Source organism: Prionailurus bengalensis, chromosome C1 (assembly GCF_016509475.1).
Source record: "Prionailurus bengalensis isolate Pbe53 chromosome C1, Fcat_Pben_1.1_paternal_pri, whole genome shotgun sequence".
NCBI classification, from domain to species: domain Eukaryota; kingdom Metazoa; phylum Chordata; class Mammalia; order Carnivora; family Felidae; genus Prionailurus; species Prionailurus bengalensis.
The window spans coordinates 31074027-31358734 of record NC_057345.1 but is presented as its reverse complement, the minus strand read 5'-3'; the positions used below and the strand labels follow the sequence as shown (position 1 = coordinate 31358734).

Sequence of the window (284708 nt, the reverse complement as noted above, 5' to 3'; positions counted from 1 at the left end):
CCACAAACCGTGAGTTCATGACCTGAACCGAAGTTGGACGCTCAACCGACTGAGCCACCCAGGTGCCCCCTATTTATATTCTTAAGAGTAATCATTAGGGACACCTGGGTGGCTCAGTCGGTTAAGCGTCCGAATTTGGCTCAGGTCATGATCTCGCTGTTCGTGGGTTCAAGCCCCGTATGGGGCTCAGTGCTGACAGCTCAGAGCCTGGAGCCTGCTTCAGATTCTGTGTCTCCCTCACTCTCTGCCCCTCCTCCGCTTGTGCTCTGTGTCTCCCTCAAAAATAAACATTAAAAAAACCTAAAAACAAAAAAGAGAAACCCTTAAAGCTTACCACGTACTGAATAGAGCTTGTTTCTCTACTTTTTCAGCTCCTTTGATTCATTCCCCAGCCCACCATACTCTGGCTTCTGGCCCCACCATTCCACTAAAACTGCTTCTGCATAAGTTTCCAAATACTGAATTAAAAAGTCCTTTTATCAATCCATTATCTCACTGAATTTTCCTGCTAATTTGATATTTGTGATCATCCCTCCTTCTTGATATTCTTGTCCCTAAGGCTTCTTGACATTGCACTTTCTTGGACTTGTTTTGTTTTGCCAGGGGCGCCTGAATGGCTCACTCAATTAGGCAGTGGACTGTGGACTGCAGCTCAGGTCCTCATGAGCTCAAGTCCTGCATCCGGTGAGCTCTGCTTCTCTCTCCCTCCCTGCCCCTCATGGGATTCTCTTTCTGCCCCTTGCTCACTTGTGCCCCTTCTCTCTGAAAGAAAGAAAGAAAAAGAAAGAAAGAAAGAAAGAAAGAAAGAAAGAAAGAAAGAAAGAAAGAAAGAAAGAAAGAAAGAAGTGGAGAGAGAGAGAGGGAGGGAGGGAGGAAGAAAGAAAAAGTAATGAATAATCCCCCCAAGATTCTGTGCCCAGCCCACTGCTCTTATTTTTTTTTAAGTTTATTTATTTATTTTGAGAGAGACAGAGAGAGAGAGAGAGAGAGAGATGAGAGAGAGAGAGAGACAGCATGAGCAGGGGGAGGGGCAGAGAGAGAGAGAGAGAGAGAGAGAGAGAGAGAGAATCCCAAGCAGGTTTCACACTGTCAGTGTGGAACCCGCCAATTGCGAGATCATGACCTGAGCCAAAACCAAGAGTGGGATGCTTAACCGACTAAGCCACCCAGATGCTCCTGCTCTTATTTTAAAAAAATCCACCCTGTATGATCCCCTCCAATCCCATGTCATCGATTACCACCTCCATGGGGCTGACTCTCAAGTTCATTTCTCCATCTTGGCTTCTTCCTTGAACAAACCTCAGACTCAAATCCATTTCCAGCTGGTCAACCAGACCTGAATATACCACAGGCATTGCAAATTCACCACGCCTAAAACCAAACTTCTAATTTTCTGTAGCTGCCCTCTGAGAGGGAAAAGCCAGCCTTTCCTCCTATTAATTCTCTCGCACAAGCTAGAAACGTGGGAGATTTGATTCCTTCTCTCCCTCCATCCCACATCTCATCCATTACTGAGAACTCCCAATTCTCATTCCTAAGATATTTTTTTTCTGGTTGTTTTCCCCAAGTAATATTCTATAGTTATTAGATATTCCAGATAAAAAATGGATGTCACCAAAAAATGTCTTGGTAAATGCTAGAAAAACACACAAAAAAAGGTCTTACTCAAGAAAATGAAAAGACAAGCCACAGACTGGGAAAAACTACTTGCAAAAAAACACCTCTGAAAAAGGACTGTTATCCAAAATACACAAAGAACTCTTAAAACACAACACTGAGAAAACAACCTGGTTTTTAAAATAGGAAAAGACCTGCACAGACACCTCACCAAGGAAGGCATATGGATACCAAGTAAGCATCTGAAAATGTTTTCGACACCACGTCAGTAGGGGATTACAAATTAAAACAATGAGATACCACCATACCCCTAGTAGAATGGCCATGATAGAAAACACCGACAACACCAAAGGCTGATGAGCATGTGGCACAACAGGGACACTCATTCATTGTTGATGGGAATGCAGCATGGTTCAGCCACTTTGGAAGAGTTTTGGCAGTTTCTTACAAAAGTAATCATACTCTTATCATATGACCCAGCAATTATACTCCACGCTATTTACTCAAATGAATTAGAAACTTATGTCCACACAAAAACCTGCACATGGGTGTTTACAGCAATTTTATTTATCCTTGTCAAAACTTGGAAGCAACCAAGATGTCCTTCGGCAAGTGAATTGATAAGTAAACTGTGGTACATCCAGACAATGAAATATTATTTAGTGCTAAAAAGAAATGAGCTCTCAAGCCATGAGAGGCATGGAAGAATCTTTTTTTAAAAAATGTTTATTTAGGGGCGCCTGGGTGGCGCAGTCGGTTAAGCGTCCGACTTCAGCCAGGTCACGATCTCGCAGTCCGTGAGTTTGAGCCCCGCGTCAGGCTCTGGGCTGATGGCTCAGAACCTGGAGCCTGTTTCCGATTCTGTGTCTCCCTCTCTCTCTGCCCCTACCCCGTTCATGCTCTGTCTCTCTCTGTCCCAAAAATAAATAAACGTTGAAAAAAAAATTAAAAAAAATGTTTATTTATTTTTGGGTGCCTGGGTGGCTCAGTTGTTTGAGCGTCTGACTTCAGTTCAGGTCGTGATCTCACAGCTTGTGAGTTCGAACCCCACGTCGGGCTCTGTGCTGACAGCTTGGAACCTGGAGCCTGCTTCAGATTCTGTGTCTTCCTCTCTCTCTGTCCCTAACCCACTCACATTCTATCTCTGTCTCTCTCAAAAATAAATAAACATTAAAAATTTAAAAAAATGTTTGTTTATTTATTTTTAAGAAAGAGAGAGAGACAGGGCGTGAGTGGGGGAGGGGCAGAGAGCGAGGGAAACAGAATCCGAAACAGGATCCAGGCTCTGAGCTGTCAGCACAGAGCCCAATGTGGGGGTTGAACTCACAAACGGTGAGATCATCACCTGAGCCGAAGTCAGAGGCTTGACCAACTGAGCCACCCAGGAGCCCTGGCCTACTGATTTTTTTTAAGTCTTTACCACAGGACTTGTCAGAGCCATTACTATGTGGATATTATATTCTAGATGCACAAGAGGCGATATAACATGAGGTCTTTCCCAAACTTATTTCGGTGTTGTGGGACACCTTTTAGCATCTCACATGCCTCATACGCAGTTCATGAAATGCTGCTCTCACTCCATTCTCCACTACCCCCACCTACCATGGCCTGGGTTCAGCTTTCGCCATCTCTCTGGTCCACTAGATCTGGTCTTGTTCCCTCGAACACATTGTTCTCAGCAGTGCAAGAGTGAGCAGCCTCAAACGCAACTCTGTGTCACTCCACCATTTACAACACTAAGGCTAACTCCTTCCTAGGGCATAGGAAGCCCCCATGATCTGGCTTGGCCATACCTCAGTCTCACTTCTCCCCATATCGACTCACATCAGACCATACAATGAACTGCTTGCGCTTCCCCAAATGTTCTTGCTCTTTATCTTTGTTCACAGGGTGCTGTCTTTTATACTCTTCTCCCAGCTCACATCCAACCTGCTGGTTAACTCCTACCTCCCCTGTAAGACTAGTTCTGACACCCTGATCCTTAGAGAGTTATCCCTGACTGGGCTAGGAGCCCCTGAGCTCCCGTAATATACCGTATAAGCAATTCTAAATCTGTTGTGCCATGAGACTGTGAACTTAAGAGCAGAAACTATGTCAGATTCATTTTTGCTCATCTGTTCTTCCCAAATTCTACAAGCTGATGGGTCCCAAGGCTCAGTCCTCTTCTCTCCACGTTTTCTCCTTAGGTACTTCATCTGGTCTCACGGCTTCACACACCATCCATACCCTGATGACTCCCAAACCAATACCTCCAGCCAAACAATTTCCAAGGCAGACATTTACGCTTGCTCTATTGTCTTTCCAAATCTCCACAGAAGTGGCTGCTTATTCAGGTCTCAGTTCAAATGTAACACTCCATCTTGGTGGTCACGCACCCACTCTCTCCTCTTGACTTGTCCTACCTTGTACTGTTACTCTCTGAAATGAAACAGTCTATTTACTTGTTTTCTGTCTCTCCTACCACACTTATCCCATGAAATTGAGGAGTATTGATTCATTGCTTAGTGTTTGGCATATTGCAAAAACACTTATGAAATATTTGCTGAATGAGTTACTGCTCCAGCATAGGCCTGGCCCACGATACTTGCTAACATTTGAATGCTCAGGGTCCAACGCCGCACAGAATGTACCACAGGAATTGCCTCATTTGACCATTGGCTCCACTTTACACTGAGACCCAGGGGTTCGGTAGCTTGCCCAGGAGGGGATATGAATATTGGCAGCCTGGTCCAGAGCTTACTTTTTTCGCCACTGTGCTATCCTCTCATTACCTCTGAAGGTATTTAGAAGGTGTCCTCGAAGGAAAGAAGGGAGGGCGGGAGGAAGGGAGGTGGCTCTCGGCTTCTCTATCTGTTGGGGAGTAAAGGACTTCTGGGTTCCGTGTTCTGTGGCTCTAGCGGGAGCGGATAAGCACGGTTCCCTCGGCGCACGCCTCCAGACACGACTGGACAAAGGACAAAGGTCCCCTCTCTGACCACCGGAGCCTGGGCCCTGTCCTTGGGGCATGCCCAGCATAGAATTTCTTTAGAATCCAGGAAGTGGGGGAACTGCGCCTGGAAAGCAGAAAACCTAGGTGCAGCTCCCCCTCCTCCGTGAGTGATACACAGCAAGAGCCAAGCAAATGGTCCTTCCCTGCAATATTTATTAAGGAATTTACACATACACAGGAGAAAGGCAACCAGGAATTGTGGTTCCCACAGGTGAAATCTTTTAAGCAAAGTTTTCTCGTTTTAATTTTCACGTAGGGTGAATAATGACCGAGAGGAAAGCTCCAGGCTCTCTGCCTCACACACCTGGAGAAGGTGGGGAAACAGCAGCCTGGGATACCATAGGCATGAGAGAGTGACTGGCGGATTGGGAGAGAAGGGGGAGGAGGAAGAGAGCGATCTGTGAGATTGCAATTTTTTTAAACCATAAGAAAAAGTGGCAACAGTTTTAGGCTGTTGATAAATTAACTCCTCTCTGTGTAAACCTAAAACAAAACAAAACACCCAGAGCAGATGGGGAAAGGATCCGCGCGCGCGCGCGCACACACACACACACACACACACACACACACACACACGCAGTACACACATTAAGCTCTGCATTCCCGCTGGAGGGGCTGGTCCTCCAGCCACATAGCCAGATCCCACTGCAGGTAGCATGGAGGCGGGGCAGGGTGTGTGTTCTCGTGTGGGACCTTCGTAAAGTCTTTGGTGCTAATAAATGCTGACTGAAGCGGCAAGTCCTGAAGCCTCGATTCAGGGCAAAGTAGAGTAGTATTTTTGCTCATCCCTACAGCAGGGTGTTTGCCTCAGCTCAGGGCTAGGGCCAACCTGACCTAAGACGCAAGGGGTATTTAATTTGATTTCAGTACTTTCTTCTTTCCCATAAATTATGGGAGCATGATGCCTCCCTCTTCAACCAAAAATTTAAACATGCAGAAATAACTTAGCAACACATACGGAAGTACCTCTACACCTCCCCCTCTTTGCCTAAAAGACAACACCTACAGACCTTCCTGAGAGTCTGATAGGAGGTTTAACCTCACGGGAAAGGTACTCAAAGGTGTGCACTTTTCTCCCACAGTTTAAGTGCCTTCTGCCAACAATTCCTAAGGTGCTGGTGCCAGGAGAGGACTGGGGCTGAGGCTGCAGAGGAAGGCGGGATGGCGAGGGGACATGTTCGTCATAAAGCAACAGAGAGGCCTGCGTGTCCGGGAAGTGGCTGGGCTGGGCAGAATGCCAACCCCCAAACGACAGATTGAGTAATTTCTAAACCGAACAGAGAAATAGGAAAGGGGGATGGGGTGGGAGGAGTTGGGGAAAGAGGAAAAGTGGGGGAGAGAGGGCTGAGGAGAGTGGTAGCCATACAGGTGTTTTGTTTTTTATTTCCACATCTGAGGGCTGAGAGTCTGATTTGCTGCCTGTCCATTTCCGCCGCTCATCGACTGTCCATAGCTCAGCATGCCATGGGCTCCACAGAAGTTCATCCCAGCCATCTGCTGGGTCATCTGAAAGGGAGAGAGGAGACTTTCAGACCAGGCTGTGGGCATGCAGCCAATTACTGCAACAAGACAGGGTAGGAGTCCTTCTGTCTGCGGGGAGGGGGCAATGAGACAAGGGGAACTGTTATGGGACAGATCTGCCCTGAACCTTAACAGATCATTTTGAGGGCTCCAGATCACGTAAATGAAGGACTTTCCAGAAAGGAGATGTTGACAGAGACGAGTGCTCAGGGAAGGAAAGGAGTCCTAGGGCTAGTCAACATAAAAGCATCGTGAGAAGCTATTCTCTTTTTTCCTTTCTAGTCTTTCCTCCTAAAAAGAAGGGGCCTATTGTTAACTTGCTGGCCCCGAGAGTTACAGACGAGCCCCGGACCAGCGCTCCTGTTCTATCTCCAGCAGAGTTATTACTGTCAGTGTCAGTGAAGTGCTTGTGCACGCTCAAGTACAGAGAAAAAGAAAGAGAAACTGGACTGTTCAGAATGAACAAAGGAAGGCAAAAAAAAAAAAAAAAAAAAAAAAAAGAAAGAAAAAAAGACCAACGTCTTCAGTGTGTGAGAAGGGAAGTTGCTGGGTGAAAAGAACCAGTGGAATAAGGTCTGGGTGGGGCTGAGGCCTCTTTATGAATGAGACTGAAAGACTGGCCTCTGGGAGTGAACAGAAGAAACTACTTATCAAGAAAAATGCCTTAAATTTCCCAAGCCTGGTAATTTCTGTACAAGTGTTTTTCTTGAGAAGTTCTATTTTTTTCCCACCAATATTTTTTAAAGAAAACCTCAAGCTTATAGAAAAGCTGAAAGAATATAACGAAACCCATATATCCTTCCTTAAATTCACAATTGTTAACACCTTGCCGTATTTTCTCTCTGAGATAGATATATCTTGTGTGGGATCTTCATATATATATATATATATATATGTGTATATATATATATATATGAATTTTTGATGAGCATTGAAAATTGCAGAACATAACGTTTCATCTCTTAGTAAGTTAGGAGGCATCTCATAAGAAAGAACACTTTCCTAGAACCACAATACAAGAAATTTGATATGAATACAATAATATATGTTACATTTCATTTTCACGTCTCTTGTCTCCTTTAATATAGAATAATTCCCCCACCACTTTTTCTTTCTTGACACCGTTTTAGGAATCCAGGCCGTTATTTTGCAGTAAATCCTCTGATTTGGACTCACCTTACATTTTCTCATGATTGGATCCAAGTTAAATACTTTTGGCAAGATTTCTATAGAAGTGATATTGTGTCCTTCTTAGTACAAGATACCAGGAGGCACATGATGTTAATTTGTCCCATTGTTGCTAATCTGATGTTTGAGCACTTGGCTAGGGTAGTATCCACTGTGTTTTTTTTTTTTTTTTCCACTGTAATGTGTATGTAATCTAAAGGGTATTTCTTGGAGAATATGTGAATACCCTATTCTTTCTACAATTACTAGATGCCATAAGGCATCTAGGCACTGTAAATCTAAGGCACTGTAAATAAGGCTTTCCCTCCCTCTCTCTTCCACACCCATTTAAAAATATATATCACTATGGACTCATGGATTTTTGTTTTCCCTTCAGTGTTATAATCCATCAGCATCACTCTTTTGGATGTTCACACTATCCCACGTTTGGACAGCGGGAGCCTCTGGAAGTTGGCTCATATGTCCTCTTGACATGTCCTAATCAGTTTCACAGCACTTCATTACTTATACAAATAAACATGAAGGACTGAAAATAGGCAAATTAAAATCCCACCTTGAAAGCTAGAAAAAGAAAAGCAAAAGTAAATCAAAAGACAGCATAAGAAGGAAACAATAGAGATAAACCAGAAATCGAAGTCAAAAACAAACAAACAAAAAATTGTGGAATAAATAAAACAAAATCCTGTGGGTTTTAAAAATATATATATAATTAACAAAACAGACCACCAGTTAACCTAATTGAAAGCAAGGGCAAAGGGAAAGGAGAACACAAACATACAAAATAGGAAATGACAAGGGAGAAATAACTACTGGAACAGGAAACTAAAAAGTCATGAGACAGACTGCTTGGTATAATCTTTGATAAATGAATTTGAAACCCTAGGTTCACTGGCTAATCTAGGCACCTAGAGTTTTCCACAGCTGACTTTCATAGAACAGAGAAAGCTATCAAAGAATCAGTACGCACAAAAAAAGCAAAAGGCCCGTACAGTGGCACACGGGAATTCCGAATTCCACCCCATCTCCAAAGGCCAATACTATATAAATGATTCCAGACTCCAGAAAAAGGAAAGCATGAAGACAGTTTTTATAAAGCAGTTAAACATCGCCTCCTAAACTTGAGAAAGATAGCAAGGGCATGCGTACGTGTGGACACGCACGCACGCTGCTCCACCGATACTCCTTCGCCCATCTCTTTGCTTTCAGACTTGGAATCGCTCTTGTTTCAGTTGGGTTTCTTTGCATCTAGTGTAAAATCAGCCATTGCTCTGTGAGCCAATTTAAACATCTTTTTCTTTTCACAGAAGAGCTACCTATTGATATGACTGATGTGTTTGGTCTTAATTTTATCACATTACATTTTTGCTGTGTTTATTATATTTGCTGTGCTTCATAGTCTATGCATTCCATTTTCTTCTAAAATATTTGCTTGGCATTTATAAAGTTTCATTTTTGTTCTAGTGGTTACCTTTATGCTAATACTTTCTTTTGCTTGCTTTAGTCTGTACTCAAGCTTCTACCATTTGGTTTGTCAGCTTATTTCATCCTTGGACTTCCACCTATTTCCTAACAATCAGTTTACTCTACTTCCCCCTTCTCACTTTCTCCTCCCATTATGTTCAGCTGCATTGGTTGTTCAGAATACAATATATATTCTTCTACCCTTATCATTACCTTAATTTTAGATTCTCAATTAAATATTTAATCACCATCGGTCCTTCTGCCAAAATGTCCTCAGTCATCTCTTTTTTTTAATAGCTTCAATCCTTGAAGGATGATAGCTTGTCTAGCTATAAAATACCTGTCTCATGTGTACGTGAGTACCTTGTTGTTGTTTTGTCTGTTGCTGTTAGAAGTCTGTTCCTTTTGCTTTATAGATGGCAGATCTTGGGGGTTGGGTGGTGGTAAGGAGAGGGTTGGAGCCCTGAGAATTTTTCTTGTTCCATAAAGTCTCAAAGTTTACTGAAATGTATGTTAGAGTTGACCATTCTGGATCAACTTCCATACACAGTAGGCTCTTTCAATATTGTATTCAAGTCTTTTATTTATAGGAAGTTTTCTTGTATTACAGATTTAAATATATTAATTCTGCTCCACTATATTGTTTTTCTTCTTTGGCAGTCTCCAAATATATTTATGTTAGGCCTTCTTTGCTTAATTTCTGTATCACTTTCTCTTGGATTTATTTTCCTGCTTTCTATATTTAGTTTCCATTCTCTTACCTGTTTCGTGACTTTCTTCAATGCCAAATATATTTTCAGTTGAATCTATTCTCCTCTGGGTAACTTGTAATTCAGTCTTTATTTCTATGATAATTGTCTTTTCTCAATTTACTTCCTGAATTTAGTAGTTTCATTTCACAACTTCCAGTTTTTTGTCCATTTTGGTTGTAAGCTTTTAAATTTCTGATTCAAGCTGTTTCGTCTTCCAGTATTAAAGGGCATTTCCTTCAGGTTGGTGTTTTGTGTAACAGTTTTCTTCTGTTCATGGCCGTTTTGGGGGGGAGAATTTTCATTTATTGAAATGTTTTGATTTTCATTTTCTAGTTTCTTCCCATAGTAGTTCTGTATAAATGTCACCTGCCACCTTCTGTTTATTTTGTAGTGCCTTGTTCTTCTGAATCAGCAATACTACAGCCAGGTGTGAGGGGTTTGGGGAAGCTTGCTAGATTTCTTAGTTCAAGAGTGCCCTCTTCTGTCACTATAGTGAAATGATTATTTGGATGGGGGGAAGAGGATGGTTTATCTTCTCATCTTGTAATTCCTTCTTTCCACTTCTCATTTGTTACTTTCCCTTCACTACCAGGTCCCCAAAGGGCACCTCTTCCTTCTAAGTCACCTCCATTACCCTTGAAGCAATACTTTTCCAGAGCTACCACCTATTACCCTGCATATTTCAAGCCCCTCATTTTCGATTCTCCACGTAACCAGAGTTCTAGTTGCTAAGTCTCAGACCTCTTCTCAATGTGCCCCTGATTGAGATACGTCTTTCTCTTTCTAGGGGATGATTTTATCTATGTCCTGTCACCTCTAGCCCCCTGCACCTTCTCGTCTTTCCACACAAGTCTCTCTGATGATGGCTCTGCTGGATTTGGTTGATCACCACCATGTAACTTGAAGTTTGGAGTATTCTGTCTACTGGATGTGGTAGTCATGGGTTATGAGTGGTTTTATTTGCACTCCTTGTTTACCTGTATAGGTTGTTTCTGCTATTGTTTTAATATAAGTGTGGAGAAATTTAGATTTAGGCAGTTGCCCTCATTTTACAGTAACCCAGAACTCCTCAGAAAATCTGCCATTGGGTAGATCTGGAAAAGAAAAGGGCGTGGCAAACCTAAGAAGGTCTCTGCGTTATCTATCTCATCTACACTGTAAGGGTTCGAAGAATAAGGAAGAGACAAAATGAGATGGCCTTGAGGAAGGCTCAAAAACCCTCGTCCCAAGTAAATGGGGTAGCTTACCTGAGTAAGGTTCCACTGCAGCTGCTGAGCTGGCTGAACCCCATACATTGTCTGGGGCACAGCTGCCATGCCTGCCATGTAGCCAGCTTGCTGGGTGGTCATCATTCCATTTGGCACACCCATCATTGAAGCCTGCATGCCACCCATATAGCCTGCAGGCATGGCCATGGGGGCAACCATCCCAGAAGCTCCTGGCTGAGCTACCATGCCTACTGGAGGGGGCATCATGCTCCCCATTATGCTGTTAGGAGGTGTGACCCCAGGGAAGCTGGGGTAGGCTGTGGGATACGCCATCTGAGCTGGAGCCATGAACATTGCTGCCAAGAAAACACACACACAGATCGGTTTAAGAGGAAAGTGCACAAAGTCAATCTAAATTCTCACTGGCTACTCCTTTCCAGCTAGAATTTCTCAGTAGCATTTCTACTCAACTCAGAATGCTCGTTTACATAGCAAAATAGATTCCCTACAAGGCTTGCGACAGCTTACCAGTGGGCTGCCGACTTAGCCACTTTCCTTTTAGGGTCCAGGTCCAGACCTTGAGTCAGACTTCACACAAGTGTGACACCAGACCCCACAGGAGTATGGCTCTGAGTTACATTACTACCCATCTGCTGACACTTCGTAGCTTCACAAAAAAATGTCAGGTTCAGGTTTGTTTGCAGTATAACGTCCTGGCCCCCAAAGCAATTGCTCCCTATTACAACAAATAATTCTTGCATATAAGTCCTCTTGTCTCTATCTGGCATTTTGCCACCACCCAAATGAAATCTACCTTGGGCAGGCATTTGAGGTGTCTGGGATCCATACAGTGAAAGGATGGAGTCTTTTGAGAGCTGTTTCTTGCCTGTTTCTTCTGATTTGCTCCCTGGCTCTGGAAACAGGTTCAGGTTTTCAGGAACAGAGCCAGCACTCCCTGAAGTTGGCATGGAACCTACAACCTTAGGGCAAAGAGGGGAGGGGGAGAATTGGAATGGTCCTCACAGGGGTCTCGGTAAGGACCTCCCTCATCTCTCTGCCGCTTCTAACATCTGCAATAAGAATTCACAGCTCAAGTTAATAGCTTCCTAACATTCCTACCATACAAATATGTGAAAACACTGGCTAGTTAAGTTCTGGTACAATTCTTTGATCTACGGAACAAATCTACAGATTTGGTGAAAAACAAACAAACAAATAAAAACAACCTACAAATGATGCAGCCACAGAGAACGGAGTTTAGGTCCCAGCACAGCCATTTACTAGTTGCATAATGAGAGGCTAGTCACATAACCTTTCTGAATTCATGTTTCCTCATCAATAAACTACCTGTTTTGTAGGCTTGTGGTAAATATTTTAAATTATAAAAGAAATATGCAAGCTGACATACAAAATCACCTAGCACCGTGCCTGGTCCTAAGCAGGCATTCCACAGATGGTGGTCATTAACAGTTTCAAGTCTTTCAAACCTACAAATTCTCTGGCAGTAACTCACGCTGAGGAGCTGACCTAAAGTAGCAGCCTTTATAAGGTGACACACCTTCAACAGAAGCCCACTCAAAGGACTCACTCTTTTGGGGCAGGAGACAAAATGGGATGAATAGTAATCTTGGGCTGTAACAGAGATGACAATATTAAGGGAAGAATCAAGAAATCAAGAAAACCGAAGTCCAATTCCACCAAGGAAGTATGACTTGGCTCCATTACTAAGTTATCAAAATTACCCTTTTCAAAATGCTCTTTAATTCGGAGGAGCCCACGTGACTCACCTTTCTGGAAACTGAAGAAGAGGGGGATGGAACAGAAGCCAAAAGATCTAAATCCTTCTCTAGAGTATTGCTGGTCTTACTATTTGCAATGGAGCAGGACACAGGAGCATCTGGAAAGAGAGATGAAAGCTAACCTGTAGCACTGCTCATTAAGTCCATGTCTTTCTTCTATTCTAGACGAGAAGCAGACAGAGTAGGCCTATGCTCCATCAGGGCCCTGGAAATCTAGGCTTCTGAAACCACCCAGCTTGGATGGGAACCTCTCAAAAAAGACCTCACCCTATGTTCCCAGGAGCATGCTGGAGAAGCCTGCAGCCCAGCTATCAGGCACAGGGCAGCAGAAACCCAGGCCTGAAGGCTATATCAGCACCACAGCAAACGGGCTGGCTGGCTCCCTTCCAGCTATGTGCGGGGTAAAGCTGTGTAGCTTTTATCTCTTTTTCAGAGATAAGTGAAAATGAAAGGTACAGAAATTATAAACCTAAATAGCCAATAACCTAAATCAGCAGAAATGTACTAAAGTATAGCCGTCAGATCTGTGAAAGGTAAAGAGTACTCTATTTCTGAAAGGGGCAGAACCGCTAGTTCAGGGTTTCAAAGGTTTGGAGAAAAATAAACACAGGTAATAATAGGCCATCTTAGAAACAGGCTGCACCTGAAAAATGAGAGAGCTGGGGCATGGCTCACAGGTGCTGCTTTAGTGAAGCTTGCTGACCTTTACTGAATGATTAGTATGTGCCAGGTAAGAGGCTAAGAGCTTGAGAGGCACTATCTCATTTAATCCTTCCAGCACTTTTGAAGTAGAGACTGTTATCATCTTTGCAGACACAGATTAGGAAAGTACTGTTCAGAGGTTAAGCAAACTACCCAGGGTCACATAGATAGCAAGTGGAGAGATGGACCTCTGACTCCAAAGGCCACGCTCTTAAACCACGACACTATACTGTCATTCTGAGAAGTGTAAACACTTCTTAGAACAACTGCTCAGACGTAAAACAACAGGAAAAACATGAGAGAACAATCTAAATGATGAGGACACAAACCGAAGAATCCCATCTCCACCTATCTTCCCAGGGTGACTGAGAACTCATCATAATTTGTAAGATTATGGGAGTGGAAAAGTCTGACTTTTTTTTTTTAAGTTTATTTATTTATTTTGAGAGAGAAAGAAAGTGTGAGTAGTATAGTAATCTTGGGCTGGAGGGGGGGGGGGTGGAGGGGTGGAGAGAGGGAGAGCTCTGTACTGTCAGCACAGAGCCCCATGCGGGGCTTGAACCCACAAACCACGAGATCATGGCCTGAGCCGAAGTCAGACGCTTAAACGGACTGAGCCACTCAGGCGCCCCGAAAAGTCTGACTCTTACCAAGGCCCAACAAATCCATGACAGGTGCTGAGGATTTCGGGGAGCTTTTCCGAGGTAGCTGTGGATCTTCTTTTTTCTGTGGCTAAGGTGAAAATATGTTAAAGAAAGAAATAAGCAGGTGTTTTTGAAATGCTTTTTTTCCCCCTCTTCACTGCAAAGCCACAGGTATTCTTGTGGTATGGCTGCTGTTATTCAAAGGGTTACCAAAGAAACAAAACTCAGGAAGTGTCAGGTGAAAGAATCAAGTCAGGAAGTACGAGTGCATAAACCAAGCCTAACGTGAAAAAAATATCGTCTGTGCTTGTTTGGCTTTCTGAAACCAAGACAACCACACCAGGAGGTCCAACCAAAACAGCAGGTTTGGGTCCCAGGAAAAGCCAAGAACAAAGGTGGGTGTCTGACGGTGTAAGAGCCAAGAGCCAACAAATCTCCCAGTGATTAGAAAACCTTTGATACCAAAAGGGAGATCAGTTTAAAGATTACCTAATTCACTCTGCCAATATCATTAAGGACTGTGTTCTGCAGGCAGTGCGACTCAGAGTGATGATAAAAGACTCTTCCTTAAGCAAATAGTAAAAAGTCCTCTCTCCCAAGATTCCAAGCTCTTACATTAGGGTATCTACTACTACAGCCACAATGTCCTGTGAAAAAAGAAAGGTGTCTACTTCAATATGACAGAGCAAGAATACAAGAAGGAGTGCAATGGATTAGTACGGCCAGTCTTCTGGACTGTTCTTAACTGCAACAGGAAAATGAGGCAGAGAGGGTCTAAAGAGAGAAGGATTAATGTAGCATCTGCTCAGAAGGTATCACATAGCCTAGGCATTCCGGCATGGAACGTGCCTCCTGCTCAGAAGGGCAGATGCAGTTCCCAAACTCCCAACCAGCCCCAAGGAGAAGTGTCACGGAGCAGCTGAGGCAGCAAGAAGGCAATGGGAAAGCAGCAGAAATGGCAGCAGGCAATCTAATGTAAATGTGGAACCCTTGGGCCCCAGGAAAAGTGGTGCAGTATGCTATCAACCGCACCCCACCCACCAGAAGGCCTCCTACCCCTCCCCTCCACATATAAACACACCTGAGGTCATCCACCCAGTGCAAAGACTTTCCCACTTACCATTTTAACTTTCTCAAAAACAACAGGTTCCATTTTTTTCTCTGGAGCTGGTTCACTCCCTCTTTTCCACTTGTCATCTTTTTCTTTCTATAATGATTGAACAAAACAAGACAAAGAACACACGTGACTAATAGTTTGAAAATTATAATTCCAAATGTGCAAAAAGGACACAAAATATTCCTGTTGAACGGATGCAGGGTCTGACAAACTTGGGGGTTTCTTCATATGGGGCATGAGAGCTGGCCTCTTCCACATTAGCCTTAGTGCTGTAAGAGACATCTCTCACATACCATTAAGTACCTCCTCATTCTGTCTAACTCATTTGTGACTCCTGAACTGTGAGTCTAGGCTATCTATAGAAGTTAAAAACGTTTTACCAGTTTGCTGCCCCTTTGTGACTCAAGTTTAACTTGCTCATGCTTGGAGGGGAGCCGCCTCACCTTGGTACAACAGTGAATAAGTTCATGTTCATCTTACTTGACAGATATCCTTTGTGATTTTATTTTTTTTTTAATGTTCATTTATTTTTTAGAGAGAAACAGAACACAAGTGGAGAAGGGACAGAGAGAGAGGGGGACACAGAATCCGAAGCAGGCTCCAAGCTCCAAGCTGTCAGCATAGAGCCTGACGCAGGGCTCAAACCCACGAACTGTGAGATCATGACCTGAGCCAAAGTCGGATGCTTAAACAATTGAGCTACCCAGGCACTCTCTCCCTTGTGTTTTTAAATTCAATCATAAGTCTTCCCAGTCTTTATCTCCTTTTTTAAAAGTCAGGAAATAAACTGTAATTTCAAGCTTAAGGATTAGGGAAACAAAAATCAAGGAAATAAGGCAAAAAAAAAAAAAAAGAGCAAAAGGATTAAAGTATCCCTTTTAGGGTGTCCTGAATAAAACCAAAAGCACTTCAAAAATAAAAGATCAGAATGTCTCAGTTTCTGTTACTTCCAGAGGCAGTTTCATAATGCTCTCATAGACTATAATGTTATTAGTCACATTTTTAACAGCAAATAAATGTCACATTTTTAACATTTAAATGCAAAAAAACAAAAACAAAAACAAAAAAAAAAACCAAACCACAGAGTAAACTTAAGACAGGCATATAAAAGGAAGTACATTTAAAAAAATGTTCAGCCTTGCCTATGATCAAAAAATGAAGTTTAAAATACTTTTTTGAGAGGAGAAAGATCTCAGTAATACCTAATGTTGATATGGATGAACTAGCCCTCTTACACGACGCTGAGAACAGAGTATAAAACAGTACAACTTCTGGAAAGTATACTAGCAAAAGGAGGAAGAGACAAATACTGAAGCCCTTCAACCTAGATAATACTGTATCTTGTAACGTATCTTAAGAAAATAATCCAAAATATGGAAATATAACTCTATGCAGCAAGAAGTTCACCCCAGAATTATCTATGCTGAAGGAAAATTTAAACAATCTCTCTTGTCTCCTATATTGTCTCTTCCACAGAAGGAAAATGGTAAAATATACTGTGAGCTAGTTACTCACTGAAGGATGTAACAATTAAAAGCTATGAACACTATATAAGTACATAAAAACATATGATATGCTAAATTGAATGAAAATAGTAGACAATCTATATAACTATTATAATTAGGCCTCCAGAAAGTAACTACATAGGAAAAAGGAGGGAACACACCAAGGTGATAATCATTGGTAAAGATGATAAGAGTAGGCATAGATTTTCCACTTCAATTTTCATATTATCTGTAATATGATATTTTAATCACAAAAGAACACGTGTGGCTATGTCTGTTCCACACATGGTGCAATGTTTTAATACAGAACACTTAATTTCTCAAAGTTAAAAACGCTTTCTCTGTCCATTTAAAAATAATACTCTTTAATTAACAGAACCACTTTCTTTCCAACTTGATACTGTCTTCACTTAGCAAATATTAATTCTTGGCATATAAATCTTCACAAGGATATTTTTAAAACTAAGTACATCAAAGAAAAAATTTTTGGAAGAGATTTTCGGTAAACAGGAGGTATTTCCTCCCTAAGTGAAAACATTCCGTGATTAAAACGGGCTGTTTACATGGGTACAGTACAGCAGCAACATAATTATGAATGAACACTATCTTCATACGGCCACTCTTCCCTCCTCCCCCATCTTCTGGATTGTCTCAGATACTCTTTTCTGACCTTGTATGATTTCTTATCTTTTGGTACAATTAACAGAGCTAAGCAGACCATAGTTTTCTACAAATAAAAGGAGATGTGTGTGCTTTGGTTCCAAACTCTTTTTGATGATGCCATCCAAGCTGTGGCTATACACTGGGTTAATTCTCTCTTGAAACGGTTAGGATAAATTCCAGGTTCCTTTTCTGGATGACCACAAGTAAGAGTCCCTCACACTGAGTTCAGAAGCAATCATCTTTACCCAACTAAATGTATTACCTTGCACTTCCCTGCCTACATTGAAACTCACCTACAAGTTGATGGCCCTTTTCACACAAACCCAAAACATCAATCTGGAGTATGTTCCAATTAGTTTGACTTTAAATTCCCTGGAAGGACTTAGAGCCCTGTGAAAATTTAAGTGATTTCACAGGCTAGTACAAACCCCATTAAAATGCAAAACTAGATAGATGATAGATAGATAGATAGATAGACAGATAGACAGACAGGGCTCATGCGTGCGAGAGCTGGAGAATCCCATACTCTCTTCTCTATACTTCTGCAGACAAAGAAATAGTCAATTATTCCTAAGCAAATTAACTGTAGAATCTTGTCAAAAGTTTTTTTAGGTCTAAATAATTATATTGGTTCTCCTTTAGCTGTCATTAGTCAGACCTATCTTCTTCTTCCAGAAACCATGCTGTATTTCCTCCTGTATATTATACTTGCCTTAGCTGTCAGACATCGTATTTGATTCTAACCACATGCCTAGGATGGAAAGCGAGCTTGGCAACTAGTAGTCTCCTCCTAAAACCCTTCTCAGGAACAGGGTCCCACTGGCAATTAGCCCATCAACACACTGGAAATGCATGCTGGCCAAACTGAAGAAAAACTCTGGTGATTTCATTAATGTTGTTGACGTCATTTACAGAAAAAATGCATATATACACACACATGTTTACACATATTATTGTTTGATCTAGTATGCCTAATATGTCCATTTGAAGAAACAATTTGGAAGTGGGAATCACTAACACCTAAATACAGATCAAGGCAAAGAACTCACTAAGGATTTGCCCTATCTGTCCCTGATGCAGAAGTCTGCTCCATATTTCATGGTCTTGACTCAATAATTGGCTTTTTTCTACTTTTTAAAAATGGCTTTGGAGTATATCAGTGGCTCTTCTCAAATTCTTCCCTGGCCTGATTTATAAGCAAACTACTCATTATGAACAAAGCTTGATAACCAACCCTAAAGGCATTGATGTCCAAACTTCGGTCCATGTATTTCTTCTTCTCATATTTATCTCGAATAAATCCCTCGACAGCTCTGCAGAAAGCTTATTAAGGATAAGTCAAACAGATCTTTCCCACAGTATGACTACAATAGGTCAATCTGTATTCAGTGTAACGTTGTTCTCCCCTCTCCCTCCTGCCTGGTTTCTCCATATGGTTCCTGTTTCTTCACACGCAGTTTCCCCGACCAAAACCTTACAATGCCTCCTTCACCGTTACTGCCATTTCCTATGACTTTCCTTCAGGGTAATGATAGCAGCAAATGGGCTTATTCTTCATGTGGACATCAGAGGAACCTGTGGCTCTTCTAGAATACTGGTACAGCAGTCAATTATCTATTTTAAAACCCTTAGGTCAATAGGCCTTAAACAAAGGCAACTGAGTGCCCTTAAAGTTATTAACTCTTGTGCCCCACTACCAGATTCTGCTGCATATCTTTTGCAGGGCCCCAAATCTACATTTTAACAGGTTCCACCTGCACCCAACAAAAGGCAAACTCTAGCGAGACAGTCTACAAACCACATTTGAGAAGCACTGCCTTTAGGGGGTTTGGTGTTGTGAGTAGGGTGCTATTCCCTGTTGACAGGGGAAGAAGGTTATTGATTAGCTGGTCAGTAACAGTTAATTCTTTCACACAGGACACAGAAAAGGCATTTAAAAATGAATGGTAGTTTTACTGATTCAATACAGGACAGTAATCTACTCTTTTCAGCACACAATAGTTTCAGAGATGCCAAGACTATCAGAGATGTCACTTTGTGGGAGAATTCAGTGAACTACTGCAGTCTTAATTCTTGAATGAATCTTCCCCATGTGACAGCACCATTCCGACATCAGAAAGTACACATATGCTTTTTGTATGTGTTGGTGGCAGGAGAGAAGAAAGAAAGACTTTGTCTAAACCACATAGAGACGGCCCAGTCAGATCACGGGGCTTGAGTCTTGTGTGACTTTCCCCAAACACCAAAATACCACTCAGCCTTCTAAGTTGCTCCAAAAAAGATACGGGTCTATTTGAGGTCGCCGAAAAGTCTCAGGAAGATAGGCTTCATAGAGTCGGTTTGCCTTTCCATTCCCCATCTCTTGCATGCACTGCAATCAAAGAGATGGGGACACATGGAATGTCAGATGAGAAAAGAACTGGAAAACTCACCCAACTGCAGCATTTTACAACTGAAGGACCAACCAAACAATGGCAGAACCAAGATCTACGTGCATACCTGATTTCCAGAACACCATTCTCTCCACTGCCAACCATTTGCTCCCATGGTTGTCGTTCCCACCCCCCTCCCCGAGTTCTTTTTCTTGAAAGATTCATCTGACAAGATGCATTTAATTCAGTAATAATTCAAGATCCCATTTGAGGGCCCAAGACACATAACTACCAATCAAAATGTCTACTTGATAGGCAATAATCAGTACCGAATCAGGCAGGCAATAATTGGGCAATAACTACAATTCTGAGTTTATACTATTAATTAATCTATTCAGCTTTATTACCAATAAATGTGTTTCCCATGAGGCCTTTGAAATAGATTCCTTAGCACTTGTGAGGGACAAATCCCAAGAGTTTTTAAATCTTCAAATGCCCAAATACCTCTATGGCATGTAATTTCCTCCATAAGATAAAATAAAGTGTAACTGAAAAATATAACTAATCTTTTAGACTTTTACTGAATCAATAAAAGCAGTCTAATTTCTAAAGCCATTTTCTGGTTAAGAATAACCTCTTATTTCTATTGCCAACTTTAGCAACTGTTTTCTTTAGATCCTTTCTCCCCCTCTCCACCCCCCAAAAAAGAAAAAACGATTTAATTACGTTTAAAAGTTTCAAAGCAGGAAGAAAATAGAGAACAATGAAGCCATATCACGGTGCAGATCTTAAGCCGTCTAGTCTCACTAACTTAAGTATCTCATCCCCAGCTCACCAACCTAACAGCAAGCAAGATTTGCATAGACATTTTAGCAATAAAATATTGTAAGTCTAGAAGTTGGAGGATGTGTGTGTGTGTGTGTGTGTGTGTGTGTGTGTGTGTGTGCGCGCGCGTGACTATCTAAAACTACAAATGTTAGATCTGCAAATGCCAGGGGTCTCATAAAATAATCCAAAGATCCCCCTTTATACCTTGGGGGTATACCCATGGGATCCTAGACCATAGACTGTGTTTTGAAGAAAGTAAAATATAAGTAGAATAACTTGTATCTTAACTATAAAGATTACAAATTTCTCTATTAAGGTATAAGAATTTGACATACGTGTTTGACAACTAAATTTTCCTTTATTTTCACCTTTGTGCCCAGTCTGACTGAAACTCATCTGGAACTGCTCTTACATGGAAATATGAGAGCAGCTGACATACTGTTGGGCTATTTAAGTACCTGAATCTGTTCTTGAGTCCACTGGTCGAGGTTAACTGATTTTACCCTGGATATGTGCACCCCCAGATTCCTGTGGATTCCAGCACATCGAATGCAGATGAATACACCAATGTTCCAGGAGGCCCATCGTGGCCCTGTGAAGGTCGAGAACAGGGCATTAAAATACAAATTAAAACAACATTCAAGGCCCAAGCTGGAATATTTAGATTATCAGACATTTCTGCTAGAACATAAATGAGAGAATTGTTACCACATTCACCTTTTTTTTATTGATTTCGTTCACTTCTCCATGGATCGGCACTTTTTTTTTAAGTTTAGTTTAAATTTAAGGGTACAGTACAGTGTTTTTTTAGTACATTCACACAGTTGTGCAACCATCACCACTATTTAATTCCAAAGCATTTCAATTACCCAAAAAGAAATAAACTCCTTAACAGGCACTCCCCATTTCCTCTCAACTCCTCCCGCCCCCCCCTGCACCCCCCACCCCCCCGCCAGACCCCTGGCAACCACAAATCTCTTTCTGTCTCTATAGATCTGCCAATTCTGGATATATTATGTAAGTGGAATTATACAATATGTGGGCATTTGTGTATGGAGTGAGTGGCTTTGTACAGTGTCTGAGAACATGACTGTTAGAATGCAGAGTTACTATACTGTTACTTATATAAAAAATATCCCAGGGGAAAAGTGCAAATTCATGTCACATTCTATTTAGTAGCTTACATGAATAACCTTCTCTCAAGAAACTTTTCAATGGTGGTGGGGCCTGGATTCAATTTTCCTACTAGGAAAAAAGATACAGACATGCCATGCCAGCCCAAGTCTCAACCTGAAATTTAAAACTTTATTATCTTCCCTTCCCCACCAGGCCTATAAAATATGCATCCTGATTAACTTAATAGCATCCTTTCCCTTCGAGCTGATGTCCCTACTTTACCCAACTACACAATTATCTCAATTCAAGATTGTCAAATAATATAGATGCTTATTGCAATAAAAAAGAAATCTCAGATATAAATTTTAATATAAAGAACTTGCCAACTTTGCTCATCCTAATAATCACTCTGGAAAATCATCAAACTCCTCTTTATAATTTTTATACAAGAAAGAAACAACTTGCTTTTATATGATACCCGCCAAAAAAATTACTGAAAGTCACTAATATTTCCTTCTCTGTCATTCCACTAGAAAAAATTTGCCACATAAAATAAGCACTCTATCCCAGTTAGAGGTTGCATTGAAGAGTGAAAAGACACCCACTGATTTTTTACAGAGATAAATGGGGCCTGTGTTTGGAAGAACCAAGGGCACCAGACTTCAATTCTGCCAGACACAATCACTTGGTTGGTCTGCAGGTTTTGACAGCAGGGTTAAAAAAAATTTTTTTTTTAATGTTTATTTATTTTTGAGAGAGAGAGACAGAGTGCAAGCGGGGAAGGGTCAGAGAGAGAGGGAGACACAGAATCTGAAGCAGGCTCCAGGCTCTGAGCTGTCAGCACAGAGCCCATCATGGCTGGAACTCAAAAATCATGAGATCATGACCTGAGCCGAAGAAGGATGCTTAACTGACTGAGCCACCCAGGCGCCCCTGACAGCAGTTTTAATGAAGCAATGCTAGAATCGTATGGCAGAAAATTATTCTTAGAAATCTGAATTCATCATTATTATAAATAAGAATGTAATTTCTTTATAGCATTCAGACATTCTGGCAAATACTACAAATGCAGAAAGCTCAAATCCTCCCTATAACCACCAGGTGGTGTTCTCTGCCTGAGATTTTATCCCAATAACGTCTTACTGCTATTATCTTGATAGGCTCAGATTTATCTTCAGCCCCTTGAAACCCCTAGATTGATTTGCATAGTAGGTCTGCCATATAGTTAACACACACAAATGATTAACACACATCTTTCAGTGGCAGGGAGCTATATAAAAACAAAATGAAAAGCCTAAACAGATGTGAATGTGGTTTCTTAAGGGTGTGGTGTGTCTACTTTGGGCTATAGTTTTCATAAAGGAATTCAGATAAAATTTAAGTTATATAGGATTAAAAAATGAGACCAAGGGTGCTTGGGTGGCTCAGTCAGTTGAGCATCTGGCTCTTGATTTTGGCTCAGGTAATGATCTAAGGGTGGTGAGATCAAGCCCTGCGTCGACTTTGCACATGCACCCACTTTCTCTTTCAAAAAAAAAAAAAAAAAAAAAGAAAAGAAAACAAAAAAAAAAAAAGAAAAAAAAAAAACAAAGAAAACGAAAAGAAAAAGGGGGACCAAAAGCTAACATTTCATGTTTCTTTACCATTTTCTCTTTGCTCTAGATTCTAGAACTAATGACGAGATAGTTAAAATATATTTGTTTCCTAACACAATCAAAAGCCACAACACTAATTAAAAGTTAGCCGTGCAATGTTCTGCCACTTGCTTCCTGGCTCTAAGTCCAGAGGGTGATTCCCAATCATCACTGCCACTGCTGTGGACTTTCTCCAGCTCTCATTCCAGAGTACGTAAAGTCCTTTTGCCTCTGAGGAATACATTACCGAGACCTGATACTCTGGAGCCACTGACGAGGCCTCATTACAGAGGCAATAATAATTAATGCAGGCAATAATATTTTCATGAAAGTCAGAGGACAGCCTCCTCTTCTCCCCTCCCACATCTCTCCATAACCTTTTCCCAGTGAAATAGTAACAGTTCTAACTTGGCCACTCAGCATCCTTTAGTTTTCAGCCACTAGATTTACTAATCAATAACTGCATGCTCCATAAAAGATTATGAAATTGCAGAAGAGGAAAAGACAAAAGACAAAAGTTACTTTATATGGCTGAAAATGTAGGGGAAAGGTGTCGTTATTAAAAGTACAATCTATACAGCCAGAAAAAACTTTGGTTTGAATGTCAGCTCCATCAATTATTAGCTGTGCAGCCTTCAGAGATATTTAAATTTTCTAAGCCTCAGTTTCTTCATCTGTAAAATGTGTATCTCACAGAATACAGACGGACAATATGAGAGAGCCCCACGTAATAACATGGTACAGAATGAGATTTCCAGAACCCATCTCCCACTCATCTTCACTGTAAAGGCTGGTTAACTCATTCATATACATATACGAACACTATGCCCCATCACAGAATGCTTCTTTTTAGACAGGAATATGAGTTCCAGTCCTAAAATGTCAGAACCAAAATTGACTGACTAAATACTCCAAAGAAGAAATCTACCCTGGATCCCATTTCAAATCTTCTAAAACACATGAAATTTTAACCAGCTTCATCTCCCTGAAAATATTCTTTGAAAATACGCTATCTAAACCCCCACCTATTCCCCTTCTCTGCTTGACTCCCCCACTCTGCCTTTGTGCCCACACATGTCTTCATGACACATACAAAGGCCCAAAACTGTCAACCTGACACGCTTGGATTCCACAGTACCTTGTACTGGTGCTACCAAGGCCTGCCTACTTAAATCTGGTAAACTTCATTGTTCGATACACATTGGTCATGGCAATGAAGGAGAAAATACAAAAGATACCACTCCGAAGTTGAAAATGGAGAGAGACTCTGAGAGGCAATGTTCCGAACTATTTTGAAAACAAACAAAATAGAAAAGCAATATAAATTGATAGTAATTAGCACAACACAAGAACAAGGTCATGGATAAGTGAACATATTCCACAGGTGCTTCACAGCAGACTCTGGAAGCATTAAACAGTGTTAAAATTAAATGCAATCACTCTGCAATAAGCAATCATGAAAATTTAAAAAGTATATGAATTTGGTTGATCTATCAAGAATTTGACTGTAGTTAGTACTAGCCCAGTATCAGGGAAATCTAGGTTTACACTGACTAGTTGCATGTGTTTTGACAAGTCTCTCTAGGGCTTATGTTTCCATTTGTAAAATTGAAAGCATGTAATTAAATACTATTTACGTTCAACTACTGGACAGTTTCTACATACCAACTACTGCTGCCCTGCTGTAAATTTCTTTTGCTGCTCCAACTTCCCCCACCACCAAAGCTGCTAGCCTTAGTGGGTTCTGGGCTTGAGAAGTCAGCAGAGAGAAGAAAACTAGAATTACAGATAGCTTGAAGCTACTATTATAATAATTACAGCTTGTTGATCTCTAACCTATAGAGTTCCAAACAAATAAATATTGAGCAAAAGAAAAACACACTGAGTGCTTGGGTGGCTCAGTTGTTAAGCATCTGACTTGGGCTTAGGTCATGATCTCACGGTTCATGAATTCAAGTCCCACATCAGGTGAGCACAAGCCCCACTTCGAGTGACCCACACTTCTCTCTCTCTGCCCCTCATGCGATTCTCTCTCTCTCTGCCTCCCCCCCCCCCAAAAAAAAAGAAAAACACACTAATAAATTGATGGCTACCGATAGGGAGACTTGTCAGCATCATGGAACTGTTGAAAAGCTCTTCAACAGGAAGGGTCAAGGAAAAGAAAATCTCTTTCATCTTACTACATCCAAGCCCTGTTGAATCTACCCTGGAAACTCCCTGAATCTATCAATCTCTACCTAAACCTATAAGCATTCATTCTTGGAACATTATTTGCTGAGTACCTACTATGTGCCAAACACTCTGCCTACCTAAGTACTAGGGATACAAAGGCAGAGACAGTACAGATGAGATCCCCAGATTCAAAGAGCTCACAGACTAATTGGTCTCCAGCCTCCTACCAGAATAAACTTTCTTTAAAAAAAAATGTTTATTTACTTATTTTGAGAGAGTCCTTATTTTGAACATTCCTCCCCACCTCCTTGCAAAGGAGCAGGGGAGGGGCAGAAGAGAGAGGGAGACGGAATGTGCTGTCAGCGCAGAGCCGGACTGGGCTCTAAATCATGAACTGTGAGATCATGACCTGAGCCAAAATCAAGAGTTGGATGCTTAACAGACTGAGCCACCAGGCACCCCAGAATCTTTCTAAAATTTAAACCTGTACAGATCAGAAGCACGAATATTAACTTTACACGTGTCTCACATATAGGTGTGAAAATGTAAACCGGTGCAAATTTTCTGAATGGCATATTCCAAACTGAGCTCTCAGTCTTGACACAAAACCTGCTCTTTCTCCATCCTTCTTAGGGTCTTAGTTACACCTCCACCCATTCAGTTGCATCAGTCAGAAATGTACACCTTTCTCCTTCCAACCCCATGTCTACATCATCACCAAGATCAAAATATCTCTCAGTTCAGTATCCCTTCTCTTCATCGGCAACCCTATTTCTCTAATACAAAGTCTCCAGACCGCCTGGACTGGTGCAATAACCTCCTGACACCTCCCCACTTTTATGTTCTCGTCTCCTCCAGCCCCAAACCAAAACCATTCTCCACAAAACAGCCAGCTTGAACTCTTAGAGAAGCAAAAGGGACCTTTTGTAAAGAGCCATGTAAAACCCTTCTGTGAAAGGCTTCCCTCTCTCACTGCGGGATTAAACAACAAAATCCTTAACATGGTCTCCAAAGTCCACGTGATCTGGCCTGCGCCTACTTCCCCAGTCTGTCAACTCCAATACCAGTCTTCTTTCATTTCCTCAAAGCACCAATACATTCCTTACTTGGCTTTTGGCCTTTACACACTGACCCCACTGCCTAAAAAGCTCTCTCCCCAACCACCATCTGCCACTTATAGCCTGGTCAACTCCTGTATCTATCAAAGATCTCAGCTGAAAAGTTTCTTCCTCAAAGGAACCCCTCGGCCTCCCAATCAAAACCAGAGAATAATCTCTCTTCCATCTTTTCTTCTGGTTTTTGCATTTTATTACAGACAGTGTCAAACACACAAAAGCAGAGTGTAATTAACCACCACCTTCTGCAATTATCAACCTCTGGCCAATGTCTTTTCAGTTATACTCCCACACACTTTCCCTTTCTCCCAACCATGGAACATTTTGAAGCAAATCTCAAATATTATACCATTTGATCTGTACATGATTTGGTGTAAGTCAGTAAAAGATAAGGACTTTTTAAAGATTATAAACCTTCATTTACCCTCTAGTTTCTTAAGCTGTACAACATTTTGTCATGTTTTTATTTGTGCAGCTGTGTACCACCTCTTTTCCACTAGACTGTGTCACAAGAGCAAACAGCAGATAATATTTTAATTTTAATATTTTAATATGTAAAATACCAAAAGATATTTTTTTCTGGGGAGTAGCGTTGTGAAATATCTATTTCCTTCTCTATATTTTTGTGTACTTACTGAATGGTTTGCAATGAACCTGTGTTACTTCTGTAATGAGAAAGAACAGTACAGGTATTTTAAAAACAGCACAGCCACCCATGCCTCCTTATTGGCTGCAAGAGAGGTTGAAACTCCTTAACATGACAGATAAAGCCCTCTAAAAGCCTGTGCTTTATACATGCTGAGGAAATCATCATTCTGAAATTTGCCATGCGCTCACACCTGTTTGCCTACACCATTCTTCCTACCTGGAATGGCTTTCTTCTCATTCCCTGCTTCACAAACTTCAAATCCAGTCCAATGCCACCTCCTCTGTGAAGCTCTCTAATGGAATAAATCTTGACCTTATTTATGGCTAATAGTGTCTATGTACTTTGCTCTTCTAATACTCAATATCTTATTATAGCTAGTTGCTTACGGTCTCTCTTGCCCTAAATAGAATGTGAGCTCTAAAAGGCAAGGACCACACGCCTTCATCATTTACCCCAAATACTTAGCACAATGCAAGCAACTAGTGTATCCAAAACTAATATTTTTTAAACCATTTTTTTTTCAACATTTATTTATTTTTGGGACAGAGGGAGACAGAGCATGAACGGGGGAGGGGCAGAGAGAGAGACACAGAATCGGAAACAGGCTCCAGGCTCTGAGCCATCAGCCCAGAGCCCGACGCGGGGCTCGAACTCACGGACCATGAGATCGTGACCTGGCTGAAGTCGGACGCTTAACCGACTGCGCCACCCAGGCGCCCCGCAAAACTAATATTTTTTACATGAAGTCATCAATAAGATAAAAGTAATATAATTTTTTTTTCCTGTTTTGCAAAATGAAGGGAGATGTTTTCAAACACCTTAAAGGTGAAGCTACCACACAGAAAAGGGATTAAGTTACTTTGGTGAGGCTCCAAAGGCAGAGCTAGCACCAGTGAGTAGAAGTGGATTTTAGCACACTCTGGGGAAGAGTTCTGAAACAATTAAGGCTGTGTGAAAACAAATGCAGCCTATCCTGAAATGGCAGAATCCAGTTAAGTGCAGGTGTGCAAGCAGAGGCTGGATGATCATTCCTCAGGGACGGCAGAGACATGATCCCTGCATGATCTCTTCTACTATCACAGTTCTATTAGCTGATTTGTAGGTAACGGTGGGGTTCCTTCCTGCTTGGCATTCCATGGTTCTGAAGATGCAACATGAGATAATCAATTTATGAAGATGTTAAGGCTCGATGAACTTAAAGAACTGAGTCAAATGCAGTTCACGGAGCTTGTGACTGGCACTGAAAACTGGTTTGAATGTGATAACACACGTGAGGAAGAAGCCAAATCAACAAACTCTGGTTTGAAAACAGGTTATTTCTCTTTGACTTGGCCTGTCATTAACTCCAACATGAAATTTGGGAGGCAAAGTGATGAAGATGCAGTGATTGTTTTAAGAACAATTCTAATGATGGTTACCTCATTTCCACTCACCAGATCCCTTCACCCCCTGTTTCACTACGAAGAAGAATACACAGAAAGGCCGGTGCTTCTTGGAGAAATTAAGTAAGTCTGCTGAGAGGTATGTCTACCAGCCTATTTTCACCTATACAAGAGAGAATTCACTTAGTTCCTTGTTCCAAAATAACAATAAACAGTAACTTTGAACTTCTGTAAGCACGAACATTTTAAGGAACCAGCACATCAGAACAAGGGCTTACTCAATCAACCTCTGCTCTCAGAATGTTCTGCAAGAGAAGTTCCTTTCCATCTGGTCTCTCTTGCAAGAATGTTGTTTCCTTTTTTCAAAATGAGACACCATTCACATTCATGTATTTGAAAGAAAAACGGAAGTTAAGCTTTTTAAATGTTTGAGACAAAGCAAATTGAAACATTTCTGAGACTGATTAGAGAATAAAGGTAAATACTACCCCAAGAAATGTTAATTTGGGAAATCCGAGGTAGAAAGAACCTCAGAAGTCACTAAGTCTAAGCCCTCACTGAATGTGGGCAATCCTTCTTCAGGTGACCACCTGGGTCCTCCTTGAACAGCTCCAGTGCTAAGTCAGTTATATACCATTTCAAAAGACAGTCACTTTTACTGTTAGACGGCACTCGTTATTAGAGATGCCTTATACTGAGTCCCGTTATTCTGCATTTTTATCTCCTGGTGCTACATCTACACTCCTCTCATATTTACATAAAATAACACGATATGCAAGATAAAGACATGCAAGATATGGGGCACCCGGGTGGCTCAGTCAGTTAAGCATCTGACTTCCGCTCAGGTCATGATCTCACAACTCGTGAGTTCGAGCCCCATGTCAGGCTCTGTGCCGACAGCTCAGAGCCTGGAGCCTGCTTCGGATTCTGTCTCCCTCTCTTCTGCCCCTCCCCCACTCCCACTCTGTCTCTGTCCATCCAAAATAAATAAACATTGAAAAAAAAGACACGCAAGATAAAGACGGAAGTTTGGAGATTCTAGTAGAAGATAGCAGCTGTCATACACTCAACCAAAATATGAGATAGGTGAACCAACTCAACTCAGGACATCAGTGATAAAACAGAGATAGCAATCAGCTTGCTATGACATCAGTGGAGACGAAGCAGAGCAACATTATCCTCCTACCAGGTAGCCAGAAAAAGGTTAGTGAAGTACAACACTGCTAAGTCCTCATTGATGAAATGATTAGTCAACTTAAAATGGCTTTTCTCTAAAGACATTAAAGCTAAGAAATCAGTAGGGAAGCAGACACTCTTCATCTTTCTGTACGTGTCAGCAGTGCTTACAGACCTGGATTTGCCTGGACTTTGCTCAGCCTTGGGCAAGGGAGGACCAAAAAATTAAATATAACTGAAAAAGAGCCTATAGGAATTACATAGCCAAAGGGCCCAAAACAAGGCACATGTCTATAGCTGAGCGCAGCAACTTTCCTCAGCAACTCTATACAGTGGCTATTCATTTCCTTTAAATCCTAGCAAAAACAGTAATTGCTCTGAACTAGTCCAAAACATGCTTGTACATATCTCATGTTATTTACTTAGCCCCTGCTATCCGCAGAGCTAAAAATATGGGTTATCTAAGCTGTACCACAAAATCAGCTGTTTGACTTCAGGCAAGTCAATTCACTTCTCCAAGAGTCAATTTCCTTACCTAGATTAGATTATCTCTGAAATCTACCTCTTCTAAAACGTAGTAACAGTATCTCTAAAATTCATTGAACTACTCTGAAAAGACTATAGGAAGGGCAGTTAACTTTTAGTAAATGTAGGTTCAAGGTCCACCCCAGTCTTATTTTCCTGGTCCATAGTAGGTAGGGATTCACTGTAGGTTAGGCTATATAACTCATCCTATCTGTCCTGGCAATAGATAACTAGTGCATACTTAGGTGATCTTACTGGTAATAAAGAACTACCAAATCAACCAACCTGTACCATTATTATTCAACTCTTCAGAACACTTCAGAAGGGAAAGGGCAGGGTCCTAGTTTGGCCTTTTTCCTACCCCCCCCCCGAAAAGGACATTCTGGCAAGGTATGTTCTGATGATGTCATTACCCCATTCAAAGACATGTAACTGGACCTTCGTGGTCAAGTGAACTCCAAAATCCTAAGTGTGGCTTAAATTCTTGCCTGATCGGGGCCTTTCTAGAATCAATTCTTATTACTCCTCTCTTCACATGAAGACATCACTCCCCCCTTAAAACCACATATACAGGTGCCAGCTGCTATGTTCCAGCCTCACAGAGAAATGTTGGAGGGTCAATCCTACCCATAGACACCCAGAGGCCTTTTTCACACTCAGGGACAGGACACAGACAGAGGGGCTCCTGGGCGTGGTAAGTCCCTGATTCCAAACAGAGGGCCTCCTGACTGCCACAAAGTGTCTTTCCAGCCAGTCCTGGGCCAGCTGTTCTTGGTGGTGCTGTCTGAAAGCTTGAGACAAGGCCCAAGTCTCTTGGGGTTTCCCTGGGAGGTTCTGGTATGTGCTGCTATGACTGTTTTTATAGTAAAGAACAAACATATTTTAAGGAGAGGAAAAGAGTTAGTCAAAAGATTTTCTGCCCGGGGTTGAAGAATCTCATAAAGTCAAGGAGAAGATTAGGCTGATTGCACAAGCTGATGCCTCCAGTGGAGGCTAGTCTTCTGATATTATGAACACAGAGTATGACAAAAAATACAAATCTAAATATATCCACCTGTTCACTTTAACACACAATAGGCTTTCTCAAAAAAAGAATAGAAAAGTGAGCCCCCTAAACTTTCATTTCATGCAGTGATGACAGCTTGCCTTCGAGGACACACACGGTCACTCAAAGATACATTGAAATCTCTCCAATTCCTAGAGACTGGTGCCAAAACACTAAGAGCATCTCAGAAGAATGTAGAACAACTTCAGAGGGAAAGAACGGATGGTGTGGTTGAAAACACGCATCTTCAGGAAAGCCTAGAGTTGCTTTCCCAAGAAGCCGGAGGACGGAAGCAGAGTATGGGAACGGGAGGAAAAAAAAATGCTTGAAAACTCAAAGACGCAAATGAAATAAGTTGCAAATGATACAGAGAGCCAGCTAAAAATCTATGACTGAAGTGTGCTGGAAATGATAAACCTGCCTGCTCTCTAGAGAATATTACGCGAATGACAGCAATTTGGGATTAGACAAAGAGAGTGGCTCAGAAAATGGAGACCACCTAGACGATGAGTCCAAACGCAACTTGAAGAAACTCGTCCATGCCGTTACCTTAAATGTCCCTTTAAAAAGGCTTGAAAGAGAAAAGCCAGGAACATTTAAACAATTATGTGAAGAAAGTCAAATGAAAACAAGAGCCTGCAGGTCCAGTGAAATTTCCAAACGGAGCAGGCATCTTTACAGTTTGACTATTCACAGCTTGAAAGTGAAACTCCAAAGCTTCAGCTGAAACTTCAAACGTTGAGGGGACTACAGCAAGAACATATAATGAAACATGCAGAAGGTTCATTAACAAGGTAACTTACTGCTTAGAAATAAAGAAACTTCCCAAAGTGTACAAAATATCAGCAGTGTATAACAGAAGTGCAACTCCTAAAGAAAGAGGGCCAAAGACCTTGAGAGAGAACTGGAGAGAAATATTTTTCCTCTGCCAAAGATGGATTATGTTCCATGAGAAAAAAGCTCAACAAAGTTGGTTGGCATCCCTGTCGACTGGGAGGAAAGCTCAATGAGCTAAGAAAAGAAAATGGTCCCAGCAGACAAATACTGGCTCACAGAATGTTTAAATTCCAACTTCTCCCAAGTGGCTAATTCATCAAGCAGAAGCCTGAGAGGGTCAGGGCACGCTTTCCCTTCATCAGGTTCCCCAGGAATGAAGAGGGTTAAACTGTGAGGCCTGAGGGTCACATGCAAATTTGATTTAGCTTCAACAGCAGTTGCCTCCTGAACATCCACAACCACAGCAGGACATTTGCCTATTTCTCTCTTTAAAAGTAATTTCGATTTACCTCTTTTTTAGGAAATGGCTGTTATTTAATTGATACTACATTTGCTCTCATTATAATTCCTGAGCCAGTGCTTAATATAATTCTTAGGAACACGTTATTACCAATTAATTGGACTCTCTAGAATTGGGCAGTATAACTAGTGCGCTTTGACAGTAATAAAATCACTATTACTTAAGCCATTAATTGAAGTTTGACACAACCAGGTAGGGACACTTGAAACAATACAGAAAATGCAACGAGCTGTTATTTAAAAATCTACAAAAGTAACTTAATATTTATCCAAACAAATTTTGATTTGTTTTTTAAGTTTTACTTATTTTTTTTTAGTAATCTGTACACCCGACGTGGGGCTCGAACTCATGACCCTGAGACCAGGTGTCGCATGCTCCACTGACTGAGCCAGCCAGGTGCCCCATAAATTTTGATTGATTGGTTTTAAAAACCATGCAACACAAACAAAAAGTAAACAGTAACACCCCCAGCTAAATTTAGTAATATTTATATCCATTTACTTCTAACTTCATAGATTAGGGGAACTGACATTTTACAATTATTTGTTTCTTAATTGTTAAATTTCTTTATAACCTTTGCTATTTTGTTTAGAATGTGCTTTGTGGGGCACCTGGGTGGCTCAGTCGATTAAGTGTCTGACTCCTGATTTTAGCTTAGGTCATGATCTCATGTTTTGTGAGATCGAGCTATGCTGACAGTGTGGAGCCTGCTTGGGATTCTCTCTCTCCCTCTCTCTCTGTCCCTCTCCTGCTCAAGCAGATGTGCACTCTCTCTCTCTCTCAAAAATAAACTTTAGAATGTGCTTTGTTGTAGGGGCGCCTGGGTGGCTCAGTTGGTCGGGCGTCTGACTTCAGCTCAGGTCATGGTCTCACAGCCCGTTAGTTCAAGCCCCGCGTCGGGCTCTGTGCTGACGGCTCAGAGCCTGGAGCCTGCTTCAGATTCTGTGTCTCCCTCTCTCTCTGCCCCTCCCCGACTCATGCTCTGTCTCTCTCTGTCTCAAAAATGAATAATAAAAACATTAAAAAAAAAAAAAGAATGTGTTTTGCTGTTAAAAAGAAGAAGAGGGGCACCTGGGTGGCTCAGTCGGATAAACATTTGACTTCAGCTCAGGTCATGATCTCATGGTTCATTGCTTCAAGCCCCGAGTCAGGCTCTGTGCTAACAGCTCAGAGCCTGGAGCCTGCTTGGGATTCTATGCCTCCCGTGCTCTCTGTCCCTCTCCCGCTCGCACTCGATCTCTCTCTCTCCTTCAAAAATAAATAAAAATTTTTTTAAAAAGGAGAAAAAGATGAAGAAGAAAGAAAGGAAGAAAAGAATGTGCTTTTGTATTTAACTGTTTTTAAATTTCATGCAGCCAAATAAAAGTTTCCCTTCTAAAAAAAAAAAAACCCAGTGTGTACACAGTTCTTGTTAAATAAATGCTCCCTGAGAAAGCAGTACAAGTTGTGGCATATGCTGCTGGGCCTCCAAGTGGAAAGCCCCACTCTTTCTGGAGAATGTTGAATTTAACCCGGAGGATGAGGTCTCCTATGTCAACAACCTCAGGAAGAGGCCTGGATGCCTATCTACTAAGAAATGAGTAAAAGAGCCCTAAGTGAGCAACAGCACAAGGCTACTTTGGCTTTTACCTCTAGGTCAAGTTCTCTAGAGCATAAACTCCTGCGTGGTGGGTCCTTAGACAGCACCTTTCACATGGAGGAGAGCCTGGTGCTGAGCAAAAAGAAATCAAGCAAGGTAATCAAGAAGCTGGTCCCATAAAGCTAAGGCACAGAGACCTCAGAATTGGGAAGCAGAACAGGGACTAGAAACAAGCCAAGGTAGGATCAGCAATTAAACTTTGAAAGGGCGACTATTTTTTAGTTTCGTATATATTTTCTAAGAAAGTCCCTTTTTTATTCTCCCTTTGTACTCAAAGTTCTAAACAGTCTTTTTTTTCTTTTCTTTTTTGAAAGGGAGAGGGAGAGGAAGAGGGAGAGGGAGAGGGAGAGGGAGAGGGAGAGGGAGAGGGAGAGGGAGGGAGAGGGAGGGAGAGGGAGAGGGAGGGAGAGGGAGAGGGAGGGAGAGGGAGGGAGAGGGAGAGGGAGGGAGAGGGAGGGAGAGGGAGGGAGAGGGAGAGGGAGAGGGAGGGAGAGGGAGAGGGAGAGGGAGAGGGAGGGAGAGGGAGAGGGAGGGAGAGGGAGAGGGAGGGAGAGGGAGAGGGAGGGAGAGGGAGGGAGAGGGAGAGGGAGGGAGAGGGAGGGAGAGGGAGGGAGAGGGAGAGGGAGAGGGAGGGAGAGGGAGGGAGAGGGAGGGAGAGGGAGAGGGAGAGGGAGGGAGAGGGAGAGGGAGGGAGAGGGAGAGGGAGGGAGAGGGAGGGAGAGGGAGAGGGAGGGAGAGGGAGGGAGAGGGAGAGGGAGAGGGAGAATGAGAGGGAGAGGGAGGGAGAGGGAGAGGGAGGGAGAGGGAGGGAGGAGAGAGGGAGGGAGGGAGAGAGAGAGAGAGAGAGAGAGGGAGAAAATAAATCTTAAGCAGGCTGGAGCAGGGCTCAATCTCACCACTATGAATGAGATAATGAGCTGAGCCAAATCAAGAGTCAGATGCTTCACTGACTGAGCCACCCAGGCACCCCAAAGTTCCAAACAGTCTTAAGAGGGCTAAGGGGAAAGAATGAGAGGAAGTGACTGTGTCTCTATGTGAGCCAGAGCTTTAGAGTAGACGTGGCAACACGTGAAAGCACCGATAATCCAGAAGAAGCTACCCAAAGTGGGAAAGAGAAGCAGGACACACTGGAGTTCCCTGGGATTCTCTCCCTGAATTCATATTCTGGAGATTCTAAAGTTTGGTCATAAGGAAAACTGGATTACTCATACTTTCTGATCAACTTAAGATCTCTCACAAATAGCTGTATCTGGGCTATTACTTGTACTTACAAAACATCATTTTATGAAAATCTTGCTCCATCCACTTTCCCAATCGAGCCTCTTCTCCTTCCTGCCCTGATTCCCACAGCATCTTATTGTTGTCCTGTGGCACTCATCTATGGTTGTTTTGTGGTTCAGTTTTATTTTTAGTTTTGGTTATTTCTGTGAGCTCCTTTAGGTAACAATGGCCCAATTTAGTATACTGTTAAAAAACCTAGTATTTTTCTTATGTGGACTTGAGGTTTAAATCACTTATTACTCAGAAAAATCACACAAAGGTAATTTAAATATCCTACACAGAAAGTTGGGGAAAGGGTGTCCTTACTGCTCTTTGTCTCCTAGTTAGCCCATGATATTTTGGCTCTAGCCAATTTCCTCTGCACAAAGACCCTGCTTAAAGCATTTATGAATACGATAGAAGAGTGGGGGCTGAGATACAGCGTCTCCAAAAAGGGAGGGAGAAAATAAAAAATAGCTGCTTTCATTGGGGGCAGGAAGGAGATTGTTTCATTAGGAGCTAAACAGTGAGACTATCTCAGTACGAACAATTGTTTGGCCTGAAGGCTCTATGTGGGCAATTACTCCAGCAAAAGCTCAGCTGGGATGGAACATAGAGCCTGCCAGAACCGAGGGATAGGGACCAACACAGGCTTACGCATTTAAATCATGGCTTTGGGATCCCACAGCATCCCAGTGAGGATGGTCACGAAACACACTCTACCCCAGTCAGCCAACAGCATCATTCTGTACCCAACCTAGTCAAGACTGTAGATTTATAAGAAATGAGGAAAAGATGGCACTGGGGGCAAATGCAAAATCATTCAACCAAAACCCAACATATTATAGCAAAAATAACAAGTATTAAAATTAGGTCTCATAAGGGAACTAGTACATTTCAATCACTACCTCATTGGTGTGAGGGAGGAGGTGGGGAGGAGGTATGTAAGGGAGGGATGGCTGAGCTAACAGCTAGGCAATCATTTCAAAGTCTGCAAGGTGGGGGTGCCTGGCTGGCTCAGTCAGCAGAGCACTGGACTTTCAATCTCAGGGTTGTAAGTTCAAGCCCCATGGTGGGTATAGAGATGACTTAAAAATAAAATCTTAATGGGGCGCCTGGGTGGCTCTGTTGGTTAAGCATCCAACTTCAGCTCAGGTCATGGTCTCATGGTTTGTGGGTTTGAGCCCCGCATCGGACTCTGTGCTCACAGCTCGGAGCCTGGAGTCTGCTTCGGATTCTGTGTCTCCCCCTCTCTCTGCTCCTCCCCCACCCGTGCTCTGTCTCTCTCTCTCTCTCTCTCTCTCTCAAAAATAAAAAAACATTAAAAAAAATAATAATAATAAACAAAATCTTAAACAAACAAACAAACAAACCCCAAAGTCTCCCAGGTGGACCTGATATTTCAACACTTGATATTATGATTAAACTATCACTCATGACCTCACTTTAGGCAGCAACAGCTAACTTGATCCACTAGAAGTCACAGTCTTCACTCCCTGGGGACACTTACTTCTTTACATTTTTTAGGTTGTTTCAGGTTAAAGCCTTAACTTCCTCTTTGCAACAACCAGTATCTACTCATATTCTAAAAATAATTCTGAAGATCCAAACCGAGCCCACTGGCTGGGAAATGCATATTTCTTCTTCTTTGGAAGAATTTCTTTAGTAGCTAAAGAAGAGTGATATAGCTCTTGACCAATGAGGTTGCTCTTCATTCACCATCCCCAGGATAGGTAATAAGCAGAAGAGGAACAAAATGAAAATAGATATTAAGAATAGCCCACATTCAATGAACTACTGGGACCTCCTCAAAATAAAAAGCTTCTGCACAGTGAAGGAAACAATCAGCAAAACTAAAAGGCAACCGACAGAATGGGAGAAGATATTTGCAAATGACATATCAGATAAAGGGTTAGTATCCAAAATCTATAAAGAACTTCCTAAACTCAACACCCAAAAAACAAATAATCCAGTGAAAAAATGGGCAAAAGACATGAATAGACACTTCTCCAAAGAAGACATCCAGATGGCCAAGCGACACATGAAAAAATACTCCACATCACTCATCAACAGGGAAATAAAATCAAAACCACAATGAGACACCACCTCACACCTGTCAGAATGGCTAACATAAACAACTCAGGCAACTACAGATGTTGGCGAGGATGCAAAGAAAGAGGATCTCTTTTGCATTGTTGGTGGGAATGCAAGCTGGTGCAGCCACTCTGGAAAACAATATGGAGGTTCCTCAAAAAACTAAAACTAGAACTACCCTATGACCCAGCAATTGCACTACTAGGCATTTATCCACGGGATATAGGTGTGCTGTTTCAAAGGGACACATGCGCCCCCATGTTTATAGCAGCACTATCAACAATAGCCAAAGTATGGAAAGAGCCCAAATGTCCATGGATGGATAAATGGATAAAGAAAACGTGTTATACATATATACAATGGAGTATTACTCGGCAATCAAAAAGAATGAAATCTTGCCATTTGCAACTACGTGGATGGAACTGGAGGGTATTATGCTAAGTGAAATTAGTCAGTCAGAGAAAGACAAAACTCATATGCCTTCACTCATATGAGGACTTTAAAAGACAAAACAGATGAACATAAGGGAAGGGAAACAAAAATAATATAAAAACAGGGAGGGGGACAAAACAGAAGAGACTCATAAATATGGAGAACTGAGGGTGACTGGAGGGGTTGGGGGAGAGAGGATGGGCTAAATGGGTAAGGGGCACTAAGGAATCTACTCCTGAAATCATTGTTGCACTGTATGCTAACTAATTTAGATGTAAATTTTAAAAAATAAAAAATAAAATTAAAAAAAAAGAAAGAATAGCCCACATTCAAACAGTACCACTCTTTGCCCTCTAGAGCAGTGCTTCTCAAGTGTAGCAACTTCCCCAAGAGGCAATGTCAATGTCTGGAGACATTTTTAGTTGTCACGATTGGCAGGGGTTGGGGACTGTCATGACTGGCATCTAGTGGGCAAGGCCAGGGAAGCTGGTAAACATCCTACAAGGCACAGGACAATCTCTCAACAAAGAAGTAGCCAAAATATCAATAGGGCTGATATTGAGAAGTTCTTCTCTACAGGAATTATTTCTAGGCCATTTAGTCTGAAGCACGTGAGATTTAAGAATATATCAATTCTGTGAAAAAGTCTTTTCTCTTGTTCTGTAACAAACAGATAAACATTAAGTACAGAAAGAACCATAAGGATTGTCTAGTCCAAGCACAGATGGAGAAACCAAGACCCAGAGAGGTCAAGTCATTTACCCAACTTCATAGAAGAAATCACCAGCTGGGCTGGAGCCAGAATCATCTTTCTATACCCCCAAAAGTGTGTTACACATAGATGCTCAATAATGGTTGCTAAACTGATACCCTGTTCTTTAGATGTTCTTTTCTATTACAACATACAATTCACTCTCTGCTACTGGGATGCCCAACAACTGAGATTGTGTGTGAAGGCTTATTCACACCTCTTCCTACCCACATTCCTCTTCCTCAAAAGAAGCCCAAAAGTGGAGAAGAGTGGAACATACCAGGGCTCCAGAACAAGTGGCCAGGCAGAATATGCCTTTCCATTATTTGAAGGGAAGCTCGTGCCTTTCACCCAGAAGGAGGCTTTACACAAAATCTGAGTCAACAAACAAACCCTTGTGTAAGACCATGACATATGGCCTTCTCTCTGCAATGGTGTGCAGCAGCTTTCCTAACACATCAGTGGATCCCCAACCAATGGCAAACAGACAGAAAATCAGGTCCAGTTTAACTGAATCACAGTTGTATCCAAACAAGCTAGAGAACTTTCATTTTCAAACAAACAGCATACTAGAAATGAATTCTGGGATCAAAGTACAGACAGCCCAGTGGCAATGTGAATGTTAGTCATCTAAACAGTCCTGGCTTAAGGGAGGAGAGCAAAAGGTAGAGATTTGCCCTTTCAAAAAGAAAACACTCACTACCATGTTTCAAAACTCGCTGTTTCAGAATTGGGCATAATGAGATACGGGTCAGAAAGTGTGGGGCAATGGGGTGAGGCAAATGTCAACGGTGTGGACAGAAAGATCCTGCAAAAGGAACAGTGTGTAGAGGAACCCAGGGCAGGCCTCTAGGAATAAAAATCGCAGCTTCAAAACAGCTAAAGCAGGGTTCTCCAAATTAAGTAAACCTGTTCCAGTGGGTACAAGAAGAGCTTCTAAAACTGCTGCAAGGTTATTATTAATTTCTGTAGCACCTGAGAGCAGTGTCTAAACATTTACTCCCTTCCCACAAAAAGGCTAAAGGAGTGCTTTTTCAGCCTCCTGTTTCACACCCCATGCTACATTTCTCCCAAGATGATGTGTCACACGAAAACCTCCCACTGAGAGGGCAGAGTACTGGCTTCGTGACTGGCTCCCTCTTTCAGGGCGGCACAGATGCCAGAAGCACAAAAAGGAGATGGCGCAAAGAAGTAACCACAATAAAGCAACCACGAAATTCACCTGCTCGGCTTCCTGGGCTGTCACAGGTCTTCAAACATCAGAGTTAACAGCATGAGGATGACTTTCAGAAAACAAAACAAAAAAAAGAATATGATCTGAACACACATTAATAGAAGAATAGCGTTCATGATGGAGACGTGGACAATGTGCGCCAGATGCTGTGCATTAGGTATACAGACATACATGGAACACACAGTCCCTGTCCTTGTGGAATTTACAGTCCAAGGAAAGCTCTTAAAACAGAACCAAAAAAATCTACCGCAAAACAAACAAAAAATGCAGCAGTATTACCCCCTTTCTACCAATGGAGGACTTCTAATCTACCTTCCCAGTAGACTGGTTAAGTGAAGGAGGACTGTATGAACAACAAAAGATGCTCATCAATGAACAACAACATGTCCATATATGAAGCATATAATGTGGAAGACTATGCATAAAATAAGAATGTATCTTGGGGGGCACCTGGGTGGCTCAGTTAAGTGTCCAACTCTTGGTTTTGGCTCAGGTCATAATCTCATGGTTTGTGAGTTCGACCTCTGAGTCAAGCTCCACACTGACAGTGAGGAGCCTGCTTGGGATTCTCTCTTTTCCTCTCTCTCTCTCTCTCTCTCTCTCTCTCTCTCTCAGGCTCCACATTGACAGTGAGGAGCCTGCTTGGGATTCTCTCTTTTCCTCTCTCTCTCTCTCTCTCTGCCCCTCTCCTGCTTGCGTGTGTGCTCTCTCTCTCAAAATAAATAAATAAAACTTAAAAAAAAAAAAAAAAAGAATGTATCTTGGCCCATCTTGCTGTGATCATGTCCCATAAATTTGTTCTTTATGGTTAAGCCAGGATTCTCTGCAGCTCTCCACTCCTCACTTCAACAGATGTCTACTGCAGTGAAGCAGTTCACAATGACAACCCCACAGCAAGGCCATCTCTGCATGGGCTCAGCCCAGAGGACTCCCTGACAACATTTTAAAATTAGAGGGCCCACGTGACCACTCAACTCTGAACACACAAATAACCCATGAGTCTAACAACAACACAAAAATTTACATTATACCATTATTTATAATACTGAATAACTAAAAACCCAAATGTTCAACAACTGGGCAAGAATTAAATAAACAATGACATATTCAAATGATGGAATACAGTAAAGGTACCTAAATGTTTTTAATGTCATGAAATACGCTTATGATAAGTGTTGAGCAAAACAATGATATAAAATTATTATGGAATAATTTCAAATAAAACAATGGGTGATAGGGATTATGTGAAATATCTTCTGCATCATTACCCTTTTTCATACTTCGCAATCATTTTTTTCACAAATATGAGTAATTTTCAAAAGCAGAAAAAAAATAAAGTTTGTTTTTTAAAGAAAATAACATTTAAAGATGTTTAATAGGCATAAGGACCTTCCTGCTTCCCCACTCCCCAGTATCCCACAATACAAAAAATAATTGGTGTATGGTGATGAATTTTTTCTTTTCCTTACATGCATTAAGAAGTCTAATGAGGGGCGTCTGGATGGTTCGGTTGGTTAAGCATCCGACTTCAGCTCAGGTCATGATCTCACAGTTTGTGGGTTTGAGCCGTGCATTGGGCTCTGTGCTGATGGCTCAGAGCCTGGAACCTGATTCAGATTCTGTGTCTCCTTCTCTCTCTGCCCCTCCCCTACTCACGCTCTCTGTCTCTCAAAAAAGTGAATAAACATTAAAAAAATTAAAAAAGAAAAAAAGAAGTCTAACGAAACTGAGCCCTATTTTTACTCTGCCCACAATATGGGCCTTTGATTTGAGTCACTCGTATCAGACAAACCAGCTTCAGAACCTAGTCAGAAAGCTAAGAGGAACTGCTCTGGAATCTTCCTTCCAATGCTGCATTGAATGATTTTTCCTTCTCTCACATACAAGCTGGGACGTTCACACAGCACTCACACTACAGGAAAGTTTTTCTCACAATTCTCCTCTAGTCTAAGACAGTTCCTCTAACCAAACTCCTCAGGCCTACCTTCAGAGAGACAGGGCCCCCAGTTTCAAACAGCTGTTCTTTCAATACAAATGCTTTCAACATAGCAGAAGAGCCTGAATCTTTTTCACTCTTTCTTTCTCAAATCAGCTGCCACACTTAAACTGGTTTCCACTAACCGCTGCTTATCGCTACTTTGAACAAAAGCGTCATGGTAAGAGCACGGAATGTCCTTCCTATTATTCATCGAAGAGCTTGTGTCAATTATAAGGCAAGTGGGAAAGTATCAGCAAGAAGACACTGACACCCTCTCCTTCAGGATCTTTAGATTGCAGCATAAGACGTTACCAGTTCACACAGAAAATTCTGTAACAAATTATTTTTTGAAGGCAGAAGAAGAAAAGCAACCATCTAAACAATATTAAGACAAAATGTTTAACTCAAGGCTTGAAATTCTAGAGAATTCATTTCTAAATCTACACATTGGGGGACTTCCAGTAAGGCAAGGAAAGAGGAAGAAGCTTAATAAAATTAACTTTGAGTGTACTTCAGTAAGTTACGTTGCAGGATTAATGTGCAGGCCTTAAAGAAGTAAGCTAGGCGGCCCCAGTAAAGGCTTGGGGATTTTATGGTCTTCCCATCACTAGCTGTGAAAGACAGCATGCTAATTTAAAAAAAAAAAAAAAAAAAAGGAAAAGAGAAGGTGTTCTATTTTCTCAAATCATTACGGTAGGCCAGGCTTATGAGCTAGAGCTGAGAGTAGGCCTCCCTTACTCCTGTATTTGCTTTATTATTTTCAACGCATCATAAAATGAGAACATTACACATTTGTTTTTTGGGTGAGGAGAAATGAAATGGTGCCTGAGGGATCCAGTTCTCAGTCTTTCAGATTAAGAAATTTCTTTTTGAAAGTTCTGACTTGAAATTAAGAAAAAAAAATCAACAAAGTATTCTCCAGTTGGGCTTATGAAATCCAATACTTTCTAAATAAACCATATCCTATATGCATTCAAAAGCAAACCAGAACACCCATAAGAAATATACAAACTGGGTGGGGAAAAGAGGGCTATGGTCAAAAAAACAGTCAGAGAACTATTTAACATTACTTGAAAACGAAAAGCAGCAGCGATATTAAAGTCTTATTACTACCCAGTGACATGTTACAAAGGCGGGATTCCAGGGCAAGTTTCAGCCACACACGAGGGAAGATGGGGGGAGGGGGAGCAAGGGAGAGGAGTGCTGGACAAACTGAAGACAACCGCCAGGCAACCTTACACTGATGGATGGCCACAGCTGAAGGTAGATTTGGCTCATCTCTGGGGTTTTCCACTGGGAAGGGACCTGCAGTTCAGCCATCAATGGACCAGCATCCACAAAGCCTGTGGGGAAATACGGGAGCCAGAAGAGTGGGGTAGGGAAGGAGAAAGTTTGGAAAATGGAAGAGTCAAATACAGTAGCAAAATGTTGTAACTATTAAACATGAGGCTTCAAAAAATGCATAGATGTACCTCTTAAATCGAAATGGACTGGCTGAAAAGAACTGGTACTTTGGGAAGCAGTCTGATACGCTTTTTAGAATACCAAATTACACTTTAATTACATCTGTGAATTGTACCTGCCAAGAGGAAATTAATTTTGGGAGGAAAGAGAAGAACAATGAAATCTGCAATTTTTATAGACGGTAACTTTACTCAGAGTCCCTTACCCCGTCGCCTCTGCGGAAAATAACAGCCTGAAGAGAAATATACTCACACTCTACTGAAAACCTTTGCTGGCCTAGTTCCACCAATTCCATTAATGTAGCAGGGGCCCAAAGGCAGGTGACCTGATTGACAAAAAAAGCCCTTCTAGAAAGCGCCAAACTTCTATCTTGTAACTCATTAAACATTTTATAATCAAGAAGAAAACTACTAGCAGTACCTTGGAAAGCTCTGCCTTTAAATGGAACAGCGGCAACCTTCCTTAGAAGACAAAAAAAATACTTTTCAGGTCCAGCATAGAAGAAAGTGGATCAGGTGATCTCACCTCCCTCCCCAGTGCTAACCTATCTGAAGCTGTGGGGGGAAAACCCCAGACGAACCAATGACACTAGTTAAAATGATGTGTAGCACAAGGAAAATTAGCTCCACTGCAATTACTTTAACTGTCAAGGAAAGTCTCATCTGCACCATGTTAGAAGGCTGAAATCCTTAAAACTTTCTTTGTACATCTTACGTGTTATTGACTCAAGTCTTTCAGTTGTAGATGAGACAAGCTTAGTGTATGTGTATACACACACACACACACACACACACACACAATCATGCCCAACACTTCCCAGGATCGACAGGGTGGGAACTTATTTTCTGAGTACCCAAACTGATAAACTGCTCCTAGAGCGAAAAATAGCGAAATACAGATTCAACAGAAGCCAATTTTCCTGGTCACACATCCTAATTATATAGGATGCCAGCTCAATAACTGAGTTGTTACGTTACTTCCTGGGACTAATTATTTTTTCAGCAACCGTTAAGATTCTTTAGAAGCACACAAGGTCGTATCTGCCTGAAAACACTTATCTCTTGTCCAAAGTAACTCAACTATTTACCTAGAAAGAGAAAGAATAACATCTTGGAGATTTTTTTTTAAGTGCCCCTGTGCCTTGTCTGTTTCCACTTGGATCCTACCCCTGCTCCACTCTGTCAGTGGGACCTACATCTCCCAGGCTCCCTTGCCAACCGATTTCTGGGTAAGTTCCATCAATGGGAGGCACCGATGAGGGTAAGAGGGAGGAGGAAGAGGGAAGCCAGGGTAATGCTCTCTTACGGGGTCACAGTTCCAGCTGCACCACACAGCTTTGCTTTCTGTGCGTCTAGCTTACGCCAGATAGCTCAGACTTCCGGCCTTTGGTGACACGAGCACCTTCTCATTTCCTTAGGGGCACAGTAGCTCCCAGGTGTTGCTAATATCTGGGTTGCCTCACCAGCCCATTTACTTGCTAACCTTTTATATCATCCATTATGTATGTTACTATTACGTATGTTAGATCCCCTCTGCTTGTACTACCTACAGTGGTTTCTGTTTCCCTGACAGGTCCCGGACTTTAAAATATATTTTAAAACTTAACTTTCTTAAGAATTAAACAACTATTCAGATAATCTGTAAAAGATTTCTTCTAATAAGAAACAAAGGATTTATAATGACAAGATCAATTCATTCATTCAAACAAATATTTACTAAGAGCTACATCTATGCCTGCCCCTGTAGAAATTACATTCTAGTGGACATGTTAATTGTGGCACATTATAATTTTTTTAAATGTATCAATATAGGAATATTTCTTTAACAATAGAGGAATTTGGTAAAAGTGAATTAACTTTAAAGTGTTCTACTCTACATAGATTGGTTCCTACCTTTTCAGTGTGGTAAGCTGAACTGTCACATTCCAGGGCCAATACAGAACTTCTTCAAAATTAGTATCTACATAAACTGGCCACTTGCTCAAACAGAAGTACAACTGTGATAAGGATTTAAGCAGACACAATAACAGAAGTTAGGCACTGTATGCTCAGAATGTAACACATGTGTGTGCGTTATGCAGATTCTTTCTTGGCGTCTTTATTACGGGGGAATATCATTTGAAGGAATCAAGTCTGAGTCCATTGAACAAGTCACTTTATCCCGTGTCTATGGCATAGGTAGGTTCCATCAACATAACATACAGAGCCAACTGCAATGTGCATAATGAGTAAAGTGTTGCAGTCACCAACTGCATGACATCATTTCCAAGAGGGAATTTTCAGGCAGAAGAATAGGAACAGACAATGACTCATGTGGTGAACAGTTATATAGACAACTGTGCCCAAGAAAGCTGCCACCTACATATCATAATGACATCAGATGAAAAATGCAGAAAGAAAGTAATTTGCTGGTTTATTGGAAAGCAATATGTTTGCTGAAAAGTGCACTGAGAGATCAGGCTGCAAGCTACCTGCTTACACCTCCTAAGCACTCAGCAACCAAGAGCACACATCAAATATTCAGCACTCTTAAACCGCTTGAGTATCTAAGCATGCTCAGCCTCAAAATCAACGTCGTCAACTCCAGAAATGACATAATATCTACTGCTGGCACTTCACTAGACTTTTCTAAGATCATTTAATGTACTCGTGAAGGCACACTTCCATATTGATCTTGTGGGCACAATATTGAGACCTTTCTTACTACTCATCAATTAGAAAACATTTCATGTCTGCAATACTTACTATTCCATTTGAGTAGCAGGTAGACTTCCAATAGTATGGGCTTCTTACACAGCAGAGGGTCTAAAGCATATCCATAATCTCAATACTATACACCAAATCAACTACAGGGCTAGGGTTTTAACCTTATTGGCCCCTGACTACCTGTCAAAACCTTTATCCCTTGCCACTCCCCAACATGTAGTCAAAATATACTAGAGAATCAATCTCTCTCTCTCTCTCTCTCTCTCTCTCTCTCTCTCTCTCTCACACACACACACACACACACACACACACACACACACACACACTACTTTGGAAGCTTTGCACATTCCATTTTCCTCTGCTTAGAATGCAAAGTCCCCTAAATTCACCTAGCAAAGTCATGCTTATCATTCAAGACACAGCCTACACAGCCTTTGAAGTCATGACTTCCTGAGGCGGACTTGTTTGCTTTCTCCAGTCTTTCCTTTCTCCCTGCACACAGTGCCATCATGATAATACTACATTGCATCATTATCAGTTTACACATCTGCTTCCCCATTCAACTGTGTAATCCTTCAGACCAAAGGCCCTAGCTCTGAATCTACCACATATCCTGGTACAGTGTCTGACGCAAAGTAAGTGCTTAGAAATATTTTCAGAAAGAATATATATGGTGTGGATTTGAGGTTTGCAGAGTTCCACCTAAATGATAAGGTATTTTGTACCCTATCCCACTGCCTCCGAATGTTATTTAAAGGACAAGGAGAACAAATAGGAAAGCATCTCCCAGGGAACAGGCTTAACAAGTTGATATTAAAAGACAGTCTAATGAGGATTTTGATAAATTACTTTCAGTGTAACTGTGTCAACCCAGCCATGACTGTTAGAGTTAAGGTGCATTTGCTGTAAAAACCCAGAAACTTATTTGATCTTGGCCGGAGAAGAGTGTTTAACAACTAGAGATGGACACAAAACTTCTTCTGTTGTCTAGATTTGATGGAATTTTTTTAACCTCTCAAAAGGTGTCACAAATATAGGTAAAATAGTTAAAAACTGATAGGAAAGTTCATGTTCTAAAAAATGCTACTTAACAAGCAATGACTTAACTATCAACACAAAACAAATATAAAGCAAAGCCAGAAATTAATTTACTGGAGTTAAAATTTAGGACTACTTTAGAAAATCTCTACATAAAGTTCCCTGGTCTAATCTTTCATACAATTTTGAAGAGTGAGGAAAAATTCCGAGACCATCCTCAAGGGTACCATAAAGTACATTTGCAAAAATGCCAGAACCCCCATATATAGGAAATGGTTTTGGCTTAAAGACTAGGGAATTATTGAGTGAGTCATTCTAACCATGGCTTCCAGTCACCAGAGTATTTAAGGGCATAAAATCAGAAAGTGAAACAACTAAAACCAAGGCCGCATCAATCAGACCAGCAATGGTGATAGCAAGTGATGCTTACATTTGTGGAACATTTATTTTACAAGGCACTTTCATTTTTCAAATGAGGAAAATTCAGGGCAGTGCTGAAGGCCACAAAGCTAAAATAAGAGTGAAGGAGTTTATTTTTTTTTTTTTAATTTTTTTTTCAATGTTTATTTATTTTTGGGACAGAGAGAGACAGAGCATGAACGGGGGAGGGGCAGAGAGAGAGGGAGACACAGAATCGGAAACAGGCTCCAGGCTCTGAGCCATCAGCCCAGAGCCCGACGCGGGGCTCGAACTCACGGACCGCGAGATCGTGACCTGGCTGAAGTCGGACGCTTAACCGACTGCGCCACCCAGGCGCCCCAAGAGTGAAGGAGTTTAATTGGATGTTTCAACATCAAGTCTGCGGCCCCTTCCATTCCTATACTTCTTTACCACCTGAAATGTGGTAAATATGTGCTATGGACAGACCTAGGACATTTTCTAAAATGACTTCAACAAGAGCAGATGTTTCCAAATCACTTAGGCATATCTTTGAACTTAATCAAAATATCCTAGGTATCACCTTAGAAAACACCTGGAGAGAATGAAGAAGCTCCTGAATGTGCATGGACAGAGCACCTGCATGCTGTCCATATTATACTACTGATTGAAAATGAACTGTAATATTACTCCCTGCGTGAAAGCTCTGAAAAAGCATATAATTAAATGTAGTTGCTTGTAGGGTGCTTGGCTGGCTCAGTCAGAGGAGCTTGTGACTCTTGATCTTGGGGTCGTAGGTTCAAGCCCCACACTGGGTACAGAGATTACTAAAAGAAGTAAACTTTCAAAAAAGTAGTTGTTTGTGTATATATCATCTCTCAAAAATCACATAAGGTATTATCAAAAGTGGTTACTTCGAGGAAGGGAAAATGGTGGCTAAAGGATCAGGGATTATTTATTTTTCATTTTTTAAACATTTATTTATTTTTGAGAGATGGAGACAGACAGAACATGAGCAGGGAAGGGGCACAGATAGAGGGAGACACAGAATCTGAAGCAGGCTCCAGGTTCTGAGCTGTCAGCACAGAGCCCAACGTGGGGCTAGAACTCATGAACCACCAGATCATGATCTGAGCCAAAGTCAGTGCTTAACTGGCTGAACCTCCCCCCCACCCCAGGTGCCCCAAGGGATCAGGAATTCGGATACAACTTTTTCTGTCTACGGCCACACCGTAGATGTGGATCTAGTCTGAATACACCTGGATCTAGTCTGATCTCAGAAGCTAACCAGGGTTGGGCCTAGTTAGTAGTTGGATCGAAGAATACAACTTTTTCTTGTACATATTTGCCTTTGAAGCTTTTACATTTTGAACCACAGGACAGTGATATCTCTTAAATTTAAAAGTATAGGGGCTTCTGGGTGGCTCGGTCGGTTGAGCTTCCAACTCTCAATTTCAGCTCAGGTCATGATCCCAGGGTTGTGGGATGGAGCCCTGAGTTGGGCTCCACGTTGAGCGTGGAGCCTGCTTAAGATTCTCTTTCTCCCTCTGCCCCTCTTCCCCGCTTACACTCTCTTTCTCTCACAAAAACACAAAATTTTAAAAATAAAATAAATTTAAGAACATATAATGGAAACTGGAACAGAAGCAATGGTTAGGTAATTCAAGGTAAAACATTTCAGAGACAGGATGCAGCAGAAGGGGAAAGTACCAAATATTACAAAGTTTCTGTCAAACTCCAGAATTCCATGTGGTATTTCACAGTCTGTAGTAAATATTCCACAAGACCATCAAATCTCTTCCATTTTAATTCTCTGCTCATTAAAAAGCTCTTAATTTTTTAAAAAAATTTGATACTGAGAGAGTAACGTCCCATTAGTGGAAACAGGTATTCAGGTCATGACAAAGATCCTTACATGGTAAGTAAGATAGTGTCTAGTTTAAACCAGTCTCTGAAGAGGTTGATTAGTAGGAGTCATTCCAGGGCCACTGACTATGGAACTACAGAGTTAAGATTAAGCCTTGGACTAGTACAACCCCACAAGGTTCTATCCAAAAATGGGACCCAGCCTCAACTGAGTAGAGCTACCATTGGCATATCTGGAATTTTTAGTAAGCTTGTCCTTTGTTCTATCACTACTTAAATCAGTCCAAAAATTTACCCAAAAGGTCACAATATCCTTGGGTGAGGAGGAAACCATATCTTTGGACCTAAAAGTAAGTCAAAGCACTTTTTAAAAGGTAGTAACAAAGCAGCTTCCTTTGCCACACAGGAATCACTTCAGTGCCTTAGAAGTCCCAGAAACTGGTGAGTCTTGTGTTCAAGAGAGTTAAAAATCCCAGGACCAACAAAGCTCATACTACGTAAAGAACACACATGCTTGTTTTCTACTCTGGTGTTCATATTACATATCTAAAGATAGTAACACCCTTAAGCAAGTATAAGATTTTAAACAGAAGAGCCATTACCAAAGGGTTGTTTTAGAACATCACAAAAATACCTGCTCATAGGTCTGCAGCCCAAGGCTATATTATGTGATTTAATATTAATGGATTAGTAATCACTCACCAAGTTCTGTATAGTTAGCTCTCAATTTCTAAGTAAGAAACGACATGAGACATAGGGACAAATAAACTCAGATCTGAATCTCATTTTCCAAACCCAATAGTTTTTAAATACCTCCTCCCACTACATGTATTTTTTACCAGAGCTAACAGGTAACTTAATCTCCTGATATAAGTGTCTCTTCCATGGACACTTCCATGGAAGTGTCAACTTCCATGACCCGGTAGTTGTCTACATGATCATTATGGAAACCAAAATGAGGAAAGAGGAGGAAAATGAGTGACAAAGATTGAAAGAGTGGAAGGAGCTAGATTATTCACAAAATGGATAAACTGAGGCTTCATCAATGTGTAATTTAACTGAATTGAGAGATGACTTGGGGCGCCTGGGTGGCTCAGTCAGTTAAATATCCGACTTTGGCTCAGGTCACGATCTCACAGTCTGAGTTCGAGCCCCGCATCAGGCTCTGTGCTGACAGCTCAGAGCCTGGAGCCTGCTTCGGATTCTGTGTCTCCCTCTCTCTCTCTGCCCCTCACCTGCTTGCACTCTGTCTCTCACTTTCAAAAATAAATAAACATTTTAAAAAATTAGAAAGATGACTGACACCTTGTCATTACATGTCTACTACAATGGCCAAGTCACTGAAGCCACTAAGCCAAAATGTGAACCTAATTTGTGATAAGAAATCAGTTCAGGAGGCAGAATTCTACCATTAATAGCAGTTAAGAAAGTTCACAAGCCAGTAGTTACTAGTTCTCATTAAGAATTAACTAGTATTTCATTACCTGATCCCCAGTAATGCTATTAAGAAAGAGTAGTGGAAAGTTTGGGGGAAAGAAGTGATGAACCAAGCTCTCTCTTCCATATGCTATATTTCATTGGAATATGAGTAAGTATGAGTAGTAGGAGAAATGGGGGGTTGAAAGCAGTACTAATCATCAAAATGGCATCTGACTCCCCAAATGTAGCAGTGCTCACTCTCGTGGGTTGCTTCACTGTGACTCCAGATCTGTCAACTAAGGACATAAGGGAATGTGAGTAAAGCCAGGAGATACACTCCTAAATTTTAAACTGAATCTTCCAGTAGATCTAGGACAAGATTTAACAAGAGTCAACTATAAGAAATTAACCTACTCAATATAAATTGACTCTAAACTACTTTTTTTTTAAAGTTTATTTATGTTTCGAGAGAGAAAGCACCAGCAGAGGAAGGCAGTGAGAGAGGGGGAAGAGAGGATGCAAAGCTGGCTCTGCATTGATAGCAGAGAGCCTAATGTGGGTCTTAAACCCATGAACTGGGAGATCATGACCTGAGCCGAAGTCCACCACTCAATCAACTGAGCCACCCAGGATCCCCGATTCTAAAATACTTTTTAAAGCAAATTCTTGCTACAGCAAAAATTCAGGAAAGAGGTCTGGGGACCTTTTTCCTAAGAGCACATGCCATTTATCTATTAGCAGAGGGCATTAAAATATACTACTAGGTATTTAAATCTGTGTGTCCCTGTTCTCCTTTCATAACCTCATGTTTCTAAAATAAAAGTTAATTACCTAAAGGTATTAATTAGGCATGTCCTTCCTTTCTCAATATTGATAAATACAAATACATTTGAATCTTTGTTGTATACTGTGTGCCCAATATGCTATATGGCAAAGGACTGTGGTAAATCCACTGCATTATGAACAGAAGCAAATTAATAGCTCCCCAAATAGAACTATCCCCTTCTCCCCAAAGGGAAAAGTATTTTCCCAACTTCTCCATGTATTCCAAAGAATTCAGAAGGAAAATAAGGAAACAAAATATTTACAGAATCTCGTATCTGTACATTTTGGGTGCATACAACCAAGCTTTCACTTATAACCAAGCTTTCCTATCATACTGATTTTTAATGGGATCAAATCATGAATCTTTGAGGACACAGAAAACAAAGACTAAATGGCTTTGCCCATTTACAATGATCGCATTTCACCTTTGGAAGGGTAAGCATCATGGAACAACATATTTGATGCATCCACTGCTTCCTTCTCTCCACTGACTAAACAGGATCCTGCACTTCAGCCACAATGTGCCAGTTTCTGCCACCACACACACACACACACACACACACACACACACACACACATTAGGCCTCCAACGCACTCCACGGCCAGGGCCAGGCTGTCTAGAAATCCGCACTGTGTCACTGCATAAGGCAGGTACCCACTTCACATATCCAGAAAGAAAGCTACCCATGCACTCTGACAGAGTTCAGCAAGGCTGTAAAATGACAGAAGGAGCTGCTACGCAAGTAGCGGGCAGCAACAATCACCACCTTAAAAAATTATTTAAGCAGTTTTTCTACCGTCATGTCACTTCCCTCCTCCCCCTCCCTCCCTCTCTTCCTCCCCCGCTCTCTGCCTCTCCGCCCCCCCCCACCGTCTCCACACACACACACACACACACACACACACACACACTGCAGTTCCTCCTCCCCAACCCCCCCCCCCCGCCCCCAGCTTTGCAAGTGGAAGGCGGTGAGCTCTGGGCTGCCTCTAAATGACAGTCGGCCCAGAACTCCTTCGGAGCCCTGACATACAGACATTCTCACCTGCACACACCACGCCACTTCCACCCCCATCATCACCGGCCCTCCCAGGCACTCACACTCGCCCTCGCAGCCTCTCCCCACATCATCCCGGCGCCGCAGAACACGCGGCAGCCTCATCAGTAAGAGTAGCACGCCTTACCATTTAACGTGATTCGGCGGCCTAAGCTCCAGAAACCCCCTCCCCACACAGGCCGACCTCCCAGGCGCGGCCGGAGGCTAGCTACACCCCGTGCCCGCCAGGAGGGATGCGCTACCTTTGGACTGGCAGTCGGCACAGAACTTGTTATCCTCCTCCAGCAGCAGGTTGGCCAGGACCGCCTGGTACCGATCCACGTCCTTCACCGACTTGCCCGTCATGGCCAGGGTGCCGGCGGGGGCAGAGGGCGAAGCGCCCTCCTCGCCCCCAGGAACCCCTGCCTCAGTTCGGAGGTGAGGACTCCGGGTCCCCCGCCCAGGGGCACCTCCTGAGCGGGGGGAAAAGCCCTCCCCCTCGGGCCGGGCCGGGCGCCCCCTTCTCTTGTCAGCCGCGCCCGCCCCCCACTCTGCAGCCCCCTCAGTGCGGCGCCCCCTGGCGGGCTCAGGGAAAGGCCCGAGTCCAGAGGAGGCTGCCGGACTAGAGACCCTCAGCCCAGGCAAACGGGGCACTCCTGGGCGCGCAGAGACGCCGCCTGGCCTGCCTGTCTGCGGGCCGTGCGTCCCGCGCCTCGGTTTCCCTGGCAGCTGCCGCCTGCTCTGCCACCACCTCCGCCGCCTACTTCCGGCAGCTCTTCCTCTCCACCTCCACCCAGCCCAGCCCGCGCATGCGCCCCGCCCTTACCGCGTCGCCCTGGGCTCTTCCCTTGGCTCCGCCTCTCAAGAACCAAGCCAGGCAGAAGTGAGGGGCGGAGCTTGTGGTGGGCGGAGAGAGGACAGGGCACGCCCCCTAAGTGTCCTTGGAAAAGAATGAATGGAGCCTGGCAGAAAGCTAGTGGAGGGAGTGGAAGAAAGAGAAGGGAAACAATTAACATTTGCTGGGTTCTTACTATGTGCCAGGCTCTGTGCTAAGTGCTTTATATGAATTATCCCAATATAATCCTCAAAACAAACGTCTCTATGAGTTAAATATTTATCATTCTTATGTAACCTGAGGGTTGTGGCTACTCCAAAGTCGTCCAGCTTATTCTTTTCTTCAACAGCCAAATGGAGGGCCCAAGCCCCTAATCCACCATAAGGGGGACAGCACATCTTCCCCCACGTTTTCAGAGGATTCTGGTCACCTCTCACTGGTCCCACTGAATTCTGGGTTCCCCTGTTCATTAGATTTCCTGCCATCTTTGGACATTGTTTGCCTAGATACTTTTTTTTCATTTCTTCAATCCTCCCCAAACAGTGCTGTTTTGTGCAGCAGACTTTCACTGAAGGTTATTTGGGGGGATGTGGTGGAGAGGAAGGGTGATTACAGCAAAACAAATGGGGAACTACTTAAAATGACTATTAACCGCCCTCACTACACAGAACTTCTCCACAAAAGTCTCTTTCTTTAGGGATCCACCTGCTACCTGCCAAGTGTTTTCATTCATTCATTCACTCAGCAAATTGTTACTGAGAAACTTCTAAGTATCAGGCACTGGACTAAGGGAAAGGGAACAACATGATCCAATTAGTAGTTTTAAAAGATCACTCTGGCTGCGGTGGGAAGAATGGACTGGGGAAGCTGGTAAGACCAGATTCTCATAGTTCTCTCTAGTGAAACCCTCTCCTCCATCTCTTTACTTTCTCCCAAGCCCAGGCTTCCCTCAAAACTTTCATCTCATCAGTAGAAAACCAACACTTTCTATTTATTGATCAAAACTATTTACTTGTCAGGTGCCTGGATGGCTCAGTTGGTTAAGCATCCAACTTGAGCTCAGGTCATGATCTCACAGTTCATGAGTTCAAGCCCCACATGGGACTCTGCACTGACTGCTCAGGGCCTGGAGCCTGCTTCAGATTCTGGGTCTCCCTCTCTCTCTGCCCCTCCCCTGTTTGTGCTCTTTTTCTCAAAAATAAATGAACATTAAAAAAAAAAACCACAAAAACATTTACTTCTCTGTCTAATCCTCTTCTCTTCTCTTCTATTTGTGCTTAGGAGACTTGACTTTCATAAACACATAAGTTTTTCCTAAACAAAATCTCAGTTCTTTCTCTGGAAGGAATTCTGCCTTTCTCCTAAGCTAATTAAGCTAATTTTCTCAACCTGAATGAGCTTGTAATAATTTTTCAACTTATTTAACTTTTCTGACATTAACATGTGGTTTTTTAATGTTATGTATTTTTGAGAGGGAGAGGGAGACAGAGGGCGAGTAGGAGAGGGGCAAAAGAGAGGCGGAGACACAGAATCCAAAATGGGCTCCAGGCTCTGAGCCGTGAGCACAGAGCCTGATGCGGGGCTTGAACTTACCAGAGGTGAGGTCACATCTGAGCAAAGTCAGATGCTTAACCGACTGAGCCACCCAGGCACCCCAACACGTGTTTGTTTTTTTATCTGTGTTTATTGGGGCCCTTAGGTGGCTCAGTCGGTTCAGCATTGGATTTCAGCTCAGATCATGATCTCCTGGTTCATGGGTTAGAGCCCTGCATCAGGCTCTGTGCTGACGTCTCAGAGCCCGAAGCCTACTTTGGATTCTGTGTCTCCCTTGCTCTATCTCCCACCCCGCTCGCACTCTGTCTGTCTCTCCAAAGTAAACAAACATTTAAAGAAAAAAAATTTTAAGTCGTATTTATTTATCATGAGTAGGACAGAGAGAGAGAGCATGAGCAGGGGAGGGGTGGAGAGAGGATCCCAAGCAGGCTCCACAGTGTCAGCACAGAGCCCAACACAGGGCTCAGACTCACAAACCACGAGATCAGGACTCCAACCGAAATCAAGAGTGAGATGCTTAACCGACTGAGCCACCCAGGCGCCCCTAACATGTGTTTTATAAACGAGCAAACTGAGGCTTAGAATAATGAACTCTCTCATCCAGTGAGTAGCAGAGCTGGGATTTTTAATGTAGATCTCTGTAATTCCAGATAGTAGTGCCAGGTTTTGCTTATGTTATTTTTTTATAATCCTCAGAAAAACCCATTAAGGTAGGTATTACCGTAATCATGTTCAAGAAATGATGAAACAGAGGCTCAAGTTGATGAAACAGAAGCTCAAGATTATCCCGTTAATTGTTGTAAATGTATCTTAGCTCAATCCCTCCTCATCTCCATCCCTTCACTATGCAAATAGCCGTCCTGCCTTAGTCTAACCCTAAGTTTCAATTTCAATGAGAGCTTTCTCAATAGCAAATCTGATTGAGTCATACCCTCTTGCTTAAAAATCCTTTAGTGGCTCTCCATCATCTATGACAGCACTTCTCAAAATTTGCCATCTAGTGAGAGACTACGTAGTCTGGTGGTTAAGCTCACAGGCCACAGGACCAGAATGGGTAGGTTTAAATCTTCAGCTTCACCATTTACTGTCTGTGTGACTTTGATCAGGTTACTTAGCCTGTTATTATCTATTAAATGGGAATGATAATAATATTAATAGGACCTATTTCGCAGAATTGTTATGAGGCTTAACTAATGCCTGCAATATATATTTTTTAATGTTTTATTTATTTATTTATTTTGAGAGAGAGAGCACAAGCGGGGGAGGGACAGAGAGAGAGAGAGAGAGAGGGACACAGAATCTGAAGCAGGCTCCAGGCCCTGAGCTGTCAGCTCAGAGCCCGATGCGGGGATCAAATCCTGAGATCATGACCTGAGCCAAAGTCCAACGCCTAACTGACTGAGCCACCCAGGCACCCCGTGCCTGCAATATATTTGGAACGGCTCTTGCCACAAAGTGAGTGATAGACAATTAATTCTCTTCACTAAATATTTCTGGCTTTCTGCCTTCCAGGCTCATGGTAGGATTTTCTTTCTTGGCTCTCTTATGGTTGGTTGTGGCCAACGAGTTTGAGCAAAAAGGATAGTGTCACTTCATGTCCAAATCATTTATTTGCTGCTTTGAGACTCCTCTGATTCTCTTTCCCCCTGGCATGGCAACCATCAGCCTTCATGATGGTGGTTGTCTCAGTTCAGAATGCCATAATGGAATATCATAGATCGGGTGGCTTATAAACAACATAAATATATTTCTCACAGTTCTGGAGACTGGGAAGTCCAAGATCAACATACCAACAGATTTCATGTCTGCTGAAAGCCCACTTCCTGGTTCATAGACAGTGACTTCTTGTTGTATCCTCATGTGGCAAAAGCTGCGAGTACTCTCTGGGATCTCTTTTATTTATTTATTTAATAACATTTTTTAAACATTTTTATTTATTTTCAAGAGACAGAGAGAGCCAGAGCGAGCGTGGGGGATGGACAGAGAGAGAGGGAGACACAGAATCCGAAGCAGGCTCCAGGCTCTGAGCTGTCAGCACAGAGCCTGACGCAGGGCTCAAACTCGTGGACTGCGAGATCATGACCTGCCAGAGTCGGTCACTTAATCAACTGAGCCACCCAGGCACCCCTCTGGGATCTCTTTTGTAAGGGCACTGATCCCATTTATGAGGGCTCCATCCTCGTGACCTAATCACCTCCCAAAAGCCTCACTTCCTAATACCATCACATTGGGATCTCAACGTATGAATCTGAGGAGGTAAACATTCAGTCCTGAATTCCAGAGGGGCTAATAAGCAAGAGCCCTCTGTCAACACACAAAGGAAGGTAGGTAGCATGAGCAAGAAATGAGTCTTCTTTCTGTCAAACCACTGAATTTTGTTTGTTTACCATGGCATAACCTATCTTTTTTTTTTAATCCTTATTTATTTTTGAGAGAGAGACAGAGCATGAGCAGGGGAGAACAGAGAGAGAAGGAGACAGAATCTGAGGCAGGCTCCAGGCTGTGAGCTGTCAGCACAGAGCCCGACGTGGGGCTCAAACCCACAAACTGTGAGATCGTGACCTGAGCTGAAGTCGGACGCTTAACCGACTGAGCCACCCAGGCACCCCATAATCTATCTATCTTAACAGATACATCAAGTATTTGCTATTATTATTATTATTATTATTAGAGGAAAGTGAATGCATATCCCAGGGTCTGAGGATATGGCTAAAGCAAATTTCTTCTCTTCCCAAGTACAGATTTTGTTTTTGAAGTCTTGAATTTTACCTTGACAATTCTTACAAAACAGTTCCCTTTATTCCATAATATGATTGTGTTATTTTATCATAAAAGTGATTCACATTAGTTACCACCAGAGAGAAGAGCTTCCTATCTGTCTCAGTGGCTGCTGAACCAAGTTTGGTCACCTTGTATCTGTGGATTTCAAAAAACTGGGATGAATTGGAGAAACCTAACACCACATATCATGCTTGACTTCCAGATGGTTTCTCTCCTTCGTCTTTATATCTGAGTATTTTGAAAACCCAACTCTTAGAAATAAGAGGACTAAACAGAAACTTTTTAAAACTGTTATATTATAGTAACCACTGTGACAAAATGCCCAGAATACTACCAAAAAGGTGGTATGGTGAATATTTTGGGACTACTGCTATTGGAAATTTTCATTAGTGTATCATCATCTTGTTAAGAGGTCAAATCTTGAGTCATATGTTGAACTAAACCAGCTTCTTTATTTATTTATTTTTTAACGCTTATTAATTTTTGAGACAGAGAGAGACAGAGCATGAACGGGGGAGGGTCAGAGAGAGAGGGAGACACAGAATCCGAAACAGGCTCCAGGCTCTGAGCTGTCAGCACAGAGCCCGACGCGGGGCTCGAACTCACGGACCGTGGGATCATGACCCGAGCCGAAGTCGGCCGCTTAACCGACTGAGCCACCCAGGTGCCTCAGAACTAAAACAGCTTCTAATCGACTGGTCAGTCACTTTACCTGAATAGGGTACTACTCATAAAATGACTTTCATTAAGAAAGTTGGATAATTATGTTCCCCCACTTTACTGCTAGCTCTGTTCTATTTGTCACATGTAAATAAATGAACTAAGGGTCTCAAATAAACTCATAGTCCTTCCAATCAACTCTTTTCAACCAACCCTCAAACTTTTTTCTTAGTGTAGAGAATTTGTGACATTTGAAAGCCTCCCCTGCCTTACAGTGGATTGAGTGTTCAGCCTTGAATACATATGTCTGCTGCACAAGCCAACTCTTTGAGCCCTGGGGTTGAGCTACATGACCCTCCTCTCCTCTTCCAGTTCCTATGTGTCAATTTCCACAGCCTGACACTCTTGGAAGAGCATCAGTTTTCCACAGCTAATGGAGCCCACTGTGAGAAGGCTGGTGTCCCTGTCAACTTCTTGATGCTCACAGCACCAAGACTTCTCCGGATTCTAGGCAATCCCTTGCAAAGACAGAGAGAGTGGCTTCTCCCTACCTCTGGGTCACACATTGTCATTTAGGCCCCAGATTACTTGTGTGCAGTCTCATAGTCTTTGTTAAAGACAGCTTGGCTGGCATTTGAACCTCTCCCTCTAACCTGGGGGCTCAGGCCCATCACCAGAGACCCGAGGACCCTGGTGGGCCCATTGTTCATGCCATACTAACCTACCACTTTCTTCAGAACAATTTGTGCCCCTTACTTCTACTGAATGTCTCCCTCTTCCCTCCTCACCCCTAGTTTCACAACATAACTGCCCATTACTATCAACCAGCACAGATTCCAGGAGAGGAGACAGAGCTGTGTGTATTAGCAGTGTCTGAATCCCAGCCTAACTCACCACCATTGCAATCTTGCTTCATTGTCCACAGATGCATAATAATGGCCAAACATCACACATGAGCCGTTGCGCTGCACCTCTGTAATGATGTAGGAGAGTGGGCACCTGTATCCATATTTCTTACATTTTCAGGACTGAGGAAGGACAGAGCAAGTATACCTGGCCTGGGCCTACTTTGGGGCCCTGTTGTATAATGATAGGAACTCACCCCTCACCACATAGCAGAACACTGGGGGGAAAGACAGGATCTTAAGCTTCCAGGAAGGAAAAAAACAAGTCACATAAAAAGCATCAGGAATCAAAATGGCACAGAGTTCTCGACAGCAATTCTGGAAGCCAGGAGACAACGGAACATTGCCTCCAAAATTCTGAGACAGAAGAGTTGCCAACCCAGAATTCCATACCAGCCAAAGTGTTACTCTAGAGGCAGTTTTGAACAGAGAGACTCTCAGATACACTAGATTTCAAACTTTTACCTCCAGTGCTGGCTGTGCTCTGTTGGCCTTTCCACGTCCACTTTACTCTTAGCCCTGCTGTGTGCCCCCCAGGTGCAGCGTAAGGCATCAGTGCAACTCGAGGGCAGGCTGGCTTCAGCCAATGGGAGGCATTCTGAGGGAAATCAGAGGGCAGCGGTGGAGGGAGGTTGAATAATTTTCTCTACTCCCTCCCTGCTGGCTGAGCCAACACACCGTAAATGACAGCGAGAGTCTTGTGAGGGTGACCCTCTCCTACAGCTGTGGCCTTTCTGAGAATACCCTCTCCTCTTGCCCTTTTAGGCTTTCTGCTGTTGCTCGCCCCAAGGTACATCATGCTCCTTATTGGTGTTTTTAACCCTGCCCATGCTTCTTTAAACTGTCTTCAATTGCCTCTTTTGCATCAGCCATATGCTTCCTCTTGGAACCCAAACCAGTTCTCCTCCTGTGCACACTTTGTCAAAAATGACAGAGTAAACCTAGGAAAATGGAAAACACCAAATCCTGAAAGCAAAGCATTTAGCACAGGAAAAAGATAAAGGTCATTCCCAGTGTGCTGATGAAGGGAAATTCCAGGGTGATGGTTATGCAGAATGCCTACTCCTGATTAGAGGCGTAAGACAAACTTTAGAACAGAAAGTGCCAAGAAAAATGAAATTTATAGATGAGCTGATGTGTTGGAACTAAGAGGAAGTTCTCTTCTGTCAGAGGATGAGCGGACGAATTAATCATAGATTCACAGGAAATTTTAAAAAAATTTAAATGGGGCAGTTATGGACTCCAAGGGAAAAAAAGTTTAACCAGAAAAGAAGTGTAAGCAAGGTTCATCTATCAATACTATTTAGCCATGCTATCACACACATCGAGCATTAATTTAACAAAATTTTGTTATTTAACTATATGGGGAAAAGGTGGGAGAGGAAGTTTATGGCATGGAAAGGGGGGCAGAAATACGAAAAGAAATCTAAATTCTTATCTTCCATAGCAGGAAGTGAATAAACAAAGACAAAAAGGTATATAATACTAGCATAAGCATGTCATTTAGGTAAATTTGTAAATTCCGGAAGAAACATTACAAGAGTTGAGAATGTGGAGCACCTGGGTGACTCAATCGGTTGAGCGTCTGACTCTTGTTTTTGGCTCAGGTCATGGTCTCACAGTTTCCTAGGTTCAAGCCCCATGTCAGACTCTACGCTGACCATTCACGAAGCCTGCTTGGCACTCTCTCTCTCTCTGTGTGTGTGTCTCTCTCCTGCTCGTGCTCTCTCTGTCTCTAAATAAATAAATAAATAAATGGGTTGAGAATGCTTACTTGGGAGGAGTGGGCATCAGGGTGGGTAAGGGCGGGGCAGGGCACTATCATGTGTCATTAAGTTTTACTTTGATTTTAAAATTTTTAATTAACTTAATATTTTAAAACTCCCACAATCTTACTATTATCAACAGTCATTGACACTAAGAGATGTTTCAAAATATTTCCTGTTTGGGTGCCTGGGTGGCTCAGTCAGTTAAGCGGCCAACTTTTGATTTCGGCTCAGGTCCTGATCTCACAATTCATAAGATTCAGCCCTGCATCGGGGGCTCAGCACCCATAGTGTGGAGCCTGCTTGAGGTTCTCCCTGCCTCTCCCCTGCTCGTGCTCTCTCTCTCTCTCAAAATAAAGAAATAAACTTAAAAAAAAAATATTTGCTGTTGTGGCCATTTTTACTTCATGCTAAGTTAGCCTTGGATGAGCATCCCTCTGGATTTTTCTCTCTGGCCCGCTCCACAGTGTCCAGCTCTCTGTAAGTTCAGAATGCTTTTGAATGTAGATCATGAGAAACCCAACTAACCAAAGCTTCAACAAATAGTGGTTTTCCGACAGAACGAGAAATCCAGACACAGGAGTTATTTACATGTATTCAGCTACCTGACAAGACCATCAGCATCCAGACTCTACCATTCTGTTTTGCTATCAGCAGCCTATGGAATTTTTATCCTCATGTTCAGTGGGTCTCAGAGTGTGTTCCCAGCCCAACAGGATCAGCATCACTTGGAAATTTGTTAGAAATGCAAATTCCCAGGCCTACTCCAGACCTGGGAATCAGAAACTCTGGGGGTAAATAACAGCAGTCTATATATTAAGAAGCCTTCTGGGCGATTCTGATGCACATTCAGATTTGAGAACCATGGTGCCTGCGAATCATCTCGTGGTCACAAAATAGTTGTCAAAGCTCCAAACATCACAACATCGTTGAAGGCAGGAAGAGGAGAAAAGGAGTGTCTCCAATCTGACTGTTCCTTTTTTTTTTTTTTTTTTTTTTTTTTTTATCAGGAAAGAAAACATTTTCTTGGAAACTCCCAATAGACTTTCCCTCACGACTCCTGGGCCAGAACTAGACTTCATAGCTCAACACCTAACTACAAAGGCAGTCAAAAAAGCGTGTATCTGGCTCTCCAGGCCCTATAGGGGGAGGCAGCAAGAGAGAAAGGGCTGGGAATGGCTGTGGTCAGCTAGAAGACAATGTCTCCCACAGGGTCTATGGTGGTCAGGGCCACAGATAACGTCATTCCTGATTCCGATCTGGAAAAGAAGCAGAAGATCTTAAAACTCATCTGCGGGGGCGCCTGGGTGGCGCAGTCGGTTAAGCGTCTGACTTCAGCCAGGTCGCCATCTCGCGGTCTGTGAGTTCGAGCCCCGCGTCAGGCTCTGGGCTGATGGCTCAGAGCCTGGAGCCTGCTTCCGATTCTGTGTCTCCCTCTCTCTCTGCCCCTCCCCCGTTCATGCTCTGTCTCTCTCTGTCCCAAAAATAAATAAACGTTAAAAAAAAAAATTTTTAAAAACCAAACTCATCTGCGAAAGTAGGCTTCTTACTTCCAAATTCCGAATCTGGGACATAGAAATCTTATTCTTATTGATGTTATCTGCCTCTCACGGAACAGTCGTTCTGATCATAATTCATTATGTTAAAATAATCTTTTTCCATCAGAAATGGCTAGGGGAAAGAAGAAGGGGGAAGAGAGACTAGAAACCCTGTCCTGCCACACTGGCCTAAAGGAAACTTTTTACATTTTAACATAGAGATTTGACATTGTGGCTACTTTGACACCATCAACCAAACAGCCCGTCAAAACGCCCTATTTAGGTTCACATCACACACAAAAAAGAAGTGCTTAACTCTGCCTTAATAGAATTAATCACAGTTTCCAGGTAATCAAGGAGAACATTCCAGGCAGAAAGATAAGCATGCATTAGTGACAAAGGACAACTGCAAGTTGTTGGACAGGATGCATGTGACCAGCATCGGGAGAAGCCAGAGAAGGAGCAGAGGTCAGATCACAAAGGGTATTGTGGGTTGTGCTGACGAGGTTGGACTTCACACTTTTACTAATATCATTAAAGCATGGAAAGCATCTTTCCTAATATCACTAAAGCATGGAAAGCATGGTATACAAATGGACTTTGGTTCTTTGTCAATGCCCTGCAATTATATGACGAATTTCATGGCTGTGTGGGTATGTGTACTTTTCTGAGGAGTGGGTGCTAGATTTGCAAAGACATGTATAACCTAGATTAATTTAGGAATTACTTCTTTGAGGATTCAAGGAATTAGCACTCCAGAATGGCACCCCAGGAAGACACCGGAAAGTGGAACAGGAGGGGATTTTTCCAAGGGAGTGGGATGAGTGTATGGGCATTTGTCTGTGATTTGCCCCTGTGACTCCTGGTAAAGAATAGGGTCATTTGGCTCTGCTCCCAACCTTGAGTCTTCAGAAGCCTCAACTCTGGAAGCTTGCAATCATTAATTGTAACAAGTGGGCAAGCACGGTGGGGCAGAAGATTATCACCTATTTTTCTTAACTCAAAAAGAAATTGCTTTACAAATATCACAAGGAACAACAGAACTTTAAAAACATTTGTTTAAAAATTTTGTAACGTTTATTTTTGAGAGAGAGAGACAGAGACAGACAGAGCGCAAGCAGGGGAGGGGCAGAGAGAGAGGGGGAGACAGAATCCGAAGCAGGTTCCAGGCTGCGAGCTGTCAGCACAGAGACCAACGTAGGGCTCGAACTCATGAACCATGAGATCATGACCTGAGCCCAAATCAGGAGTTGGATGCTTAATCAACTGAGCCACCCGGGCCCCCTTAAAAACATTTGTTTTAGAAGAAGACACAGAAATGTCCTTCACATGACTAAACCTGCTCACCAATGGTGTTATTTTGGTTCTTTTTGATTAATTCCTGAGTAGAAGGATCCTTTTAGGTTCTTAGCCCTTTATGTACCACACGCCAGAAATATTCATCCAAGCAGACTCAACAGGCCTCCAAGTAACTTCCTTAGTGCCCTTGATTAGGGGGGGATGTCCCTTGACCCAGCTAGTTGGGGCCCTGCTTATGCAAACATATGATACAACTAGTGCCTGAACAGGAAGTGGCCCAGATTTGCAAACCACCACACAAATTCAGCTTTGCACCAATAATACAGTCTTCCTTTTGGTTTTGTCTCTTACCAGGAAACAAACATGTCACCCATTCTTGCTTGCCCACTTTCCTCCATTCCTGAAGGCCTCATTGATTCCTGGACCTCTTCTGGCCAAGTTCTTACAGTGTCATGGGGTAGGGACCTCAAGTTTGTACACTGCCCTTCGTATCCTTTGCTGATCTCCAACACAGTGTGATGGGTCTGATCTGAGTCTTATGTATTTGGTGCTAATGCACCCCAAGATACAGCTGGTTCTGCTCAGGTACACTGCTGATCCCTGCTGAAGGTCATGACTGGGGAAACCAGTGATTTCTCTGCTGGCTTGCCTGTTCTGGCCTCTGGTACTGATGATGTATACTATTGGCTTCATCATGTGGCTCATTCAGTGAATTCAGAGCACCTAACCAGGCTACCATTCCATGACTTTTTGAGACAGGGATCCCCTGGCCATATACCCACTGATCCTCACTAGAGGGAAATTCACCCCTTAGCTTCTTATAGGGCTGGAGAGTCCACCCCACCAACCTTGTCTCGGTGGAAAGGTTTGAGACAATGCTTCTCTTCTGACGCAACAGCCCTCTGCCATTCCAACAACTGCCTACAAGCTACCATGTTGGGAAAGGTACTCCTGTAAGTAACCTTAGAAAGAAGGGGGAAAGGGTACTTGGACTGCAGAGAAAATAACATGAGGATTAGAAATAATAAAAGAACTGTCCATTTATTTTCTGTGTGACCCCAGGCAAGATACTTAACCTCTATGTGCCTCAGTGTCCTCATCTTTAACATGGGATTAAAAGAATGGCTATGGGGCACCCGAGTGGCTCAGTTGGTTGAGCGTCCAACTCTTGATTTCAGCCTAGAGTATGATCCCAGGGTTGTGGGATCAAGCATCACATTGGGTTCTGTGCTAAGCATGAAGCCTCCTTAGGATTCTCTCTCCCCCTCTGCCCCTCTCTTCTGCTCACTCTCTCTCTCATGTAAAAATTTTTAAAATTTTATTAAAAAAAGAAGGGCTATGAAAGTTAGAAACAATGTATGAGAAGATTCTGGGATATTGTAGGTGTTTAACAAGTGGGGCTTATCCTTATTATTAACTATGAACAGTAGATCTATTTTTGACCTCTACTTTATCACTGAAGTATGTGCATTAAATAACATAGCAACAGCATCAACAGCAAAAAGCAAAAATAGCAATCTCAGAAAAATTCACAGTAATGCAATTGTGAGAGAACTTAATAAATTAAAAGTCCCAGTAGGAAAATACAGTAGGTGATAGGAGCAGGAACTTTGATTAAAGACAAACAAAATGATCAATAAACATGAAAAGATTTCACTCTCCCTAGAAACTACAAATTAATGGAATAATAAAATTGGTTTCATCTGTCATGTTGGCAAAGGTTTTAAAATTATAATACCCTCATTTGGGCTGGGAGACAGAAAACCAGTAATCAGACCATCTTTTTCCCATTTCATAATCTTTCCTCCTTTGTCAAAGATTAATCGACCATATAATCGTGGGTTCATTTCTGGGCCTTTTATTCTGTTCTATTGATCTATTCATCTATTTTTTGTGCCAGCACCATTCTGTTTTGATTACTACAGCTTTGTAGTATGTCTTGAAATCCAGAACAGTGATATCTCCAGTTTTGTTATTTTTCAAGATCGCTTTGGCTGCTTGGATTCTTCCGTCATTCCATACAAATGTTACAATTATTTGTTCTAGCTGTGTGAAAAATGTTGTTGGTATTCTGATAGGGATTGTGCTACGTGTGTAGTTTGCTTTGGATAGTGTGGACATTTTAACAATACTCGTTCTCCCGATCCATGAGCATGGGATACCTCTCCATTTGTTTGTGTCATGTTCAATTTCTTTCATCCGTGTTTTATCATTTTCAGAGCCCAGGCCTTTCACCTCTTTGATTAAATTTATCCAGAAAGCTGATTTCTAAACCTCCCTCTGCTGCTTGTGGTGCAGCTCTAGGCAACCACTGGACACTATATGTGTTGAAGTCATGAGGTCTATAAAGCCCTTAGTGTGATTCTGATGAAAACATTTATATTCATAAACACAGGGTGAAAATATCAGCTAGATCAAAATGGTGCCATCAAAATGCCTTGCACAACCTCCCTGATAACGAAAGGAAAAGAAATTCCTTGGCTCTTGCATGTTTTTCCTATCATAGTAGCAAACTCATCAACGATAAATAAAGACTAGTGTTAGTGAGGGTGTAGAGAAATGGCCAGGTTCATAAACTGTAGCAGGAGTAGAAATTGGTTCCAAGCTTTTTGGCAAGTAGTGTGAAACACTTTTGGAGTGGTATTTCAATGCACACACTGCGGGACAAGTGACTCCTCTTGTGGTGATTGATCCTCCAGAAACAATAACAGGGGCGCCAGAATATGCATCTCCAGCGGCATTCGCTGTAGCATTGCTTGTGTAATCCTAACACTTCCTGGGACTCCAGGTAGCCCACTCTCTACATGGAGTCACATTTGAAGATGTTCAGTCATCAAAAGTAAGCGCCAGTAGAGAGAGGAATTGCAGTCTTGTGTCTCTCAGAGCGATAAGCTTTTTCATAAGCTGCGGCCACACTTCTCCCTAACTTCCAGGGAGACCAGTCCTCTCCCTGGCCACACCACCAAACGCAAAGCTCTAACTTTCTGTTCCCCTCCTCCTTTCCTCCTGCCTCTCCTGCCCCATCTCTCTACCTGTTCCTGATCCTGAAGCACAAAGCCCAGAAAAGACAGAACTTTGAGTAGGAGGCAAGATAGTGGCAGGGTGAGGGGAGAAGCTAAGCAAAAATGAACTTGAATTTGGTTGCGGAGGGAGTGTTGCTAAGGTTTAGATCAGAGACAGCGCGTTAGTAACTGCAAAAAAAAAAAAAAATGGAAGCAGTATCAGTGTCCTTCATTAGTGGGAGGTGGCTTTACTATGATGTTGTTATACACAATAGATGCAGGTATTTTTAAAGGAGGGAAATTTTTATGTGCTGATTAGGAAAGAAATCCATGATACGTTGATACGTTGAAGAAAAGTAAATTATGTGTGTGTGCATGCATGCGTGTGTGTGTGTGTGTGTGTGTGCTTGTGTGTTTATAGAAAGCATTGAGAGGAGGGAGGGCATTTTTAAGAGATGGGAGTCTGAATGCTATTTACTATTTTGTTTTTCACAGAGACAATAAAAATTAAAGCGAATAAATGTCAACCTTTCAAGCTGCGGAGTCTCTTTTCCATCAACGGAAAGGAAACTCCTTGACTAGTCCGGAGCGTGACAGTAGTAGCTGGTTGTGTTGCCTCCTGAGCTGGGAAACAGCTGAAACCAGCAGTCGTTAGTGGTCTGGCCCCGCGCTCAGCCCTCTGGCTTCTGCTGCTCCCATTCACAGCTCAGATGGCTCCCACTAGCATGATGATGGCCTTGGACACCTCTGCCAAAATCCTCAAGCAAGTCTTGCAATGACAGCTCACAGAACAGAAGGCGTGAGCTGGAAGGAACTGTGACCATTACTTCTCAGAGCAAACAGTCATGACGGGCCCATTGCATAGTGGACCCTGGCTGGGCAATGAGGACACAACAAAGAGGCAGACACAGTCCCTGCCCTCGGGCATTTAGAGTCTACCAGAGGAGGCTGAGAAGTCCACGGTCATGCCAGGGCCATACGATACACCCTGATGGGGGAAGCACTGGAGCATGTTGTGGGGAGGAGGGGGAGACACATAACCCAGGGAAGGCTTCTGGAAGGGGATGATGCCTAACCTAGACCCAAGGTACGGTAAGAGTGAGCTAGCTGAACAGTGACCTTGATGTGATCGTGGAAGCTGTGAGGCTGCCAGCAGGCAGTGTGGCTGTAATGCAGGGTGCTTGAGGCAGGAGGGAGGGGAAGGTGAGAGGTGGTGTTTAACAGCAAGAACAACCACATCACAAAGCTGTTCTCCACCAGCCGAGGTAGGAATTTGGTCTGTATCCTGAAGTCTGCCAGGAGCCATTTAAGAGTTTTAAGCAGGAGAGGAACATGACTGAGTTTGTTCAGAGAGACCACCCTGGCTAACTTCTGGAGGATGTGGAGACGGAAGAATCAATCCCCCCTCCAGATGTCCACATCCTGATCCCTGGAACCTGTGATTATGTTACATTACATGACAAAAGGGGTTCTGAAGGTGTGATTAAATTAAGGCTCTTTAGAAGAGGAGACTCTCCTATAACCACGAGCATCTGTGCAAGTGGAAGAGGAAGGAAGAAGAGAGAAGCAGAGGAGATTTTGTGATGGAAGAATCTCCAGAAAGATACATCATTGCTGGCTTTGGAGACGGAAGAAGGGGGCCACAAGCCAAGGGATGTGGGAAGCCTTTAGAAGGGAGAAGAAGAGGGGCTCCTGGGTAGCTCCGTCAGTTAAGCTTCTGATTTCAGCTCGGGTCATGACACCATTCATGGGTTCGAGCCCCACATTGGGCTCTGTGTTGACAGCCAAGAGCCTGGAGCCTGCTTTGGATTCTGTGTCTCCCTCTCTCTCTCTCTCTCTCTCTCTCTCTCTCTCTGCTCCTCCCCCACTTGTGCTCTGTCTCTCAAAAATAAATAAAGTTTAAAAAAAGAAAAGAAGGTAGAAAAAGAAAGCAAATAGACTCCCGTAGTCTCCAGAAAGGAAGGCAGAGCTGCCCACATTTTGATTTCATCCCAGTGTCCAACTACTGACCTGCGGAACTCTTAGACACCACATCTGTATTGCGTTAAGCCTCTCCGTCCGTGGTTATTTGTTACAGCAGCCGTAGGAGACAAATACAGATTTTGGTGGTGCTGGACCAAGCATCTCAACACGTGGAAGAGGCAGTGGAACTGGACAGAAGGGAGAGGACAGTAGGGAGGAGGGACAGTAGGGAGCATCACAGAAAAAGCTTAGATGACCTTGAACAGACTCGGTGGCCACAAGGGAGCTAACGACGACTCTGCCGCTGAGGACTCAGAAGGGAGGGGCGCGGAGGAGAAAACAGAAACCAACTTTGAGCAGGCCCACGTCATCGTGCACCGACTTGGTAGAAATATGGCTGTCACAGGTGCTGCCCATACGAGCTAAGAAGGAAATGAGGAACGCCTTGCTGGAAACGCGTTCCTCGGTGGCAAGAGGCCTCGAATCACACGCCCTGCAGTCGTGTGGAAAGCAGAACTTACAAACGATGAACTTGGATGTTTCGCCGAGATTTCCAAGCAAAGCGTTGAAAGGTGTGGCCTCGCGGCTTCTTGCCACTTGCCGTAACCGACCGGGAGGGGACACAGACACACGGAGGAAAGAACTATCAAACAAAAACAACCCGGGGCTTGATGACCTGGGGGAATTCTCAGCTTATCTAGATTGCAAATGATATTAAAATGGAGAGATTCACTGTCAGGAAAAGCGCACTTGAGAAAAAGCCGATGGTGCGCCTGGACAACCTTTTGTTAACATCCCTGAAAGATCCAAAGGTCCAAGTATTTGGTCACGTGAAGGGATTTTTGAAGAGAGTGTGTGACTCATAGATCACATCAGCTGTCTCAACGAAGCCAAAACCAGAAATGGAATTATCCAGGGAACATCTGTGAAGGAGCCTCTGGTGTAATGGAGTGAATCTCTAGACATACATGAGAGGCCCACAAGGTTCTTGAGTCTTATATCTCAGGAGAAACAGTGGAACCTGGACTGGAAGGGACAGAGAGGGTCAGAAATGAAAGAAGGCTACAAGCAGGAAGCAGGCTGATACAATGGCCCAGCTGGGAACAGGTGCTGTCTCTCATGAAAAAGAACAAACAACTCAGAGGGCTAAGCCTTGAGCTACGGAAGATTATCCTTAGGCCTTGAAGCCTAATAAAGCTTGTCCAACTTAATTTTGAAATTACCTGGGACCTGTGACTCCTTTATTTCTTCCATCTTCTCTCTGTTTGCACAGGAATGCCTTTAACTGTTAGCATATGCCAGTCCTGGCATTCTATTCTGGGAGCAGAGAACTTGTTTTCTAGATTTCCGGGACCACAGATGGGGAGGAGCTCCACCCCAGGAGAGATGACACGGAGTCTCATCTGATACCTAATAGAGATGATATTGACGATGAGATTTAGATTTTGGACTTTGAATTGATACTTCAATGGGCTGAGACTTTGGGGCACTTTGGGGAATCGTTTGGAACGAGGTAAATGTATTTTGCATGTAGGACAGACATGAATATTTTGGGATCAGAGAGAGGACTGTGGCGGGCAGAATAAGAGCCCTCCAAAGATGTCCGTGTCTTAATCCCCAGAACCCGTGAATCTGTTATACTATATGGCAAGAGGGTCTTTGCAGATATAATAAAGGATCTTGCGATAGAGATTATCCTAGATTATCTGAGTGGGTTCGATGCAACCACAAGGGTCCTTAAAAATGGAAGAGGAAAACGGAAGAAAGAAGAAAGAACCCTTCCATCTGACTATGGAAGAACAGTCCAGACGTCCAAGAGGTGTGATGTTTCTGCCTTTGAAGACGGAGGGAGGGTGTCCAAAATCAAGGAATGTGGGAAGCCTCTAGAAGGTAGAAAATGTTAGGAAACGGACTTTCCCCTACAGCCTCCAGAAGGGAACACTAGGAGCAAAGATGGGTAAAACTGAGGCAAAGAGTCCAATTCAGAGGCGGTTGTAATAATCCAAGCAAAAGAGGATGGTGTCCAGGGTGAGGCAGTTGCACTAGGAATAGAGAGAGGTGGAAGGACAAGATAAACATATATGAGGTATAGCAGCTGGAACGTGGTGATAAAACTGGGGGAGGGGTGAGGGGAGAGTCAAGGCTGACACTCATATCTTTGGCTTAAGCAATAGGGCAGAGGGTGAAACTCTTGGCTGACTACATAAGCCACACAGGAAGAGAGCAGGTTTTGGGGGGGTGGTCTGCAGATACTTTCATTTTGGACTTACCGACTGCCTGTGGAACATCCAAGAGGCAGTTGGATAAGCAGGGCTGAGGCTCCGTGGAAAACATTCAGGTGATAGTTAAAGTCAGAGGAGGGGGTAAGATGGTCCAGGAAGAACACGGGGAGTAAGAAGAGAAGGACAGGACAGAACCCTGTGGAGTGGTAGGTAAAGGCGTGCAGAGAAAAGAAACCCACAAGAAGCCTCAGAAGGAACTGCTAGAGAGGTAGGAGGGAAACCAGGAGAAAACAGCTCAATGAAAGCCAGCACCATAGTTGCAATGTTATCAGTGTTGCACCAGCACTGGGAAAGAATCAGCTGGAACAAATAGGGGGTCAGACGAAGGCAGGAGCAGGACTGGGCAGCTCAGAGGAGAAGGAAGTGCAGTGGGTGGCATTTTCTGCCCAGGCATTTGAGGGCAGCCAGAGTCCAGGTAAGCAAACCTGCTTGGGGCTGGAGCTCAGCCTGGAACAGGCAGCTGGTTCTCTTCCAGGAAGGGGTTCTAGCAGAGAAGGGGATCATGTCACCTCTTCTGTGTTCCGAGAAACTAGCCCTGTGCCCTGCCTTTGCTGACAAAGTTCCTTCTGCCTAAAATAAATATCCAAAGCTTGCTTAGCACTGTGATAAGCACTTCCTGGACACCAAGAGGCACTGGTGTTTTCCCCATGTTACAAATGAAGGAACCAAAGCTCTAAGAGGTGAAGTGACTTGCCCGTCATCACACAACTAATATGCAGTAGAATCTGGACCCAAGTCTAGCTGAATACAGGCTCTAAGCTCAAACTCCCCCCAAAGCCATGATCTCTCTCTCATTGGGTTCCCACCATCTTTTATCTTCTTCTCTCCGCATTTCATCTCCGGAAGGATTTTCCTCCCCGAGAAAAGGGCTTTTATTCAACTTGTCAAGTTGTAGGCATTCTGCGCTGCGGCAGAGAACCACTAGGTGGCGCCAAAGCCCCAGACAGCCTGATTTCCTGCTGACCAGGAGTTGGACCCCCTGAAGAGCAGAACAGAAGGCTGAGGGCGGGGGAGGGGGGCAGGGGGGACAAGGGAGGCTGGACTTTTCTTCCTACCTTCCACGCCCACCCCTCCTCCCCATCAGAGCTGAGGAGAAAAGAGCAGGAGATTAGAAGGTTAGAGATTAGAGGTTTGAGGATTGTAAACTGCAGTGCCCCAGACCTCCAGTCAAACAGAAGATTCTAAGTCTCTAAGAAGGGCAAAGACCGGCAAAATAAAAGCTTGTGGCAAGCTGGTGGCTGAGAGGCTGGATTTCAGCCCCAATCTCCTCGCTATCATCCTTGTTTGTGCAGAATCCCAGCTGCACAACCATATGCTGTGATCTTTGTGGAAAAGGGAGGAAATGCACGTTATTGGTACTTACCATGAGCCGGAAACGGTGGGCATACAGCTGCGTGCCCTTGGGAAAACCACTTACTCCTCTAAGCCTCAGTCTTTACCGAGGCTTACATAAAATGGGGATAATCACAGGACCTACTTCACTGAGAGGTTGTGAGGACTTAACCACAAAATGCACAGAACAGACCAGTTCAGTGTCTGTCATATAGCCGGTGCTCAAGAAGTATGATTATAAGTAAATGATAATTATAAGAATATAAATATGTAAATGATAAATTTTAATATTCATATTTCATAGTCCCTAGGGGCACCTGGCTGGCTCAGTTAGTGGAGCGTGTGACTCTTAATCTCTGTTCAGGCCACGAACTCACGCTCAGGTCATGATCTCACAGTTCATGGGATTGAGCCCCGCGGGCTGTGCGCTAATAGCACGGAGGCCGCTTGGGATTCTCTCTCTCTCATTCTCTCTCTCTGCCCCTCCCCTACACGCTCCCTCTCACTCTCAAAATGAGCAAATAAATATTTTTCTAAATAAAATAAAATCTTTACAATAATTAGTAATTCCTAGCTACCCTTTCTCTGATGATGTCAATTATTTAATTCTTTCCTCACACTACAGGCCTGATACATAGCCGGTCCTGGGGAAATATTAGTGGGATAAAACATTGAAAAAATGAATTTCAGCCATGTTCTGTGGGTTGATCCAGCTTATAGAGTCTGGAAAGACCTTCTGGAGGTGGAGTCTTTAAGGACCAAATAAGGATAACCACACCCTCTTGGGTTACAGTGCCTGGGGACAGAAAATGCTCACTAAATACTTCAGAAAGAAGAGAGGGAATGAGGAAGGAAGGAAGGAAGGAAGGAAGGAAGGAAGGAAAGGAGGAAATGGGGGAGGAAGAGAGAAAGGAAGGAAAGAAAAGTTGAAGGAGGTGTTTTAGCTGAGCTAAGGATCTCTGAGAAGGGACTGCAAACAGGATCCCCAGGAAAACGCTCAGTAGAGAGTTGATAGCAATATATGCTGGGTCCCCACAGTCCCCCAAATTTCCCCTAATACAGCCCTCAGCACATGTCTTTCCTATTTGAGCCCCTATCCCCCCAGTGTGAGCTCTGTAAAGACAGGAACTGTGTCTGTATTATTCAAAGGTACACAGCAGATGTTCACTAAACAGTTGTTTCATTGCTACATTGGGCTGAGTTCCAGTTCTGGGAATGGTGCAGCAAATTGCCAAAATAAGTCACAAAATTGAATTATGGCATGGCAAAGTAACCAAAAGCAGGCACAAACTGGAGGAGGATTCAGCATTTAAATGAAGAGAACCACACGAGATATGGTCCACATTTATATGGATTTTCTGCCAAGGGGACCCCTTAGTCTCCATAGCAAAGATAAGCTAAAATTCAACTAAAAATCCAGAATCCTCTGGGTTTGGTGAATCAGAAGACGGAGTTCAGGGCTGCCGCTGGCTAAAAATTTGAGGGAAAACCACAAAAACAAAAGAGCCACAAGGAGGGATGGCCAAAAATCTATATGTCAACTCCCTTCAAATTCGTGGCTAACCTCCTAACTGCACGTGCACAAACAAGACTCCAAATAACCCATGTGAAAATTAGTGGCTGTAAGGATGAAATTGAGCAAAGATTTCAGCTGCTGACCACTGCAAGAAGACAGTTTGCAGCTTAAATTATGCCAAGTTAGAAGTGCTTGGTTAACACCCGGGACATTCTATTAAAGTCCCAGAAGGGTCTCACCTTAGGAGAAATTCTTATATCATGTAACTAAGAGGTATACCCTAGGATTAGGAGCAAAGCCAGAAGTAGAATTACCCTAACAATGAATAAAACTAAGCATACACAAGTTCAAGATCATCCACCAGAAGATCCAAATGGCTGAAAAAACAGTTGACACTCTCCAAAGGAACATAACACAATTCAGAGTCTTTATAACACATCATTCATGCCCCGTATACAATAAAAACGAATAGACATGCAAAACAACAACAACAACAATAACAAACAACAAACAAAAAAAACAGGAAAATGTGATCCATATTCAAATAGAAAAGTAAGTCAATAGAAACAGAGCCATAGACAACCCAGATATTGGAATTCGCAGCCAGGGACTTAAAAATAACTGTGAAAAATATGTTTCAGAATCTCTCAGAGAGCTCCCACCATAGAATGTAGAAAGAGAGTAAAATCCAAAGCAAGAAGAACGAAGTAATTAACAAAGATAACAAGAGAAATAAAATTGAAACAGAAAACAATAGAGAAAATCAATAAAATAAAGAACTCGTTCTTCGAAAAGACCAATAATATTGACAAACGAGGTTTGTGAGTTCAAGGCCTGCGACGGACTCTGTGCTGACAGCTCGGAGCCTGGAGCCTGCTTCGGATTCTGTGTCTCCCTCTCTCTCTCTTCCCCTTGCCTGTTCACACTCTGTCTCTCTCTCTCTCTAAAATAAACAAACATTAAAAAAAAAATTTTTTTTTTAAGATTTTATTTCTAAGTAATCTCTACACCCAATGTGGGGCTCCCGCTTATAACCTTGAGATGAAGAGTTGCATGCTCTCACCAACTGAGCCAGCCAGGCACCCCTCCAGGCTCAGATGGTTTCATTGGAGAATTCTATCAAATCTTTAAATAGGAGTTAACACCAATTTTATATGATCTGTTCCAGAAAATAGAAGAGGAGAGAATACGTTTCAATTCATTTTATGAGGCTAGAATTATTCTGATATCAAAACTAAAGACGACACAAAAATTTAAAAACTATAGACCAATTCCCTCATGACTACAGATGCAAAATCTTTAACAAAATGTTCGCAAATAAAATACACCAATATATTTACAAATTCTATGTCATGACCAAGTGGGATTTATTCCAAGGATGCAAGGGTGGTTCAATATTCAAAAATCAGTCAATGTAGGGGTGCTTGGGGGGCTCAGTTGGTTAGCCATCCAACTTCAGCTCAGGCCATGATCTTATGGTTTGTGGATTTGAGCCCCACATTGGCCTCTCTGCTGTCAGAGCAGAGCCTGCTTCGGATCCTTTGTCCTGCTTTCTCTCTGCCCCTCCCCTGCTCTCTCTCTCTCTCTCTCTCTCTCTCTCTCTCTGCAGCAGAGGCCAAATTTCTTCCTCTTCAGGGAGCCCTCAGTTCTGCCTTTCAAATGATTGAAGCAGGCCCATCCAGATTACCTAGGATAATCTCCTTTACTTAAAACCAACTAATAATGGACTTGAATCATATCTACAAATTATTCTCACAGGGGCACCTGGCTGGCTCAGTCGGTAGAGCATGTGACTCTTGATCTTAGGGCTGGAAGTTCGAGCCCCACATTAGATGTAGAGATTACTTAGAAATAAAATCTAAAAAAAAATTTTTTTTTTCACAGCAACAGCTAGATTAGTGTTTCAATAACAGAGGACTATAGCCTGGCCAAGTTGACACAAAACTGTCTATCACACCTCTTAAGACCAGGAACAAGGCAAATATGTCTACCTCCACTACTCTTTTTTCTTTTTTTTTAAATTTTTATTTATTTATGAGAGACAGAGCACAAGCAGGGGAGGGACAGAGAGAAAGGAAGACACAGAATCCAAAGCAGGCTCCAGGCTCTGAGCTGTTAGCACAGAGCGCTATGTGGGGCTCGAACTCACAGACTGTGAGATCATGACCTGAGCCGAAGTTGGATGCCTAACCGACTGAGCCACCCAGGAGCCCCAATCACCTCCACCACTCTTGTTCAACATAGTATTGCAAGTTCTGACCAGTGCAATAAGGTGAGAAATGAGAATGAAAGACATATGGATAGGAAAGAAAATACAAAACTGTCTCTATTTGCAGATGGCTGTTCACATGGAAAAATGTTTAAATCTACCCCCAAACAAAACCTGCTAGAATTGAGTTCAACAAGGTATTGGGATATAAATATACAAAGATCAATTGTATTTACATATGCTAGCAGTGAACACGTGGAGGAGAAATTTAAAATACAATAAGAGGGTGCCTGGGTGGCTCAGTTGGTTAGGCATCAGACTTCATCTCAAGTCATGGTCCCGCAGTTTGTGGGTTCAAGCTCTGCATCAGGCTCCCCACTGATGGTGGGGAGCCTCCTTGGGATTCTCTCTCTCTCTCTGCTCCACCCCCACTTGCATGTGTGCGCTCTCTCTCTCTCTCTCTCTCAAAATAAATAATAAACTTTAAAAATAAAATAAAATACCATTCACAATCACTTAGAAATTATATATTTATAACATATAACTAACAAAACTACTACCAAAACCCATCCAGTACATGCTTGCTGAAAATTACAATGTGCTTGAATTACACTGCAAATTTCCTGGTTTTGTTATTGTTCTATAGCTATGTAAGACACTATGATTGAGATAAATTGGATACAGGGAACATGGGACTTTTCTATACTATTTTTGAAGCTCCTTGTGAATTTATGATTATTTCAAAATTAAAAAAAGATTTTAAAATCTTTTTTAAAAAACTCACAACTGTAATTGAGGCTTAGCTGGGCAATTCTTCTGTTCCGTGTGGAGCTTCCTCAGGCCCTCAGTGGCATTTAGCAGATGATCAGGCAGGTCTGGAAGGTTCAAAATGCCTGGTGCTTTGGTGTGGACAGCTGGAAGGCTGGGCTCGGCTGGGCATCTCTCTCCGTGTGGTCTCCCCAGCAGGATGGTCAGACCTCCTGCACGGTGGCTCAGGGATCCCAGGGTTGATTGGTTTTAATATTTCAGAGCTGAGGCATTCTGAATGAAGCCAACGCCCCAGGTATGGCCTTGAGAGTATGGCTGAAGTGGAGTTGAGGAGATGATCGCTAGAAATGAGGTGGTTAAGGCAATGGGATCTGGGATGTTGAAAGGGTCATCCAAGAAGATGGTGAGGCACTCCAGATGGCAGGACCCTCAGAGGAGGGGAAGATGTGACCCAGGTGCCCAAATCATTAGTGAGTGAGGGAAAGGACCCAGAGAAAAGAGGAGGGGTGATAGAACCAGTTGGCACCTGAGGGAGTAGAGTCTTCTACAAGCACATTTCTGGAGAAGCACTCAGAGAAATAATGTGGATGCTGATCCCACATTCTGACCCTGAGGGATGTGACACCTCCATCTGTGAGAGCTGCAGGACAGCAGGTTGTCAGGGAGCATCAGGTGGAGGTCCAGGCTTGGAGGTGGACAATGTGCCCTGAGAAATTGAGAACAGTCAGATAATTTGCTAATCATTGAACCAATGTTCCAGAAGACGCCGTGGAAAGGTTGGGATGGGAGATTGGCTGAGAACTTGATGTGGGGTTGGGGGAGGGGAAACGGAGAACCAAGGAGGTAAGTATTTCGGAAAATGACTGAAGAAACAAAGTGGGTTTGGTCAGGTGTAAGAGAATGTAGTCATTTACTCCAAATTGAGTCCCGAGAACCTGCCCCTGAGAGAGAAGGGCATGGTTAGGGAAGGTCCTGAGGAAAACTTCAGTCCATGGATCCAACTTGGGGGTGATTCACTGATCAGTCACTTTCTCCAAAAATCTGTGGACACCTGCAGCTTGATAACAGAGGATGAATCAGACTCAGTCTCTGATCAAATATAAACTATCTCTATGATTAAAACAACATTTTATTGAAAAAAGGAAAAGAAATCTTGAGCTCCTTCAGATGAAAAGGCACTCTTTGGGAGAGATGAGGTTGATGTGGGGTCTGGGATGTCATTGCTCCCTCTGGTCCAGGACCTGGGATTCTTGGGCTCCTATTTTCAGGTTTGTTCGTGCAGAGTAAATTACTATGGTAGGTGGGAAGACAAAAACAGAGTTTCTTTTTTTTTTCCCCTCATCTTTGAGATGATCTTAAACTTTTCTTCTTTAATTTAATAATGTGGTAAATTAGTAGAGTTTCTATTTAAAAAAAATTTTTGAGCAAGAAAGAGCATGAGGGGGGAGGGGCAGAAACAGAGGGAGACACAGAATCGGAAACAGGTTCGTGGCTCCAAGTTGTCAGCACACAGCCCAATGCCAGGCTCGAACCCACAGACCAGGAGATCACGACCTGAGCCGAAGTCGGATACCCAAACGACTGAGCCACCCAGGTGCCCTGAGATTTTCTTTTCTTTTCTTTTTTTTTAATTACACTTATTTATTTTTGAGAGACAGAGTGAGACAGAGCACGACCGGGAGGGGCAGAGAGAGAGAGGGAGACACAGAATCTGAAGCAAGCTCCAGGTTCCGAGCCGGCAGCACAGAGCCCGACACGGGGCTTGAACCCACGAACTGTGAGATCATGACCTGAGCCGAAGTTGGACACTTAACTGACTGAGCCACCCAGACACCCCATAAATTTTCTATTTTTTTAAAAAAAGTTTATATATTTTGAGAGAGAGAGAGTGTGTGTGAGTGAGCAAGGGGGGGAGGGGCAGAGAGAGAGGGAGAGAGAGACCCCCGAGTGGGCTCCATGCTGACTTCGTGGACAGCATCTACTACATTAGTCACCCTGTTTCCACTTTTTTTTTTAATTTTCTTTTTTTTATATATATTTATTTTTAGAGAGAGACAGAGCACAAGCAGGGGAGAGGCAGAGAGAGAGAGGGAGACACAGAATCCAAAGAAGGCTCCAGGCTCCGAGCTGTCAGCACACATCCCAATGCAGGACTCAAACTCACAAACTGTGAGATCATGACCCGAGCTGAAATCAAGAGTTGGATGCTTAGCTGACTGAGCCACCCAGGCACCTCAAGATTTTCTAACTTTAAATAATCCTTATTTTCCTGCTATGAAACCAACTTGGTCATGATGTATCATTCAATAGTTCACTATATTCAATCTACTAATACTTTAAACAGGATTTTTCCGTCTGTGTTCATAAGACAGATCGGCTGCTAATATTCCTTTCTCGTACTGCCCATCACTGGTTTGAAACTCAAAGTTATTATTAACCCCATAAAATGAGTTTCAGTGTTCTTTGTTTTTCTATCCTCTAAAAGCTTGTAGGAGATTCAAATGAGATATTCCATTAAATGTTTGATAGAGATTGCCTTATTGATCTGTAAGACGTCTTTGTGTGTTATCCATATTGTTCTTTGTCTGTTAATATATATTATAAATATTTTTCTGTCTTTCAACTTTCTCCATACATTTTTATTGTAAAGACGTTAAAGTGTTATGAAGTCAAATTAGGCATCTTTCCATGGTTTTGTGTATTGCTCAGGAAAAGTTTTCCCCACCACAAAATTATTTTTATTTAAAAAAATTTTTTTACCACAAAATTATTTTTAAAAGAAACACTTTCCAGGGGCACCTGGTGGCTCAGTCTGTTAAGCATCTGGCTCTTGGTTTCAGCTCAGGTCATGATCTCATAGTTTGTGGGTTCAAGCCCCGCATCGGGCTCCGTGCTGACAGTGAGGAGCCTGCTTGGGATTCTCTCTCGCTCTCTCTCTCTCCTTCCCTCTCTCTCTGCCCCTTCCTTGCTTGCTTGCTCTCTCTCTCTCAAAATAAATAAACTAAAAAAAATTTTTGTAGGGACGCCTGGGTGGCTCAGTCTGTTAAGCACCTGACTCTTGATTTTGGCTCAGGACATGGTCTCACGGTCGTGAGTTCGAGCCCCGAATCAGGCTTTGCACTCACAGCATGGACCCTGCTTCTGATCCTCTGTCTCTCTCTTTCTGCCCCTACCCCACTCACGCTCTCTCTTTCCCTCTCTCTCAAAAATAAATAAATGTTGGCACAAAAACAGACACATAGACCAATGGAATAGAATAGAAACCCCAGAACTAGACCCACAAACGTATGGCCAACTCATCTTTGACAAAGCAGGAAAGAACATCCAATGGAAAAAAGACAGCCTCTTTAACAAATGGTGCTGGGAGAACTGGACAGCAACATGCAGAAGGTTGAAACTAGACCACTTTCTCACACCATTCACAAAAATAAACTCAAAATGGATAAAGAACCTAAATGTGAGACAGGAAACCATCAAAACCTTAGAGGAGAAAGCAGGAAAAGACCTCTCTGACCTCAGCCGTAGCAATCTCTTACTCGACACATCCCCAAAGGCAAGGGAATTAAAAGCAAAAGTGAATTACTGGGACCTTATGAAGATAAAAAGCTTCTGCACAGCAAAGGAAACAACCAACAAAACTAAAAGGCAACCAACGGAATGGGAAAAGATATTCGCAAATGACATATCGGACAAAGGGCTAGTATCCAAAATCTATAAAGAACTCACCAAACTCCACACCCGAAAAACAAATAACCCAGTGAAGAAATGGGCAGAAAACATGAATAGACACTTCTCTAAAGAAGACATCCGGATGGCCAACAGGCACATGAAAAGATGTTCAGCGTCGCTCCTTATCAGGGAAATACAAATCAAAACCACACTCAGGTATCACCTCACGCCAGTCAGAGTGGCCAAAATGAACAAATCAGGAGACTATAGATGCTGGAGAGGATGTGGAGAAACGGGAACCCTCTTGCACTGTTGGTGGGAATGCAAATTGGTGCAGCCGCTCTGGAAAGCAGTGTGGAGATTCCTCAAAAAATTAAAAATAGACCTACCCTATGACCCAGCAATAGCACTGCTAGGAATTTACCCAAGGGATACAGGAGCACTGATGCATAGGGCCACTTGTACCCCAATGTTCATAGCAGCACTCTCAACAATAGCCAAATTATGGAAAGAGCCTAAATGTCCATCAACTGATGAATGGATAAAGAAATTGTGGTTTATATACACAATGGAATATTACGTGGCAATGAGAAAAAATGAAATATGGCCTTTTGTAGCAACGTGGATGGAACTGGAGAGTGTGATGCTAAGCAAAATAAGCCATACAGAGAAAGACAGATACCATATGGTTTCACTCTTATGTGGATCCTGAGAAACTGAACAGGAACCCATGGGGGAGGGGAAGGAAAAAAAAAAAAAAGAGGTTAGAATGGGAGAGACCCAAAGCATAAGAGACTGTTAAAAACTGAGAACAAACTGAGGGTTGATGGGGGGTGGGAGGGAGGAGAGGGTGGGTGATGGGTATTGAGGAGGGCACCTTTTGGGATGAGCACTGGGTGTTGTATGGAAACCAATTTGTCAATAAATTTCATAAAAATAAATAAATAAATAAATAAATAAATAAATAAATAAATGTTAAAAAAGGTTTTTTTTAAATGTTTTTAAAGAAACATTTTCCATTTTCCTTTAGGTTTTAATAGTTTGTTGTTATTATTATATTTAGGTCCTCAATTAATTAGTCCAGGAATATATTTTTGTATACTAATATAGAAATCTAACTTGAATTTTTCTCTAAATATGTATCCAGTTGCCTCAATATGTATTGACTAGGCTACTCTTTCCTCAATGACTTTAAATTTAACCTTTATCATAAACTAAATATAAAGACCTTTCCCATAAATTAAACAGATGTGATAAATGTGTGTGTGTGTGTGTGTGTGTGTGTGTGTCTTTTGTCTTTCTCTTTTCAAAAAAATCTATTCTTGGGCTAATAGAACACTATTTGAACAACTCCCTTACAGTATGTTTTGATCTGTGGTGGGAAAGACCTTTCTCATTTGCTTTTTCAAATTTTCTTGGCTATTTTCACTAATTTCTCTAGTAGAATATCTTTAGAATCAGTTTGTCAACTTTCATGAAACCTACATTCCAATTTTGCCTGAGATTGCATGGAATTCATAAATCAATTTTTAAGATTTATTTTATTTTATTTTTAGAAGTTAGTACTTTTTTTAAAAATTTATTTATTGGGGCGCCTGGGTGGCTCAGTTGGTTAAGCGGCCGACTTTGGCTCAGGTCACGATCTCGCGGTCCGTGAGCTCGAGCCCCACGTCGGGCTCTGTGCTGACAGTTCAGAGCCTGGAGCCTGTTTCAGATTCTGTGTCTCCCTCTCTCTGACCCTCCCCTGTTCATGCTCTGTCTCTCTCTGTCTCAAAAATAAACGTTAAAAAAAAAAATTTTTTTTTAACGTTTATTTATTTATTTATCTTGAGAAAGAGAGAGAGAGAGAACCAGTAGGGGCGAGGCAGAGAGAGAGGTAGTCAGAGGATCTGAAGCAGGCTCTGTGCTGACAGCAGAAAGCCCAATGTGGGGCTCAAACTCACAAACTGTGAGATCATGACCTGAGCCAAAGTCGGACACTTAACTGACTGAGCCACCCAGGTGCCCCTAAGATTTTATTTTTAAAATAAAAATTTAAAAATCTCTACACCCAACATGGGGCTTGAACTCACAACCCCAAGATCAAGAGTCATGTGCTCCACTGACTGAGCCAGCCAGGTACCCCTAAATTAATTTGACATCTTTGCAACAATGAGTCTTCCTATCCAGGAATGTGGATATACAACTCTCCACTTATTCAGAGTTTCCCTGCTCCTTAAGATTTGTATGTGACTGGCCTGAACCTCTAGTCCATGTCTTGTGGGACAATTTCTCTTGCTCAGCGCCTGCTTTGAGCTTCAGTTTCCACTGAATTGGTTCAGGTTATAAGCCCAAGTATGGTAGGTTGCATTTTCCAAAGATGGCTTACCCATATAGGTTCCACACCCCCCACACACATACGCTCCATGCTCTTCTTAAAATGTTACATTGACATTCGTTCATCAGGAGGTGGAGTCTCTGTTCCCTCCCCTGAAACTGGGAAAACCTTTGATATTGCCTGGACCAAGAGACTGCAGTGACATTGATGCTGTATGACTTCTGAGGCTAGATCCTGAGAGGCAATTCTGCTTCGGTCTGGTGTTTTCCCTCTCTCTTTGAGCTGCTATGTTTGAAGTTCAGCTACCTTGAAGCTGCTGTGCTGGAGAGACCCTGTGGAAAGCCCACAAATAGATAAAGGAGAGAGCTTCCTGAGAAATTCCAGCTGTTCCCGCCCCAGCTCTCGGAGGCTTCCTAGTACAGACACCAGATGCATTGAGTAAAGAAGCGTTCTAGACGAGCCGAGCCCAGGCACATCTGACTGTAACCTCATGACAGACCCGAAGTCAGAGCCAACCAACAGAGCCACTCCTGAATTCCTGATCCAAGAAATTGTTGCTTTAAACCATCACATTTTTAGGTGACTTGCTATACAGCAAAAGACAGCTAATACACTAGTATGTGCTATCCAGATGTGAAGCGCATCCCCTTTCTGTAATTTCCACCCACAAAAGAAAACTTACACGAGGCCCATGTGTATTTAGCTCACAAAGAGATGAAGAAATGAGCAATGTAAAAACCAACAGCTTTGGGGGCGCCTGGCTGGCTCAGTCAGAAGAACATGTGACTCTCGATCTCAGAGTCATGAGTTCGAGCCTCACGTTGGGTGTAGAGATTACTTAAATAGCAAAAAACCATGGTGGCTCATCGGTTGAGCATCTGACTCTTGATTTCATCTCAAGTTATGATCTCACAGTTCGTGCGATCTACGATGACAGTGTGGAGCCTTCCTGGGATTCTCTCTCTCCCTCTCTCTCTCTCTCTCTGCCCCTCCCCTTCTTGCTTTCTTTCAAAAATAAATAAACAAATATTAAGAATATCAACAACAGGGGCACCTGGGTGGCTTAGTCGGTTAAGCGTCCGACTTCGGCTCAGGTCATGATCTCGCGGTCTGTGGGTTCGAGCCCCGCGTCCGGCTCTGTACTGACGGCTCAGAGCCTGGAGCCTGTTTCAGATTCTGTGTCTCCCTCTCTCTCTGCCCCTCCCCTGTTCACACTCTGTCTCTGTCTCAAAAATAAATAAACATTAAAAAAATTTTAAAAAATATATATCCACAACAGGGGCAACTGGGTGGCTCAGTCACTTGAGGGTCCTACTTCAGCTCAGGTCATGATCTTGAGGTTTGTGAGTTCCAAAGAGCCTTGCATGGGGCTTGCATCCTGTGCCCCCCCCCCCGTCCCCACCCCACTCCTCCCTCACTCGTCTTCTCTTCAAAAAAAAAAATGTTTTTTTTTAATTAAACAACAACAACTTTGGCCATCCCATTTCTGAGATGTCTGTTACAAATATTACCCTCCTACCCTGGGCAATGCCATCATCCTTCCCTCACTTCCTCCTCCTCTCTTCTTACCTCCTCTAAACTCCAAATTCCTTCCCACTCTGTTAGGCAGATCAATTAAATTCTCTCAAGCCTTCTCTCCCAAACTAAGCTCCAGGAACACGTCTCAAAGCTCAGGGCCCTTTGCCCACGTGCCCCATGGGGTTGGACTTTCCTAAGTTCCAGAGAGTTGACTATTTTAGCTGATCTTGTGGTCGTCTCCCTCATACTGGGTACAGGATGGTAAAGAAAGTGCCCTCCATAAATCACAATAAAAGCGAAAACGTATCAAGCACCTAGTATGCATGTCTGCTAGGTTAAGTACCTCATATACATCATCTCATCCAATCTTCACAAAAACCCTGTAAGACAGGGACTATCATCATCCCCTTTTACAGATGAGGCAACTGAGACATCATATAGTGTCAGGTGCCTGTGGTCATGGCTAGTGACAGTCTGATTCCAAATCACCCTACCAATATTACTTAAGTGAATGGAAAGGAAGCTAAGACTGGGAGAGAGGTGATGCTGGGTAAGTAGGCTTTGGAAACTGGTAAATAAGGTGGTGGCTGTTTCCATGAAGGTGGAGGAGATCACCCCGAATGAGAAAGAAGGCCCAGAGCTAGAGACTGTGGTGCTTAAAGATAAAGCTGCAGTGAAGAAAAGGCAATAGAAGAAGGAGGGCTGGACGGTGGAAGCTTCAAGGAGAGAATGGCCAAAGGCAGCTCCAGGAGCCAACAGCCTCCTGGGCGGTGGGGGGTGGGGGGAGCGGAGAGAGGGTTACTAAAGAGGGGCTGGGCCCCACTGGTGACCTCCAAGAGACGTATCTCCCTGCTGGGGCGGAAGCAGGGAGATGAGAGGGAAATGAAGGAGTTTGGAGATGACGCACAGTCAACTCCATTATAGAGTTGGGGGAGGGGGGAGGGAAGCAAGAAGGAAAAGGTGGACAGGGGTATTCACGGGATGGCTGATCCAGGAAGGGCTTTGGTAGGTTCTCATAGAGAAGAGGCCTGACTGTGTGTGAAGTTGAACAAAGTGGTGCCTATGTTACAGACAGGATCTGCAGAACCTAAAACTCACTCTGGGCCCGGGCCCTGGAGGAGAGACGAAGGACCCAGGCCAGGGCTCGCAGGCAGAAGTGGCTGACCACCCGGCCAGCGATGGGGCGCGGGCTGCGGGTCCGGGGAAAGGTGCTGGGCCTTGAAGGTCAGGCTGGAGGGGGACCTCGGACGGCCTCCCGGAGAAATGGGACGACGGTCTCAGTCCTGCACCCCGGCCGCTCCTCGGAGGGCAGAGGGTGGGCACTGGCTGCCGGACGGAGCGGGGCGGAGCTGGGCGCAGGGCGCCGGCCTCCCTCCCCCGGCCCTCTCAGGTGACAGACCCCGCGGGTCCCCGCCCCGCCCCGCCGCATATCCAGGCGGCCCGGCCCGGCCCGTCCGAGAGCAGCCAACGCCGCCGCGCCCGGAGCCTCTGCGGGCCGGTGCGAGCGTGGACCCGGGCACCCGTCCTCCGCGACCCCGCCGCCCGCCATGGCCGCCGCGGCCGCCCCCCGCAGCCTCCTGGTGCTCCTCCAGGTGCTCGTGCTCGCCCTGGCGCAGATCGTAAGTCCCGCGGCCGCCGCCACGCCGGGGCCAGGGTGCGGGGTGGGGGGGTCCGGGGTGCGGGACCCAGGAGGCTGGTGAAGGGCTCGGCCTGTCTGCCCGCTACCCTGGCGCCCCCTGGCGCCCCCTGACGCCCCCCTCGGGTTCGTACGGCCCCGTGGCCCGCGTCCCCTCGGTGGGTGCGCACGGGGGCGCGTCCAGGCGCCGCGAAGGGAGGCGGACGAGCCGGGGAGCCAGAGGGACCCTGTCGGGGGACGCTCGGCCCAGCCTGGGACCGGCAGCGTGGCCAGGAGCTGGCGCCCGGTCCTGGCAGCCCCGAGAGCCCAGGTGGCGGGGGAGACAATGGTGCCCATTCACAGGGCTCCGGAGCCTCCGCCCCGCCTCCTCCCCGGGGGCCCCGGCTCCAGCCAGACGCCGCTCGGGCCGGCCGCTGCCCCTCGGCCCGGCTCCCACTCCCGCGCCCCCGTCGCGCTGCGGAGGGCCGCCGGGGGTGGGGGTGCTGGGGGCCTAACGGGACAGGGGCTCGATGGGGCCGGGCCCGGGCACCAGCCTGGCACTTCTCGGCCAGGGGAGGGCGCGGGCACCAGGCAGGCGCGCGACCCCTGCCTGGGTCGGGGCTGGCCCCCAAACGAGGGCAACCTGAGGGAGGAACGGCGCTGGGAGAGGGTTGCTCTGAGGGGAAGGGAGAACGGGCCTCCCTTCCCTACGCCCCCTCTCCTTGCGCCTCCCCCACTTTCCTTTCGAGCGAGAGGGAGGGGTACCTACTCACCATGTATACCTGTTGTTCATCTAAAAAGAATAATACGAGCAACCGTTCACTGGAGCCAGCAGTCTGCTGGGCACCGCCTCGCCTACCATCTGTGATTCACTTGCGCCGTCGGCATCTCCATCTCTTCCCCACCGCGGCAGCCCAAGGGCAGCGCGGTCCGGTGGAAGGAGACCGGCGGCCCCAGCTCCACCGCTTACTCTCTGTGATCATTCATAATCCTTCTGAGCCTGCTTCCTCAACTGCAAACTGGGGCTCGTAATAGTATCCGCCTGACAGTTCTGAGCGTTCCAAAAGACGGTACATGTGGTGGTACACAGTGCGGTGCACACTAGGTTCTCAATAAACGCAAGGGCGCTTGCGTTTCCCGGGGAGGCTCGCCGCTGGGACGCCCGGCTCCCTGCACAATCTGAGGGCTGCACGCCTCTGTGTGTTTTCAGAGAGGTCCGCCCGGAGAACCTGGGCCCCCGGGCCCCCCAGGGCCGCCGGGAGTGCCTGGATCTGACGGCATCGACGTAAGTCTCCAACCTGGGCGGCGGGTTGGGGGGGGGGGGCGCGGAGTGGGGGGGAGGCCGCGGACAAAGGCGAACTTTGTGAGCGGCGGCGGCGGTGGGGTGGGTGCCTGGAGATGCAGCGCCCCCTGTTGTCAGTAAGCGGCGCCGGCCTGCGCCACAAGGAGCCCGTTTGTTCTGGGAAACCTCAAAACTAGCGCTGAGATGCAAAGCCCGTTGTGGCCGCCGGCGGACAAGGAGCTGCTGTTCCGTCTGCCGGCCGCAGCTCAAAGCGATTCCTTATCCCCCACCCCTACTCTCCCTTTTTTTTGGGGGGTGGGTGGGGGTGGGAGACGCCTTGCCCTGCCCCCTGGCACGTCTGCATTCTTCTTCAGGGTGGCTTGGGAGCCTTGGTCAGACCGCTGACCAGCTGAACCAGACTCCTGTCTCTTCCTTTGCATTTTCCTCCCGATTTAGAATCAGCAGGGTTTGTTTCCTGCTCTCCCTAGCATGGTGAGGGTTAAATGCCTCATTCAGGAGGCTCCCCCAGGAGGTCAGCTCCATGTTTACCCATCTGGACAGACTTCTATTCAACCTGGCGCCCCCACCCTCCAAACACTGGGCGCTGGGTCCCTGCCAGACTCTCTGGCGGCTGCAGGCCCTGAACTGCCTGAAGTCCTCTCGGCCTGCATATAACTCCACAGGCCCTGGCTGTCCTCCACCATGGGTCCTTTGTCACCGGGGAAGGAGATCCTTTCTGCCTTAGGAACAGATTGAATCGACCCTCTTCATAGGCCGTCTTGGTCCTTGGTCTTGCCCCAGTCTCTTCTTTCTCTGACCCCAATCCAGAAAAGAGCTGCTCCCCACCCAGTTCACCTCCCTTTCATGTTTTTCTGAAAGTCCCAGTTTCTCCCACACTTGCCCAAATCCAAGAGACACCCACTCTCTGAGGTAACTTGGAGCCCACAACCTTATCTGCGGGTCTTCTAACTGGCACCTTACCAACCTCTGTGTGTCTATAACCCGCTTGCACGTTAACAGCACCTCTCCAACCTGGCTGGGGTTGGTCTCAATCCATCTATGATTTTTTTTTTGAGGGAAAGGGAGCTATTTTCAAAAAAAAAAAAAAAAAAAAAAAAAGCAAGGCTGAGGGGATGCAGGACAGAAGAGAAGAAAGTGAGGAGAGGGGATGTGGGGCCAGCCAGCCAGGGCTGCCCATTGGGGTAGCATGGGGTAGACAGGGTGCTGTCTAACCATCTCCTATCTTACAGGGTGACAAGGGGCCCCCTGGGAAAGCTGGGCCTCCGGTGAGTGCTTTTTTTCCTCTTTGACCTTTGACCTTTCTAGTTCTTGCCCTCCTCTGGCTAATATTTGCCCCACCTCTGTTGTTAAGGGACCTAAGGGAGAACCTGGCAAAGCGGGGCCAGATGGGCCAGACGGGAAACCTGGGATTGATGTGAGTACCTGAGTGTCTGGTAAAGCCAGTTAGGGCTCCACTCACTGACTTCCAGAGTCCAATTCTGGCATCTTCTCTCTCTTCTGTTCAGAGCAGGGCAGCAAGGTGGAGACTATAGCTGAGTTCCCTTCACTTCCATATGACTCGTCACCTCACAGCCACCCCAGGAGCATGAATCACAGGCACACGGGGGTCCAAACAGGGGTTCTGTTCATCTGTAGCAGCCAGGATTTAGTCTCACATTTCCAGCCTCCAAGTAGCAGATTGAACACTGTGCATGGAGCTGTCCTTTCCTTCCCTATTCCCTTCCCTACTACCCCCTCGCGGCCCCAGGAGCAATGCAGGAGAGGAATATTATTCGTTGATACCACAGAATTCCCAGGAGCCCCAAGGTCACAGGCTCCTGGACACAGCCAGAACCACTGAGACAGTCATCTGATTAAGGAATACACCTGGGTCAGTCACTAAAAGATGGGAGGAGAAAGAGGTCCCATGAGTTGCCTTTGCCCTGTTGGCTCAAGAGGGTCATCATGGCTATGAACAGCCACCAGGACCCCTCCAAATTTTCCACAACCTGCAAAGATTAAGAAGCACACTGCCTTCCACTGGCATATTGGTTCTCACATCCATCCAGAGAGGTAAACATGATTAACCCATTTTGGAGATGTGAACACTAAGGCTTGGAAAAAGTTGCCAAGGGCAGACAGCCGTCAAGAAAATGGCCAATCCAGACCTACATGTAGGTCTTCTAGGCTCCTCAGCTGGGAGGTGTGAGGCCTGTGCAGACAAATCTTGGGGCCTTGGTTTCTCATCTTTCATAAAAGAGTAATCCTTCTGCCTTCCTGTCTCCCAGGGTTGCTGTGAGCACTGGGGGAGGGGAAAGCAGTGTTGCAGTCACTTGACCTTCATGGAGTGGGGTGGGAAGCAGCTGGGGCCTGCCCAGGAGAGACTTCAGGCCCTGCCCTCTCCTGTGGTTCAGGGAACAAGTTTGCCCTTCACTGATCGACCTTCTGTTTCTTCCCCAGGGTCTAACTGGAGCCAAGGGGGAGCCTGGCCCCATGGGGATCCCTGGAGTCAAGGTAAGTGGCCTGCTGGGGACTCAGCTTGGGCCATTCAAGGACGGGGCTGTGGTAGAGAGGAGCAGAGACCTAGGAGACCCCAGCCTCTGAACCTCTCCCCTTGCTCTTGCAGGGCCAGCCCGGCCTCCCAGGTCCCCCTGGCCTGCCAGTGAGTATAATAACTTGCAAGGGCTTCAAGGGACCCTTTGTGGGTAGAGGGGGGGGACTTGCAGAAGGAGCCATGAACCCAATTTCCTTTCCTTCTGTTCCAGGGCCCTGGCTTTGCTGGACCTCCTGTAAGTCCTTCTGGATGGGATAGGGTCCCTGGGACTCCTGGGGAAGGAGGATACAGAAAGACGGGCCATCAAGGGGAGGGGCCAGCATCCTGTGATGGTGTCCAGAACAGGCAGACTTCCCAGAGAACTCTGGGCCAGCTCACTCTGGGCCTACCTGCTGCCTCTGGGATTCTATGGCCCTTAAAGCCCTAAGTTGTCAGTCTCTCTGGGCTTGGTTCCAAAGTAAAAGTGGAGAAGGGGCTTCTAGGTGCCTATCCCTACCTTGGTATCAGGGTGGGCTAAACCTCCAAGGCATCCTAGCCAGTGACAGCTTTCCTCCTAGGGACCACCTGGACCTGTTGGCCTCCCTGGTGAGATTGGAATCACAGGCCCCAAGGTGAGCCCCAGCCACCCCACTGCTCACTCTGCCTCCTGCCCTCTAACCTCCAAGCTGGCAAGCTGGAGTCTCTCCAGCAGCTCCTGGGCCTGCTTCTGGCCAGCAGGAGCTCCTTCAGGTCTGGGGCAGAAGCCTCTCCCGCTGAGCCCACCTTGCTGTAGGTGGTTCAGGAAAGCCAAGGGCTGGGGCCACTCCCTGCAATTAGGCCTCTTATCTCCCCAAGATCTCAGATCTCAGAAGGTGACCTGGAGGACAGGGTGGACAGGACAGTATCGGGGACTGGAGGAGGGGGCAGGGTGACCCTGGAAGAGCCGGACAGGAGTATGATCTTGGCCCATCTTGTTTTCAGGGGGATCCTGGACCAGAGGGGCCACCAGGGCCCCCGGGGCCACCTGGCAAACCGGTAAGTGTCCCCAGACTTCCCGCATGGGGAAGGATGAGGGTCTTTGGCACAAGCCTGAGGTGGGAAAGGCTCAGGTCAGGCTTCATCTCCATATATCTGCTCTCAGGGCCGCCCAGGAACCATCCAGGGTCTGGAAGGCAGTGCGGATTTCTTGGTGAGAGGAGGCCCTGGGGCGGGTCTAATGTGGGGAAGGGGTGGGTCGGCTTTGGAGGTAGAGTCAGTGGGATGGCGAGGGGCTGCCCCACGGAGGTTCATCCAAGTGGGGTGAGAGGAGGGTCTGGGAGTTGGCAAGACAGGGCAGGCCGGTGACCACAGAACCTGGCGGGATTTTCTTTCCAGTGTCCAACCAACTGTCCGGCGGGTGTGAAAGGCCCCCCAGGGCTGCAGGGAGTGAAGGTGAGCTACTGGCCCAAGTCCTTGGAGGGCAGAGCAGGTGGTTGGGAGGCGACCTCACACTGAGTTCCCTCCTTCCCTTCAGGGGCATCCTGGCAAACGCGGGGTTCTGGGAGATTCTGGCCGCCAGGGGAGGCCCGTGAGTATGAGGAACAGAGGGCTACAGAGGTGTGTGTGAAGAGGGTCTTACAGGGACCGCCCCTTCTTCATCCCTTCTCCTTCCCCTGTGGGTCTCTGGGCACTGAGCTGAGAAGCAAGAGGCCTATATTCCAGGTCAGCGTGTCTCTGGACAAGTACCTTCTCTTTGCTGGGCCTCCCTTTTCCCACGGGTTCTAGGGTCCTTCCTGTCTGCTTTTTCTGGGAAAGGGACGGTATCTTTGGATGTCTGTATGTTTTTCTCTCGATCTGCCTGCCTGTCTGATCACTCATTCCTGCCCCACAGGGTCCCAAGGGAGACGTGGGTGCCTCTGGAGAGCAAGGCATCCCTGGACCACCGGTAAGGAATGCTCCTCCCGGGACCCCCCTCTCATCCTAAGGGATCTTAGTGGCGCCATTCCCTTGCTCTGGCCTTTAACCTGTAAAAGAAACACCTGTGTCCAGTTGGCACGTCTCTGGGTGGAGAGAGGGAGGCTGACTGTCAGAAATTGGGGGACAGGCACCAATGCTGTCAGCCAGAAGACTCAGCTGAGGCCCAGGTTTTGCCTCTGTCCCCTTGAGTGACCCTGGTGAGTCCCTCCCCATCTCTGAGCTTCAGTGTCCCCTCTCTGAGAAAGGGACTATGCTGCCCGCCTCAGAGGAGCCATTGCTGTCATTCTTGTGTCTTGACAGGGTCCCCAGGGCATCAGGGGCTACCCAGGCATGGAGGGACCCAAAGGAGAGACGGTAAGTAAGTCGGGGGTGTCCTGCAAGAGCTGTCATGAACAGCCCCCTGGCCTCTGGGGTCCAGCCAGAACTGACTGTAACTCTTTTCTCTCCCCAGGGTCCTCGTGGGTACAAAGGCATGGTGGGCTCCATTGGTGCTGCTGGGTCACCAGTAAGTGTCCTCTTGCTCCTGCACACATACCTCCTCCAGGCTGGAGCTCCTGGGGCTGCAAAGGGAGTGGGGCCCCCGCTGAGCCCATGTGATCTGGATGCCTGTTTGTCCTTCTTGCCAGGGTGAGGAAGGTCCACGGGGGCCGCCAGGCCGAGCCGGGGAGAAGGGCGATGTGGTGAGTCCTCAGCCACCCTTTGTCCAGCCAGGGTCCCTGGAGAGTACTGGGGGGGCCACCCACAGCTCGTGTGCAACTGTGTGTGTGTGTGTGTGTGTGTGCATTACTCTGTGTGTCTATACGAGTGTGTGTGTGTGTGTGTTACTCTTTCCATGCGGATGCATGGTTGTGTGTGCGTGCATCACTCTGTGTTTGTATGGGTGTGCACGAATGTGTTGCTTTGTGTGTGTCTTTGCAGGTGCGCGTGTGTGTGTTACTCTGAGTGTCTGTGCAAATGCATGGGGGTGTGTGCGTGAGTTACTCTGCTTCTGTACTTTGTGTGTCTGCAAGTGTGTGCATGTGTGTGTGCATTACCCTGTGTGTCTGTGCAGGTGAGTGATCCGTGCGGGGCGGGAGCCTCTGTGCTGGGAGCCCAGGCACCCCACCAGCCCCCACTCCTGCAAGCCCAGCCTGTGCTGATCACATTCAATTTGGGAGAAGGCATAGGATCCAGTCCCACGCTCGCTGTGGCCAGACAATGAAATTCCAGCAAATCAGCCATGGGGCTAATGGGATTTGGTCTACATCCCAGTTCTCTTAACTTTTTTAAAAAATTAATAGACTATTTCTTTTGAGCAGTTCTGAGTTTATAGAAAAACTGAGCAGTAACTAAACTTTCTTAAAAGGTTTTTATGTTAAGTTTTTAAACACATATAAAAGTAGAGAGAATTATACGCTGAATTTCTATATACCTGTCTCCCCAAATTGACACTTTGCCCTATTCAATCCACCACTTTGTTGCTGATATTTTATATTCTTCCTTTTTTTAAAAAAAATATTATTTACTTTGAGAGAGAGAGAGAGAGGGAGAGAGAGATAGCTCTAGTGGGGGAGGGGCAGAGAGAGGCGGAGAGAGAGAGAATCCCAAGCAGGCTTCATGCTCAGAGCAGAGCCTGACATGGGGCTCGATCCCACGAACTGTGAGATCATGACCTGAGCCAAAACCAAGAACCGGGCACCCAACTGACTGAGCCACCCAGGTGCCCCTGTTGTTGATATTTTCAAGCAAATCTTTGCCTCAACATCATGTCATTTCACTCCTAAATACTTCTGTCTGTATATCTTGAAAATAAGGGCTTTTTCTCACATATCATTCACTTTCATACCAACAAGATTATCAATTATTCCTTAATATCAGCAAATATCAGTTATTCCTTAATATCAGTCTATGTTCAGTGTTTCCCAATTGTCTCAAAAATGTCTCTTCAGGGTTCTTGTTCAAATCAAGACCCAAAGTCCACACATTGTATTTGGTTGTGTTCCTTCATATAAGTGGAGCTCAGAGCCCAGGTGAGGTCTCAGTGAGTGCTGGTTCCTATCCCTGCACTTGCCCAACCCAGCCCAGCCCAGTCCCATCAGCTTGGCGCTGACCTCTACTCCCTCCCCTCTGGGCCTCAGGCCCCTCTTCTCCAGCCCCTGCACAATGTGGCCTGTGCCAAGAGGGACCCTGAGAGCTGGAGGTCCCTGTTCTCAGTGCTCCCCTCTCTGATCAGCCCGACAGGGGTTCAGCATCTCGAAGGTGACCTCATTTCTATCTACTTTGCAGGGCAGCCAAGGTGTTCGAGGACCCCAGGGAATAACAGGCCCGAAGGGAGCAACCGTAAGTGGCCCAGGCTTACCCAGACAGAGAGCGGGGTCAACTCTGTCCAAGCTTCAGAGGACGAGGAGCCTGAGATTCTGGATTGAGCTCTGTTGCTGGCGGGTTGGCTCTGTGACCTTGGGAGAGGCCCTCTTTCTGTGCCTTAGTTCTTTCACCTGTAAATGGGGTGGTGATGTAGCAGAGGTTTGGGGAAGCTTGCAGCAATCTGGGACACTTGTCATCCACTGAGGAAGGACGGTGGCCCATCCCCCCAAATCCTCTTCCCATTTCTGCCCCCCCCCCAACTCATTTGGCTGGTGGGGGTTCCTGAGATAACCAGACCCACTTCCTACCTACACACTGACTGCAGCTGTCACAGAGGGACATGGGTGGGTGGCCTGACCCCAGGCATCTCCCCACTTTCCTTCTGAGCAGGGCCCCCCAGGCATCGACGGCAAGGATGGGACCCCAGGCACACCTGGCATGAAGGTATGAGTGGGGATTGCCGGTAGAATTGGGGAGTGGTCAGGGTTCCCCCCCAGCTCAGGCCCTGAGTCTCATCACACTGATCCTGGAGGCGTAGGAGCCTGGGATCCTCAAGTGTGCCACTGATGCATCCCTGCTTGCCTCTGGGCCTCAGTTTCCTTACTTGCACGGGGGCAGAAGCCATGGACCCTCTAGCTGGAGCTTTCACTTGTGCCTCTGGTTCTCTGTCTCTCCCAGGGCAGTGCAGGACAGGCAGGGCGGCCAGGAAACCAAGGCCACCAGGGCCTAGCGGTGAGTACGGGGTGGAGTCCCAGGGGCGGCCCCAGGGGCAAATTGCTTCTCCTGCTCAGTGTTGCCCACTTCCCCATGGTGGCATGAGTGGTTGATGATGTGGAAATCCACACACTCAGTCCTTGTTCCCACCCAGCCCAGACCTCATCACCACCTCTGTGGCCCCTGGCCTGGCTTAGGCCTCATCATTTGGACAGTTGCTCTAGCCTTCTCTTTGATCATTCCAATTCTCCATGTTGGTTATTTCCCACTAAGGCACTTTTCATGGCCCTCACTGCCTCCAGGAAAATCATTCCATCCAGTCATTCAAGACATGGTTACTGAGTCCCCAGGGTGCACTGAGAGGCAGAGAAAATTGTGAACAGGACAGCTGCAAGGCTTGTCCTCACAGCTCACTTTAGCATTCAAGGCCACCATAATCTGACCCCACCATACCCTTCCATCCTCACCAGCCACGGCCCCTCCGTGTCCTCTCCTTTCTCAGGGAACCCTGCCTTACCTCTTCTACCCCTACACCTTCAGGCCTTTGCAGGTGCTTCTGCTTGGAATGCCCTTCCCTACCTCTCTGTGCTTTCTCACCATTCAGGGCCACCTCCATCGCACACCTTCTGGAAGCCCAGTCCATGGGACGCCCCCTGCCTCCCTGCTGGAGGTGCTGAGGCCAAAGCCTGATAACATGCCTGTGTGCCGATTGTGTTCCTGTAGGCATTTACATGTGCCTGAGAACACAGGGTGCTTCTCTTCTCCCCATAGACTATAGGCCCCTCTGTACCCCCGTCCTCTCCCACCAGGGCTCAGGGTACAGTCAACTTTGTGATGCCATGGCTGGGCCTTCTGTTGTTCAGCTTCCACAAGCCAGGGCTGAGGAAGGGAGGGGATCTGGAATGGGGATGGGAGGTGCCTGGGGCTCCCCAGTGCCAGGATAGAAACTGATGTCATCTTTCTCCAGGGTGTGCCGGGCCAGCCTGGGACAAAAGGAGGCCCTGGAGACAAGGTAAGGTGACCTCAAGCTGGGGACAGGATTGGCTTCATCTGAGCAAGGGAGCCTGGGGGGCAGGGTCCAGGGGCATGGCTAAAAGACCCTAAGGCCCAGGCCTCACCCCAGGCTCAACAACAGTGCCCAAGCACCTCCTTCCTGCCGCTCCCCCCTAGCCCTCTGTGGAAACAGGATGGCATGGCTCCCAACCAGAGGAGAAACAAACAGGAAAATAAATGGACTCCAAAAGACCTGACCAAGAACACCTTTTTCCCAACTCATTTGGTTCTAGATTCTGTTTAGGGTTCATCAGGCTTCTGCAAGATCAAGAGCTTGACTAGACCCCCCAGACTGACCTGAAAACTGTTTTCCTGCAGGGGGAGCCAGGCCAGCAGGGCCTCCCTGGATTCTCTGGTCCTCCTGGGAAGGAGGTAAGAGTCCCTTCCCTGACACAGGGCTCTTGCATTAGTCCCCCTCCCAGGCCTGAAGACCCTGCACTCAGCATATGCAGCCTGGGTGAGAGTGTGGGGTGAAGCCCTAGTTTAGGGGAGCCTGAATGCCAGTCTGGGCTATACCACTGACCCACTGACCCAGGGAGACACCCCTTTTCCACTCTGGGTCCTTGTTCCTCTATGTACAGTGTGGTGATGGCGGGATTGGTTCTGTTCTATATGGGTATGACATCCTCAGATGGCCAAGTTGACTGGGGCTAAGAATCCAGCAGAGTCATTCATTCATTCATTCCATAAACATTCACCAAATACCTGCAACTGTGTTAGATGCTGAGATAGTCTCATACTCGGAGTTTACAGTTTAGTGGAAAAGGCAGATATTAAATAAATGATCACATGATGACTGACTACAACTATGTGGGGTCCTATTGAAGGAAAAGGACAGGGACCCAAAGAACAGGGGATAAATGATGAAGTGAATTAGCTGAGACCCAGGGAGGGTAGGGGTTAGCCAGCCGTGGAAGGGAGGGATGCACCAGGCCCATTGCCTCACTCCCAGTTTCTGTCCCCCAGGGAGAGCCAGGACCTCAAGGAGAAATCGGACCCCGAGGCATCATGGGGCAGAAGGTAAGTGCCTGGCACAGTGGTCCCTCCCTGGGGGCCTTTGCAGCAGCTGGCACCACTGGACCCAGGATCTGGGTCCTATCCACGGCTCCAGCACCTGCCTAGTCCTGCCCAGCCTTGTGAGGCCTTCCCGGCAAGGGCCCTAGTTTGCTGGTCTGTAAAGTGGAGCAAAGGACCTCAGTGCTGGTGTGGAGGAATGGAGGGCATCCTGACCAGCAGGGTCTGGGGTCTGGAGGGGGCGCCCGAGGAGGGGGTGTGTGTCATCCTCTGGCCCGTGTGTCATTGGCCTGTGTGTCATCCTCTCTTTCCATTTCAGGGTGACCAGGGTGAGAGGGGGCCGGTGGGGCAGCCAGGCCCTCAAGGACGGCAGGTTAGTGGAGGCGGCCAGCTGTGATGGGCAGTGGGGAGCATGTCTGGACACCTCATTTGATACACTACTCTGGGTTCTTTTCTCCTCAGGGACCCAAGGGGGAGCAGGGGCCTCCCGGAATTCCAGGGCCCCAAGGCTTGCCAGGCATCAAGGGAGACAAGGTACCAAATGGGGCTGGAAAATAACTGGGCAAGAGGCTTCAGGACCTGGGGGGGGCTGGAGCTCAGTTAGGTCCTTCCTCAGCCCTCCAGATCTTCGCGGAAAAATATGTCCGGCGGGTCCCAGGCGGCCCTGGGGGACAGGGAGGAGCTGCAGAGGGGTGTGGCCAGGACCGGGGGTTGCGGGGGGCGGGGATGGGGGGGGGGACCCAGACGTCCCGGGAAAGGGGAACTCACCAAGTCCTGACTGCCCGCTTGCTGCAGGGCTCCCCAGGGAAGACCGGACCCCGCGGCGGCGTGGTGAGTACCAGCGTCTCCCCTCCCCCCGCGTTCCGGGCGGCGGCGGCGGCGGCGGCGGGTGGGGGTCCGTCGCCGCTCTGACTCGCTGTGCTCAATTTGCAGGGCGACCGGGGGGTGGCCGGTCTCCCGGGAGAGAAAGGCGAGAAGGTGAGCTGGCCGCGCGGGGGCGGCCGGGGCGGGTGGGGGGGGGGGAGGGGGACGGGCTCTGGGGCTTCAGCGCCCGTGACCCGGCTTCCCTGTGCCTGCAGGGCGAGTCTGGCGAGCCGGGGCCCAAGGGACAGGTGAGTCCAGCCCCCGCGATGCCGCGCCCCGCTGCCCGGCGACGGCTGCTGTCCCGGCCTCCTCCCTCTCCTCCCGCACCTTCCCCTCCCCTTCTCCTCCCTGTCCACCCCCTCCTCCTCCCACCCCCACTCTCCCCTCCCCTCCCCCTCTCCCTCCCCGGCGCGTGCGAACTCTCACCTCCGCTCCGCACCACCCCCACCCCCGCCCCGGCAGCAAGGAGTCCGCGGAGAACCCGGCTACCCGGGCCCCAGCGGGGATGCGGGCGCCCCGGGGGTGCAGGGCTACCCCGGGCCCCCTGGCCCTCGAGGACTAGCTGGAGACCGAGGCGTGCCGGGACTGCCGGGGAGACAGGGCGTGGCGGTGAGTCGGCCCCCAGGAGCCGGGAGTCTCCCGGTAGGAAATCCCTTTGCGGGCGCGGCTGACCCCTCAAAGGCTGGGAGTCCCCGGAGCCAGCTGACTTCCCTGAGGCCCCACCTCGGACGGCTTGGGGGTGGGTGCAGCGGGGGGGATTTCTGTCCGATGCCGCACGGACTTCTGTGGGAGAATGGGAGCCGGCCAGGGGCTTCTTCCTGGAAGGCCTTCTCTGCTCGCAGGGCCGAGATGCCAGTGACCAGCACATCGTGGCGGTGATGATGAAGATGATGCAAGGTGAGGGCGGGGGCAGCACCCCCTCCTCCTCCCAGTCCCAAGCGCCACCCCTCAGGAGCTGCTCCACTTGGCCCTGCCCGAGGGTCTGCAGGCCTGGGTGCTCATTCCAGCTCTGCTTGCAAGAGGCCGGGGACCTATGTACATCTGTCCACGCTGGATCTCTGACTTCCGCAAACCGGGGGGAATGGGACATTAAACACCGGGCTTTCTCCTCTGCACACCTAGGGGCCCGGCTCGTGGGGGACGCTCTGCCTTCCCATTTCACCGAGCCCACCCCCATCTCACAGACCTCTCCTCTCCCTCCCTCCCTTCCAGAGCAACTGGCAGAGGTCGCTGTGAGTGCCAAGAGGGAGGCCCTGGGTGCGGTCGGGATGATGGGTCCCCCAGGACCCCCTGGGCCTCCTGGGTACCCAGGCAAGCAGGGACCCCACGGGCACCCTGGCCCTCGGGGTGTTCCTGGCATCGTGGGAGCCGTGGGTCAGATTGGCAATACAGGGCCCAAGGGTGAGTGCTGTTCTATGGTGGGGGTGGGGACTGGGCAGGTATGGACTTGGCCAAGGCCAGACCCCATTTGGGTTATGGGTTGTGTGGTCTGATGGCTCAGCCTCCTGTTTTCTCTTTCATCATTCCCCCTCTCCGGATGAGACACACTTTCCCCCACTCCCTCAGCAAAGTTTTCCAGAAGTCATATGTGACTCCTGGGCTTGCTTTCTCAGTAGAAAATTGATGGAGATGAATGTACTATTTTATAACTTGGGTATTTGGGGGGAGGGGGTGTTGTTATAAATTTGCTTAGTGGTACTCCATAGACATCCTTCCATGTCTCTAGAAGCGGGGAGGTAAGTTAGCAAAGTAGTAAAGCATGCAAACTTGAGAGTCACAAGACAGGTGTCTGTCCAGACTCTGCCACTTTCTCCTTATAGACCTTGGACAAGTTACCTGATAATCTCCCTGGGCCTTAGATTTATCATCTGTAAAATGGGGGATGTTAATAACAACCACCTCATAGCATTGTCCTGAGGATTACATGTGGAGGTAATTTACGTAGAGTTGGCACATAGTAAATATTAGCTATTATTATTATTATTAGATGCTTTCCTGTAATGAACTTGATTGGCTGTAGCCTTCCATCCTGTCTGGACCTTCCCTTACTTAACCAGTTCTGCAGACATTTCCAACTTTCCCCTATTATAAACTAGCATAAAACAGGAATAATTGCTGTGTGTGAAATAGAAATGAAATAGCAACCAAAGTAGAAAAAACATCCTCCAATTGTGAAAAGTGAAGGCTTCTTTCTTTCTCCGCAGGAAAACGCGGCGAGAAGGGTGACCGGGGAGAGATGGGACGTGGGCATCCCGGGATGCCTGGGCCCCCGGGGATCCCAGGTAAGACCTTGGCCCTGCCGAGCGGCAGTTCTGTCCCTCAGCTCTGGGATTCAGGACCTGCAGACACTTGGGTGTCTGCCCTGGCGGCCTCTTGCTCAGCCAGCTCATTCTCGTACATCCAGCTTTTGCATCCCTTTGGAGCACCCGGGAGCTGCTGGGTGGGGTCTGGCTGGGAACCAGACAGCTGAGATTCTGAGGACATCCTGGCTTGTACCCAAATCTGCTTCATGTAGGAAAACGAAAAGGCATTTGCTCCGAAGATTCACTAATTGGGAGGTGGGAGTAATGGATAATGCGACTCTCTCAGAACCCGTCTGGGGCAGTCCCTTTTTCCTGGCCTCATCCTTGACCTCATCCCACCTGCACCACTTCCCTGAAAAACGGGACTGAGAATCCTACAGCCAGCCGAGACAGGAGGCGGCCCTGATGTCCCCGTCTTCTCCCTTTCACAGGACTTCCTGGCCGGCCCGGCCAAGCAATCAACGGCAAAGATGGAGCTCGGGGATCCCCAGGGGCCCCGGGAGAAGCAGGCCGACCAGGCCTGCCAGGCCCCATGGGGCTGCCAGGCTTCTGTGAGCCTGCGGCCTGCCTTGGAGCCTCGGCCTATGCCTCTGCACGCCTCACAGAACCTGGATCCATCAAAGGGCCATGAGCATGAGGCTGGGACAGAGCCCGGTGGGCACCCTGGGGGGAAAGGACTGGGTTCCCTCTGGATGGACACATACCCCATCCCTCAGCCCAGGAAGCCAGTTTTCCCAGGATCTTCCATCTGGGACCCAGGAGTCCTGAGAAAAAGGAAATTCTAAAATATGGGGGAAGGAAAGGGAGGGCATTGGAATGAAAAGGTGAGACCAACAGGGCGAGTGTCACCCAAAAGTCCCAGCTCCAAAGCAGATGGGTGGCTTTCCTTCCTGGAGCATGACTCGGAAGTTACCAAAACAAATGTCTCCTTAATCTGTGCCATCTTCCAGGGGCCATCTTCTTTGGGGCAGGTGGACTGAGGTCTCTGCCCGTCCCTGATCCCATCTTCCTCCCCTGGACTTGCTGGGTGATGGCTGGTGGGTGACTCCCCAGAGGTGGCCATCCTTAAGCCAGCCCCACTATTTCCTCCCTGCCTCCCTCCCATCTGAGTATTTAAACACCCATCTCCCCTCTCTTCCTGGCATTATCCCCTCCCATCCTCACCCCTTCCCCAAGATCCATCCAGGCCTTTCTGTAAATAAAAGCCCCCGACTTGGATACAAACTAGGATGGGAGTATCCCTGCTGCCACTGTCGGGGCAGGGTGGGCAGGGGCTCCTGAAGGGGAGGCACATTTGAGGAACATCTGTGGGAAGAACCGGATGGTGGCCTGCTGTGTAACTTTGGGCAGATCCCTTCAGCCATGTCCCAGCTGGGGACACCCAGCGTCTTGCCAAGGCCCAGAGCACAGAAGGTCCTCTGTGAGACCTGCTACCCACGGTGGGCTGGCCTGGGACAGGAACTGGTAATGAAAGATTGAAAGACTTGGTTCTTGCCTTCAGGGGTTCCCAGGTCTGTGGGACCTGGATCACTAGAGCAGAAGTGACATTCACTCATGCCACTTTCACTCGGGACGTCCAGGGGAGACTGGCTCAGATCTGATCTGATCTGAGTACCCCTGGGCACTCCCAGCCTCACAGCTTTGTAGGCCAGCAAGGCCACCCAAGAAGCAGGAAAGGGCATGGCGGGTACCTCGGACCCGTGCAAGGATGGGAGCCTTTGATTTTCAGGGAGTGACCGATCCCAGTGCTCCATTATTGATTTGGGTATTTGTTCCCCCAAATGAAGCATTCTACTGGCCTCAGCCCCTCCTGAAGGTACAGGACTCCAGCCTGAGGTCCAAGCATTTGCTGAAGCCTGGACCCTCCTACACCTCACCCTAAACTTGGCACTAGGTCCCCACACAAGCTGGGGCACCCTTTTCCTCCGAAGAGCAGGGCAGAGAACTCCTCTCACTAGTCCACCCCCGGTCCTCCCTCCCCTGCCTCAACACACACACACACACACACACACACACACACACACCAGTGACATCTCAGCCCCCTTATCCCAAATGACAAACAGGACAGACAAGGTGAGGTAGCCCCAAGGACCACAGGGGTGACCTCGCCCTCAATACTTTAGCAAATCCTGTATCCCAGCCTCCCAGCTCCCCTGTCCCTCCCCCAGGAGCCCCCACTGCTGCTGTGGCTGCTGGAACAGGCTCAGGGGGTGAGGGGAAGAGAGTGGGAGTAGGAGGGGGTGCCCCCTTCCCTAAGCCAAGTCACTGTACTTGTCCTAGTGCCTGAAGCCTTGGGCTTAGCCAGTGTATGCCTCCTGGAGGTTTCCTCATGCGCCGGCTGGGGCTCCTTCCATGTCCCTCTCTGCAACTTTCCAGAGACCGGGTCCACTGGAGGATTTCAAATCTTATGCAAGTGTTACACCTCCTTCCTTAGGACTCAGGCATCTGAAGGGGCTGAAAGGGGGGCTGATTCCTAGGCACCAGCCTGGAGGGTGAATTTCACTAAGGAAAAACCCATGTTCTTATGATCCATATGACTCTCCTAAGCCTCTCTGACCTCATGTTGTCGCTGGGACCCCAGTATATTCCACTCCAGTCATGCCAGCCCCCACGCTGCTCCTTGAACATGCTGTGTCACACAAGTGTTGTGCCCCCTGCTCTTCCCCAAAAGATTGCTTTTTCCCAAAATACCATCACAACCAGTGCCCTTGTTTCTAGTCTTTACTCAAAATGACCTTCTCACTGCCCCCACCAATATTCCAGATACCCCTTTATTATCTCTCCTTTGCATTTATTGCTATTCAACATCATATAAGCTCCATAGGGCAGCAACTTTGGTCTCTCATTTGCTGCTCCATTCCCCAGCGCATAAAACAGTGCCGGGTGTGAGCATCTAGTAACATGGTGACTACAGCTGATAACACTGCCCTATATAATTAAAACTAAGAATAGAACTTAAATGTTCTCGCTCGCTCTCTCTCTCTCTCTCTCTCTCTCTCTCTCTCACACACACACACACACACACACACACACACACACACACACCATTTGAGAAGAAAAAAGTTTGAAAAACAAAACCAAAAACCAAACAAGAAACATTCCTGGCACATGGTAAGTACTTGATAAATAGTTATTAAATAAATGACTAGTATGTTCAGGATGCTGAAAGGAAGGTGCCACCGATCATCAAGCCAGGAACCACTTGGTCTCAGCTTGTGTGTGATTGAGGCACATTCCCAGATGGCCCAGAGCATCCAGGTTCCTCCCTTCCCGTCAAGAATGAACCTCCAGGTACGCCTGGGTGGCTCAGTCCGTTGAACGTCTGACTCTTGTTTTCAGCTCAGGGTCACGATCTCGATCTCACCATTTTCTGAGTTTGAGCCTCATATCGGGCTCCGCACTGATGGCAGGGAGCCTGCTTGGGATTCCCTGTCTCCTCTCTCTCTGCCCCTCCTCCACTCATGCTGTCTCTCTCAAAACAAATAAACTTTAAAAAACAAAAAAAAAGAATGAATAGCCACTACTGGACCTTGAGAGACAAAAGTCTAGTGCAACAAAAACGCAGTAGGAACTCAACCCCCACCCCTCCCCGTTTGCAGTCAGGAAAAGGGGGATTCAGGAAGCCCGAACTGCATCAAGCCAGTATTGCATCAAGAGAGCCCAGCTCCTTCTCAGAGGCCGAGCAGTCTCTCCTCCATGTGGCCTGCGAAGACTCAGGTCCCAAACCTGCCCCTGGCAGAACTCCAGGAGTCCGGATGATGGGATTTTTGTTTCAAGTAATTTAGTAAGTCACTAATCTTTCAACCCAGATGGCCAGTGTCCAACCCACGCTGCTAAAATCAACAGTGACAAGGGCTTTCAGCCAGAGCTCTGGTGTTCTACCGACAAACAGGGTCTCCAGTTGTCTGCTGGGTACTCTGGCACTTTCCAAAGCGGGTGTTGAGGCCGGGGCACTGGGCGGGCTTAGAAGCTGATGAGGCCCTCTGCCAGGTAAGCATGCACAGGAACGGTGTAGCAGCAGCCCAGAGGCTGCTCTAAAAGATCGGGTAGGAGCAGAAATATTCCCAGGATAAATGGTGGGCTTGTTTCGTAGCCACAGAACAAGGCTTCTGTTGGTGATAGGACCCACAGCCAGTTGCCCTAGTTACTGAGCCTGTGTCATGCTGCTCACGAGGTCACCTTGAACCAAAGCTAGTGGATCTAGCTCCAGGTGGATGAGGAGAAATGTGTCCTCTGCCCCTTCGCCTACCCTATGTGATAAGCACCTCAAACTCAACCTGTCCAAAACTGAAGTCGTTCCCCTCCCCCAAACTGCTTCTTCAGCGTACCCTACCTCAGTGACTAGTTCTACCATCTACCAGGTGCCCAGGCCTGAAACCCACATCATCTTTAGCTCCTGCCTTCACCTCCAACGCTAATTCATTTCCAACCCTGTCGATCTCCCCTTTTCACTCATTCAGCAAATATTCATTCATTCCATAAATACCGTTGTCTCCCCAGTTAGAATGTAAGCTCTATGAAGGCAGCTTTTTGTTGTTGTTGCTGTTCTCTTCACTGCTGTATTCTCAGCCTCCAACAATATACAGTATTTGACAGGAACTTTATATTAGCTAAATGAGTATTATTTGGGATAATATCCGTAAGCTTCATTATGGCACACAAGCCCCTTGGGCCTGGCCCATCTTCCTCTTCAGGCTCATTTCTCACTCCTAACTTCTTGCAGTTCCTAAAATGCCCCAGTTCTCTTGTTTTTATACCTGCTGTTCCCTGGAATACCACCCCCACCCTTCTTCAGCTGATTCCTACTCCTATTTCAAAACTTGCTCAGGTCCTCTAGCAATCCTCTCCTCTCCACCTGCCAACTGCAAGCTTCATCCTGCTTACTGGGTGTGGGCAGTCCTGGTTTCACAGATTTTGAGAAAATATGTATCTTCCTATCTGTCTCTGGTCAAACCGGGAAATCCTCCTCCCTGGAACCTATCCTGGATAAGAAGACCCAGAGGCTTTCCTATCTGCGTTGTCTGAACAGGATGGTACCGTTCCACTACGGGCCGTACCTGCCTTCCCACCAAACCATATATAGCCTGCTACACAAGTTACTTGCTTACATCATTGTGGTCCTGAAATGTACATTTGGAGATAGAAGTTCCTTGTAATTTTCTTTGTATAGCACCTAGGACAGAACTTAAAAACCCTCAAGTAGTACTCATTAAGCTTTCTGCTAATAATGATAAAACACTCAAAACAGTCAAAGCTACATAAAACATATGTGCAGAAGAATCCAAAGGATTGATGAAGACCAAATGGAAGAAGGCTTCCTCAGGGAGGGGAATGCTACCTACAGGATTAAGGATGATGGGGAGAACATAAAGGCCACAGGCAAGCTGGCACTGTCACTGGAACTAACATTACTGAATTAATCCTAGGAATTCTGCTCCCATCCTCAACAGAGGGAAAATTTACTAGTAGCTCTCAGACCTCTGCAAAGGGCCAAGTTTGATACAAAGACAAAATATACTTGGGGAGCCTGAGTGGCTCAGTTGGTTAAGCATCTGACTTCAGCTCAGGTCATGATCTCGTGTCGCGGTTCGTGGGTTTGAGCCCCACATCGGGCTCTGCGCTGAAGCTCGAGGCTGGAGCTTGCTTCAGATTCTGTATATCCCTCACTCTCTCTGCCCCTCTCCCGCTCACACACTCTCTCTCTCAGAAATAAACATTAAAAAATAAAAAAATTAAAAAGATAGTATATACTCTACCTCAGCAGACTCTACCTTATTCAGAGATCAACACTGCCGAGGCCCTGCCATTTTACCTGAGGCCTTAATCTGCTTTTTCCTGTCCCCTGTATATTAGGGGGAGAATTAGGGTACAGAGTGCCACCTCCTTCCTTAGCTGGCCTCTCTACTCTTGCCCCTGACAGGTCAGAATCCAGGGAACCCATCAGTACTAGCCAGCCATCCCTATGCCTCTGCCATCCATAAACTGGAGGTGACCAGGTCAAACAATCACATATCAAAAAGCTAGCTATTGCTGTCACAGGTAAGGGAGCCCAAAGAGGCAGCTGGAGCAGACCAGACAGACCTAAGACAACCTGAGCTGATGGAAGCGGAGCAGTGGTTCCGAAGGAAGCTTCTGAGGAAACCTCAAGAAGCGGTGGCCCTCCGGAGGGGAGCAGGAGGAAGGCACAGAGACGGCTGTGCGCATCAGGCACAGGGTGGCAGTGGCGTCGCTCAGCAGTAGGGCCGCTTCTTCCCACTCGTCACGACCAGCCCTCGGTCCCTCTGGGATAACAAACATACGTCTAGGTAACAAATGACACACAATTTTGTCAAATTAAGGACAAAGTCCATGAATCCGCATTGGCAATTTTTAATGTTTCACTTGTGCAGAACTGAAATTTGTATTCAAAGGCACAGAAGGAAGGAAAGGCAGTTATCACAGCATGAATTCACAGATAAAGGGTGCTGGATAAAATCATCAGACTGCTCCTCTTTAGCCTTAGGAAAATAAATAATGCAGTACTAAACTAGCTTTATTTTTATTATATTTCCATGTAAAGGCAGTACCCAAATATCAGCTGAGTAAAAGACTTTCTGGCCAGATACCAAAGGTGCACAGCTGATCCGCTTTGGGATGAATGCCCAGAAAGGAAACATTACCAGAGGGTGCGAGCTCCAGGCACAAAGTAAGCTCTCATTCAGAAAATGGACAGAGATTCGAAGCAGTCAAACACACAGCTTTGAAAACTGGAAAAGTAATCTTTCGTGACATTTGTTTTGAAAATAAAAATTAGCTGCACATCAAGAACTGTAATTTTCAAAAATGGAATCAGGCCTGATTAGTACTTACGACTTTCCGATAAAAATTACAAAAATAAAAACTGAAACTCTTCTGTTCTTGAAAGAGATATAAAACTATATTTTTTTCCTGAAATACCGTAAGAGAACCATCAGTATTTCACCCTATGTCTCTTAAAATGTCCTTTTGTTCTTCTTTCCACATTCTGCCACTTTAAAAATAGCAAAACCTTTTCAATATGGCGATTGCTGCTAAGTGAAAGGATGTACTGTTTATTGAATCAGAGTATAAATGAGGAAAAAGCTGAAATGTTCTGAAAAATACTAGTTTACGCCGTAATGAGATCATATCCACCAGGTAGAAAGAAAGATAAAGACGGAGATTTTCCTAAAAACAAAAACAAAACCCAGTGATTTAAAACCTTCTAAACATAATTTCTAATTTCAAAGCACTATTTAGAAGCTCCTGATCGGTGTGATGCAAGAGAGGGAACAGAGACATTTGGTAGAACAGAACATATTTCTAATTGGTTTCATTTAAATCACATCAGCCTTACCAATTATTACCTTTCTTCCTTATGTAAAACACTGATTCACCAGGTTAGATCACAAGAACATGGAAGTAAAAACAAATCTCAACTCAGGTCCGAGCACAGTGATTTGGGACCACTGTCTCACTCCCTCACAGACAAAACTCTGGGTGGTATTCCTCTTTTAAACACAGGCCCCCAAACACCTTATATGCAGGTTCCATATAAGTGTGTAAATAAAACAAGTTCTGTATTTTCTCAAACAATTTTAAAAGTTGATGGTAAAATTAGATGCTAGAGATAAAACCATGCTTTTAAAAACATTAAGCCTCAAAATTTCATCCGGTGTTTTAAGAAATGGATTATTAAAATCATTTTTGAAATGAGATATTAAATGTATTTAAATCTGGGTTTTTCTGTACTTAATAATTTTTCTTAAAAAAAAAAAAAAAAAAAAAAAGGGTTAAAAACATCAAGAGCTGGAACATGCTGCCAGGACAGAAATAATCAGAAATGTCTTCAGTCGCAGACCCTGGGCACCTCAGTCTTGTTTTGAACTTTCCAAAGCTTGAAGCCTCTCCAGTAGTGGAGGGTGAGAATAATGCCACATTGAAAACAGCCAGTCCGAAACAGGGAATCCCAAGTTATCTTTGTTTAGTTTGATTAAAGCAGAATATAAGTCTTTAGCTTTTCCAAGTTTCTTGGCAAACGCATCGGCTTGAAACTCAAATCTGCGGCTTAGGACTGTTAGGCAGAAAGAAAGAACCTGAAAAAGTAAACAGAAGGGGTTTGACCACTGCCCGCCTCTGCGGCCACTGGCGGGCGCATGAGCAAGGCGTGCAGGCAAAGTCCAGCTCAGGATAAGAGAAACAACAGGTCCAAAGGAAGATCACTAGTATTTAGGGAACTAAGGTGGGGAATTGTTATAAATTGAGACTTTTCCCCCAAGCAAACAGACCAGAAACAGATATTTACCCAAATCAATGTTCTTCTTACCAAAAAAATACTAATTTTTAAGCATCTGCCAGGTGCCAGCCACTGCTGTAGGCACTTTATGTATTCCCCAACAATCCTACATGGTCATTAGTCTTACTGTTGTTTCACAGATGAGGAAGGTCATGTTCAGAGAGGTGAAATAACTTGGTGGAAGTCACACAGCTAGAAGGTTGTGACGCTGAGATTCTTGGTACCTCCATAGCCCACACACACCACCTTCCTCCGGGTCAGAGTTAAGTCGTGCTGATTTCTATTCAGACTCTTTCTTTCTCTATTAAAATATATTCTTGGAGCGCCTGGGTGGCTCAGTCAGTTGAGCGTCCAACTTTGGCTCAGGTCATGATCTCACAGCTCGTGAGTTTGAGCCCCGCGTCGGACTCTGTGCTGACAGCTTGGAGCCTGGAGCCGGCTTTGGATTCTGTGCCTCCCTCTCTCTCTGCCCCAACCCACTCACATTCTGTCTCTGTCTCTCGCAAAAATAAATAAACGTTAAAATAAATAAATAAGTGTGTGTGTGTGTGTGTGTGTGTGTGTGTGTGTATTCATTCTTGGGAGGCACCTGGGTGGCTCAGTCGGTTAAAGTGTCCAACTTCAGCTCAGGTCATGATCTCACAGTTTGTGAGTTCGAGCCCCACGTCCGGCTCTGTGCTGACAGCTCAGAGCCTGGAGCCTGCTTCAGATTCTGTGTCTCCTCTCTCTGCCCCTCCTCCACTCATGCTCTGTCTCTCTCTCTCTCTCTCTCTCTCAAAAGTAAATAAACATTTTAAAAAACTTAAAAAAAATTCTTGCTCACTAATTCCATATAAGAGGCTATAGTCTACAACCTCAAAACAGAATTTTCTAAAATGTTCTGAGCTATGACAACATTGCCAGAATAAATATCCAGTCTCTGAATGGACCATTACAAAGGGGACAAACTTCATTTGAGAATACACATTTCTGGGGTGCCTGGGTGGCGCAGTCGGTTAAGCGTCCAACTTCAGCCAGGTCACGATCTCGCGGTCCGTGAGTTCGAGCCCCGCGTCAGGCTCTGGGCTGATGGCTCAGAGCCTGGAGCCTGTTTCCGTTTCTGTGTCTCCCTCTCTCTCTGCCCCTCGCCTGTTCATGCTCTGTCTCTCTCTGTCCCAAAAATAAATAAACATTGAAAAAAAAAATTAAAAAAAAAAAGAAAATACACATTTCTGAGGGAAAAATAATTTATTTGTATACTGGAGTACTTCAGGTTGGATGACATGAGTTCTAGTTCTTACCTTAAAATACTTCAGCATTAAGACAAAAAATAAGTTTAAAAAAGTCTCTCATTTGTACCTCTCACTGCTATTAGCAAATAGAGAGTTTCAAAATGAAGTCTGGGAGTTCCTAATCCCTTCTTAGACATATTCAAAGCTAATATCTGAATTCTGCCTGAAATTTCTCTCCAAATCTTGAATAGACTTTTTGGGACAGAATCATTAAGTGGTCCTCGTAGAGCTATCAATGGATCAATTTTTCTCCTGATTGTAAGTGTCCCAAGCAAAGCATTCTTTACTAACCTGCACCTGCTGGCTCTGCCATACACTGCCAAACTTTTCCTAATATTAAGGGCAATTTCCCCATCTTTCCCAGGAAAATAGCTCTTTCTTATCATGCCCTCTTTTTAAATTTTATTAAAAATTTTTTTTAATGTTTATTTATCTTTGAGAGAAAGAGACAGAGCACAAGTGGGGGAGGGGAAGGGGCAGAGAGAGAGAGGGAGACACAGAATCTGAAGCAGGCTCCAGGCTGTGAGCTGTCAGCACCAAGCCCGATGTGGGGCTTGAACCCACAAACTGTGAGATCATGACCAGAGCCAAAGTCAGACGCTTAACGACTAAGCCACCCAGGCAGGCGCTCCATCCTATCATGCCCTCTTAAACGCTGACAATTAAACGTAAGTCTTTTTGTTTAAATATCTAGTTCTTATGAAACAAATCTCGTGGGCTCTTCAAGATTTTTTAAACAGTTGCTAATATCTCTGCGGATTAATCACGCTTCAAATTACTCTAATACCCCACATTTATTTGGGTGGTTTTTGAAGTGAACTCAACCACTCAATATAAGAGAGCAAACAAGCAAAACAAAAATCTCTGAGCAGTCAAATTAGCTGCGGCACTAACCACTAACACAGTGCATGCCTGTACTTAGAATAGGACCCTTCGAAACAGTCAATCTAGTAACCATGACCCAATGAGTTTGATGATCTGATTTTCTCGTCTAGGGTATGTTAAGGATACCAACTAGAAAGGGATAATGACATACAATAAAGTCACACTGACAGGATCATCAGCCTGACAGTGAGGGAAGAAACAAAAAAATTTGTTAAATAAATAGCACAACTGCTTCAAAAGCAGAGCAGCGGGAGTCACTCAGTATACATAGCTCAGTGTCCTTAAGGCACTCCTGAACTGTGAAGTTCTCTAGAGGTGCCTGGCTGGCTCAGTCAGTGGAGCATGGGACTCTTGATCTCAGAGTTGTTAGTTCAAGCCCCACACTGGGTATGGAGATTACTTAAAATCTTAAAAAAAAAAAAAAAGTCTTCTTTAACCTCTTTAAGCAGTAACAAACTGCATAAGGCATTTTATAAATATTCTCAGTTAAAATAAAAAAGAATTTAAAAGTAATAAATCTCAGTGTTCTGGAAAACTTTGTTAGTTTATGTGGACAATGCTATGCAAATATGATCTATTCCTATTTCTCTTCCAAACCTCCTCCCCCTTTTTAATGGAGAAATAGGATTCATTTAGTTTATCTAAAAATCTTAACTCTACAACCTGTCTCAAAGAGAATTTTTGTCAATGGAGATCACTCAAAATCCCCAATATTATTTCCTGGCTTAATTTATCAAATATCATGACATGTTGCCATCATCAGATTTGTTAATATACAGTCTCAATCCATGCCGTATCACCTGTATGCAGTCTCCCTACTGCGCAACCGAGCAGTGATTCTTAAGCCTCACTTACCATAACACCCCGCCCAGTTCTGACTTAGAGGGCCTGTGGTGGGACCCTAAGGCCATTCTGAAGGGGATGGGTGGAGGATGCGATCAGGGGAACACTGTCACACTGCCTCCCTTATCCAGCCATACAGGCACTCAACTATCACTGTTTCGTCCCCTCACACACAGAAGATTTTCAGCCAAACACTGGTGAATACGTCATCTAGGACTTAGCATTCTCCTAGTTAATCTCCACCTACCATGCCTCTGAGGTACGTTAGGATCTAAGTTTTCACCACCAAAGTCTAGTAGTCCTCCACTATTCCCCCATTAACAGCACGCAAGCATTTGTTCATTTGGGCTTGGGTTTTTCTGCTACTTTCTTCTACTGGCCAGTAAATCAAGGGACTAAAAGGTTTTGTTTCATCTACTTGTTAAAACTACGGTTTTGTTTATTTTGTTTATTTCTTTTCCTAAAGGTTCTAGATTTGAAATACAAGGGCATATGTAAGATAATTATAAAGATTATACATTACCTCATTGTAAGGTGAAAAAATAAATTGGAAGATGATCAATAATCCAATTAGAGTGGGTTGGCTGTTATAGAAACCAAATGCAGAAAAAAGCTCCTTTCGACCAATTAATACAGCAAACAAGAAGAAACACAGGAAGGAATTCATCTGGAAAGAAAGATACAAAATCTCTCTAAGTTATTACTAAGGTAATTTATTTCACTGTGGAATCAGAAGTACCAAAAAAAACTAGAATCAGACATCATGGCGCGATTTTAACAATAGTGTTAGTGTAATCAGAGGAACAAGTTATTTAGGTAATTTTATAGTTTTATTCTAGAAAGAAAAATAAAATTTCCCCAAATGTATAAGCTGTAGAGTTTTTTAGAAGGACAGGCTTAAATGGAGGCTCTAATAACTGAGGGTTTGAAGTGGCCAACAGCAGGGGCGCCTGGGTGGCTCAGTCGGTTGGGCTTCCGACTTCAGCTCAGGTCATGATCTCGTGGTTCACGGTTTGAGCCCCACATCAGGCTCTGTGCTGACAGCTCGGAGCCTGGAGCCTGCTTCGGATTCAGTGTCTCCCTCTCTCCCTGCCCCTCCCCTGCTCGCGCTCAGTCTCACCCTCCCTCTCTCTCTCTCTCTCTGTCTCTCTCTCTCAAAAAAATAAATAAAAACATTAAAAAAAATAATGATAATAATAAAGTGGCCAACAGCAATGAGATATTTTCTTTCTGTAAAAAGTTAAACGGCTAGAATGGATTCTGGCTTTGTTTGCATTAAATCATAATCAGATACAAGGCCTTCCACCTGACTTTAATGTGGAAGCTCCAAGAAACAAGCTTCCCTTGAATACTTTTTAGGACCACTGGAGCTGTACTGAGCAGTTAGGTCCAAGAGAAAAATGGTGTGTCTTTAACAATAAATGAGAGAAAAAGAGTCAAAAGTCTGTACCAAAATATGAGTAAAGGGGTACTGGAGTAAGGTAGAGAACAAATACCATTCTTTCCCTCGGCAGGTCAGGATCTTGGGAGACCATAGGTACCATATTTGAGGGTGCTGCTCCAAACCATTTGCCAGAGAACTCAAACACTACCAGCCTAGAGTGGGGCTCAGCATAAGGTTCGCCAGCCCCAGGATGAAGTGCAAGCAGCCAGTCAGCCCTTGTAACCCCGTGGATCCACATGACAAGCTCCTAGAATTATGAAGGTCCTAGAATTATGAGCTATGCATATCATTTTTGTCAAGTAACTACTGTCTTTCTGAAAAACAACTCTGGGTTTGCTACTGTGCCCTACTAGAGACTGATTCCTGACTGGGACGGCAGGACCCTGCAAACCGAGCTGCCTCTCCTACACTGGATGCTATGCTGGCTCACCTAGCCAGGAAACTGGAATGTCCTGAAGCGCCCCAACATCACGCCTAAGTGGCATATATGCGAGCGGGAATGAAGGATGTCATGAAGGCAGAAGTTAAAAGAGCAGGTAGCTCATACACCTAGTATGCCAACTCCTGACCCTCTGCCATCCTTCAACCAACCCTATTCATGGGGAGCTCCCTATAATCATTTGATTGAGGAGGAAAAGTCCGAGACCATTTTACAAATAACTTAATACAATTTGCTGGCACCAGCTGAAATGAACTGCTATGGCATTACAGAACCACTCAGGGCTGTTCCTGGCAAACAGTGGTGAAGGAAATACTCTCAGTGAAGGAAACTTTAGTAGTATACCTCATTGCCCACTCAGTCTGGAAGAAGAGAAGGCCTGAGCTGAGGATAAAACCATTGGCAGTGGGTAAATATTGGTTTGGCTGGATGATCAGGGCCTCGGAACAAACTCAAGGATGGCTAACAAGAAGATCTGGAAAAGAGGTATGTGGAAAAACTTCCAAAATTAGCCCAGAGTACGATGATATATTGGCCCAATGTGAATGTTCACCAAACGAGTCCATGGTAAAGGAGGCTATCGATAAGGTGGAGAAGATACCTGCTCTGTGGATGTCAGTCAGCCTCTTTCCCTAGACACTCTAGGACTTGGTCAAGGGACTCTTGAAAAAAGTGGTCAAGGTGCCAGAAATGGAGTCAGTGCATTGGTCAACAACCCAGACATTCCCCCCACTGGCTTTTGATGAGTGCCCAATCTATTAGAAGGGGCAGTCAACCCCACCCACATCAGGTACGACACCTCAGGGACCAGCCGACCACCTTAGGGTAGCCTAATTCCATTGGACCCCTTTCTTCATGAAGGCGGCTGAGACTTTCCTCTTTAGACTGAATACTCTGAACCTGGATTTAGACTTATCTTCTTATCTACTGCCATGTATCCATACAATTAGCCTCAAGCCAAGGAACTCATTTTCTGCTGAAAGATGCAAGGCAACAGGAAGGGCCCATGGGGGCTTACAAATCCTCACACACACCGTCCTCCAGAACCAGCGGCCCTTTAGAAAGGTACAAAGACCTACTTTAGACTCAGTGAAGGCCACACCTGCTCCAAACCAGTCAACAAAGTATAGTGCTATTTCACCTGGAGCCTGACAACTATGGTAACAGTTGGTTTAGAGAGGTGATTTAGGTCCCAGAGGAGGAATGTTATAGGAATAGTTATTTTCTTCTTTATCTTTACTACATTTTTCCAACTTCTTTTCAATAGATGTATAATGACTTTTAAAGGAGAAAAAAGTTTACCAAAAAATCCAGCTTATCAAGCCTCACGCTTCTTGATCTTCATAGCTGAGTGACTCTGCAGGCAGTGATGGTGGTGGTAACGATCAACACTGACACAGTCCTAACCACATTCCACTTACTACTCCACAGTCTTTACATGTGTTAACTCAGTGAATTCTTACATCAATCCTAGGAAGTATTATCATTCAATAAGGGATGGAGGCAGAGAGAGGTTAAGGAACTTGCCTGAGGGCACAGGGATGAAGTCAAGGAGCCGTGATTTGAAGCCAGGTATCCTGGCTACAGAGTCCGTCTTAACCTCTCTACTAGACCACCTCTCCTGCCTGCCATACTTCTCCTCTGACTACCTTGCCATAAAAAGGGAACTGTCACTCCCAACTTACCTGGCTGATAATGATATTTTTGACTGTGTGTCCCAACTTCCAGTGTCCCAGTTCATGGCCCAGTACAGCAAGCACTTCCTCATTTTTACATCCTTGTTTCTTATTCTAAATCAAAGAACACGTTGCAAATAAATTATTAACAACCTTGACAAAGTTTATACCTTTTAACCCAGTAAGAGCCCTTCTTAGATTCTAACTTAAAAAAAAAAAAAATCAGACTTTTGTGCAAAACTGTTCATTCATTTAACAAAACATTCTCTGAATCACTCCGTGGTAGACATTGGGTCAACCACTGGAGAGAGAATCATGAACAAGATAGACATTCCCTGACTTCATGAAACTTATAGTCTAACTTGGATTTGAAAACAAAAACAAAAACAAATGTTAAAAATATAAATCTTGAGGGTGGGAGATGGGTATTGAGGAGGGCACCTTTTGGGATGAGCATTGGGTGTTGTATGGAAACCATTTTGACAATAAATTTCATATATTTAAAAAAAAACAAAACAGGGGCGCCTGGGTGGCGCAGTCGGTTAAGCGTCCGACTTCAGCCAGGTCACGATCTCGCGGTCCGGGAGTTCGAGCCCCGCGTCAGGCTCTGGGCTGATGGCTCAGAGCCTGGAGCCTGTTTCCGATTCTGTGTCTCCCTCTCTCTCTTCCCTTCCCCCACTCGTGCTCTGTCTCTCTCAAAAATGTAAATAAACATTTAAAAAAATTAAAAAAACAAAACAAAACAAAAAATATAAATCTTTATCAGTAGGACATTTAAATAAATCATGACAAATTTATATGACAGCTATATTATAAACCCATTAGAAATGTTTCAAAAATTATGTTCTGACATGGGAAAACAGTTTACTAGGTGAAGAAAGCATGATACAAAGCTAAAAATAGTGATCCCAATGATGAAAAAATGTGAATGTGCACATAAAAATGAACAACACAGAAACAAATGATGTACATCAAATGTCAACAGTAGTTTTTTCTATGTGATAGAAATTATAGTGATGTGTAACTAGCTTATATCTTTCCTATTTTCCAAATTATCCACAAATAAGCACATATCACTTATGATCACAAATACACCATGAATTGCCATTTAAAAAATCAAAACTTCCAAGTCAAGGTAGCAGAAAGAACAAAATCCCCCATAAAACTACGACCAAGAGATTTTTAAGATATTAAACCCACAAGGAAGGGGAAAACAGGAGAGGTGACAACAGCAACATTTTGGAAGCAGGAAAGCAGATGGACAAGTGATATGGACTTAGCAGACTAAAGAAAGCTGACTCACAAGCCAGCAGTGCAGCAAGCAGAAGCAGCCTGATTTATCCCACACAGTCTTCACAGGGCTTGGGAACTAACAGCACTAGGTACTTCTGGAACTGGGGGAAGGGGGAAGGCAGCTAAAATAAGAATTGAGCGAGAGTGGTTTCAGCAGTGGTTAAAGCTATAGATTCCTTCTCCAACTCTACACAAAAAAGCAACTGCCCCTGTCCCTGGAAGGAGCCTAAACATTCATTCTCTCTGGGTAAAAGAAGAGGACCTTTCAACTAGCAAGCGGGCCTAGTGAAGGGCCAGGGCACACGAGCATGGTCTGCGTACACAGACTATGCGTCTGTGTTAGGTTAGCTATTGTAAGGGTATGCTGAACACTGAGGACTCTCCCCCCACCAAGCCCTCTCCCCACACTGGGCTCCCAGAACACTACCCCCCAGGCAGAGGATCAGATGAGTACTCCCTGGGAACTCTGACCACTCTACCAGGAAACACCTGAGGATACTAACACCCAGGTGTTCTCCAGCAAGAAGCCCACCCAGGTCACCCTACAGTGAAGCTCAAAGTGGACAAGCCTTAGCTACAGGCTCAGAGATTCCAATCAAGTTTTTAGCCCCCATTCTCTTACTAAGGAGTAGACAACCAAGAATTACCAGATATATGAAGGAAGCTGTTAAGACAGAACACTAGAACCTGAAAAAAAAAGCAGTATGGATGACATAGAAATTATATAAGGAAAATATTTGAATTTTTTTCCCTTCAACACCTATGAAGACCGGGCTGGGAAAGATTAAAAAAAAATAACTACAAAAATTGCTAACATTTATTAAACAGTGACTACATACATAGGCCCTCTGTGCTAAATACTTAATTATCTCATTTATACATCAAAATCACCATGACAAAAGTATTCTTACCATACCACTTTATAGATGAGAAAATTTAGGCACAGAGAAGTTAACTAATTTTCCTCTAACCACAAAGCCAAAGTCTAGAATTTGAAGCCAAGTGGTCTGATGCCAGAGACCTGTACTTTCAACTTTTACAAACTATGAATGTAAAAGTATTCAATATTCATCAATCAAATAAGATAAATAACTTTAGTTGACACATATGTAATCATTTGCGTATTATTACAATATTACAAAATTAAACATAAATGGCAGGTGGTCATATGGATGATGATATATAATGTTTACTAAGCCAAATAAAATTCTGTTCATAAATTTCCCAGATTCAATGTAAACAGTGCCAAGACACAATGAACAATTTAATCTTATACACACTCACACATGTACACACACATATTCACTCACGAACACACACACACACACACACACCCCTAGACACCTGAGTCTGGCAATGTTACTAACTAGATAGTCTGAAAAACCCTCAGACATCTAAAAATACTAAGTTACAAATATCCTTTTAGATATATAGTTTATTTAGTACGTCAGAAAAAAAAGGAAAAGCCAAAGGTGAGCAGGTGAAATTGAGATCTCTCGCACAAATCCATGAAGGGCTATACTCTGAGTCAAAGAGTGAGCTAGGAAAAACTACAGTGGCAAAATAAACCAAATTTGTCAAGTCTCACCTGAAGTGAAAAAAAATTATTTCTTACTAAAATTCAAAATCATTATCTGTATAATATGGTCCAGAAAAATCCCAAGCTGACCGATTAAAATACTTCTGGTTTGGTGGCACTGGGGACAGATGACCCAAGCAAATGCAAATCCTCTATTGAGGATTGTACCCTAAACCCAGACCCCTCAGGACTCCTAAAGATTAAAATCAGTGATGCATTATGAGGTCACAATAAAAATTACCAAAGACTTCAGAAGACAATGGAACAATGAGTAAGTTAGCAGAAACAATAAAGAGCACCATTAGCTCCATAAGACTTCAGATAATGGAACTATTAGCTACAAAAAAAACAAAAAACAAAAAAAAGAGCATGCTTTACACAAAGAGATCTAAAAACACTGAGGAAGGAACTAGAGAATTCCAGAAGCAACCAAACTGGTTTGAAAAAGAAACAAACAGAGCTTTAAAACTGAAACACAACAGGCTGGCTAAAGAATAAATAGATTAAATATCCCTAGAGAAAAGAATAAAGAGAGGGAAAATATGAAATAGTGTTTACCACTTGTGGAAGACAGAATGAGATAGTGTGACATTCATCTAACTGGAATTCCAGAAAGGCAGACTGGAGAGAATGGGAGAGAAGCAACACTCACAGATACAACTGGCCAAGAATTTTCAAAACTTCAGGAAAGATCTAAGTTGTTAGATTTAGGAATCACAATATATCCCAAGTAGGACTGAGATAAAGAAGTCCATACCTGCAGAACATGAAAATCAAAGAGAAATCTTAAGAACCACCGAAGAGAACTATAAAGAAATGACAAAAGCTCAGAGTAGACTTTTTCAACAGGAACAAAAGCCACAACACAATGGAATGGCATCTTTAAAGTGCTAATATAAATAGCTCAATGAGACAGTCAGTCCTGGGTCGCCTGGCTGGCTCAGTGGGTTGAGCATCCAACTCTTGATTTTGGCTGCGGTCATGATCTCATGGGTTGCTTAGGATTCTCTCTCTCTCCCTCTCTCTCTGCCCCTCCCCTGCTTATGTTTTCTCTGTTTCTCTCAAAAAAGAAAAAAAAAAAAGATAGTCTTAAATTGACATCTAAGCATGAGAATGAAATAAAAACAAAATCCAAAAATTTCTTAAGAAGTTGCTAAGACATATACTTCTGGAAAAAGGAAAGTTATTTCTGAAAGGAAGGTATAAGATGAATAAGGAATGGTAAGCAAAGAAACAGGTAAGCATATGAGTAAATCTAAAAAATGACTGTATGGAATAATAATTATAATGCTAATTTGGGGGATAAAAATAAAATAAAATAAAAATAAAACACAAGATGAAAGGAGGAATTGGATCAAAGGGTATATGGTCCCTGGATTGTTCAGGAAGCAGTGAAGATACTATATATTTTAAGATTTTAAGTTATATGGGCAATCCTAATTTTTTTTTAATGTTTATTTATTTGTGAGAGACAGAGAGACAGAGTGTGAGCGGGGCAGGGGCAGAAAGAGAAGGAGACACAGAATCTGAAGCAGGCTCCAGGCTCTGAGTTGTCAGCACAGAGCCCGGCGCGGGGCTCGAACTCACAGACTGTGAGATCATGACCCGAGCTGAAGTCAGATGCTTAACCGACTGAGCCACCCAGGCGCCCCTGGGCAATCCTAATTTTTAACAGCAGTCACTAAAAGCACAATCATACAAGAACCTTCCAACCTGAATTACAACTCAAATAGAATTTTTTAAAACCCTCAGTCAGTTGTTTAAAAAAAAGGCATGAAGATGTACATGTGTATGTTCAGGGGTGGGGTGGGGATACGGGAAGGACAGAAGAAAAAGGCATAAAGTAATATGGCAGAAACAATTCCAAGTATCAGTAATCACAACATATATAAATAAACTAAGCTGGTCAAAAAAAAAAAATAGTGACTCTCAATCATAAATCTACCTACAAGCTATGTATAAGGCGTCTAAGACAGGATGGTAAGTTGAGAAGTAAAAGGAAGATTGAGTTAGTGGTGGCTCACTGCACAACGTGATAAAAATAAATAAAAACCACTGAATTATACATTCAAAAATGGTAGAAATGGTGAATTTTAGCTCAAGAAATTTTCTAAAAAATGGATGACATCTAGCAAACATTAACCAAAAGGAAACTGGTGTAGCTGTATTAACATCAGACAAAATCAACTTAAACGGCAACTTAAGGGGTGCCCGGATGGCTCAATAGGTGGAACATAGGACTCTTGACCTCAGAACGGTGAGTTCAAGACCCAACCCATGTTGGGTGTAGAGATTACTTAAAAATTAAAAAAAGAAAAGAAAAGAAAAGAAACTTAAAGGCATTACTAAAGAAGGTCACCACAGAATTCGCCAAAGGTTCAATTTACCTTTGGATGCATTAATTCTAAATTTACATGTATCTAATACTATTTCCTCAGAATACATTTATTCTGACAAATCTATCATAATAGAGGATGTTAACATACTTCTCTCAATAACTGAAACACCAAGCAAATAAAATATCAAAAAGATATAAAGATGTGAGCCAAATACTAAATAAGTTTGACCTACTGACACACACAATATCCTGCAACAATTAGAGAACTTATATCCTAGAAAGTAAAGGCCAAGGGTTTTGAAATATACTCCAGATACTTAAAAGGGTGAGGTACAAAAAAACCCAGATGAATTGTGGAATTGATTTTGTTTTGTGGAGTTTAGAAAAATGCAACCTAATGGGAACACAAGCAGTAAGATTTATTGGAATCTAGATACTCTACCACCTTTCCCCTCCTTCCCCAATTCCTCCTTTTTAAGGAGATGTCCATTTAAAGTGAGGCTGGGTAGATACATGAGAAAGAGGATAAAGAGATTTGCAAGATAGTATTGACATTTATTATCTCTTTTCCTTTCAAGTATTAGAATTTAGGCCAGAGCAAGAACCGATAAGAAAACTGGCCTAGTTGTTTAAAAGACAGAGAGACATTCTTGCACCTGCACCTTCAGGGCCATTAAGAAAGAATCACAATTTAAAGCACCAATTAGTAGACATCTATTCTAAGGGGGAAATTAAGACTGAAGATCCACATATGAAGATATTTACTGCAAGAATATTTTTAACAACAAAACACTGGCAATAATCCATATATCCAATAGGAGGAGAAAGATGGAAAAAATGAGTTTATAAAGACTAGAAATACATATAGTAAAATGTTTATGGTCAGGCGGATTAGTCATGTTTTCTAAGTTTTCTATTGCTTTCATAAGCAAAAATATGGCTGTTTTGTTTAATAATAAAAATAATAGCTCCCACCCATTAATGGCCTATGTGTGGATCAGACATTTTACATGCAGCTCATTAATCTCCACTGCTAGAAGGCAGCTATCATTTGCCTCATTTTATATAAAGTAACTTGGTCCTCAGGCTTCTGTTTTCACTAGTTCCCAGCTTCCCAGTATGAACTATGAATTCTTTCATTAAACAACCAGCTCTCTACTAGATGGCGCAGGTTCCTGTGTCTAGGTTTAGGAAGTTATATATGTATTTTTTTAAATTTATTCATTTGAGAGAGACAGAGACAGCGCAAGTGCCAGAGGGACAGCAAGGGAGGGAAACAGGGAATCCCAAGCAGGCCCCTCCACTGCCAGCATGGAGCCCAACAGAGGGCTCGAACTCACGTAAGGTGAGATCATGACCTGAGCCAAAATCAAGAGTAGGACGCTTAACCAGCCGAGTCACTCACGTACTACTAGGAAGCTATTTAGAAGTGCACAGAGTCACATTCAAAGATACGGAATGAAAAGAGCTTAAACAGGGTCCACTAACAGACTCTTGTTTTTTGGTGACAGATTCTTAGACAAAACTGAATTTTCTTTTCTTCCCACACTAATTTCACAGAACAGAACAGAAAGAAGCACCACTTTCTATAGCACTTTCTTTTTCACAGGATTCATACACTGACTCGTTTGATCCCAACACCACCAAACTGGGCAGGAGAGGAATATTATCTTCATTTTAGAGATAAAGAAGAGGAAGCTGAGAAATTAAAAATGTCTTAAGATCAGGGTGCCTGGGTGGCTCAGTCAGTTGAGCGTCTGACTTCGGCTCAGAGCCTGGAGCCTGCTGTGGATTCTGTGTCTCCCTCTCTTTTGGCCCCTCCCCTACTCATGCTCTATCTATCTCTGCGTCCAAAGTAAACATTAAAAAAAAAATTTTTTTTTAAATGTCTTAAGATCATCTCGCTAGTATGTCGTGGGTAAAACCCGAACCCACATCTCTGTAGCCTGTGTACTTTCCATTTACTCTTACTAACTGGGAAGACTTAACATAACCCTACCCTTGCTGGGAAATATTTTCTTCTACAAAGGGGCAGCTTTTCTATAGTTTTACTTTTCCTTTTAAACTACTTTTGAGACAGGTTGTTCCAAATATTCTCTTTGTCTCCTGAAGGGTAAAATCCTACAGTCAAGTTTCCTAGACATCTTTTTAAATGTTAATAACCAGTATGGAAACATTCATCAAAATGTACTAGCTCTCCCTGAGAGGAGGGATTTCAGATAACTTAGTTTTCTCCTTTAAACTTCTGTTGAAAATGAAATGCTTCATTTTCTCCACCTCATCCAGATTGAACGCACCCCCCGCCCCATGTGTTGTACATAGTAGGTATTCAGTAGCAGGTCCTGACTAAACCACTGTTTCCTAAACTTCTGATACATCTGTGTACTCTCTATGTGATTATTTACTCAATAGCTTTCTCTAAACCAATTCACTTTTTAAAACTTAGCCTTGTCCTAAATGACAATATTTATGAAATCACTATATGCTAGTTTTATCATTGTCCTAATATACATGAATAAAGATATAGCTATTCAAATTTAAAATACTAATATACTCCCTAAAATAGTATGGCACATACACTGGAAAGCACTGCAGTTAATGAGTGTTGAGTCAATCTTTGTTCTTTTCTTTACTGAGTTTTTTATTTTAATTCCAGTATAGTTAACAGAGTGTTATATTAGTTGCACGTGCACAATATGGTGATTCAACAATTCTATACACTACTCAGTGCTCATCATGATGAGTGTGCTCTTAATCCCCTTAACCTATTTCTCTCATTGCACGTGCACAATATGGTGATTCAACAATTCTATACACTACTCAGTGCTCATCATGATGAGTGTGCTCTTAATCCCCTTAACCTATTTCTCTCATCCCCATGTCACCTCCCCTCTGGGAACCATCAGTTTGTTCTCTATACTTAAGAGTCTGTTTGTCGGTCTCTCTTTTTTCCCCTTTGCTTGTTTGTTTTGTTTGTTAAATTCCACATATGAGTGAAATCATAAGGTATTTGTCTTTCTCTGTGTTGAGTCAATCTTTGACTTCCTTCACTCCCCACAAGCACAATCACCAGGTACTTTAAATCCATCTTTTGTTGTGACTCTTGAACTTATTCTGACCTCTCACTCTATGCAGACTCTCTTTATTTCATGCTTACCTTGATGCACTAGGCCCCAGAAGTCTCTCTGCCTCCAATCTGTTCTATCCTATATGCTGCCACCAAACTGTAATCTTCCTAAAACAAGCTTTGGCTTCTACCCAAATCAACCTTCCTGGCCATTGGAGACAACCACTCAACATCTTCAGGAAGAATTTTACAAACTGGTCCCAGTGTACCTTTCCATCCCCATCTACAAGAATATATTTAATCATTAGTCTTAGAAGAGCCAGTGTGTAGTTTTTATGTCTGTATCATTTTATTCATTTCATAACTTTGACCTGAAAAGCCCCATTCCCAAGTCAAAATTCTGCTTAGTTCAAATATCTTCTCGGTTAAGAAAACGGTCTACTAGGGGGCACCTGGGTGGCTCAGTTGGTTGAGCGTCTGACTTTGGCTCAGGTCATGATCTCATGGTTCCTGAGTTCAAGCCTCACGTCAGGCTCTGTGCTGACAGCTCAAAGCCTGAGCCGGCTTCAGATTCTGTGTCTCCCTCTCTCTCTGCCCATCCCCATTAATGTTCTGTCTTTCTTTCTCAAAAATAAATAAACGTTAAAAAATTTTTAAAAAAAGAAAACTATCTATTAGAATCCTCATTAACCTCTTAATTTCTAAAAGCCACACTATTCCAGCCATTCATGATGTTTACCACACTCTGCTTTAATTTATGGGCTATTTGTGTACAGGGCTAGTCTCTTCCACTAAAGGTTCTTCAGGACTATGTCTAAAGTATTTTAATCATGTAACTTATACAAAGATACTAAAATATTTGTAGTTATCAATGAAATAAAGCAAAAAAGCCAGCAAAATAACTCAGAGACTCCACTCAACACATTTCAAAAGACTATCTAATCTTTTTTAAGATTTACTGAAAGAATCTGTTCTCCTAGAAACAGGAGAAATACTAGAAAGAGGAGAAAGAAAGAATACTGTTCTCCTAGATACTAAAGATCAGTAATTTCATCACACTGTTTGAAATCAGTGGGCCACTATCTAACATCATGGTTTGGCTATAATGTTACCCCTGTTCCTCATCCCTGGATGTGGGTACCTCTTAAGCAGAGTGACCTGCTGACCTTGCATGATTCCCTTGTGCTGTCCCCGAGTTACCCTTTCTGGACTTCAGTGTTCCTACTGATGACATAACCTTAAGATCTCTTCTTAGCTTAAAATCCTGACTCTTGGTCAAACCAAAGTAACTTTTATTCCAACATCCTAACCGGCAGGATAACCCTACTTCAAAAATAAGCTAAATTACAGGAGTTAACCCTCTCCCAATGCTATTTAATCCCTTCACAGAATCTTGCCCCGTGTACATATTTATAACAGGCAAGGCCACTTTATTAGACTATCTTTTTAGGATCAAAATGTGTGTTCAAATGATAATATTTCCTAGTAGTTAGAATGTATAATATGGAGTACAAAGTATCTCACCTATATCATTTCATTTAATCCTCAGAGCCCTAAAGGCAGGCAGCTTCAGCCCAGTGTTTCTCAACTAGTTTCCTAGTTCTGCTAGGAACTAGTTTCACAACTAGTTTCCTAGTTCTTGCCCCCCAAGCCCTGCCCCCAAGGGCTATCTGGCAACCTCTGGAGAGATTTTCAGTTGTAACAGGTGTTGGTGGTAGGGAAGGTTGATACTGGCATGTAGTGGGGAAAGGCCAGGGATGCTGCTAAATATCCTATGATGCACAAGATACCCTCCCACAATAAAAATCACCTGGCCCAAAATGTCAATAGTGCCAAGGTTGAGAAACCCTGCAGCAGCATCTTTTAATTAAGAAATCAATGATTCAGGGGTGCCTGGGTGGCTCAGTCGGTTAAGTATTTGACTCTTGATCTCAGCTCAGGTTAAGAATTCACAGTTCATGAGTTCAAACCCCGCACCAGGCTCTGTACTGATGGCTCAGAGCCTGCTTGGGATTCTGTTTCTCCTTCTCTCTGCCCCTCACCATCTTGTGCACATGACACACGTGCATGCTCACTCTCTCAAAATATATCAACTTTAAAAAAAAGAAAAAAAAATTAAAAAAAAAAAAAAAAAGAAAAGGGGCGCCTGGGTGGCGCAGTCGGTTAAGCGTCCAACTTCAGCCAGGTCACGATCTCGCGGTCCATGAGTTCGACTGATGGCTCAGAGCCTGGAGCCTGTTTCCGATTCTGTGTCTCCCTCTCTCTCTGCCCCTCCCCCGTTCGTGCTCTGTCTCTCTCTGTCCCAAAAATAAATAAACGTTGGAAAAAAAAATAAAAAAATAAAAATAAAAAAAAGAAATTAATGATCTAGGGTTGCCTGCATGGCTCAGTTGGTTAAGGGTCCAACTCTTGATTTTGGTTCAGGTCATGATCTCATGGTTTGTGAGTTTGAACCCCATGTGAGAGCCTGCTGGAGATTCTCTCCCTCTCTCTCTGCCCCTCCTCCCAACTCTTTCTCTCAAAATAAATAAACTTAATAATAAAAAAAAAAGAGAGACAGATCAATGATCAATGATTTAGAGAACTTAACATATTGCCTAGAGTTATACAGAACCAAAATCATCTCTGAATGACACCAAGGCCAATAGCATATTCCAATACATATAGAAATACTGCTGGCTGTTCCTGATTAAAACTGTGCTGTTTCTTATCATTGTCCCTTCTTCCCCCAGTTAGTCTTGGTACTTTAGATCAAGAGTCATACGCTCTGCTGACTGAGCCAGTCAGGAGCCCCCCGAAAAAGCTTTCTGAGACTCAAGTCAGATTTAAGACATGTCTTCTCCTGTGCTCCCCCTGCATTCAGTATACATAGCTTCACTGTTACAATTATATTTCTCCCCTTCAGATCACAAGCTTCTTGAGATCTTCCCTCTTTATTTTTGCATTTCTAGTGCCAGGCAAAGTATCTCAGCACAGAATATAGGTTTCATAAATATTTGTCAAACAAACAAAAGAAAGCCAACCACACTATATAGTGTACCCAAGGACACACAGCTACTAAATGACAGAACCAGGATTCAAATCCAAGTCTCTCCATTGCCAAGCCTATCATTTCTGCATCTCAATGAGGTAAAAATCAAATGTTTATCTCCCCTTTGGCCTACCTGTGGGAAGTCTTTGATCATAAACATATCAAGAACATATATGAAGTCCTGTTTTAAAGACAGCTTATAATCATAAGAATTTTCCTGTCTTACACTTCCGATTTCCATGTGTACATTCTATAAAAGCTTGAGAGGTAGTTAGCATGTAATAATAGTGATAGTCTCTCCCAAATACCAGAATTATAAAGGTGCCACGGTGTTCTTATTTGGTAGTCTCCTTTAATTCACCACTCACTGCACAGAAACTGATATTATTCTGAGCTGTCATAGTAACTGTTTATAAAAACTGAGCCCAGGGCCTCTTAGGAAAAGAAAAACTCACTTTAACGTTAGCTTTTATTTCTTCACTGTCCCCTTCTCCATCTTTGCGGGCTTCCATGCCAGACTCCTCCAGGATGGCTTTGTTTAGTACAGAATACTCTTCTAGTAGAGTGTCAAACAAAACTATGCGCTTGTTCTTGAAGAAGCCATAAAAATAAGCATTGCTGTGGGAAGAGCGTTTAGATCCTAAGGAAAAGACAGTTCAAAGCATGGAAAAGAATTAAAAAGTCTGGGGTCCTCTGGTGAGACTCCTAGAAATTGCATTACTGCAAAGGACATTAACATTTTCAAACTGTTTAATACCTGAAGAAAAATGTATCAACATAAATCACCACCAGCAGTGGAGACTGTCTGTTTTCCTGCCATATTGCCAACAAATATTTGTGCTCAGCACAGCTTTACAGCAATAAGGAAAGTCTAAATATCCAACAGTAGTGGAATGACTGAATTACGGTAAAGCTGCGAAATGGAATTTAAACAGCCAGAAAAAAGCAATACTTTTGAAAGAATCTTAACAATATGGAAAAAAAGTTCACCAATATACTGTGAAGGATACAAAACTTCATGTATATAAGGTTCCATTATTGTCATGAAAAAAAAATACATGTAAATAGAAAAGCATAAACACAAGCCTATGAAGACATATATCAATATATTGAAGTGTTTACCATTGGCTGTTAGAACTCTAGACTTTTGTTCCATCCTTTATACTTTTCAAGGCTTTTTAAAATAAGTATACTTACTTCTAGAATCAGAAGAAAATTAAAGCTATTTTTTAAAAGACTGGAAAAAAAAAAGAACATACTTAACAGTATGTGGCTAACAGGAGCTGAACTATGGTTGATTTTTTTATTTGATTCTTTATATTTTTCTTTATTTTCTAAATGTTCTACACTGTATAGAGACATTAGTGGTTAAAAGCAGACTTTGGGTTCAAATCTTGGCTCTGCCATGTACTAGTTGTGTAAATCTAAGAAACTTCCTTAATCTCTTTAAGCTTCATTTACCTGTTCATGGTAAAGGTTAATCTCTAGCTCATTGAACTGGATTAAAGATTACATGAGAAATTCTAAGTAAATCAATTGTATACCACCTGATCCATAAACTACTACTATTACTTATATACATTTCTTAAAAAGAAGAAATGATAAAACATTTGTTTCTCCTGGGAATTTGAGATGTCTCACAGAAAATGTGTATTTTGTATCTATTCACACTTCTAGTGTAAAATATGCTTAACAATATATATATATATATGTTTATTTATTTGTATTTTTATTTTTTTGAATGTTTATTTTTGAGAGAGACAGAGACAGAGTGTGAGTGGGGCAGGGGCAGAGAGAAAGGGAGACAGAGTCTGGAGCAGGCTCCAGGCTCTGAGCAAGCTGTCAGCACAGAGCCTGACACAGGCTCAAACTCACAGATGGTGAGATCATGACCTGAGCCGGAGTTGGATGCTTAACCAACTGAGTCACCCAGGCGCCCCAACAATATATTTAGAATACAGTATATTTACATATATAGAAGTATATATGTTTAGAATATAGTAAGACTTTGATAAACATTAACCTATTTATGTGTTTATTTTTTCATCTTTTGGTTTTGTTGCCTAGAAATTAAGAGTCAAACACGTGGTCCAATTTTGTCAGTAGTTCAGGACCTCAGCATCTGGAAAGTTATGTGTAATTCAGAGGTCTTACACTTCTATCTCATTTATGTCTCCTTTGATTCTAATTTTTAAATTAAAAATACTTCTTAGAAGCTGCCTTATTTATGGAAGTAAGCAAACTGTACGCTTATAAATAAAATAAAATTAATATCTTAAAGTGTAGCTCAAGGAATACATATACCAAAATCACCTAGGGGAGCTTGTTAAAAGTAGATACTAAGACACCTGGGAATGGAGCCCAAGAATCTGTCTTTTAGCAAAACTTCCAGAATATTCTTATAGTCACTAAAGTTTAAGAGTCCCTGCTCTAGACCATAAGCTTTTTGTATCACTGTAGTGGCATGTAGTATATTCAATAATGCTTGTTTACTGAATGGGTTAATGATACCACTTGAGATATGAAGTAATATACTTGAGAATTCTGAAAAACCAATGTAAGGCACTGCCATTTGTGTCTTCATGTCTTATGATGTCTTACCTTCACCTACCAGCAGCATTTTTTATCTATTTATGTAATCTCCACACCCCATGGGAGCTCAAATTCACAGCCCCGAGATCAATGGTCACTTACTCTTCCAACTCAGCCGGCCAGGCACCCCCTCAGCAGCATTTGACACAGCTGACCACTCCTTCCCTGAAAGACTTTCTTCTCCTGTCTTAAAAGAAACACCACTTTCTCCTGGCTTTATTGCTACCTCAATGGCCTCTCCCTCCTCAGCCTCCATTGCTGGCTCTTCCTCTCCTACTGACTTCAACCTGAGCCCCTTTCTCTTGTCTAAGTGCCCTCTTCATGGCATTAAACACCATCTATGTGCCAGATACTTCCCTATCAATATTCTGGCCCTGACCTCTCCCTAGAACTCCAGACTCATATATCCAGCTGCCTATCTGACATCTGTATATCTCCACAAGGAGGTCTTTAATGCAGATTTGTTATTTATATTCGTGTGTGTGTGTGTGTGTGTGTGTGTGTGTTTTCCTGCTCCATGTTGAATTCTCCTTGCAGAGTTTAGGAAATTTCTCACCATGTAAGTCTTGTGGGAGACTGCTTCTCATTTGAGAAATCTAAAAGGCCAGATAGTCGCATCCCCAGCACTTCTGGCAGTCAGCCCGTGCCCTGGTTCAATCAGATGCACCTCCTGGGGACTCTCAAGATTTAGCTAATTATGCAAAGAACCAGGGCAGTGAGGAATTAATGCTATGGATACAAGTGGTAGGGATGATATAAGGGAGCAAACTACTGAATTCAACAGCAGGAGGCAAGAGCAGGGTCCACACCAGACTGGTTCTACAATGTGATTCTAACCTCCTCATCTCCCTGGGAACAGTCCATTTTCCAAGCTTGTAAACTTAACTTTCCCGGTGACTTTGTGAGTTATCAAACATTGATTCAGTAAGGAATTTTCCTGCTTCAGTTAGCCACAGTTGGTTCTACTGCTCACTCAGAGCTAATCACTGCTTGAGGAACTCTAATACAGTGTTCAATAGGTACTTCAAAATGTAGAACTTAATCCAGTAGAATTTAATCCCCCACAAACCTGCTCTTTGCTCAGTTTTCCCATCTCAGTAAACTATCATTTTTCAGCTGCTCAGGCCAAAAATCTAGGTCACTACCCTAAGTGTCTCCCTTTCCCCAATTCCTTCACAGGTAATCTCTGAATAAATTCCATCAACTCTACCTCTGAAACACATCTCCAATGCATCCACTTCACTCTAGAAATTACTGTCCTAGTCTAAGCTGCCCTACCTCCTCGCTGACCCCTACCACAGTCTCCTAACTGCTCGTCCTGCTGCTACTCTTGCCCTCCCACTACAACCTTTTCTCCACACAGCAACCCACAATATTTAAAAAGTACAAACCAGACCATGTCACTAAAACCTCTAATGGATTTTCCCCCCTTGAACTTAACATAAAACCCAAGGTCCTACCGTGATTTACAAAGGCCTGTGTGGACTGACTCCTGTGTATATCTCACACTGTTCATGTCATAACACCCTTCTGCTGTGCTGAGTCACACTGGACTTTCTTCTGTTTCTTGAAGACACAAAGCTCTAGAAGGTTTTCCTACTAATCTCAGCACGGATGGCTCCTTCCTTCAGGTGTCAGCTAACACTCATCTGCTCAGAGAGGTCCTGCCTGATGACCCAATCTAAAGTATCTACTCAGTCATCCTGCATCACATCACACTAGATTCTCTGCCCAGCACCTGCTATCTGGTACTTTCTGAGAACAGAATGTTGTTGACTTTTCACTACAACATCCCTGTCAATTTACAAATCCATAATGTGTATTGTTATTAGTAGTAACAACACTTAGTCATTCAAAGTATTTCCGAGGACTGTGATCATTATTAAGAACAAAAACATACATTACAGATCAGTAAACTTCCATTTAGCAAAGGTAAGTCGCCAAAGTCACACAGGTAATTTGTGATAAAAACAGGATTCAGGGGGGATGGGCTAAATGGGGAAGGGGCATTAAGGAATCTACTCCTGAAATCATTGTTTCACTATATGCTAACTGACCTGGATGTAAATTAAAAAATAAACTATAAAAAACAGAACAAAACAGGATTCAAACCCAAGCCTATTGATGTCACAACCTGACCTCTCATATGCTACCCTCCACCTACTCAAATCTTTTTTTTTTTTTTAAACACGCTCTGGCCAGTTATATTAAAAAAAAAAAAAAGTTGCATGATTTACTTTTCATTGGTCTGTTCTGGAATGCTTTGATTATATCAGAATCACCTGGATCAATGATAGCCAGTGTGCATACTCCACAGTATTTTCCACGTTCTACGCCCAATTCAATACTATTGCCACCGTAGGGACAGACACCAGTTTTGGCCAGGATGGCATAATACCCTAGTTCAGATTTCCTCAAGGCTAGGCAGTTGTTGGCCAGGATGACCATTTTCAGAGTCTGCCTGTATCCCAGCACATACTTTCCACTTTTCATATTGATTTGCAGCCCAGAGTTAATCAACTCCAGTGGCTTTTTCATCTTTGCGGCCACCGTCTTCCTGCCTTAGGTGTGGGCTGGCCCCACAAGATGGCCAGGGAGTGAGAAAAAAAAAAAAAAAAAAGGCCAAATCCTTATTTTCCATAAAGTCCCAGCTCATGTTGTAATTCTCCACAAAGCCATCCTTATTTCATCTAAAACCATATGGCACTGACAGTATATATTTACACATCAATTACCTCTATTCTGATATTATTAGCTGTCATTTCATATTCTCTGATTATAACTTAAGTGATAAGCAACTCAGGCCGCCCCCTTCAATAAAAACCCCTCAGAGACCATGCTTCTGCACTGATTACTGCACTTCCAGTTTACTATTCACTAAAAGAGTAGTGATCCCAGAGGCTAAAGAAGTAGTGTGAATTGTCATTCTTCTACCATTTCCCCCATGGAAATGTCCCAATTGTGCAGTCAGCCAGGCTGTATAACCTCAGAAGCCACTACAAGTCTGAGATGTCTATGCTCTTCTAGTTGCTGTTAATTCATTCTTTCCCATCGCAGTCATCTCTTCTCCCTGGCCCTGCAGTTACTTCTCAGGTTCTAGTCCTTCATTCAGTACAGCTGTTTCTCACTGATTTTTTTTTCCCTTTTTTTATTTAAAGGAGTGATGGGCAAAGTATGGTTTGCAGGACAAATTTAATTTCCCACCTGGTTTTATAAATAAAATTGTATTAGAACATAGCCATGCTCATTTGCTTATGCATTATCTGTGACTGCTTCTGTACTAATTAATGGCAGGGTTCAACAGCTGCAACAGAGACCATGTGGCCCACAAAGCCTCAAATATTTATTGACTAGCCCTTTACAGAAAACGTTTGCCAAACTATGGTTTAGAGAAGCAAACGCGAAACGGAGAGGCGTGAAGGGATTCGTCCAAGATCCCACTGGCAGAGGCAGAACCAGTGCCTCACACATTTACATGGCTTTTAATTTATAGATTCTGAAAGTCATGGTATCATACAATAGTTTTACTCTACGTCTTTTTGGGCTTAAGACTTTAGTAGTCTTATGTAAGCTAATACATAGCTTAACTCTCAAAAGCAAACATCAAAAAAGCAGAGAACAACTAATCTGAAGTATCCAATGGTACTACAGTTTCTGGTGTATGTGCAAGTGAAATTGGACTCCTCCAGAACACTGGAAGTTTTGTTGGATGAGACAAAGCCAGCATCACTGGTTTTATTTTATAAGCCCCCAACTAGAGCTAAGTGGAACTAGACTATGCGAAAGTCCAACTCCATTCCCTGAGGGAGCCAGGAAGGTAACAGAAGTATCTAAACCAGTGTCATATACATGATACAACTAGCAGTGAAAAAGGCCTTGGCCAAAACTTAAAACCAACACGGTAAAGCCAACCCAACACAGCTGCAGGTAAGAGCAGGCTTGGTATCAGGCTACCAGTTTCTATCCCTGGACTCTGCCACCAAGTCCTAGAAATCTTCAGAAGCCAAATTGTAAAATCCTAACAAATCAAAACACTTGAGTAAAACCTCCTTACCCCCGGATAGCCTTACCTTCAACAACATACACCTTAGTCAAAGGAAAGTCAATACTCTTTGCCATTACTTCAATTTCTTGTTTAAGCTTTCCCTCAGGCAGAGGTGTGAACTTGTCAAATAAAGGGGCAATATAATCAGCATAGATTGTGACAAGCACCTGAAAAATAAATGTCAGAACAACCTATGAGTATGCTTTTTTTTTTTAGAAATCTGACTTTCCATCATTTTTTAAAATGTTTATTTATTTCTGAGAGAGAGAGACAGAGAGAAAGAGAATGCACAGAGGAGGATGGAGAGAGAGACAAAGAGAGAAGGGGAGACAGAGAATCCTAAGCAGGCTCCGAGCTGTCAGCAGAGCCCCACTGGGGTAAGCCACCTAGGCGGCCCTATGAATACGTTCTTAAAGAAACACTGTCATTTATACAGATTCAATCATATTAAAACAACTACATGATCTACCCTTGAGAACATGGATCTTTTCATTTGTTCTGGTATTCCCAACGCCAAATACTACCAGATAATAAGTGTTCAGTATCTGTTAAATTAAATCAAAGTGAGTAGTCTCTATGTGGTAATAATTGAAAAGTCAAATGGTCCACTCAAAAACTATCTTGGGACTTTCTGCTACTTCATAAGCCCATCATAACTTGGAATTCTGCCTTTCAGAGTAATCACGAGAGACCTGCATTCTTTGCTAAAAATTAATTACTAGAGCTTGATTGTGTGCTATTATTTGGGTGGTCTACTAAAATTAATTACCTGTAGTGTAAAAAATTAATTACCCACAGTGTACACTGAGGTTGAAATGGCACTTCCTTAAGCATTTCTGGAACATTCTGTCTGCTCTTTCCTCTCACTTCATTGGCCATACACAGATATGTGCAAATCCAACTAGCACCTGTTCTTGGAGCTTGATCCCACCAGTGGAAAGTGAAGCAGTGAGCACCATGGCAATTCAGACTAAAATACACCTCATCATCACAGGAGTTGAAGAGCTGATAGATGCTATTTTCTGGGAGCTGTGAACAGACTGTTTTCATTGTGTTGTAGTGTGTGCGTTGTGAAGTAGTTTAGAATATGGTAGAGAGAAGAAGCAAAGATGTGAGGAAGGGAAGATATGGGGTGAGAGGGAAGGGAGGGAGAAGGAAGAGAGGGGAGGGGAGAAAAGGGAGAAGAGAAGTGAGGAGCAAGGGGGAAGGGAACAGAGAAGAAGGGATAAAAAAGCACGAATGGAGGAGGGAAAAAGCAGGGGAAAGAGGGCAGAAAAAAATCAGGCAGGTTTAGGGTTTCTTTTTCTTATCGCTCTTAAATCTAGTCTCCCTTCAAAACATCCATGATGTTTAGGCACTGGAGCTCAGTAAAGAGGGACTGAAAGATCAAACCTAGTCATCCATTCTGGTGACAACTCACAAATGCACAGCCCAAAACTGCCTGACAACTATTAACGGTAACTAATAACCAGCTTCTAGGATCCGAGTCAGCGTAAGGAGAAAAAAAATCTACGGTCAGGGTCAGTTCTCCTATTTCTATACCCAAAAGCAGAAACCAAGGGGGAAATTTAGATGACCACTTATTTATATTTCATTTGCTTCTCAAGAACTGTTTGCATGCTAATGAAGATTAAATCATAGTTATCTTGCCAAGAAAATTTTGTAAAAGAAAATGAAACAACGATTTTACTCACCAGAGAAACAACTAATGTGAACAGCCAGGCATATATAAAAAAATAGTCTCCCCCAATTTTAATAATATAAAGTAGAAGTGAAGACACAGGCAATAAAATGCATTGAGTCACGATAAATTTCTTGACTGCATCTTTCATGAAGAAGCCCAAAGTCTGAAAAAAGAAAAGATCATCACAAGAAAATGAGAAACTGCTTTTAAAGTAAATAATAAGTGAATATAAAGGATACATAATTTTATTTTTAATTTTTTTTAATGTTTATTTATTTTTGAGAAAGAGAGAGTGAGACAGAGCACAAGTCGGGGAGGGGCAGGGAGAGGAAGACACAGAACCTGAAGCAGGCTCCAGGCTCTGAGCTGTCAGTACAGAGCCCAACACGGGGCTCGAACTCACGAGCCATGAGATCATGACCTGAGCCGAAGTCAGATGCTTAACCAACTGAGCCACCCAGGCGTCCCTATTAAAGAAATTTTAACAGTTAAAAGGCAGTGAGTCTATATTATATGACACTAGGTAGTCTAAGACGACAAGTAAATGTCTGGCATTTTACAGTTCAAAAATCAACCCATTTAAATGTTAGCAAAAGGATACTAGACTAGAAGAGTTTATGGCAAGACTTTAACCTATGATCTGCAGTTCCTTTTCCTTCACTGAATTCATGCTCTAAAATAGCAAATTATGCTTCAATTAGTACCAGCAGAGGGGAAAAAAAGCACAAAGAAGTCTTTATATTTACAGGAGAATATTTGAGGGGCGCCTGGGTGGCTCAGTCAGTTGGTCGTCCGACTTCGGCTCAGGTCATGTGTCTCCTTTCTCTCTCCTTTCCCTTTCTCTCCCTTTCTCTCCTCCTCTCCCCTGCTCTCACTCTCTCTCCCTCTCTCTCAAAAATAAATAAACATTAAAAACAATTTTTAATAAAAAAATAAATAAAAGAGAATATTTACATTCTCTAGTTTACCTGTTGATTGAAACCATGCTTTTCTTCTATCACAAAAGTATTATAAAGACTCCATGGCAAACCAGTCAATGCACTGAAAAGCGTAGCCAACAGGAGAAACACCAAGGACTGAGTGATCTAAACACAAGAAGAAAACAGCGGCGGTTTTTATAGTGTAATATTAATTCCTTCTTCAAATGAATGATTAGTGAACAAATCAATAGGAAGTTGCTGAGTACTTACAAGATTTCAAGCTTGATTCTATGGGTTACAAAGTCTGAAACAACATCTGTATCTCAGAGTTTACTTGCCAGAGGAGGCAATAAAACAATGTTTCTTTTATTACATAGGCACTATGTGAAAGTCACCTGAAGCCATATAGACAAAATGGTTAAAAGAACCAAAAAATGAGAGACAGCTACATATGCTGGTAAATTCAAGCAAGGCTTGCAAGGCTTACAAGGCTGAGGAGACTCAGGATGCCACTCTGAAGAGGTAAACTAAAGGGACAGGAGAGACAAGGAAAGGAAGAATTCCTTGCAATTTACAAAAGCACGGAGAGAGAAAAGAGCACCCTGTAAGTGGAAGAGGACAAGATGGCAAGCCTGGTTGGGACAAGGCAGAGAAACTTATACTAGATCATGTCTTTAAAGAGTTTGGCTGAGGGGCGCCTGGGTGGCTCAGTCGGTTGAGCGTCCGACTTCGGCTCAGGTCATCATCTCACAGTTTGTGAGTTTGAGTCCATGTCGGGCTCTGTGTTGACAGCTCAGAGCCTGGAGCCTGCTTCGGATTCTGTGTCTCCCTCTCTCTGCCCCTTCCCCGCTCATGCTGTCTCTCTCTGTCATCTCAAAGATGAATAAATGTCAAAAAAAAAAAAAAAAAGAGTTTGGCTGATTTAGAAAAAGGTATACAGAAAAGGAACATAGGATGAGCTGAATTAAAACCCAAGGTACCTATACATGTAGAAGAAAGCCATCATTTCAAATAAACAATCAGGAAAGAGGGAAGAGAGTTGGCAATTTCCAACAAGAAGTCAGGAGGCAGTGTCCTAGCATCCACCACAGGTCAGGGAGTCTCAGGCTTAGGGCTTTGCCCAGGGAATGGAACTTCTGTAAGAATGGGTAGTCGACTCAAGGAGCTCCAAGGAGACTCTCAAAGATACATTCCCTGTCCCTGTTTGAAGTATGTGCTAACTGCGTATGGTACAGAGCGTCTGTTGAGTGGGTTCAACAAAATTCTTGTTTCCCCTTTCACTGGAAGGAAGGGGTTGTCCCTGAGAAATAGCTTGTCTAACTGGAGCGCACATTCCCCCGTTCCCTTACATCTGAGACTAAATGACTGGTTCACCAGCAAGATGTGAATGCAAAGGATACTACAGAGCCAAGGGAATTAAGAAGAGGATGTACTTTCTCCACCCCCTCATTCCACCTGCCTGTTGGACGCAGAGAACTCTGGGGCACTCAGGAGACGGCACAGCCATAAGATGAAAAGAGACTGGGTCCCTGGCTCCCATGTGGAAGAATGTCACCTGTTGGCCAAAATTACTCACGCGAGGCTATTCTGTGATTGAGAAATAAAGTATTGTGATAAGCTATTGAAATTCTGGAGTGTGCTACAATAACTAGTATTATCCTAACATAGCATGTGTGGACAAGGATTGTACAAACGGAGAAGCAAGCCTAAGACAGAGCCAAAAAATTAACTTCCATGTATAGCTAGCCAAGCAAAAAGTAAGACTCTAAAATATATATGCTAATGAATCACATACCTCATATTCTGGTCCAAAGCCAGCATAGCCACAGAACCGTCCAGAAAGTCTCCAGAGATAAGGAATTCCTCCAAAAAGAAGAATAAGCTATAAAACAAGACATACTTTGGTTAAATTTGAAGACTAGAAATTATCAGATGAGAACATTTCATAAAGAAAAAGGGACAGGGGGCGCCTGGGTAGCTCAGTTGATCATCCTGCTTCGGCTCAGGTCATGATCTTGTGGTCCGTGACTTCAAGCCCTGCATTCTCTGTTGTCAGCCTATCAGTGCAGAACCTGCTTCAGATCCTCTGTCCCCCTCTCTTCCTGCCCCTCCCCCACTCGTACTCTCTCAAAATATAAATAAAACATAAAAAAGAAAAGAAAAAAGGACAAAATAATTATCTCTGAAGAAAAAAGAGACCTATCTTATTTAGGCTAAAATATGCATTTACGTGGATACAAACCAATTGAGATACTAAGTTTAGCCTGGTAAAGTATTTATGCCTGTACATTTTATACGGATAAATTAGGATGGTATGGGAATTATGTCTCTATAAAGTGAAGCTGTAAAATAAATGAATGAATGAATGAATGAATGAATGAATAAATAAATAAATAAATAAATTTGCCAAAAGACCACAACAAAAGTTTTATGGATCAGGGACTAAACTTAGAAAAGGTAAGCAATTTATCCAGAATCTCACGGCTAATGAGTCACATAAATGGGATCTGACCAAGGCTATGTGGCTCCCTAAGTGGCTTTCGCCTAAAAGGAAACAGCCCCCATCCGTCAGGACAAAGTATCAGTATCAGTGTAAGGGGAGAGTTAGGTCCACTTACCAAACTGAGGGACAGAATGGGATATCTGTGCTTTCCCCAGGTAAGGAAAAGGTGAATCTTGAGGTAGGAGTCAGGGTTTCATAGGAGGGGGCCCCCTTCTCAGCACCACCCTTTGTCTTGGGCAGATACAGTGAACAAAGATATTCACCAAATCACCATGACATTGGAATGAGCAAGCTGCTCTTAAAATCTGCAAAGAATGCATGCTTACAAAACACAACCTGCCACAACAGATACTAAGTTTATGGAACTAAAGAGGAATCGGTTTAGTTTTCCTTTCCCTGGAGTCTCAGGAACACAACGATCAATCACACTCCTTGGTTAGAAGCACAATATTTTCATTGGTTCACACACGGTTCATTGTGGTTTTGACAGGTTTTGGCACTATCGTATATTTCATGGGAAGCCTTCCAATCTACTTTCCATTTTTATATATGTATCCATAAATAACATAGTGATTTATATATGCTTTTTGAGACTATATATAAATAACATCATATTGTACTTATTCTACAACTTGCTTTTTACACTCTATATATTTTTAGATCCATCCACAATGATTGGTAAATGCATTTGGTATTATGATCAGCTTGTTCTCTGCAGTGTTTACGCCAAATTACACCCTCATCGGCAGTACTGGAGGGCTCCTGTTCCCTACAATCTCACCCACACTTGGTGCCATCTATCTTTTAGATGTTTCCCTGTATGCTGGGTTGGTTTAATACCATGGACCTCAAATATAGTTTCTGTACAGCAGCAGCAGCAGCAGCATCACCTGGGAATGTGTCAGAAATGCAAATACTCGGGCTCCACCCCAGAACCACTGAATCAGGAACTGGAAGTGGAGCCTGGCAGTCTCCAGGCACAGTCACCAAAGTCTGAAAATCTTGGGTTTAATAAATTGCTGTCTTAAAGGCTCCCTTAACTCTTCGTCCAGCTATCTCATCTAACCCAATCTTGGATGTAAACCCCGTCTTCCCAAAAGATATGCTTTGGCACCACTGTCTGGTATATGCACCGCCTGTTGAACTAATCGAGTTGAGACGGCACTTCTTTCATCCTGTTCTTAATCCTAATAAATAATGCAAAATTAAGGATTTATAAGCCTTCTGGTGAAACGTTAAAACACCTATTATTAAAAGTCCAGCTTTTAAGTACGTATCAAGGGTAGTTTTATTTTTTTTTTAATTTTTTTTTTCAACGTTTATTTATTTTTGGGACAGAGAGAGACAGAGCATGAACGGGGGAGGGGCAGAGAGAGAGGGAGACACAGAATCGGAAACAGGCTCCAGGCTCTGAGCCATCAGCCCAGAGCCTGACGCGGGGCTCGAACTCACGGACTGCGAGATCGTGACCTGGTTGAAGTCGGACGCTTAACCAACTGCGCCACCCAGGCGCCCCAAGGGTGGTTTTAATATGAACTTGAAATGCATCTCGGAATGCTTTTAGAAACTGCTGTCGCAAACCTTGTTTAGTATACTTTGGGAAATGAAATATAAAACACAGTGAACAGTAAAGTTTCCCTCTATTGATAATCTCACTGAGCAGGCTGCAGGGATGTCTTATAACAAGAACTAATGAGCCCAACAAAAACAACTCCAGCACTTTTTTTTTATAATATTTTTTTAACGTTTATTTATTTTTGAAACAGAGAGAGACAGAGGATGAACGGGGGAGGGTCAGAGAGAGAGGGAGACACAGAATCTGAAACAGGCTCCAGGCTCTGAGCTATCAGCACAGAGCCTGATGCGGGGCTTGAACTCACGGACCATGAGATCATGACCTGAGCCGAAGTCAGATGCTTAACCAACTGAGCCACCCAGGCGCCCCACAACTCCATCACTCTTAAACATAAGATCCCACTAGACTCTTGCAAAGCAGGCAAGACATATAGTCATTACCACATTATAGATGAGACACCTAAAATCAGAGGTTAAAGTTACTTGCCCAAAGAAACCCAGTGACGAAGTGACTGCTATGTATCGAGCAGTGTACTAATGGCTTCATTGACATTATCTCATTCATTCAGTCCTTGCTACAAACCATGTGAGATGTGGTATAATATGTATCGGCTTCTCATCACAAAGAGGGGAAAAAACGAGGCTCAAGAAGGCCAAGGTGCTCACTCAGAAACCCACAGAAATTGGAAAAGCAACAATTTCAATGTTGCTACACTGCCCTCCTCGACTGTCCAGCCCTTCCACTTCCTGATCAGGCTCTTCACTGACATTTGTGAGACACCAGGAAAGTCTGTCTCAGAAAGGCTGGACACCTTCTCTCTGGGTGCTCTGTCACATTTGTGTGAACAGTGGCACCTGTAATTGGTCACACAAGGCCTCTGCTTATGTTCCTTCGGATAGAAAAAAAGAGGCAACAAAAAGTTTAAATCAATCTTTGCACTTGTTCTTTGTGACCAAAATATAAAAACTTATTAATTTTAATCAACACAAAATAGGAATTAATGAACCTGTCTTCAAACAGAACAGGATTTCAAAGTAACACAAAATGCTTCCCATCGAACGGTAAATAGAGCTACTAACTCCTCAAGGATAAATTCAGCACATTTATGATGTGGTCCCTAGAGTTTTAAGAATGGTTTCTTCAATGCAATTTTAAAGACTCAGAAGAGCAGAGTTTGAAACCCACTTCTCCCACTTATTATCGTCACTTGGCCGTTAAATGGACAAGCCATTTAATTTCTCTGAGCCTCCACCTTCTCATCCATAAAAAGGGAATAACAATGCCTACCCTTTCTACCTCAAAGCACTGTTGTAACATCAAACAGGCACATTACAAAGCTCTCTTTCTATATGTGTTTTCCCTGTCTCTGTCATCTCTTGGAACAAACTAGACCACCCCCATGCTCACCAACTGTAACAACCAAGCTACTGCCCATCTTTCCTGGAACTGTTTACTAGTGACAACGAAAGAGACTGAAAATGTTTTGCCTGTCTTTTTATAATGGCCCTGTGAGGGGTAAGCCAAAGAACTTCACAGAATCAAACATCAGTGAGGAAAGAGAACGGTGTCTAAATTCACCACCTCTGCTTCCATCTCTCCCTCTGAAGGATGATTTCACAGTTGGACCTTAACAAAAGAAATGCTTCAGATAAACTAATCAAAGCCAAATATAAACCACAATAAAGCCTGGCTTGGTTGGAAAGCATCAAGTTTCGATACTAATCTTCAATACCTCTGTAACTAAACCAGGCTTGGACTTGTAAAAAATATAATTTAAAAAATCAACATTGAGAAGACTAATTACTAGTAATTGCAACATATCCTAAAAGCCAAATGAATTTTGTTTTTCAGATAAGATTTAACTCTTCTCCTTAACTTTTCGCTACTTTGCATCATCCTGAGGAAATAGGAAAGACTTGTAATAATTTGGTTCTAATCACACTAGTCCGTAACTGTCAAGGAAAATTTTGTGACCAGCTGGAAATGTTTTCATCATTTAACAAAGCTCTGAACAGCTGGTTTCTTCTCTTAAACTGAAGAAACAATTATGGTAGCTGACCTCATTTATTTTCTTTTTTTTTAATTTTTTTTTTCAATGTTTATTTATTTTTGGGACAGAGAGAGACAGAGCATGAATGGGGGAGGGGCAGAGAGAGAGGGAGACACAGAATCGGAAACAGCCTCCAGGCTCTGAGCCATCAGCCCAGAGCCTGACGCGGGGCTCGAACTCACGGACTGCGAGATCGTGACCTGGCTGAAGTCGGATGCTTAACCGACTGCGCCACCCAGGCGCCCGTGACCTCATTTATTTTCAATTTAGGAATCTTTCTCTTAGTGGTACTGGAGATTTAAAAGAGGTCTAGAGGAATAGTGATGATAATCACGATCACGATGATAATAATAATAATGGCCAACACTTACAGAGAGCATTGATAATGGATCAGGAACTTTTCGAATCTTCTCACACATATTAACTCATTTAATCCTCTCAACAACACTACAAATGAGGAAATATCACTACACAATTTTAACAGACGAGAAAACTGAGGCACAGAAGTGGTGGCTTGCTTGAGGCCCCAGAGCTGGTATGGTAGAACTGAGATTCAGACTCAAGCCACCTGGGTTCTTAACCTCCGCACCATGTACCTTCAATTGTTCTTGGAGGTGGAAAACCAACAACTGGTGTTTGGGAATGAAGAGAAACCTTACTCATTTTATTTACAAAGCACAGATATACATACATATAGTACAGAAACAGATATACAGTGTATCTGTGGTATTAAAATTTCATGGAGGGGTGATTAAGAAAAAAATGTCTAAGGGCACCTGGGTGGCTCAGTCGGTTAAGCATCCAACTTTGGCTTAGGTCATGATCTCACGGTCTGTGAGTTCGAGCCCCGCATTGGGCTCTGTGCTGACAGCCGAGAACCTGGAGCCTGCTTCGGATTCTGTGTCTCCCTCTCTCTCTGCCCCTCCCCCACTCATGCTCGCTCTCTCTCTCTCTCTCTCTCAAAAATAGATACCTTTTAAAAAAAATTTTTTTAATAAAAGAAAAAAATGTCTAAAAAGATACAGGGCCAGGGGTGATCATGAAGAAAAGACTGAGAAACACTGCTCTACACTACACAGCCTCTCTTCTTTTAGCATGGGGGGAAGACTGGGTCTGTTTTACTAAGTAAAAATGACCCATCACTTGTTTCATTTAAGAAATACGGATTATATGCTTATTTTATGCCAGTCACTAGATGCCAAATGATTACAAGACCTTAAAGTATCCTTTCTTTAAGGGATTATCAGTCTGGAGTGCCTGGGCGGCTCAGTTGGTTGAGCATCTGACTCTTGGTTTCAGCTCAGGTCATGATCTCACAGTTTGTGAGTTTAAGCCCCATGTCAGGCTCCACGCTCCTGATGCGGAGCCTGCTTGGGATCCTCTCCCTTCCTCTCTCTCTCTCAAGATAAAGAAATAAACTTTAAAAAATAAAATAAAATAAAGAACTATCAGTCTCACCATGCGATAAGTACTGACAGGAATAATGAAAGAATGCTGCCTTAACCAGTCTCGAGGGACAGGGGAAGATTCAAATGGTTTCTTTTCTTTTTTTAATAATTTTTCTAAATGTTTATTTTTGAGAGAGAGAGCACGTTGCACACACGTGAGCTGGGGAGGGGCAGAGAGAGAGAGGATCCAAAGTGGGCTCTGTGCTGATAGCAGAGAGCCTGATTTGGGGCTCAAACTCATGAAACGTGAGATCATGACATGAGTGAAGTCAGAGGCTTAACTGACTAAGCCACCCAGGCGCCCCTCAAACTGCTTCTTAGAAGAGATGATGTCTCAGCTGGAACCTAATGGAAGAGTGGGGATTAATCAGCCTCCAGCAAGAGAGTGGACTTGTAGAGGTGAGCACCCCTGATAGATACTAGCATGTGAAAAAACTCAAAGTTACAAGAAACCAAGCTGGACAAAAAAGGAGAAAGAATTTGGGGGAACGCATAAAAAGATGAAGCTGAAGTAAGCAACGGCCAGGTCAAAAGTACCCCCAAAACTCATGCCAAAAAATCTGGACTGCACCCAGAAGGAAACAGTGAGCCAGTGATAGGTTTTATGTAGGAGAACAGCATGATCAGAATTATCCTTCAGGGTTCCTTTGGTTGCAGTGTGAAGGGCAGTAGAAAAGTTAAGACGGAGGCAGGAAGGCCTGTAAAGACTGCTGAATATCTCAGAGGGGCGCCTGGGTGCTTCAGTTGGTTCAACATCCAACTCTTGAATTTTGGCTCAAGTCACGATCTCATGGTTTCGTGGGTTCGAGCCCTGTGTCAGGCCCTGCGCACTGACTTCATGTGCAGAGCCTGCTTGGGATTCTCTCTCTCTCAAAATAAATAGGGGCACCTGGGTGGCTCAGTCTGCTAGGCGTCCGACTCAGGTCATGATCTCACGGTCCATGAGTTCGAGCCCTGCATCAGGCTCTGTGCTGACTGCTTGCTCAGAGCCTGGGGCCTGCTTCAGATTCTGTGTCTCCTTCTTTCTCTGCCCCTGCCCCGCTCATGCTTTGTCTCACTCTGTTTCTCAAAAATAAATAAATGTAAAAAAAAAAAAAAAAAAAAAAAAAAAAAATTTAAATAAATAAACTAAAAAAAAAAAAAAGATCTTAATATCTTATAATAGAAGGTTCTTTTTCACACCTGACCTACGATAGCTATCATATGCCACAGTTTTCAACTCACTAACAATTATGTATGAGCCTCTTTTGCTCCACACCCATTATTACTAGTAACAAAGGTTAAAAAAGCATTCTAGGATGTGTAGATATGGTACCCTCTTTTGTGTCACAAGAATACAAAATGAAAACCAACATTACAGAGTACTAAACATTTCGATAAGTTGTCTCTCCAGAAAGTAATTTACTCACAGTGCCTTCAATCTCTGAATAGAGTCCTGACCAGAAGCTGAAAGTACTTTTATCCAGCTGATACAGTCGGGATTTCTCAAAGGTTTCTGAATCCATGATCTGTCCTAACTCCAGTGGTACATGAGTTGTTGTTTTATATATCCGTCTCTGAAATATTTTGAAGAAAACACTTTGAGACAGTCAAGCCAACGCCTTATTTATTACAATAGTCATTTATGATCAAACACTGAGTAGTTACAGCCTTAACCTGTCACTTAAGCCTACTGAATTTGCTTTACATATACACAAATATTACGTTTGATCAAGTGCATTGACCGCGAAGACAACTGACGCAGCAAAGTAAAAGCAGAACAAGAGACTCGGAGGCTAGCTGACAAGGGAAAATTAAAATCAGGGCTGTCATCACACTTCAGTCTGCACATGTAGTACATCACAAATGGTGATGTACAAAGGGTGATGTACCACTCACTCCAAGAAAAACATACATCCTATATAATATAGAAAACAAACTCATGGAAAGGAGAAGGAAGCCATGCTAGCCGTAAGTATTAACAGATATTGTAGCTAATTACTAAACTTGGTCCTGGAAACTAAATTCAGAGAAATCTGAGGAATGACAAATGGAAACAGATCAGGTCTTCAAGAGAGACAGACTTGGGGCACCTGGGTGCCTCAGTCAGTTGAACATCCAACTCGATTTTGGCTCAGATCATGATTCCAGGGTAGTGGGATCGAGCCCAGGGTGGAGCTCGGCACTGAGCATGGAGCCTGCTTAAGGTTCTCTACCTCTCCCATTTACCCCTCCCCCCTGCTCACACACTCTTATCTCTAAAATTAAAAAAATAAAAGACAAACTTTATCATTATGCCAAATTCGAAATGGTAAATTTCAGACCACGGGACATAATACAGGGCACAGAAACTAAGCAATATAATGGACAGTATCTCCTACAATGGTTTTATGACACATGGCTTCCCTATACGTTGTTGGGCACCTTACCAAACCCTCAATAAAAGGCATTACATTAAAGCACAACTGAGGAGGTGCCTGGATGGCTCAGTCGGTTAAGTATCTGACTTCGGTTCAGATCATGATCTCACAGTTTGGGATCAAGCCCCACATCAGGCTCTGTGCTGACAGTTAAGAGCCTGAGGCCTCTCTCTGCCCCACCCCCAGTCATTCTCTGTCGCTCTCTCAAAAATAAATAAAAAACATTTAAAAAATTAAAGCATAATTGAGTAAAGGAGAAATTCTCAAAAAGCAGTTACTGTAACTGGGCTTATCGTTAAAGTAAGACAGATAGATGTTCAACAAGCCCCTCAATTTAGACACTATATACTGTGTTTACCTTATCCAAAGGATCTTCTTTAGGACCTCAAGATTCTGTACTAATAAAGTTATCCAAAGATATCTATGTCAGAGAACTTAGTGCTATACAGCTTAACACCTCTTTAAAGATCCTGAACTAAGGGGCACCCAGCTGGCTCAGTTGGTAGAGCATGTGACTCTTGATCCTGGGGTCATGAGTTTGAGCCCCACATTGGGCATAGAGATTACTTTTTAAAAAGACAAAAAAAAAAAAAAAAAAAAAAAAAAAAGAAAGAAAAAGAAAAAGACTCAAAAGACTAAAAAATAAGTAAATAAAAAAAGATCCTGGGCTAAAAGAAGAGATCAAGACACAACTCAGCCACTGATGAAAAACTAAAAATTCCAATTTAAAGATTCATGCAGAAAGTAACCCGAGAGAAGAAATGTGTACCGTAGAGGAAGGTAATGCTCAAGAAAGAGTTCTGGCAGTTAAAAAAAAGGTTCTCATAGCCATCAGGTTGATACAATGACAACAGAGAAGAATGTAGATAAAACAAATCAGCAATCAGAGACAATAAAGCAGACAAACCTAAGACCTATCTCATTTAAAAGTTCGCATCTCCAACAGCAGGCCGTTCATTATGATTACCTCCAGGAAACTGTTATTAAGTAACTTTCAGTTTCTATTTTACAGCTCTAATTGTTTAAACAAAAGAACATATTGTTCTTTGGGCAAAACAACATACTGTATACATGTTTGTTTGTTTGTTTGTTTTTTAAGGGAAAAAAGTTCAGGTCCTTAGAAGGATTTGTTAAATCTTTATTTTCAGAAAATGGTGTCCTAATCCCATGGTTGAGCATCACCGGGAAGTTGTGATTGGTAAAAATGTTGCATCTTCCTTTTAAAGGCTCATGGGTCTTTGCCAAAGGTAAAGGAGGTAAGTCTGGGCCTGAGGATCCTAAGAAAGCTGTGGGCCAGGCACGACTCAAGTCAACTCAAGTCGGCCCTGACTTCCCTTTCACCAGGCCCTAACCGGCCTGGGTCCCAGGATCACGTCGCGGAAAACCTCCCAAAGGCACCAGATACCCTCAAGGCCAAGCCCGCCATCGGGCCAAGTTAGGAGGCCCAGTAGGGACCCACAGGGTCGAGGCTGATGCTGGAGCCGCAGCAATCATCCAGGGACTTGCGGGTCGAGACCGACGCTGGCCCGGGCAGGTCAGGTGTCGGGGTCAGGTGGGCCCCGTCTAGGCTCACCTGTCGCTGCGCTAGGAAGGTCTCCCAAAGATACACTGTCCAGGAGAAGAGCAGCACGGCCCCGAAAATACGCTTCTCGGCCGGCATCTCCCACATCGCGTCCAGCGACGCCCACATCCCCATGGCCACCCGGTTCCGCCAGCTCCTTCAGCGTGCACCGGTGCCACACCGACACCAGTCCCCTCAGAGCGTCCCCGCAGTGCCACAGCGATATCCGTCCCTTCCGAGCGCCCCTACACCGACACCCGCCTCCATCCTACCCCTCGGCGCAGCCGGCAGTGTTACACCAACACTCTTCCCCACGGAGACGCCCCCGGTTCCTCCTACTTTCTGCCGGAAAAGGACAATCCCGCCTTCCCCACTTCCGGCCCAAGGCGGGCCGAAGTCCACACGCCGAGTTCCGGCTTGCGTCCGCTGCGGCTCGGCCGCCCGGTCAGATCGCTCGTAGCTGCGTTGCACCAACATTCTTCCCCCTCCCTCCCTCCCACGCCGGCCTCTTGCCGAGGGTTCCGGCCTCCCTCCTGGGCCAGGCAACGCAGCAGAGCTGTCGCTTTCACCCGAGGGGGAGGTGGCGTCGTTCGGTGCCAGGCTTGCCCTGGCAGGGCTGCGGCCTGCGCGGGACCTTCCCGGCCAACGCAAGCCCACTGGTGGTCGGGACTGAGCTGGGGCTGACGCAGAGGGGGCCGCCACTCCGCCGTGAGGAAGCGGGGAAGAGCCGGAGAGGGGCCGACTTCGCAGGCTCTGGAAACCGTGCTTCTGACCTGGCGCAGATCAAACAGTGGCTTGGCGTGCCCGGGACACCTTAGGGCTGAAAGGGAGAGCGGAGAGCGAGACTAGGTATTCTTAGTGCGGGATTTGGGCCCATATTGGGGTGTTCCGAGTGCAGACCTGTTAGACAGTGGGCGGTAGTGATGAGATTTGGGTTTAAAGATGTCGCCTCTGCCACCCCACGTGAAGGCGGGGTGGCATCTTGCCTAAGAGTGTCCTGGAACAAAACAAGGAAGGCGTGGGTTAAAACACCTGAACTAAAAGAGCCTTACTTTCCTTAGGGACCAACCCCTGTCAAAGCTCAGTGCCATGTTTATCTTGGGATTGAGAAGTGACATGTGGTCACGGGGACGCCTGTTAACACATTTATTTGACTTGAAAAGGGAAATTTTTTTCTCCCCAAAGAGAAGCCTAATTTGGTTAGTTGGTTTGTCAAAGAGACTGGCGTTGCTAATTTGCATAATTATTATTTACAATAAGTTGAGCTAAATCTGCAGCTGCAACTAAAATATATTTAAATTACAGTAATATTGTAATGCTAAAGATGTGTTGAAATTAACAATATCTCGAATTTCCCAACTCTTCCTAAATGCCTCGAAGAGAAAAGTAATCAGTATAATTAAAAATCACTTGAGAAAGTGAAGGACTCTAATGACTGGATAACAAGTTCTTTTGTTAGATTGTTTCCGGGTTTTTGCTTGGTTCGCTTTGCTTTTAACAGAAATAGTAGTAGGTCTATTTGAACCGCCCACTGAGGAAGGAGCACTCTGACTTTTGGCGTATCACTCAGAGGAAAACCAAAGAATTGATCAACAATTCTGTAACAGAATTACCAGCATTCCCTCGTGAGTCATATTTCTTGGCACTATATCTATGAAAACAAAAAAGAAAATTGAAGCAAAACCCTGTTAATCTAGCAGTAAGAAACAGTCATTTAGATACATGAATTAATTTCTGGGGAATCCCCATCTATCTCAGGGAGAGATGTGTTTCCAGTAGAATTTTACCTTTTATATTTATGTACTATCAAAATTTATAATCATATCATTTTGAGCAGCTGTGTATTAAAGATAATTGTAATATTACTCAGCTCAGAATAACTCAAATACATAAAGCCATACAATTACAAGGAAAAAATGTTTTTAATTTCCCTTGATACATATTTTTATCACGAATAAGTGATCAGTAAAAGGTTTTTGAAATGTAAAAATTATTGTCTTTGGATAACATTTTATGGAGTAAATATAATTTAGAGATGAAAGAACAATATAGAATTACCAAATATTAAAGAGCTCATGTGTAATTTTAAATGGATGATGGTGGTCACTAAATTGTAATGTAGAGTCTGTTGGATACATTATAAAAAGTGATTTGACAGTGCTATCTTAAATTGTCATTATTTACAGTTTGCCAGAGTTTACATTCATTGCAACTATTTAAATTTGTGATCGGGGGTCCCTGGGTGGCTCAGTCGGTTGGGCATCCCTTTGGCTCAGGTCATGATCTCGTGGTCTGTGAGTTCAAGCCCCACGTCAAGGCTCTGCACTGACAGCTCAGAGCCTGGAGCCTACTTCAGGTTCTGTCTCCCTCTCTCTCTACCCCTCCCCCACTCACACTCTGTCTCTCTCTCAAAAAAAAAATAAAAACATTTAAAAAATTAATACATTTGTGATGAAAACTTAAGCTATCAACTTAAAAATATGAGGGGATAAACACTTTTTCAAAATTCCCTGTCCCTTGGGCTATGATTGCCATGCCCTCTTTGTTTGTCTTGCCTTCACCTGTCTGGGTTCATCTAGCTCCATCCTGCTACAGTTTGTCCAAAAGCCTCACGGAAACTCCCGCCAACCAAATGCTGTGACTAAAGCGAGCACAGGTTTAGAATTAGGCTGCTTGATTGCCAGCCACGGTTGCACCACATATTAGCAAGTTACTTAACCTCTCTGTGCATTGGTTGCTCATCAGTGAAATGAGAATAATAGTACTTACCGCCTCCTATTGTGAAGATCAAATGAGAAAAATCATGTAAAGCTTTCAGCAATGTATACGGCTCTGAACAAATGCCTTATAAAGACTAGCTACTCGGGCACCTGGGTCCCTGGGTCGTTCCGTCAGTTACGTGTCTGACTCTTGATCCCAGCTCAGGTCTTGATCTCAGGATCATGAGTTCAAGCCCCACGTTGGGCTCTGCACTTGGCATGAAACCTACTTTAAAAAAAAAAACACAAAAAAACAAAGCAGGGGCACCTGGATGGCTCAGTCAGTTAAGCGTCCGACTCTTGATTTTGGCTCAGGTCATGATCTCACGGTTTGTGGGATCAAGTCCTGCATCTGGCTCCGTGCTGACAGTATGGAGCCTGCCTTGGATTCTTTCTCTCTGCCCCTCCCCAACTTGTTCCCTCTCTCTCAAAACAAAACAAACAAAAAAGACTACCTACAGGCTCCCCCAGCTCGAGAGAACTGCATCACAGTGTTATCTGTCACCATGTATCTGAAGAAATGGAGGAACAGGAAGCTGGTAAGAGGTTGCTAAAAGTCAAGACTGGAATTCGCTCATTCATTCAATGAATATTGAATATCTGCTAAGTATTAGGCATTGTTTTGAGTGCCTGGGATATAACAGTGAACTAGACAAAACCCCTTTCTCTACTGAAGCTTACGTTCTTAGTAGGCTGGGGTAGATAGAGGGGAAGACAGATTATAAGCAAATGCATGACAGTAGAAGTGGAGGAGGTGATAGGTACTGTGAAGAAAAAGCAGGAAAAGGGGGCTATACTATGTTGGCATGAGATTGACAGTTGAGCATACACCCAAAGAAAGAAAGAAAAGAAGCCACATAGATATCTGGGGAAAGTGCAGAGACCCTAAGGTCAGATAATGCTTAGTATGTGAGGAATAAGAGGGTGTGGAAAGAGGAGAGAGTAAGAAGGAGGGTGAGGCAGATCATGTCATCAAGCACAGTCCTTTAGACAAGAACTTGACTTCTACTCAGGGTGAACTAAGAAGCCATTGGAAGGTTTTAAGCAGAGGAGTAATGTATCTTTGCCCTCTGTGTGGAGAATAAATTGAATGGGGACACAGATGGAAGCAGGGAGTCCAGTTAGAAGGCCATTTTGAGAATCCAGGTGAGAAATGATGGGGGCTTTGACTAGGATGGTAGCAGTAAAGGGAGAAGTGAATTATGGAAAGTGAATTCTTTCCTACCCTGTGCTGAGAGATAGTGTTTGTAAATAGAAGGGTTGGTGTGTGTGAAGACTGAAACGGGAGCCTCCCAACAGGCTGTCGTCAGGGTTTTCCCAAAGGAGGCAGACTGAATGTGGAGGGGAAGGATTCTCCTCCCTATGGAGTGGTGGAGGATAGTTGGTCTAGCCCAACTGACCTGAACGACAAAGTAGCTCTCAAGCCCTTTCCCCATTTTGCCTTGATTTTCTGCTCGACACACATCCAAGTTTCCTTAATTGATGCCCTGGACATAAGTACTCTGGTCTCAAGAATGACCCACTCCCCACACTGGGAACGAACACTTGGTATCAGTCTCTTGTGACTGTGGTGTGACCCACACACCGTTTCTGGAGAGCTGAGAGCCAGAAACAAGGTGACTCCATCAGTTTCTACCACACCGTGCATCCTCATACAAGCAGCAAGCCTGTTTTATCTTTTACATCTAGATCATTCTATTCTGTCTCCCATACGGACTACCAAATCTATGTCACTCTCCTGTCTAAGAACCTACAATGACCCATTTCCAACAATATGGTATGACCTTTAAGGCCCTTCATTACATGACATCAGCCTACTCTTCTGGGCTCTTCTTCTGACACTTTCTTTGAAATACCCCAGAAAAGTAACTGAAACAAGATGACTAGAACATGTAGGAAGACACTTAAATGTGGACTGTGCAAAAATGGAGATAATGACTTCAATTAAAAAACAAAATTTTTTTTAAAGCAGTCTCCTATCCAACCTGGGGCTCAAACTCAGGACCCCGATATCAAGAGTCACATTCTCCACTGACAGAGTCAGCCAGGTGCCTTGAGACTTTGACTTTATTTAAAAGATTGCATGGAACTCTTTAAGCAGCATAGTGAACTAACTCCTCGCCTGCACTAACAGATAATGCATACTTGGTAACTTCCATCTGTTCTGTTCACCACATCATGATTTTTTTTTAATGTTTATTTATTTTTGAGACAGAGCATGAACGGGGGAGGGTCAGAGAGAGAGGGAGACACAGAATCTGAAACAGACTCCAGGCTCTGAGCTGTCAGCACAGAGCCTGACGCGGGGCTCGAACTCACAGACCGCGAGATCATGACCTGAGCCGAAGTCGGACGCCCAACTGACTGAGCCACCCGGGCGCCCCCACCACATCATGAGTTAAAAAAAAAAAAGTAATGTTTACTTATTTTGAGAGAGAGAGAGAGAGAGGGAGACAGAGAGAGTGTATGAGCAGGGGAGGGGCAGGAAGAGAGGGAGACACAGGATCTGAAGCAAGCTCTAGGCTCTGAGCTGTCAGCATGCACTGACATGAACTCACGAACCATGAGATCATGACCTGAGCCGAAGTTGGATGATTCACCGATTGAGCCACCCAGGCGCCCCACCACATCATCAATTAAAGCTGATCTGAGGATGAAGTTAGTGTGTCTTACCCTGAAGCCCAAATCCTTCATTGTAGCTTAGAAAATAGCCAGTGCTTTAGCCATCCTGAAACTCTCCTTCTCCAGCCAAGCCACCCTCTTTTTATATGGCTCTGTGGTGATTCACCAGCAGAAATACCTTCCATTTCATTGTCTGCCTATGTAACCCTTTATGGGACTACTCAGATGTCACTTCTGCAAAGCCTTTCCTGGCCCTACCTTGTATTTACTAACCTGTTTTTACACTGAGTACACTATGCCGTGAGGTCTCATCTTACAGAGGTTGCATTTTAATGCCAGTGCCCTGGAAAAAACTTATGATCAAAATTACCCTTGGAAATCCCTTAGGAAGATGCCAGCTTGGGAGATTGTTATATCGTATCCTGTTGAACAGCACAGCCAGTTTTTCTCCAGGATGGCCATAAATCACTGTTGCTTTCTTTGCCCAAGTATTTCATTTGGGTGGCAGAGAGTTGCAAAGTATTTCAATGACTGTAATCACATTTACTGTGGCAAAAATGCACACACTATAAGGCTTGGGGAATCTGAGACCCACCCACTGAGGGGATGATTTACTACCATCCCTCCCTCCGTGGGCCCTCCTTCCTATGGCGGGGGGGGGGGGGGCACACCCATCAAGTGAAATGGCAGGTAGGTGCCTCCTTCCCTCCCTGCCTAGCTGGGATTCACATAGGAGAATTCAGCTAAGTTCAAGTTGGTATAACCCCACTGTATCACATATAACTCCTTGTTCTGAAATTAACTGCCCAACCAGCCAAACTGGGTGCTCCTGAAGCACTCAGGACAGATTCCCAAGGGTTATAATGCTTAGCCCAGATTAAGTATCAATAAAAGTTGGATAAAATTATAGTGTCCTTTATGTCCACCCCACCCTTGTCCATCTCTGAGTAATTAATGAACACAGATTCCCAGGCCACATTATTTACCTTTAGACCAAAGACCAGCACAAGAGCCAGCCTACCTCTACAGGACAGTCCACACCATTGCCCTTCAACAGCACTTTCTTGCTATTTTTATCGTATCCAATCCAACCTCTTCAGCGTGGAACCCAAGGTTGCATCCCTGACCCACTTTCCCTTCTTTTCCCATCCCACATATTCCGGTTTGGTCATCCTTGTCACAATATGCCTGTTTATGGTCTCCAGCCTACCAAGTGACATCAGTATCTCAGAGACATTTTTAACGATGACTATATCCCACATTACCCCACCGCACACGTCAGTAGAAGCTGGGCCCTAGTGAATAGAGAGCCCGTCCTTGCAGGGTAATTTCAATATAGTTCTCTATCTTTATTGATACACCACCACACACATGAGGGAAAAAACAGTGCTTTTCTGGAAGAGATTGGAGTCCGTCACATTTCAGATGTGGAAGTAAATCCTGATGCAGGCAAGGGACTCTGGCAGTCAGAGCAGCTGCAGTAGGGCTCAGAGGAGCAATCCCTCTTCGTGGCAGGTTTGTGGGAAATGATCATCCCCTCCAGGTCCTTCACTTTGTTTTCCACCGTCTGAAGTTTTTTCAAAATTCTCTCTTGCAGACCCAAGGACAGGAAGAAGTTATTGTCTTGACCCGGGAGAGCGTTCCCTTCTGGGTTGACCAGCAAAGCCTGAAAAAAATCTGCGCTCTTCTTGTAAAGTTTGTAGAGTGTGATGATAAACAACAATATTTTCTAAAATAAAACAACAGAAGTTGAACGTTACTTGTTTATTCGCACGAATGCCTCAGTTTACTAACAAAATCAAAACAAAAACCTAACAGTAACAATAAACAGCGCCAAGGCTTCTGTTTAACAAAACACCTTCACATCTTTTTTGTCTTTTGATCTTTACCACAAAACACAGTGATACGCAGGTCAGGGATTATTATTTGCATTTAATTAGTGAAGATGATAATAATAGATATCATTTACTAAAAATTTGTCACAGGCAGGGATCTGTGCTAGGAGGGCGTTTTGCCTATGCATGACCTGTTTATGTAGAAAAAAACCAGAACTGGGTAGCCATTTAAATACCTTCCAATTTGGACCCTGCCATTGTCCAAGGTCGTATACTTGGGAATGGTAGAGCCAGGACTGAAACCCAGGAATTCTGACTTCCGTGTAGGTTCCCTCAGGACACAGTGGTCTGGAAAACTAGGTTTCCTGGTCCTGGGGGAAAATTTTTTTTTTTTTCAATTTAGCCTACCTTACCTTTTTTTTTTTAAATTTTTTTTAACGTTTATTTATTTTTGAGACAGAGAGAGACAGAGCATGAATGGGGGAGGGTCAGAGACAGGGAGACACAGAATCTGAAACAGGCTCCAGGCTCTGAGCTGTCAGCACAGAGCCCGACGCGGGGCTCGAACCCACGGACCACGAGGTCATGACCTGAGCCGATGTTGGCCGCTTAACTGGCTGAGCCACCCAGGTGCCCCTGGGGGAAAATTTTTAATGATCTAGGATAGATTCCTGTCAGGATAAAAAAACAAACAAACAACCAATCATCTTTCTTCCTTGTTATGATAACTGGCCCTGTTTATTGAGTACTTAGTGCGTGCTGAGCTTTACATACACAATATCTCCTTTAACCCTCACTACAACTCTTAAGAGAGGCACTGTTAGCAAACCCATCCTACAGATAAAGGAAAGTGGGGTTTTGGAGGCTGGTTGCTGTCAGTCAACACGGCAAGCGACAGAACCAAGGTTTGAGCCCCCGCGGTCCGACTCCAAAGCCCTTGCTGTTAACCACTTGTTATACTACCTCTTTTTCTTGGCTGAGGTGTCCAGAGGGCTGCGGGTTCATCTAATTGAGCTGAACATTAACCAGACAAGAGCAGAACCCAGAATTATAGAAAACAGTTTGGGTTTTTGGCCTTATATTCTTCTATTAGCTAACTGAAGTGCATGTATACACACATATCCCTATTGGGGATTTACGTTAGTTAGATTACATTAAATGAGCTTTTGGAGATTTGAATTTGGCATCCTAAACGTTGGGTTCAAATCTCAGATTTGCCAGTTTTTACAGTCTATGTCAACTTGGTTCAGTGATAACCAAGTTCGCTTGCCTACAAAATGGAGGTGATAATGAAAATGAAACCTCTATATGAAAACAACCTCTATCCACTTCATGTTATTGTTGGGATTCTAAAAACATTTTGACTAGGGGCTTCTGGGTGGCTCAGTCAGTTAAGTGTCTGACTCTTGGCTGTGGCTCAAGTCATGATCTCACGGTTTGTGGGTTCTGCTTGGGATCCTCTCTCCTTCTCTCTCTGCCCCTCCCCCGAGCACACTTTCGCACACACATTCTCTCTCTCATATAAACTTAAAAAAAACTGGGGGGATCCTGGCTGGCTCAGTTGGTTAAGTGTCAGACTCCTGATTTCAGTTCAGGTCATGATCTCATGGTTTATGGGCTAGAGTCCCCCATTGGGCTCTGCTGACAAGCAGAGTCTGCTTAGGATTCTCTCTCTCCCTCTCTCTCTGCCCCTCCCCTGCTCTCTCTCTCAGAAACAAATAAACATTAAAAACAAAAGAAAGCATTTTGACTACATTGTAAATATAGCTATTATTGCTGGTGATAAAACTATGAAGTTATTATTATTGGTGGTTAGAAGTATGTAAAATCCTCAATGTTTCTTACAATCCCAGCCAATTATGCTCCTATTCCCCAGAAGAATCCCTGTTTATTGAGTCTGATATTGTTGGTTTTTTTTTTCAACGTTTTATTTATTTATTTATTTATTTATTTATTTATTTATTTGTGTGTGTGTGTGTGTGTGTGTGTGTGTGTGTGTGTGTGAGAGAGAGAGAGAGAGAGAGAGAGAGAGAGAGAGAGAGAGTGAGCATGAGAAGGCGGGGGTGGGGGGCAGAGAGAGAGGGAGACAGGATCTGAAGCAGGCTCTGCTCTCAGCGGAGAGCCTGACGTGAGGCTCAGACTCATGAAAGCAAGATCATGACCCGAGCTGATGTCAGATGCTTAACTGACTGAGCCAGCCAGGTGCCCAAGCCTGATATTGTGAAAACAAAGAAATAATGAAAATATCGGTGCCTAATGAATATACATGCCTTGACATCAGGTACAGAGCAATGTCACAGTAAGAACGCAAAGCCAAACCCAAGATCCCAATTATCCTTGCAATGCCTATTCTATGAAAAGGTGCCCCTAATGGTGTCAGGCACATAGTAAAAACTCAAAGATGAATATGTGATCAAATAAGTTTGAGGTTAAGCTGCCTTCTCAGTTTATAAGCTTGTTTCATCTGTTTTATTCTAAAACAGGCCAAAAACCACTGTGAGAGAGAGAGCGTTTTATGCTCGAAACATAACTGGCAAAAGTTTTTAAGGATAACCTAGTTTCAACCAATTTCAGAGATTAGGGTTCATCCTTTCCTCATCTGCACGGTCTTAAAATACGGGTATAGCAGCAATGCGGGAGAGAACTAACCAAGTTTCAATTTCTAACTATTTAAATTCCTCTGGAACAAAAGAGTATGACCTGAATTGACCGAACACTTCGTTTCCATAAGATATATACTCCTACTCCCAACAAAAGCAAAAAAGAAATCCCCAGGATAACTTGCACAATTGGAGCAAGGGTATCTAGTACTCCAAAATTTGTTTGCTGAGGTGGACTAGTCTCTCCCAGAAGAGTTGCTTGTAGCCACTTCCATATTGAGCTCAGAGAGAGATATTCTACGAGGTTGTCCCAGACAGAAGATGAGGACAAAGATGTTGACATTTTAGTAAGACAACAGCTCCTGGAACTACATGTGCAGAGGCTTCAGGAACCTAGATATGGGCTAGGGAGCGTGGCCTTGGAGCCGAGGTGTTCTGGAGCCATTGTGAACTGTACATTGTGATGTCACTGTTTCAAAGGTCAGCTTGCTTCCCACTCACCCGGTGAACTTTCTCACTCAGAACCAACCAGCTACTGGCCTGGATTTTCAGTTCAGTCATACTGCTTTCTCTGATCTTTGGCAAGTTCTAGCTCTAGCCCAGCACTGTCCAATCGAACTTTCTGCAATGATGGGAATATTCTATATCTGCTCTGTCCTATGTGAATAGTGTGGCCAAGGAATTGGATTTTACATTTTATTTAATTATAACTAGATAAATTTAATTATTTAGCCAATGTGGCTAGTGGCCACTTTCTTGGGGAGTGTAGATATAAAACGCTTCCAACAATACACTGAAGAGACAGCAATTATTAACTGAGGTTAAGTGGAGATTTGAGGATTTAAAGAAAGTTTTCCTGAAGAGTGAATAGTTTGCTCTTTGGGGATTAGGTAAATGTGGAGGGGGGATATTACTGGATCATTTTGTAGCATTCCCTTTTTTCACATGTCACTATTGTTTAGAAATTGTGATCTTTGGGAAGACTTTAAACATATTTGAGCCTCATTTTGCTCATCTCTTTACAGATGGGAATGCCACATCTTTTGCAAGGTTTATGTTAGAAACAAATGATATCATTTTCTAAACACTTGGTAAACAGTAGCATGCTGTACAATAACTTAAATCACATGTTATCAAAACAATTATTTATTGGCTACTACCTATGTATTTTCAGCAAGGAGGTATGAAAATATAAAATGTATGGTCTGTACCTAAAAAACTTACATGAAAAGAGTTCACACACAAGCGTATGAACTGTGAGATCAATTGTGAAAACAGCCAAGAATCCAAAAGTGGGTTTGCACCAAGAAGAGGGAGAGGCAGAAAAAGGAAGAAAAGGGGTCAGTTATGACAATTTTTGGAAAAATATTGTGTGATGCTACTCCAATCTGCTCATTCTGGTCGAAAGGACAGCAAGAGGGAGGCCTGGTAGAGGCAAGAACTGTTTTGTTCTTGCAAGAAGGGGAGGTAAGGCAAGTTGCTTGAGGTGCCAGAGACACATCCAGAAGATGGAGTCCAGAGTGCCGTTGGAAATGTACTTGCATCAGGATGAAATGATCTACTGGTTCAGGAGTGACTGCTATTGATGTTAAACCCACAGTCTCCTAGTGACTGAACGCAAAATCTTTTCTAGCAAGGAATAAAAGAGACTCAGATAAGACTTTGGATTTGGCTATTAAAGGTTAAAATAGGTCAGAAACTATTAAAGAATGCCAATCAGAAACTTTTTGGAGTGGGGCGCCTGGGTGGCGCAGTCGGTTGGGCGTCCGACTTCAGCCAGGTCACGATCTCGCGGTCCGTGAGTTCGAGCCCCGCGTCAGGCTCTGGGCTGATGGCTCGGAGCCTGGAGCCTGTTTCCGATTCTGTGTCTCCCTCTCTCTCTGCCCCTCCCCCGTTCATGCTGTCTGTCTCTGTCCCAAAAATAAATAAAAAACATTGAAAAAAAATTTAAAAAAAAAAAGAAACTTTTTGGAGAAAGATAGGGCTGTGACAACTAAATCATTGCTTGAGAATCTCTATACTAGATTAGACCCCCTGTTACATGGCACCTCTCACTTTACTTTCAAAGCACTTAACACAATTATAGTTATTTGTGAAATTTTTGGTTTCACATCTGTCTTTCTTATTATCAACTTGAAGACAGGGACCATGTCCCTTTTATTGACTACTGTATCCCTAGGGCTTGGCACATAGGAAAAGCCTAAATATTAAGTGAGGGGTGCCTGGGTGGCTCAGTCTGTTAAGTGTCCAACTTCAGCTCAGGTCATGATCGCACGGTTCATGAGTTCAAGCCCTGCATTGGGCTCTGTGCTGACAGCTCAGAGCCTGGAGCCTGCTTCAGAGTCTTTGTCTCCTTCTCTCTCTGCCCTTCCCTTGCTCACACTCTTTCTCAAAAATAAACATTAAAAACTTTTTATTTATTTTTATTTTTTAATTTTTTTTAACGTTTATTTATTTTTGAGACAGAGAGAGACAGAGCATGAACGGGGGAGGGGCAGAGAGAGAGGGAGACACAGAATCGGAAGCAGGCTCCAGGCTCTGAGCCATCAGCCCAGAGCCCGATGAGGGGCTCAAACTCACGGACCGCAAGATCGTGACCTGAGCTGAAGTCGGACGCTTAACTGACTGAGCCACCCAGGCGCCCCTAAAAACTTTTTTTTTTTCCAACGTTTATTTATTTTTGGGACAGAGAGAGACAGAGCATGAACGGGGGAGGGGCAGAGAGAGAGGGAGACACAGAATCGGAAACAGGCTCCAGGCTCCGAGCCATCAGCCCGGAGCCTGACGCGGGGCTTGAACTCACGGACCGCGAGATCGTGACCTGGCTGAAGTCGGACGCTTAACCGACTGTGCCACCCAGGCGCCCCCTAAAAACTTTTTAAAATAAAATATTAGATGAATGCAAAGTCACCTGGAAGAATTCAAAATATCTTTATGGCCTACACTGTTCATTCATCAAGTGCCTATTACCATATCTGTGCACTTGTTTGGGTAGAATCCTTTTATTTATTTATTTAAGTTTATTTGAGAGAGAGAGAGGGAAAGAGAGAGAGAAAGTGGGGGAGGGGCAGAGGGAGAGGAAGAGAGAGAGAATCCCAAGCAGGCTCCACACTGTTAGCTTACAGCCCACTGCAGGGCTGGAACTCACAAACCATAGATAATGACCTGAGTCGAACTTGAGTTGGATGCTTAACTGACTGAGCCACCCAGGTGCCCCTGGATAGAATCTTTATAGAGTAACTGTTAAGAGGATAGGCCTTTGGGAATACAATGGATCTGGGTTAAAACTTTGGGCTCTCCTATTCACTAACCTTGTTACCTTGAGCAAATTACTTAACTCAAGTCTTAATACCTTGTGACGTGGGGCAACTTCTACCTTGTAGGCCTGTAGTGAGACAAGTTGAAAATTTGTGTAAAAGAATAAGCTACCCATAGAGGTAAGTGCAACTATTATTTGTAGTGACATTTACAAACAAATGCAAGGTATTGTAAATCTCCATAGTATAACATACCTTAAAAGAACCTAGTCCAGGGGCGCCTGGGTGGCTTAGTCGGTTGAGCGTCCGACTCCGGTTCAGGTCATGATCTCGCAGTTCGTGAGTTCGAGCCCTGCGTCGGGCTCTGTGCTGACAGCTCGGAGCCTGGAGCCTGCAGCCTGCTTCGGATTCTGTGTCTCCTTCTCTCTCTGCCCCTTCCCTGCTCATGCTCTGTCTCTGTCTCTCAAAAATGAATAATAAATGTTAAAAAAAATTAGAAAGAACCTAGTCCAAAAACCCATTTATAGTTTGACTCCCTTCTTAGACACCTGAACATATCCAAAGATGAATTATCACTATGCAAGACATCTCAGCCCACATTTTTTATTAAAAAAAAAATTTTTTTAATGTTTATTTATTTTTGAGACAGAGAGAGACAGCATGAACAGGGGAGGGTCAGAGAGAGGGAGACACAGAATCAGAAACAGGCTCCGGGCTCTGAGCTGTCAGCACAGAGCCTGACGCAGGGCTCGAACTCACGGACCGAGAGATCATGACCTGAGCTGAAGTCGGCCGCTTAACCGACTGAGCCACCCAGGCGCCCCCCACGTTTAATTTTTTAATTTTAAATGTTTATGTACTTTTGAGAGACAGAGGGACAGAGCATGCCAGCTGAGCTGTCAGCACAGAGTCCGACATGGGGCTTAAAGTCACCAGCTGTGAGATCATGACCTGAGCTGAAGTCAGACACTCAACCGACTGATCCACCAGGCACCCCTCAGCCCACCTTTAGATAGTGTCATCCATCCATCTATCTACTGGGCCAGCCATCAGTCACTTCCACATCAGACTGTTTTAAGACTTTTTGACTTACATGCTGCAATTTATGAATCACGCAGTGCCTACTTTTAAACCTTCAAAAGGTTCTTCATTGACTTTCAAACAAAATCTGAAATCTAGAAGCTAGTTACTTGGCACTAAAATATGGTTGCTGCTTACCTATCTATCCAACCTTCTCTCCTTTCCCTTTCCCATTTTTTCTCTCAGCATGAGCTATACCAGGCTTGTCAAGGTCATGAACACCCCACAAAGCCTTTCCACACAACAGGATTATCCTCTCTGGATAATTCCTATTGATTCTTCAGGTTTCAGTTCAAACATGGCTTCCTCAAGGAAGCTCTTCTTGGCCTTTTTGTTTTTTGGCGGGGGTGGGGGGGGGAGAGGAGGCTATCGCAGCCACAGATTCTTTTGTAGCACTTTATGTAGTGTTTTGTTTATTGTCTCTCTTCTTTACTAGACTCTAATCACCATGATGCAGGAAACTCACTGCCTCATGTTCATCGCTCAGGAGCTAGCAGATAGTATGTGCTTAGTGAATACTTGGCTATAGCTTTCCTGTACCTCCAGTCTTCTCTTTTCCAGGCTAAACCTGTCGAATACAGGTGAACAGGTTTTTAAATCTCCTGACTATCCTGATTCCCTTCCTCAAAGTGGTTCAGACCTCCAAAAGCAGTCTGTCACAGAATCTATTCCTGCAGGTATAGACAAAGCAGGTCAGACTAAGGCAGGCCCCTCTTTCCAGACTCAGCTCTACATAATAGGAGGCTTTGCCTCTGAGTCAGCATATAAAACCAGGGGTATCACAGTCTATTGTGGGGTGGCAGGTGGGGAGAAGGGATTGGGCAACCTTTCTGAGAGAAACATGGACTTTTTAACAGTTTACAAATTACTCACAGAAACCATATGAACTAGTTTTCCTTTTTCCTCAAATGAGAAAATGTCAATAATAGATGTATGATTGACATTGGATTCGCGTGACCTGGCTTTTACTTACATTTCAAACTTTATTCTCCATTATTCACTTTTACAAACCATATACTCAGTTTAATTACAGAGCTAGGGTGTTTTTGGGACTTTAAATACCACCTGCAACCTTCTAATATTCTTCCTTCACATTAACTTCCCCTCCCTGATACCTTCCGTCAGATGAGATTGGAAACTAGGCTCCACCTATTCCTAGCTTTTATCAGCTAGGCAAAACACTTTATTTCTATCTTTTTAGTTGCCAAATAAGGGTAACTGTACCTACTTCATGAACTTATGAAAATTCAACAAGATAATTTTATGTAAAGTGCTTTAAAAAAAGTGCAATTACCCTGAATTCTCACAGCGCTTTCCACTTTGTATTCTAGGCCACTGCTTGTCAAATTTTTCTGTGCCTATGAATCATCTGGAGATCGATCTTACTAAAATGCGATTTGGGTCCAGAAGCTCTGGAGTGGGACCTGACATTCTCCATTTCTAACAAGCTCCAGGTGATGCCCACGCTGCTGGTCCACTTACCACACTTTACAACGTTTAAAGCTACCCCAGCCCTCACATGAAAGCTCCACACCGCCAGATGCCTTGATAAATTTACATTTTTATCTTTTAAAGCATCTGAAACCGTCACTAAATATGTGTGCACTTAAATATTTGGTTAATAACTATGACTATGTCCTTGGCAGTGCAGGGCAGAAGTAGGCAACCTGGGACTAAGAGACGATAGGTTTGGGATGGAATACTGTGAATACTAATCAAAAACTTTCTTTTCCTTCATTTCCCACCCCACTCTCTCACACGTGTTCATCAACATGGGGAAACACTGAAGTAAGAGAATTCTGGGTAAAAAGGACAGAATGAAAGTGTCTGGTACTCTGAACTTCTACCCATTATTTAGCGGGCATTCTTGACTTTAAAAGGGCTTTGAAAACAAAGTCAATGCTTCCAGGTTTGTGCTAGCATTGGCACAAATCCCAAAGACACATCAAGTAAAAATGACAGTATGGAAAGCTAGAAAAATAACTGTCCGACCTTCTGTATTATCATAGAACTACACATGCTGGGTTTGACATAAAACGTGGTCTTATTAAAAAGTCAAATAAAGATGCTCCAACTGGAACAGAAAATAATCTTAGGATGAACCATTTAGGCTTGTACTTGAAGCAAACTTTCAATAGCGTTCAACTAGGGTTTGGTTCCACTACAAACGGACCTACTTGGCCCTTTCTGGGGGTAGAAATTAGGAGTGGTCGAATGGATGTAGTTCAGTCTTAAGCAAATTAGCAATCTTCTCTTGTTCTGGGCTAAAAATGAAGCCGCCAGCTGTTTCTCATGCTCAGATCACAGAAAGTGACCTGTCAAAATATCCCATACCTCTTCACTTTATAGGTGAGGAAACTGAAGCCCACAGAAATTAGCTAAAGGTCCCAAGGAGTCAGTAGTAGCCTCAGCCTCTAAGATGTTCCACTGTCCACTGTTTTTGCCATTTTTTTCTTTCAACAGATGCTTATTTGAGAACCCTATGGTTACCTACTAGGATCTGAACCAAGAAAGCACTTAGGCATTGTGTGTCCATGTGTGTGTGTATGGGTTTTAGGGGTCAGAGAAAAGGTCTTAAAATCCTAACGACAGACATAAGAAAGGGATATTAGGAGTGTCTGAGTCACTTCATTGCTAGCTGATGAAACTCACTGAGAACTTCACAAGAACAGAGAATAAAGCTGCTGTATTTATAAGAACACACTGCTTTGTCATTAGACATACAGGGCTCATAGTCCACTGAGGTTCAACACATCCAAAGACCAAGCTCACCTTGGCTTTCCATCCTCTTCCCCAAAATTCATTTCTTCCTTTTGTATTCCAACCTCAACTGGACGCATCACTACTAAATCGGTTTTGCTCAAAACGTTTTTTTTTACCATCCAACCCTCTCTTTAAATTTCATCTCCTCTTCCTTGTGCTCCAACTGATAGTATAAACTCTCATCAGGTTTGCCTCAGTTACTTCAACAGTCTTAATATCTACTGTTTCCATTCTCAGCCTCTCAAATCACAATCATTTTAAGACATCTACAAATTGTTATTAATTTAACATTGCAATTAACGTCGTTATTTTGTTCAAATCCTTTAAAGCCTCTCAGCTGCCTAAGGACTCGAGTCCAAACTCAATAGCATTCATGGTTGGGTCCTTGCCCATCGATCTCTACAGTCATCTCATCCACCCCAGTGCTTCCCTTTCATTGCAGCCTACCACATTCTTTGTAGGTCCCTGGAAACATGACTGCATCCATCTATGCCCTTCATGTTCTCCTTGGTATTCTTTCTATCTGGACAGCTGCCGGGCATCCTCTTTTGGGAGCTATCTTGACCCTCAGAGCTAATTACTCAATTTCAGAATTTTCTCTACACAAAAACTTTATGACAACAGTCATTCAGAAAGAAACTTGATCTGAATTGTTTGGTTAATAAGAAATGAGAAACTACTGGGGTAAAATATAAGTGCACATTCCAGAAAATGCCCAGTGCAGTTTCAGTTAGTGTATGGTATGAAAACTCATTATGAGTAAACAAGAAATGGGTGAAAAATTGTAATTTATTGAAACTCAACTCAAAAAATATAAGATGCTGTAGTGTACAATATATTACACAAAGCACCCTCAGGTGCACATTCAAGTCAAGTAAGAACTCCATATCCCTTTCCCTAGCCCTCCCACCCTGGGATCTTAGTATTTGTTCCATATACAATCATGCACACTTAATTTGAAAAAGGAAGCCCCAATATATTTTGATGTATTAATTAGCACCAAACAAGAGTACAGTTCCATTTCTTTTTTTAATAAACAAAAACAAAAACAAAAAACCCCAATCAATAAACCAACTGGAGAGCTAATGGACTCAGCCAATACTGCTGACATAGATATTATACATTCATGTAAATACACAGCCTATTCTACCCTAAACAATGGTGTGGCTGGTTTGCAGCCTTTGTTCAAATTGGCAATTGTCCCCATGTTGCAGTGTTGGAGCCAGTCTGTTTCTAAAACAAAATTGCTATTTAGGAACTTCCTACACAAAGCTCATCTGTCTTTTTTGTTGGAAACAAGTCTAAAATTGGTGTGGAAAACTTAGATCTTTCAAGGACAACCACTGGCCGAAGATAATGAAGCTGTTTTAAGGCAAGCTCTCCACAGTCTGTTAATGCTTTGTCCAATACAACCCTCAGGTTTTCCAAGGAAGGAACTGTTGTTGTCTCAGCTACTATCAAAGGTGGGATTGCAGTCAGGTTCTCATGAATTGCAGAGTCACTGGAAGAATGAGGTATGTCAACTTCAGGGTCATTGTCATTCACCATATTATTTGCCATAACACTCCCTGTTAAGTCATTACTGGGTTGTGAAGAATTATTTAATGTTAAGTGCTCCGAAGGTTCCCAATCATCAAAATCGTCTTCTTTCTCTTCACTTTCCTGAATAAATTTCAGAAATGAAGATTCAAATCCCATAGGTTTATAAGTCTTCAAATCAAATGACCTGGGCTGTGGATGTTTCCTAAAATTCTCTTTTGGAACAGGGGTTGAATTTTTTACAGTGTTTTCTTGCCCTGAACTTGGCTGCCCAGTTTCTGAGTCTTTGATCCTTGGTAAAGGCAGCTGGAAACTCGTGAAGTAAGTCCCACTCTCAGTCCCACTAGGATTAGGTATGGAATTTTCTATTTTACAAGGAGGAGGCTGAACTATATTACATTGTTCCAAAGAAGTGGTTTCTGAACTATGGTTACATTTCAAAGTTCCTCTGTAGAGGAGAGTATCTGCATCAAAAACTGGTTTGCTTTCTGTACATCCTTTCTGACCTCCATCCCTTTCGCCTGGATGAAGGGAATCTGTGTTCTGGACAGGCACGCTGTCACCTGGGGAATGGCCGTGCTTTGTGTGCTCTGATTCACAGCTATTTTCTTCTTTCTTTATATAGGGCTCTGCTTCAGAAGGGGGCTCCTCCTTAATTTTGGTACCATACTTCACACAAACGACCAGGTTTTCCATCTGTTGCTCTAAGTAGGCACTACTCATCTGATGGGTGCGTTTATAATGCCTCACTATGCTGCTTTCCAACTTCACCACAGATAAGCATCCTTGAACCATGCAGGGGTACTGTGTGTGCTCAGACTGTTCCACACACATATGGAGGGCTTCAGCTCTTGTTTTAAAACTAATCGGAGCCTTCTTTTCTTTGATTAAACTACATTTTTTAGCCTTAGCATTAAATGATCTCCTGGTAGTCTGATGTTCATGCCCCTGAGTGAGAGCTGTCGGACACACCTTTTCACTCCTCAGTAGCCTTTCATTTGCCACCTTCTGACTTCTAAATAGATCATCGTAATAGTCCTTATGTCGGTAATATACATGTTGAGAATAATTACTGCGATGGGTGAAAATCTGGCCACAGCCATTAAGATCACAATGAATTTCATATTCTGAATGTATTTCTCCTTCAATATTATGCTGTTCCATCAAGTGGTGCTTCAACTTGCTGAATGTATAAAAAACAGCAGGGCACTGAGGCTGGTTACAGGAAAACCTTGCTGCAGATTCAGCTTCAGAAAGCACTTTAGGCTCTTCAATATGATCTAGGTTATGAGAGTCACTACAGTGCTTAGCAAGAGCTTTGGAACAGAGGAAGCGTTTGTTACATTCCTTGTATTTGCAAGCAAATATCTTTTTACATTTGACAAGTTCCCTTTTGGTTCTTGCTTTGTCTTTTTCTAAACATAATTGTTCTTTGTTGTACTGATGTACAGTTCTGTAATGACGAATCAAGCCTTTTAGATTAGTGAAGGAGGAGTTGCAAGTTTTATGGATACAATGGAATGGTTTGTGGTACTTATTCAAAATATAGCAGAGGTTTCCTTTAGCAACAGTCCTCCTGCTACCTCTTCCCTCTCGTCCTTCTCGTTCTTCTCTATGGCTACCCATGGGTGATGAAATATCAGATGTTTTACTTTCTGTTTCTTCACAAGACGACTCCAAATCTGTTTCTGAACTGCATTCATCCTTTTTAGAGTGACAGTGTGGCTTCTCAGAGTTACTGCTGGGGTCACCACCAAGTTCTGTAGAGCAATCACCTTTCAATCTGTCTACTGAGCATGGGCCTTCATGATCACATTTTTCATTATCTAGTAGTTTGTGAGTGACTCTGTCACTGCCAATTTGATGTTTATTTTTATAATGAATCCGAAGGTGTGTTTTTCTTGTAAATGACCTTTGGCAAATATGACACTGGAATGGGGAATACCGATGTTGAAACATGGTTAACTGAAGGACTTTTTCTTTTGAGTAATTGTGTTTTTTAAGATAATGCATTAACAAAGCCTCTCTGGTCACAAATTCATATTTGCATCCTTGAAGCTCACAGAAAAAAGGCTTAGCTGCCAACTGTGCAAGGTACTGACTTGGCATATTCTCGTCTTGATTCTGAAAATTAAGGTCGGAGATAGTAGGTGAAACCGACTGAAGAGACTTAGCACCACTGGATGGGTACCCCTGCAATGACCCTGAGAATGATCCATGCGTTATTGAGTTTTTCAAGCTTAAATGTTTCAAGCGTAACAGAAGTTCCAACATGGTATCCTCTGTACACGGCCTCTTAGAAGCACAGATAGAAGCTTCTGAGGAATAACCTTGATATTCTCGTTTGCATTTAGTATGAATATTGTGGTCTAGACCTTCATCTGGGGAGTCACTGTTTGTATCTGAACTGGGTTTAGGTTCTGCATCAAACTTTTCAGTTGCTTGATTGTGTTCATTACCCCCACAGGGAAAGAGATCTTTTGTCTTTATCTTTTTGGGTTTGAAGTGGTACGGATGGACCTTGCGGAGATGCTTTTGCATCCCTCTTGCATTTTTGTATGTGGAACCACAGCCATCAAAACCACAGGTGAACTTAGTCCCATCAAAGCAAACTGCCACATTGGAACATTTCTCTTTTAAATTGGAGGGCACAAAGACTTTCTCATGAGATAATAATATATCCTGCATTTCCGAGTGATCCAGTGTATCAATTAACTCTTCATTCATGGAAGCTGAAGAGCTATGACTTAACTGATCACTAGAATTACTGTCACTGTTTTCTTTCAGATTTTCTGCAGTTTCTATTTGAGAACTTGCTGATCCGGCACAGAAAAGAAGATCCTCGGGTAAATGTGATTTATCAGTTTGGTCAAGTAGATGGGGCTGATCAATACAATCTTGCTTTTCACCTGGTGCAGCCTCCTCAAGTTTCACCGATTTCTTCACATCTCCATTTGAACTTTCAACATTATGCATTGAGAGGTGATCCTGGTATTCAATTTTGGAATAATAGAATTTTTTACAGCCAACAAAGTTGCATGTGTAAGATGCATCCCTAAAGTGTTGTGCTTCATGGTGGTAAAGCTGTCCTAAGTCACTGAAAACAATATTACAGCCATTTAATTCACATTTATAACGCAGATCATCATGTTTTTGTTTATGGTTAAGTAGTTCATTCACTGATCCGAACCTTGCATAGCAATCTATAGATACACACATATAAGGTTGAGGACCACAATGCACTTGTTCATGCTCCCGCAGGTGAAAAGCAGACATGAAATGTCGTCGACAATAAGTACACTTCTCTCTTCTATTTTTCATATCCAAGTAGTGCTTGGCATTTTCATCATTATTTTGGTGTTCAGCTTTAAGATGCACACTTAAGTATTTAAACTGCTTAAATACTCGGGAACAGTCTGTGCCAGGACATGGGTACAAATCTCTGTCTTGCAGGTGGCAATCTTCTAATTTGCTGAATGTGACGTATTCGTGAGACTCTCCTTTGGCTTGTTCATCCAATGATTGGTTTTGCTCCAGGGTTGCAGAGGGGCTCTTGGGACAAATTCCCTTCTGAGAGCCTTTCAACAGTAATTTCTTTCTAGAACGGTCCCTTCTGCTTGGTGGCATTTTAACATGCTCCATCACATGAGGAACAAAAATTTCTTTTCTCTTGAATTTTTTAATACAAACTGGACAGGTGTAAATTCCATCTTCCATATGCATCTTAGAATGATGAAGAATCCTGGCCTCTATACATTCCCGCTTACATAACAAACAGAAAAATTTATACTGAAGCCACCTCTGGTATCTTTCAGAAGAACCAATGGGTTTTTTGTCTCTTTTCTCCTTATGCTGATCTGTCAAATCTCTTCTTCTATATTGTTTATCTTCTTTACCTTCCTCATAGTCACTGAGAAATGACTCTAAAACGTCTGTGTCATTAATAGACATTTCATAGCCACTTAGATCATCATCAGAATCTGAGGCCTCTTGTCCTAGCAGTTGGTGGCAGTGTCGTTTTAAAGTTTTCCAGTCCCAAAATTCAGGATCAAAAGGCCAGTGGGCCTTTAAAGCTAGTAAGAGCTCACATCGGAGAGAATTTGGAACTGGTGCATTTTCTTCATCAAATTTTTGATCTGGTTGCAGATACAGTTCTTCCAACATATTAAATCCATCCAAACTAGGTTCAATTAAGAATTCTGTAAGCTGACAGGCTCGTCTGACCTCTAAATCTTCTGGTAAAAGACAAGCAATTGTTTTGCAAACTGATGCCTTCATTTCCTCATCCTCGCTTGATCTGAGTTGAAGAGCTCTAACACATAGTAAAATTGACACTCCGAGACCAGCGTCTTGTGCCTGTAAGACAAACAGGGGTGGTGGGGGGGGGGAGTTATTACTTTTTCATTATGAAGTATTACCTAACTTTCACTGGTAAGATACATACTTCTCGAACCTTTTAGTGTTCTTAAATTTATCTTTAAACTTTCTTCCTCCAAGTTACATTTAGATCCTTCTCCTTTTTAATTTTTAAAATGATTTATTTTTGAGAAAGAGCGAGAGCGAGCATGAGTGGGGGAGGGGCAGGCAGAGAGAGAGGAAGACACAGAATCCAAAGCAGGCTCCAGGCTCTGAGCAGTCAGCTTAAAAGCCCAACCTGGGGCTTAGACCCACGAGCCTTGAGATGATGATCTGAGTCGAAGATGAACACTTAACCGACTGAGCCACTCAGGTGCTCCAATTCTTTTCGCCTCAACAAGCAAAGAAAGGACTGGATTAGACGTTACAATGTACATTTATAGTGTCCAACTTTACAAGACACTGCCTATTAAAGCACTGTCTAACCCTCAAGGAATTTATTTATATGCCAAATGTATAAATAATAAAGGTACATGAATTCAAAGGAAATCAGGATAAGTAAGGTCACTGAAGGATTCAAAAAAAGAATTGTCTTAAGCTGGTTAAGAAGGACAGGGCTTAAATAAATGGGTGAAAAAGGAAACAGCTGTATAAAACTCGATTTAAGAAATTCAACTGTCATGAACAGCTGCGTGTTTTCACAATCTCAAGGTTGAAATGATTCTCCCTCTTTTCTCCTAAAAGAATTAGTACTTTATAGCTATAGGTATACTCAATCTCAAGCTTCCCATGGGAAAAACAACAAGAACTTAAAATTCTTTCTATAGTGCCTGGGTACTCGGTTGGGTGTCTGACTCTGGCTCAGGTGATGATCTCACAGTTTGTGAATTCGAGCCCTACGATGGGCTCACTGCTGTCAGTGCAGAGCTCGCTTCAGATCCTCTGCCTCCTCCCCCTCCACCTGTCCCTCCCTGGCTTGAGCTCTCTCTCAAAAATAAGTAAACATTAAAAAAAAAAAATCAGGAAAAAGATCTGGTCATATATGATACAAGGCATACAAGAAGATGACTTACGTGAGAGGCTGAAATGGAATATGAAAATGCTAGGAGCAAAGAAAAGTAGGATTGTATGGCAGAGTGGCTTAAAATGCAAAACATAAAAGTTTTTTAAAAGTAATTTCTATGCCTAAAATTAGGGGCTCGAACTGATGACCCCGAGATCAAGAATTGCATGCTCTATAGACTGAGCCAGCCAGGTGCCCCAATGGTATAGATTTTTGAGTCAGACTTTTACTGCTTTTGAACCCAGCTTCACTGCAGTGACAAGTTCTTAATTCCTAAGCTGTAGCTGCCTCATCTATAAAATGGAAACAGTAGTGGTAACATTAGATTTTCCTCCTAACATTGTTATAAAAATGAAATAAGCAATATAAAGTGATTACTACATTGCTGGCACATAGTTAGTATTCAACAGAATACCATGTAAAATAACAGGATAAACTCTACTCTTCAAATTGATAATCAATTTGTTAAGCAATTATACTGTGTTGAGCATCATTCATTCTAAGTTCTAGGAACACAGAGAAACAACTATCATCAATTTACAGAACCCTACCCTTACTACATTTTTTTTTATTAAAAAAAAATTTTTTTTAATGTTTGTTAATTTTTGAGGGGGGGAGGGCAGAGAGACAGGGAGACAGAATCCAAAGCAGGCTCCAAGCTCTGAGCTGTCGGCACAGAGCCCGACACGGGGCTCAAACCCATGAACCACAAGATCATGACCTGAGCAGAAGTCAGATGCTTAACTGACTGAGCCACCCAGGCATCCCTGAAACCTTACTACAGTCTAGACACTACTCCAAATACTATTTTCCCACATTATCCTCATTTTATAGATAAGAAACCAAGGCTCGGAAGGTTAACTGCCCAAAGTCACCAGCTAGTGAGCAAAGGAACAAGGATTTGAACTTAAAGCTATCTTTGTGCATAACCTGAGTTCTTAACCAGTTTACAACCTTTATGAATTCCAAAGCTTGATATGGCTATATCCTATGTGCTCTTCATACACTATGTCTGCCACTCTTTGTCCCAGCTACCTGGTTTAAAATCAATTTAGTCTTATCTTCAAAATTCAGTTCCACATTTCATATCCTATAATTTATTCACTACTCTTTTAACAAGTAACTTCTTGGTATATCTGTTTAGAATGCATAATGGTATAAAGTCTGTTTTTTTGAAAAGTGCTCTTAGTGATTTTGTACATTTTACCATTTCATCTAGATTGGGCTATTTAAGAAAGAATGGACGGAGCCTGGGTAGCTCAGTTGGTTAAGCATCCGACTCTTGATTTCAGCTCAGGTCATGATCTCACGGTTTGTGGGATCAAGTCCTGCGTCCGGCTCCACGCTGAGGGTGGAGCCTGATTAAGATTCCCTCTCTGTCTGTCTCCCTCCCTCCCCTGCTAATGCACTTTCTCTCAAAATAAACATAAAAAAAAAAAAAGAATATTCTTTGCAGTTTATCTCACTCTTCCAAAAAGAATAATAACTTGTTGAGAACCTATGAATTATTTTAAAACTTACCTGACCCTCCAAGACCTCTGTGCTCTGATTTACAAATGATAATCATATCACATTACGCAATTTGTCAAGATACCCATGGTCCAGTCCTGACTCTGCTGCAACTAGGTTTACAATCTTTACAAGTCATACACCTCTAATTTTCAGCTTCTCTATTACTAAAGAGAAGGAATTAAAATAGACAAAGTCATGTTTTGCAAAACAGTAAGCACTAGATGTTCCACCAAAAAAAGGGCCATATGGCCAAATAAACTGGATTCAAGTTTCTTGAATGTTGCCCTCTTCTTTAACTTCCACTTCAAAATATAACCTCATCTACCTTCATTCATACTATTTTTAAAGTCTAACAACTCTAAGCACCTTTATTTTTTTAACCAATTAAGTAATGAATTAGAGAGACGGCATGCACGTAAAGGAGTGGGGGAGCGGAGAGAGGGAGAGAGAGAGAATCCCAAGCAGGCTCCACGTACAGCACAGACCCCGATGTGGGGCTCAATCCCATGACCCTGGGATCATGACCTGAGCTGAAATCAAGATCAGACACAACCAACTGAGCCACCCAGATGTCCCTAAGCACCTTTAAATGATCTGGTTTAAGCTCTTCATTTATAGAAAATGGAAGCCCAGAAAATAAAGAGGTACTATCACAAGGCCCTCTCCATTATACACTGTTGCCTTCTGCAAAAGACCTAATGCCCACACAAGCTTTTTAGCATCATTAACCTGTTCCATCCCAAGGACTAAGTCAATGGTTATAAGCTGTCTCCCAATATCCTTTGCCTCTTCTGCTACAAAAACAGAATGCCTGGTTTCTATCTGGTTACAAAGTAACCTGAAATAATAAATATATCTCCTGTCTCCCTTGCAGCTAGATGGGGCTGTGTGTATTAGAGGGGATGAGGAAAAGGTGTTATCATGGTGTGGTTTGCCTCCCCACTCCCAGTGCCCTGCTATCAGGAATGGACATGATAGCTAGGATTGGAATAGTCAGCTTTTAGAACATGAGACGGAAACTATGTGTTGATGGCAGACAAAAAGGAACCTGGGTTTCTGATACGTGGAACCACTAAAAGCAACCTTGGCCTGTCTGCCTGGATTATCTACCTACATGAGAAAAGGAAAAGTTTCCACTTTCTTTAGAGCACTACTATTGTGGGATATCTACTACTCGCGGCAGAACTAGATCCTAACGGATACAGGTTAGATCCATCCCTCTTTAAAAACCCAGAGGTGAGTCTCTCAATTTGAAGGGAATTCTCCACTCACTGCCTTCCACCTACCAGTCCACATCTTTTCTACCCTTTAGGCCAGTTATCATGAATGATTATAGTGGAAAGTACCTGAAATGAGGATTAAAGAGGAATGGGTCTGGTTATGTAGGTGGACAGCAAATTCCTTGGTCTGTGTCAGAAACCCACTTTTTTTTTTTTTAAAGTAATCTCTATGAACTCACAACTCCAAGAACAAGTCACATGCTCTACCAAGTGAGCCAGCCAAATGCCTCAGAAACCCACTTTCCCTAGTCCTCTAGCAGCTTTCCCATTTTCTGTGGTTCCTTGAGGTAAGCAGAATTCCAAAATGACCCTCACTTTTGTATAATCTCCTCCATTCAAGGGTAAGTGGATCCTGTAAGTATAATTCCTATGATTATGTCATATGGGAAAAAGGACTTTGTGGGTGTAATAAAGGCCCCAAATCAATTGATCTTAAAACAGGTGGATTACCTAGGTGGGCCTGACCTAATCATTCAAGCCCTCTACATCTAGGTGTCTGGAAATCAGATTTAGAGAAGGTCAGATTCAAATTAGGAGAATTTCTTAAATGTCTGCTGGCTTAAAAATGCAGGTATGGAATGAGGATGGCTTCTAGTAGCTGAAAACAGGCTGCAGCTGGCAGCCGGCAAAAAATGAGGGCTTTAGTCTTACAACTGAAAGGAAGAGAATTCTGTCAACAAGAATGAGCTTAGAAGTAGATTTTCCACAGAGTTTCCAGATAAGAACACAAGCTGGCAAAAACCTTGATTCCACCTTCTTGATACTCTGAGCAACAAACTTGGCCACACTGTGCTACACTGTGTCCTACAAAACTGAGCTAACAATTGGGTGTTGTTTTAAGTGCTAGGTTTGTGGTAATTTGTTATGCAGCAATAGAAAACTAATACTCTCCTTAAAACTTACAAAATAAAACTTAAAAAAATTTTTTTTAGTGTTTATTTATTTTTGAGACAGGGAGAGACAGAGCATGAACAGGGGAGGGTCAGAGATAGAGGGAGACACAGAATCTGAAGCAGGCTCCGGGCTCTGAGCTGTCAGCACGGAGCCTGATGTAGGGCTTGAACTCACGGACCGTGAGATCATGATCTGAGCCGAAGTCGGACGCTCAACCGACTGAGCCACCCAGGCGCCCCCAAAATAAAACTTTTTAAAGGCCAATTCTAAAACTAATGAAAAAATGTTTTAATGTTTATTTTTTTTTAAATATGAAATTTATTGTCAAATTGGTTTCCATACAACACCCAGTGTTCACCCCAACAGGTGCCCTCCTCGATGCCCATCACCCAATTTCCCCTCTCCCCCAACCCCCATCAACCCTCAGTTTATTCTCAGTTTTTAAGAGTCTCTTATGGTTTGCCTCCTTCCCTCTCTGTACCTTCCCCCCACCCCCCTCCCCCATGGTCTTCTGTTAAGTTTCTCAGGATCAAAATAAGAGTGAAAACATATGGTATCTGTCTGTCTCTGTATAACTTATTTCACTTAGCATAACACTCTCCAGTTCCATCCACGTTGCTACAAAAGGCCAGATTTCATTCTTTCTCATTGCCAAGTAGTATTCCATTGTATGTATAAACCACAACTTCTTTATCCATTCATCAATTGATGGACATTTAGGCTCTTTCCATAATGTTTATTTTTGAGAGAGACAGAGACAGAGACAGAGAGACAGAGTGCGAGTGGGGGAGGGGAAGAGAGAGACTGAGACACAAAATCCGAAGCAGGCTCCAGGCTCTGAGCTGTCAGCACGCAGCCCGATGTGGGGCTCGAACTCACAGAATGCGATATCATGACCTGAGCTGAAGTCGGATGCTTAACCAACTGACCCACCTAGGCGCCCGGCACGTTTATTCATTTTTGAGAGACAGAGAGAGACAGAGTGTGAGTCAGGGAGGGGCAGAGAGGGAGACACAGAATCCGGAGTAGGCTCCAGGCTCTGAGCTGTCCGCACAGAGCCCGATGTGGGGTGCGAACCCACAGACCACGAGATCATTACCTGAGCCAGTCAGATGCTTAACTGACTGAGCCACTCAGATGCCCCTAAAACTAATTTTTAAAAATAACACAAGTTCGGTAATTACTTGAACATGTTCTTTCTGTGACAGGAGATACAACTTCATTCACAGTGATTAGAAATAATTATCACCTAACATATCTGACCATGAATTTACTTTTTAATAACTGTTTTACCTTTTCCTATCTTCACTGGAGAAGACCAGACCAACATATTTCAAATAAAGTATAGGATATAGATGTTTACATTAAAGGAGAAAGGATGTATGAAAGATACAACTGTGCCTTGGCTTTAGTATAAACAATCCTTGGATGTTGTCAAAGAAGTAGCCCATGAAACATACCCATGAGCCATTACAGCTATGGGTATATGGAGAGCTCAGTCATGAGCAGATACTAAAAACAAAACAAAAACAGGGAACAGTATAAGATTTGTGCTGAATCTCTAAGCTAATAGTCTTATATATCTATAGGGCTCAACTCAAAAAACAAGGCTTTATATATAGCACCTCATTTCATTTTAGGAAATATTTACTTCCTAAAAATATCTAACTTGTTTCCTGTTGTGCACAGATTATAATTTTTGTGTAGCTAATTCTGGAACTGTTCTATTATTCCAAAACCTAGAAAATGTATTACTCTATTCTTAAGGAAAATATAGTTATATTTTCTTCATGTTAATAATTATGTTAATATGCAAACAAACATGCTTGCATAAAATATAGAAAACTGTTCTAGGAAAAGTAAACATAGGGTAGTAGATATAGCCCAGAAACATAATCTTCCCTTCCTCCAGTCACTTTAAATCACTATCTTCCATTAAGAAAACTGTGGATTCTAAAAGGTCAATCTGCAGAAACACCTAGGTACGTCCAATTCCATAATCTTTCCTCGTCTAAAAGGAGTTGTCTGAGAAGTAATCTCCCCACTCATTTCTTCAGTTCTAGGACAATCATCATAAAAAGCAAAATTACTCACTTCTGTTTGTATAACTCTAATCAGGCAAAACAAATGCTGCTGTGTTTTAGCTATGACACCAAACTGACGACAGCGCTCCAAAAAAGTGTCTAAAGATGGGTCAATTCTTCTCTGCAGTTTACTCCAAAAGAGAGTCAATTCCCTATAAAAAGAAAGATTAAGGTAAAACATTTAAAGCAACTGGTATTTGCTGTCCACCTCCCCAACCCACTTTGGTTTGTAAAGATAAATTGATAGTGAACAGAAACTAGAAGAAAAAAAACTGTCTACATTCCCTATTGGGTCCTCTCAAACTGGTAAAATCGTTAAACTCTATCCTAGTGGGCAGAGATCATGAGACATCCCGACACTGCTAACAAAATGTATACAACTAATAAATATTCTAACAGTACACTTCTCCACTTACCTGGCCCTTTCTAGCTCTAAAATGTCATGAAGCTACTTAGGCATGCATTTTGGAATGTTTAAATATTACTAATAAAATTAGCAAAATGGCATTTTTAGAAACAGCTAAAATACGAGAATCTTACAAATATTCATTATGGAAACAAAGAAAGCTTGAAAAGAACAAGTTAATTAAAGGCACTGAATGGGTTAAGAGAAAAAACTTTTTTTTTTTAAAGTTCATTTATTTTGAGAGAAAAAGACAGAATGCACGAGCAGGGAGTGGCAGAGACAATCCCAAGTAGGTTTCACGCGGTCAGCACAGAGCCCAACATGAGGCTTGAACTCACCAACTGTGTGAGATCATGACCTGAGCCGAAATCAAGAGTCTGACGCTGAACCGACTGAGCCACCCAGGAGCCCCAAGAGAAAATTCTCAAGGAAAAGCACTAGTAACTCAAAAATGTCCAGGATAAAAATACTAATATGAATGCAAGGGAAGTTACTTAGTAAAACTAAAGAGAATGTTACCACTTTAAAAAAGTGACTCTTTTCTGTACACTGCAATACATACTGTAATTATTTCTTAAACAATTTTCATAAAAAAGTATTATTTTCACAAGCCAGTTTTAGAACACTAATATCTTACTGCTATTAACAGACTATTCTAGGCAGCTGGGTACAAATACAAAGCTTAATAAACGAACATACCTCAACAGATTGAAAATAAACATATTTAACAGAACTTATTTTATTATACTTTATTTAATTTAATTAATTAATTAATTTAGAGAGCATGTGTGTGAGCAGGAGAGGGGCAGAGGAAGACAGATAATTTCAAGCAGGCTCTGTGTTCAGCACAAAGCCCAATGCAGGGCTTGATCCCATGACCCTGATATCATGACCTCAGCTGAAATCAAGAGTTAGTTGTTCAACCAACTGATCCACCCAGGCACCCCTATTGTATTTTTAAAGAAGTAACTAGGATTCTCATATGGTGAAATTCTTATATACATACAAAACTTGCCTCAAAGATCTAAATGAATATACTCCTTAAAAGATACATGATTAAAGCTTTTAATATTTAATGATGGCAAATTTGAGCTATGATAAATAAAATTAACTTAAAATGCCTTTAAGTGTTTGTCTTTGGTGACTAGTGTTGCTTTTCTAACCAGGAAAAGTAAAAAATTGAGACAGGTCAGCTTTGAAAATAGCTACTGGCAAGGCAAGTAATTGGGGTGACTGTTCATTTTTTTAACTCACAAGATTGCTGGGCACCTGGATGGCTCAGTCAGTTAAGCATCCGACTCTTGGTTTCGGCTCAGGTCATATATGATCTCATGGTTCCTGAGTTTGAGCCCTGCATCAGGAATATCTACTATCTAAAATACGTCAACTAGCTATTAGTTTAAAGTTAGGCAAATCTGATAAAGTGGTAAGTGGCAAGTTGAGTATTAAAGCCTCTTAAATAATTTTTTTTTAAGTTTATCTATTTATTTTGAGGGAGAGAGAGAGAGAGAGAAAGAAAGAGAAGGAGTGCAGGAGGGGCAGAGAGAGAATCCCAAGCAGGCTCTGTACTACCAGCACAAAGCCCAATGCAGGGCTTGAACTCACGAACCGTGAGATCATGACCTGAGCTGAAACCAAAAGTTGGCCACTTAACCGGTGAGCCACTCAGGAGCCCCTCAAATAACTTTTAAAATATATATCAGAATGTTTATGGCCCGATTTATTCCAAATTAAATATTTCAAGCTATAGTTATTTTAATTCCAAATAACCATGATCAAAAAAGGGTATTTTGTTTTTAAACATACTTACACAATTATGATCCAACAATTTATTTTTTTTTAAAGATTTTCTTTTCTTTTTTTTTTTTTTTAATTTTTTTCAACGTTTTTTATTCATTTTTGGGGACAGAGAGAGACAGAGCATGAATGGGGGAGGGGCAGAGAGAGAGGGAGACACAGAATCGGAAACAGGCTCCAGGCTCTGAGCCATCAGCCCAGAGCCTGACGCGGGGCTCGAACTCCCGGACCGCGAGATCGTGACCTGGCTGAAGTCGGATGCTTAACCGACTGCGCCACCCAGGCGCCCCATGATCCAACAATTTAAAACTACCACTCATTACCCAACCAAATATACAAATTTGCCTGAAAGCAAAACAAACAGCTCATGAAAATGCTACCATGTCATCCATTCAAATCTGTACACTGGAAAATGGAAACCACCAATAAAATAGTAACTCAGAACCTGTTGGATCATACATGCACTGGGACGAATATCAATTACTATAATGGTACGGTTTTTTTAAATGGACAACCATTAAAGAATATACTGAAAATGATTCCACTGTATAGATGCTTCCAATTAGCCCACTGCCTACTTCAAGTCAACAAATTATATACAAATTCATAAAAACTGGAAAGGAAATTTAGTTCTATTAATGGTAGGAAACATACTTCAGCAGAGATCTAGCTACCATGCAAGAACTTTAAACTACACTGGGTTTCTGCATATCAGGAGGCCCAAAGTCCAGTCAGTATGTCACACGGTTATCTAGAATTCGGGCATTGTGGAAATGAGTCAAAGAAAACTTTGTGGCATTAAGGGATGACCACCTTTAAAGGTGGCTCCTGCAGACACAGTATGTGATTCTCATGACCACTTTTTACTTCCAACAAAATTCGGTTAAATAAAACATATATGGATATGTGGTCTTCGTCAGATACTAAGGACAACACACACATTGACCCTGGCATATCACAGTCTAGCCTGGGAGAGAACAGGCATGAGATTACATCAAAGAAACACAAATGTACAAGATTTTTTTATACATATATTTCGAGAGAGAGAGCACGTAAGCGAGTGTGGTGGGGAGGGGCAGAGAGAGAGGGACAGAGGATTGGAAGAGGGCTCTTCCTGATAGCAGCGAGCAGGTGGGGCTCAAACTCACGAACCATGAGATCATGACTTGAGCTGAAGTCAGATGTACAACTGACTGAGCCACCCAGGTGCCCCAACATACATTAAACTCAGATCTAAGAAAGCAAAGGTCAACCTATCAAATACTTGGTGAAAGCTTTGTGTGGAGGTTTAAGGCTCACCTGTATGAACTTTATTTGTTTAATGTTTATTTACTTTTGAGAGAGAGAGGCACCCCTGTATGACCTTTAATTTTTTTTATATTTATTTTTGAGACACAGCATTAGCGAGGGAGGGGCAGAGAGAGAGAGAGAGATAGAGAGAGAGAAACAAAATCCGAAGCAGGCTCAAGTCTCCAAGCTGTCAGCACAGAGCCCAACACAGGGCTCGAACTCACGAACCTTGAGATCATGACCTGAGCCTAAGTCGAACGTTTAACTGACTGAGCGACCCAGGTGCCCCATGAATTTTATTTTAATTTTTTAATGTTTATTTTTGAGAGAGAGAGAAGAGAGAGAGAGAGACTACAAGAAGGAGAGGGACAGAGAGAGAGACAGAGGGGGAGACACAGAATTGGAAGCAGGATCCAGACTCTGAGCTGTCGGTAGAGCTTGACGAGGGGCTCGAACCCACGTACCATGAGATCATGACCTGAGCCAAAGTCGGACACTTATCCAACTGAGCTATCCAGCCACCCTGAACTTTATTTTAAAAGCAGCAGTAGTAATTACACATCTATATGTACACTGTCCCATTCAAAAATGGGTAACTTTCTTATTTGCTTGGCTACTCTAATGGTCTTATCACTGCAGACATCTATAGGAAACTCATTCCTCCAGCACATCTTTGATTTTTGCAGAGCCAAAATTCTTTTGGGGCCATGGTTAATTAATAAGCTGAGTAATATACCTTTTGAGATCAAGCATATATATGGTGGCTGATTTAAAGTAATAGGATATATTTTATTGTGGTTTGTAAGTATCTCTAAAGGAAATTTCTAAGAAAATTAAAAAAAAAAACTTTTGGGTAACAGTTACATAGTTAACACTTCAAATACTATCTTCTGTGATGACCACATTCAAGAATGACACTTCCGATAAATAAATTCTAGTATATGTGTTTAAAAATAAGTGACTGCTTTTATCAGATTCCAACTTAGTCACATGTTTTACAGAATTCCTAAGTTTCAAATATCCCACTCCAATATCCCATTAGCAAAACAAACAAACACCTATGAAAACAACAGAAGGGGTTAAAAAAAAAAAAGATTCCAAATTTCAAAATTTTAGATTCTATTTCTCTTTAAACTGCTTGGAAGAAGCTTACTTTTACCCAAGTGTGAAGTGACTAAATATTTTCTTTCCTTTACTCATTCTAGCTCCTCAGGAGGCCAACAAGAGGGAAATCCTTGTTAATCCCTTCCTGCTGCGTGGAGCAGCATTAATCCTACAGCTGCTAACATCCTTGGAAGGGCTAATGTGTCAGAGTAAAGAAAGGAAGAAGAATAAAGCTATAGGTCACTCTAGAAGGGAAGCTCTATTAGGAATATTAAAAGAACCGTGTGATTATAGTTTTAAAATTACTTTATAATCAAGAAAAATCTCAAATGACCTAAACTTACTCCTCGAGGAGCTGAAAAAGAACAAAGCCCAAAGCCAACAGAAGGAAGGAAATGAAAAAGATTAGAGGAGAAATAAGTGAAATAAAACTAAAGAAACCAGGAGGTGGTTCTTTAAAAAATGCAACAAAATTGATAAACCTTTAGCCAGAATCATTAGAAAAAAAAGGAGGATGCAAATAAATCAGAAATAAAAGAGGAAAAATAACAACCTACACCACAGAAATACAAAGGATTATACAAGATTATGAAAAATTGTATGTCAACAAACTTGATAACCTGGAAGAAATGGATAAAGTCCTAGAAACATATAACCTTCTAAACTGAATCAGAAAGAAATAAGAGCATTTGAACAGACCAACTACTAGCAGTGAAGTTGAATCAGAAATCAAAAAATTCCCAACAAACAAAAGTCCAGGACTAAATGGCTTCACAGGTGAATTCTGTCAAACATTTAAAGAAGAGTTAACACCTATTCTTCTCAAACTATTTCAAAAAAAAAAAAAAAAAGAGGAAGGAAAGATTACAAATCCATTCTACAAAGTCAGCATTACCCTGCTTCCAAAACCAGGTAGACACTACACAAAAAGAAAACTATAAGCCAATATCTGATGAACATAGATGCAAATATCCTCAACAAAATATTAGCAAACCAAATCCAACAACACTTAAAAAAAATTAGTCATCATGATCAAGTGTGATTTATTCCAAGGATGCAACGTGATTCACTATTCACAAATCAATCAATATGATAGGTCACATTAACAAGAGAAGGATAAAAACCATGTAATCATCTCAACAGAAGCAGAAAAAGCACCTGACAAAGTACTACATTCACTCATGATAAAAACTTTTCAACGAAGTAGGTTTAGCAGGAACACACCTCAACATTAATTAAGGCCATATATGACAAACCTACAGCAAACATCATACTCAACGGTGAAAATCAGAGCTTTTCCTCTAAGTTCAGGAAGAAGACAGGGATGTCCACTCTTACCATTTTCATTCAACATAGTTTGGACATCCTAGTCACAGCAGTCAGATAACAAAAAGAAATAACAGCATCCAAATTGGTAAGGAAGAAGTAAAATTTTCACTATTTATAGATGACCTGATACTATATACAGAAACCCTGAAGACTCTACCAAAAAACTACTAGAACTGATACATGAATTCAATAAAGTCACAGGATACAAAATTAATATACAGAAATCTGTTGCATTTCTATTTTTTAAAAATGTTTACTAATTGAGAGAGAGAGAGAGAGAGTAAGCGCATGCATGCATGCACGCACAAGTGGCGGGGGGGGGGGGGGGGGGGGGGTGGATTCCAAGCAGGCTCCTGACTGTCAGCACAGAGCTCGAAGCAAGGCTTGATCTCACGCAACATGGGTTCATGACCTGAGCCAAAATCAAGAATCCGAAGCTTAACCGACTGAGCCAGGCACCCCCTGTGGCATTTCTATATACTAATAAAGTAGCAAAAGAAAAATTAAGAAATAGTCCCATTTACAATTACACCAAAAAGAATAAAATTCCTAGGAATAAACTAAACAAGGAAGTGAAAGACTTGTACTCTGAAAGCTGTAAAACACGGGTAAAAGAAACTGAAGATGACACAATGGAAAGATTCCATGCTCATGGATTGGGAAAACCAATTATTATTAAATTGTCCACACTACCCAAAGCAATCTACACATTCAATGCAATCCCATTTAAAATACCAACAGCTTTTCACAGAACTAGAACAATAATCCTAAAATTTACATGGAATGAAAAAAGACCTCAAATAGCCACGGACGCCTGGGTGGCTCAGTCGGCTAAGCATCTGATTTCAGCTCAGGTCATGATCTCAAGGTTCCGGAGTTTGAGCCCCACACAGGGCTCCGGAGCCTGCTCTGGATTCTGTGTCTCCCTCTCTCTCTGCCCCTCCCCTGCTTGTGTTTGCCTGCTCTCTCACTCTAATAAACAAACAAACAAACAAACATTAAAAAAAAAAAAAGACCTCAAAATAGCAATCTTGACAAAGAAGAACAAAGCTGGAGGTATCACAACCCCAGATTTCAAGATATACTACAAAACTACAGTAATCAAAACAGTATGGTACTGGCACAAAAACCGACACACAGATCAATGGAACAGAATAAAGAAGCTGGAAATAAACCCACACTTTTATGGTCATTATATGACAAAGGAATATACAAGACTATACAACAGGAAAAAGACAAGCTCTTCAACAAGTGCTGTTGGGAAAACAAGGCAGCTACATGCAAAAGAATGAAATTAGACCACTTTCTTAGACCATACACAAAAATAAATTCAAAATTGAGAAAGACCTAAATGTGAGACCCGAAGCCATAAAATTCCTAGAAGTAAACACAGGTAGTAATCTCTTCAATATCAGCCATGGAAACATTTTTCTAGATAGGTCTCTTTTGGCAAGGGAAACAAAAGCAAAATTAAACTACTGAGTCTACACCAAAATACAAAGCTTTCACACAGCAAAGGAAACCATCAACAAAACAAAAAGACAAACTACTGAATGAAAGAAGATATTGGTAAATGATATATCTGAAAAGGGGTTAACATCCAAAAATATACAAAGAAATTACACAATGGAACACACCCAAAACCAAATAATTCAATTTAAAAACAGGCAGAGGACACAGGCATTTTTCCAAAGATGACACACAGATAACCAAACAAACACATGAAAAGATGTTCAACATCACTAATCACCAGGGAAATGCAAATCAAAACCACAATAAGATATCACGGCACACCTGTCAGAATGGCCAAAATAAAAAACACAAGAAATAAAAAGTATTGGCCAGGATTTAGAGAAAAAGGAATCCTCATGCACCACTGGTGGGAATGCAGGCTGGTGCAACCACTGTGGACAACAGTATGAAGGTTCCTCAAAAAATTAAAAATAGAGGGGCGCCTGGGTGGCTCAGTCGGTTGGGTGGCCGACTTCGGCTCAGGTCGTGATCTCGCGGTCCATGAGTTCGGGCCCCGTGTCGGGCTCTGTGCTGACAGCTCAGAGCCTGGAGCCTGTTTCAGATTCTGTGTCTCCCTCTCTCTGACCCTCCCCCGTTCATGCTCTGTCTCTCTGTCTGTCAAAAATAAATAAACGTTAAAAAAAAAAATTAAAAATAGAATTACCATATGATCCAGTAGTTCCACTACTGGGTATTTACCCAAAAAACATAAAAACACTAATTCGAAAAGATATATGCACCCCTACATTTACCGTAGCATTATTTACAATAGCCAAGATACAGAGGCAGCCCAAGTGTCTATCAACAGATGAATGGTTAAAGATGATGTGGTATATATATACAATGGAATTTACTCTGCCATAAAAAAGATCTTACTATTTGCAATAACATGGATGCATCTAGAGGGTACAATGCTAAGTGAAATAGAGAAAGACAAATACCATATGATTTAAAACATATGCAGAATTTAAGAAACAAAATAAATGAACAAAGAAAAAAGAGACAAATGAAAATATACTCATTATATAGTATAGAGAACAAACTGGTTGTCACCAGAGGGGAGATGGATGAAATCGGTGAAGGGGATTAAGAGTACACTTATTGTGATGAACACTGAATAATGTATAGAATTGTTGCATCATTATACTGTACATCTAAAACTTTAAAAAAATCCAAAAAAAACCCCAAACCCTCTGTAATGTATAACACATCTCATATGTAATTTAGTGTATTTCTTTGCCCTGAAAATCTAGCTATCACTAGCAGATATTTTTTCATTGTAGGCAAAGAAATTAACTGTAACAAGATAAATTGGGGTTTGTTCCTCAAGTAAATACATCTGTTTTACTGAGGCTAAAATCTCTAATCTCTAATGCATGGTGGGGGCGGGGGGAACCTCTTCTACTTAATTTAATGATCAAAACCCTCACTGCTACTTAATTCTTTTCATTTTTAGCACCGCTTTTTTGGTTTCCTAACAAAATGCCATAGTGATTATTACAAAATATATTTAACTCCCTGTTCCACTATCTCCCTTCTCACAGGAGATATAACTCTGGCAGAGTGGACTCAGTGGTAGAAGACTGCAATCTGCATTCTGGCCCTGCACCAAGAAAACCACCACAGGAGAAGAAAAGCACTGGATTAGGGGTCAAAAACCCTGGATGTGAATCTCAGCTCTATCACTTTAGCCTTGAGACCCTGGGCAATCACAAGACTTCTCTGATTCCTCTGGTCATCCACTGCCTCATCTGCACAATGATAATTATGAGGATTATTATGAGATAATTTATAGCACACAAATAATATTTCTATATAAAATAGTAAACAGGAAGAAATATAGTAGGATACAATGTTAATAATAAAACTACAAATACACACAGATGCTCCAAAAGGAGATCAATGAAGGCTAAAGCACACGAAGGGCTTTACTGGGTTTTCCTACAATCAAAATGTTCGTTTCCAACTTCAAGCCATCCTTAGGTTCTAAATCTCTCCATGCTCCTCTAATCAAGATCATGCAAATCCAACCCATTCTTTGAATTAAAGCTCTGATATAACCTCTCCCTTGACACCTTTCTTAAACAGTGAGCACCTTCCACTAATATCCTATGGCATTATCCATATCACTAATCTGATACTTACTGGCAGTCTTACATTCTAGAACTCTCCTGTGTATCAAGTCTGCCCTTTTGGCCTAAACAGATTCTGCACAGTTGGAATGAAAGAACCGTAGGTTACACTTACTGTTTTCTTTTTAGCAACTAAGTACTCTGTAGGCAAACGAGATATAAACTGAATTAAAACCAAATTAATATAATTCTGCTATATAGTACCAAAGTTTCAAAAGAGATTACCTATTCAAATGGATTTCCTTCTCTAGTGCAAGACTGACCTAGAAACCTAGATAATTAATGGGTTTCCAAATAAGAGGGGAAAATGACTACCAAAAGATATAGTAAGTGTAAAGGAAAATGACCTAACACCAATTTGTCTCATGTTGCCTTAATTTTATTTCCAAAGAAGACTTGTATTAAAGTTAACAGACAACCCTCTATATAAGATGATCAAGAGGAGCTCAAATTCTTTACCCTCTCTTTATTTCTGGACTCTTCTGGAAAAGATTAAACCAGTAACATTTTTTATTAAATGGTTTAGCTTCTAAGCAAGATGTAATTCACATGTCATCAATTAATTTGCTTAGGCTTTAAATTTCAAAGAAGCCAATGTTTTACATAAACTCTAAATGCCATACTATGTACTAAACAAATAAAGTGAAAAAAAGTAAATATACTTACCAAGAACAATATACACTTGCAGTTTGGAGCTGCTGGGTGAGGTAAGTCGTACAAAGAACAAATGCCGTGTTATCCTGACCCTCGGATTCCAGATTACATATGATGTCTAGTATTTCCTTACAGTCGACCTTTGCAATCTATCAAAAATGAGAAGATGGAGTCAAAATAAAAATGGTGACTTTCCTGTATATTTTGTTATGTAACAAGAAGCCTCTTTTAAGGTTTTCTATCTTTGACAATTGATGAGGCAATTAGAAGGACACAATTTTCTTCTATTAACTTATGACTAAATCTCCTGGACTATATCATATTAGAAAATATTAAAGAGAAGTGAATAGACTGAAGTTCCACTGCAGTCCCAACACAGACAAAAGCATTTTTGTACAGTTCAATTATTCATGAACTTTGCTACCATATAAATAAATCAAATTATGCATAATAACTTCAGATTATTTTCACTTGGAAGTATAATTTCTTTTGTTTTTTCTTTCTTTATTTCCTTTACAGTTTTATTCAAGTCACTCTAGTTACAGATAGAAAAACACAAGGCTTATCCTCACAGCCAGTAGGGCTAAACGAGGCCAGTTGAGAAACTTGTATCACTTTCTCAGAGTTAAGGAGAAAAAATAATACTTGATATAAGTGCGTTCAAACAGCTAAAACACTCAGAAATACATCTTTTTCATTAACACTATTTTTTTTTAAGGATTCAATTTTTTTAAAGCAATCTCTACACCGAATGTGAGGCTCAAACCCTCAACCCCAAGGTCAAGAGTCACATGCAGTACCAAATGAGCCAGCCAGGTGCCCCTCATTGACACTAATTATAGAAATCGTAAAACCACCTCTGGGCAAATCAGAATTTTCTGGGGCTCTTTTTACATACTAATGAAACAGGAGATTAAGACCTCTAAAGAGATCCTTTCTCAACTCTATCACTTCCCTGTCTTAACAAAGAATATGATTAATCTCTTTGTCATATGTCAGCCTTATAAATGTGAATTATACCAGACACCAAATGTACAAAACAGTGATAAATTTCAGGATAAATGAAGTGAATATCAGGGTGAATGAGATACAAAAGAGTTTAGTTCATCTTTTCCAAAGTGCTATTCAGTTCCAACAGGTGGTCGAAACATCTAATTTTAGTCATACCCTCAAGTAGGCACAGAAAGACTTTTTTCAAAGCTTAGTTCACATGCTATTTTCTCATACAATCCTTTCACTTCTAAGACTAGGTCAGAATCTCCAACAAAAACTCGATTCTCATCCATTGAAAACAAAAAACAACTCCTCCAAAAGTCAACTGTACTTCAATTAAAAAACACCCCCACAGGGGCGCCTGGGTGGCGCAGTCGGTTAAGCGTCCGACTTCAGCCAGGTCATGATCTCGCGGTCCGGGAGTTCGAGCCCCGCGTCGGGCTCTGGGCTGATGGCTCGGAGCCTGGAGCCTGCTTCCGATTCTGTGTCTCCCTCTCTCTCTGCCCCTCCCCCGTTCATGCTCTGTCTCTCTCTGTCCCAAAAATAAATAAACGTTGAAAAAAAATTAAAAAAAAAAAAAAACAAAACACCCCCACATACAAAAACTCTACTCTTAATTCCTCCTTTGTAACATCTATCACAACTACAATTCAATCATTAGGCAAAGAACTTAGTATCTGTCTTCTCTGCTAGAATGTAAAATTAATGAGGTCAGGGACTTTGTCTATCTTGTTCAAAACTCAGCACATAGCATTGTCTGGAACACATTAAAAAAAACACTAAACAGGTGATGAGTGGGATAAACAAATCAAGTTTAATGAGGATAAAATGTTCACATTTACAAAGTGAACCTCATACAAGTCTGTTTTCTAGTCTTTTAAAGACAATGCGATGACACAATAAGCAGTATGATATAGTGGTTAAAAGCAATTATTCTTTTTTTTCCTTTTAGATATTTTTATTAAGTTTATTTAGTGTATGTGTGTGTGTGTGTGAGAGAGAGAGAGAGAGAGAGAGAGAGAGAGGGAGAGAGAGCGCGAGCGGGCAGGGGAGGGGCAGAGAGAGAAGGAGAGAGAGAGAGAGAGAGAGAGAGAGTGAGCGGGCAGGGGAGGGGCAGAGAGAGAAGGGGAGAGAGAGAGAGAGCGGGCAGGGGAGGGGCAGAGAGAGAAGGAGAGAGAATTCCAAGCAAGCTCTGCAGTGTCAGCACAGAGCCTGACGCAGGGCTTGACAAACTCAAGAACTGTGAGATCATGACCTGAGCCAAACCAAGAGTCGGTTGCTTAACCCACTGAGCCACCCAGGTGCCCCAAAAGCAATTATTCTAAAACCAGATTGTGTATATTCTTTTCCCAGCTCTATAGCTACTAGCTGTGTGACTCTGGGTAAGTCATGTAACTTCTCAGTGACTTAGTGTCTCAGTTTCCTCATGTGTAAAATGGAAATAACAGAACCTCCCTCATGGAGTTATTTTAAGAATTTAATATGTTTTAGTACATCATGGTGACTATAATTAATACTGTATTGCATACTGGAAAGTTATTAGAATAGATCTTAAATGTTCTCATCATAAGAAAAAAAACTTTTGTGACTCTGTCTAGTGACAGACATCAACTAGACTTATCTGGATATCATTTCACAACCTATATAAATATTGAATATTATGTTGTACACCTAAAATAATACAATGTCAATTATGCATCAATTAAAAATGTGGTATGTGTGCCTATTAAAGTTACAGTTAAGGTTTAAAAAATATATATTCTAACAGGGATTGACAAATAGGGAGCACATCAGAAGAGCTCTTAAGAATTTTTCATGAAATATATAAATTTTAAAAATAAGAAAAAGAAAAAAAGAAAATCAACCTTAAGAATAGTAGAAAGCATTTCAAAAGATCACTCGCAGATGCAAGATCACACCTGATTTAAATTTATATCTAAAGAGCACTGGGAGGCAAAATTACGTTGGTAAAGCCTAGAACATAATTTAAATTCAGTTTTCAGGTTAAAAAAAAAAAAGACCGTATCAGACTTAATGAGGATGGAATTTTAATGATGCCCTCAACAACCATGTCCTCATCCATAGCTGAATGAATTAGAAGGGTCATCCAGAGACAAAAGGCCCACTACAGGGTATTCAGAACTGAAGTGACCGAAGGACTGAAATGAAAATTCCTCAGCAAATGAAAACAGCTATTTATTCCAGGGCAACCACCTACTATCCACGCCATGTTAAAGCTCCTGTCAAAAACCCAGAATTCTAAAATTTGATTTTGCAATGTAACAGCAACATATAACATTTCCAAGCTGAGAAATAGCATGAGAAACCCTCTAAGCCAGACATATAAATTAGAATGGAAATAATATACAATTTGCATTTCTAGAACATTTTTTATCCTTTTCAAATACCTTGAATGAGATATCATCTCACTTTATCAGCATGATAAATCTGTAAGATTAGCAATGCAGGCAATATTATTTATTTATTTATTTTTTATTTAAAAAAAATTTTTTTTCAACGTTTTTTATTTTTGGGACAGAAAGAGACAGAGCATGAACGGGGGAGGGGCAGAGAGAAAGGGAGACACAGAATCGGAAACAGGCTCCAGGCTCCGAGCCATCAGCCCAGAGCCCGACGCGGGGCTCGAACTCCCGGACCGCGAGATCGTGACCTGGCTGAAGTCGGACGCTTAACCGACTGCGCCACCCAGGCGCCCCCAGGCAATACTATTTCTACTTCACAAGTAAAAGATGAGCCTGAGAAGAGACTGTTTCTTGTCTCTAGTCAACTGTGGCTAATAATAAAAAGTAACAGTAAATAAAATGAAAAACTAATCTCACGTCATTTTATTCCTACAGGGAAGCTCATTTTAAAAGGGTATACTTCAGAGAGATATGAGCTTTCACCTTGGAACCAAAGTATTAAGAAAAAGGGATAAAACTGAAATAAATTAGAAATGTAGACTTCAAGTCAAAAATCATTAACCTAAAATGACGGGGGAGGAGGAAATGATATGAAAAATCCAGACTAGTTGTTTAGAAGGTATACGTAGTTCTATTATTTCTATTTATTACAAACACAAAACATTTATTACAAAAATGATTTATTACCAAGATGAACACTACCAGTTAGTGTATAAGCCTAAACAAACAGCCCTCCTCCTCTTGCCTGCTGAACCCATCCTCCCCATCCTTCAACATTCAGCTGAAACTTCCTTCATAGACTACTCTAGCATCCAACGATCTCTTGCCTTACTCTGAATTCACAGCATCTTATCAACATTTTTAATTGGGCTATTTTTTATTCCATTTTGGGGCAACTTCTGAACTAGTGACTCACAGTGGCCTTTACCTTTTATTATTTTACTTTTTTTACATGTGCTTTGAACTTTGGCTTTCTAACTAGACTATGAATTTCTGAAGACGGTCTTATATGATATCCAAAATCCTCTGTTCACAAAATGCCACAGGAAAAAAACATGTTAAAATTAAAATGCACATGTCTTTCAAAGCAGTGCTGTGTATTAATAAGTACCTGTGCTGTGCTAAGTACTGGGGATACAAGCCAACCTGATTTTTGCCTTCACGGAAGTCACAGTCCAGCCACAGATAACAAATGAGGCAGCAGCAACTGCTAAGAATTACAGTGTATATTAACTGTTACAATGGGGATGTACAGAGTATTTTTCCTACCTTTGATAAAAAGAGATCTAACCCAAATTTGGGGGATCAAAAACAACTTCCTGGATGAAGTCACATTTAAAATGAGAATTAAAGAATGAGTAGAGATAAGCCATGGGAAAGGGTAGAGTGAAATAAGAAAACTGTTCCAAAGAGGAAGAAAAACACATCGCAAGGGCCAACAGGTAAGAATGAACAAGGAACTGGAGAAACAGAAATAAATTATTTCTAGTCAGCTAATGGTAATTTAGCAATAGTGTTGGAGTATCAACTCTAGTGGTTTCCTAAGAGTAGACGCCTTCTGCTCTTCCAGTATCTTAGTGCCTTTTCTGAGACTACCACAAAGATTGCTGGTAACCTTGCCTGCTCCTGTACCAATCCAACCTCTACCAACTTCTCGAACTTAACCTCAACTTTCTCCAAACGTTACCCACTTCCTAGTAAATTTTAAGTACTAGCATGCTTTTAGTTCATGCTTAATATTGTTGTTTACCTGACATTTTAGAATATATGCCTGATAAAGAAGTTTCTAAGAGGTCCGTAACACCTAATAAGAATGGTAACTTACATATATTTTTTTTTATTATCCATTACCTTCATTGTTTTACTTCCATCAAGGTTTCTACTGACAAAACAGGACTAGTTTATAGTGGGGTTTCTGTACAACCTTCCAATTCAAGAACTCATTTGCCTCACACATACTCATCTATGCTAATAACACAGGGGCATCCACCACTTTTTTTTTTTACACTCTCATTTAAGTAATGAAAAAAAATCTCATCATTCTTCCAAGTGAAGAAACTGAAGCCAGAGTTCCTTCAGTCTGTTACCTACTCTGCTTGATTCTAAGTCCTTTGAAAGCTGGTGTCTTATCTCATGCTTTTAACCTACTTAGTGCCTGCTTTAGGATCTTTATGTGACAAATAAGCAAGCACTCAGATAATATTTTTAATTGAAGAGGGTATCAGTATTTTGCCCCAAATACCTGTATTTTCTTGAATACAGAGGAAAAAGAGTTATGATAAAGTAACAAAACTAAATAAAAAATTTTTAAAATAGAAAATCCAGGTAAATTAAAATGACATATTTTTTAACACTTCACTAATAAGACACAGTATGGTCCCCAACCTTTTCTAATAGAAAAGCTTAAGACCAGGGGCGCCTGGGTGGTGCAGTCGGTTAAGCGTCCGACTTCAGCCAGGTCACGATCTCGCAGTCCGTGAGTTTGAGCCCCGCGTCAGGCTCTGGGCTGATGGCTCAGAGCCTGGAGCCTGTTTCCGATTCTGTGTCTCCCTTTCTCTCTGCCCCTCCCCCGTTCATGCTCTGTCTCTCTCTGTCCCAAAAATAAATAAACGTTGAAAAAAAAAATTAAAAAAAAAAAAAAAGAAAAGCTTAAGACCACATTAAAAACCAAATATATGCCACAAAATACTTTTCAGCTACAGTAAATTAAAATGAGGTCACTGACAAGCTTCCGAGAATTTCAGTGAGTGTCTAGGAAATTCCTGGATAGGTACTGAAATAATTTTTTAGTTCTTTTTTAAAAATTGTTTTAAAGTTTTTTTCCCCTTAATTTATTTAAACATCTCTACACCCAATGTGGGGCTTAAACTCACAACCCCAAGATCAACAGTCAGATGCTCTACCGACTGAGCCAGCCAGGTGCCCCAATACTTTTTTTGTTTACTATCCATCTTGCCTATGAGAATATAAGTTCCATTTGGGCAAAACTTTGTTTTTATTCACCACTGTATCTTCAGTGCCTACAATGGTACCAGGCACTTGGGGGAACATCAATAAATATTTGTTGGAATAAAAGAGAACCACAAGATAAATAACAGTGGCCACAGAATAAATAAATGGGACCGACTGGAGATAAGAATAATGCAGACTAGAGTAAGCAAAGAAGGCTTCAAAGAAAATAGCTCTTGGGGGGATATCAGGGTACAGTTTCATACTACACAGAGGTAACCAGCTAAGTATATTAATGGAGGCTGAAATTCAGTCAGCTTGCCAAGCCCTAAGTTTTGGCATGAGGCTCTTCCTCAGAGAAGGGAGACCTTTGGAAGCAATCGTATGAAGGAGGACATAGTGGAACATGGTCCTTTTTGCCAATTTCCATAAAGGATATAGGCTAATGATAGCAGGAGACTGGAGGACATGTTGATCGTTTTGTTTCTAAGAGCTGTCAATAAACATTTATTGAACTGGAATGGAAGGATAGTGAGCAGAACCAGCTAGGAACTTAAAAGGACCTGAAAGATTAGTCAGGAACATTCATTCCATACCATGTTCTCACCTTCAACCTCTTCAAAATCCTAACTAGTTCCTCCAGATCTTTCCTTACTAAAATCTACTTCATAACAAAGTCTGCTACACTTAATACAAAATTATAAATCATGCATAAGCACTATCAATGCTATGTGTATTTACAAAGTATCACAACTTACAGCATAAGGCAAAAAGTGGCTAATGCTGGAAATTCTGGTGGCAAAGATGAAACATACCACCTTACCCTGTGAATTTAACATATAATGATTACATACCTTCCTGCCAGTCCTGAACAAGAGTAATGCCTGAAAATTCTCCTGTGGCAAAGCACTTAGAAATCCTGGGTAAAACAGAAATGCCTTTTATAGAACATACAGCCGAACATTAAAGAAGTAAAAGAAATCATGAAGGGGGAAAAAAGTGTTCAAGTGTGACTGGACAACCGCCCTAACTTGCTGGATCACTGCTAATCTCACTAAGAGGCTTGTGTTTTACAACTCATGGACAGATGATAAAGCTTGGACCTGGAGACAGGAAGTTGGCAGTGAGACTTCTGCATACAATTGGAACCCCAATAGAGCTACAAACTCAGAGAACGGGTGGACCAAAATAAGGCACACAGCAGGAAAACTTGTATAGCAATCTCAACCTGGGTTCTGGTGGGATAAAAAAAATACTTGAGGGGCGCCTGGGTGGCGCAGTCGGTTAAGCGTCCGACTTCAGCCAGGTCACGATCTCACGGTCCGTGAGTTCGAGCCCCGCGTCAGACTCTGGGCTGATGGCTCAGAGCCTGGAGCCTGTTTCCGATTCTGTGTCTCCCTCTCTCTCTGCCCCTCCCCCATTCATGCTCTGTCTCTCTCTGTCCCAAAAATAAATAAATGTTGAAAAAAAAAATTAAAAAAAAAAAAAATACTTGAGAATTTATAACCTGTCCTTCAAACTTGGAATTTGCCCTAACACTACTCCGTTGTCTAATAATGCCAAAGTGAGAAAAATGATATAAAATAAAAAGAAGGTTCTGGCTGGTAACATCTCTGAATCACCTGGCAGAAGGAAAACTGAAACTGATTTATAGAGACATATGCTAACTAAGCCCTATTAGAATTCTCAGAAATAAAGCACTCCTTGCTTCCACCCACTTCCATCAAAACTGAGCTCACAATCCCAAACTATAAAAAGTACAACTAAACCAGCCATTCCAGAAATGCAGTATACATAATAAGCAGCAGGACTAGACTCCCAAGAACTTCAGATAACAGAATGTACACCACAAAGACTGAACCCTAACCATGGACTTTGGTTTGTTTAAAAAAAAGAAAAGAAAAGAAAAAGAAAAAAGAAAGGCAGAGAGGAATATGAGTTTGGTGAAGGAAGGAAGGAAGGAAGAAAAGGAGGGAGGAAAGAGAGGAAAGAAGGAAGCATGAAGTCATAAAATGATATGGTGAACCTTAAACGCATACTGCTCAGTGAAAGAAGCCAATCTGAAAAGGCTACATACTACATAATTCCAACTATATGACATTCTGGAAAAGGCAAAACTGTGGGGGCAGTAAAAAGATCAGTGGATGCCAGGGGCCTGGGGAAAAAGAGGGAAGGATAAATAAGCAGAGTACAGGACATTTTCAGAAGAGGGGAACTATTCTGCATGTCACTGTGATGACAAATACACACAATTATATGTTTGTCACAACTCACAGAATGTGTAACACTGATAGTGAGCCTTAATGTAAACTATAGATTTTAATTAATAATATACTAGTTCAACAATTCTAACAAATGTAACACACTCACGGCAAGATGTTAACAGGTAAAATGTGGGGTAAGGGCTTTGTGTACTTGCCACTCAAACTTTCTGTAAACTGTTTCTGCTTTTAAAAATGTATTAATTTTTTTAAAAAGTCTATTAATTTAACAAAAAAAACCTTCAACCATTTTTAATATTAGATTACTTGTCTTTTTACTGGTGACTTGTAAGAGTTCTTCATTAATTCTAGATTCAAATCCTTTATAAGATATATGGTTTGCAAATATTTTCTCTCATTCTGTGGATTAACTTTGCTGTTCCTTGATGTCCTTTCACAAAGTTGGATGAAGTCTTATTTTTCTTTTGTCACTTGTGCTTTTGGTGTCAAATATGAAACAACTGCCAAATCCAAAGCCTTAAATAATTATTCCTGTATTTTAAGATGTCATACTTTATATTTAACATTTATATATTATAGCATAATATTTACATATTATATGTTTATATTTTAATATGGATTATATCTAATATATTTTATAGATAATATATTTGTATATAAATTATGTATTTATAATCTATATTTGTATTATATTTATATATTTATATCTACAATCCATTTGGAGTTATTTTTTGCATACAGTATTAAGGATCAAGCTTCATTCTTTTGCAACTGATATCCAGTTGTTAAAGACCCGTTCATTGAAAAGATTATTCTTTTCCCCATTGAACTGTCTTGGAATTCACATAGATAATCAACTGGTGGTAAGTGTGAAGGGCTTATTTCTAGATTCTGGATTCTAGTCCATCGATCTTTTTGCCTGATGGTTTAGTGACTTTCCTAGAATTAATTCTGTAAAGTCTACATTCTTTGTCATGTGTGGCCACTACAGCCTCTGCTTGGTTCGCTTAATGGTCAGCTACATGTTCAATGTATTGAAGACATTTACTTAAATGCCTGAATAAGTCTCTGCTTTTGCCAAGCAGCTTTGTGTATTGGGGCATACTTTCAATATTTCAGTAGGCAGTTTAAAACTCTGCCCTGCCTTTCATTTCCTACCTGTGCAGAGCCTCGAGATTAGGGCCATTTTAGGTCATTCCTCACCAGACACAGAGCCCTGTTACCTTCCAGAATCCTAGCAATACATCAAAAGTTTTCAAAGTCCCGTATGACGTCCCATATCCCAGTTTTTCTTTTTTAATCTTTTTGGGCAGTCTCTTGTTAGCCTGACTCGTAATGCCTCCTCTGACCACTGTCACATTAAACAATTAACACTGATTGTTTCTGACAAATACATACTGAGGACACAGCTTTTGTCATTGTGAGCTCTGAGTCAAATAAAGACAAGTCTTGAGAATGGAACTTTTCAGAAGTTGCCACAAAGATCAAATAGTGACAATGCTAGGTATGGGCTTTTGCAGAGTTCCAAAGCTCATTCTGCTTCCTCAGCTGGTTGCTAGGCTGCTGGTTTTCATAGGCTACTACTACTGTAGCTTTGAGGCTGTTTGTTTTCAAGGTTACTGTGAAGCTGGGGAAGAGACAGGAAGCAGGACAAGTTAAAATGGCATCAAGTTGTTCTTTGGGAGATTCATCGGTTTTCCTTGAATAAAACCTCTTTGGATTGTAGTAAGCCTTTAGTTAATTTCCAGGGTTCTGAAATAGTTAATCTTATTCGCCCTGTGGTTTCAAATGCTGATGACTTGAACGCCTCATTTCGAACTCAGAACTCTCCCCTCAGTCTCACAGTGTATGAATACTGTTTGCTGTTCCTCTCCCTCGTGTCTTGTTCATCCTTGTATCCCTACTACCTAACAGAGTCCTCCAATGAATATATGTTAAATGACTGGAAAGTATGTCTATATTGTTTCTTACAATAATATGTGAATCTAAAATTATCTCAAGGGGCGCTTGAGTGGCTCAGTCAGTTAAGTGTCCGACTTTGGTTCAGATCATGATCTCAGTTTGTGAGTTTGAGCCCCACATGGGGCTCTGTGAGGACAGTGAGGAGCCTGCTTCAGATCCCAACTCCCTCTCTCTCTGCCCCTTCCTCGCTTATACATGTGTATGCGCTCTCTCTCAAAAATAAATAAACAAAATATATACTTTTATTTTAAAAAGGAAAGAAAAAAGATCATCTTGGGTATTGTAGAAAGTGAACTGTAGGGACAAGAATGCAATTAGAAGACTTTCATAATAATCTGGCAATTAAATACCAATGGTCTAACAGGTAGCCAACTGGCATAAGAGAAAGGGAGTAGAGGCAGCATATCTGCCTTCTTATTTTCACTATTAGGCTACCAAGGTAAACCAGTATTCTGGCCAGTGCCATTACTGGAATATTTTATCATTTATCTTTCTCTAGATTACTGGTTTTGAATTTAGTATTTTCCTGATCTTTTTCCTTTTTTTTCCCCTGATCAGTTCTGAGGCACAATGCAAATCATTTGTTCCTCATAACAGATTCTTTAAACTGAAGCTGATGTTTTCTCAAAAGGGAATCAAAGTGGATTTCAGGTTATCCAGATAAGACTCTTGTCACATGTATCCTCCAACAGGAAAAAGGTAGCAGTTACAGTTAGCAAGTCTACATTTCACATAAACCTGGGTCTACCTTTGGGAGAATCATCCCTGTTAGGTTCAGAGACACAACACGGAAAAAAGGCCATGCTTCTAAAAATCAGACTTCTTTTAAACTGCAATAATACCACAGACCAGCACTAGGTTAACACCAGTGGTTACCTGCATGTAATGGTCATTGATGCTTCTAATTAAACCCTATCGCTGTGTGTATGTAAGCCTGAAATGTCCTACTAAATTCTTGAAAATTATACATCTAACTCTCCATGACTCACTAGTATAATCTTACATCAACCAAAATACCCACACATAACCCACGAAAGCAAGACCAGATGCAAGATCCAGATGTAAACTGCCCTGGGAAGATGTCTCTTCAAAACTATTTGAAAGATCTCTGCATTAGGAGAGAAAATATTTAAATACTCAAACCCTCAACATCTTCATACAGCCTTTCTACCTTTAATGTATTTAAGTTTATTTTGAGAGCAAGCAAGAGAGAGAGAGAGAGAAAAAGAAAGAGAGAGAGAAAGAGAATGAGCACAAGCAGGGGAGGAACAGAGAGAGAGGGAAAGAGAATCCCAAGCAGGCTCCATGCTGTCAGCACACAGCTCAACATGGGGCTCAGTCTCACAAATTGTGAGACCATGACCTGAGCCGAAATCAAGAGTGAGTCAGAAGTTTAACCAACTGAGCCACCCAGGCATCCCTTTAATGTATTTTTTGAGAGTACGTTTCATTCCCCATACAATAAAGTAAAATTATTTACACTTCAATTTTAAATGTAATTATACACTTTGTTATTATTCCTTGTTCAAGATCGATCTTAATCTTGATTCTTATTTAAGCTACACCTTAAATTAAGAAATTTCTATGCTCCTGTTTACTTTTTCTTCTACTCCCAAACTGAATTCCCAATGGATCCTGCTTAAATGTATTTGCTGTTTATCATCTATACCTAGTGATTATGTCAATTCCCAACAGTGCTAGACTAGTGAGTAAATTAGGTACTGTTTGTCTTTTTCTTCCCACATCAAGAAAAGAAAGAAGCCTCTCCTGTTGTGTCTATTAACATTAGACACTGAAGAAATAGTTCATTCAGGGATTAAAACAGAAATGGACTCCTGCCTTAACTGTGCCAAGAGTTCTACTGACAGATTCCTTGGCTCTTCGTAATAATAGAAGGGCTTCATGTTTACAATCTCATTATCCTTTATATTATATGTGGAAAACTTGATCTTTGCAAAGATTTCCTCCTTCAGTAATGAAAAAAATATAGGAAACATCCACTTGGGACACTAGGCCATGACCAAGTCTGTAACTTTCATTAAAAATCTTTCATGTGCGGAACTAATAGTAATATCGTATCATTCAATTCTAAATGAAACTGAAACTTGAGGATTCCACTGAGGTTCTGAGTTTGGGGTTGTGAATTTTGGCTTTCAAGGTGATCCCCTCAAGTAATCTTAATTGTATGTGTCTGGCTAAATCTTCCCCAGCAGAGGTTTCCTATTACACACACCCATTATGGTGATACCCACAGGAGCCAACATACACATACTCTTATTCCCAGCTGTTGCTCAAGTTAATTTGACTCTTCTGAACTCAGTTGAAGTAGATGGCAAATGTGTATAGAACTCTGCTACTTTAGAACACATGCTGATTTTAAACCCGATTAATGAACGTCTAGTGATTCATTATACTTTTCCAAAGCAAATTTTAAAGATTCTCTTTAATTCTATTGTCAGTTGCAAAAGAAAGCACAACTGGGTGAGACTAATTATGATGGTACCAGTGTTCCTTTTAAAATTTTATGATGTGTGCTAAATGTTTTTGCATTGATATATTTAAGTAATTAATCTCAATCATTATATAATGTTTTAAATCACACCTATACATAAATGTATAAATATGAATAGATGATATACCACTAAGATGTTTCCTATTATAACATGGCTCGTTATATTTACCAACTGGAAATAAGCTGTACAGTGGAAAAAAAGGCTGGCCAGAAAGCAAGGAGATCTGTGTTCTAGCCTGGGCTTGAACTCTCTAATTAGCTTAATGCAGGTAGGGCCTTGGAAACATTATCATCTTGGCTTCAGTTTCATCACTGGTAAACCATGCAGGAGTAGACTAAATGATAGTCAATGTTTACTATACACTGGAAAATCTGATTCTTGTAGAGCAAGGACTGGCAAACATTTTTTATAAAGTGTCAGGTAAAAAATATTTTCAGCTTCGTGGGCCAGGTAGTCTGTTACAGCTACTCAACTCTACCACTGTAAACACAGCCATAAACAATAAGCAAATGGGCATGACTGTGTTCCGGTAAAACTTTATTTACAAAAAAAGGTAGTTGGGTGGATCTGGCCCACATGCCATAGTTTGCCAACCTCTGTTGTAGAGAATCAAATCACATTTCCTCTAACTTCGTTCCTTACAAACTCAACAAATTTGTTGAAAGGAATTAATTATGTAACTTCAGGAAGAAATCCTGTTTTGTTGTCTTGTTATTAATAAACCAGGAAAGTCATGGACAAAACAAAGCTGATTATTCTCCCAAGCCCTCCTTGTTGTCCATATCTTTCTTCTTTGCCATTCTGATCAGTTAGCGGAACACTGTCATTCTTCCAGTCTCCCAGGCCTCATGAGTCTCTTGACATTAAGTCCTCTTGCTAACTCCAATCAATCTCTTCTAAGCCTAATATATCTTCTTTCTAAGCTTCCTAAAATACTGTTTGTCATTTCAATCCCCACCTTCAAAACCTTTCTAATTTCTACTGCATCAAATCAGTTTTAATTCACTAGAGTTTCCAAGGCCTCCCCCTTCTCCCCACCCAACAGGTCTTATTTCTCACAAGACCTCAACACCCACTCTGCCATGGCAAGGTGTTCCCTAGTGGGCCTCAGCAACATACACATTCATTTCTCCGCCTTCACTACCAAAGTCAGCTATCCCCAAACCATTCTTTCTACCCATCCAAACCCTAACATTATTTCAAGGTCCAAATCAAGGATCAATTTTTATAAAGCCTTATATGCCAGTCAACAAAGATTCTCCCCACTTCTATTGAATTCAGGGGCAGTATCATACAGCTTAGTACTTATCTTCCTGTATCTGTTTCTGGCAACCAAAGTAAGCCATACACACCCTTCTGTTTTTGCCAGTACCTCACACAATGCTACAAACAAAAGTTTTAAATAAAAGGCTGAGACATTAAAGGAAAAGTTGTTATTATTATAGAATGAAGAGGAATCAAGTCCATGATCTAGCATTTTTGCTTCTTCTGAAATTTTCTGGCATGTATCAGGTGCTGAATGTAACCATTACTACAACTTAACTCTGATTAGGTTTCCCAAACACAAAATACTACAACTGTTATTAGAGATAAGCAGTCTCCCATCTCCTTACCCTTCCCAACACTGCAAATAAAAAAATTAGCATATGGGATTATAGTTAGTTGCTTATGAATAAATGCCTATTACGCTGCTAACTATTCTTCCAGAATGTAGAGATATAGTGGTGAATAAACCAATGTCTTCATCCTTACAATGTTTTCAACCTAGTGGAGGAAACAGAAAAGAAGCAAATATGATGTCTAGCAGAAGTAGTAATATAAACATAAAGAAGAAACAGGTAAGTAAGGGGACAGAGAGTGACAGAGGCCATTTTAGATGGACGTCTATATATTTATAATAACGATAACAGGTATTAAGAAAAAAAGGACAGAGAAGGGGGATAGTATAAATTTTCTTTTCTTTTATTTACTCGAGACAGTGTGCATGCACACAAGCAGGGGAGGAGCAGAGGGAGAGAAAGAATCCCAAGTGGGCTCCACAGCAGCATGGAGCACAACCCAGAGCTCGATCTCACGATTGTGAGATCATGACCTAAGCTGAAACCAAGAACCGGATGCTTAACCCACTGAGTCACCCAGGCACCCTGACAGGACACTATTTTAGATGGGACAGTGAAGAAGGTCTCTGATAAGGCAATATTGCAGTGAGATGTGAATGCTGTTAAGTGAACGAGCCATCCCAAGTATCTTGTGGACGGGCATTCTAGGCAAAAGAAATGGCAACCACAAAGATCTAAGGCAGGAATGTGTTTGGTTTGTTCAAACAACAGCAAATTGCTATGGAGCAATGAGCATTACATGGTAGAAGATACTGTCAGAGATGTTTAGAGAAGTCTCCAGGAGCCATGACACATAGAATAAAGCCTTCTGGATTCATTATGAAGAAGATGGAAAGCTGTTGATCAGGAAGTGACATGACCCCACTTTAAGTTTTAAAGATATTATTCTAGTTAATTTTGGTAAGAATAAAATGTAGAGAGTGAGAGTAAAAAGCAAGTAGGTCAGTTCAGAAGTTTCTGAATTAATTTTTGTAACACAATGCCTAACACAGCATTCGGCATATAAACCCTTAGGTATTTATCACCTAGGATGATATATATTATCCTGCATTTTTAATACTAGTAGTAGTATACCAAACTCAGGTTTGCATCTCACCTTAACCACTTTAAGCTTTGTAAGCATGAACATATTACTTGATCTGAGCCTCATTTTCCTCACCAATAAAAACAGAGCTAAGAGTTGTGAGAATTAAATGTGACAAAATATATATAAAGCATTCAGCATAGCATTTAACATACAGTAAGGACTCAAAAAAAAATGGTAGCTGGTTATTCACTACCTTCCCCCCTTCACCTGCAACACTGAGACTGGACAGCAATTGACTTCATTTGGAAGAAAGAGCATAAAAACAAAGCCTGAATATCAGGTAGATCAGGAGCTTAGTTATGGACATATGAAGTCTGAGATGCTATTAGCCATACCAGTAGAGATAGTGATTAGGTAGCTGGATATGTGAGTCTGGAGTTCAGAGGAGAGGACTGAGCTGGAGATAAAACATTTGAGATGCAGAAAACAGTTGGTATTTAAAAACAGGAATCTAAAAGAAGTCACCAAGGGCATGCTTGTAGGTAGAAAAGAGAGGACACACAAGGACAGAGTCCTAGAGTACTGTAACATTTACTCAACAGAGAGATGAGGAGGAAGAACAGGTTAGAACTAAGAAAGACTGACTAATCAGTTAGGTGCATAGAAAACCAGGAGAATGCAATACCCTAGAAAGTGCCTGGGTGGCTCAGTCAGTTAAGCAGCCGACTCTTGACTTTGGCTCAGGTCAGGATCTCATGGGTTCAGGAGACTGAGCCCCGTGTCAGGCTCTGCACTGACAGCTTGGAGCCTGCTAGGGATTTTTCTCTCTCCCCTTCTCTCTCTGTCCCTTCCCTCCTTGTGCTCTCTCTCTAAATAAATAAATAAATAAACCTAAAAAAAATGTTTAAAAGAAAAGTTAAGAAGTCAGATTGAATAAGATGAAAGCTGAGAAATCATCATTGGATTTAGTGATGTGATAGACTGGCAGGGCTGAATGCCATATTATAATGTGTTCGAGGAGAACGATGTTAGAACAGTAAATTCACACAATTCATTCAAGAAATTATGCTGAAAGGCCAGGAGAAGAATGGGGTGGTCGTTGGATGGGGAAGTGGAATCTAAAGATTTCTTTTTTAAAGATGAAAGAAGTAATAGCATAAATGCTGATAGGATGGTTGCAGTAGAGGGGGAACTGATGATACAGTAGAGAAAAGTCCTGTAAGCATTATCCTTGAGGGGGCGACAGCAGATGGGATATGATACTGAAGTCAGGGGGGGACTGGCCTTAGGCAGGAGAACAGATACAGTTATCTTTAGTAATGGAAGAGAAGGTGCGCACGCACAGATACAGGTAGGTGAATAGATGTCATGGAAGCAGCTTACAGAAACCCCCTTCCAACTGCCTCAATTTCCTCAGAGAAATAGGGAGAAAGTTCATCAATGCAAAGTGTGATGGGGCAAAAGGCATTACAGTATACATTTGAAAAGAAAGGACACAGTATCGGGGCGCCTGGGTGGCGCAGTCGGTTGGGCGTCCGACTTCAGCCAGGTCACGATCTCGCGGTCCGTGAGTTCGAGCCCCGCGTCAGGCTCTGGGCTGATGGCTCAGAGCCTGGAGCCTGTTTCCGATTCTGTGCCTCCCTCTCTCTCTGCCCCTCCCCCGTTCATGCTCTGTCTCTCTCTGTCCCAAAAATAAAATAAACGTTGAAAAAAAAAAATTTTTAGAAAGGACACAGTATGAAATAGTACTTTATGAAAGTGGGAGAGCAAATAGCCTAAAAAAAATATAGTGTGACTGATTACTGGTAAAATCAGTAGGCTGGTTTTCTCCACCCCAGTTTGACCCCGATGATGCAGGAAAAGATAGAGAGTAGGTAAAGATTTAGAGATAATCAAGATGGTGGTTAGTCAAATAAGTACAATTAAGGGAGAGACCAGTCGAGAAACTTAGGGAGTGATAATATTGATTGACTATGGAAAAGCAGAGTTTAAGGAGGGGAAGGAGTACATGAGGAGGATGAAGGCAAGCGGGATCAATAGACTTTTGGTCCTGGAGTGAGTGAGCTGGAAAGAGAGAGTTGCATTTGGAGTAGGATATTATAAATAAAACTGTAAGTTGAAACTATCATTAAAGTTTAAGAATTACTACAGCATAAAATCAGATCCTTGGGATTATTACCTTTAATAGGAAAGGTTTAACAGAGAAGTAAAATGAGAATCCATGTACCAGATCTAGGAGAATTATAGGTAGATGACAGAATATAGCTAGAAATTATTCACCTTTTCCTATGTAATTTATCAAAAACGATTAGAGAAAACGAATTCCAACATTTTAAAGAAAAGGGTTCGGGTTAAAAAATGCAATGTGACTGATAAAATAATTTTTAAAAAAGATTCAATTATTTTATTATTTTCCACGGTACCCAGCTTGTGCATTTAACTATAGTTCAAAACATATTCACAGGTTCTAAAGTCCCATATTTCTCCGCTTACAGTTACATGTGTAAAGTTCCTTAAATGAAAGCTAAGTGACATTCCTACTTTAGTTTATCCCTTGATGTTAGTATTAATAATTTCTGTATTTCCCAAACATATAGAAATCATTACTTTAAAAAAAAGAAAAACACCTTTTACATTTGAAAATTTCAAAGCAAACCATTGCCCTAACACATAAATACCCACCTGCATATTCTTTAATTATCTACTTTCAAATCCACCTGTAAGATATAACTTTATATTCACTCTGTTGAACAGTTATATACAATTAATACGGCACTTTTTAGCAGCCAGAAAAAAATAATTCTTGGTTTTCATCCTGGCATGCAACATTTATCAAAATCTATTAAATTCATAGTAAGCGTGAGTGACAACAGCACTTATTTGCTTTACTCACCTCCTTAATAGCATCTTCATTCGGGAGAATGGAACATAAGCATGTGATATAGGCTTGCTGAAAAGATGACACATTTGAAATTTCCTTAGATTCTGCACACAGTTTTGATAAAGCAGTGGCCTGAGGGATGCAGTTAGATTTCAACAAATGTTTTATTCGCATTTGCAGAAAGGAAGGTCCTTCTTGTGCAATCAATTTATTGACTAGGAGAAAGGAAAAATGAAAGTCTGATAACATACCTCATAACATGTCAAGGTTAAGACGATAGTTTGATATCTTTTGTTGTTGGTTTGTTTTTAGTGAATAAAAATTCGGTTGATATAACTTGGGAAGTATATTCTGATCTCAATACTCATCTAACAGAGCAGATAGCAAGATAAATTAATTTTGCTAATGATTCCCACATTATTTGTAGTTTTATTCTAAACACCAAACCTCTTAATAAAACTACTAACACTTTATTAAAATTAATTATTTGACTTTCTCCTCCCTCACTTTCTGGTAAGGATATTAAGGAATATGGATATGAACAACAAGCATAAATGCAAGAAAAAGAAGTAGCCTATGTAATATTAACAACTACCACTCGAACACTTTTATGAGGTACCAAGCTTTAGGCTGAGTGTTTCTATATACCTCTCACTTATTCTTCACACCACCACCAAGGCAAGTATTATTATCCCCAGTTTAAGGTTAGGAAAATTAATATTCAGAGAAATTAGGTAACTTGCCAAGGATTCCAAAGCCAGTGGTGTTCTTTCCTCTAAACCAGGAATTTCTCAAAGTGTGTTCCACCGACCAAAAGACCTGAGAGATAGTCCTAGAAAAAAAAAGGATTCCTTGGTCAAATCTCTGAACAGTCCTGCAATAAAGAAAACTGTTCACTTTTATTTAACCCAATGTCTCCCAAACTGATTTGACCAGAGAACCCTTTTACACATATTATTAGCATAAAGTAAAATATATGTTCCTGGTTCAGTACACACTTTGGAAAATGCTGCTCTGGGCAGTACTAAATATTAAGCATCTGAGCACTGATTTTTACAGTGTTCTAGACGATCCCACGACTTACGAACAGCACACACTCAACAAGTGTGTGGCATCGTTACTATTATTTAAAGAACAGAGGTGAGAATATCGTAGGTCAAGACAAGTCATGAGTAAACAAACTGCTTTAGATGTTCCATCTAAAATAGTGTTTCTCAAACTTGAAAGTGCCTTCTGAATCACCTGGGGTATCTTAGTAAAATGCAGATTCTAATTCAGTGGGTCTGGGATGGGACCTGAGATTTTGTTTTTCCAACAAGCTTCTCAGATGATACCCATGCTGCTATGTCTACAAGCATGAGATCTATGGAGTGGAAATCATTGTATTAATGATAAACCACTGTGGGGACAGGGATAAACTACTGGCCCAGTCTTTACATCCGAACCAACTGTACAGTTTCTGAAATTCTTTTAAAAAACAAGTAATACCATATATGCACATGACATAAAATTCAAAAACACAAAAAAAGTTTATAAAGTTGTCTCCTTTCTGCCCTAACTCCAGTCCCCCAGTCTCCTTCCCCCCAAAACAATAACTGTTTCCAATTTCTTCCAGAAATATTCTGAGTACAGAGGACCTATTTCTTTTCCCACTAAATATATCATATAGGTCATTCTATATAGGTGGAAGGTGCCTATTTCCTGTGGTAGCTCAAAAAGGTCTAGATTCTAGAGCTCTAACTGCAGATTTTGATTTAGCAGGTGAAGCCTGGGGAGGGAGAGAGGGGGATAGAGAATGTGTGTCTGTGTGTGTTGGTTTTAAATTCCACAGATACTCTAATAATGTAGTCAAGGTCAAAAGTATGGCTGGAAAACAGATCACTTTCACTTGGATTTTTCCGTTTTAGTCCCATAGGCACTAAATTCCACAAAACGAACTCATAATCACATCTCCCTCTCAAATAGCTCCTCATTCCTTACTTCTATTTTCAGTAATGGTATTCTCTCAATCATACAGAAATGAACGTTTAGCATTATCCCTCCTTGCCAATTCCATCCCTCAATTATTATTATATCCTTATTGTATGCTAGCAATTCTTTTTAAAACTCCCCAATCAGGGGCACCTGGGTGTCTTGGTCAGTTGAGGATCTGACTCTTGATTTTGGCTCAGGTCATGATCTCCCAGTTCATGGGATTGAGCCCCACATTGGGCTCTTAACTGCTTGGGATTCTCTCTCCCTCTCTCTCTGCCCCTCCCCCACTCATGTTCTCTTGTGTGTAAATAAATAAGTAGATCTATATCTATATATCTATATACATATATACATATATAGATACATATATACATATAGATACAGATATATAGATCTGTACAGTTTCTTAAATTCTTTTAAAAAATAAGTAATACCATATATGCACATGACATAAAATTCAAAAACACAAAAAAATGTTTATAAAGTTATCTCCTTTCTGCCCTAACTCCAGTCCTCCGGCCTTCTTCCCCCCAAAACAGTAACTGATAGATAGATAGATAGACCTCTCTCTCTCTCTCTCTCTCTCTCTCTCTCTCTCCATATACATATACATATACATATACATATACATATACATATACATATATACACACACATATATATGTATATACATATGTATGTGTATATACATATACACATATAATACATATATATATATATATATATATATATACATATACATATACATATATAAATATATAAATATATTAGGGGCACCTGGGTGGCTCAGTCAGTTACGCGTCTGACTTCAGCTCAGGTCATGATCTCACGGTTCATGAGTTCACAGTTCATGGCCCCGCGTCAGGCTCTTTGCTGACAGCTCAGAGCCTGGAGCTTGCTTCAGATTCTGTGTCTCCCTCTCTCTCTCTGCCCCTTCCCCGCTCATCCTTTGTCTCTTTGTCTCAAAAATAATAAACATTCACAAAAATTAAAATAAATAAACATTTTAAAAAACCTCCCAATCTAATTCTTTCATATTATTTCCTGCCACATCTGTCACCCCAATATCCTATTCTGCCTATCATCAGATTCTGCTCTGTGTATCTGCCCTATAAGGCTATAAGCATTTTCACAAATCTCACCCTGAAGAGCTATACAACCCACCTTCTTCTAAATTCTTACAGCATTAAAAAAAACAATTCCCACATTATTTTACTTCCTTCACTGTACTTACTTTTCTCTTTAACTACAGGAATAAAGGATTACAGTGTACAGAGATTACTACCTCATGTTTTGGAATCACATTCAATGTGAGGCTGAATCAGGACTCTGACACATACTAGCTGTGAGACCCTTGGACAATTAACTGACCTCTCTGAGCCTCAAGTTTCTTCATCTGTTAAAAAAAAAAATTAGTAATATCCACCTCACAGAGCTGAATGAATCATAGATGAACTACCGTAACACAGATAAGACACTTGGCACAGGGCCAGGCACAGAGTAAATGCTCAATACTAGTTGCTATTATCTGTTTCTGTCTTCTCCCTTACTACACCATCAGCAATTTGTGAATACCGTGTCTTGTTAACTTCTGTATTCCCTGCAGCACTAAACACAATGCCTTACATATTAGAGAGGTTTTACAAAACCATATATTTAGCAACTGAGTGGTTATCATGCTTCAATCAAAAACTTTCAATATCTCCTCACCTGTGTTCAAATTCTGCCTCCCAATTTTAACCACGTGGCCTTAGGCATGTGTGATGTCTCACCTGGTTTATGGACTAAATGAGATATGGAAAGCACTAATATGGTACTTATCACATAACAAACACTCTAAATTATAGAGGTAAAACTAATTTACTCAATGTACTATAGTTAAACCACCATATTGACTTTGAACATACAGACCAATCTTGCATTTTAAAATTCATTTCAGGGCTGCCCGGGTGGTGCAGTCAGTTAAGCATCCAGACTCTTGGTTTTGCCTCAGATCATGATGTCACAGTTCATGAGTTCAAGCACTGCGTCAGGCTCTACGCTGACAACTCAGGGCCTGCTTGGGATTTCTCTCTCCCTCTCTGCCCCTCCCCTGCTCAGGCCCTTGCATGCTCTCAAAAAATAAACATTTAAAAAAAAAAACAAAAAAAACAGGGGCACCTGGGTGGCTCAGGTGGTTAAGCTGCTGACTTTGGCTCAGTTCATGATCTCATGGTTCAGGAAATCAGGCCCTGCATCCGGCTCTGCACTCACAGCACAGAGCCTACTTGGGATTCTCTCTCTCTGTTCCTCCCTCAGTTGTGCTCTCTCTCTCAGGATGGATAAACTTTATAAATAAATAAGCTTTATAGATAAATTCATTTCAAGTTATGTGTCTTAACTTTGTTTTTTAAAACGAAATCCATCCATACATTCAATATTTAAAAATGATATAATAAAGTATAGAAATCCCCTTCCTAATTGGGACTCTTTCTGTATTTTTTTGGTCATTTTAGTATAAAATAATTTTTAATCATATATCCTTTCTTCCATCTAGATTCAACAAATGAACTGTTTTGTCATTTCTTTACTTCGCTTTTCTTTTCCTGAACCATTTAAAAGTAAACTGCAAACATCACGATACTTCATCACGTAAAAAATGGTTAACATTTAAGGTCCAATTAAAAACAGCCGTTTTTTAATTTTTTAACAGGAAAGCCTGTTTTTATTTTTACTGGAAGGCTCAAGTGGCACCTGACAATTCATAAAATGGCTTCCTAGGTAGGGGGCAGAAGGGACACAAAAAATAAACTGGGGTGGGAAAGAAAAACAACCAAGAGGAGGTATAAGAGCTGGTTTCTTATCAGCCTGATTTGGGAAAGGAGTTGGTGACTCTGAACAAGGATGTATCCCTTCCTTCAACCTTTGGGAGGGGAGAGAGAAAAAAAGGAAAAGACTGTGGCTTTGGCCCTCCTGAGTCTCCTACTGGCGTAAGTTATGGGAAAGGGTGGGGGCGGGGGGCTGGGTAGGTGGGTAGGGTACAGGTCAGTTGGCAAAACTGGCAGATATCAGATGGTGGCTCTGGGTGTCCTTTGAGTTGTAGATGGAATCTCTCCATTATGGTAGTGGGGGCTCCCCACTGATGGTAGCTGAGGTCTCCTAGTCTGTAGGTTACCTGGGTCCAGGTGGCTGCTGCCATTGCCACTGTGAGGAGGGGTAGTTTTGTGACTCCTGGAGCTCAGGACGGAAACTACGAGTGAGACCTTAGCTGGGCTTGGTCTTGCCATCCCCATCATCTGTGGCAGGCTGCTGGGGTAGCCTGGGGTGGAAAGGCCTTCAGTACCTGGGCTGGAATCTGGGTGGGAGAACCTGCTATTTCCCTGCTGATTATTCCAGGCAGAAGTGCCAACAACCGATACTCATTACATACTTCAGTAATAAACTTTGGGCGGGGGGCGGGGGGGGGGGGGGGGGAGGTCACAAAATTCAAGAATTCAAGGCAGGAAAAACAAAACCCTGACAGATCTTTTTTTAAATCCACAAAAATAAACTGAAAAGCATTTATTGAGTTCCTTGGAGGCTTAAAATGTGTACTTTTATGCTTCTGATGACTACATCATTGAACAGAAGAGAATCAACGAGAGGATAATCACTGCTTTCTAATTTCAAATATATGTTAATACCTGGGCTACAAAGGGCAGTGGGGCTATAAAAGAAGCTTTCTTTAATTTCTGTAATGTTTATTTTTGAGCACATGCACGCGTGCACACGAGCACGAGCAGGGGAGGGGAAGAGAGAGGGAGACAGAGGATCCAGCAGGCTCCATCCACACTGTCAGCGCAGGGGCCGATGTGGGGCTCAAACTCACAAACCATGAGAGCATGACCTTAACCAAAACCAAGAGTCGGCTGCTTAACTGACTGAGCCCCCCAGGCTCCCCTAAAGAAAGCTTTCTAATCTTCTGACCTGAAATTAGAGTCAGGGCCAACTGAGAAAGCAGGCAGACTATATAGGTTGCCCACCATTTCTATGCTAGTTCACAGAATAATTCCTTAGACATGTCACTGTTCTGTGCACAGTCTTACAGATAGTGGGCACTTCATCTTTACTGAATAGATAGGATACCACAAGATGTTAGGTGAACAGTGCTTCTCTCCATCTCTTGATTTTTTCTATGTGAAAAGAAATTAAGTACTGTTAACTCCTGAGGTGGGGTGATGTATTTGACTCGTACATCAAGGGAAAATAAAGTGGGGACATTTAATGCTACTCTAGCCTTCTTCCTGTTGAGCTTAGACCTGCCTCTAGAGAGTAACAGAATAAGTGCTCTTCTCTGCCCTAGTCAGACTTTATCTGGACTGGGATCTGCCTAATTCTGGGATTCTTCTGAAACTATTTGGCTCTATCCTCTAAGCAACTTATATTAATAAGAAAGGTGATATTTTAGCCTCCATTTGCCTATATCCACAAATGGGATGACATATACTGGGAACCTGAACAGAAAACAATAAAACCAACCTCTTTTCTATTTAACAGCTCTTTCCTTTATTCTTTTCCTCTTTTGTCAATGTGACTAATAAGCAGGAGAATTAGCAGAGGAAAGGGATCAAGAGAAAACTCTAAGTACCCTCCTTGCCAATCTTCTCACTATACGGAAAACCCAAACAGCATGTCTACAGTAGGCTGTCAAACTTGGTGAATGAATAAGCTAACTAGGATATTTTAAGGCATCAACATTCAAATGGTCTGTTCAAGACCTAAGTTAAAGATATATCAAAAGTATAAATAAAAACTCTTCTGAAGCTCATTTTTATTCCTGAAACATACTTAACAGAATGTGATCCTTTTAATTTTCTACTAACTTAAAGCAAATGAAATCACAATTGGTCGTGGTACCAAATGAAATAACTTTTTGTGTCTAAAATGCAAATACCAACTCAATTCCATAAATCTTCTGGTGTTAAACTGACAATTTTGTAAATAAAATTTTCATTCTTTGCATTTCTCTACAAAATGCTAAATTCCAATTATTTCATAAGTTTAAAATAAAAAAGCAATTTTTCCATGGTCCTTAGTTGTAGTAACCAGTGAACAAAACACGAGCAAAGCTCTACCATATACTAAAGACTAGGAAGACATTAAATGCTAACGGTTAGTTTTTACTATTCAAAGGAGAACAGACTGGGTAGGGATACACAGGTGATATTTACAAAATTTTAAGCCATAAGTGAATTCTAATTCTCTTAGATCTAAGTCTTCCTTCAATATAGTCAGTAAAGTTTTATGGCTTACCTTCTTCTGTTTCTACTGGCTGTTGAGACAGAATTTTAAGAAGAACTGGGTTTTTCCACACTCCTTCCTTGGTAACATGAACCAATATTTGTAGGTTATTATTCCCAAATTCCAATAATGCATCATGTGACTCCTAAAACAAAAAACAGCATATCCAGAAAACAGACTAATAAGCAATATAAAATGTATTTTTTGCCTTTTCAATGTATCTGAATGTCTATGAAAGGAACTTAGATTTCCAAAAGAGAAATAAGCAGGAAAAAAAACCATCCTCAAAGCTCTGTTTATTTTTAAAAGTGAAACTAGAGGGGCGCCTGGGTGGCTCAGTCATTTGAAAGTCTGGCTCTTGGTTTCAGCTCAGATCATAATCTCACAGTTGGTGAATTCGAGCCCTGTGTCAGGTTCCTTGCTGACAGTACAGAGCCTGCTTGGAATTCTCTCTCTCCCTCCTTCTCTCTGCCCCCCCCACTTCTCTCTCTCTCAAAATAAACTTAAAAAAAAAAAAAAAAAGAAACTAGGGTATTTTCACTAAAGAGCACCTTTAAAATGTTTTCCTAGGGGTGCCTGGGGGGCTTGGTTGGTTAAGTGTCTGACTCTTCGTTTCAGCTCAGATCATGATCTCATGGTTTGTGGGTTCAAGCCCCGTGTCGGGCTCTGTGCTGACAGCACAGAGCCTGCTTGAGATTCTCTCTCCTTCTCTTTCCCTCCCATGCTCACACACACTCTCTCTCAAAATAAACTTAAAAATAAAATAAAATGTTTTCCTAAATTCTCCTTAGGTAAAATTATGACCATAATTCAATTTACAACCTCACATTAATAATTTTATTTAAAAAAATTTTTTTAATGTTTATTTTTGAGAGAGACAGACAAGTGGGAGCCAGGAAGGGCAGAGAGAGAGGGAGACACAGAATCTGAAGCAGGCTGAGCTTTCAGCACAGAGCCCGATGCAGGGCTTGAACTCACAAACTATGAGACTCATGAACCATGAGATCATGACCTGAAGTTGGAGGCTTAACAGACTGAGCCACCCAACTGTCCAATTACCAAATTATTTTAAGGCTATTTAATAGCTTTCTTTTAAAAGATTCCACAATATTCACAAGGCACTTTGATGGCTCAGTTAGTTAAGCGCCAGACTTCAGCTCAGGTCATGATCTCGCGGTTTGTGAGTTCGAGCCCCACAATCGGGTTCTCTTCTGTCAGCAAACAGCCTGCTTCAGATCCTCTATCTCCCTCTCTTCCTGCCCCTGCCCTGCCTTGCACACTCTCTCTCTCAAAAGTAAACATTAAAAAAAACTTTTTAGGGGCGCCTGGGTGGCGCAGTCGGTTAAGCGTCCGACTTCAGCCAGGTCACGATCTCGCGGTCCGTGAGTTCGAGCCCCGCGTCAGGCTCTGGGCTGATGGCTCAGAGCCTGGAGGCTGTTTTCGATTCTGTGTCTCCCTCTCTCTCTGCCCCTCCCCCATTCATGCTCTGTCTCTCTCTGTCCCAAAAATAAATAAACATTGAAAAAAAAATTAAAAAAAAAAAAAACAAAAAACTTTTTAATAAATAAAGGGTTCCATGGTATTCACAAAGGCAATGTATTCCTTCTAATAGAAATATCAATTTAATGATGCCAACTGATAAATGTTTTCACTGTTTAAATTCTTCTATCAAAAGACGTTATTTTTATTATTATTATTTTAATGTTTATTTATTTTTGAGACAGAGAGAGAGAGACAGAGCATGAATGGGGGAGGGTCAGAGAGAAAGGGAGACACAGAATCTGAAGCAGGCTCCAGGCTCTGAGCTGTCAGCACAGAGCCCGATGCGGGGCTTGAACTCACGGACCGCGAGATCATGACCTGAGCCGAAGTTGGATGCTTAACCGACTGAGCCACCCAGGTGCCCCTCAAAAGACTTTTTAAATGAAAAGTGGCTCTATATAAAATGTCATGGAAAGTCTAGGTTATCAGCTATCATTCTATCTCCTCGGAAAACAAAATATAATTGCCAATAGTTTGTTCTTTAAAATATTTATGTACACAAAGGGTCAGGAGAAAGGAGTCAGAAATTTAACTTGACATAAATGATTAAGTATATGTCTCCAATGTCCACTATTACTAGTGAGGATTATTGGTTGTTCCCATATTCTGAAATTTTAATGTGTTTGCTCTTATTCATTGTCTCCCTTCATCTCTACCCCTCCCCTGCTCATTCTCTCCCTCAAAATAAATAAACTTAAAAAAAAGTTGCAAAAAACAGGATTGCGGTTTTATGAGAAAATTCATTTCAGGATGTATTTTCATATTCATAGGCAAAAGACGTGGAAGGGTTACACAAGCTGAAAATAGGGAATGAGCGTGTTCTATTTGTGGCCTGCTCTGATAACAACTGTTCTCTTACCAAAAGTTTCCTCAAAACCATCTACTGCCTTGTTCATTTATCACTAAAATAAGAAAACTTCAGGGTTTTACCTTTTAGTGTTCAACAGGGACCACGTCTTACATTTATCTGTACCTCTACTACATTTATTTTATTGAACACATATTCAAAAATATATCCTGTATGATAAATACTGGAAAAAGTTACACAGGTGTAGGGGAAAGGCAAATATTTTGTGCGGGCATACAATCTAAGAAAAGAATGAAGAAACAGGACAGTATTCTCTCTGCAAAGGATACTAATATAAATAATAGTAATAGCCTTAACAAGAATAGAGAGATTTGCCCTTCTAGACTGTTGTATGCCAGGACAAAACTACTGGCAAGCCTCAAAACACAGCATAACAAAATCAGTGTGTTATGTATGAGAGATGATTTTAGCACCCATATGAATATTTGAGGAATCAGGACCATGTTATAGGGATTAAAACAGGCCAAAGACATGAGAAAAAAAATCCTCTTTTCCCCAAAAAGAAAAAGATTAACACTGTTATCATTTCATTTTGAGTTATACACCCCAGAAGAAAGAAACTGCCAGATAAAGAAGTATGTCTGTTAACATCTAAATATTTACTTGTGCCTGCATGAAACAGGTCTGGGCTACTACAGAGTTATGTCCTCGAGGAAGCAGTTAGCAAAACAAGCTCTGGATATAAATCTGGGTGTAACTTTGGGTAAGCTAATCAACACTCTCCATGCCTAGTCTTCCTATTTGTAAATGGGGATTCAAATGATCACTACATTATAGGCTTGTAATTTGATTAAAAGACACAAAACACATTAAAAGACTCAAAACACACAAAACAATGTAGAGCAGTATTTAGTACATAGTGATAACAAACTATTTTTTTTTTAAATAGTTTTTCGGTCTCTGTCAGTAACAGGCAAATTTGCCTCCTGTTACTGGCATTTTACTTGCTTTTCCTCCTATCCTATTATCTCCTCCACAACTCGTTACTTTGTGATGTGCTGCTCACCTTTTACGAAAGTGGATAATCAAGCCAATATGAGAGCCAATGGAGCTCTTCTGCAAACAAAATGCATGAACAGAATCTATGATGACTATTTTGGCTGTTTGAGAGACTTATAGTGCTAGACATAATCCCTAATGTTAGAGGGAAATTACTAGGTAAGTGTACAAAGAATGATCCAAATACTGCTACCTTATAACCAACCATATACAACTTTACATTTTTAATAGCTTTTTTCTGTCTAAAACTTTGTTTTTGAATAATGAAAACTTCTATGTTGATTCCTAAGCTATATAATGGCTAACAAAACCAAATGAAAGAATAAAACAATTTTTAACACACCCCCTTCATTTGGAAGGCATCTTTCTCAAAATTTCATGAAATTAATATACAGTATGCTTGTTTTTCTTCCAAGTTTTCAATTTTATTTGCTGGGAGGAATTAACTAAGTGTCTTGGATATCTAAACAGAGAACTTTTTTGAGCCCAAATCAACTCACCTGTAGAGACTGAAGGAAGAGTACCCAGACTTCACATGGCAGTTCACTTTCAGACACTGAAAGCAATAATTCAAAACAGCTCCTATAATATAAAATAATGAAGTCAATATACAAAGGTGGTTATAGTAGTTATAAGCATAATCAAATACAGTACAACAGTGATACTGAATATACATTTTACATTTGTTTAGATTATTTGAAATTTGTTTCTCACTCTTCAAAATTTTCTTTAACACTGTTATATTGGCTTTTCAACTTTAAAAAAGAGAATAAAGAAAAACCAGGCATCTTCATAATTACATTGTGGCTTTAGAAGTCAGTAATAATATATTCCTTTTAGAAACCATATTGCAAGCAGTTTTATTTAGTTTTATTAGGATGTGGGGAGGGCACACAAATAGGAACCATTCTGATTCCTGAAGACAAAAATAGGAGCAAAATATTGTCAATGCAGCTGATAAAGAGATAAATATTGTAACTGTCATCTATATAGATTCTTGTCACTTGCAGAGGAAGCAGAAATATTGACAAGGCCAATTCTTTGTCTTTAACAAATCAAGACTACCCAGACTAGAATCCTTCCAAACAATCTGTAAGTAAACCAATCTAAAAACTGAATAGTTGTACCTTTTCAATTTGCAGATGAAAATTGCATTAAAGGTGTAATTTTATCTGTTACTACAACAGCCAAATATTAAAACAACAGCTAAATTATCATGAACTCAGGGTAGTAATCTTATACTATATCCTGATATTGTCCGCTAATAAAATTATTCTTGGTTCAAATAATGTAATTGAATTGTAGAATTTCAGAGTATTTCTCCACAAAGTGATCCTCAAAGACCACTACAGTTTCCAGATACTGTCACTTAAATTGATCTATACCTAAGAACAGAGAGAAAATGTATTATTCTTGGATGCTAAGCCTGAGTAGAAGAGACTCTGGAGGCATTTAAAGATTACGTTGTTTGGCTGGAGCTTCGCTTGCACTTTATTTCCCGGGAACCAGAGTATGAAGGCTCAGAGCAAAGGAAATTTCATTCAAAGGTATGGCTTTAATGGTGCTCTGAAAAATGTGATTTCATAGTAAAGAAAAGTCAAGCAAACATTACAACCAGAAGTACTCAATTTTAACAGTGACTTAAGTACTTAAACTTACAGTACTAATCTGCCAAGCACTAACAGGACATCTTCACATTCAGTAGTTAAATATGGGCGTGCACTGGCAAAGCTTTGGATGGCAAGTCGATATACCTCCAGAAGATACACCATATGTTCTGAGGCATTCTTGTTGCTTGCGTACTGCAATAAGGTCTAAAAAATAAAATTAGAGTATTAATTATTTAAGAAATAAAAACAATGAAACAGACTTTGTTCTCAAATACTGTCACTCCCCTTTTTTCTAACAAATGCACACACCTTTTATTTGCCTTTTTAGCCTCTCATTTGTTTACAGGATTCTATTCTCTCTCTTTTTTTAAATGTTTGCTTACTTACTCTGAGAGAAACAGAGTATGAGCAAGGAAGGGGCAGACAGAGAGGGAGAAAGAGAATCCCAAACAGGCTCCGCACTGTCAACAAATTGCATGATGCAGGGCTCGATCCTATGAACTGTGAGATCATGACCTGAGCTAAAATCAAGAGTTGGATATTCAACTGACTGAGCCACCCAGGCACCCCGAGAAGACTCTATTTTCATCATTTAATGAATTGTTTCTGCTGAATTAAAGAAAAGCCAGAACTGCTCTTTTGACATGAGAATAAATCTAAAGGTAAAGCCATAAAATCTCTATAGTTATTCTCACTAGAAGTCTGGAGTTATGATCTCTGAAATTCAATAATGAGTTTCATTAATAGATTAAATTGAGCACCAGCCAGTAGTAAGCACTGGGTATATGAGAATAGGACTATGGTTCCTGCCTTCTACAAGAAGACATTTATTCCTGAGTATGGCCCTCAGCTCTATAGCTCTAAAAATCCATTTTTCTCTGCACACATAGAACTGATTAGGCTTAATTTACACCAACCAATTTATGAAAGAATGATGTTATATTTTTATTTTCAGTGAAGTTTATTTTTTAAAAATCCACATATAGGCCAAATGCCAATTTATTTGTTTATAATAGGAGACAGTCATATTACCACCCAGAGTAATGCCTTACCCATAGCGTGGTTACCTAAGAGGGTGTATCTGGTGAGTATGAAATCTAAAACAAAGGAAAATGGAACTACAATCAAGCCTAATAAATTACATGTGTCCAACACGAAGAATTTGTTAAAATGATGGTGGAAAGCTGGCTTATGTTCTCTCTGGACAATGCTAGAAAATCACTGCAAAATTCTTGCTTGGGGACTCTAAGTTCCACAGGGTTGTGCTCTCTTCTATTAATATATATATCTTCCTTCCAACAACTGCTTAGGTTTTGCTTATGCTCAACTGATATATCTAGTTAGGTTACCACTTGAATTATGCATAGGCAGCATACAAGTTTTTTCCCTCAGAATACACATTCTGACTGGACCAGTGTCTTATTTTCAAAGGGTAGCTTTATCTTGAGCGAATTACATATGATTTGAATTCATTACCCCCAGTATAATTTCTTCAAAAAGTCCTAACTTCCTGTCTTCACTTTAATTTTTCTGCGTGAAGAACCACAAATAGTTATAGTAGCACTACAGGATTCCACTGGATTTTCTGCAGCTTCAGTTTCTAAAAAGGCCTTATATCAGTTCTGATAATTAAGAACTGACTAGTCTTGATTGCTTAAAAAAAAAAAACTTACAAGGAAATACATCATAAACAATTATACCATATATAGTAAAACTCTTAGCTAACACATTGGATTATCTGGTCTTTGCATACTTGAGTGATCAAGCCAGTTGTTTTAGTATACCAATTCAATTAGGTATCTTGCTTCTTTATCACAGTTTAGATATGAGCTCCTTCTGTATTTTCAGAGGAGCATTATGTCCTCATTTAATCAAATCCCAAATTTTAGGGGCGCCTGGGTGGCTCAGTCAGTTGAGCGTCCAACTTCAGCTCAGGTCATGATCTCACAGTTCATGGGTTCGAGCCCTGCATCAGGCTGTGTGGTGACAGCCCGGAGCCTGGAGCCTGGAGCCTGCTTCGGATTCGGTGTCTCCCTCTCTCTCCACCTCTCCCCTGTTTAGTCTCTGTCTCTCAAAAATAAATAAACATTAAAAATATATATTTAAAAGAAATCCCAAATTTTAATAAAATAAAAACTTAATAATATCAAAGGTTCTTAAAACTGAGCCCACAACAATCCTTTTTGCAGCTAAATGAGTACACAAAAGGAATGGAGATTATGTGATTATCTGTTATATAAATAAAAATTCACATAATCTCTCTTAAGAAATTTATTAAAATCTACGTTACAAACAAAGTCTGTTTCAGGTCAGCAAATTACTTAATTGTCTGCATTGGTTAAACCAGGGAGCTTGATAAATTTATACTCAATACCAGATTTTATGCTCCCTGAGGTCAGATATTATGTGTTTTCAATCTTTACAGGACTAACAATTCTCCACCCACTCCCACCCCCATAGAACATTCTCAAGTCTCACTAAATGTTTGCTAATCCATTCATCATTTTATTCACTGGACAAATATTTACCGATAGCTTACTCTAACCTACACTGTTAGGTACTGGGGGAAAAAGACATGGGGGCCTATCCTCATGGAGCTTTCAGAATGAGTCAACAGTGTGACAGTTGAAACCACACATGCAAATTAACCAACTGCTGCCTAAAGTATACAAAGAGAAGGGTTGAATGCATACAGATGAAGTGGGTCTTTCCAGTCCACCTTCCCACTAAGAAGGCTCCTGCCACCAATCGAGTATCTTATGACACATTTCATGAAGACTTCCACAAGCTACACAATTTCAAAGATTCAATACCCCATGGATATTTATGTTTATAGCTTGCCCTATACTGATTTATATATTTTTATATTCCTAAATCTTTTCATCCTTATGTGTTAGTCCAATTAAATAGATCTTAACATTATCCACTATGACATACTCTGAGTATTTGAAGATTCACTGAAACAATCTTTCTCACAATCACCTTTTTAAAAAAATTCAAGATTAAGCTGAATTACAGCCATCCAAATAATATTTAAGTATCTCATGTAAACAAAATTCCATCAGAAGCAGTAAAGAAAAATAGGTCTTATTTCTCCTTAGAAATTTTATTTTAGACACCAAGAAAACTGAAAGAGAAAGGGAAGATAAATAATAAATATCACTTCCTCAAGCTCATTAGGATTCTACAGAGACCAAATTAATGTCCCCTCTCTGTTTCAATAAACTCATTTATTCCACAAACACCTACTATGTGGTAATACTGTGCTGAGCAGTAAGGATGGAAATTCTACTCCTGCCCTTAAACAGAAAGGTATACTGAGAGGTCAGATACACGTGCATCTCTATAGGCGCCATCTTTGATGATTTTAAACACTCTTACTGGGGTGCTCTCATGCATATCCCAGGCAGATTACCTCTCAAGTCTTTGTTAAGAACCTCAACTGCCTATTAGACATTTCCATCTGAATGTCCTACTCAAATCGCAAACTCAACATGTCCAAAACAAACATCTTCCCCAGCAGATATGCTCTTCCTCCTATGTTCCATCTGCTTCTTTTCAGGAGCCAGAGCTAAAAAACTAAATCACCACCCCACAGTTTGTTGATTTAGCCTCAGAAATACTTTTTTTTCCTACCTCTATGCTTTACTTCTATAGCTAGTGACCCTGACCAGGCCCCCAACATAGTTTACTATGGACTCATCTGGACTTCTACAATAGTTTACTTCTCCAGGCTAAATACCCTCCAGTTCTGTATGCTATAATCACAACATATATGTATATTAAAAAAAAATAATAATGCACAGGGGAAAACTTAGAAGGAACTCAACTAAAATGCTAACCATATTAGCACTGGGACAGTAGTAGCATTATGAACAATTTTTTTGTTGTTTTCATATTTTTCTGAACTTCCCAAATTTCTTTTTAAAATTATTTTATTTTATTTTTAAAGTGTATTTATTTATTTTGAGAGACACAGTACAAATTGGGGGTGGGAGTGGGCAGAGAAAGAGGGAGAGAGAGAATTCTATGAGGGATGAGGGGCTCAAACCCACAAAGCTGGGAGATCATGACCTGAGTCAAAACCAAGAGTGGGATGCTTAACCAACTGAACCACACAGGCACCCCCAAGTTTCTTTTTTTTTAACTTTTTTTTTTTTTAATTTTTATTTTGGAAAGAGTGCAGACACAAGCAGGGGAGAGGGAAGACAGAGAAAAGGAGAATCTCAAGAAGGCTCCATGCTCAGCACAAAGCCTGACTGGGGCTTGATCCCATGACTCTGGGATCATGACCTAAGCTGAAATCAAGAGTTGGATGCTCAACCGAGTCACCCAGCCACGCTCAAATTTTCTTTAGTGAACAATTATTATGCTTACAATGAAAGGGGAAAAAATCTCCCTTCATCTGAATTCTATCTACATTCCTCACTACATGGTTTCAAAGAGACTGGCACATCCTATTTTCTGAGAAACTATCTAAAAGGGAGCATTTTCTCAAGTTTATTTATTTAAAGTAATCTCTACGCCCAACATGCTCAAATTCACGACCCCGAGATCAAGAGTCACATGCTCTTACAATTAAGCCAGTCAGATGCCCCAAAGAGGGAGCATTTCTTACAAAATAGTCATATTTTATGCAGGGATGTACTGCAATTTAAAACTCAAGTGGTTTAAGACTATTTTCTTTAATAGAAATATTCCCAATGGAATTCTCATAGTATTTTTGAGCACACAGTACTAGCTATGTATTCTCCTAGGAGTTTTCCATGCTACTAACACAATTTACAACAGCCCCCCTTTTTTTTTTAAGTTTATTTATTCCTTTTGAGAGAGAGAGAGTGAGAGAGAGAGAGAAGAGAGACAGCACACATGCAAGTGGGGAAGGGGCAAAGAGAGAGAGGGAGAAGAGAGAGAATTGCAAGCAGGCTCTGCACCACCAGTGCAGAACTTGATGCAGGGCTCAAACTCATGAACCATGAGATCATGACCTGAGCCAAAGTCAGACACTTAAACGACTGAGTCCCCCAGGTGCCCCTATCATCAGCCCATTTTATTTATTCTTTTTTAAGCTTTATTTTATTTTATTTATTTTTATTTATTTATTGACAGCATGTGCACATGGGGTTGGGGTACAGAGAGTGGGGGACAGAGGATCTGTGCTGACAGCAGAGAGCCTGATGTGGGGCTCAAACTCATGAACTGTAAGATCATGACCTGAGCCAAAGTCAGATGCTTAACCAACTGAGCCACCCAGGTGTCCCCAGCCCATTTTAAAACTGAAGAAACAAAAGGGTGCCTTGTTGACTCAGTCGATAGAGCATGCAAGTTTGAGCCCCACAATGGGTATAGAGATTACTTAAAAATAAAATCTTTTCCTTTTTTTTTAAAGTGAGGAAACAAAGAGGGGCACCTGGGTGGCTCAGTCAGTTAAGCATCTGACTCTTGATTTCGGCTCAGATCATGATCTTGTTTATGGGTCTGAGCCCCGCATCAGGCTCTGCGCTGACAGTGCGGAGCCTGCTTGGGATTCTCTCATTCCCTCTTTCTGCCTGTTCCTCCTCTGCTTGCTCAGTCTCACTCTCAAAATGAATAAATAAACGTACGTACATACACACATAAGAAAGCAGAGACACAGATTAAGTTGTCTGCCCAAAGTCACCCACTAGCTAAGTGCAGGATTCAGAATTTAAATTTGAATTCAGAGGTACCTGGCTCCAGAGCCCACACTTCATCACTTTGCTGCATGTCTTCTCAGAATGCACAATTCTACAACTATTTTAAGTGTGCTTTTATTTTTTTAAGTTTATTTATTTTTGAGAGAGACAAGGAGAGAGGGAGGGAATCCCAAGCACGTTATGTGCTGTGGGCACAGAGCATGACCTGGGGCTCAAACTCATGAACCGTGAGATCATAAACTGAGCCCAAACCAAGAGTCAAATGCTTATTAGCCAACTGAGCCACCCAGGTGCCCCTTTAAGTTGCTTTTAAATTCCTTTTTTCCCCTAAGCACTGTCTTTAATATTTTGTAGTATCATTAAAGTGACTGCTTCTGGGAAGGTTTTGCAGCAGCGATGCTAATTAATGCCCCACACTTTAGAATGCTGGTGGCTCACAAAGAAATGAAAAAAGGTATTTACTGTTAAGGCTGCATGTCCCAAGGCAAAAGGAAATTATGTCACTTTTAACAGAAGAGATTTGCATTATTTCAAATTTTGCACATAAAGCGAGAAACCTTATTGATTTAAATTTCTCAACATATGAAATTCCCAGAATTAAAATAAATTTGAGTAAAATGTGATCGCACTATGACAGACAGGCTTCCAACAAGACTAAGTCTGATTTCTGAAGTATGGCTCAAGTTTGAAAAAGCAAAAGGGAGAGGAACAGGAGGACTCCAAATAGACAGCAACTTGAACAGTCAGAAAAGATGACTAGAACAGATGGGGGCAAATGGTGACAAGACTTAACGTCACTTGGTGAGGAAACACTGGAGGTTTCCCACGAAGAGACTAAGCTGGGTGTGAGATGAAATGGAAGGGGAGGAAAATGGCTGGCTGCTCACACAGAAAAAGTGGGTAGAGTCAACTAAAACCTTTAAGTCTTTTACTACGTTGCTATCAGGCTCCACTTCACACTTTTCCATATTGAGTATAGTTGGTTTTTCAAACCCAGAAATATGACTTACTTATTACTCTGTCTTATCTACCTAATTCATCCATCCTGATTAAATTTCATTGGATTCAGTCCATCATCCCAGCCTACCCAGATTATTTTTAGATACTGATTCTGTCATAAGATTTAACTATGGTTTCTTGCTTCATTTCATTTTCAATTGTAGTGTATGTGCTGCTGAGGCAAGCACCATTTTCAATTCTAACAGAATACCTTTTCCTGTGTTGTCCTAAAACTAGTATCATTTACTGTTTAAAAAATAGAGAGATGGAGAAATAGAAATAATATCAAGAATCCACACTACCACCACCCAGAAACAGACCACTGTTAACAGGTAATATTAAATCTGAGGGGGTTTTAATGCCTAAATAGAAACATTTTAATGGAATCATACTATACATTATTTTGTAACATTTTCCCCAACATCAGTATGTTATAGTTGCACAGGCTTGTGTATGTATCACAATTTATTACCCAATTCTCTTTTTCTGGACATTATAGTTTTTAACTTTGTACTGTTACACATAATGTTGAAGGCATTCCTCTAACTTCTTGCATGTATTCTTCATGACAATTTTCTTAGGATAATATCCTATAAATGGGATTGCTAGGTCAAAAGATGCATAATTTTTAAAGCTTTACATTGTGCCAAATTCTGCTCCAGAAAATTTGTTCCAATTTACATTCCTATTATTAGTGTTAGACAGTGACAGATTGGGAGCTGTCACAATTATTGTATATTACAATCTAAATATGATTTTTTGAGGGTCAACTGGATAGGGGAAATACAATTATTTTGTTTATTCAATTTAACAATCCTTTCATTACTGGTGAAGTTGAATAAAATTTTCATATATTTCTTTTATGAGGTAATCTTTACAGCATCTTATAAGGTATCTTCATCTGAATTATCAATAACAGTAAGGAAGACAGCTTGGATGGGAATAGCTCCAACAGTTAACTTCAACTTTCAAAAAATCAAAGAGGACAAAATACTTCTAACTCATTCTGTATGGCCAGCACTATTCTGATACCAAAGCCAAAGAAAGACTACAAGTAGGAAAACTACAGATCAATATCCCTTATAAGCACTGATAAAAAATTCATTGGGGCACCAGGGTGGCTCAGTTGGTTAAGTGTCCTACTCTTGTCATGAACCCAGGGTCATGAGATATAACCCCATGTCAGGCTCTGAGCTGACTGTGTGGATCCTGCTTGGGATTCTATCTCTCTGCCACTCTCCTACCCTTGCCTGCAGGCTCTCTCTTAAATTAAAAAAAAAAAAAAAAAATCAGCAAAATACTACCAATCTAAATTCAATGGCATATTAAAATGGATTAGATACCATGACCAAATGGGATTTATTCCTGGAATGCAAGGATGGTTCAGCATATGAAAATCAATGTAAACACTACATTAATAGAATAAAGGGGAAAAAACTTCACAAGATCATTTCAACTAATGCAGAAAAGGTGTCTGAAAAATTCAAGAACTTTTCATGATAAAAAGTAATCAACAAGGAACAGAAGAAAACTATCTCGGTGTGCCTGGCTGGCTCAGTCAGTTGAACATCTGACTTCAGCTCAGGTCATGAACTCAAGGTTCATGAATTCAAGCCCCGCATCAGTCTCTGGGCTGAAAGCTCGGAGCCTGGAGCCTGCTTTGAATTCTGTGTCTGCCCCTCTCTCTGCTCCTCCCCCATTCACACTCTGTCTCTCCCTCAAAAATAAGTAAACATTAAAAAAATGTTTGAATAAAAAAGAAAAACTATCTCAACATAATATACACCAATAATAGATGAAAACCCACAACTAACATTATACTCAATGGTGAAAGACTGAAAGCGTTTCCTTTAAGATCAGGAAAAAAGATGCCTATTGTCACCACTTCTATTCAACATAGTACTGGAAGTCATAGTAAGAGCAATTAGGCAAGAAAAAGAAACAAAAAGCAACCAACCTGGAGAGAAAGTCAAAGTTTCAATGTTTTGTAAACAACATGATTGTACATGTAGAAAGTGCTAAAGATGCCACATTAAAAAAATAATAAATTTGAATAATCAAATTGAGCAAACTTGCAGGATACAAAATCAACACACAAAAATCAGTTGATTTTATACACTAACAATGACATATCTGAAAAAGAAGTTAACTAGTCCATTTACAATAACATCAAAGAAATAGGAATAAACTTAACCAAGGAAGGGAAAGACAAGCACACTGAAAATTATAAAACTCTGCTGAAAGAAATGACAGAAGACACAAATAAATGGAAAGACATAACATGGAAATGTTCATAAATTGGAAGACTTACTATTGTTAAGATATCAATACTACCCAAAGCAATCTACAGATTCTATGCAATCCCTATCAAAATCCCAATGACTTTTTTTCCCAGAAATAGAAGAATCCATACTAAAATTATGGAATCTCAAGGGACCAAGAATTGCTAAAACAATCTTGAAAAGAATAAAGTTGCAAATCTCACATTTCCTGATTTCAAAATTTACTACAAAGTTACAGCAATCAAAGTGTATATTGGCATGAAAACAAGATATACAAACCAATGAGACAGAAAGCCCAGAAATAAACCCTATACATATCCGGTCAATGAGTTTCCACAAGGGTGCCAAGACCATTCAATGGGGGAAAGGGCAGTCTTCTTAACAGTGTTGGGAAAATTAGGTAACCATATACAAAAGAATTAGATTCACCCTATACCATATCCAAAAATTAACTCAATACAGATCTAAGATGATTTCTTGAATATGATACCAAAAGCACAGGTAACAAAAGTAAAAACAGACAAATTGGACTATATCAAAATTTAAAACTTTTGTACACCAAAAGACACTACCAGTATGGTAAAAAGGCAACTCACAGAACAGGAGAAAATATTTGCACATCATATATCTGTTAAGACTGATATACAGAATATATAAAGAAGACTTAAAATTCAACAACAAAGGGCACCTGGGTGGCTCAGTAGGTTAAGCGTCCAACTTTGGCTCAGGTCATGATCTCACAGTTGGTGGGTTCAAGCCCCACACTGGGCTCTGTGCTGACAGCTCAGAGCCTGAAGCCTGATTTAGATCCTGTGTCTCCCTCTCTCTCTGCCCCTCCCCCACTCACACTTTGTCTCTCTCAAAAATGAATAAACATTAAAAAAAATTTTTTTTAAATTCAACAACGAAACCCAAACAACCTAATTAAAAATGGGCAAAGGACTTGAACAGGCATTTCTCCAAAGATACACAGATGGCCAAAAAGCACATTAAAAGATGCTTAACATCACTAATTAAGAAATGTAAATCAAAATCACAATGACATAACCACTTCATTCCCATTAGGATGGCTATTACCAAACTAAACCAAACCAGAAAATACCAAGTGTTGACAAGGATATGGAGAATCTGGACCCCCTGTGCGTTGCTGCTGGGAATGTAAATGGTGCAGCCACTGTGGAAAATGGCATGGTGGTCCCTCAAAAATTAAACAACTACCTGGGGCACTTGAGTGGTTCAGGAGGTTAAGCATGTGACTCCTGATTTCGGCTCAGATCATGATCTCATGATTTGTGGGATCAAGTCCCACATCAGGCTCTGTGCTGACAGTGCAGAGCCTGCTTGGAATTCTCTCTCCTTTCTCTCTGTGCCCCTCCTCCCTACTGCACCCACATGCAGGCTCTCACGCTCACTCTTTCTTTCTCTCAAAATAATTATTTTATTTTTAACTTTTTTAAATGTTTATTTTCAAAAGAGAGAGAGAGTGTGAGTTGGAGAAGGGCACAGAGAGCAGGAGACATAGAATCTGAAGCAGGCTCCAGGCTCTGAGCTGTCAGCACAGAGCTCGACTCAGGGCTTTAACTCACGAACCATGAGATCATGACATGAGCCAAAGTCGGACACTTAACCAAGGAAGCCACCCAGGCTCCCCACAATAAATAATTATTTAAAAAATAAACAACTATCATATGACCCAGTGTTCTACTTCCAGATATATACCCAAAGGAGTCAAAAGCAAGGACTTGACAAGGTATTTGTGCCCATGTTCATAACAGCATATTTATAAAAGCCAAACCCATCAAGTGATGAATGAATAAACAAATTGTAGTATGAACACATAGTGGAATATTATTCAGCCTTAAAAAGTAAGGGAATTTGACACATGCCACAACATGGATAAATTTTGAAGCCATTATGCTAAGTGAAATAAGCAAATCACAAAGAGAAAATAATGTATGTTTCCACTCATACATGGTACCATAGTCAAATTCTTAGAGACAGAAAATAGAAGGGTGGTGGTTAGAGGCTAGGGAGAGGGAGAAATGGGGAGTTAGTGTCTAAAGGGTTCAGAGTTTTGGTTTGGGAAGATGAAAATGTTCTGAAGATAAATCGTGGTGATGGTTTCAGATCAATGGAATATACTTAATGCCACTGAATGCGTACTTAAAAATGGTTAAAATGGTAAATTTTATATTATGCATACTTCACTACAATTTAAAAAATACCAAAAAAGAGAGCCAACTTTATGTCTTGAGATTTTAGATTAGCAACTTTCAAGAAACTAAGTGCAACAAGAAGACAGGGAGAAAGAAGAGGATAAACTCACATATCCTCCATTTCTACTTTAGTGAGTCATTACTGATGCAAGCATTGACCTAGAATACTAGTAAGTCTGGAGATTTTAAAATCCAAGCTTTATCATGTTGGGGAAAAGTATTACAATTCAGATGTAGCTATGTAATAGAGTGAAATAATATGCCTTTTGGCTGTGGATTCAAACTTCTTACCCTCATCATTTGCTAGCTAACCTCTTTGGGTCTTTTTTTTTTTTTTTTTTAAATCAGTCAACTGAAACTGAGTATTCATTCTGCCCCAGACATTGTGCAATATAGCTTGTAATAAATCATGGCAAAAAAAAAAAATCTGAGATGATAAAAAAATTTATCATCTCAGCCATTTAAAAAATACAGTTCTGTGGCATTAAGTATATTTATGGTATTGTGCAACCATCACCAACATCCATGCATCGAACACTTTTCACATTGCAAAACTGAAACTGAACCCATTAAATAACTCCCTATTATTACTACCTCCCTTCAGCCCCCTGACAACCACCTACTTCCTGTCTCTATGTGCAATATTGCTTTCATATTCTATTTTCAGTTTGAAAAAGCAACACAAGATAATAATAATGGCATTAGGATAGACAAATAGATCAATGAACAGAACACAGTCCAGAAATACACCTATATACATATGGCTAAATGATTTTCAACAAGGTGCAAAGGCAATTTTTTAATTCAATGAGAAAGGAGTCCTTTCTTTTTCTGAAGTTTATATATTAAATTTTCAGAGAGAAAGAGAGCATGTATGCACGCTTGCAAACAGGGGAGGGGCAGAGAGAGGAGACAGAGAATCCCAAGCAGGTTCCATGCTGTGAGTGCAGAGGCTGATATGGGGCTTGAACTCATAAAACATGAGATCATAACCTAAGCCAAAATTAGACACTTAACCAAGTGAGCCACCCAGGCACCCCAGAGAAAGCAGTCTTTTCAACTAACAATACGGAACATTCGGATATTCATTTAAAAACACAAAAAACTTCCATCCACCCATCATAGGATATATAAAAATAAGCTACAAATGGATCAGAGATCTAAATGTAAAACCTAAAATAAACTTACAGAAGACAACATAGGGAAAATCTTTGTATGTAACATGAAAAGCATGTTAAAAGATAAAAGAGAGAGTTGATAAACTGAACTTTATCAAAATTAAGAATGTGTGTTCTTCAAGAGATACTGGTAAGAGAATAAAAGGAAAAGCCTAAGAAAAAAAGCCTGTGTGTTTATAGAAGGGTTCAACTTAATAGAAATTAACCATGGCTTGGCTGGCTTGTATGCCCACCATTAGTTATGTAGGACTTTTCATTCCTGTCTTACCCAGTATCCTAGTAATTCTTGATGGTATCTCACATGAGTTCAACAGTTATTCCAGAATGTGTGACATCCACGATGCTGTTCTGCCTTAGTTCATCCTTGTGATTTGCTCCCTATAAGCAGGTAGACAGTACCTTAGGCTTTCCCCATGGCCACATTACCACAATGGAATCTGTGTCATGGCCAAGGATGTTCCCTCCAGACAGTCCCAAGTGATTCAGGGTCTGAATGTGTATACCTTGGAAGTGAAAATCACCATTCCCATTCTGCCCACTCTCTGCCATCTAAGCTTCAACATTAAAATAAAGAATAGGGGTGCCTGAGGGGCTCAGTCGGTTAAGTGTCTGACTTCAGTACAGGTCATGATCTCGCAGTTGTTAAGTTCGAGCCCCACACTGGGCTCTCTGCTCTCAGCACAGTCTATACACTTTGGATCCTCTGTCCCCCTCTATGCCCCTCCCCACTCTCTCTCTCAAAAATAAACATTTAAAAAAAGGAAGAAAGAAAAATATATTTCATGAAGGGTTTATGTCCAGAAAAAAGACAGACAGACAGACAGACAGACAGACACACACACACACACACACACACACCCTTCTCAAAACTCAACAATAAAAAACAATCCACTTTTTTTAATGGGCAAAAGATTTGAAAAAATATTTCACCAAGAAAGATATAAGAATGGCAAATAAGCACATGAAAAGATACTCAACATAATAAGTCATTAGGGAAATGTAAATTAGAACCAAAGAGAGCACCACTAATTTTAGAATGGCTAAAATTAAAAAGACTGATCACACCAAATGTTGATCAGGAGATAGAAAGCTAGAACTCTCATACATTGTTGGTGGGAATGTAAAATGATACAACTACTCTGAAAAACTTGTCATGTGATACAACCATTCCACCTACATATTTACCTAAGAGAAAAGAGAAAGCGTTTGTTTTTTTTAAATATATGAAATTTATTGGCAAATTGGTTTCCATACAACACCCAGTGCTCGTCCCAAAAGATGCCCTCCTCAATACCCATCACCCACCCTCCCCTCCCTCCCACCCCCCATCAACCCTCAGTTTGTTCTCAGTTTTTAAGAGTCCAAAGAGAAAGCATTTGTCCACACAAAGACTTATAAATACAAATGTTCACAGCAACTTTATTTGTAACAGCCAAAAAGTAGAAACATGCTAAATGTCTATCAACAGGTGAATGAGCAAAGCATAGTAGAACCATACAATGAATACCCAGCAATACAATATATTAATTCCATACAACATGAATTTCAAAATAATTATTGTGTAAAAGAAGCCAAAGGCGCAGCATAGTTTATAAAAGAATGATATAAAATTCTTAAAAATGGAATCTAATCTCTAGAGAAGGCAGATCAATCATTGGGTGAAGATGAAAGATGGTAGGGAAAGACAGACAAATGCAACGGGGTAGGAAGGAAATTCTAGGGGTGATGGATATATTATCTTGATTACAGTAATGGTTTCACCGGTGTTTTGCCATTAGATATGGCAAAGCTTATCAAACTGCACATTTTAAAAACAAGCAATTTACTGTATATCAATTATATCTCAATAAAGATTGTAGTTTTTCTTAAGTTTATTTATTTTTGAGAGAGAGAGAAAAAGAGCATGAGTAGGGAATGGGCAGAGAGACAGGGAGAAAAAAATCCCAAGTGTGCTCTGCGCTAATAGCATGGAGACCAACATGAGGCCCGAACCCACAAACTATGAGATCATGACCTGACCCCAAATTAAGAGTCAGATGCGGGGCGCCTGGGTGGCTCAGTCGGTTAAGCGTCCGACTTCAGCTCAGGTCATGATCTCATGGTCCGTGAGTTCAAGCCCCACGTCGGGCTCTGTGCTGACAGCTCAGAGCCTGGAGCCTGCTTCGGATTCTGTGTCTCCCTCTTTCTCTGCCCCTCCCCTGCTCGTGCTCTGTCTCCCTCTGTCTCAAAAATAAAAACATTAAAAAAATAAAAAAAGAGTCAGATGCTTACCCAACTGAGCCATCCAGGTGCCCCTCAATAAAGTTGTTTTTAAAAAGACATATGGCCCTTGGGGCGCCTGGGTGGCTCAGTCGGTTGGGCGGCCGATTTCGGCTCAGGTCAAGATCTCGCGGTCCGTGAGTTCGAGCCCCGCGTCGGGCTCTGTGCTGACAGCTCGGAGCCTGAAGCCTGTTTCAGATTCTGTGTCTCCCTCTCTCTGACCCTCCCCCGTTCATGCTCTGTCTCTCTCTGTCTCAAAAATAAATAAACGTTAAAAAAAAAATTAAAAAAAAAAAAAAAAGACATATGGCCCAGGAGGTGTCTGGCTGGCTCAATCGGTGGAGCATGCAACTCTTGATCTCAGGTTTGTGAGTTCAAGTCCCATGTTGGGTGTAGAGAGTACTTAAAAATCTTTTTTAAAACTTATTTTTATTTCTTTGAGAGAGTGCAAGCAGGGGAGAAGGGCAGAGGGAGAGAGAGAATCTTAAGCAGGCTCCACACTCAGTGCAGAGCCCAACGTGGGGCTTGATCTCACAACTGTGAGCTCATAACCTGAGCCAAAATCAAGAGCTGGACGCTAGGGCACCTGGGCGGCTCTGTCAGTTAAGCATCAAGACTTCAGCTTAGATCATGATCTCATCACAGTTTGTGGGTTCAAGCCCAACATCAGGCTCTGTGCTGACAACTCAGGAGCTTGGAGCCTAGAGCCTGCTTCAGATTCTGTGTCTCCCTCTCTCTCTGCCCCTCTCCCACTGTGTGTGTGTGTGTGTGTGTGTGTGTGTGTGTGTGTGTGTTTAGCATGCGCGCTAATCATTAAAAAAAAAGAGCTGGACGCTTAACCAACTGAGCCACCTAGGCACCCCAAAAATAAAATAAATTTTAAAAAAAGACATGGGCCAAGAAGTACACAAAATCATAAAAATAATTTAAATAAATTTTACGTTTCAGTTGTCAGATTTGTAATTTTTACTGTAAAAATGTAAAACCTCTGTGCATAAATATAAAAAAAATGAAAAGATAAATTGGAGAGAAGATAATTCCAAGGTATATGGCCAGCAAAAGATTCATATTTCATAATACAAAATTTCATAAAAACTATAAAGTAAAAGCTCAGTCGGTAGAGCATGTGACTCTTGATCTTGGGGTTGTGAGTTTGAGCCCCATGTTGGGTGTGGAGATTACTTAAATATAAAATCTTAAAAAAAATTTTTGGCTCAGGTCGTGGTCTCCCATGTTCGCGGGTTTGAGCCCCGCCTCCGGCTATGTGCTGTCAGCTTGGAGCCTGGAGCCTGCTTCAGTTTCTGTGTCTCCCTCACTCTCTGCCCCTCCCCTACTCAGGCTCTGTCTCTGTCTCTGTCAAAAATAAACATTAAAAAAAAATTTTTAAGGCAAATAACGCAACTAAAAAATGAGCAAAAAACAAGAAAAGGCAATTCACAGGAGAGGAAATATGAATAGCAATAAATATAACTAAACAGGTAACTCCTTACAAGTAAACAGAAAAAAGAAACAAATTAAAACCACAATGAGATACCACAGTCCACCCACCAGAATGGCTAAAATTAAACAAACTACACCAATTACTGGCAAGAATGTGGGGCAATGTTAACTTTCATACATGAATAACTGGCATAAATTGCTACAAATACTTTAGAGAATAACTTGGCAGTATTATAGTTGAAGGCAGGTCTATATATGAACTCAGCAACTCCACTTTAAGCATATACCCTAAAGAAATTCTTGTACCAATGTATCAAGATACATTGGGAAAATGTCAACCCCAACAGTCAATGTAAACAAATGCCTCAGGGTGCCTGGGTGGCTCAGTTGGTTAAGTGTCCAACTTTGGCTCAGGTCACAATCTCACAGTTTGTTGAGTTCCAGCACTATGCTGAGCTCTGTGCTGACAGCTCAGAGCCTGGAGCCTGCTTTGGACTCTGTGTCTCCCTCTCTCTCTCTGCCCCTTCCCCAATCATGCTCGCTCACTTGCTCTCTCTCTCTCTCTCTCTCAAAAGGCATTAAAAAATAAAAATAAATAAATAAAAACAAATGCCTCTAAGTCCATTAATAAAAGAATGGACAAATGAGTTATATTTACATAATAAAATACTATACATCACTGAAAAATGAAGGTACCAAAGCTATCCATGCCAATACAGATAAATCTTAGAAACATTCTGTTACATTTATTTTATTTTTCCATTATGTTGAATTTAAAAAGCTTCAGAAGAGGGTACCTGGGTGGCTTAGTTGGTTAAGCACCTGACTTCGGCCTGGGTCTCACAGTTCATGAGTTTGAGTCCTGCTTCAGGTGAACTAGAGCCCCACTTTGGGTGAGCCCCACTTCTCTCTTTCTGCCCTCACTCACTTGTGCCCTCTCTCTTTTTCTTTTTCTCTCAAAAAAGAAAGAAAGAAAGAAAGAAAGAAAGAAAGAAAGAAAGAAAGAAAGAAAAGCTTCAGAATATAGTACACCATTTAAGTAAAGCAAAAAACACATAAATGTGTTAAAATGCACAAATACTAAGTAAAGAGATTCAGGACAATGATTAAATACCAAAATCAGGATGGTGGTAGGAGGCAAATGAATCTATGAAAGGGTACATAGGTAGTCTCTATCATTTTATTTCTTAGATCATGCTCATTTTAATACACTCTCTACTACTTTGTATGTTGGAGATATTTTGTTTTTAACATATGCTGCAAAATTCTGAGCAAAACTGATTTTCAACCTAGATTCCTACACCCAGTCTAACACAAACAAGAGACAGGAGAGATCTCAGAAAGCTACCAGAGGGTGGTATTCCTTCAGATCCAAAGCAAGCGAGTAAAACAAGAAAAAGACACAAGGGCTAGGAAACAGAAGGGAGAGAAACAAAGACAAATACTAAAAAAAAAAAACACACAAAACAAAAACAACAACAAACAACAACAACAACAACAGAGGATAAAATGAAAATTAATTTGAAAGGGTAACAGATAGGGGCACCTGGCTGGCTCAGTTGGTGAGCTGACCTCCAGGTTAAGTTTGGGCCCCAAGTTGGATGTAAAAATTGCTTAAAAATAAATATTTTAGAGGGGCACCTGGACAGCTCAGTTGGCTAAGCACCCAACTCTTGGTTTCAGCTCAGTCCATGATCCCAGGATTGTGGGATTGCGCCCCGCACTGGGGTCTAGGCTGACAGCATGGAAGTGGCTTGGAATTCTCTCTCCCTCTCTCTCGGTCCCTACCCTGCTCATGTGCTCGTGCTCTCTCTCTCTCAGAATAAATACACATTTAAAAAATACTTTGAAAAATGATATAAAAGGGTAACAGATTAAGTACAAACTGTATAAAAAAACAAGAAAAATGGATGTTCCACTAAATCTTGACTGAAATGCAACACATAACATTTTAGTAATTCAAAACTTTTTCTATATACCACTGCTTTATATAATGAGATAATTTTCTTTTCTTTAAAAAAAAACATCCTGGGTATCCTTTCCTATCAATACACATAGCACTACCTTATCATCTGTTTAAATTTTATTTGAAAAAATACTGAAATACAGCAAAAAGGTAAAATTCACCTACAATCCCACCACATTAAAATTTTGTACACAATAAAGAAGTGAAAAATCACAACTGTATTCCATCTAATTTTACTCCCATTCCCCACATCCAAATAACCCCTATAAATAATTTGATACAAATGCTTTATAAACATAAACAAAAGCTTTCTAATTCTTTATAATAATCTCCTGGCCGCAGATGTCTTATGGTTTTGGGACGTTCAAAGGGTATTTATTTTTTGGCATTTCCAAACCTAAAATAAAAAAGATTTGTGGCATTCTACTCCCCCTTAAATTAGTAAGGTCTTCCCTTCTTTTTTTTTTTACATTTATTTTTGCGAAACAGAGTGTGACAAAGTGTGAACGGGGAAGGGGCAGAGAGAGTAGGAGACACAGAATCTGAAGCAGGTTTCAGGCTCTGAACAAGCAGTCAGCACAGAGCCTGATGCGGGGCTTGAACCCACGAACTGTGAGATCATGACCTGAGCCGAAGTCGGACGCTCAACCGACTGAGCCACCCAGGCGCCCCAGGTCTTCCCTTCTTAAAAATATAGTTGCTTCAAATTTTCAATTTGGCAACCAAGATCAATGAAACTGATTATAGAAAAGTGGCATGAAAAATTGTTTCTTTATAATCTGTACTAATTGGAAAAGAGAAATCATGTTCAATATTCAAATATTCAATGTTCAAATATTTAAAACCACTTATATTAGACCTCAAAATTATTATGCAATAATAATAGTTCCTGTTTCACTTATGTTCCTCTTACCTAAGGACAAACTAACTGGAAGGTGGATAAATATATATGATCAAACACTGACTACTGCTCTACTGTATCAATAAGCAAACATAATACAAAAATTGTTTAACGTTTATCTTCTCTACTAGATAATAAACCCAGAGGGCAAGAACCACATCTGTTTTGTCATCAGTGCAGCTCAGAATCCAGCAAACTGAGTAGTATATAGCAGGTATTCTTATAATTACTTGCTTTTGAGGCTTCGCACTATTATTAAAGGATATGCTAAATTATTTTTGAAGTTTGATTAAGATAGTTTCTCAGATACGTATCTTTGAAGAGAGTGAAACAATTGTATATTAAAACAGATTTGGGGTACCTGGGTGGCTCAGTTGGTTGAGTGTCCAACTTCTGCTCAGGTTATGATCTCATAGTTCATGAGTTCAAGCCCTGCATCTGGTTCTGTGCTGACAGCTCAGAGCCTGGAGCCTGCTTCGGATTCTGTGTCTCCCTCTTTCTCTTTCCCTCCCCTGCTCATGCGCTCTCTCTCTCTCTCTCTCTCTCTCTCTCTCTCTCTCTCTCAAAAATAAACATTAAAAAAAACTTAAGGGGCGCCTGGGTGGCTCAGTCGGTTGAGCGGCCGACTTGGGCTTAGGTCATGATCTCGCGGTCAGTGAGTTCGAGCCCCGCGTCGGGCCCTGTGCTGACAGCTCAGAGCCTGGAGCCTGCTTCAGATTCTGTGTCTCCCTCTCTCTGACCCTCCCCCGTTCATGCTCTGTCTCTGTCTCAAAAATAAATAAACGTTAAAAAAAATTTAAAAATATAACTTACTTTAAAAAAACAAACAAACAAAAAAAAAACAACAAATTCAACTAAGTAGATTTGGTTCCAAATTCTAACTGCTTCATTCAAATCCTTGTAAAGGAGAGCAACATAATGTTGACCAAACTGCACTTCTGGGAGTTTTTAAAAGAAAATGCTTAAAAATAAATAAATGAATGAATGAATGAACGAATGAATGAATGAATGAAAATGCTTAAACCCTATTTTTTACAAGGGTGTTCACATCAGATTAACGACACACTAGTCATGAATTTTGTTTGGTGGTAAATAGATATGTCAACGTTCAGAATTTTATTGATATTATCACCTATTCTTATCCTCGGCTAACATCCTACACTGAGAGGGAGTTTCCCCCTTAAAAGTTTTAAGCTGAAAGGGGAGTGAACTAAATAACTTCTAAACTTCTTCCCTCAAACATGTTTATAAAAACATGGCCACCTTTTTTCAGGGGCTCAAATCCAACGTGTTATAAATTCAAATCACTTTTTAAAAAAGTTTATTTATTTTGAAAGAGAGAAACAGACAGACAGACACAGAGGGATTGTGAGTGGGGGCAGGGGGCAGAGGGAGAGAGAGAATTCCAAGCAGGCTCCGTGCTGCCAGCACAGAGCCTGACCTGGGGCTCTATCTCAAGAATCATGAGATCACAACCTGAGCCCAAATCAAGAGCTGGATGCTTAACCAACTGAGGAGCTACCCAGGCACCCTTCAAATCACTTTTGATATGCACAGATTTCAATAAAATGAAATACATAATTTAAATGGCAAATAATAAGCCAAGTTAAAACCAGTAGTCAAATGAATCAAAGAAATTTTTATATAGAATGATTTGTTAGTTACAACAGGTCAAATCCATTATATCCACTATATGTGGATCCCAAAGGACATCCATATTGTTTCAACATAAAAGAAATTTACTGTAAATTACACTTCCAATCTACAAAGCTCATCATAGGCTCTCTAAAACTATATTAGCAAATGCTCTATAAACATCTAGGAAACCTTTTTTTCCCCAGTGGGCTGTACATTGACAGGAAAATGGTGGAAAGCTGCTCTACATGAAATATTTCTTTAAAACATTATTAGTGATGAAATGGATATAAAGAAATTGATACACTAGGTACCTATCTGCTACCAAAAGTTATGCTAAGAGCAGTGTTATACTGTCCTACCTGATATTCACAACCACCTATCAGGGAGCTTTCTATTACCCCCAATTTTAGAGACAAGAATAGAGATCCAAGGCAAAGTTTAAAGTCATAAGAATGTTAGAATGAAATCTCCTAACTTCAAATCTACTTCCTATTAGATATGTTCTTCATGTCATAAGATAGTAAAACATTAAGACTGCCCAAATTTGATGTCATATCCACACTTACTGTTAGAACTTTATGGGATCATTTGTTCTAGATTTAACATTTTCATTTACCAAGACCCTTAAAGACTGTAATTAAGATTTCACTTTGAAGAAAGAAGCCAAATAAGGATAGTAAACATAACTAATGTAAACAAATAACTTCAGTTCAAATCAGTAGAGTGGTTTCCACTGGGATAGGCATTTACCCTACAGAGAGAAGTAATAACCCATTGGGGGCAGAAACATAATACTAACACTTATTTAAATGACTTTCAAAAATCTTACCACTTTTATGTTTTTCTGTGGTTGCTTATAACATATAGGTACGGCATAAATAAAACATTATTCATTTATTTCAATAAGGATATGTAAGACCAAAGTCTGGAGATGACTTAGAAAATAATCCTTAGCAAACAGTTTTCAAACGAATTATATAATTTCTAAGGAGAATCAAACCTTAAAGATCATCTGATTTGAGCAGCAATCTGAAGTCCCCAAAACAAACTGATTTGGCCCAAGGTCATACATACATTCAGTGACACCTTATTTGGTAACATAAAAATAACAATATAAGAAAAATTTAGCTAATGGAAAGCACTAGGGCCTTTCCAGTTATTCAGCTATGACTTAAGTCTTCCTAGAGTCTAATAGCATTGATACATAAAACATCAATAAATGTCTGTTGGAAATGAGTAGACCGACAAATTTCCCACAGCAACAATCACTAATTTATATCATACATTCCAATGGCTTCAGATTCTTGAGAACCTCAAAGCAGCATGGGATCTTAAGATTACATGATCATACTCAATGATTAAACACAATCAAATTTTAATGACTTTTAGCCGGGAATACTTTAAAATACAGTTATGTAAAATATAGTAAAGACAAACCTCACAGAAAAAAAAATTCAAATATCTAATACACATGAAAAACATACAAATGCTACTCAACTCTTTGTAGGCTAGTATCCACCAAAATTTAAAATAAACATTCTCTTTAATACAGTAATTTCAATTCCAAGAATTTATGCTATAGGTATAAATAACTAGTGTTTGATGTTTAAGGATATTCACTGCAACCTTACTTATGATAACAATAAAAAAGAACACAACGGTTTAATTACGGTACATGCTCAATGTGTGTCGATATAGAAAATTGTTCTCATTAAATTAAAATATAAATCACAGAAGAGTATTTGAGATTTTAAGAATACACAAGAGACTTAACTCTTTTGGGGAGTGACTGGAGGGACTGAAGGCAGAAAAGGGCTTTTATTTTTTCCTTTCTGTAGCAATATATATTTTTCTAGGTAAAAAAAAAATTTTTTCAATTAAGAGTGTTGAAGGTTTTGCTACCTGCAGAATTTAAAATCGAGGCAGTTTTCGGGGCACCTGAGTGGCTCAGTCAGTTAAGCGTCCAACTTCGGCTCAGGTCATGAACTCGCAGTCCGAGAATTCGAACCCCGCGTCAGACTCTGTGCTGTTAGCTCAAAGCCTGGAGCCTGCTTCAGATTCTGTGTCTCCCTCTCCTTGACCCTTCCCTGCTCACACTCTGTTTCTCTCTCTCTCAAAAATAAACATGAAAAACATTTTTAAAAATATTTAAAATCAAGGCAGTTTACAATAAAATATTATACAATTTTTTAAAGTAATAAACGTGTGTATTCCACAAGACAGATTATCTACAATATCAATATATTAAGTTTTAATATATAAGCTCAACATTATTTTTCTAAAAATATATACATATATAGAAAAACTCTCTAAGTATATATTCCCAAACTGTTAACCTAAGAAAACTATTAACCTAGAAAAATGTAGTACTGAAGTATTAGGGTATATGTGACAGTTTTCATCCTTTCCTCTCTTCTTTTACATTATTCTAATTTTTTTTACATGAATTTTTTGGACAATTAAAAAATCCAATATTTAAGCAATCTTGAGAAAGAAAAACAAAGGTGGAGGTATCATAATTCCAGATTTCAAGATATACTACAAAGCTGAAGTGATCAAAACAGTATGATACTGGCATAAATACAGACACACAGATCAATGGAACAAAATAAAGAGTCCAGAAATACATGCACGCTTATATGGTCAATTAATCTATAACAAAGGAGGCAAGAATATGCAACGGAGAAAAGACAGTCTCTTCAGTAAATGGTGCTGGGAAAACTGGACAACTACATGCAAAAGAATGAAACTGGACCACTCTCTAACATACACAAAAATAAACTCAAAATGGATTAAGGACCTAAATATCCTAGAATCCTAGAAAAGAATATAGACATTAATTTCTCTAACGTCAGCCCCACCAACATTTTTCTAGATATATCTCCTAAGGCAAGGGAAACAAAAGCAAAAGTAAACTCCTGGGACTACATCCTTTTGCATTTCGAAGGAATAAGTCAACAAAACAAAAAGGCAACCTACTGAATGGGAGAAGATATTTGCAAATAACATATCTGATAAGAGGTTAATATCTCAAATATACAAAGAACTTATACAATTCAACACCAAAAAACAAACAAATCCAAATAAAAAATGGGTAGAGGACCTGAACAGACATTTCTCCAAAGAAAACCTACAGATGGTCAACAGACACATGAAAAATTGCTCAACATCTCTAATCATCAGGGAAATGCTAATCAAAACCACAATGAGATATCACCTTACATCTGTCAGATTGGCTAGAACCAAAAAGACAAGATATAATAAATGCCGGAGAAAAAAGAACCCTTGTACACCATGGGAATGTAAATTGGTAGAGCCGCTGTGGAAAACAGTATGGAGGCTCCTCAAAAACTAAAATTAGAAGTACCATTTGATTCAGTGGGCACCTGGGTGGCTCAGTTGGTTAAGCATCTGACTCTTGATTTCAGCTCAGCTCATGATCTCTCATGGAATTCTCTCTCTCTACACTCCCCCCACCCCCGCAAAGATAAATAAACTTAAAAAAAAAATCTTAAAAAAAATGACATACCATTTGATCCAATAATTCCACTTCTGGGTATTTACCTAAGGAGAAAACATTAACTCAAAAAGATAGACACTCCTAAGTTTACTGCAGCATTATTTACAATAACCAAGATACAGGGCGCCTGGGTAGCTCAGTCGATTTAGCAACCGACTTGGGCTCAGGTCTTGATCTCACAGTTCGTGGGTCTGAGACCCACATCAGGCCCTGTGCTGACAGCTCAGAGCCTAGAGCTTGCTTCGCATTTTGTGTCTCCCTCTCTCTCTGCCCCTCCCATTCATGCTCTGTCTCTCTCTCAAAAATAAATATTAAAAAAAAAAAGATATAGAAGCAACTTAAGTGGCCATTAGCTGACAAATGCATATACATACACACAATGGAATACTACACAGCCATAAAAAAGGGTAAGACCTTGCTATGTGCAACATGGACAGACCTAGAGGGTATTATGTTAATTAAAATAGGGCAGATTGAGAAAGAAAACTAACTTATGATTTCACTCATATGTGGATTCTAAAAAACAAAACAAATGAACAAACAAAAAGCAGAACTGGACCTATAAATACAAAGAACAAATAGATGGTTGCCAGGGGGAAGGGAGGTAGGGCAAAGGAAAAAAAGGGTGAGGGGGATGGGAGACACAGACTTCCAGTTATAGAATGAATAAGTCATGAGAATAAAAGGCACAGTAAAGGGAATATACTCAGTGACACTATAATAGCATTGTATGGTGACAGATGGTAGCTACACTTGGAGTAAGCATAGCATAACATATAGAGAAGCTGAATTACTATGTTGTACATCTGAAACTAATGTAACACTGTGTGTCAACTATACTCAAATAATTTTTTTAGTTTTAATCCTTATATATACACGTATACTATATACATATTTTCCCAAAAATCAGAACAATACACCAAGCTATTCACAGTGAGATTACATGGTGGTTTCACTTTCTGCACTTATACATCTTGTCTTAAGCTTTTAGAATGAGCACATACTAGGCAGGAGTCACAAAACTTTAAATATATATCTATCTATATATACATATATATATTCAGTTTTATTATTTTAAGATACTTTATGTATTCTAAGCATATATGTTAAAAAAGCAAATTAAAGTAAATGAAATTATGAATAAAAATACACCTATTTTATATAACCATGTATCACAAAAATGCAATTCCCAAGCTAGGCCATTCATTCCAATATACCCAGCAATAATTCTTAACGCCTGTCCATATTAATAAAGCATTATTGTGCTGGCTAATGTGACACACTCCGGCTATTTCCTTGGGAATAAAAATACTATGAAATCAAATGTCAGCATGCTGAACTAATAGATCCCTCCCAAAAAGGACAAGAAAGGCATTAAAAAAAAAAAACATATTAAAGAATTCAGACAGGGGCGCCTGGGTGGCGCAGTCGGTTAAGCGTCCGACTTCAGCCAGGTCACGATCTCGCGGTCCGTGAGTTCGAGCCCCGCGTCAGGCTCTGGGCTGATGGCTCAGAGCCTGGAGCCTGTTTCCGATTCTGTGTCTCCCTCTCTCTCTGCCCCTCCCCCGTTCATGCTCTGTCTCTCTCTGTCCCAAAAATAAATAAACGTTAAAAAAAAAATTTTTTTTTAATTAAAAAAAAAAAGAATTCAGACATAGCACAAAAGTGAGAAGAAATAGACAAATACATTAGTTCCCAAGCTAGCTATGTTGCAGAGATAAAGGTAAACCCAGATGAATAACCTTGACCTCAAGATATGTCTAAATAGTATTCATTTCTAATTTACAAAAGTTATAATACATTGAAATACTTTTCATATGTGACAATAAGTATAATTCAAAACCTGCAAAAACTTGGAGGGAAATTTTTTTCATAAAAAGCTCACAGTCATGTTTTAGGCTGAAAGTAGGGAATCAAAATTCAGTGGTATATAGAAACATAAAGGAATCCACTCTTCCACATAGTGTTTTGCTTTACTATAATGAAAGAAAAACATTTAATTTGGGGATGATATCAGGTTTAGAACACAGCAAAATATTAAATGTCCCAGACCTGCTAAGTTTGGCAAATGCTGCATAACAATGTCTCTCTAGGAGGTTCACAATGCATCTTAACATATATGACACATAAAAAAATATTTATCCCAACATTATCCTAACTTACATGAACATAGAATCTTTAATTCAGTAAGTACTTACTAATACATATAACTCATGGAACAAAACAGTTTAGGAAATGCTGACATAGGAAAAAGAGCATGGACTTTGGAATCTGAAGACTCTGTCACAGCTTACTCGCTGTGTGACCCCGGGAAAGTTTATTTCCCTGAGCCTCAGTTTTCTATCTGTAAAATGAAAATAAAAAATAACACCATCTACCTGAGTGCTTGGCACATAAAAGATGATTGATTAATTGATAGATAGAAAGATTGACAGATAAATAAATAACCCCTCTAATTTTTCATGTAATGGTTTATATGTTGGCTTTAGGGATCAACAAAAGTTTTAGGAATCTATTTTTTTGTATACAATCTTGCTCAATCCCTTATCTATGTTCAAATTTTCCAGTATGATATCAACCATATCCAAAATAAATGTTTCAACCTGGCTAAGCAAACCCTGTTGAAAAGCTCTTTAAATATTTGTGGAATACAAGCAACCATGGGAAATTCTTAGAAAACATAAATAAGGGGCACCTGGGTGGCTCAGTCGGTTAAGCTCCGACTTCAGCTCAGGGCATGATGTCCTGGGTTTGCGCCCCGTATCAGGCTCTGTGCTGACAGCTCAGAGCCTGGAGCCTGCTTCAGATTCTGTGTCTCCCTCTCTCTCTCTGCCCCTCACCCCCTCAAAAATAAACATTAAAAAAAAAAAAACCATAAATAAAATTTAGTTCTACTCTTTAGTAATTAGGATACAAAGAACAGTAAGACCTGATCCCTGCTCGGAAGCACCATAAACTGGCTGACCAAAACATGTCCCTATTTCTTAATAAAGAAAGGTAAGACTTGTTACTCTTAAGAAGTCTAGTCAGAGATTTAAGGAAGCGAGGAGATAAAAGATCAACAAATATTGACTAAGTACCCATTAAGTGCCAGGGACAATTCTAGGCACTGGGTAAACAAAACAGTCAACACATTCTTGACGCTTACATTCCAGGTGCAGAGACAGATAAATAGACATATTTGTCATAGACATCAGATAGTAGTCGGTGATTTAGAGAAATATAAAGCAGTGTTCAGGAGTTGAAGGTGATGGGGAAGTGTTGTTTTAGACAAGACAGTCAAGGAAGGCCTCTGGGAGAGGTGACAGGTGTCTAGAACTAAGTGAAAACAAAGCACACTTTAGTTGACCAATGCCTTTGCAGGCTTGAAACAAGTGGTGCTTTCTACTTAGATTTTTTATTAAAATTGTTCAGAAGAGCATGAAGCACAGGTAGACACAAAAATCACTAGTATGAAAGAGACTGGGTGGTACCAAGTAAATGACAGCATCCAAAATTCCCACTGCTTCATAGTCACATTTATAATTATGTTTTGGTCATATGCGGTGCAAAGCTAGTTTATGCCATTATAACCACCTGTCATCTAGTTTCTATTTAGAATGCACAAAAAGAAAAGGTAATGTATTAAAAATCCTTTAAAATAAATGAGAAGTAAATCTCAAGAGTTTTCATGGTCACCAATCTCAAGGAATTAACTGAAACTCCCCATCTCAACATTTCCAAACTGTTGCCTTATTAGGCTGCTAACTCTTCTTCAATGCTATAATGCCTCTAATTTTCTCCCTCCAACACTACTCCTCATTCCACACATGTAAATGTGTACCTTGTATGAATGTAGGCTAAGTTCACAAGTACGCCTCCAAGAGATGAGCAAAGAGTGTCTATCCTGTTCCTTTATCCTGTTTCTTATGATAAAGTTGCTTTTTACATCAGATTTTACATCAGGTGTTTCTTTTGAAGTACTAACCTCTTCAGTATATCATGAAGTTCTACAAAATAATTCATTCAACAAATTAGTTTTGTGTGCCAGGCATTGTATTAATTGCTAGGTGCCAAGTATACAAAAAAAACTAAATAAGACCTCTACTCTTGTTGGTTTGCTAGCCAATACAAGAGACAAACATGGAAACAACTATTCAGGTACCACGATTATGTACAAGATGCTACCGGAGTACACGAAGAATCACCTCATTCTGTCTGCTGCAATCATAAAACACTTCTCAAAGACTTAATGTTTGAGCTGGTCTTAAAGGACAAATAAGCAGATGGAGAAGGGAGGACCCTAGGTTAATCAGGCAGACTTAGAGATGGATACTGTAGTAAAGGTATTTAAAAAAAAAAAAAAAGAAAAGAAAAAAGGTTGGAAAGGTGGGAGCTGGGGAAGGGGAGTGGGGGCAGTGTCCAAATTCTAAAAGGCTTTGTCTGCCAGGTGAGGCTGGTAAGTCTGAATTCTATCTTGTCTTTGGCGTAAGAAACCATTGAAGAATTTCAGGGAACAAAGTGACTAACGAGATTATGTTTACAATTTAGAAAGAATACCAGAATGGAGTGTAGATAAAGTCAGTCAGAAAGCAAGGGAGCTTGGTGAAGAGGTTGCTGCAACAGGACATTATTTATGAAACCTGGACTAAGCCAGTGACAGCAAGAAAAGCAAGAGTTAAAAGTATGTACAAAGCATCAAAAGAAGACAAACATCTAAGAGGAAGTCTAGAGAAATTAGAGAAAGCTTCACAGAGGAGACGGTGTTTGCACTGGGCCCTAAACAAGGAAAATTCGCCGTATAGAAAATGAGAGAAAAAAGGAGAGAACAGCACAATGAAAGGCAAAGGCAGACTACTTGACCTGAGATCTTGCTAAAGTATCCTTCTGGAGATCAATCAATCGGTAAATATTTACCAAAGCCTAATATGTATCTTGGATCTTGAGGAATCAAATGAAAATTAAAGTCAGCTTTCCCAAAATAATGTACTTGGAGAAATTTTGGTCCAAGGACTCCAAGTAAAATACCTCTGAATAAGAGTAGGATTATGGTGATGGGATTGGCTAGGTAAGAGCTGAAAAGTAAACTGGAGTTAAGGGGGTGAAGACTTTCTATTCGAAGGCTAAGAAATCTGGAAAACTAGGACAATTCCGGGAACATTGTTTTTTAGATTGTCTTATTTAGTCCATAAACAATATGTTTACATAGATAATAGTAAGTACTATTATTGTTCCATTTACCAATGAGAAAACTAAGGGTTAAAGAAAATAACGTACCCAAGGTCACATAGCTAGTTTAAATGGTGAAGCCAGCAGACCCTTTGCATTCAATCACAAATCCAGGAGAAACTGAAATATATGCAGTACTTACTTACTTTAACTCTTAAAAATCTATAAAGTCACTATTAGTCTAGAACCTAAAAGTTTCATATCAACAAGATTTATTCATAAAACTACTTTGCCTGGTATTCTCAAAGTATAATCATTCACCCAATAATTTCAAGTCTGTTAATGTTACTTAAAAAGCTTTCAAAATGTGTATTACAAATAGAACTACCAGTTGTAAAACTTTAGGAATCTTGATTCCCAAAATATAGCAAAAACTTGAGAGGATAGCCATCAATTTTTCAACAAAACAAAGAAAGACTATTTTCTGGAGTTAATCTCATCCACACTGTTTGGCAGACAGTGTTTTCAGAAAAGAAATTGAGGGAAAAGAGGGAAAAGCCACATCCCATTGTCATTGAATACAAACGTTCACTGAATACAAGTTGACCTAAGTATCATTTTCTTAGTAACTATTACTTTTCAAGTTTCGTTTTTATCATCTTCACAAACTTCTGAAAATTGAAAACATGCCCAGAATGAGACAAGCTACTCTATCCTTTCATATGTTGGTTTATTTCTTGATTTGGTGCAATTCCAAAGATAGACCCATTTCTTTTAAGTACTGCAAGAGCTGGAGAGAATATGGTCCCAGCCTGTTGCAGGAGGGATGTGCTTGGTACATCTAAATCTCTAGATTTCTAAACTAAATACCTGATGAAAATACTTTAGTGGCAGTTAAGTATCCCGGAGAGCACAAATCAGGCCTTTATGATGCTACTACCTATCTTTACACATTAAGTGCTCCTAGAGGGCATGTTCCTATATCCAGCACTTAGTGCAACGTCAGGCACACCACAAAGAGTGGATGAATAAATCTTATTCTGCCTTTCAAATGTGAAACCAAGAGCTATCCAACCAAATCTGAATGGTGAAATTGTTCCTCCTTCATCATAAAATGTTGAATTTTTTTTTCTGTATTTGGTGAACAAGGGCACCATGAGTTGATTTTATCTGGACTACTGGGAAAAAATGTGACCAAAATATTCTGACAAATATTGTGAAGAGTTGTATATAAACTTTCTCTTCTACTGTTTGTATAAAGCATTATAAGAAGATAAAGGCCAGGAAACAAAATAAATTCCATAGGCACAGTGTGTCCAAGGTTATTAACTAATAAGCGGTAGAGTCACAAATAGGACCCGACTAGCTCCCAATCCAATGTGCTTCCTATTATAACACATCATGATTACAGGAACATCTTTTCTTATTACGTTTATTAGTCCAAAAAAGTGTTTGGGGAAAAACCTCAGGCCAAAGGAAATCTTCACAGAAAAGACAAATTACAGAGGTACTTTGCTTTTTAAATTCCTCTGTGCCCTTACATTTCTAGGTGTCACCAAGACTCAAGACATTAAAACATTCAGTTAAAATGAGATGAGGGCTGCAAGCACTAGGCATAAAGCAAAATATATAGATATGTAGATATATACATGGTATCCTCTGACAAGCTTCAACTTAAGTAGTTACATCCATTCTTGTTATCTTTCTAAGATAATAACACAAGCTTAGAAGACTTCCCCAAACCCAGATTTCTTCTCCTGTCGTCCTCCCCATTACTCCTGTCCAATCAGCTTCCCATTCTCCCAAAGCTTCAATTTTCCTTCTCATCTCTACCTTTGGCATTCAAATGCTCCCTTCCCCTCCCCCTACAGTCCCAAGACTCATTTTTTACCTTTCAGCCTTAGGGCCTTCCTGGACCACCCTATCTAAAGAGGCCTCTCCCTCTTACTTCTAAGTACACAGTACGGTCCACAGTTAAACTTTTAATTTGTTTTTACTAGTTAATTGTCATTCCATTCCATTAGGATGTGCCATGATGGCAATCCCCTTACCACTGTCTCTACAACACCTCCTTTTCCATCATTACCAAAACTGTTCTGGAAATACTGTTACGTCTACCACCTCCTTCCAACTGTAAGCTCATCATGGGTAAGTGCTGTCTTACGTTTCCTCAGCACTCGAGGAAGTGCCTGGCATCATCCAACGCAGTCAGTAAAAGTTCGCAGAATAAATGTATTAAGCACCAATGCTCATTACTAGCATAGAAGCAAAGAAGAATTACACCGGGACACTTCCTAGTGCAGACAAATGCTGCAGGTTGTAGACATAAAAACTGCTAATGATACAATGTATAGAAAAGATGAGCATGGACAAAATTCCATTCAAAGAGATGAGGTGTCTCTGGCTCAGCAAAGAGGAAGGAGAAAAGCAAGAAAGCAAGCCAATTTTTTATTTTCCACTGGACTAAGAGAGCAAAATTGTCCCCCCCCCCAATTACAACTTTGTAACAGCGCAATGTATTCCGCACACTCAACTACTCATCAAGAGTCCAAGTACCAACATACTACCATTATTTTGCATTCTCTCAGATACACCAGGTGAGGAGCAGAGGGTTGGTCCTGAAACCCGATAGAACAGCAGAAGTAGAAATAATAACGGCATATCTTTAAATTTATAGACAAAAATCTGGAAGTGACCATGGAGACTATAAACTAAACATACCAATAAATATGTATGTAACCACAGGTTAGGACCCACTATAGCACAGAAATGGTCATACCACTGCCAAGAGACCACACTCCACATCTTCCTCAATCCTCTTCCACTCAAAGACCCTAAATAGCCACCACTAGCTCACTAGCCTCACTGCTGATAGCACAATCCTCAAAGGAATCCAGAAGAAGAGAAAGAACAGCTTAAAAGTCTCCCCACCCCGCCTCTCAAAAATAAATAAATAAAATAAGAAAGAAAAAACACAACACAACCAACCAATGGGCTCCGCAATCACTAATGAGAAAGCCCAAGACGCCTTTCAAAGCCAACTGTCAGACCTTTTAGGGGCCCAGATGACGTTGACTCCAAAGAGAAGTCTCTGGCCCCAACACATATCTCCGGATTATTCAGGAAAACTCAGGTTTTCCAGTTTGGAGATCTGCACTCAAAAAAGGATCTCCCAGCAGGAACGAGCAATCAATCTCTCTGGAGGCAATGGCGCTCCAACCAACCACCCGGCAGGGGGACAGGCAACGGCGACAGGGCACGGCCCTTCCAGGGAGCCGCCGGCGCCCTCCGGGTTCTCAGTCTGGCCCAGCGCAACCCGCCCTGGCGGTGACCAAAGTCGGGCAGTGGTGAAGGGGGGCCAGCGGTCGAGCTTCCCGAGCTGGGCCTTCCCGGCCTGGGGGCGCGGCGAGACACGGAGGTGGCGCCTCTCAGTCCAGCCCCGGCTGCGGCAACCGATCCGAGGCCTCTTCCCCTGGCCTCCCCACCCCGCCGCCTTCAGCCAGCCAGTCAGCCCCTCACCTGGCAGAAGCTCCGGCAGTAGTTCAAAGATGAGACCTCCGACACCTCCTGCTCCCTCAGCTCTGTCTCCAGCTGCCATAGACACGGTCGCAGTCCCGGGGCTCCCAGAGCCGGAGATGCAGGGCGATGACCCCGAGCCATGGACTCAGTCTCGGTTCCGTCCCCGGCTCCGGCTCCTGCCGGAGCCTCAGCCCCGGCCCCGGCGGCGGCGGCGGCTTCTCCCTTTCCGTCCGCCATCTTCCCACGGCCCAGCAGCGCGTAGGCAACCAAGCCACGTGATTCAGCCCTGGCCCCGCCCCCGTTCGACCACACGTGGTGACGCACTCCTTGGCGACGCGGGCGCGGGTCGGATTCCGTCACTGGGTTTCTGGGTGCTCCTCCTCTCGGCGGCCTTCCCGACAGCCGCCCTGGCAACAGCCTGGCGGCAGCTGGCCAAACACCTACTTCTCTCAGCCTTTCCAGACTCTCTGGAGTCACGGGGTCACCGAGCTGGACATACATGTAGACATAACCTAGACAGGAGCGGCCTGACGCTTAAGCTGCGATCGGAAGGAAGAGAGAATATGGATCCCCCGGTGGAAAGAAAATAAGCAAAGGTTATGAAGACTAGGTCCGTGGGAAGGTGGTTTATAAGAATGGGCACTACAAGTCAGTAGGGAAAGGATGACCTCTACAGGAAATGGGGCTGAGGCAACTTTTTCAATAGGAAGAAAATTTAGATTTCTACTTTAAAAAAAAAAAAATTTTTTTTTTAACGTTTATTTATTTTTGAGACAGGGAGAGACAGAGCATGAACAGGGGAGGGTCAGAGAGAGGGAGACACAGAATATGAAGCAGGCTCCAGGCTCTGAGCTGTCAGTACAGAGCCCGATGCGGGGCCCGAACTCACGGACCGCAAGATCATGACCTGAGCTGAAGTCGGCCGCCTAACCGACTGAGCCACCCAGGCGCCCCTAGATTTCTACTTTAAACCATATCCAAAAATAAATCCCAGGTGGATTACAGGCCCCGAAATATTTTTCAGGAAATATTTCTTTAGGATATCAAAATAGGGACGAATTTCTTAAATAAGCCCCAAAAAAGCACAAACCGTGTGAGAAAATATTGTTAGATTTGACTGCATTAAAATTAGTTAATTCTGTAACAACAGAAGTTTAAGAAGATGCAACACAAAGACAAGCCAAAAACTAGATGGTATTCAAATATATAAAACCGCCAAAAGATTAATATCCGAAAAGTTACCCAAATCAAAAGGAAAAAAAGCAAACAATCCAGTAGGAAAGTAAATAAAGGATATACAGAGCTAGTTCACCAAAACATCAATAAGAATGACCAATAAACCCGTGAAAAGATGTTTAACTTCACTGTGACCATCAAGGTACAAATTAAAACAATATATGGGGCACCTGGCTGGATGAGTCAGAAGAGCATTTCACTTTTGATCTCAGGGTCATGAGTTCCAGCCCCATATTGGGTGTAGAGATTAAATAAACATATATATATATATATATATATATATATATACACATATATACATATATATTATATACACATATAATATATATGTGTATATTATATATATACATAATTTTATACCCATTAGTACCATGTTTTAGGATTTAGAAATATGGAACTTATATATTGCTGGTGGAGGCATTAATTGGTAATCACTTAATAAAATTGAATATACACATGTCCTGTGACTCAGCAATTCCTCATAATAATAATAGTTGATATTCATTGAGATAAGGTTTTTTATATATTTTAACCCGTTTAATCCTACTAACAATACCATGAAAAGTTACTATTTTTACCCTCATTTTATAATTCAGGAAACAGACATGGAGACTTCAAGTAACTTGACCAAAGTGACACAACTTGGAAATTATGGTGCCCGGAATTCAATCCCAAGTAGTCTGCTCCAGAAACGGATCTCTTAGAGGTGCCTGGGTGGCTCAGCTGGTTAAGCAACTGGCTCTTGATTTTGGCTCAGGTCATGATCTCATGGTTCATGAGATTGCCAGGCGTTGGACTCTGCATTGGGCTCTGCGCTGACAGCATAGAGACTGCTTGGGATTCTGTCTCTGCCCCTCTCCTGCCCAGGCTTGAGTGCTCTCTCTCAAAATAAATAAATAAACTTAAAAAAAAAAACTACCATAGAATCTGACCTCTTAAAAAAATTTTTTAATGTTTATTTATTTTTGAGTGACAGAGCACAAGCAGGGGAGCAACAGAGAGAGAGAGGGAGATACAGAATCCGAAACAGGCTCCAGGCTCTGAGCTGTCAGCGCAGAGCCTGACACAAGGCTTGAACTCACAAACCGTGAGATCAAGACCTGAGCTGAAGTCAGACGCTTAACCTACCCGAGCCACCAAATCTGACCTCTTAAACACTATGTTGCCAATGTTCATTGCAACACTATTAGTGTTCAACAGTACACTAAATGTTCAACAGTAGAAAGATGGAAAAACAAATTACGGTATATTCACACACAAAAAATATACAGCCAGTAAATGAATGAATTAAAACTTCATACATCAGCATAGTAAGCTGCATACATCAACATTGATTGATTAGCACCTATTATGTGCTGGGCACTTTCCCAGCTAACAGAGATTCAGAGAACAACATATTTTAACAGACAGATGTGGCTAAACATTAATGTGTTAGATGTAGGTAATAGGCACATGATTTTCTATAAAATTGTCTGTACTTTTTTGTATCTTTGGCATACAAAATAATTAGGCCTAAAAAAAAAAGGCAGGATGCGGTGGGGTGGGAAGAAGATCAGTGTATCTGTAATGTGGTGCAAGGCAGGGCAGGTGGTGGAGATGAGGTTGGAGACGGAGAAAAGGGCCAGATAATATAGGACTTTATAGCTCAAGGCAAGCAGTGGGGATTTAAAGTGTGACAGGTAACCACCGAAAAGCATTAAGTGGTCATATGATATCATCTGATTTACACTCCTGCTGCCACCACGTAGAGAAAAGGTGGTAGGAGGCAAGAAGGAAGACAGAGAAGCTATTGCAGCAGTCCCAGTAGTAAAGGTTAACAGATTAAGGATACATTTTGGAAGCAGAACCAACAGGCCGATGCTTTGTTTATGAGGAGTGAGGGAAAGAGAAGAATCTGGAATGGCCTTCAGTTTGAATGGTTGGCAAAGATGCTTACTGAGAAAGATGGAGACTAAGGAGAGGAACAGATTGGGAAAAGAGGGAGAGAGAACCGAAAGTTCTGTTTGGGACGGGTTAATTTTAATTTCCCTATGAGACATCCAAATGGATGCGCTTGGATATATGTCTGTGGGCAGGGTTGGAGATGCAGAACCATCAGTGGTCATGCCACTGTTACAAGACAACAACAGACAAAAACCACAAGACTTCTTTCACTCCACCACATCCTCCCCTAGTTTCCGTCCCACATCTCTGCTCTCTTTTGTAGAAAAACTCTTGTAAAGAGCTGGCCAAATCCTCTATTTGCACTTTCTTCTCATTTTCTCTTGAACCCTTTACAGCCTGGCTTTCATCCCCAGTCCTCGCTGAAACTGCCTTTTTTTTTTTTAATGTTACCAGTAATTTCTACTTTTGTTGTCTCAAGTGGCAAATTCTCAGTCCTTTATTTAGTCTCTTGGCAGTATTTGGCCTTGTTGATCATTCCCCAGTATTGCATTTCACTTGGCTTCCAAGTCTCCATACTTTCCTGGTGTTTCTTCGTGGTTTCTTTTCTTGCTCTCCCTTCTCTTTCTGATTTCTAGCTGTCCCAGGCACAGCCTTTCAACCTCTTTTCTATCTACACTCATTGCTGTACCCATCAAGTTCTTTTTTTTTTAATGTTTATTTATTTTTGACAGAGAGAGACAGAGCATGAGCAGGGGAGGGACAGACAAAGAGGGAGACACAGAATCGGAAGCAGGCTCCAGGCTCTGAGCTGTCAGCACAGAGCCCGACATGGGGCTCGAACTCACAGACGGTGAGATCATGACCTGAGCCGAAGTCGGACGCTCAACGGACTGAACCACCCAGGCGCCCCTGTACCCACCCAGTTCTAATACCATTTACATATTTAGGCCCATTAAAACCATCCAAGAAAGGCCCTGCCCTGGCAAAAATCCCTCTCTCTCTCTCTCTCTCTCTCTCTCTCTTTATACACACACACACGCACACACACATACACACAAACTATATTAAAGAACACATAGATTTCTCTATCTTTCAAGATCCAGCCCTCATCACAGAGTACAACCCTAAGGGTGCCTGTGTGGCTCAGTTGATTAAGCATTCAACTCTTGATTTCAGCTCAGGTCATGATCTTGCAGTTTGTGGGTTCGTGTCTTGTCATGCTCTGTGCTGATGGTGAGGAGTCTGCTTGGGATTCTCCCTCTCTCTCTGCTTCTTCCCTGCTTGCTCTCTCTCTCTCTCTCTCTCTCTCTCTCTAAATAGAATAAATAAATAAACTTTAAAAAAGTACAACCCTGGGGCGCCTGGGTGGCTCAGTCGGTTGAGCTTCTGACTTTGGCCCAGGTCATGATCTCACCGTCTGTGAGTTTGAGCCCCGCGTCGGGCTCTGTGCTGACGGCTCAGAGCCTGGAGCCTGCTTTGGATTCTGTGTCTCCCTCTCTCTCTAACCCTCCCCCGCTCGTGCTCTGTCTCTCTCTGTCTCAAAAATAAAATAAAACATTAAAAAAAATTTTTAAGTACAACTCTATTTACTTTTATAACTAGCATTATTCAAACTCCATATCTTTTGCTCTGTGTCCTCAAACGGAAAGGCACCAAAAGAATTGAAAGCAAGGATTTGAGCAGATATTTGTATATGCATATTCACAGCAATATTATTCATAATCACCAAGAGATGGGAAAAACCCAAGCATTCATTGAAGGATGGATGGACAAACAAAATGTGGCATATACATACAATGGAATATTGCTCAGTCTTAGAAAGGAAGGAAAATCTGACACATGCTACACAATAGATAAGCCTCAAAGACATTATACTAACTGACATACATAAATCACAGAGATAAATACTGTGTGATACCACCTAACTGAGGTACCTAAAGGATTTAAAATCAGAGACAAAAAGTAGAAGAGTTGTTGTAAGGGGTTGGAGCAAAGGAGAACGGGGAGTTAGTATTACATATTTACTGAGTTTTGGGGCACCTGGGTGGCTCAGTTCTTTAGCACAGGTGCAACATATTCTTGCATAACCAAGTATTATTTCCCAGTAGTAGTGAATGTTCCTTTTTACTGTTGTTGTTGTTGTTGTTAAAGTTTATTTATTTACTTTGAGCGAGAGAGAAAAGGAGAGGGACTGGCAGAGGGAAGGGGAGAGAGAACCCAAGCAGGGTCCGTGCTGTCCGCACAGAGCCCAACTGCATGAACCCTGAGATCCTGACCTGAGCCAAAATCAAGAGTCAAACGCTTAACCAACTGAGCCACCCAGGTGCACCATGCAGGAATGTTTTTGTTTTTGTTTTTTAATTGCCTCTTTACCTGTTCCGATTCAAGGTGTGGAAACAATTGGTGATTTAGTACAATTTCCCATAGTGGCTGAAAAAAAATTCTGCAATGCTAAACAATTCTTTTGACCGTGAAATTTTATATCATGTGTGTATTTGTCTAGTTGTAATGAATGGAAAAACTGGTTCTTTACATTGTCAATACTCAATGAATTGGGAATGCATTGGGAATAACTTTGTATAAAAACATTTAATAAGACAATTTGGTTTTTAAAGGCTAACTTTCTATTTCCTGCATTGTTTATACAATTTTGATTTAAAATTCTGATATTTTGGGGGGTGCCTGGGTGGCTCAGTCGGTTAACCGTCTGACTTTGGCTGAGGTCATGATCTCATGGTTTCTGAGTTCGAGACCTGTGTCAGGCTCTGTGCTAACAGCTCAGAGCCTGGAGCCTGCTTCAGATTCTGTGTCTACTCCTCTCTCTGCCCCTCCCATGCTCATGCTCTGTCTCTCTGTGTCTCTCAATAATAAATAAATGTTAAAAAAAACCTTTTTTTAATGTAATAAAATTCTGATGTTTTTGTACTTTGTTATTTTGAATTTTAATAATCTGAATGTTTTAAAGCAAAAATAACATTTAAAACACAAAAAGCAATTTTTGACAGTTTCTATTTTCTTCTTTTCCTTTTTTTAAAGATTTTATTTTTCACTTATTTATTTATTTTTAAAAATAAGCTCCACACCCAACGTGGGGCTTGAAGTCACGACCCTGAGATCAAGAGTCGGATGCTCTAGGGGCGCCTGGGTGGTTCAGTCAGTTAAGCGTCTGATTTCAAATCAGGTCACGAACTCACGGTTCCTGGGTTTGATCCCAGCTGTCTGTGCTGACAGCTCAGAGCCTGGAGCCTCCTTTGGATTCTGTGTCTCCCTCTTTCTCTGTCCCTCCCCTGCTGGTGCTCTGTCACTCTCTCTCTCAAAAATAAATAAACATTTAAAAAAATTAAGAAGGGGCGCCTGGATGGCTTAGTTGGTTGAGCGTCCGACTTCAGCTCGGGTCATGATCTCACAGCTTGTGGGTTCGAGCCCCGCATAGGGCTCTGTGCTGACAGCTCGGAGCCTGGAACCTGCTTCGGATTCTGTGCCGCCCTCTCTCTCTGCCCCAACCCATTCGCATTCTGTCTCTGTCTGTCTCAAAAATAAGTAAACATTTAAAAAAATTTTTTTTAAATAAGAAAAAAAAAGAGTCAGATGCTCTACTGACTGTGCCAGTGAGGTGGCCCAACAGTTTCATTTTAAACTTATCAAAATATATTTACACTTTGTACATTTTGAATACAATTATCTTTTATTCTCAATCCTTTTTTAGCTCATTATTCCCACAGATACAAACTATGTGAAAAATTTTATTATAACAATATGATTAGTGATTTTGCTAAGGCAAGAAAAGTTAATTGTATGGAATAAATATGTAATCATTTATCATGTATTTTATAATTTATCTAAACATCCCTGATCCATCAATGGAACAGTCAGACAGGTATGATAGTAATCAAATTCACTTTTTTTGTGATATTTAGCCAAAATTTGGCCACAAAAATCACAATTTCATTATGTGTCCTTTTAGGTTTTATTGTTGTAAAGGTATATTTATCAAGACAGAAGGATAGAACATGTTTTATCTAACAGTGTGATGTTAAGTTAGTTATAACTTTATATAGTTAGACATGTGGTATATGGACCACCATTTGTGCTCTTGGTCCTGACCCTGCAAATACTAAGAGTGAACCTGCTAACCATTACCACTGTACTGATGTCCAGACTCTGCCTCCTAACTGTCTCCTCTACATATCTAGCAGGCAGCTCACACAAAACTTATCCAAAGCCTTTCCTTTGTCAGTAAATGACAGTGGGTTCATTTGGCTGCTTAAGCCAAAGATTTGGAGTCGTGCTCATCCCCATTCTCTCTCTCACATTCCATATCTATTCTAAGCTCTTGATTGAAAATGTGCTCTCTGGGAATGCAAGCTGGTACAGCCACTCTGGAAAACAGTATGGAGGTTCCTCAAAAAACTAAAACTAGAACTACCCTACGACCCAGCAACTGCACTTAGGTTTTTATCCAAGGGATACAGGTGTGCTGTTTTGAAGGGACACATGCATCCCAATGTTTATAGCAGCACTATCAACAATAGCCAAAGTATGGAAAGAGCCCAAATGTCCATCGATGGATGAATGGATACAGAAGACGTGGTATATATCTACAATGGAGTATTACTTGGCAATAAAAAGAATGAAATCTTGCCATTTGCAATTATGTGGATGGAACTGGAGGGTATTATGCTAAGTGAAATTAGCCAGTCAGAGAAAGACAAAAATCATATGACTTCACTCATACGAGGACTTTAAGAGACAAAACAGATGAACATAAGGGAAAGGAAACAAAAATAAAAACAAGGAGGGAGACAAAACAGAAGAGACTCATAAATATGGAGAACAAACTGAGGGTTACAGGAGGGGTTGTGGGAGGGGGGATGGGCTAAATGGGTAAGGGGCACTAAGGAATCTATTCCTGAAATCATTGTTGCACTGTATGCTAACTAATTTGGATGTAAATTTTAAAAAATTAAAAAATAAAAAAAAGAATTGTTTCAGAGTGAGACAGGAAAGAATACTTACTAAATGTGTGCAGGAAAATTGAAGGGCAGTGTTGAGTGGCATTCTTCATTTGTTTAACAAATATTCATTGATGGTCTGCTATGTTTCAGGTACTGTCCTAAGGGCAGAAATATGTCACAAATACAGGCGTGGAATGGCTCAGTCAGTTAAGCATCCAACTCTTGATTTCAGCTCAGGTCATGATCTCATGGTTCTTGAGATGAAGCCGTGTATCAGGCTTTGCACTGACAGCTCGGAGCCTGTTTGGGACCCTCTCTCTCTCTCTCTCTCTCTCTCTCTCTCTCTCTTTTTCTCCCTCTCCCCTGCTTGTGCACTCTCTCTCTCAAAATAAATAAACTGAAAAAATGTTTTAATAAATATATATATATATCATAAATAAAAGATGTCCCTACTTTTGTATTTTTTCCCAGAAATTATAATATAGTTAACTTGTTTGCAACTTTCCTTAGTCATATTCTAGTTCTACAGATACTCCTGGTTCTCCTTGATGAAGCTGGATATTTCTCAATACACCATCAGCGACACATTTACAAGTGATGATTTAGGGTAGTTTCATTGTGCAGATTCATCTATTCGGATTCAAAAAACATTGTGGACTGACTCACTCTATCATTTCATCTAAGTGGTGATTAAGTCACAAGAGCCCAACTTACTAATTCACCCTAAGAAATATAATGGCATCCCTATAGAAAAGTCAACTTTGGAAACAAAATTAGCATCGGAAGGTTGCTTAGGGAGGGTAGGATCTGTGTAAAGGGAGCTAGAAGATCTTAAATCACCCCCTTCCATACCCAGCCTTATTTATAATGACTTTCTGTTTTTCTCTTTCCTTTCCTCAAGATCTAATCAGGTTAGGTTCCAAATCCAATCCATTGGTCCTCAGGAAACCTTCTTCCGTCTATCTTTTCTCTGACCCATTTCCATTTACCCCTGCCCAGCAAATGGGAACATATACAGAACACAGCATGATGTCCTCTAAAGGTCACAAAAGAGCAGGGAGGGTGAGAGTAGCTGCAAGGTGAGGGACCAATGTCTATATTCCAGAACTTCCTTTGAATGCTTAGCCCCCATGACTGTCACCACAACCTCCCAGTCTCTCTCCCTTGGACTCACCATGTCTTTGGGATCCCAGGAGTCTAGTGTTCCTTCCTGGGAGACTTTGCTACTGTGTTTTGATGAAGGGTCGGTGGTCCCAAAGGCAGAGAACCCTCAAAGGAGATGGAAACTCAAAAACCCCACAGATGCTGTTGCAGTCTTCCTCCGTGCCAGAGATTCCCCCTGGAGAACTATTCTTTGCTCTTCCTTTTCAGGGATTTTACATTTGTTGGATTTATGGAAGGACTGATTCCTTCCCTGTACCACCACCATTAGACATGTCCTACTTCTCTCTTGCTTGGGCTATTGCACAAGTGTCCCAACAGTTACCCCTGCTTCTAGACCATCCCACTTGCTCTCTGAAATTCATCTGCCTAAATTCACCTCCACTGCTTAAAAATGTTCAGCCCCATCTTGCTTCAAATAGAATCAAAATCCTCAGCCTGGGTTTTAAATCCAACCACTTAACTACTTGCTATTCCTAAGAGCACAGAGTTGTCTGCTAGCTCTCCAAACATGTCACCACCCCCCTTATACACAGTTTTCCTACCTTTGTGTCTTTGCTCAATTCGTCACCTTTTCTTGGAACTCCTTGCCATTGATACTAAACGGTATGAAAATACAGTATCATCCTGTCATGGTAGACTGGCCCTTCCTTCAGCCCCGCAAACCCTAATCTTTTTCTTACCTCAAGGGCTTTTTGTACTTGCTGTGCTCTCTGTCTGGAATGTTCTTTACATCTCCAGCTCCTTCTCAATCTTCAGAGTTCTTCTCTTGAAGTGGGTCCCTTGCTTTTCTCTCTTCTCCCAGCCTGTTCTTTGTTTCTTTCATAGCACTTACCACAACCTGTAATGACACATTTAAGTATGCATTTATTCGTTTGATATCTCCTACTAACACCTCACTAGATCATAAGTTCCCCCACTCTATTTCAGTGCCTCACACAGAGGCTATCATAAGCATGAATATTTGTTGGATGCCTGAGTGACCGTCTGGGTTATAATGCATGCTCTGTTATTAGCAAAACCACCTCTCTTCTCAAACTCTTCTCTGCTTTAACTTACACATGAATCTCCCCAAAGAACACTTCTTCCCTCAAGTGCTATCTTTCCTCTTTTGTTCACATCATAATTAGGGCCTGGCACAGAGTAGTTGCTCCACATATATTTATTTATTTGCTTTTTGCTATGACCTTTTCCCTTCAGTCTAATGAATGGTCAAGAAAGATAGCCCAACAGAGTGAAAAGCGGTTACTGTTCTGAAGTCAGACAGACTGAAATTGAATCCCATTCTTGCAATTGACTAGCGGGCAATCGTGACCACATTATTTAACTTCTCTGAGCCTCAAGCTTTCACTTTCATGTGTTAACAGAATTTTAACGTGGGCAGAGGTAGGTTGTTAGGTTGGGCCAACGTGTTAATCTACACTGCCCCCTAGAGGGCCTTTGTTTCTGGGATAGTGTTTTCAGAATCCCAGGAATGTCTGAAGATCTTTGCCAGCTACTCTGACGCCCTGGAAAGAGAGGAGGGGCCCCAGCACAGCTTTGCCGGAGTTGGGCCCAGCATAGATGGTGTGCCACAGATGGAAAGTCCAGTGGCCTGGAAGAGGGCAGCAATCCTTGAGCTGCAGAGTAACAATGGTAGGTCTAGTTATTTTTGAGAACTGGGGAGGGGACCTGATTGAAAGACTGGATTTGCTATCACTTAAGCTCTTGGTGGGTTGCTTAGAGTTTAGAAATTTGGTTTATTTTTTTAATGTTTATTTTATTTATTTTGAGAGAGAGCGTGAGCAGGAGAGGGGCAGAGGGAGAGGGAGGGAGAGAGAATCCCAAGCAGGCTCTGCACTGTCAGTGGAGAGCCCAATGCAGGTCTCACTCCCGCACACTGAGATCATGACCTGAGCCAAAATCAGTAGTGGACGCTTAACCGACTGAGTCATCCAGGCGCTCCAGAAGTTTGGGTTACTGATACTGTTCGGTACATTTGTGTTAACCATGCTTAGGTGGGGTCAGGGTGTTTCTGAGTCATACATTAAATGAAGATAATAATAAATACCCACCTTTCAGGGATGTTGTGAGGATCAAATGAGAAAACGGATTCATGTAAAGTGTGAATATGGTGCCTAGTACACAGTAGATACTCAATAAATGGCAACTGCTACTATTCTTGAAAATTAGGCAGGCTTTCCACTTTTCTTTCTTTTGCCAAATGACAAATTTATTCTCTAAAAAAGGGAGAATTGGAAAAAAAAAATGGATAAAACAAGAACATGGTCAAACCATGTACTTTTTTGTAGGCAGTCCTTTGCTTTTTGGTTTAATAAGAAAACACAGACGTTCTGTTATTTAAGTGTGTGTAGTTAAATATATATTAAGATCCATTAATAGGTGTAATATAATTATTAAGTGGTTGCCAGTGGCCAGGAGTTGGGAATAGAAATTGATTGAGAAGGGCCAAACAGAACCTTTTGGGGTGAGAAATGTTCTATATCTTGATTGTGGTTCCTGTTACATGCGTATATACATTTGTCAAAGTTCACTGAATTGTACATTTATGTGGGTATTTTATTGTATGCTAATTCCGTCTCAATAGAGCTAATTCTTTTTTTTTTTTAACATTTATTTATTTTTGAGACAGAGAGAGACCGAGCATGAACGGGGGAGGGTCAGAGAGAGAGGGAGACACAGAATCCGAAACAGGCTCCAGGCTCTGAGCTGTCAGCACAGAGCCCAACGCGGGGCTCGAACCCACAGACTGCGAGATCATGACCTGAGCCGAAGCCGGACGCTCAACCGACTGAGCCAGCCAGGCGCCCCAATAGAGCTAATTCTTTAGAAAAATCCAATCCTTGGGGCACCTGGGTGGGTCAGTCAGTTAAGCATCCGACTTTGGCTCAGGTCATGATCTCACAGTTTGTGGGTTCGAGCCCCGCCTCAGGCTCTGTGCTTACCGCTTGCTCAGAGCCTGGAGCCTGCTTCAGATTCTGTGTCTCCTTCTCTCTCTGCCTCTCCCCTGCTCACGCTTTGTCTCACTCTGTTTCTCAAAAATAAGTGTAAACCAAAAAAAATTTTTTTTAATAAAAAACAAACAAATCTTTAATTTTTCTCCTAGCCTTGTGCAGCCCAGACTCGAGACCCCTGAGCTTCACAAACAGGAGACAAATGTCAGCCCCCGGGGACCTTGAACTATCAGGTTAAGTGCAAGTAGGAGGCTCCTCCCCTCAGCGTGCATCACAGCCTGGCCCCCATGTGACCCTGATGTTTGGCCGTCAGCTCCCTGACAAGTCCACGGGCTGACAGACAGGGAGGGCAGCAGATCATTTTCAATGTAAGGAGGTAAAAATCATGGTGGGGGAATGAAAAGAATACAGTGGGTTCTGTGCAATACTACGGTCTACTGGCTAACTAGGTAAAGCTCCCCAGAGGATTGATGAGGCTGCCTCCTCTCCTTTATGAGCATTCCAGGATAAAAACACACGAACTAATTAGTAAACCAAAATCTCTAGCTGTATACTAGACTGTGTACTACTGTCTGTAACTCTGATAGTTGTTTGGTAGAGAGCAAAAGCCGTGCGTGCAGAACAAGGACGGAGAAAAGATGTATAGAAAGTCAGACTGGGGCGGGGCACTTACCTGTGCCTTCCAAGCAGAGGTATGAGGTGGATAGGACTCAGTGCAGGAAGAGCTAGGAGCCCAATGTGTGCCAGAAGTCTGGAGTTACAGCCCACGTTTCAAAATGACCCAGGGACTGTTGAGGATTAAAGGAAGTTTATTCGTAGTTCTAACGAGGATTGCCAGATTCGGCAAATTAAAATGCAGCACATCCAGTTCAATTTCTAATTCAGATAAATAACAAATATTTTTTTGGCCTAAGTATTTTCCCGGGTTCAAACTGAACTGGCTTCCCGTATTTTATCTGGCAATCCATATGAATGAATTAAATTAACCACTCAAAACCATGAGCTCATAAACAATAGGGAAACAGGCATGTTTCATGGGAAATGTGAGGACTAAAGTTAAGATTTGGCTGATGAGCTTAGAGCTGATGGAGCCCAGGCCAAGAAGGCAACTCCGGTGGTCTGGGCGGCAAGGGCTAGGGCTGAAGTGTGATTTGAAAGGTCAGGATTGGTAGGCCCTCAGGGCAAAGGAGGCTGTGCTCTCCGGCAGAGTCTATGGGGATGGGGCCAAGCAGATGGCTCCTGTGGTCAGGAGATTGAGTAAATAAGTGAATATATGGAGAATAATGGGAGCCAAGTTACTGTTGGAGAAGACAGTTACAAATATGGAAATGGAAAAGAGTAGACCAAACTGATGTTGAAATAGAATTAAAGTTAGAAGCGTGAGCCCATGGTGTATATAGATGCATGTATGTGCATGTCTGTATGTATAGAGAGATAGAGATAGTATTAACTATCATATATAGAGAAGAGTAGATATATGTGTGTGATATACATGTAGTTGTACTGGTAAATGGCTTTCTGATTAAAAAAACACACTGAGAGGGCACCTGGGTGGCTCAGTTGGTTGAGCATCTGACTTCACATGGTCATGTGAAGCTCAGGTCATGATTTCACATGAGTTCGAGCTCTGCATCAGGCTCTCTGCTCTCAGCCAAGAGCCCACTTCAGGTCCTCTGTCTCCCTTTCTCTCTGCCCCTCCCCCATGCTCTCTCTCTCAAAAATAATAGATAAACATTTAAAAAACCCACACTGATATGTAGCATTTACTGACTTCTGTGGTATAAATACTCCTACTATGGTTGATTTCAAACCACCATCAGTTTAACAGCTGCTCAAAGAATTCCTGAATATTCAACATTGAGCTTTTTCAAGTGCATATGAACTGACTCCAGCCCAACATCTTAGAAGGTGCATGATATCTATTTTTTTGTGCGTATGTGTATCCATAAGTATATTTCCTAGCTGATATACTATTTTCTAGTCCTACTGAAAGGGCCTGCAAGAATATGGGACATCTAGGGGCACCCGGGTAGCTCAGTCATTTAAGCATCTGACTTCAGCTCAGGTCATGATATCGCAGTTTGTGAGTTCAAGCCCCACATCAGGTTCTGTGCTGACAGCTCAGAGCCTGGAGCCTGCTTCGGTTCTCCCTTTCTCTCTGCCCCTCCCCTGCTCACACACTCTGTCTCTCTCTCTCTCAAAAATAAATAACCATTTATTTATTTATTTATTTGCCCAACATTTATTGGGGCATCTGAAAAACACAACAAATGAACAAATTAAATAAACAGAAATAGACTCAGAAATACAGAGGACAGATGGGTGGTTGCCAGCGGGGAAGGGGTTGGGGAGATGGGCAAAATAGGTGAAGGGGTTAAGAAGTACAAGCTTCCAGTTACGAAATAAGTATGTCATGGGGATGAGAGTATAGCACAGAGACTATAGTCAATAATATTGTAACAACTTTGTGTGGTGACAAGTGGTAACTACACTTATTATTGGTAATGTATATAAATGTGGACTCATCATGTTGTATACCTGAAGCCAGTATAAAATTGTGTGTCAATTATACTTTAATTAAAACAAAGGTTAAAAAAGTAATGGGACTGTATATATGAGGGTTTTTTCCCAGACGCTCTATTCTTTTCCTTTGGTCTATGTCTGCATTTATGCTAGTACCAAACTGTTTTGACTACCATAGTTTTGGATTAAGTTTTGAAACCAAGAACAATATAGTTCTTTTTAAGATGGTTTGGGCTACTTGGGGTCCCTTGAGATTTGATATGAGTTTTAGGATGGATTTTTCTATAAAACCAAATAAGTTAAAAAAATATTTTTCAATAGAAGGAAATGGTACACATTCTTATACTTCGAAGTCCTCCCTAAAATGGTCATGAACTGGGGTGCCTGGCTGTCTCAGTCAGTAGAGCATGCGACTCTTGATCTCAGGGTTTGAGCCCCACGTTGGGTATAGAGATTACTTAAAAATAAAATCTTAAAAAAAATGGTAGTGAAATTAGGGACCCTTTTGAGACCTGTCTTAATGGTACTGGATCCCTGTACGGAGAAAGTCGAAAAGCCTGGGACAACATTTTATGAGATCTCCTTTCCTTGGTTTCTACCAGTAAGAAAGCAGGCCCAGTAACACCCTGGGTGCACATTTCCCCAGGTTATTACAACAGAAAAGAAAGTTTATCTCTCATTGGTTTGTTTGTTTCAAAGGCCTTTTCAGAGCTATGAGGAATTTAGTGGTTCTTGATAGGATTGCTTAATCTTACCTCTGAAGAAAAAAATTTACAAATACTACAAAATCACATCTTTTATGGCCCGGTATCACTTAGCAGTATAAAAGGGTCTCAGAGGGGCGCCTGGGTGGCTCAGTCGGTTTAGCATCCAATTCTTGATTTTGGCTCAGCACATGATCTCAGAGTTCATGAGTTTGAGCCCTGAATCAGGCTCAGTGCTGACAGTGTGGAGCCTTCTTGAGATTCTCCCTCCCTCTCTTCCCCTCCCTGCCCATGCTCTCTCTCTCTCTCAAATAAATACATAAACTTTAAAAAATAAAAATAAATAAAATAAAAGGATCTCGGATTTGGGACACCTGGGTGGCTCAGTCGGTTAAGCATCTGACTCTTGACTTTGGCTCAAGTCATGATCTCTGGGTTCATGAGATGGAGCCCCACGTTGGGTGGGCTCTCCCTGACAGCATGGAGCCAGTTTGGGATGCTTTCTCTCCCTCTCTCTCTCTTCCCTTCTCCTGCTCAAGCAAGCACATTCTCTCTCTCTCTCTCTCTCTCTCTCTCTCTCTCTGTCAAAATAAATAAATAAACTTTAAAATAAATGATCTCAGCTTAATTTCTGCCAGCAATGCATTTGAAATAAAACCATTCACCATGACCCTTCTCTTTCTGCGAAGAAAATAATAAATAATGTATATTTTATAAATAGGCTTGCCCAGCTTCTAGTTCTGCACTTACTAGGTAAGGCTCTTAATCTCTTTGTCTTAGATCTTTAAAATGGAATATTAACAGAAACCACATCATGGGGTTAGATAAGATCAAATGCATTAATAGATGCAAATATTTAGAAATATGTTACATCAATGTCAGCCATTATTATTACCTTATTAGGCGTTGTGAGGATTAAGGTAAATGAAATAACCCTTGTGAAGCTCTTAGTACGGAGTCTGGTACATGGAAAATACTAAATAAGTGTTGATTATCATTATAAACAGATGTTTTTGTGATTTCCTATGATGCCCACCTCTTTGTTAGGTACATCTTGCCTCTCTTTGCAACTTGGACCTATGAAGAATTTGTTACTGTAAAAGCATTGGGTTTTTTTTTTTCACAGTTATCCTTCAGCCAAGCAGTTCATTTCTGAGGCCTTTGGCTATGTTGTCTAACATGGGAGCCTGTGGACATATATGGTTATTGAACACTTGAACTGTGGCTGATCCAGATTGTGATAAACTCTCATTATAAAATACACACCAGGGGTGCCTGGCTGGTTCAGTGGGTAGAGCGTGTGATTCTTGATCTTAGGGTTGTGATTTTAAGCCTCACATTGGATGTGGAGCCTACTTAAAAAGAAAAATCTGGGGTGCCTGGGTCGCTCAGTTGGTTAAGCATCGGACTTTGGCTCAGGTCCTGATTTCATGGTTCGTGAGTTTGAGCCCTACATTGGGCTCTGTGCTGTCAGTGCTGAGCCTGCTTCAGATCCTGGTCCCCTTCTCTCTCTGCTCCTACCCCACTCTGTCTCTCTCTCTCTCTCTCAAAAATAAACATGAAAAAAAAAGCTTTTACAAAATCTAAAAAATAAAATACACACCACATTTCAAAGTCTTAGTACGAAAAAAAGGATGAGAAAAGTCTCGTTAATAATTTTACATCGATCACATGTGTAAATTATAATATTTTGAATATATTGGATTAAATAAATATATTATTTCAATTAATTTCACCTGTTTCTTTTTACTTTTTAAATGTGGCTTCTTGGGGTTTCTGGGTGGCTCAGTCGGTTAAGCGTCTGACTTCAGCTCAGGTCATGATCTCGCAGTCCGTGAGTTCGAGCCCTGCATAGGGCTCCGTGCTGACAGCTCAGAGCAGAGAGCCTGCTTCAGATTCTGTGTCTCCCTCTCTCTGACCCTCCCCTGTTCATGCTCTGTCTCTCCCTGTCTCAAAAATAAATAAACGTTAAAAAATAAATAAATAAATGTGGCTTCTAGAAAATTTAAAGTTACATATGGGGCTTACAATTTATTTCTATTGGGCAGTGCTGCCTTGTTGGGTAATGATTTGTGATCATTTACTCAAGTCATGACCACAGCTTTAAGATGAATGTCTCATGATTTGGCTTAATCAGTAAATAATATTTCTGAACATTATAAATATACATTGATCATTTACCTCTACACTGAAATTATATTTTAAACGTACTTCATGTTAATACCTCTTTTCTTCGTATTATCCTGGATTCGAGGCATTTTTTATAGATTTAACTTGTTTCTTGGGGGCGCCTGGCTGGCTCAATCAGTGGAACAAGTGACTCTTGATTTCAGTGGCGTGAGTTCAAGCCCCACATTGGGTGTAGAACCCACTTAAAAAAAAAAAAAAAAACTTGTTCCAGTTGATTACAGTCATTGATTTCAATATTCAGCTTGTGGTGGCATAACTGTCCCTGAATGTGAACATTTTCTTCTCAAATTGGCCTGTTTGCCTCCTCCAACGCCATACATGAAATCCCCAAAGAATTGCTATTTCCTGTCAGTAACAAGATGTACCGGGAGTTTCTCTGCCTGGAGATTTGGCACTGGCTGGCATCCAAGAACCCTGGTTTCTTTTCTTGAAGGATAATTTGAAGGATTTAGGACCTGAGGCTGCATTTGTATTATTATGCTCCGTGACTATTGGGTGTCAAATAGCCCAAAACAAAGGAAACATTAACCATTTGGCAGACTGAATGGAAGCCTTTCAGAGTGACAAGTTTAATTTCGCCCTCCCCTCATTATTGTTATCTTAGTCTGATACACATTATAATTTAAATAAAACTTAAAATTCTACACAACAATTTGGATCATTTAACAGTACAATTCTCCCTCTATAACATTGTCTCTTATCCTGCTCTATTTTTACCACGGTACTTAAAATTTTCAATATACCTCTCTCAATTTTCATTGAATTACTTAACTGAATTGTCAGCTTTTTCTTTTTTTCTTTTTCTTTTTGGAAGTTATATTTATTATTATTTTTGAGAGGGAGAAAGTGCAGGAGAGGGGCAGAGAGAGAGAGAGAATCCCAAGCAGGCTCCATGCCATCAGGGCTGAGCCCGATGAGCGGCTGGATCTCACTCACTGTGAGATCATGACCTGAGCCCAAATCAAGAATCAGACGCTCAACCAACTGAGCCACACAGGCCCCCCCCGAATTATCAGCTTTTTAACTTTTATACATGATATAGTCATACCATATACATTCTTTTTAAAAATTTTATGTTCCTTTTTTTAAAAATGTATTTATTTATTTTGAGAGAGACAGGGAGAGAGTGAGCAGGGGGAGGAGCAGAGAAAGGGAGAGAGAATCCCAAGCAGGCTCTGTGCTGTCAGTGTGAGTCAGGTCTCAACACGCAAACCGTGAGATCATGACCTGAGCCAAGATCAAGAGTTGGATGCTTAACCGACAGCCATATAGATGCCCCAATTTTTTTTTTCAACGTTTATTTATTTTTGGGACAGAGAGAGACAGAGCATGAAAGGGGGAGGGGCAGAGAGAGAGGGAGACACAGAATCGGAAACTGGCTCCAGGCTCTGAGCCATCAGCCCAGAGCCCGACATGGGGCTCGAACTCACGGACCGCGAGATCGTGACCTGGCTGAAGTCGGACGCTTAACCTACTGCGCCACCCAGGCGCCCCACCCCCAATTTTTTTTTAAAGTAATCTCTACATCCAATGTGGGGCTTCGACTCATGACCCCCAGATCAAGAGTGGCATGCTTTTCTGACTGAGCCAGACTGGCGCCCCCATATCATACGCATTCTTAATATCATGGGAAAGACAAAAGCAGCTGCTTTCATCTGGAGCTGGCCTGGTACTCACGCCTGGGCCTTAGCACAGCTGGGAGCTGGCCTGGTAACTCGTAGCTCAGCCATGGTGTTCTCCTGTTGAACATGAAAACATTTGGCAGAACAACAACAGAAAAACAACATTTCGCAGAACATAAACATCAGATATGTTTATCTGACTATGACAGAGGCAGACAAAACAAGACCGGTCCACAATCACGTCTGAGTAGACAAAAACCAACAATGTTATCTAAAGCACAAAAATGACTGAGCACATGCTTTTTCCCTGGATGATATGAGCGAGTACTGCTCTCTCTCTCTTTCTCTCAAAATAAATAAACTTAAAAAAACAAAGAACTTTGCAGTTAAACGTCTGACTTCAGCCCAGGTCATGATCCCGCGGTTCGTGGGTTCGAGCCCCACATCGGGCCCTCTGCTGACAACACAGGAGCTTCCTTCGGATCATCTGTTTCCCTCTCTCTCTGCCCCTCCCCTGCTTGTGTGCTCTCTCTCTCTCTCTCTCTCTCTCTCTCTCTCAAATAAATAAACATTTAAAAAAATGAACTTTGTAATAACATATTCAGAAATATGGTTACCTAAAATAAAACATGTTTTACTAAAACCTGCTTTGTTATCATATATGCAAAGTTGATGAGTTGATTACTCAGGTAATTAACAAGTGTATAGGTTACATTGAAAGGGGTTAAAAAATGTAAAAACTGTGTTAAATATTGGTCTCTAGCATGGGTATTTTAAAATATTTAAGATTAAAAATAAATAAATAAAAAATAAATAAATAAAATATTTAAGATTATTTTATTCTACTGTTTTGCTTAGTACATGGCTCATAGTTAATAACCTAGCTTAATAGGTCTGTATTGTTTTGAACGGATATTTAAGAGTATCTTACTTTCAGTTTCTAAATACGGAGATGTTGCCTAAAACAGAATTCGATTTGAATCCTTAGATACGTTTTTATTTTTTTTAATGTTAATTAATTTATTTAGAGAGAGAGAGAGCGCAGGGAAGCGCTGAGAGAGAGGGAGACAGAGAATCTGAAGCAGGCTCCATGCTGTCAGCACAAAGCCTTATGCAGGGCTCAAACTCACAAACCATGAGACTTGACCTGAGCAGAAGTCAGACACTTAACTGACTGAGCCACCCAAGCACCCCATGTTTTAGGGTTTTTTTGCTCTCCTCTTTATTGGTGCTCCTTAAAAAAATAAGCAGGAAACTATTAAATTAAGTTTTCCTGATAAATCTGATACCATCGAAGCACAGAGTCTTGCAGTTGAAACAATTAAAAGAGAGTTTAGTCCATCATTCCCCACTCCCAGTTTTATAAGTGAAAACACTCTGGTAAGAGATGTTCTAGAATGACCTGGCTCCTGCTCTTGCTCTCTTGGTGAAAAAGAACTTTCTGTGTCAACAACGTATGGCTTATTGAACAGATTATTTGTGTCCAAACTCATAAAAAATAAAAATGTTTGAAGCAACTCGCAGCAAGAACACAGGAAATAAACTAGAAAGTGAGAGGGAGACCATATTCCCTGAGAAGACCAAGCACCCGGCTTTGGGTGCAGGGGCCTGTAGCTCTTGGATTTCCTGACCTGATTTCTCCTTTGTTTTCTTTGTTTTTTTGCTTCTCTTTTGTTTCTTTGTTTCTCTTTCAATAGTGCATTTTGCAATCTCCTTTGGCTTATGGAGAATGGTTCGGAAATGTTCTCAGAGTTTATCTTCTCTTGATGTATTGCTAGACACTGGGGAAGGAATAGCCTTGTTTGGAAGGTATCAGGCATTCTCAGGGGTTGTGTGAGACATTTACCAACGCTTATGGGAAGGTGTTATATGTTGCAACATTCCAAGATGCCGCAAGAAGATCAAGGCAGCCAAGAACCCAATACCTCCCCAGGAAAACATCTCTTTATCTGGGTCATATAGCTTCTCCTTTCTATGTCTTCTGGTCAAAAAACTCCACCCACCACTGTTTACATGCTACTGGTTTACAGGGCTTGATGGTGAGGGAGGATGAGCGCCGGACTGCAGGAAATGGTTTAGCACATGCAGGCCTAGATCATACAAAAGTCTTTGTAAAACTTGATTCCTCAGAACTGTAACTCCAGGATGTCACTGTGCCCCGTGAGTCCTTAAGTCTCATGAGAACTTGCAAGTCGTAGGTGGCAGTGAGGTTAGTTACTTGGACTCTGGAGTCAGAACTGGTGGCTTCAAATTCTATTTCTTGCTGTCCCACCTTGGCCTTAACTTCATGCCTCAGTTTCTTCATCTGCAAATCGGGGACGATTGAGCTCACTTCATAAGGTTGTTGTTGGCTTAAATTAGATAATCTCCAATTCTGATTCCTAACACAGAGCTCCTAAATCTCTTAGAATATCCCCCTATAGCCCCCTAAATCTCTTAGAATATCCCTCGGCAATAGGAGTGTCTTTTGTTCTAACAGGTAACTTCTGGTGGACTCCTGGATTGCCTCAGGATGGGGCTGGTCACCAGAAAAACAAAGCCATGATTAGGTACTTGGAACTTTCAGCCCCACCCCTCTCCATTGGAAAGAGGAAAGGGGCTGGAGATTGAGTTAATGATCAATCATGTCTATGCAATGAAGCCTCCATAAGAATAAATCCTAAAAGTACGGGGTTCAGGGAGATTCTGGGTTAGTGAACATGTTTGTAAGCCAGGACAGTGGTGCACCCCAAAACCATGGACCTCACCCTATGTCTCTTTATCTGGCTGGTCATTATTATATAACCTTTATAATCAACCATTAAACATTAGTGTTTCCCTGAGTTCTGTGAGTCATTGTAGCAAATTATTGAACCCGAGGAGGGGGTCGCAAGGACCTAGATTTATAGTCGGTTGGTCAGACATACAGGCGACAACCTGAAATTTGTGATTAGTATCTGAAAGTGGGGGGCAGTCTTGTGGGACTGAGCCCTTAACTTGTGGGATCTAATGCTACCGGGTCAGAACTGAGTTAAATCATAGGTCACCCAGCTGGTGTCAGACAGTTGCTTGATATGTGGAAAACCCACACATCTGGTGTCAGAAGTGAAGTGAAGTGTGGTAGTTGTCGTGTGAGAGTAAAGGAGAAAGACACAGAGAAAAGTAGATTTTCGTTTACAACGTCTAACAAAGTTCCTGGCTTACAGTAAATGCTCAATAAATGTTCATGATAATCGCTGGGCTCTGTCTTCCCCCTGGGCCTCCAGGAAGGCTATGGTTGTGAATAAATAATATATAACTGGGGCACCTGGGTGGTTCAATTAAGTGTCCAACTTTGACTCAGGTCATGATCTCATAGTTCTTGGGTTCAAGCCCCATGCAGGGCTCTGTGCTGACAGCTCAGAGCCTGGATCCTGTGTCTACCTCTCTCTCTCTGTGTCTCTCTCTCTCTCTGTGTCTACCTCTCTCTCTCTGCCTCTCCCCAACTTGTGCCCTCTCTATGTCTCTCTCTAAAATAAATAAATAAACTTAAAAATATATATATAGCCTTCTGGTGGCTTTTTTTTTTTAATTTTTTTTTTTAATGTTTATTTTTGAGACAGAGAGAGAGCATGAACGGGGGAGGGTCAGAGAGAGGGAGACACAGAATCTGAAGCAGGCTCCAGGCTCTGAGCTGTCAGCACAGAGCCTGACGCGGGGCTCGAACTCACGGACCACGAGATCATGACCTGAGCCGAAGTCGGCCGCTTAACCGACTGAGCCACCCAGGTGCCCCTACCTTCTGGTGGCTTTGACGTGATCTATAGATGGTGTTAAGAATACCAGCATGAGGGGCAGATTCTATACTTCCTCCTTCCACAGGACCTCCTTCTGCCTAAAATGCTCCCCTGTTCATCTCCAGCTCAAGTTTTGCAAAGTAAATATACCTTTCAGATCACAGCCCAAAGGTGTCTTCCGTAAAACAATGTTCACTGACCTCCCAGTCTAGGTCAAATTCCCTTTCTACACCTTTTCTTTCTTTTCTTTTCTTTCTTTCTTTCTTTCTTTCTTTCTTTCTTTCTTTCTTTCTTCTTTTTGTGTTTATTTGTTTTTGAGAGAGAGACAGACAGACAGGACATGAATAGGGGAGGAGCAGAGAGAGAGGGAGACACAGAATCCGAAGCAGGCTGCAGGTCCTGACCTGTCAGCATAGAGCCCGACACGGGGCTTGAGCTCACAAACCGAGAGATCATGACCTGAGCTGAAGTCGGACGCTCAACCGACTGGGCCATCCAGGTGCCCCCTACGCCTTTTCTTTATAGAACTGACCAGAGGTGTGATTTTTTTTTTTAATGTTTATTTATTTATTTTTGAGAGTGAGCATGGGCAGGGGAAGGGCAGAGAGCAAGGGAGAGAGAGAGCATCCCGAGCAGGCTTCACATTGTCAGCACAGAACCTGATGAGGGGCTCGAAATCACAAACAGTGAGATCATGACCTGAGCTGAAATCAAGTGTTGGATGCTTAACTGACTGAGCTACCCAGGCACCCCCAGAAGTGTAATTTTCTAATTTTTTTTACATAGTTACTCCATTTGCATCTACTTCCCTGCTAAATTGCGGGTCCCAAGAGGACAAGGCCTACTACACCTTTTTGCTCACCTCTGTATCCCCAGGACCGAGCATAGTGCCTGGCATATGGTAGGAATTCAAAAACCAAGTTTTGAAGCGGAATACCCCTCATGCAATCATCCATAGGTATAACTCCTTTTCGTTAGCCTTTAATAGTTTCAAACATAGTTTTGTGGTTGAAAATTATGCTTTACGCTGATTATAGCAGACTTGTAACGGGTGTTGGCAGCACGGAGTTGAAGCTTGTGTTCTCTGGTAAAATCCTAGCAGGCTGACCTTCCGATTGGCTGGCAAAGGTGACCTCAAAAAGAGTGAGTCCCAAACAAAAGGTGTACTTGAGACAAGCTACATTCTCCAAGTTTCCTACTGTGATGCCTCTGAGGGCAACTAGCAAGCCATTGAGGGCTGCTGACCTCTGCAGAGTTCAATTGCCTTGTGTAGTCTGCAGATTTGGATTAACTTTTCTTATGGTGAAATCATCTGGTGTGCATTTTCTTTTTTTTAAAAAAATTTTTTTTTTCAACGTTTATTTATTTTTGGGACAGAGAGAGACAGAGCATGAACGGGGGAGGGGCAGAGAGAGAGGGAGACACAGAATCCGAAACAGGCTCCAGGCTCTGAGCCATCAGCCCTGAGCCCGACGCGGGGCTCGAACTCACGGACCGCAAGATCGTGACCTGGCTGAAGTTGGACACTTAACCGACTGCGCCACCCAGGCGCCCCTGGTGTGCATTTTCTAATTTATTTATTTATTTTTAATTTACGTCCCAGTTGGTTAGCATAGAGTGCAATAAGGATCTCAGGAGGAGATTCCAGTGATTCATCCCCTAGGTATAACACCCAGTGCTCGTCCCAGCAAGTGTTTTCCTTACTGCCCCTTGTCCTTCTGGCCCATCCCCCCACCCCCCACCCCTCCAGCAACCCTCAGTTTGTCCTTTGTATTTGAGAGTCTCTTATGTTTTGTCCCCCTCCCTGTTTTTATATTATTTTTGCTTCCCTTCCGTTTTGTATCTTAAATTCTTCATATGAGTGAAGTCATATGATATTTGTCTTTCTCTGACTGGCTAATTTCACTTAGCATGATACCCTCCGGTTCCATCCACTTAGTTGCAAATGGCAAGATTTCATTCTTTTTGATTGCCGAGTAATACTCCGTTGTAGATATATACCACATCTTCTTTATCCATTCATCCATCGATGGACATTTGGGCTCTTTCCATACTTTTGCTATTGTTGATAGTGCTGCTATAAATGTGGGGGTGCATGTGCCCCTTCGAAACAGCACACCTGTATCCCTTGGATAAATGCCTAAGTGCAATTGCTGGGTCGCAGGGTGGTTCTATTTTTGATTTTTTTGAGGAACCTCCATATCGTTTTCCAGAGTGGCTGCACCAGTTTGCGTTCCTACCAGCAGTGCAAAAGTGTTCCTCTTTCCCCACATCCTCACCAACATCAGTTGTTGCCTGAGGTGTTAATCTTGTGTGCGTTTTCTATTTCACTTAGAAATAAGGATTTTTATTTGTTCTAAGGAAAGAACTGTATCCACTTCAGTAGGCTCTGTTTACTCTGATGACCTCATGTTTCTGGCTGATCTCCAATAAAACAGAGCCTTAAGCATCCCAATGCTTTTCAGGGCTAAATGGCCAGCCTTTTATTTTGCTTCTGAGCAGACAAGAGCATCTCATCAAAGAGAATATTTATTAATAAATTGGCATTTGTATTGTGCTAAATTACTCCCGACTGAGCCGGGAGAATAAAGGATAGAAGAACTTCCAATTCTTTCTAATCCACCCACAAGAGACAATTGAATGGATCTAACATGAGGCTATTAATAAGAGGGGGAAGGGCCCTTATGTATTGGGTACCAGTAGACAAAGGCATAAGCAATAGCAATAACTTCATTCTGCCTGATTGCTCATGCTTCTTCCAACATTGTTCTCCCTCAAGATGGGGGTGACCAGGACTATTGCCAGTGGGCCCCCCCTGAACTACAGACTATTCCTGGTATTCCTGGGCTTGCTTTATTTATTTATTTTTGAGAGAGAGAGAGTGCAGGCATGGGAGGGGCAGAGAGAGAGAGAGAGAGAGAGAGAGAGAGAGAGTGCAGGCATGGGAGGGGCAGAGAGAGAAAGAGAGGGAAGAGAGAATCCCAAGCAGGCTCTGTGCACTGTCAGCATGGAGACTGATGTGGGGCTGGAATTCACAAACCTGAGAGTGAGATCATGACCTGAGCCTAAATCAAGAGTCCTAAATCAAGAGTTGGATGCTCAACTGACTGAGCCACCCAGGCACCCCTCCTGGGCAATTTTTAGGAAGAATAAAGTCACTGAGTCCTCTATGGTCTCTGGATATCCTCTGAACAAGCAGGACGCACCAGCAAGAGCCCACCCCCAAAGCACCCAGTCCCCTCAGAGGGTTTCCAGTCTTCTCTGCCACTGAACCATCCCCCTTTCCCACATAAACAAACACCTGTACTCCCTTTCTCACCTCTCAGGGCATGACTATCACAAACCGAACTTTCAGAATTCCTTGATGAAGACTCAGACTCTTGTGAACTTGGTTATTGTGAGTCAACTCTCTGATCCTGATGGTCTTTGGTACACTGACAGAGTTCAGACTCTGGACCAGGAGGCCTCTATTTGGGCATGTTACCAACTTCTCTGCAGGTCGTCCTCAGTTTATTTAGATGCAACCATTAACAATTACAATATTCCACATGTTTTATTTTTTTTAATGTTTATTTTGGAGAGAGTGAGACAAAGTGTGAGTGGGGGAGGGACAGAGAGAGAGGGAGACACAGAATCCGAAGTAGGCTCCAGGCTCTGAGCTGTCAGCACAGAGCCCGACGCGGGGCTCCAACTCATGAACCAAGAGATCGTGACCTGAGCCGAAGTTGGACACTTAACCAACTGAACCATCCAAGCACCCCCAACATTCCATACGTTTTAATAAACAGTACCCTTCTAGGAAAAGATAGTGATGGTCTTTTTCCAGTTGGAGTTTTATTGTCTCTAAACTGAGGGTCTTCTCAACCCAAAGCCATCCTGTGGAATTGTCATCTGGAGTATGCCCCTCCAAGATCGTTGAGAACCTTGCACTTGTCTGAAATAGAGGACATGTTCGCCTTGGCAGAATTCCCAGCCCCAATCAGCAGTTGCCAAGATCAAGAAGAAAGGAGCCTGTATTCAAATAATTTTCTTGTTCTGTCTTTGGAGTCCATGCCCCAGATAAAATGCCGCAGGTACTTCATGACAGAAAGACCATGCTGGGAAAAGTTCTAGTTAATGGGAAGATCCTTGGTTAATGAGGAAAGTGGGTCTAGTGGAACACTGAAGAGTCCTCTGCAGAGAGGCAATGGGCATTTTTGAAGCTCACCCTGTTAGAGACCAACCCACTCCTGCAACTGAATTAGATGTATTAAGGGATAGATTGTTAAAAAGGGATTCCACTGCAGTAATTAAGTGGGCAAAGAGTTTGAAGAAGAGATACAAATGGTAAATAATAATACATGTAATAATATTCCTCCTTGCTAGTAATCAGGAAAAAAAATTCCAAAGAAAGCATATTTAGGAGTCCATCTGACCCTTCTCAAATAAAGGAAACTGTATTTAGGGACTCCTGGGTGGCTCAGTAGATTTAGCATCCGACTTCGGCTCAGGTCATGATCTCACGGTTCGTGAGTTCGAGCCCCGTGTCGGGCTCTGTGCTGATAGCTCAGAGGCTGGAGCCTGCTTCAGATTCTGTGTCTCCCTCTCTCTCTGCCCCTCCCCTGCTCATGCTCTGTCTCTCTCTGTCTCAAAAATAAATACACATTAAAAAAAATTTTTTTTTAAAGAGACATTCTCTTTCCAGAACCTGCACTCTTAACTACTACACTATAAGGTAATGATACAATGAAAGTATAAAGCTCCATGTAGGAAAAGTCAATTGCAGAATTCTGTAAGGTCCAAAAATGAATACATAATAGGTTTAATAAATTGTGGTATGTCTACCACCCAGCCACAAAAAGAAAAAAACGTAGAGCCTGTAGAATCAAAGAAAATATTTACGAGATTCTATATCAGAGTATGGTGGTTACTGGATGAATGAATAAACCAGCAGAACCCCTGCCATAGTCAATTTCTGGCCCCAAACGATCATCAGTTGCTGCATACCCAGGGCCAAGTCCTATGTTTCCACTCACAGGGCTTTCTCAGTGCCTGTGGGAAGTCAAGCCTCCTGCCTGGGGGCAGCCACAGGCAAATGACTCTAGAATCAGGCTCCTCCATCTGAGCTGCAGACATTGGCCTTGGAGTTGTTCCCCATGGACAAAATTATGATGGTGTCTTCCATGTTTGCGAGAGGTTGAAAAGACATCTGCTTGTGGACAGATTCTGGAAGGTGGTATGCAAAAATGAAAATAGTTGCAATGTTTGCTGGGAGAATTATAAAATTACTTGGTTAAGATTTTTTTTCAATGTTGTTGTACTGACTTTTCAACAACATTTTGTTATTAAGAAAGGGGGTCCTGATCTTCACCTTAATGTTCCTAAAACGAAAGTCAAATCAGTTGAGGGTTTAGTGCTGTCTATATCCAACCCAAACCTTAGGCCTTGGCAAGAATTCATCCTCTAGAGAATATCTTGGTTAGGACTACTTAATTGTTCTCATTTCTGGGGGTAGGGCAAAACATAAGATGAACAAAAGTCCCTATTCTCTAAGAGTTTATATTCTAGAACTTCATTGCCTCTGGCTACATGAGGCTATTTAAATTTAAATTAGTTAAAACACAATAAAATTTAAAATTTATTTTCTTGGTTGCACCAGCCACATTTCAACGGCTTAAGACTCATATGGCAACTAGTGGCCACTATAGTAGACAGCACAGATATAAAAACATTTCCTACACTGGGGCACCTGGGTGACTCAGTCAGTTAAGTTTCCAACCCTTGATTTTGGTTCAGGTCATGATCTTGCGGTTTGTGAGTGTGAGCCCTGCATTAGGCTCTGTGCTGACAGTGCACAGCCTGCTTGGGATTCTGTGTCTCCCTCTCTCTCTGCCGCTGCCCTGCTTGCACTCTCTCAAAAATAAATAAATAAACATTAAAAAAGACCATTTCCTTCACTGCAGAAAGTTCTATTGGTCAGCACTATTTTAGAGAGAAGAGTCTGACGATAAGCAAGTAAACAAAAATGGACAAGAGTAAAAATTACTCTGAAGAAAATAAAAGAAAATGATGCCATACAGATGGATGTTCTTCGGGAAAACATCTCTGAAGAGCTGACATTTGAGCTGAAGACTAATAAAAGTAAGGAGCCAGTCATGCAAAGATCTGGGGATAGAATGTTCCGGGAGAAGGGAGAGGCAAGAGCAAATGCCATGAAGCAGAACGAGCTTGGAGTATTTGAGAAACAGAAAAATCATTTTGGCTAGAACTTTATGAGCAAGAAGAAAAATGGTTCAGGATGAGTTTGAAGAGATAGGTGGGCGCAGAATCTGTAGGGCTTTCGAGGTCACGATGAAGCGCTTGCATTTACCCTCTGCCCATCTTTAGAGGGTGGCCGGTCTTGAGGTCTCCAGAGAAGCCTAGACATTTTGCTAGGTTTTTGAGGCTATGAGTTGTGTATCCAGGCACCTGAGATCTTGGAGCAGAGCAGAGCAGAGCAGAGCAGAGTTGTAGAGGCTGACAACCGTTTTAGAGATGAGCAGAGGTGGTGTCAGAAAAGTTGGGCTTGCTGGGAAAAATAGGAGGAGATGAGGAACTCCTTAGCAGCAGTCACAATCCCATTACTGGATCAGGTGATTAAGGCACTCGGGCAAGTTGGTGCTTTCACAAGGGCTGCAGAGTGGGCCTCCTTGTCTGCCGCCTAAAAGGACAGTAGGTCGAAGGTTCTACCCACTTAGTTGGTTCTACCCTAAGAAAAAAATCTTTTGGATCCTAAAGGCACAGAGTTCAGGTGAACCCCAGAGAAGCTTGAAGTGGGGAAGGAAAGAGTCACGTCCCCTCATCCTGGAACATTCAAATGAAGAGCTGTCTTCTACCCTTCTCTGAGACCCATTCATCCAATCATTCATTTCCCCTCCAAATACTCTCTACCTATACTATTTATGCTATGGATTGTTTGGGGTGTTAGGGATATAGCAGTAAACAAGACAAAGTGCTTGTTCTCATGTTGCTGACAAAGCAGGTAACAAACAAATGGATATATAAAATAATAGGTGGAAAATTAAGCAGGAAAGGAGATAGAGTGAAAGCAGCCTTTGTTTTACACGTATCATTTGGGGAAAGCTCTACCTAGTTAATGATTGAATGGTGTTTGGAATGAAGTGAGAGTTTAAGCCAGGCAAATGCTTGGCAGGAGTGGGGGGTGGGGGGTGGGCAGCATTCTGGGTAGAAAGAATGGCAGATCTCTGGAGGTGGAAGTCTTTTTCATGGACTCATGGAATAGCAGGAGGCCAGTGTGCTGGGTCCCAGTGAAGATAGAGACAGCTGGGAGAGCTGCAGCCCCGGATGTGAGGCTGGAGGCTGGGGACAGATAACAAAGTGTTGCAGGCCACCAAAAAGTATTCCAAGTATGATGGGACCTTGCCGGGAAATTGATGAGAAGGAGAAACATGTTCTGATGCACATTTTCTTTTTTTTTTTTTTTTATGTTTATTTATTTTTGAGAAAGAGAGAGACACACAGAGTGCGAGCGGGGGAGGGACAGAGAGAGAGGGAGACACAGAATCTGAAGCAGGTTCCAGGCTCTGAGCTGTCAGCACAGAGCCCGACACAGGGCTCTAACCCATGAACTGCGAGATCATGACTCGAGCCAAAGTCTGATGCTTAACCAACTGAGCCACCCAGATGCCCCTGTGATGATTGTTGAGCAATCAAGTAGAAACGTTGAGTGGGTGGTAGAAAATATATGTTTGGAGTTTAGGAGAAAAGGCCTGGAAGCATGAATATAGAAGTGTTCAGTATGCAGATTGTGTTTATTCATTCATTTATTTTTTATTATGGAAAAAATTTTAAGCATATACAAAAGTAGAGAGAATAATATGATGAATATCTGTGTACCTATCACCTAGCTTTTTCAATGATTAATATTCTGTTAGTCTCCTCCTCATTCCTTTCTGGGCTGAAGTATTTTGAAGCAAATTCTGGATATTTAAAGTTCTCCCTGTAAATACTTCAGGATGCAATAGACTGTTCTTAAAGTCATGGAGTCAGGGTGCCCAGGTGGCTCAGTAGGTTGAGCTTCTGGCTTTGGCTCAGGTCGTGATCTCATGGTTCATGGGTTTGAGCCCGGCATCGGGTTCTGCACTGGCATTGCGGAACCTGCTTGGGATTCTCTCTCTCATTCCCTCTCTACCCGTCCCCGTCTCATGCTGTGTCTCTCAAAATAAATAGACTTTTTAAAAAAAATGCCTCACCGTGTGAAAAAATAAATAATTAATTAAAAAATAGAAATAAAAAATAAATAGAGTCATGGGGCCAAATGATATTACCCAGGGAATGTATATAAATAGAGAAAATGTCTCAGGACTGATTCGTGACCCTCCACCTTTAGAGGTTAGGAGGAATGAGGGGCGCCGGGTGGCTCAGTCGGTTGAGCGTCCAACTTCAGCTCAGGTCATGATCTTGGAGTTTGTGAGTTTGAGCTCCATGTTAGGCTCTGTGCTGACAGCTCAGAGCCTGGAGCCTGCTTCAGATTCTGTGTCTCCCTCTCTCTCTGCCCCTCTCCCACTCGCACTCTGTCTCTCTCTCAGAAATAAACATTAAAAAAAATTTTCGAGGGGCATCTGGGGTGGTTCAGTTGGTTAAGAGCCTGACTCAGCTCAGGTCATGTCTCACAGTTCATGAGTTCAAGTCCCACGCTGGGCTCTGTGCTGACAGCTCAGAGCCTGGAGCCTGCTTTTTTTCTGTGTCTCCCTCTCTCTCTGCCCCTCCCCTGTTTGCACTCTCTCTCTCTCTCTCTCTCTCAAAAATGAGTAAACATTAAAGTTTTTTGAAAAAATTTAGAGGTTAGGAGGAATGAGCTAAGGGGACTGAGAAGGAGCCGCAGGCAAGATGCAGGAAACATGTGGGGAGCATGGTGTCTTGGAAGCCAAGTGAAAAATGGGTCTCAAGAAGGAGGGTGTGATCAATTGTGTCAAATGCTATTGAGAAGCCGAGAGAGATGAGGACTGAAAAATAACCCTTGGATTTAGCAAAGTGACGATTATCAGTGACCTTTATGAGAACAGTTTAGTGGAGTTATAAGCATAGGAGCTTGATTAAAATCTATTCAGGAGAAAATGAGAGGAGAGGCAATAGAGACTTCAAGTAGATACAACTTTACAAGAGGTTTTTTTTTTTTTTTTTCTGTAAAGAGGAGCTGGAAAACAGGGTAATAACCAGAGGAAGGTGCAAAGTTTCAAGGAGGTACATTTTTAAAATGTTTATTTATTTATTTATTTATTTATTTATTTATTTATTTTTAAGAGAGGGGGAGGGGCAAGAGGTAGAGAGAATCCAAGCAGGCTCTACACCATCAGCCTTGAGTTGGACACAGGGCTTGAACTCTTGAACCATGAGATCATGGTTCAGATAATGAGACGATGACCTGAGACGAAATCAAGATTTGGAAGCTTAACCAACTAAGCCATCCAGGCTCCCCAAACGAGGTATATTTTTTAGATAGGAGAAATTACAGCATATTTGTACACCTCAGGGCAACAATCAAGTAGGGAGGGACATTCTGATGATGGACTAGTGGGAAGGAATAAATTAACGAGCTAAGTCATGGAGTAGATAGGAGAAGTAGGATCTAGGGTGTTAGATCACTCATTTCAGTAGCTATAGTAAGTTCTTAAGACCGCAGGCCTTGCCTCTTGTGGGTCGGGTCCTAGATACAGGCATACTCTCTTCCTTATTGACACTGGTTCCAGAGAATGAACATCTTCGCCTGGAAAACGGCTGGGGCTTGTTGTTGAGACAGATAGGATTTTCTCCCACTAAGTGGAGTCATTTGGCTATGTCTTATCCATTGTGGAGTCTACGTTTATCCAGTGAATCCCAGTGCAGAGTAGTTCCTGAGCACAGAGTAGTGCCCAGTCCCAGCGATACAGAGATGAGGGTCTCCCAAAGAATTGTCAATACAGTAGAAGAGACACTAAGAATAGAAAACTTTTTTTGTCCCCCCTCATAGCATTTATTTTGCCCAAGGAAGCTGACTAACTCAGGGGTGGAGCATTATCAGTACGTATTTGGCCACACGGATAGGTCCAGGGGTGGACATGTGATCTAATACAATCCAATCAGATCCTTTTTGGGAATGCTAGACCAAAGACTCCCTGTTTTCTATACGATGTGAAAGAGAAAGTGTGTAACCCTGGAAGTATGGGCATCACTTTTGGGATAACAAAAGAAGTGAGGGTTGCTTTTTTTTTTTTTTTTTAGTTTTTTTTTTTTTTAAGATTTTATTTTTAAGTAATCTGTACACGCAGCACAGACCTTGAACCCATAACCTTGAGATCAAGAGTCGCACGTTCCACCAACTGAGCCAGCCAGGCTCCCCAGGTTTTTTGTTTTTTTTTTAAAGATATTTATTTTTCATTTTTTAAATATTCTCTATACCCAGTGAGGGGCTCGAACTCATGAGATCAAGGGTCGCACGCTCTACTGACTTAGCCAGCCAGGCACCTCCAAAAGCAGTCAGTTTTGATGAAGCCAACATTTTAGAAGGCAGAGACTAGTGGGTGAAATGAAATCAGATCCTTGTTGAGCTGTTGGAGATAACCTTGCCTGAAGTTCAAATATCAAGTTTCAGCATAGCTCTAAAAATTTTTCAGATATGTGGAATAATAAATTCCCTTTTAGCTTAAGCTAGCTCAAGTTGGATTTGCCATTACTTGCAACCGGAAAGCATCCCAACTGAAGCACAAAGAAAGGCACGGTGCTCTTCTGGGTTATTCACTTATTAAACATGTTTATCATACACCAGTTTTGCGTCAAGCATGTGCCGCGTGCTAAGGACACAGTAGCAAACAAAGAAGATTGTGTCCTCACAGTCCAATAGCCCCCACCCTCCTGGTCACCTCTTCCTTGAAGGGCTGTTGGCCCTTTGTTCTTTTGTGAGCTCCAGTGATTCAGCTCTTCTCTCTTCTCAGAGCTACCAGCTCCTGTCTTCACATGAGACTTTTTCCAGGCACTTTTCATCCCATGTTTCTCTCCCCAGCTCTCCTCGTCTTTGACACCGTGTCAGTTGGGGATCAGTCAAGGAAACAGAAACTACTCTAGATATTTCAAGCAGAGAGGAATTTATTTCAGGAAAGTAGCTGTTTTACCAAACCATCAGATTAGCTGGAGGATTG

The 284708-nt window shown here is 41.9% G+C and overlaps 5 protein-coding genes and 1 pseudogene across 10 annotated transcripts; 1 reads left to right on the top strand and 5 right to left on the bottom strand.

Annotated features, from left to right (window-relative positions):
• Positions 1–4739: 4739 nt before the first annotated feature.
• Positions 4740–53407, bottom strand: SMAP2 (small ArfGAP2). Its single transcript, XM_043574554.1, has 10 exons — positions 52858–53407; positions 20825–20958; positions 19452–19537; positions 18401–18479; positions 15002–15088; positions 13888–13969; positions 12524–12633; positions 11551–11716; positions 10776–11092; positions 4740–6112 (listed from the first exon to the last, which is right to left on the bottom strand). Exons 1-10 carry the CDS (start codon positions 52958–52960, stop codon positions 5987–5989), a joined length of 1290 nt encoding a protein of 429 aa, XP_043430489.1. The 5' UTR covers positions 52961–53407; the 3' UTR covers positions 4740–5986.
• Positions 53408–85903: 32496 nt separating this feature from the next.
• On the top strand, positions 85904–101405 carry COL9A2 (collagen type IX alpha 2 chain). Of its 2 annotated transcripts, XM_043578721.1 has the most exons (32): positions 85958–86126; positions 87333–87407; positions 88655–88690; positions 88777–88839; positions 89865–89918; positions 90031–90066; positions 90170–90193; positions 90516–90569; positions 90919–90972; positions 91079–91126; positions 91312–91368; positions 91451–91504; positions 91808–91861; positions 92194–92247; positions 92345–92398; positions 92520–92573; positions 94159–94212; positions 94627–94680; positions 94915–94968; positions 95918–95962; positions 96322–96375; positions 96970–97023; positions 97337–97390; positions 97480–97551; positions 97813–97848; positions 97951–97995; positions 98097–98129; positions 98344–98490; positions 98724–98778; positions 99094–99282; positions 100086–100163; positions 100616–101405. In XM_043578721.1, exons 1-32 carry the CDS (start codon positions 86055–86057, stop codon positions 100813–100815), a joined length of 2067 nt encoding a protein of 688 aa, XP_043434656.1. In that variant the 5' UTR covers positions 85958–86054; the 3' UTR covers positions 100816–101405. The 2 variants fall into 2 exon arrangements, with proteins under 2 accessions (XP_043434657.1, XP_043434656.1); XM_043578722.1 differs by having other exon boundaries at positions 85904–86126; positions 98724–99282.
• A 4208-nt stretch (positions 101406–105613) lies between these two features.
• Positions 105614–147563, bottom strand: ZMPSTE24 (zinc metallopeptidase STE24). Of its 5 annotated transcripts, none has more exons than XM_043578727.1 (10): positions 147134–147424; positions 144571–144717; positions 137380–137466; positions 135633–135749; positions 134675–134827; positions 133006–133147; positions 126799–126983; positions 115045–115149; positions 112000–112143; positions 105614–106485 (listed from the first exon to the last, which is right to left on the bottom strand). In XM_043578727.1, exons 1-10 carry the CDS (start codon positions 147254–147256, stop codon positions 106444–106446), a joined length of 1245 nt encoding a protein of 414 aa, XP_043434662.1. In that variant the 5' UTR covers positions 147257–147424; the 3' UTR covers positions 105614–106443. The 5 variants fall into 5 exon arrangements, with proteins under 5 accessions (XP_043434662.1, XP_043434658.1, XP_043434661.1 ...); XM_043578723.1 differs by lacking the exon at positions 105614–106485 and adding an exon at positions 106538–108277 and having other exon boundaries at positions 147134–147563; XM_043578726.1 differs by lacking the exons at positions 105614–106485; positions 144571–144717 and adding an exon at positions 106538–108277 and having other exon boundaries at positions 147134–147429.
• Positions 131080–132998, bottom strand: LOC122482150 (annotated as a pseudogene).
• Positions 147564–153827: 6264 nt separating the features above from the next.
• On the bottom strand, positions 153828–157382 carry TMCO2 (transmembrane and coiled-coil domains 2). Its single transcript, XM_043578720.1, has 2 exons — positions 157038–157382; positions 153828–154231 (listed from the first exon to the last, which is right to left on the bottom strand). Exons 1-2 carry the CDS (start codon positions 157278–157280, stop codon positions 153917–153919), a joined length of 558 nt encoding a protein of 185 aa, XP_043434655.1. The 5' UTR covers positions 157281–157382; the 3' UTR covers positions 153828–153916.
• Positions 157383–164808: 7426 nt separating this feature from the next.
• RLF (RLF zinc finger) lies at positions 164809–250842 on the bottom strand. The gene is made up of 8 exons (XM_043578719.1): positions 250572–250842; positions 217880–218034; positions 216721–216802; positions 212824–212956; positions 205591–205793; positions 187002–187138; positions 176776–176917; positions 164809–169932 (listed from the first exon to the last, which is right to left on the bottom strand). The coding sequence occupies exons 1-8, from the start codon at positions 250806–250808 to the stop codon at positions 165289–165291; spliced, it is 5733 nt and encodes a 1910-aa protein (XP_043434654.1). The 5' UTR covers positions 250809–250842; the 3' UTR covers positions 164809–165288.
• Between the last annotated feature and the right edge of the window lie 33866 nt (positions 250843–284708).

What these genes read in the sequence shown, in the direction of transcription:
- SMAP2 (XM_043574554.1), bottom strand. Translation starts at nt 52,960, where the DNA reads ATGACGGGCAAGTCGGTGAAGGACGTGGATCGGTACCAGGCGGTCCTG. An exon ending in GGACTCAAGAACAGATTCAG is followed by an intron (nt 19,538 to 20,824) that starts GTACTTAAATAG and finishes CTTTGATTGCAG; the next exon opens with TGCATGCAAGAGATGGGGAA. An exon ending in CGGCGACCTCAAATAGACCC is followed by an intron (nt 18,480 to 19,451) that starts GTATCTTTTTTG and finishes AGCTTTCTGCAG; the next exon opens with AGCTGTCGAGGGATTTATTC.
- COL9A2 (XM_043578722.1), top strand. Translation starts at nt 86,055, where the DNA reads ATGGCCGCCGCGGCCGCCCCCCGCAGCCTCCTGGTGCTCCTCCAGGTG. An exon ending in TTGGTGCTGCTGGGTCACCA is followed by an intron (nt 92,399 to 92,519) that starts GTAAGTGTCCTC and finishes CCTTCTTGCCAG; the next exon opens with GGTGAGGAAGGTCCACGGGG. An exon ending in AAGGAGGCCCTGGAGACAAG is followed by an intron (nt 95,963 to 96,321) that starts GTAAGGTGACCT and finishes GTTTTCCTGCAG; the next exon opens with GGGGAGCCAGGCCAGCAGGG.
- ZMPSTE24 (XM_043578723.1), bottom strand. Translation starts at nt 147,256, where the DNA reads ATGGGGATGTGGGCGTCGCTGGACGCGATGTGGGAGATGCCGGCCGAG. An exon ending in ATTCAGAGATTGAAGGCACT is followed by an intron (nt 137,467 to 144,570) that starts GTGAGTAAATTA and finishes CTTGTTTTATAG; the next exon opens with CTTATTCTTCTTTTTGGAGG. An exon ending in AAATAAAAGCTAACGTTAAA is followed by an intron (nt 115,150 to 126,798) that starts GTGAGTTTTTCT and finishes TCTTTGATTTAG; the next exon opens with AATAAGAAACAAGGATGTAA.
- TMCO2 (XM_043578720.1), bottom strand. Translation starts at nt 157,280, where the DNA reads ATGTCAACATCTTTGTCCTCATCTTCTGTCTGGGACAACCTCGTAGAA. An exon ending in GAAGTGTTCGGTCAATTCAG is followed by an intron (nt 154,232 to 157,037) that starts GTCATACTCTTT and finishes GTTTTATTTTAG; the next exon opens with AAAATATTGTTGTTTATCAT.
- RLF (XM_043578719.1), bottom strand. Translation starts at nt 250,808, where the DNA reads ATGGCGGACGGAAAGGGAGAAGCCGCCGCCGCCGCCGGGGCCGGGGCT. An exon ending in GTGCTTGGCAGATTAGTACT is followed by an intron (nt 216,803 to 217,879) that starts GTAAGTTTAAGT and finishes TTTATATTATAG; the next exon opens with GAGCTGTTTTGAATTATTGC. An exon ending in GCAAGTGTATATTGTTCTTG is followed by an intron (nt 176,918 to 187,001) that starts GTAAGTATATTT and finishes TTCTTTTTATAG; the next exon opens with GGAATTGACTCTCTTTTGGA.